The sequence below is a fragment of the Oncorhynchus tshawytscha genome, linkage group LG14 (genome assembly GCF_018296145.1).
Source record: "Oncorhynchus tshawytscha isolate Ot180627B linkage group LG14, Otsh_v2.0, whole genome shotgun sequence".
NCBI classification, from domain to species: Eukaryota; Metazoa; Chordata; class Actinopteri; order Salmoniformes; family Salmonidae; genus Oncorhynchus; species Oncorhynchus tshawytscha.
In genome coordinates, this window is record NC_056442.1 from 23,305,522 (window position 1) to 23,536,144 (window position 230,623).

Consider the following 230,623-nt stretch of genomic DNA (forward strand, 5'->3'; position numbering starts at 1 on the left):
TTTATGTTTGTTCAACATTCTTTCAAATGTTTTGTCACAACAGAACAGCTTGGTTTCTGTGCATGAAACGAAAGACCGCTCGCTAATAATCTCCTCAGAAAGTGGTTGAAATCTGGTGGGGGTTGGTGAGTCAGCTAAACACTGGTGAAAAACCATCTCTCTGTGCTCCTGGCTTCAGGTGACACCAGGCACCAGGGCCGGAACTCTATTGTTGCCACTGTTGTCAGTTCCCTTGTATCCTCTTCCACGGTCAGAGGAGGAGAATGAGGAAGAGGGAGCTACACCCCATCACATCCCATCACAATTGTTCCTGTTGTATTACTGCCATGGTGCGGAGTGGCCTTTAGCTCAGCAGGCTAAGACACGGAGTGGTCAGGGCTTTAATATAAAGTGAATGTCCAATCCGAGGAGTAGCTTTCCAGGTACGTTGTTTTACGTCTCACAAGAATGCCCGTGACACTACAACATGCCGTGACACTGTCGTGCATAGTATGATATCTTCTCCTTTAACTTTCACACATTTCCTAACAAATGAGTGTAACCACAACGAAGACAACTGTACTTCACAACAGCAGTTAACAGAAACACAGTTACTGTAAAGGTTTTGAAAGGACAATAAAGCAATGCAAGATTTCACATGTACATTTCTCTTTTCACCACGGCTTCTCCCGGTAGCGACTGTGATGTTGGTTGTAGTAGAAGGTTCTGTTTCCTCTTTTCCAACACATCCTTTAGTTTTGTAGGGCCTCTTAGAGTGTGTTTTTTTTTTTTTGCATGGGATTGACCTGTAGCACAGGAGAACAACCAGCAGGTCTTTCTGCTTTAGAATCTTCTATCGTGGTCTGCACCTACCCTGAGGGTGGTGCGTGCCGGGAAGTAATGTGCTTAAAGTCAAGCTGCTTTGCCATTTTTCAGTTACTCGAGAATTTGGGCCCATTGTCAGTAATGACTCATCTGCAATGTCATACCTTGTGGAGGTTCCCTTCATGTTCATGGTGACCTGTGTGCTTGTAGTTGTGTAGTATCTTGATTAACCTTGTGTAGCATATCACAATTTTTTTTTAAATGTGCCTTTATTTAACTAGGCAAGTCAGTTAAGAACAAATTCTTATTTTCAATTACAGCCTAGGAACACTGCCTTGTTCAAGGGCAGAATGACAGATTTTGTTAGCTGGGGACATGATCCTGCAACCTTCCGGTTACTAGGTCAACGCTCTAACCACTAGGCTACCTGCCGCCCCTCATGATCAGATAGTGTTGTTTGTCACGCTCACGTAGATCCAGAGCAACTCCTTTCCATGGTTTGTCAGGGAGTGACAGAGATTAGTGGCTTGTTTTGTTGTGCCTTTCTAAGCTCACAACAAGACTGATAAGACGGGATCTTTGTCTTTACCACTGATGAGATCCCCGGCCACCATACTGAGGCTTTCTCTCACCATTTAGTCAGACCCAGTGGTGTAAAGTACTTCATAAAAAATACTTTAAAGAGCTACTTAAGTCGTTTTTGGAGGTATCTGTACTTTATTGGACTATTTCTTTAAGAAAATAAGGTGCTTTTTACTCCATACATTTCCCCTACATTTTGAAGGCTTAGCAGGACAGGATAATGGTCCAATTTACGTGCATATCTATCTGATCTGTCAGACTCACTAAATGCTTCATTTGTAAATGATGTGTTAGAGTGTGCCCCTGGCTATCCGTAAGTAAAATAAAAAACATAAATTGTGCCTTCTGGCTTGCGTAACATAAGGAATTTGAAATGATTTATACTTTTACTTTTGATACTTAAGTATATTTTAGCAATTACATGTCCTTTTATTACTTAAGCATATTAAAAAAACAAATTCAGACTTTTACTCAAGCAGTATTTTACTGGCTGACTTTCACTTTTACTTGAGTCATTTTCTATTAAGGTATATTTACTCTTACTCAAGTATGACAATTGGGTACCTTTTCCACCCCTGGTCAGACCTTGATGTCCATTGTGTATTCTATCAACAATGTCTACCCTCTTTGTCTGTGGTACTACTATGCGGTTCCCACAGGAGATTTGGTGGCACCTTAATTGGGGACAACGGGCTCATGGTAATGGCTGGAACGGAATGTGTGGAATGGTATCCAATACATCAAAAAACCTGGTTTCCAGATGTTTGATGCCATTCAATTTGTTCCGTTCTGGCCATTTATAATGAGCTGCTTTCCCCTCAGCAGCCTCCTGTGGCGGTTCCCCCCTGGGACTTCACCATTGTACTCTGACAGTTCTGTTTCACTGGGGAAAACTCTGACTGTGACTGGGGTTTTACTCACATGCTCAGACCAGTCTGACCTGATTTACTTGATCATCTGCTCCGAGGGCAACTCTGATGTTTTCCATTTCTCTCTGTGTAGCAGGTATGTTGTTGATGTTTAGCTGCGGAGTAACGCTCAGCGTGTCTGTGTCTGTCCTTTTTTTTGTGCGTGTCAACGGACTCCTTGACCGTGTCCGCCACGACCAAGGTCTTTCCTGGTGCATACTCTGCTGTGGGTTTGAACCGCATGAGTAGTCTCTGGCATGGTAAAGCCACATTATCCAAGTCTTTGCTGTTCATTAGTGGGACCAAGGCCTTGTGTTCTGTCACTAACTTGAAGTGCTCCAGGCCGTACATGTATTTCTCAAACTTCTCACAGGGCCAAACGGTCACCAGATGCTACTTTTCGATTGGCACGTATCTGGTTTCTGCCTCTGTGAGCCACCTAGAGCAGTATGCCACTGGCTTCCCCTCCCCATGGCGCTATAGTAGTACACTGCCAAGCCCATAGCTGCTTGCATCTGCTGAAACTGTGGTGGCTCTGTTGCTGTCGTAGAACGTCAGGACGTGGGAAACGCTGAGGCACTGGAACGCCATCTGCTGTGTGTAGTCCCATGTCCACGCTGTCTTTGACTTCAGGAGCTCATGCAGTGGTTGGCCTGGGGTGGAACGGTTGGGGATATACTTCCCTAGGTAGTTAACCATCCAAAGAACTCTCTTCAGCTCATGCACGTTTCCCGGCTGGGGATCGCTGCCTGATGACTTCCACTTTCTCTGGATCAGGCCTGACTTCTGATGGATCGATGAGGTGTCCCAGGAAGCGTAGCTGTGTTTCCCTGCGGAAACACTTTTCCTGTTCAACGCCCGTCGTGCACCTCCATGGTATTTGCATATACCAAAATGTTATCCATAAAAATGGCAACTCCCTCTAGGCCTTGCAATGTCTCCATGGTTTTCCTCTCACCAGCTTGAACATGTTTAGAAATACAATGCTTTGTGCAACATCTTGCTTCAGTGGATGATATCAGAACATCGGACATTTTGGTTGGTAGGGAGCAGAGGCAGAACAGGAGGGAGAGAGAGAAGGAAAAGGAGAAACATGGAAGAGTGCATTGAGAGGGGAGGAGGAACAAGGAGAGAGGGAGAGTGAAGAACACACACAGATGAAAGACACACCTGCCATCACTACATCATTACTTGCCTGACCCTTCTTCCTCTCTCTGCCTATTTTGGCTACACCGAGTCTGGCTACAGTCCTGTCTGACCGAGAAAAGGAAGCAGAGCAGGATGGCTAAAAGACATGAATCAAGACCTCCATGTTGTATACACACTTACTTTCTCAGCACCAAATGAGATTTCCATCATGCATTCACATGCTATGCTCCATTCCAGACAGACACCGTTATACGGGATGGTACTAAGGTGCTCAGGGACTGTCATCTCATCTCCTACGCTAAGACATGTTTGCCGCATAGGAGTAAGAAGGCCAAACATTTATCAGGTATCTCAGTTTCCCGGGACACAGACTAAGCCTAATCATGAACTAAAAAGCATGATCAAGTTTTACGTGTCAAGTTTTAATGCGCAAGTACATTGGAATTCCTTTCGTGCAAGCTCTAACCCCAACAATGCAGTAATCAATAACAATGTAATACTCAAAATAACAAGGTAGAACAAAAACACACAAGATCTAGAAATATGAAGAACACAATAAGGTAAGTAAGCATACTATATACAGGGTCAGTTCCAGTACCATATTCACAATGTGGATTGGTAGATTGGTACTGGATTGGTAGAGGTGTATATACAGTGCATTCGGAAAGTATTCAGACCCCTTGACTTTTTCCACATTCTGTTATGTTACAGCCTTATTCTAAAATGGATTAAATCATGTTTTACCTCATCAATCTACACACAATACCCCACAATGACAAAGCAAAAACATTTTTTCAAAACTGAAATCACATTTGCATAAGTGTTCAGACCCTTTACTCAGTACTTTGTTGAAGAACCTTTGGCAGCGATTTCAAGATTGAGTCTTCTTGGGTATGATGCTACAAGCTTAGCACACCTGTATTTGGGGAGTGTCTCCCATTTTCTCTGCAGATCCTCGCAGGCTCTGTCGGGTTGGATGGGGAGCGTCGCTGCACAGCTATTTTCAGGTCTCTTCAGAGATGTTGGATATGGTTCAAGTCTGGGCTTTGGCTTGACCACTCGAGGACACTCAGACTTGTCTCGAAGCCACTCCTGCATTGTCTTGGCTGTGTGCTTAGGGTCGTTGTCCTGTTGGAAGGTTAACCTTTGCACCAGTCTGAGGTTGTGAGCGCTCTGGAGCAGGTTTTCATCAAGGATCTCTCTGTACTTGCTCCGTTCACCTTTCCCTCAATTCTGACTAGTCTCCTAGTCCCTGCCAGTTTGTCATAAATAGTACCTGTGCCCGGAGATGTAGACGTAGGGTGCGGATGTTCCCCAATGCTGAAAGAGACTGAGTGAAAACGTTTGGGAACCACTTTGCTAAATTACTAAAATGCAAGATTCTGTGCAGATTATGAAAGCAATTGTGAAGATCTCCACAGACCTGCGACTGAAATATCACATTTACATAAGTATTCCGACCCTTTACTCAGTACTTTGTTGAAGCACCTTTGGCAGCAATTACAGCTGCGGGTGTTCTTGGGTATGATGCTACAAGCTTGGCACACCACGCTTCACTGTAGGGATGGTGCCAGATTTCCTCCAGACGTGATGCTTGGCATTCAGGCCAGAGATTTCAATCTTGGTTTCATTAGACCAGAGAATCTTGTTTCTCATGGTCTGAGAGTCCTTTAGGTGCCTTTTGGCAAACTCTAAGCGGGTTGTCATGTGCCCTTTACTGAGGAGTGGCTTCCGTCTTGCCACCCTACCATAATGGCCTGATTGATGGAGTGCTGCAGAGATGGTTGTCCTTCTGGAAGGTTCTCCCATCTCCATAGAGGAACTCTGAAGCTCTGTCAGAGTGACCATCGGGTTCTTGGTCACCTCCCTGATCAGGGCCCTTCTCCTCTGATTGCTCCGTTTGGCCGGTCAGCCAGCTCTAGGAAGAGTCTTGGTGGTTCCAAACTTCTTCCATTTAAGAATGATTGAGGCCACTGTGTTCTTGGGGACCGTCAATAAAGGAGACATTTTTTGGTACATTTTCCCAGATCTGTGCCTTGACACAATCCTGTCTCGGAGCTCTATGGACAATTCCTTCAACCTCATGGCTTGGTTTTTGCTCTGACATACACTGTCAACTGTGGGACCATTATATAGACCGGTGTGTGCCTTTCCAAATCATGTCCAATCAATTGAATTTACCACAGGTGGACTCCAATCAAGTTGTAGAAACATCTCAAGGATGATCAATGGAAACAGGATGCACCTGAGCTAAATTGAGTCTCATAGCAATGGGTTTGAATACTTATGCAAATGTTTTTTATTTGTAATAAAATTGCAAACATGTCTAAAAACCTGTTTTGTCATTATGGGGTATTTTGTGTAGATTGAGGAAAATGTTGTATTTAATACATTTTAGAATAAGGCTGTATAACGTAGCAAAATGTGGATTAATGAAAGGAGTCTGAATACTTTCCCGAATGCACTGTATGTATAGCCAGCAGCTTATATAGTGATTGTATGTGAGTGGGTGTGTGTAGAGTCAGTATACATGTACAATGGCAAGAAAAAGTATGTGAACCCTTTGGAATTACCTGGATTTCTCCATAAATTGGTCATAACTTTAAAAAATAAATGTATTTCACCTTTATTTAACCAGGTAGGCTAGTTGAGAACAAGTTCTCATTTTTGCAACTGCGACCTGGCCAAGATAAAGCATAGCAGTTCAACATATACAACAACACAGAGTTACACATGGAATAAACAAAACATACAGTCAATAATACAGTAGGGGAAAAAAGAAAAGAATGTCTATATACAGTGAGTGCATAAAATTTGATCTTCATCTTCATCTTCAAGTCACAATAGTCAAACACAGTCTGCTTAAACTAAGAACACACAAACAATTAGACATGTTCATGTCTTTATTGAACACACCTTGTAAACATTCACAGTGCAGGGTGGGAAAAGTATGTGAACCCTTGAATTTATAACTGGTTGACACTCCTTTGGCAGCAAAAACCTCGACCAAATATCTGTAGTTGCGGATCAGAGCTGCACAACGGTCAGGAGGAATTTTGGACAATTCTTCTTTACAAAACTGTTTCAGTTCTGCAATATTCTTGGGATGTCTGGTGTGAACCACTCTCAAGGTCATGCCACAACATCTCAAATCGGGTTTAGGTCAGGACTCTGACTGGGCCACTCCAGAAGGCGTATTTTCTTCTGTTGAAGCCATTCTTTTGTTGATTTACTTCTGTGTTTTGGGTCGTTGTCCTGTTGGATCACCCAACTTCTATGGAGCTTCAAATGGCAGACAGAAAGCCTTACATTCTCCTGCAAAATGTCTTGATACACTTGAGAATTCATTTTTCTGTCGACGATAGCAAGCTGTCCAGGCCCTGAGGCAGCAAATCAACCCTAAACCATGATGCTCCCTCCACCATACTTTACAGTTGGGATGAGGTTTTGATGTTGGTGTGCTGTCTTTTTTTTCTCCACACATAGTGCTGTGTGTTCCTTCCTCAACTGTAGTTTCATCTGTCCACAGAATATATTGCCAGTAGTGCTGTGGAACCTCCAGGTGCTCTTTCGCAAACTTCTGACGTGCAGCAATGCTTTTTTTTGGACAGTAGTGGCTTCTTCCGTGGTGTCCATGAAAACCAATCTTGTTTAGTGTTTTACGTATCGCAGACTCGTCAACAGAGATGTTAGAATTGCCAGAGATTTCTGTAAGTCTTTAGCTGACACTCTAAGATTCTTCTTAACCTTATTGAGCATTCTGTGCTGTGCTCTTGCAGTCATATTTGCAGCACGGCCACTCCTAGGGAGAGTAGCAACAGTGCTGAACTTTCTCCATTTATAGACAATTTGTCTTACCGTGGACTGATGAACATCAAGGCTTTTAGAGATACTTTTGTAACACTTTCCAGCTTTATGCAAGTCAACAGTTCTTCTGAGATCTCTTTTGTTTGAGGCATGGTTCACATCAGGCAATGCTTCTTGTGAATAGCAAACTCAAATTTTGTGAGTGTTTTTTATAGGGCAGGGCAGCTCAAACCAACAACTCAAATATCGTCTCATTGATTGGACTCCAGGTTAGGTAACTCCTGATTCCAATTAGCTTTTGGAGAAGACAATAGTCTAGGGGTTGACATACTTTTTCCAACCTACACTGTGAATGTTTAAATGATGTATTCAATGTAGACAAGAAAAATACAGTTATTTGTGTGTTATTAGTTAAAGCACACTGTGTTTGTCTATTGTTGTGACTTAGATGAAGATCAGATCAAATTTGATGACCAATTTATGCAGAAATCCAGGTAATTCCAAAGGGTTCACATAGTTTTTCTTGCCACTGTATGTGCATATTCTGTGTGTGAGCAGATGATGGAGTGAGTGTCCGTATGTGTGTTGGAGTATCAGTTTGTAGGGCCCTGTGAGTGTGCATAGAGACAGTGTGTTAGTGTGTAGGGCCCTGTGAGTGTGCATAGACTAAAATACAAAGGTCAACACAGATAGTCTGTGTAGCCATTTTGTTAGCTATTTAGTTAGCTATTTAGCAGTCTGTGGCATGGTGATAGAAGCTATTCAGAAGCCTGTTGGGGTCAGACTTCATCCACCTGTATTGCTTGCTGTGCAGAAGAAGAGAGAACATTCTATGGCTCGGGTGGTTGGAGTCTTTAGCGATTTTCCGGACCTTCATGAAGCTCCCGACGAACAGTCCTGTGGTGTTTCCATAGATAGGGCTAGGTTTAGATGCTCCTTATTCAGTTAAGCCATGACACAGCCCACATCTTCTAAACGTGTAACAACCAGGTCTCTGAAGTGCGACCAATTTGGTCACATGCGATGAAATATTTTGCTATGCGACCTGGAGTTTTATTTTGGGAGAACCAGTGCGACTAAAAGAAAATCCAATAAAACATCAATTCACATGTGATTTTTAGTAGTAGTATTGATTAGTATCCCTAATTAGCTGCTGCAGAGGCAGTGGCTACTCTTCCTGGGGCCCAAACAGGAAACTAAACACAACAAATAAAATACATAGAATACACATCATGACAAAAAGTATGTGGGCACCTGCTCGTTGAACATCTCATTTCAAAATCATGGGCATTAATATGGAGTTGGTCCCACATTTGTTGCTGTAACAACCTCCACTCTTTTGGGAGGTGCATGGGGGCATTGTCATGCTGAAACAGGAAAAAGCCTAACCCAAACTGTTGCCACAAAGTTGGAAGCACAGAATCGTCTAGAATGTCATTGTATCCTGTAGCGTTAAGATTTCCCTCCACTGAACTAAGCAGCCTAGCCCGAACAATGAAAAACAGCCCCAGACCATTATTCCAACTTTACAGTTGGCACAATGCATTGGGGCAGGTAGCGTTCTCCTGGCATCCGCCAAACCCAGATTTGTCCGTAGGCCTGCCAGATGGGGAAGAGTGATTCATCACTGCAGAGAATGCATTTCCGCTGCTCCAGAGTCCATTGGTGGCGAGCTTTACACCCCTCCAGCCGATGCTTGGGCATGGTGATTTTAGGCTTGTGTGCGGCTGCTTAGCTATGGAAACCATATTTCACGAAGCTCCCGATGAACAGTTATTGTGCTGATGTTGCTTCCAGAGGCAGTTTGGAACTCGGTAGTGAGTGTTACAACCGAGGACAGACAATTTTTATGTGCCTCAGCACTCAGAATTCCCGTTCTGTGAGCTTGTGTGGCCTACCACTTCGCGGTTGAGCTGTTGTTGCTCCTAGACGTTTCCATTTCCATTTGTGGCTGAAAAAGCCAAAGCCACTAATTTGAAGTGGTGTCCACATACTTTCTTATTTATAGTGTGTATAATATACATAGCCCTACATTTACATTACAATTTAGTCATTTAGCAGATGTTCCCATCCAGAGCGACCCACAGCTAGTGCGTTCATCTCACGATAACGAGGCGATTTAAGGCCCCTGTTAAACACTGACCAAAACTTTGGTTCCTACTCATAATTCATCATTCCTACCTGGCTTTTTAATTTGTCATCATGCCAAATTACAATCATAGAATTTAGAATAATCGTTACATTTTTGGGGCCATATCTTGCAGCGCTACTGACAATTATTTGTATTTATCAAGAGCCCTGCACATAACACTGGTGAAGTAGCTTAATATTTTGACACACTCACTCTAAGTACCTCTGTGGTCATGCTCGTGCCCTGCGGGACCTCTGTTGGGGCATTGGCTTTACCTTGGACTTAAAGACAAGTGGAAAGAGGCATGAGACGCCACCTGTTCCTCTGGTCCTAAATCTGATGGGTATCTGACAAGTACACCTCTTCTGCTGCCTACTGCCATGCATAGGAGGGATCTGTCACAGGCCATCCAATGCAGATATCAGACCAGTTTACTTTCATGTTAGATACGACCTTACAATGAGAAATACTCTGAAGTAAAAACATTTTTGCAACTGAAATGGCTGAGGATAGAGTGTGTATGTTTTAGAATGCTTCAGTTTATTGGAGGTCGGTTAGTTGTGTTAGGAGCCTGCATGTGTTTTTGTTTTGTTGTTTGATAGGGGCATCGGGTGTATATCTGTATTTGTATGATGTGAATGTTAGGTGTTAGTGTTGAGGTAAAGGTATCTAGGATCGAAGTTGGCCCACTATTTCATCCCGGTTAGCTTCCTGTTTTCCCTGTATTTATAGGCCCTGACATGGGAAGGGAAGTGAACCCTGTTCTGACACACGCGTCACTCCTCAGCCTCTATTCTTTATTTTCAAGTCAAAAGGAAATGGAACGTCTTCCTGGCCACACACACACACAAAGTTTTGTGTGCATAGGTTTGCGTTTGTGTGTGGCCAGGCAGGAAGATGTTCCATATCCTTTTGACTTATCACTGGTATGTAATATACATGTGCTGAAATTCCTTCATACAGCATCATCATTGTGATAAACAACATTTCATAATAAACAGCACGTTTCCAAGGGTGCTTCTTGTAGTCTGGGTGGTAGGTTGGTGGGGCAATGTGTAGAGCCGGAGCCCCACCAACTCACACACTCTCTCTCTCTCTCTCTCTCTCTCTCTCTCTCTCTCTCTCTCTCTCTCTCTGTCTCAGTTACTCAATGGGATTCAGTTATTCAGTGGTGACCTCTCTCTCTCTCTCTCTCTCTCTCTCTCTCTCTCCTTCCAAGCTAGGAGAGAGAGAGAGAGAGTGGTGTCAGGCCCTGACACCACCCTCTGCCCCTCAACTGCTGAGGACCGGTAGCTCAAAGGTCAGGACAAATAGGAAGTGACCAACACAAATATAGATATAACAGACGGGTGATTCTCAATGTGGATGTAACCGGGGGGAGTTTTTCAAGTGAAGGCTATGAAGGAGTTGCAACAACAAAACAGCAACAAAAAAAAACAAAAAAAAACAAACCAGCAAAAATCAATTAGAGGGAAAACAAGCTAATCGGAGCATCTTCTCTCCTCCTCCCCCTCTCCTCCCCCTCTCCTCTCTGATTGCATTCTTTTGTACTGAGCTGAGATCCCTGGGCTTTCCAGACTGTTTGTCTCGTGAAATCGACAGAAGAAATGAAAACAAAACAGCCTGTAGACTACTATTGTATGCACGGCTGAACGTTTGTCTCTGTGTGTGCCTGCGCGGTATGTAGCCTCCACGTTTACGTGCTTTTGCTTTTGTGCATGTCCATGTGAATTTCTTTATTTCTGTCTGTGTGGTTATGGAGCCCAAAAATAGAGTATCTGCTTCTAACACATACTGTTATGTTTGTGGAAGATTTATCAAAGCCTGGTGGTATATGCCACTTGAGAGACCACACATAAAGAAGAACGCCATTCAACCTAGTGGCGTTTGCCAAGTGGTTTGCATATTTGAAAAGAACGAGTGGTGGCTGCATCGTTAGCTTGCAACCTGCTTGTTCACCACGCTGAGTTTCTACTTGGTGCTAAGTAGGATGCATTGATGAATCCCCTAACCATAGAGGCATGTTCATAGGCCTCAGCCTATTGTTGGGGCTGTAGGAAAAATCATCTCCCAGCACTTCCATCAATCATAGAGAACATGAGAGGTTTGTGTTTGGACTAATGGTGGTTTCTCATGTCACGTAGCTGGAAAATAAACACTTCTCCTCCTTCCCCTGTGTAACAGATGGGAGATTCTTGTCTCCTGGGCTCTCCTCCTTCACTCTCCCTAGAAAAACAATAGCAGCATGAACTGCTCACACACACAAAACAAAACCTAAACAGCAGGATAACACCGTAGCATCCCCCCTTCAACCCAGCCCTAACCTTAGAGACGCACTTTCACTGCGAAAGAAAGGGGCATACATTGATATGTGCCACTGAACACTTACCTAAGGCAAAAGCAGAGCAACACAACGGCAGCAAGATGTGCTCTCTAACCGTTTTAAACGACTGTTTCAATCCCACACCACCACGCACACCCACAACACACTGTGTAGAATGTCCTCACTGGTTTATGAGACAGGAAGCAAATATGAGTGAAGTACATTTGGAGACTTGAAAACATCCATAAGAGATGGTCTAAGCCACGTTCCCCAACCTGCGACCCGTGGTTTTATTTGCGCAAAACACCCCCAAAAAATAAAAATAAAATTTTGTAGAAATGTTGTTTTTGGACATAAAAGACTGTAAAAACACAAGGAGATCAACTCCAAGTGACAAACATTTTTGTAAATCTGTTTCCAAGTACTCCCACACATAATTAAGAGATACGTGATTGTATACAAAGTAAGCAAGGTTTGAAATGATTCAGTTTTAGTCAGAGATTATATCTGTTTGGGCTTCCTTGGTCAATTTGCAGTCTATAAATTATTTCTATATTATGTTCCGGGCCCTGATAATCCACTCAAGACAAAATGGTCCCCGCATCTCAATCTAGTTGATGATCCCTGGTCTAAGTGGACTGACATGACATATTACGTAGTGGTTCATGTGGTGGGGGCTCAGAAAGTTCCCTATACGGAGGTGAGTATGACTGTAGAGGCCAGTGTCTGGTGTTTGGGGGCTTTAGTCTGGGAACCCCACATCCGGCTAAGCACTCCCCTTTGACCCTAGGCAGCGTGGGAAAGGGTGCGAGGAGAGAACCTGCGTGACCATTGGGCATTAGTGCAGATGACTCTAGCAGACCTGCCCCACACCTGTCCCCACCCCCTGCTCGAACAGGACTCTTCTCACTGAGGCTTCCCAAGGAGGGGGAGGGCGGGATGGGCAGAGGATGGGCTACTGCTGGGGTAAAGACCCACACAGTCCCCATTGCCTCCTGTCTCCCACCCATCTCTCTTACAGAAGCTGCACTGGTGAAACCTGACACCCCTGATAGGAACAGGAGATGACAAGGTGGATTTGTTGTGGGTAATCAATCATATGCCCTGGGAAATGGTGAGTGCCCATTTTTAGCTGGTCACAGGGGTTTAGAGATGTGCAGACAAGGCTCAGGGCAAACCCGGGCAAGCAAGAAATCACATAGGAGTATTGGGTAACATTGCTTCAGTTTAGGGCCTATATAGAGAGCACCCATCCGCAGCTGATTAAACTACCAGCCATTCTTACTGTACTTGACATGACATCATATATTGTATCTGTACTGTTATGAGTCTTATTTGCTTGGGAAATGACTTCCAACAGATAGAGTTGATTCTCAAGCAATTCCTCCATTTTGATCCATTATGAATTTCAACATTTCATTGAGTCACGATGAATAACAGTGTTTATAATATTCTGTAAGAGTGCTGGGAGAATGCTGCTTGTGGTGGTGATGCAATGGGTCCAGCTGCTTTATGTACAGGATACTCAGTAACACTCAACAACAGAGCACTCAATGGCACTCGCCATTTCCACACACCACTCACAGACCGACTGTTCCAATATTTCATTGGCCGTTTTTGTATCAGCTCTTTGAAACCAGCTCTGGAGTTTGTCATGTAAATAATTGTATTGTACTCCCATGTGACAACCCCGTGTACCAGCCAGGCTGCCCCAGTCAGAGATGGCGGTAGTGAGTCTGACCCGCTCCACATCTACCTCTGCTGACCGTATCCTGCTGGTCGAGTAGACTAGCGGACTGACCGCCCGACCTTTGATACATTTTGTCGACGGGCAGTCGGTTCGATGATGGACAGCTCCGTCTCGCAGCACAATAGGAGCCAAAGTGTGGGAAAGGAGGAAGAGGAAGGAAGTTGGTTTCATTCGCGCTGGGAGAGGGTGGTGATAAAGATCTGCAGAAAGGAGCAGGAGGCTTTTCCCAGGGGGAAACGCACAGTGGGACAGGGAGGACTGACCTCCCTCACATCACATCAGACCAGACCAGACCAGGGCTCAGGAACCAGGAACCAACCCAGGCATTCTTAACTGGGTGACTTATAGCCAACCCCCTCGTTGGTCTGCTCCACCTCAGTTAAGGTGCTGACGACCTTGTCGTTTCATGGGAAAGTAATTTTTTATTTCTTTAGTTTGATTAGACTCTTGCCATTTGTTTTGTTTCTATTAAGTCTACATCAAAACAAATCTTTTCACAAGCAATTAGGAAATGTGTAACAGCATGTTGAGTCGTCAATGTTCAGTACATCTGATGGCTATTGTTCCAGAAACATATATATATATATACTCTCTTTGTTTCCGGTCACAGGGGATTCAGTTACTCAATGGTGACCTCTCTCTCTCTCTCTCTCTCTCTCTCTCCATCCATCCATCCATCCAGAGGCTGGTCTATGAAGGCCACTCTTGACAGCCCACACGCCAGGGTGAGAGGTCACTTCCTGTACAAGGCCAAGCTCGGCCTCAGACCATTCTCTACTGGAGAATGCGGCCTCTCTCACTGAGTAATGATGGCCACCATTTTCTTTGTTGTCCATGAGAGGATGACAGGTGTGTTGGTAGCATATTTTATCATGTCCATGAACGCAATGTTCGTTGTTGCGTTCAACGACATCTGTCAATCCCAGGTCAGATTAAGGCAGAGTTGGTTAAGGCAGAGTTTCACATGGGCAGGCAATGGGGGATTGCTATGTGATTAGGGCAGGCGAACTTATCTCCATAGAGTTTTACCAGTAGGAAAAAGTACAACTTTCAACAAAAATAGTCAAGTAATTTTGTAATGAGGCATTAGTTTAAATTATGTAATTTCTTATGCAATTGGACCAATAAAGGAAAGGCATATAGTATCATGACACTGATTGGACAGTGAATCTGTAAACATCAGGGGCCATACTGTAGATTTGGCCTGTAAGGGAGCACTGCACCCCACTTCCTCTGCTATGGCAGAGGAGTTCGGTTTTACTGTATGTAGGTGAAAGGGGACAGCAGCCCATCACTCATAGACATTTTGTCCAGCAGGCGGGTTACGGTCAGTTGGGAGTGTGTTCCCGTGGCTGTATAGCAGCCCGATGGGGAAGTGGTGGAGAAGTTCCCACAGTGGCAGCCCCTTGTTCTCCATCTGCCTGTCTGTCCCCAGTCCCACACTCACACATCACAGAGGAGGTAGGCTACCTCTTGGCCCTGAGCCTGAGGAAGGAGAGGTTTGAGCAACATGTGCCACCGCCGCTCCTCCTCTCCTTCTGAAACTTCAAAGGGCCCCACCACAGAGTCTGGGGGCCTCCTGCTAGCCACAGCCAGTCATCAACAGCACTGTGTGAAAGTGTGCCAGTCTGTGTCTCTGTCCTTCCTTCTGGAGGCCAGCCAGACGGCAACACCCAAACAGAAAGGCCTCTTGTGAGAGGACAAGTCACCTTCAACAACAGCGCGAGTTTAAAACTTTTTCTTTATTTCATTTACATGTTTGAGTGTTGTGGGTTTGTCCCATAAATTGTCTGACTTTTCTACAAATAATAGCCTGCCAGTTGTGGTTAACAGGAAGCAAACTGTGGTTATTTGTTCACCAGAATCAACACAGTCTGTGCTGGTAAGAGTACACTTCACATTTTCAGTGACATGCTTCCTTCTGTCTTGGGACAATACAATCATTTGAGGTTTTACATGCAACTGACAAAGTGGTTACCAGAAGGCCAATAGAAACTAATTTTCTCTTTTCTGTACAGGAAATGTGATTGAAACTGGGCTTCTGAGCAGTGGAATAAAGCACTTCAGTAAAAATACTTTAAAGTACTACTTAAGTACTTTACTATTTATATTTTTGCCAACTTTTACTTCTACTTCACTACATTCCTAAAGAAAATAATAAAGTGTGCCTGCTGTCAACACACTCCTGCCAGCTCTCTCACGCTGAGTTCTCCTGAGCCAGGCCCAAAAGCCTCGGTCCTAAGGTGAGGACTGAGGAGCTCCTTTTATGTAACAGGGGCATAGAGTAAGGGGAGGCAGGGGTAAGAGGTAGTAAGAGGGGGATTAGTGAGTCTCATAGATGATGGGAAAAGGGGAGAGGATGGGGGGGGCGCGAATCACCTCTTGTCCACATCAAAGGGCTCCATCCAGTATTCTGCTTTAGCCACAACTGGTTTCCCAGGCCAACACACCTCCTTTATGGAGGAAAGACCTGCAACTTCAAAGGCAGCAGAGCCTGTGTGAAGAAATACAAAAGACTATTCAAATGAGAGGTAATGGCGAAGTTTAGCTAAGATATTTAAAGAGGGTCTTTTAAAACACATACAAGTCATGGTAATGGATGTTAATTTAGATGCGAACTAATCCCATCCTTTGCTGCTGCTATTTAAGACCCTTTTCTCTTTCTTGCCTACCTGATTGTGTTCAAAGGTTTGGTTGGGCTCTAAATGTCTAGTATTGAAACACTTGCCGCAAGGACTTGATTGTATACCATCAACGAAGGAGAAAGAAGAGAGAGAGAGGGATTATTGAGGTTGTCAGTTGTACATTCCCAACACATATTAGACCATGAGAAAGAGGAAGAAACCGAGAAAGAGAGAGACATAATTTTTATTGAAGGGACTTTGCAGAGTGATATGGCTCCTCAATCCTTTTAACAAGCTGTTGCTAGGGAAAGTTCAGGGCTCCCAGAGGATATCCTGCTATGGTCATTGTTCATGGGAGGAAAGCACAGCCAAGCACTTCAGCTATGAACTCACACGTTCCGTGTCGTCTGGAATCTGTACCATAAAACATTATTACAGGGCAAGTCCACAATGTTAAAGAATCCCAATGTTCACGGCTTCAATTGTGTTCCTCTCAATGTACAGTACAAGTCAAAAGTTTGGACACACCTACTCATTCTTTATTTTTACTATTTTCTACATTGTAGAATAATAGTGAAGACGTCACAACTATGAAATAACACATATGGAATCATGTAGTAACCAAAAAAAGTGTTAAACAAATCAAAATATATTTTATATTTGAGATTCTTCAAAGTAGCCATACTTTGCCTTGATGACAGCTTTGTACACGCTTGGCATTCTCTCAACCAGCTTCATGAGGTAGTAACCTGGAATGCATTTCAATTAACAGGTGTGCCTTGTTAAAAGTTCATTTGTGGAATATCTTTTCTTCTTAATGCGTTCGAGCCAATCAGTTGTGTTGTGACAAGGTAAGTGTGGTATACAGAAGATAGCCCTATTTGGTAAAAGACCAAGTTAATATAATGGCAAGAACAGCTCAAATAAGCAAAGAGAAATGACAGTCCAACTTTACTTTAAGACATGAAGGTCAGTCAATCCAAAAAAATTTCATGAACTTTGAAAGTTTCTTCAAGTGCAATTGCAAAAACCCTCAAGCACTAGGATGAAACTGTCTCCCATGAAGCCCGCCACAGGAATGGAAGACTGAGTTACCTCTGCTGCAGAGGATAGATTCATTAGAGTTACCAGCCTCAGAAACAGACACATCTCAACATCAACTGTTCAGAGGAGCCTTCATGGTCAAATTGCTGTAAAGAAACCACAACTATTTTATTTATTTATTTTTATTTAACTAGGCAAGTCAGTTAAGAACAAATTCTTATTTACAATGACAGCCTAGGAACATTGGGTTAACTGCCTGTTCAGGGGCAGAACAACAGATTTTTACCTTGTCAGCTCGGGGATCCAATCTAGCAGCCTTTCAGTTACTAGCCCAATGCTCTAACCACTAGGCTACCTGCCACCCCAAAAGGACTAAAGGACACCAATAATAAGAAGAGACTTGCTTGGGCCAAGAAACACGAGCAATGGACAGTAGACTGTTGGAAATCTGTCCTTTGGTCTGATGAGTCCAAATTTGAGATTTTTGTTTCCAACTGCTGTGTTTCTCTGAGATGCAGAGTAGGTGAACGGATGATCTCCACATGTGTATGTTCCCACCGTGAATCATGGAGGAGAAGATGTGATGGTGTGGGGTGCTTGCTGGTGACCCTCTCAGTGATTTATTTAGAATTCAAGGCGCACTTGACCAACATGGCTACCACAGAATTCTGCAGTGATATGCCATCCCATCTGGTTTGCACTTAGTGGGTCTATCATTTATTTTACAACAGGACAATGACCCAACACACCCCCAGGCTGTGTAAGGGCTATTTGACCAAGAAGGAGAGTGATGGAGTGCTGCGTCAGATGACCTGGCCTCCACAATCATCCAACCTCAACCCAATTGAGATGGTTTGGGATGAGTTGGACCGCAGAGTGAAGAAAAAGCAACCAACAAGTGCTCAGCATATGTGGGAACTCCTTCAAGACTGTTCGAAAAGCCTTCCAGGTGAAACTTGTTGAGAGAACGTCAAGCGTGTGCAAATATGTCATCATGGCAAAGGGTGGCTACTATGAAGAATTTAAAATCTAAAATATATTTTGATTTCTTTAACACTTTTTTTGTTTACTACATGATTCCATATGTGTTATTTCATAGTTTTGATGTCTTCACTATTATTCTACAATGTAGAAAATAGTAAAAAAAATAAGAAAAAACCCTTGAATTAGTAGGTGTGTCCAAACTTTTGACTGGTACTGTACGTGAAAATGATGTCTGGTCTCTGGTGCCACTAATCAATGACAGTTAAGAGCATTGGGCCAGTAACCAAAAGGTTGCTGGTTCAAATCCCAAAGCTGACCAGGTGATAAATCTGTCGACGTTCCCTTAGCAAGGCACTTTACCCTAATTGCTCCTTTAAGTCACTCTGGATAGGAGCGTCTGCTAAATGACTAAATTGAATTAAACCTTTTTTTATGTAAAACCATGCTTCAGAATTCCCATTCTCATCCCCGACCCATTTAAAAAAAAAACACATTAGTCATTTAGCAGACACGATTATCCACTCCCCCCCGTCAACCCCTCCCTAGGAGGTTCACCCCACATTTTGGGAACCACTGATTTAGTAGATCTTCTTATCCACAGCGACTTATAGGAGCAATTAGGGTTAAGTACCTTGCTCAAGGACACATCAATAGTTTTTTCACCTAGTCTGTTTAGGGATTCGAACTCATCAACCTGTTCTTAACCGCTAGGCTATCTGCCACCTAGATCACAGAAATCTAATCCTGTGGTCTCTAACCTATCAAACGTAAGTTATCCTTTGTATTTAGGGCTTGTTGGAAACGGAAAGGCTCCTATTTCCCCAGTCTCTGTCTAAGCCATTAGGGGGTGTAGACACTGACCCGGTGCTATGGAGCCTCCTCCCATAATCCACTCCTCTGAACCCTTCCTGTACCTCACAGGAGGTAGTGATGACATCATCTCCTCCAGCAGCAGTATGATGGTAACCTGTCTGGTTCAAATCGCAGGTTGGTTCAGTCTCTAGCTGCTTGTGAAACTGGAAGAGGAAATCACACTGACAGCTATTTGACATCATGCAAATTACCCAAGAAGGTGTTCAAGTATAAGAAACGTAATTATATTACAGTAATTCAATACGAAATACAACGCTCACTCCTTTTTTCACCATTACAGTGAGAGTGGATGAGATGTCAGTCATGACACTTGATTTGCTTTATAGCCATGACTTTGGTAGCAAAGCTTGGCCAGATCATCTTTTACAGTCTATGATACTCAGGACATGGCTAGGTTCTGATAAGTCAGGCCTGTTTGGTGGCTCATAGTGTTAGTGCAGCAACAGAGTTTAGGTGGCCTCTCTCTCTCCAGTACAGAACCAGGCAGCCTATTCTCTTATCTGTGAGATTAATAACAGGAAAAGCAGGGGTCATTTCCACCACTGCTGGGGGGTTCAGGCCCGAAACAGGCCGTTCTCGCTCAGTAAAAATCTAACGGGAGTCCTGACAGCTGCTTCTCTCTCACTGCGCTGTGATTGGCCAGTCCAGGGCCATACAGAGAGCCCTGTGACCTCTGACCTCTCTCCAGGGGGCTAAGCTGCCAACTTTTGTCGGGAGTCAGAGGAAGCGATTTATCCTCCTGGGGTTCAAGATCCTGCACACACAGCAGCTAGAAAGAGAAAGGTGAGAAAGGGGACTCCATCTTCAGATTCCAGAGTAAACATAAAATAAAGGGGGATTTCAACATAATGGGCTTGTTTTTGGGCGTTACGACACCCATTATTTAAAGCCAGCATTCTTTAGACTCAATACGAAACTAACATGATAGGTCAATGACCTTAGGAAATGAACAGGAAATGGTCACACAAGCACATTATAAGCCTCAATGTCAAAACAAAAGTGAGTTCACGATCAACAGGTTTGAAGTGAATGGGTGTAGGTGAAAGAAAGTGACTTTGTTAGGTCCAATGAGGGTTGAAGTGGGAATTCAACTTCCATACGGTTGGGCTTGTCTGGTGACACACGGAAGGAACCACATCTGCCCTCTACCCCGATTAGAATTGAAATGACATTTAGACATACAGTATATCCTACAGTAACCTTGCCTGCCTTTGATTATGGCCTCTTTGAAACTGGTTTGGCTGCTGGCAATCCCCCTCGTCTTTGACAGGTGCATAGATATCAGAACACAGGAAGCCATTGTTCGTCACGTCTGATATGAGTGTCACATATTTCCGTTGGGATAGAATATAAAATTCCACGGGCTTGCAGAGATGGCAACTCTGATTAAAATCCTCTCCCAGTGCGTTTCTCAGCTTGTCCATAGCATGCACAGAAACATACAGTACGCACCCACGTAGCGAAGGTGCACACACACACACCGCCAGTACTGTCCCAACGTCTAAGTGATCTTTGACAAAACACCCGGTTTATCTCAAGAGCCTCTGCACAGCGGATTAGGCAACACGTATTTCTCTTTGAAAATAAACTGGAAATCTACCAGCAATCAGTGTTTCACTGCTTGAGAAACACATGTTGGGAAAGCAGACAGTGAGTTCTCCATATTTGGGATGTTTTTGGCACTTATGGTGCAAGTTTACCTTGAATACACACAGAACGCTTGACTACTAGCCCTTTCAAATGACCTAGTGTCCTCAGGGGTGGAATGTCGTTCATATTTTTCAGAATTTGAGAATTAAAAAACATCATTTTTTTAAACTCCGAAAATCCAATGCTTCTATTTTGTTATATTTCAGTCTTCTGTGATGTATAAAGTATTATATTGGGATGCAAACTCCAAATTGAATACATTTCAACTCTGTATCTGGTACAGGTATTTTATATGATTTAAGCCCATAACCATGTGTGTGAGGTGTATACTTTTATTTCAAAGTAGATTTGTTGTAGACTACTAAGAAACGCTTTGTGTGACCCTGATTTAGCCCACTGCAGTGAAAGGTTAAGTAGCCTCTCTCTTCCAAAATGGATAAGGTAGGACACACTGTACAGTATTATTGTTATTTATTTAACTAGGCAAGTCAGTTAAGAACAAATTCTTATTTTCAATGACAGCCTAGGAACAGTGGGTTAACTGCCTGTTCAGGGGCAGAATGACAGAATAGTACCTTGTCAGCTCGGAGGATTTGAGCTTGCAACCTTCCGGTTACTAGTCCAACACTCTAACCACTAGGCTACCCTGCCGCCCTCCTAAGCCGACTATTATGAAGCTGTTGAAGCCTCACAATCATCATGCCCTTGCTATTGCTACAGTAACGGTCCCTGTCCCCACCAGTAGTGTAGCAGCAGCCCCACTTGGCCTTGACCTTCAGTCATTTCAGCACAAACAAGACAGGAATTCAGAGAATGCGCTCGTGGAGCAAAGGCTCCGGCGGCTGCTGTGTTGGCCACTGGCCATCTCCCCAGACGCAACTGAAGACCACCAGCAAGACGGGAGAAAAGAGCCCCAATCCGACAACTTCCTGCATGAATGTGTATAGCCTCGGCGCACGCAGGCAAAACAGGATGCATGTTGAAAAATAACAAGAGGCAGTGGAGGCTGGAGGACAGAAAAGTGGTCCGGGAAGTGGGAAGTGGTCCGTACGAATGGATAGGAGTTAATGACGCTGCTGTTGAGTGGGTTTCCTTAGAAATAGAACCATTAGAACCATGGAAATTTGACTACATCGTCATGGGTGGTACACTCAATATGGCCGCCCACCCACCCATCATGAAATGTTGACTTGAAAGTGGATATCCATTAGAGTAATACAATTTCTATGATTTCAGCTACTTGGTTGGAATGCTCTGAGATGGTATGCCATGGGAAGGAGGTATCCTACAATAGATTTGATGCGATTTCATCACTGAACAAGGATATCGAATCCCTTTTGACTTCCTTTGCATATTCATCTCTCACACTGATCGTTATGTGGGATGAGTTACTACATTTCCAATAGCCATGTTCCTGCTGTATTTCAGAAAGAAATATACCACGTGAATGTGACGTTCAAGGGTGGAAACAAGGGACCGAGTAGGCGTTTGTTCTCTGATCCACTGAGATACTTTGCTGCTTGTTCCAGACATAAGGTGGGTACATATCTGAGAGATTTATAAGCATATCCACTCAGTTTTGAGAATTCTCATATATATATATTTTTTATGCTATTGTGGCGATAATTAAACATGGCTATGCAGCTCAATGCAGTAACTTGCTTCACTATATCTCTACGGTAGAACACAGAAGAATGTGACACTATTTGTTTTCACTCCCATGCCAATAGGAAGTGTAATTTTCTTTGTCTCCTATCTCCTCTCGTCCTTTTCTCCTCCACCAAAGGGGCTCACTTTCTTTTCCACCTCTGCTGAAACAACCCGCTCCCGAGTGGTGCCGTGCTCCAAGGCACTGCATCTCAGTGCTAGAGGCGTCACTACAGACCCTGGTTCAATTCCAGGCTGTATCACAACCAGCTGTTATTGGGAGTCCCATAGGGCGGCACACGATTGGCCCAGCTTTGCCTGGATTATGGTTTGGCCTGTGTAGCCTGTCATTGTCAATAAGAATTTGTTCTTAACTGACTTTCCTAGTTAAATAAATTCAAATAAAAACAGTCAGAAAAAGGAAGCTGGAGACTTGCTCTCTCTAGGAGGGGGACTACGGGAAAGAGTTTTTACCTGTCTCTATCCTGTCACTGCAGAGGGGGCCTAAAATAGGATTGGAAGAAAAACTGGGAAGCGGTCTCTTCCTGTTGACTCGTTTCCTGTCAGTGATAGAGGGCAACTCGGTACCATGCACCAGCCCAGCCATCTACTCTGGCCCTATAGACCCACAGACATGGCAGATGATCATGGGCCATCCTGTGACCTAGTACAACATCCTTTGACATCAGTATTGGGCCTATGACATCACACTACATCCCCCATGTCCTCTTTTGTGTGGTCATCTTATGACATGAACCGGTAGGTCCCGTGACATCATGTATCACCCAGCTTTGTTGGAAATCGATGGACATCAACGATCAGCCTGTGACAGAAAATGATTTAAGTGGAATTATTATGCATTGCCACAATACAGATACCTATGCTGAAAATCCGAGCCTTGCATATTTCTGTTCTACTTTGCCACTATGTCCTTGGTAACAGCTTAAATGGGCAAAGTGTCAAAGTGAAAGTGGTTCTTCTGAATAAAGGCCAAAAGATGAACAATTATTAACCCTGCGTCACTGTGTGGCTCCCGGTTTCCGTCTGTTAACAATAAAATGACCATACAGTTAATTTATTATACTGGTTCTTGAGAACAAAGGAAATCACAAGCAGGTATAGTAACCGCTATGTAGAGTAAATCATTCCCTCGTAGCTCGCAGGGTGGATATGTTCAGTAAGTGGATTACTGCTCCACTGCTCCTCAGTTGGCATCAATCTGACATTTCCATATTTCCACGTGCCTTAAGTCTGGGAACCAGTGAACAGGATGAGTGACAGTGGACGGAGGGAGAACCTCCACTCTCACCCTAGGGTCCATAATCTGATTGTTGTAATTGAACACAAGGGATTTGCGACAGTGGCCATGTGTCCAGAGCTTTAGTTAGGATCCCAGCTAAGGATAACCTCCGTTCTCACAGAAACAGTCTGTAGAGCCACATACTGATGTTGGTCTTGAGTGGGCACAGTATGTAGACAATGACATACAACACTAGGTGATCATCTCCAGGTATCACTCATTGATGCAACTCTTGTCGGTAGAAGCTTTCAGGTCTGAGCCATTGGAACATTATACTGCACTGCCCCTTTCTGTGGCCTACTTATACACTGAGTGTACAAAACATTAGGAACACCTGCTCTTTCCATGACATAAACTGACTAGGTGAATCCAGGTGAAAGCTATGATCCCTCTTGACGTCACTTGTAAATCCACTTCAATCATGGTATACGAAGGGGAGGAGACAGGTTAAAGAAGGATTTGTAAGCCTTGAGACAATTGACACATGGATTGTGTATGAGTGCCATTCAGAGGGTCAATGTGTAGGACAAAAGATTTAAGTGCCGTTGAACGGGGTAGTACGTGCCAGGCGCACCGGTTTCTGTGTGTCAAGAACTGCAACGGTGCTGTGCTTTTCACGCCTCAACAGTTTTCCGTGTATGAAGAATGGTCCACCGCCCAAAGGACATCCAGCCAACTTGACACAACTGTGCAAAGCATTGGAGTCGACATGGGCCAGCATCCCTGTGGAACGCTTGTGACACCTTGTCCATGCCCCAATGAATTGAGGCTGTTCTGAGGGCAAAAGGGGTTGCAACTCAATGTTAATAGATGTCCCTTATGTTTTGTACACTCAGTGTACATTGACAGGTGCCCATGCTTTTATTTTTCCTTTTTATTTTTATATCCTTATGAACCCTATCATTATCAATATTGACCTAATCTAATGAGATAAAAGGCTAAAAGGAAAGGTCAGATGAAATATGTACCGCGTGTCAATCATAGCAATGTATGTGTTTGCTGCTGTTGAAATCCCATTAATCCAAAAAGCATTGGATTCTAGAAAAATAGCGGTCTGTATTGAGGAACACTGAATTGAACCTGCATGCGCTCTTTAAAGAAACAATTACACACGGTTGTTGATACAGCAACATTCCTTATCGCTGCTTTGTTTGGTCATTCCGTACTCCAAGCAATCTCTTATTGCAATGGCACTGCTATCGAAGGTGTAACCCGGGGTTTTGTTTAAATATCTCAGTAGTGTTCGCATGCAGCCATGAGACCCTCTATGTGTGGGAATGTTGTTTGCAAACTTTGTATCTACAGGTCTGTTGATTTGATAAGATTTTATTTTTCAAATAAGGCCTAACACATGAAATGGTGTAACAGATTTTATTGAACTATTCAATTAGTATTGCACCAATCATTTTTAGCTTCTCGGTCTTTATGAACCCTCTGAACACAGATGTCACGACTTGGCCCTTTTGCGTGTATATCGTGGCTCTTCCACCTCAGGTGTTACAACAGTCATAAATTCCTGGTAGAAACTCTCTTTTCTGCCATGGAGTATGGGGGGAAAGAAAACTCTGGATGAACAAAGAGCTTCTCTTGCCTAATCCCCAAAATGGGAAAATTAAACAATATTTCTATTTTTGAGAATGTGGGAATGGTCCGTGGACACTTAAGGGACAGTCATGTCGAGTGTGCTTCATTTGGTGATCTCATGAAGGACAGGAAACACACACAGCTGTATCTCTTAAAGTGGACATTTCCCAGCAGTCAGGTTTATATCTGAATGTTGTATAAGATGAATGAATAAATATAAGAATACTTTTGAAAAGATAACAATGTGATTTAGTCTTCTAAATGAGAATTGGTTGTTTTATGGTAACTTATGCACAGTCAGTCGCCACACCCAGGTGTGCACAAACATGATGAGACGGCCCCTTTTCTACCCAAGTATAAAAGCCACCGTGACGCAATTCACACCAGACCACGCAAACCCCGGTGTAAGCTAAGGTTGCAAATAGTTGAATTTCTAAGACCAGACAGCGTGAGGTGGTGGCTACACGGCTGACACATGGTTTAAAACTACAAGACCAGAAAAGTATGGAGCTAACGCTCCATGTTGAAATGGTTAAGAACTACAACTCCTCCAAAGGACAAGACCAGAGAACGTGTAGATCATTCCCACGTTGAAATGACGAAGAAATCAACAAACTAAAGAATAATTATTCAGACTGCAGCTGTTTAAATCCTTTAGTCTGGTAAACACATCTGATTCTAAGGACAATTCCAGATGGTTCTCTGAAGTATCCAATCTAACTACGACAGACTGAATAGGGACGGTGATGGACCAGATGATGGAGAGAATGGACCGATGGGAGAGGAGTGGCCTTCCTACCTCGTCTCTAGCTCCTCCTCCGCCTGCTCTACCTACTTCTCCGGCTGCGTCCGGACCCAGCGCTCTTCTGCTCGCGCCCCCGAGGGAGTACGATGGAACGGCTGCCGGGTGCAAGGGATTCTTGCTCCAGCTAGAGCTGTACCTGGCTACCATCGCCCGACTTCTTCTGGAGAGGAGAGTGTGAGCGTCCTTGTCTCCTGTCTGACGGGCAGAGCCCTGGAGTGGGCCAACGCAGTCTGGGAGAGTCCAGACTCCGCAAGGGACCACTACCCTGAGTTCCCCCGCCGGTTCCGGGCCGTGTTCAACCACCCACCAGAGGAACGAGCAGAGGGTGAACGGCTGTTCCACCTAAGGCATGAGACGAGGAGCGTGCAGGACTTCGCGCTGGAGTTTCGGACCCTGGCCGCTGGAGCGGGGTGGAACCACAGGGCCCTGATGGACCACTACCGGTGTAGCCTCCGGAAGGACGTCCGCGGGGAGCTAGCTTGTCGGGACGCCACCCTCACCCTGGACGAGCTCATAGACATGTCGATCCGACTGGACAACCTGCTGGCTTCCCGCGGGCGTCCAGAGCGGGTCCTGTTTGTTCCACCCCCCAGCCCTACCGCTCCAACACCCATGGAATTAGGGGGGGCCGTATCTAGGGGAACCGGAGGAGGAGGCTCCTACTGCACCAGTTGTCGTCGGAGAGAGCACACTGCAGATCGGTGCTGGAGGAGCTCGTCTGGGAGTCGAGAGGGCAGGCAGAGCACTTCTTGGATACCCCAGGTGAGTCAGCCCCAGACTCACCCAGAGCTCCCTGTTGGTCACATGTTCATACTATTTTCCTGAGTTTTCCCCCTCTTTCCAGCCGATTCAGGTGCAGCTGGGAACTTTATGGATCGCGGACTCGCTCTTAGTTTAGGGATTCCTCTGATGCCGATAGGCAAACCCTTCCCCGTGCACTCCCTAGATAGCTGACCGATAGGGTCATGGGTTGGTCAGGGAGGCCACGGTTCCACTGGACATGGTAACGCAGGGGGGTCATAGGGAGCGGATTAGTCTCTTCCTTATTGATTTTTTCGAGGAAGCTTGGTCCGGTGGAGCGAAACTATGACGTGGGGGACCGAGAGCAGTTGGCTGTGGTAAAAGCTCTGAAGGTGTGGAGACATTGGCGTGAGGGGGCTAAACACCCTTTTCTTATCTGGACTGACCACCGTAATCTGGAGTACATCCGGGCAGCGAGGAGACTGAATCCTCGTCAGGTAAGGTGGGCCATGTTTTTCACCAGATTTAGGTTCACCATCTCCAGGTTCCCTTAAGTTCACCAGGACCAGGTTCCCTTAACACTAAGGCCAGCGTGCTGTCCCGTCTCTATGACACAGAGGAGCGGTCCATCGATCCTACTCCCATACTTCCAGCTTCATGTTTCGTGGCACCGGTGGTATTGGAGGTGGACGCGGACATCGAGCGGGCGTTACGGTTGGAACCAGCGCCCCCACAGTGTCCAGCGGATCTTCAGTACGTGCCGCTTGGTGTTCATGACAAATTGATTCGGTGGGCCCATACACTACCCTCTTCGGGTCATCCGGTAATTGGGAAGACAGTGCGGGGTCTTAGGGGGAGGTACTGGTGGCCCACTTTAGTGAAGGACCTGAGGTTTTATGTCTCTTCCTGTTCGGTGTGCGCTCAGAGTAAGGCTCCTAGACACTTGCCTAGAGGGAAGTTACAGCCCCTCCCCGTTCCACAACGGCCTTGGTCACATCTGTCGGTGGGAGACCGTTGCCCGGTCTCCCTACGGCCCAGCAGACTGCGGAGGCCCTGTTTACCCACGTCTTCCGGCACTACGGGGTGCCTGAGGACATCGTTTCTGATCTGGGTCCCCAGTTCACGTCCCGAGTTTGGAGGGCGACCATGGAGCATCGGGGGTCTTGATCAGCCTGACCTCGGGTTTTCACCCTGAGAGCAATGCGCAGGTGGAGAGGGTGAACCAGGATGTGGGTAGGTTTCTGCGGTCGTATTGCCAGGACCGGCCAGGAGAATGGGCGAGGTAGGTCCCATGGGCGGAGGTGGCTCAAAGCTCACTCCGCCACTCCTCCACGAACATGTCGCCTTTCTAGTGCGTGTTGGGCTACCAGCCGGTCCTGGCACCGTGGCATCAGAGCCAGACCGAGGCTCCTGCGGTGGAGGAGTGGGTGCAGCGCTCAAAGGAGACCTGGAGAGCCGTCCAGGAATCTCTCAAACAGGCTGGTGGGCGGTAGAAGAGGAGCGCTGACCGCCACCGCCGTGAGGCCCCTGTGTTCGCACCGGGGGACTGGGTCTGGCTCTCGACCTGAAACCTGCCCCTCCGCCTGCTCTGCCGGAAGCTGGGGCCGCGGTGTGGGGCCATTTAAAGTCCTGAGGAAGATAAACAAGGTGTGTTATAGGTTACAGCTCCCTTCTTGCTATCGCATTAACCCCTTGTTTCATGTGTCTCTCCTCAGACCGGTGGTAGCTTGTCCCCTGCAGGAAGGTGAGGTGCCGGAGGTCCCTCCGCCCCCTCTGGACATCGAGGGGTCCCCGGCGTACATGGTATGTTCCATTCTGGACTCTAGACGCCGGGTGAGGGGCCTGTAGTACCTCGTGGATTGGGAGGGTACTTTCCGGAGGAGAGGTGCTGGGTACCGATGGAGGACATCTTGGATCCATCACTGCTGAGGGATTTCCACCGCCTCCATCCAGATAGCCCTACGCCTCGCCCTTCGGGTCACCCTTGAGGCCGGTGTCGGCACGCTGAGGCGCGCTTCGGGGGGAGGGTACTGTCACGACTCCTCTCCCTGTTCGGGCGGCACTCGGCGGTAGTCGTCACCGGTCTACTAGCTGTCACCGATTACTTTTCCCTTTTCTGTTGGTTTTGCCTTTATTGTTTTCACCTGTACCTTGTTTGTGGTTAATTCGGGGCTAGTTAAGCCTTCAGGCCCGCCTGCTTTTGTGCGGGCCTATTTTTCTTTTTCTGTCAGTGGAGGTTTGTGTTTTGTTCCATTACGGATTGTTTGGTGTCCCGTTTTGTGGTCATTTGTGCCTGTTGTTTTTGGCTTGACCATTTTTTGAATAAATTACATCCTTTCTGGAACCTCTGCTCTCTGCGCCTGACTCCACACCTACCACTCCTAGCTAACGTGAAACTTATACTCTGCTGGTCCCTTCCCGGATGATGTGTTAAATGCTCTACAACAAAGTTTTCTTAATGTTCAACAAGCTTTTTCTGCCCTTAAACCCTGTTCTGAAAACCTCTAAAACAAAGGGCATGTGGTTCGGTAGAATAATGCGCATAACTGATATTTTGGAGGGGTCGGAGGTGTAGCTGTGTTGGAGTAGCCAAGGCGAATTTACCACTTCTGTTGAAGAGATCTTCATACCACACGTGCCAGAGGTGAGTCACATAGACAAGGAAGATAACACGTGTCAGTAATCATCCTAAACAAAGTGTAGAGTAGGGCAATATATTTAAAAAACATTCCATGTTCTAGATCTTGGGATTGGGTTTTCCTGTGGCCTTGGTCTCAACAGTTCTTTAAAGGCATAACCACGGCCGTAAACTTGGGCATATAACCTACTCTGCCAATTAAGCCTACAGTATGCAAGCAGTAAAGAAACAACTTTTGAGTTAATAACAACTGTATAAATTAGATATTGATGATTGATCTAACATAAACCAGGTAATTCATATAAGTAGCCTAATGCAATGAAATGATCTTTAACTTGTGCATATGGGGCACGACAAGAGTTTAAAAACTAACTAAATACCTAATCCCCATGTGGATCATGATTCTCAGGACAATATTTCTAAATATAGTTCAACCAGTAGAACTCTGACAATGTGGGAATCATCTAAATTACACAGTTTTTGCAATTAGTGGTTCTTATCAAAACAACAACAATAACAACAGCATGTATTTAGATAAGACTAGATAGGCTACAGTCAGATGTGACCTGATAAGTTGTGTGGTTCACCCTTTGGTCTTGGAGAACAGTGAAGCACTACGAGTTGATATCAAGCAGTGTAAAGTTCCTTGTAATTACCCTGATTGTTCTACGCCTTGCCTCTACTTTCAAGATCCAGAAATTACAGATAGGCTTGGCATAAACAAACACTTTGGTGATTTTCTCCCACGAAATGCCGTCATGAAATAGATGGCCGCTGAGGGGAATCATCTATTTAGGCGTTCGGAGTGTGTTTCAGAACTGAGGACATAGCAAAACCAAAACAAACCATGTACTGTAATGGCCTCTTGCATGTTATGAAATGTAACCCAGTATGATCATTCAATCTAAGTCCTAGTATCCTTTCTGTTCCAATGGCCATTCAAAGAATCGTTCTTCATCTCCTCACCTGTCTTCGCCTGTCCTCAGCTAGCTCACACATAGCCCTGAGTTTTAGAAGCACACCTCTGCAATATGCAACCAGTCAGAGATGGAGAGATAGAGGTCAGAGTGCATCCATCATTGAGATTGTTCCTTGGAAAGACATCGCCCACAGGCGAAGTGTTGTCACCGAGCTCCTTGATATCTCAGTTTTCTCTCTGACTGTACTACTAACTTTCCGCTATTCTAAATCAAATCAAATCAAATTTTATTTTGTCACATACACATGGTTAGCAGATGTTAATGCGAGTGTAGCGAAATGCTTGTGCTTCTAGTTCCGACAATGCAGTAATAACGAACAAGTAATCTAACTAACAATTCCAAAAAACTACTGTCTTATACACAGTGTAAGGGGATAAAGAATATGTACGTAAGGATATATGAATGAGTGATGGTACAGAGCAGCATAGGCAAGATACAGTAGATGATATCGAGTACAGTATATACATATGAGATGAGTATGTAAACCAAGTGGCATAGTTAAAGTGGCTTGTGATACATGTATTACATAAGGATGCAGTCGATGATATAGAGTACAGTATCTACGTATGCATATGAGATGAATAATGTAGGGTAAGTAACATTATATAAGGTAGCATTGTTTAAAGTGGCTAGTGATATATTTACATCATTTCCCATCAATTCCCATTATTAAAGTGGCTGGAGTAGAGTCAGTGTCATTGACAGTGTGTTGGCAGTAGCCACTCAATGTTAGTGGTGGCTGTTTAACAGTCTGATGGCCTTGAGATAGAAGCTGTTTTTCAGTCTCTCGGTCCCAGCTTTGATGCACCTGTACTGACCTCGCCTTCTGGATGACAGCGGGGTGAACAGGCAGTGGCTCGGGTGGTTGATGTCCTTGATGATCTTTATGGCCTTCCTGTAGCATCGGGTGGTGTAGGTGTCCTGGAGGGCAGGTAGTTTGCCCCCGGTGATGCGTTGTGCAGACCTCACTACCCTCTGGAGAGCCTTACGGTTGAGGGCGGTGCAGTTGCCATACCAGGCGGTGATACAGCCCGCCAGGATGCTCTCGATTGTGCATCTGTAGAAGTTTGTGAGTGCTTTTGGTGACAAGCCGAATTTCTTCAGCCTCCTGAGGTTGAAGAGGCGCTGCTGCGCCTTCCTCACGATGCTGTCTGTGTGAGTGGACCAATTCAGTTTGTCTGTGATGTGTATGCCGAGGAACTTAAAACTTGCTACCCTCTCCACTACTGTTCCATCGATGTGGATGGGGGGTGTTCTCTCTGCTGTTTCCTGAAGTCCACAATCATCTCCTTAGCTTTGTTGACGTTGAGTGTGAGGTTATTTTCCTGACACCACACTCCGAGGGCCCTCACCTCCTCCCTGTAGGCCGTCTCGTCGTTGTTGGTAATCAAGCCTACCACTGTTGTGTCGTCCGCAAACTTGATGATTGAGTTGGAGGCGTGCATGGCCACGCAGTCGTGGGTGAACAGGGAGTACAGGAGAGGGCTCAGAACGCACCCTTGTGGGGCCCCAGTGTTGAGGATCAGCGGGGAGGAGATGTTGTTGCCTACCCTCACCACCTGGGGGCGGCCCGTCAGGAAGTCCAGAACCCAGTTGCACAGGGCGGGGTCGAGACCCAGGGTCTCGAGCTTGATGACGAGCTTGGAGGGTACTATGGTGTTGAATGCCGAGCTGTAGTCGATGAACAGCATTCTCACATAGGTATTCCTCTTGTCCAGATGGGTTAGGGCAGTGTGCAGTGTGGTTGAGATTGCATCGTCTGTGGACCTATTTGGGCGGTAAGCAAATTGGAGTGGGTCTAGGGTGTCAGGTAGGGTGGAGGTGATATGGTCCTTGACTAGTCTCTCAAAGCACTTCATGATGACGGATGTGAGTGCTACGGGGCGGTAGTCGTTTAGCTCAGTTACCTTAGCTTTCTTGGGAACAGGAACAATGGTGGCCCTCTTGAAGCATGTGGGAACAGCAGACTGGTATAGGGATTGATTGAATATGTCCGTAAACACACCGGCCAGCTGGTCTGCGCATGCTCTGAGGGCGCGGCTGGGGATGCCGTCTGGGCCTGCAGCCTTGCGAGGGTTAACACGTTTAAATGTCTTACTCACTTCGGCTGCAGTGAAGGAGAGACCGCATGTTTTCGTTGCAGGCCGTGTCAGTGGCACTGTATTGTCCTCAAAGCGGGCAAAAAAGTTATTTAGTCTGCCTGGGAGCAAGACATCCTGGTCCGTGACTGGGCTGGGTTTCTTCCTGTAGTCCGTGATTGACTGTAGACCCTGCCACATGCCTCTTGTGTCTGAGCCGTTGAATTGAGATTCTACTTTGTCTCTGTACTGGCGCTTAGCTTGTTTGATAGCCTTGCGGAGGGAATAGCTGCACTGTTTGTATTCAGTCATGTTACCAGACACCTTGCCCTGATTAAAAGCAGTGGTTCGTGCCTTCAGTTTCACACGAATGCTGCCATCAATCCAAGGTTTCTGGTTAGGGAATGTTTTAATCGTTGCTATGGGAACGACATCTTCAACGCACGTTCTAATGAACTCGCACACCGAATCAGCGTATTCGTCAATGTTGTTGTCTGACGCAATACGAAACATCTCCCAGTCCACGTGATGGAAGCAGTCTTGGAGTGTGGAGTCAGCTTGGTCGGACCAGCATTGGACAGACCTCAGCGTGGGAGCCTCTTGTTTTAGTTTCTGTCTGTAGGCAGGGATCAACAAAATGGAGTCGTGGTCAGCTTTTCCGAAAGGGGGGCGGGGCAGGGCCTTATATGCGTCGCGGAAGTTAGAGTAACAATGATCCAGGGTCTTTCCACCCCTGGTTGCGCAATCGATATGCTGATAAAATTTAGGGAGTCTTGTTTTCAGATTAGCCTTGTTAAAATCCCCAGCTACAATGAATGCAGCCTCCGGAAAAATCGTTTCCAGTTTGCAGAGAGTTAAATAAAGTTCGTTCAGAGCCATCGATGTGTCTGCTTGGGGGGATATATACGGCTGTGATTATAATCGAAGAGAATTCTCTTGGTAGATAATGCGGTCTACATTTGATTGTGAGGAATTCTAAATCAGGTGAACAGAAGGATTTGAGTTCCTGTATGTTTCTGTCATCACACCATGTCACGTTAGTCATAAGGCATACGCCCCCGCCCCTCTTCTTACCAGAAAGATGTTCGTTTATGTCGGCGCGATGCGTGGAGAAACCTGCTGGCTGCACCGCTTCGGATAGCATCTCTCCGGTTAGCCATGTTTCCGTGAAGCAGAGAACGTTGCAGTCTCTGATGTCCCTCTGGAATGCTACCCTTGCTCGGATTTCATCAACCTTGTTGTCAAGAGACTGGACATTGGCGAGAAGAATGCTAGGGAGTGGTGCACGATGTGCCCGTCTCCGGAGTCTGACCAGAAGACCGCTTCGTTTCCCTCTTTTTCTGAGTCGTTTTTTTGGGTCGCTGCATAGGATCCACTCCGTTACACTGGTTGTAAGGCAGAACACAGGATCCGCATCGCGAAAAACATATTCTTGGTCGTACTGATGGTGAGTTGACGCTGATCTTATATTCAGTAGTTCTTCTCGGCTGTATGTAATGAAACCTAAGATGACCTGGGGTACTAGTGTAAGAAATAACACGTAAAAAAACAAAAACTGCATAGTTTCCTAGGAACGCGAAGCGAGGCGGCCATCTCTGTCTTTACCATGGTGTCACAGTGAAGAAATCGCACACCAAGCGCTGCTCCCTTTTTCTATGCAGTGTCGGGAAAGGTTGATTATATTACGTGTCAATAAACAGCATAAAGGTTGTGAAAACAGGTATTTTACATCTATTAGTGGTTAAACATAATTAATAGAATAACATACTGTAATATTCCTCAAATATTCCTCAAAGCTTCCTCAAAGCTATCTGGTACACCACATAGCTTTAATAGTGGTTTAATGACTGTGACGGCTTGCAGGGCATTTATGTTGACATTGTGGCTGGAAAATCCAATACTTGTAAGGGTCTTCCCAGAAAAGGGAAGGGAGGGGAGATCTTATCACAATGCAAATTTGTAACTTATTGTAGAAAACAGGAAGTAATGTGTTGCTGACTCATAACTTGGTAAAAATCCAGAAATCGTTTATGTGAGACAAAGACACTGTATCCCTGTGCTTGTAAATATCCATTAAACATGACATGACATATACATTAAAGGTTAAATACCGTGGCCACACTGAAAACATTCAGCCTCATAGTGAAACTGAGATGCAGAGGATTATAGCTTAGCATAACTGTTTTGCATAGTAGAAGTCGGAAGTTTATATACACCTTAGACAAATACATATAAACTCAGTTTTTCACAATTCCTGACATTCAATCCTAGTAAAAAAGTCCCTGTCTTAGGTCAGTTAGGATCACCACTTTATTTTAAGAATGAGAAATGTCAGAATAATAGTAGAGAGAATGATTTATTTCAGCTTTTATTTCTTTCATCACATTCCCTGTGGGTCAGAAGTTTACATACACTCAATTAGTATTTGGTAGCATTGCCTTTAAATTGTTTAACTTGGGTCAAACGTTTCAGGTAGCCTTCCATAAGCTTCCCACGATAAGTTGGGTGAAGTTTGGCCCATTCCCCCTGACAGAGCTGGGGTAACTGAGTCAGGTTTTTAGGCCTCTTTGCTCGCACATGCTTTTTTAGTTCTGCAAACACATTTTCTATAGGATAGAGGTCAGGGCTTTGTGATGGCCACTCTAATACCTTGACTTTGTTGTCCTTAAGCCATTTTGCCACAACTTTGGAAGTATGCTTGAGGTCATTGTCCATTTGGAAGACTCATTTGTGACCAAGCATTAACTTCCTGACTGATGTCTTGAGATGTTGCTTCAATATATCCACATAATTTTCCATCCTCATGATGCCATCTATTTTGTGAAGTGCACCAGTCCCTCCTGCAGCAAAGCACACCCACATGATGCTGCCACCCTTGTGCTTCACGGTTGGGATGGTGTTCTTCGGGATGCAAGCCTCCCCCTTTTTCCTCCAAACATAACGATGGTCATTATGGCCAAACAGTTCTGTTTTTGTTTCATCAGACCTAAGGACATTTCTCCAAAAAGTACAATCTTTGTCCCCATGTGCAGTTGCATAACGTAGTCTGGCTTTTTTATGGTAGTTTTGGAGCAGTGGCTTCTTCCTTGCTGAGCGGCCTTTCAGATTATGTCGATATAGGACTCGTTTTACTGTGGATATAGATACCTTGTACCTGTTTCCTCCAGCATCTTCACAAGGTCCTTTGCTGTTGTTCTGGGATTGGTTTGCACTTTTCGCACCAAAGTATGTTGATCTCTAGGAGATCTCCTGAGCGGTATGACGCCTGCTTGGTCCCATGGTGTTTATACTTGCGTACTATTGTTTGTACAGATGAACGTGGTACCTTCAGGTGTTTGGAAATTGCTCCCAAGGATGAACCAGACTTGTGGAGGTCTACAATTGTTTTTATTTTTTTTATTTTCCCATGATGTCAAGCAAAGAGGCACTGAGTTTGAAGGTAGGCCTTGAAATACATCCACAGGTACACCTCCAATTGACTCAAATCATGTCAATTAGCCGATCAGAAGCTTCTATAGCCATGACTTAATTTTCTGGAATTTTCCAAGCTGTTTAAAGGCACAGTCAACTTAGTGTATGTAAACTTCTGACTCACTGGAATTGTGATACAGCAAATTACAACTGAAATAATATGTCTGTAAACAATTGTTGGGAAAAGTTATTGTGTCATGCACAAAGTAGAGTCCTAACCGACTTGCCAAAACAATAATTTGTTAACAAGAAATTTGTGGAGTGGTAGAAAAACGAGTTTTAATGACTCCAACCTAAGTGTATGTAAACTTCCGACTTCAACTGTATACCTGTTTTAGTAGGACTAAATGTCCAATGAAATCCCTATGGTATGCTTGAATAGTTACACAGTGCCATAGGTAACGATAATATGGCATAACTAAACAGACGTGGAACAACATTACTTATTAATGTAGCCAAATGTATTCATTAGGTCTAGGTTAAGTGTGTTTCCTTCAGCAACTTGTTATGAGAATATCTTAGCAATCTGAGTTCTCCTAGGAGAAGGAAGTCTTGGCAGGAAATCTGAGAGTCTCAGTTTCAGTCCTGTTACATGTTCCTTCAGGACAACCATCCCTCAACAACACCACTTTAGCAACGTTTTAACACCCGTTGCCCTGGGCTTTCTTCCTTTCCCCCATCCACTGTTAGACTGGAAAGAGTCTGGTGAGTCAATGCTGACCGAGTCATAGAGGAAGTTAAACCGGAAGTTATTGTTTAGTCTTCTGAGACATTGCAAACACATTTGTTTTTTGGTTCCTTACCATATCCCATAATTACTACTTATTGTAAGCCACAGCTCTGATTGGAGCACGTTTACATAAAGAAACCAGTTTCATCTGAAAGGACTTGGAATATCCCTCTCGTAAAGGTGGGTTGTTTTTAAAAAAATAGGTTGATGTGTAGATGATAAAGGAAGAGATGTTTTCATGCCTCTTTATGGAAGTACGTTTCTGTGGCTTCGGTAGCCTCCCCACTGTTAGACGTGGCTGACTGTATACCTCTTCAAGTCAGATGCCTAATCATAAGAAACTCACATACACTAACTCAAGAAAATATCAAGACCTACGGCTGGGTTCAATCCGTATCGCTGATGTTCAGCGCTCGCGCCCTATTGAGATGTAAAAAGTCATTTTTAGATTTGAGCCGACACATGCAGCGTTTACCCGTGAATGCGGTCTCCGCTAAACGCGGGAACATTGCCTTTAACTTTTATCACCCTGTAAAGCAGCTCTTCAGTGCTACGGATTGAAACCAGACCCTAGTACATGCAAGCCTACCTACACTTCCCCTTTGTCATCCATTTGTAAGCCATTAACTCCGCTGTTTACTTGGTCGATGCTTACATATTTGCTGAAAATGAAGTATAGGTTTTTCCAGACTTGATGGTAAACGTTGTGTCTGTAAATGCATTTTTTCACATAGAAAAATTTAAAAAGTAACATACATGACCAAGTTTTTGACATACAGTGACCACCCACAGGGCACAGACGTGAATCCAACGTCTGTTCCACATCGGTTGAACATAAATTCATTGAAATGACGTGGAAGCAATGTTAATTGTGTCCAAAAGCCCCAAACAGGAAAAACCTGTGTAGTTTACGATAGATACACAGTGTGACTCATTACAAAGGAACATTGTGGTTTCCCAGCACTATGATCAAGGGACAAATAACTTTGCTCAACATCAGATCTAAACTCAGCCACATGCTAGGTGCACAAAATACCCAATGATGTGGACGGGATTGTAGGGGCTTCTTCGGCCACATTGGGGACCTGTCTTTGAGAATGTGTCAACATTTACAGAAACGTTGAGACATCCAAATGAGAGCAACAAACATGAATATCAGTACTGTGCGGACTTGGTGCAACCCAGACATGGGAAATGATCCGGAGTGCAAGGAATGTCCGTGTATTGGATGAAGAACTGTTGCTATTTACTCAGATATATAGTGGTTACGGATGAGTAGATCATTAGCTTAGTAATTCAATCTGGCCCATGGTAGAGGGCTTACTTGGAAAAGGGCCTAAGCAGACCGGAAATGTCTGGAATGAAATAGATCACTGGAAGTCTGAGGCCGTTTTACAGTGAAGTTAAACATGATGCAATGCTGATCAGTGGCCTTTCTTCTCTTTGAAGATTGTTTCATTCCTGCCTAATACATTATTCACACAACAACAATTTAAGTGATTAGAAAATCAGAAGGAAACGGGCTTTGCACGCTAGTTTGCCCTTTAGTGGAGAACAACCCATGCCACAGAAAGCTAGCTAGTGGTAAAACCAATGATGTGCGCATAAATGATTGGTTTAAACAGACTGAACCAAAACTATAGGAGCAACACAGCTTTTGCTGTCTCTCCCATTGGGTTCCAAACGTAACTAATTTGGAACCCAAATTCCTGTGGGGAAACAAGGGCGTAACTCCAACGCCCCCCCCATCTCCACCACCACCACCATCACCCCCAAACCCACCCATCTTCCAGCACACACCTCCCGTTCTGCAGTAGGCCAGTGTGGTGGAAGGGAGGTGGGTTGGCAGTGACAGTGTTCCAGCAAATTGTGCAATTAGGGTCAGGGCAGGGCTGTCAGCCCCCAGTGCAGCGCGGGGAGAGTCCATGTCAGCCTGCTCCTCGCTAATGAGCCGAGCGCCTTCCATTCAGACGCTCAGTAATTAAGAGCTGGTCCTATTCCAAGAAACGTTCTTCTCCCCCGCCATCTGTCAGCGTGGCAAGCAAGGAGCCCGCTTCGTATTGTTCTCTCCTCAGCTCTATTATGCATCAGTTTCTTTAACACTTTTTAAGCGCCAACTTCCAAATGAGAAGAGGAATCTAAGCCTGGCACTGAACTGTCCCCTCAGAGAGGGGGTAGCTGGGTTTGGACCCATCACAGTTATGTTAAGCACTTTGACTTTGAGGTGCGTTTGTGTTGAGGAAGGAGGAGTCGTTTTATAATCCATCATTTGGCACAGGGGAGAGAAACTTCTTCAAACTGGGAAATTAGTGTAAACAAGCAACCCTGCCCAACCCCCTCCCCAGCAGCGCCTCTCTCACAACCACTTCAAGGACTTTCCTCCTCTCCTCCTTGCCTCCTCTCCTCTCACCTTTCTTCTCCTTTCCTCATCTCCCCTTTCTCTCTTCCTTTTCTCCTCCTCTCTTCTTTCCTCCTCTCCTTCCCTCTCCTCTCTTCCTCTCTCCCCTCAGTGAGGGCCCTGTCTGTCACAGATGGGCCATGCTCCAGGGCATGTCTTGATTAAAAGGGTTTCCACAGTGTTCAACACCCAGGGTCTCAGTCCTGAGTTCTGGAGAGCCACCTCCCTTCACACCTGGTGGCCTCAGTGCCCCTCTACCATTCCATTTAGCTCCCTTCTGTTATATGAAAACTTAATCATTAGCCGGGGGAGGTGGGGCGGGGGGGGTTGTCTCCTTACAATCCCCAGGAACCCCCGGCCTCAACTCGTGCCTCCCATGGCTGCCCTTTCATCTGGATGGCAATATTAATTAGCCAGAACTGCTCAGTGCATTGTGGGGACAGGGTGGTGTCTGATGGGCCTCAGGATGGTGGATGGGGTTTTGGATTTAGTTTGTTGTAAATTGTAGTTTAGACATGCTGTCCCAAGACAAGCTGGTGGATCTTTATGGTGTGTTATGGTTGTGGTTTTGGAGTGTGCTCTGTATCCTGGTGGCCCTGGAGTGTGGTCTATATCCTGGTGGCCTTGGAGTGTGCTCTGTATCCTGGTGACCTTAGAGTGTGGCCTCAAGTAAAGAAAGTAAAAGGGGATCTTGTTTAGACAAGGCACTGATGTGTCTGAGGTGAGGTTTTGGAGATAGGTAGTTGTAGCAGAGCGGCACCCGCTCACTGTTATTTCCTGTGTCTGTCGCATTGAGTCTGGTCTCTCCTGCACTCCACTGGCCCGGAATGTTCTCCCTTCATTATCAGCCTGCCCCAGCCCAGCAGGACACCCCTTCCTCAGCTCCAAGTCACTCCCCCACGCAGCCCCAGTCTCAGCCGCACAGATGAGGGGGGAGACAGACAGGCCAACAGACTCCCTCTCCAGCCAAGGTTAATTGACCCAGTTTGCGGCTGAGCATACTTGAGACGTAGCGGGTGTCCCCTGCTCAAGTTGCATGGCGGGAGTTGGCCAAGGATGGCGCCTAGACGTGTGAGGGCGCCAGCGAGGACCACCAACAGAGGGAAAGGATGTGGAGCACCCTGGTGGAGTGCCATCCTCTTGCATGATGCATTATTATTTACCCATATTAATTTTGGCCATTTATTTTGGCTAATCAAAGGGCAGCCTATCATTTAGACATATTGATTTTTAACTGTGAGGTATTTTTCTCATTGTTATTGAATTCTCAGGAAATGCAGGGGGTGTGAAGAAGACAACTGGCTGACAACCTGGAATGACACTAAACGTTGAACTGCGCTTCCTGTTTTTTTAAAGTAACATAACATAATTTCTATGCTTAACCTGCCATGACATACAGGGCAATTGAAAATGTTGTAGTTTTCCAGTTCAGACAGACTGAAAGGGCTCTCTGCCTGTGGTGCCTTTAGTTTGAGATGAATGGAACACAGTTGACCTTCCCATTCACTCAGACTGGGGATGGTGTTTACAAGTCTTTTATCATCCATGGCAGAGCAGGGGTCAAAGTTCAAATAGCCAGCAAAGCTTCATTCTCACCCAATTGGCACACTGCCCAACCAAGTCTCTGACATGCTTTCACTTTCATTGTTTGTGGCACCAAGGACAAAACCGCCCCGATAGAACGTTTGTGGAAATTACTCAAAAAGAGAGAGGTGGGCTTTCCTCAGTCCTCTTTTATCTTTTAATTTTTTCACGGCTCTCTTCTTCTGTTAATCTGTTCTCTGCAGTTAGAAGTTCCAGTCAAAGCCGGTTATTCCTTGCCCATTAAAGAGCCATTCATCTTAATTAATTTGAAGGTTAAACACAACAAATGGCCAAACAAAGTTCCCCATGGGTGACTTATAGTCGGCTGGAATAAATTTGAATCTTTTTGTTAATGTGTCACCTTGTCAGTGACCCGTGGCACATGTCATGAAACGGAACCTAAGAGCCGAGATAGTTTCACTTCGCTGGCTGGTAATCAGAAAGTGAGATTCAAAAGGTGTGGATTATAGGAAAGAAGAAATATAGAACAGAAATGAAAGACAAACATGGAATCATCTCCTATCATAGAATAAACATTGTGAAAGAATCTATAAATACTTTATCTATGGTGGTGAACGACTATCGGCACAGAACAACGCATGCCTGTCAAGAGTCCAGACTGCTCAGTTTACTGTACTACAGCTAGGTCAACACTACTTTTCTTGATTCTGCAAAGTTATACTGAAGGCAACTCACTCCTTTGGCCGTTTGAAATACCCTTGATTTATTACTGTACATAGTTCAACATCTGAAAAAAGTAATGGGGGCTCTGACTTACTGGTCTCCATTAAGATAAACAAACTGTAAGTGGTGAAAAAGGAGATGTTATCTGGGAAAAATTCCAGCTCTTAAAAATGAAGAGCCTGCCATATGTAGAAGCTGCTTACTTGTGTAACAATAATAATAAGCATTTTTATAAGCCCAGGACTCAATCTGAGGCATGTTATATGTGTTACATGTTATACACTGTGCTAAATTTGAGTCTGACTTCTTCTTTGTGCGTATGTGTGTGCGTATGTGCGTGCGTGCGTGTGTGTCTAGTCTGGAGGAGACAGACGTGTTAACATCTAGTGAACCACCCTGCATGTTCACCTCTGCCACCAATGAGGAATTGAACAAAAGAGAAGAAAAACACTAGCTGTCTCACTCTCGCTGAGCGGAGAGCACTGATTGGACCACTCTGTCACTCTTACTTCCTAACTCTCTGTACATTCCAACATGGAAGGAATGTCCAGCTCCATCCAGTGTGTCTTAGTGCTGTGGCTCCTGAGTGAGTGACTCGCCACATATGGTCTATGTTAACAACTAACGATAGAACAAGACATGGGGAGCAGCTTGCTAATGTCTCTCTTTGGCACTTGTGTGATCATGAGGGCTGAGGTATTTTCTGTCTGGCTGCCTTGGCATGGAGCCCTGGGCTTGACAATCACATCTTGTCAGTCGTCCTGGTTACATCTCTCATATTTACATGTGTTATTACTCTACTATTTGGTTGAATGAAGGTGACCTGAATTATTAGACCAAACTATTTTTGGGGCATGACAGCAGCAGTGGAGTGGACGGATTTGATGTCTATTTCATGTGAGACACATCACATTGCATATCCAGCCCTATAAATGCCTTTCTTTTCCAGAAAAACATGATTCAGCTACAAAGGAAACATGTTTATTTACGATAGATGTTTATGGACAGAAAAAATACATTGATTTGTTTGTTTTTCTATTAGTCTTGACATTTGGTGTGAGTAGGCCTACTAAAATGTTCTTGTTGTTGGCAGCAATCTTTCGAGCCCACAAATGCTTTTAATCGTTCAAACGTAAAGGTCAGCAAAGAGAATGAGTCAAGACTTGGGCTATTTAAACACATGAGCAAGGCAAGCATCACAGCTGCCAGTAATGTAAAACCAATTCAAACCGTTGCTAACAAATGATCAGCTATTTTTATTGACCCTTAATTGAACTAGGCAAGACGACGCTGGGCCAATTGTGCGCCGCCCTATGAGACTCCCAATCACGGCCAGTTGGGATACAGCCTGGAATCAAACCAGGGTCTGTAGTGACACCTCTAGCGCTGAGATGCAGTGCCTTAGACTGCTGCGCCACTCGGGAGCAAGGATCCATGATGCACAAATGGTATGTTTTTGTTGATGAAGAGAAAGACCCTTCATTTTGTTGATGTGGAAACCTGTTGCCTAGAAGTTATATAAATATGAATCATTCTGAACCACATTATAGATCGGGATTTTATAGCACCAGGTTCATTCAGAAGGAACCGTTTTTGAGTCCCATGGACTATTATCTAATAACGGTTTTGGAAAAATAGTATGCAGGAAATACAGAGCAGTTCACTGACTCATGATACACAAACCAGTTTTCCAACTGATAGCTGATAACGGTCAGAGCTGACCCATACTATAACTAGACTACTCACAATGCACACATTGTCCACCTAAGTAGTAGCCTCTGTTTCCTTGCTATCTGAAAGGGATGGTGCCATCTAGTGTCAAAGGACCACTATAACAACTTCTGCAAAGCATGTTTGATTTGCATGTAATACATTGGACAGCATAGTGATGGTCAGGCTACTCAGGAGCATACAGGCTAGTAGCCTATTATAATCATTAGGTTAAAGATTACATTATGTAATGGATTAGTGTAGGTAGCAAGCTATTAGGGATGATTTAAGGACTCCCGAGTGGCGCAGCTGTCTAATGTGCTGCATCGCAGTGAAGGCGGCATCACTACACTCCCTAGTTTTAATCCAGGCTGTATCATATGGCTATGATTGGGAGTCCCATAGGGTGGTGCACAGTTGGCCACAATTGGCCAAGAACAAAGGATTTGTTCTTAACTGATTTGCCTAGTTAAATAAAGGTTATGTTTAAAATACATAGCTATAATGCAAATATATTAATCAAAGATACACTTTGCTATATATAATGCTATCCATGTTGGATAGTAAATCCAGGCTATTGATAAAATTCCATATCATTCTTGGAGATCTGTTGTAGGAACAGACTTTGAATGTGTGTTCTTGAAAACATATAAGTCACGACCCCATTGGTCATTTGGACCCCTTGGTTTAACTGCCGTTGGGTAGATATGTCTGTCATTAGCCCTGAACTGCCTGACTTGACGTTCAATAAACCCTTGCCGAGGATACTAAAGTTTGTTTCATAGCTACATTCGTTTATCATTTCTAAACAACAGGCAATGGGAAGTTAATGGGAAATTCTGAAGTTCCCGGACCTGACGTTTATTTATCGAGTGAAACAGATGTTATTGTTTTTTTCCTGTGGAAATGGGCTCGACAAACTCCACCCTGTCAAAAATTCCAAACGTCGAAGAATTAATGCAAGAAACGGGTTGTAAGTTCTCCGGCGGGCAGGACTGTAATTTAGGCTACTATAAAAAATTGTATTGAGATTGTCATGATTATACAATGACTTCATAGTTTATGCCAAATTCGAAGACAAATCTTTGAGTAGGCGTATAACGGATGTCATTATAGATGTTATTGTGACAGCTGTATGGAGCCCAGCTTTTCTTTTGCCTTTGTTATATTTTTTCATCAAAGTTTGAAAGCGCAGATATGTTGAAATGTGTGCAAATTAATAATCGCTTTTGCAACCATAAGATTGATGTTTGACAGGTGCGCAAATTGCGCGCGCAACTTTGGCTGATCAAAATACGCATGCGTCTTACCCAACCAAATACAGTATTGGATGTCTAAGCTTTGAACAGAGAGTTATATTGATATATACATGTGGCCTTGAGAAGTTGTGGGTAAATTAATAATTTGGCCTTTAGGCTACTTTTATAAATGCTTGAATAATTCATGGAGTGTTTGCTTGAGTGGTATCCAGAGCAATGAACTGGCCTCTATATGGTTAGTGCATATATTGATTAAATTATTTGGTGTGCCACTGTCCTGCCCCATTACTAATAGCATGAATCTATGGTTCTCTTGTTTTCTCTTTATCATAGTCACCCCTGCACACATTGTTCGACTTTATGACCGTTTCGAAGCATTGGACAAGGAGAAGACAGGTCATCTCCGGTAAGTGGTGGAATCATGTCAGTTTTATGGAGTTGACTGAAACAGTGCATTTCAGAATAACTTATGTCTGGATATATTGTCTTTGTTTTATCCCCATTACTGTGAAGCCCACAGGATTTTGGAGCCATTAATAGGTTGGCGATGAACCCCATTGGGGATCGGATCATTGGGGCTTTCTTCTCTCCAGGGTACAGAACAACATTTCTTACATGTTTGAGTAACGTTACTGACTTGATAACCTCACCAATGAAATGGTAAGGTAAAGGTTAATGTTAATTTTCGCTGTAATAAAAAAGTCCATTATTTTTCTAGGTCTCCTTAAAACAACAGAGAGCACAATCCACAAGATTAAATATTTATTCAAGTTCAGTTGATTCTGTGCACCAATTTCTGTTTTATTTTTTATAAAATGTCCATGTACCCTGTACTTTTGGAATGTAAGCGGGTTCTGGTATTAAAAGAATATCTCTCAGACAGGAAACGGTGGACTTCCACTCCTTTGTGAGGATCCTGGCCCACTTCCGGCCTGCGGACAAAAAACATCCCAAAGATCCCAGTATGCCTGAACCTGTCAACAGTAGGACCAGTAAACTCAAGTGTGAGTCCTCTGGCAGATATATATTTTTTCGTGGTTACCTCAAAATAGATTTTAGCAGTCAAATTCAACTCAGTCCGTTCTGCCCTGATTTATCTCTTTCCTTTCAGTTGCTTTCCAACTGTATGACCAGGACAAGGATGGCAAAATCTCCAGAGCAGAGCTTCTACAGGTCTGTAATAACTGTTGGCTTAACTGACAACACAATATACCACCAATAAGTTAGTGATGCAAATTTTTTCTCATACCAAACCAGGTCTGGTATGCCCCTGCAATTGATGGCTAGAATGACTATACCCTATACCAGAGGTATTCAAATCTTACCCTACGAGGTCCGGAGCCTGCTGGTTTTCTGTTCTACCTGATAATTAATTGCACCCACCTGGTGTTCCAGGTCTAAATCAGTCCCTGATTAGAGGGGAACAACAAAACAAGAAGTGGAACTAGCTTCAAGGTCGGGATTTGAATTTGAGGGCCCTATAGAATGAAGCCCATTCTCCAATGGGTTTGGGATGTGATTGACAGCTGAGGGTGATTGACAGGTGCTGCGGTCCATGCTGGAGATGCAGGTGACGGAGGAGCAGCTCGAGAGCATCGCCGACCGCACCATCCAGGAGGCTGACCTGGACAAGGACGATGCCATCTCTTTTGAGGAGTTCCGCAAGGTACCACTGGGTAGAGCTCGAAGACTGACATATCAACATGGGCCCATTGCAGCACAGTGCACCCAGAATACTAAGTCAACCACATAGAAAATGATGTTGGCCATTGCTGTAGTCAAACAGCATACTGTACATTGTACGATGACAGTATTTTTGCCTTATCCTCTCATATTCAGTGGCTGCATGTGCTGTATTTGATTGTGTTGTAATATACCAATTCCACTATTCGTCGGTCTAACTTTGGCTTTTCTTTTTCCCTACAGTCCCTGGAGAAGGTAAACATCGACCACAAGATGAGCATTCGCTTCCTGCGCTAGCTAGAGTGGTTGCACTGGGTCAAGTGACCGTTCCCAGAGATGTAGGCCACTTTGTGTCTACTCATCCCTCCGTGGTAAAAACAAGGCTCCTGCAGGGAAATATGACGACATTACTGATTCTTTTAACTGGATGATTAACACTAAATACCTTAAATAACTGACAAATATGCTGTGACTTCATATGTTTACTGTATACTGGCATATGGGGATCATGTTCCAACGTATAACTGCATAGGACTAATGTATAATTACGTAGTAACTGCTTTTATATAATACAGTCAAATGTAATTTAATATTTTTTTTGTAGTTGTTGCAGAACCTACATTTTCAATTGGGTTCGTTTTTACAAGGGCAAACATAAGCTTTTATGAAGGGAAGCCGATACTTGAAGTTCACTTTTCCTTGTAAGTAAGAATTGACTGCAATAAGTCTCTAGATGTAGCAGCCGTTGTCTAATTACACAGAACATGTGAACTATGAAAGGGATACAATATTTCTACAAATAAATATTTGTGTAAATGATATCATTCATTTATTGAGTTGCTCATGGGGAGAAAAGCCCATGAAAGCTCAAGCTTGGCTATAATTGTGATTCAATAGATTTGATTTAGAGAGAATAACAGTACAACAAATCGAATGTCTACATTTTGAGCCAGAGTAAAGAAAGGGTCTGTTTTGTGACTGACTGGATAGCATTGAACTAATGTGTGCCAAATGTATTTCTCAAATCTATGCTTTTTTGTTGTTGTCAGAAACATGGAATCTTAATTAAATAACCCTGTTGGTATTTGTGTGGAGTATTTTTTTGCAACCGATTTTCATATTTCAAGTATCAGTACATTTAGCTTTTTGATGTTACTGATTCAAATAGCCACGCCGCTTGTTGCTATCTACGGCCAAATAACACAGGGATATTTCCAAAGCTTGTTCCATGTGAAATGTTCCTTAATTTCTCTGATTGAACACAGAAGTGGCAGGAATCGATATTTTCACTGAGGTTAAGTGAATTAACACATGGACGATAAGAGGGAAATATTTCAGAAGTGGTTTACATTTACACACTGACATTCAGGCTTGCCTTGAGACAGAGGCATAATGGAGAGATTTATTCTGTACAGAAATTGTACCATGACATTAGAAGAAGTTCATAAAGTGGAATTGATTTAAACAATAAACACATGCATTAGCAGGGCTTCCTCATTTGCCCTTAGGCTGACAGGCACATAGAATCCAGAATAAGCAGTATCCGGTGCCTAAATAGAACAGAAAGACACAATGATTAGAACATGTGATACGGCATAGAAAACCAGCACCCCAATACTCCACATGTACAGAGTGCGTTAATGGAGGAATGTAACAGGTACCTGCGAGGGTGATGGACATTGTTAGACGGTAGAGAAGGACATCAGTGGTCCCTCCCTTGATGTGGACTGGCAAGCCGTTGTCCGCCTACAACCGAAGTCAGGGTTCAAATACCTATTCATGATCATGAATCATTGGAGGCTTTTATTGTAAGCCAAAAATGACTTTGTGATATGTGATGATAAAACCAGACTGAATTGCATTCCAGACCATTAATCTGAAGAACAGAACAACTATCCCCTCTGAGGTGCCACCCAACAATGGTGGCAATTCATCAATCTTGCAACATGACACATACAGTAGATCCCAATCAGGTCAATGTTGCTCTAAAGTACTTGATTAAACATGTTCTGCAGACATTGATGAACGTTGTGATAAAGATTACTTTTGTCTGCTGCCAAAATAACATCTTGTTGACTGCCAAAAAACATCTAAAATCCACTGTTGTTAAGACACCTCTTGTTTTCTTAGTTTGGGATTGTTTCTCATCCATGTGTCCTAATGATGTCATGCTCACCTGGAATAGCTTCTGATGATCTGGCACCTTGTTCTTCATCTGTTTGGTTGTTGTGCTGAAGGCGCTGGTAGCCAGCCGGGGTAGCTTCTGAAAGGATCCCACAGTCACAAAATCACCCATGTTACTCTGTGCCAGCAAAGGAAAGCTAGATTGAAAATACAGGGTTTATACCAAAACATACCTTTGCATCCCTTACGGCCAAATGTGCAAAATAAATTGGTTGAATTCTTGATGGGACATGCTGACTGAGCGGCTGAGGCTAGGTGCTGTTTTCATAGGGTTTCCAGTATATTAAATCATTTGATAATAAGATAACATAGGGTGGCATTTACCTTTTCGATTCAACACCTGTTTTTTTACTTTCACTTTTAGAGGGATGTGATACTAGCCTGTTGTTTCTTGTATGAGGAAAGAGCTATGGAATACTCTTTGGGTTACTCTTAGTTCCCTCTCCGTTGAAATAGTGTTCGTCATGACAACAACTGCTATTGTATACAGTCTTGGTCATGAGAGGAAGTACCCCCTTCTAACTGTTGTAGACATTTTGAGTGGTTTGCATACACCCCAAAAAATGAGACAGTCGCAAACATTCCTTTTTCTTTCAACAGCATGCAGGGGGGAAATTACACAGACTTTGAAATGTGTATCACCTTCTTCACTATGTTTTAGACCTTCTGAGTGAATATACAATTTTGGCAATCGTAGATACGCTTTCCATCCAAAGTGATGCTAGTATCAAAGACAGCTGGGTTGTCACATCAAATATGCTAGATTAAATCAACATCCTCCAAGATATAAAAACCAACCGAAAGCCTTCTCAGGCAGAGATTAAACCAGGCAGAGATTCAACTTCCTTTGACGGATAATCTGTCACACCTAATGAAATATGAAATCAGACCGATATTCTGTAAAAGGACACTGTCGAGTGCAAACCGGTATTTAACCATTATTGTCAATTAGATAAACAGTTGAAAATCAGGGTCAACCCATACCATTTGTTCTGACCCATTATGTTCATTCCTTATAACAGGACTATTTCGAGCCTGGGCTCAAATCCAGAGTCTCTGGTGGCACAGCTAACACTGCGATGCAGTGCCTTCGACCACTGCGCCACCGGGGGGGCCTCTTTTGAAGTTTTTAATCTATTGGTCTTTGTATCACGTCAACATTCTCTGTGAGGTCAATCTCTTACGACTTTTTCCTATCACAGGCAAAACCTTTTCATTTCATTGAAGACCATTTCATATACTTGTGTTGACTTGGGTTCTGTCCCTTTAAGAGAACTGGTTCCACCGTGTAATATCTACCAAGGTCAAATTGGAGGCCTGAACCAGGGGGCGAGAACTGGCATTGCCGCTAGCCAATGACTGCCACTCAACCTGTGACCTAAACCAATTAGATTACATATTTTGGAGGGAGAGAAGAACATTAAACCCTTCCCCTTGGACTGAATTCCATGTGTGTGTGTGTATACGTGTGTGCGTACGTATGTGGAAGCTATTTGTGGACACGGCACAGTTTGCTTAGAGAAATCATAAAGGACCGATAGAGGAAATGTGAATCAATAACAATATACAAGTATAATATACCATCGCATTTTCCCACCTCACCGAGAAGTGAGAGGGACGTAATTGAAACGATATGACCTCTCAGTAGGAGCTTGTAAACTACACATTTTAAAAGATCAATAAGACCCAGTTTTGCATTACATTTTCATCTGAATGACAATATGAGTCCAATACGACCTCACAGAGAGATCATCTAGACAGATATTAATGTGTCTCTGTAACTGCATTTCTCTAGAATGTCGTCAGAATCTCCTGGGACCACCCTTCTTGTTTTACTATCTAAAGTGGCTTATATGCTGGCCTGACTCTCAGTCGACCACCGGGGCAGAGACGAGGCCTGCAACAGGTTATTTGAGGCCATAGCCCGTCTAACTTATCCCCCCACACATACTGGAATGTATTTATTCATTTGATACTTAGCAACAAGTAATCAGGAAGACAGATATCACTGCAAATTTTGCCTTCTACTCTCCACATTAATAAAAGGTGGTACAAAGGTCAGTCCAACTGTACTTCTCTTTCCAAATAAGATCCAAGAATCTATTAATAATATTTTAACTCTTTACATGATTCAGATTACTACTGGCAGCAGAGAAAACAGAAACATTTGGAGAGAAAACAAATATTTTTTTTACCAGTAGGCGATTCATGGTGGAGGTTGTACTCAGTGTGAAGCCTCTTGCTGCTTGTCTAGCCGCGGCCTGTTCAAGGGCGCAGTCACATATTGCAGCATTTCTGAATGTGAGCCAAACTATGGTCACCAGGAGAGACCAAACTCTGCTCAAGCCTTCCCTCCAATGGTCTACAATTGCTTCTTTGGTAGCCGTTGTTCACATTGATTTCTGCTCTCACACATCATTAAATATACAGATGTTTATTTGAATTCAAATGAAATTCTGTACGGGGAAAATGTATGCTGCTCATTGACAGTTTGTACTTAGGTGATCTCATTCTTGTATTTGCATCATTCTAATGTATTGCTTCCAGTGCACACCGTCCATCTTCCAGTTGTGTGAATAATATTCTAAAAGAGTCTCAAAACTAGACACTCTTAGTTTCATTTCTGTGTTGAGGTCCTCAGAAAGAGGAACCGAGTCTGTTGTCTCACCTCTCCCCAGCTGTGTTCATGAGATCAGGCAAACAGAGAGTTTTGGTTTAGCATTTTTCATTAGCAGGGAACTGTCGTTATAGATCAGTCACACATGATCAGTCACTCTCTCTGGTAAGTCTCAAAACACATTTGTTATAGTTGTTCTACAGGGTTTGTGCACATGTTGTTGGTGTTTATAGTCATATGTGTATGGCTCTAGCTGTACTTGTTTGTCGTTAGAGATGTAAACAAAGATAGTAAGATTTAGCAAAGTGTAGACAAGCCCTGACTCAACAGTAAGGCATGCACCTGTGAAATGTACGATACCTCTTCAACTGGCGTCTAACACAAGATGTGAGCGCATCATTTGTTATGACATTGCTGTGCACTGACGAGGTTGCAGTTTCTTTCATGTTTATGAGAACATACTTCACACTTTTTTTCACATGCAATTGTAGCCAATATATTTATGTCACACACTCCTAGACTAGCATCAATATGCTTTCACCAGTGCTGCTCATGGTGGCCTTGCTGACTGTCCTTACCGTCACCATGGAGTCTGACCACTGGACAGCAGACCAGCAGGAAAAGTAAGATTGGGATCTTGCGTTGTAAATACTTCAATCCAACGGTGAAATGTAGATCAATCAAGTGCAGAAGTTGGACTTTTCCATTCAAGTCTAGCTATTTTCAACTTCTATAGTACATTGTTTATTTTTGATTATAATACTATCTTTTGGGACAAGCATAGTTGCATGTCAATCAAATCAATTTATAAAGCCCTTCTTACATCAGTTGATGTCGCAAAGTGCTGTACAGAAACCCAGCCTAAATGTGCCTCTATCGTGAGTGTGATGTACTGTTATGTTGAAATATTAAATAGTCTTGGGCGTGAGGATACAGACTCCTTCCATCTCTCCCAGGTTCTGTACATGGCAGTGTTTGAAGTTTACTCTGCAGTGGCCTGGGAGCTTCTGTTTGGTGAGTTCAACCACTTCTCCATAGCACTTCCTCATCCTCATCGTCGTCAATCACCCATTCTTGTTATTCTAACTCTGCACAGGGTCTAAAGAATTCATCACAGTGCAGAATACCTCCAAACATCCAGACATGGACGATCCATGGACTATGGTAAAAAAAAAAACGTTTGGAGTTTTAAATGAATTATATTTACCCATTAATGTTTGTCATTCCCCATCAGAATAAAACCTTTTGACTGACCTTAATAAACTGAATGAGAATGACAATTCATATCTGATCATTTTTCGATTTTTGACCTAGGCCTTCGAAAGCTCATACATGTTGTCGCTGCTGGCCAATATTCCACTCTGACCTCAAGGTAAAACTCGTCTCTGGTTACAGTCACCATCGAAGGACAATGAAGAATCTGTGTGTTCAGAAGACATTCCTCTTTCTTTCAGGAGCTGGACCCTGAACTCTCTCAACTTTGGCCATCCCTACTCAAGACTCAATCCAGTTTTCTCTTCTGGTAAGAGGCAGGATGGGGGTCAATTTTCAATGGAAGTACATTTTTCACATAAAAAGATTCTCCTTTTCAGTTTATCGAGAAGTCGTTAAAAAAGAGATGGCCTTTTTTTAAATTATTGAATTGGAATGTCAGTTTCCTTCCTGAAATGACTGGCTTCAATTCGAATTGACCCCAACCCAGGTAAAAGGTCTACTTCCCAAATTAGTTTCTTCAACCTTTACACTACCTGTTCCACCATCTCTAATATACAGTGCATTCAGAAATGATTCAGACCCTTCACTTTTTCCACATTTTGTTACGTTACACCCTTATTCTAAAATTGATTAAATAGTTTTTTCCCCCTCATCAATCTATACACAATATCCCATAATGACAAAGCACTAACAGGTATTTATACATTTTTTCAAATGTGTTAAAACATTTTTGGGGGGGAACATTTACATAAGTATTCAGACGCTTTACTCAGTACTTGGCTGAAGCACCTTTGGCAGCGATTACAGATTCGAGTCTTCTTAGATATGACATTACAGGCTTGGCACACCTGTATTTGGGGAGTTTCTGTCAGGTTGGATGGGGAGTGTCGCTGCACAGCTATTTTCAGGTCTCTCCAGAGATATTGAATCGGTTCAGGTCCAGGCACTGTCTGGGCCACTCAAGGACATTCAGAGACTTGTCCCGATGCCACTCCTGCGTTGTCTTGGCTGTGTGCTCAGGGTTATTGTCCCGTTGGAAGGTGAACCTTCACCCCAGTCTGAGGTCCTGAGCACTCTGGAGCAGGTTTTCATCAAGGATCTCTCTGTACTTTGCTCTGTTCAGCTTTCCCTCAATTCTGACTAGTCTCCCAGTCCCTGAAAAACATCCACACAGCATGATACTGCCATCACCATGCTTCACCGTAGGGATGGTGCCAGGTTTCCTCCAGATGTGATGCTTGGCATTCAGGCCAAATAATTCTATCTTGGTTTCATCATCAGAGAATCTTGTTTATCATTGTCTGAGTCCTTTAGTGGCTTGTCTGACCACTCTACCTACCATAAAGCCCTGATTGGTGGAGTGCTGCAGAGATGGTTGGCCTTCTGGAAAGTTCTCCCATCTCCACAGAGGAACTCTGGAGCCCTGTCAGAGTGACCATCGGGTTCTTGGTCACCTCCTTGACCAAGACCCTTTTCACTCGATTGATCAGTTTGGCCGGGCGGCCAGCTCTAGGAAGAGTCTTGGTGGTTCCAAACTTCTTCAATTTAAAAATGATGGAGGCTACTGTGTTCTTGGGGACCTTCAATGCTGCAGAAATGTTTTGGTACCCTTGCCCAGATCTGTGCCTTGACACAATCCTGTCTCGGAGCTCTACGGACAATTCCTTCGACCTCATGGCTTGGTTTTTGCTCTGACATGCACTGTCAACTGTGGGACCTTATATAGACAGGTGTGTGTCTTTCCAAATCATGTCCAATCAATTGAATTTACCACACGTGGACTCCAATCAAGTTGTTGAAACATCTCAAGGATGAACCTCAGCTCAATTTCGAGTCTCATAGCAAAAGGTCTGAATACTTATCTAAATAAGGTATTTTTCTTTTCTTTTTTTTACATTTAAAAAATTGCTTAAAATCATGTTTTTGCTTTGTCATTATCGGGTATTGTGAGTTGATTGAAGAGGGGGGAAATAATTTGATCCATTTTAGAATGAGGCTGTAAAGTAACAAAATGTGGAAAAAGTCAAGGGGTTATTTTCTCTGTTATATTGACTGGAAAGGTTCAGAGGTCCCCACAGAATAAAAGTTATTACTGTATTCCGGTTCACAGAATAAAATTGTGTTACAGCTGCATAGCAGAGCTGAATGTCCCTGTGTTTCTCCAACAGGAAAGATGAATGGATCAAACATGGCTCTTGTGCTGCTTGTGTGGAGGGCATGAACTCTCCCTTGCGTTACTTCCAGATATGTCTGAAACTACGCGGGCGCTTCGATATTGACCGGTCAGCCCCACTGTTCACATTCACATACCTAACCTGCCTCTTTCACCATTACACATAGTCAAACCTCTGTTGATGGCTTTTATCCTGGCTAAGCTACCTGTTCTCCACCCATTATTCAGAGCCTTGGAGGACGCAGGCATAAAGCCCTCTTGTAACCAGTCTTATCCAGTAGGTAGTCACTATCACCTTGGGGAAGGGTTAAGAGACAGCTATAGGCATGCATTGTGGGGTTTACAGAAACTAAATTACAATGCTTTTCATGTACCATTATTTGGATGTAGACTGAGACACTGCATCCAAATAAGGATCTGATGGATATAATTAAATTATCTCGTCTTTTTGCAGCATGGGTTTCAGTAGGATCTTATAAAATAGAACCACTTACGTGAACTTGTTTGGTTGAGATCAGAAACATAAACCCTGAGAACATGACAAATAATTCCTATTTATGACAAAAAAGGCAATGAACATTGAACTTAAGTTTACATGGGGAAGTAGGATGAAACTTGAATTCAGTTACTGCATTGTTCTGCCATCTGTTCAGTACGATAAAGTCAACCATGCTCTGGCCCCAGTCATTGGAGATGACCCCGATGTCCAGATTCAGTGTATAAATGATGAAAAGGTAAGCTAACAGCTAGGTAAGAATCCCTAGCCTGAGTGCCTGTCTGTCTGCTCCATCATGCCAGTTCCTTGTCACTTAGTGTCATGCCAAACTGGGGTAGGCAAGTGCAAAACAAATCTGTGACCAAGCTAGTCACTGTAGTATTGTACCAAACCACACATTATCACCACTTGAGAGTTCTTGCCTTTGGTGTAATCTGGCAGTGGCACTGATGCTTCCAAGATTTTGCAGATGTAGAGAAACAGTTTATTTGTGGGCATGTAAATGGAATCTCCCATCACTTCCCTCAGGGACGAGAAGTATTGGTCCAGGTGAAGATCCCTCTGTCTCAAAACCTCACCCTTGGATGTCATCACAAAGAGGACCAGGGAGCTGAACCAGTACCTCCCCAGCTCTGGCACACCTTTCCTGGGCACCCCTGTCCACAGGACTCCCCTGTCTTCTACTTCCCTATAAACCACGACCACCCACACCAGCCATGTGACTAGTGTTACGTCTGTCCTCACCACAGACGGGGCTGCCATGCCTACTGGCTTAACCTAATGATAAGCAAGTTCTTGAATTGCAGGGCTCACATCTTATTAAGGCACTCATGTAATACGCAGGCACTTTATGTCCTTTAAGTATTTTTGTTTTGCAAACATGCTTTTGGTGAGTCCAAATCTACATTTTGTTGGCAAAATAAACAAGTATTTTAAAGCACCTTATTGTTGTGTATATACAAAATGTTTATATAAGACACCACACAGTGCAACATTTAATTGACATTGTACACACATAACCAAAAGGTAGTTTCTATAACAAAAAAAGTAAAGAACAGACAGAAATTACAACCACAGAGCACTAAAAACCAATGCGAGTTCACTAAGAGCACAAGTTTGGCTGAAAAGAAATTACACGGGCAATTTTAATCTTTGATAGTGAACATGGGGGCACATATTCTGCTTGTTTTGAGTGACGTTGCTTTGCAGTGAGGGCGTGTTGTGAGGTTGGGGTGTGATGGCTCAGAGCTCCAGCTTGCCCAGGAAGCGGAGGTTGAGAATCTTCAGCTGGTCATCCAGCTCCATCCTGACGATGCCGTCGTCCCCATCAATACTCAGTAGGATCCCCGTGGCCTCGCGGTCCTCCCCTAGAATCACCTTCACCTGGAGAGAGGCACCACAGACAACAGATGACACACCAAGAGCAGCCAGAGCCTTATGAACCCAAAAGAACCATGCTCCTGTCCACAGAACACTTGAGTCCAGTAGAAAGGTGTTGTGTTGAGAAGCAGCCTTACCTTGTTGTTCTTAGTTGGGGTGACAGGCTCTAGGTGTTCACTGGAGATGCTCACCACCTTCTCTGTGTCCTGGAGGAAGACGGAGCACATGCCACCCTGAGGAAGGAGAAGACGCATCAGGTCAATGATGGGAGTACTTGGTTCAGCACGTTCATGTTGTTAACGTAACACATAGGTAAGAATAGTAAAAGGGGGGAATAAGACAATATCCCCTAAATGCAACAAAACTCCAATTTAACCATTATTGGTTTCTAGCATAATAAAATAGTAAGCAATTTAGCAAAAACTTTTATCCAAAGAGACTTAATGCATACATACATTTTACGAATGGGTGTCCCTAGGAATCGAACCCACAACTTGTCGTGGTGCAAGCGCCATGCTCTACCAACTGTGCCATAAAATGCTATTTTGTCCTGCTACAGCGGTAAATATATGAAAATAAGCTTATTCAGAATGAAGCGAACTTCCCCACCTCTCCGTCATGGTTTAAACCAGTGACCGTTTCAGGTTGTTTCAGTCGCAGTAATCTCTTTACTCTGCCTCTATTGGTCTTGAGCTTTTGCTAGCAAACTCAGGAGACACAGATGGCTGTATTTCAGCCTCTTTTCAGGTGTCGACTTTGACAAAAAAAAAAAAAAAAAAAAAAGTCAATTAATGCAAGTTACAAGAGTGTGTCATTACACTGATGTTTTGTTACATATTTTTCTTTCTTTTCATTAAACGTTTGCACTGTTTGGATACTGGAATTATTTTGGAATGGATGAACGTGTGCAAGTAGCCTACCTTTTGAAGTGATTTGTTTGACAGTCAGATGAAAACATGACAGGTTGTGTTCACGTCACATTAAAAAAGGTAATACATTATTACCGTTAAAATACTTGTCTTTACCATTAGGCCCATAAGGCATTAAAAAAAAAAGATGCCCCCCCCCATTCTGTAGGGTTTGTATCAGTTACATCAAAAGGCAATGGGAGCCAAATATGAGGGATGATACAGCATATACCCTATATTTGGTATATCATTGGTCACGGACGTTACACATACACAGTGCATTCAGAAAGTATTCAGACCCCTTGACTTTCTCCACATTGCTATGTTACAGCCTTATTCTAAAATTGATTAAATTGTTTTTGTTCCCCTCAATCTACCAAAGATAAGACGCATGACAAAAAGTGTTGCTCCATCTTGGCAGTGTCTCCTTTCTTCCATCAACAGGCCAAAACGGAGCCGTTACTGTCAGGAATCCAGAGTTAATTTCTACTCAAATAAATCAAATGACTACATACCATTTTGGTTATGGAAGACAAATCCCAGAAATTAATATTTCTATACAACTCTTTTTCCCTAAAAGCCAAAGTAATGTTCCCGCCATTTCAATCCAGACAGGAAACTTGGGTAATGAAGTAGAATCAAATGTGTGAGCCTTTCTTCACCCCTGTACCATCTAGGATCGTGGAGGAGTGGTGTGATCTTTGCTACTCACCGTGACACTGCGGATGACGCCCGTCTGGTTAACCACCTGGCTGTCCAGGAAGGTGTCCTTAACCCGCACCAGGATGTCGGTGGTGACCCAGTCGCAGGAGGTCTGGTCGATGTTGGAGCCGGGGGTGTGGGGGTTGTAGCCGCCAGGGGAGGGGGCGCCGGGGGTCATGGGGCTGTAGCCTACCGGGCTGGGGCTCGGACTGGCCTGGGGTGGGACGACAGAAGGAAACAAAGATCAGGGCGATGGAACTTTTCGTTTCAACGATGCATCGTTCCGACAACAGCCAAAACCCCACGCAGAGAGAAGGTTCGCTTAGTTGTTGAAGCACGTGTACATACCAATGGGACCAAAAGAAAGGCAACTCTGCTCTCTGATCAACAGCACTCACTCTCTTTTCAAATCTTACTTTAGACACCTTACCTTAAAAGGAAAACACACAAAAAAAAGTGTATTTTTCATTAGTCCACTGTTAATACAGTCCCAAAGTCTTTTGCATGCCAGTAGTCAAGTTTTCAAAAAGCAAAGTGTCACATCATTATGATGATGCAAAATGCATGCAAGCGAATGTTCTTTCTGCATGGTGTTTTAAGAAACGCGCTACATCTTCAGCTGATGTTGGAATGACGCAATGTTAAAACAGTGACGACTTTTCCTTTTAATCTAACATAATTATATGATCACCTATAGATAGATGCTAACAGGCCTATTGAGGCGGCTTATTCTACAACAAAGCACTAAACCACATATTTGGTATATCATTGTGCACGTTGTTACACAAATACAGTGCATTCGGAAAGTATTCAGACCCTTTGACTTTTTCCACATTTTGTTATGTTACAGCCTTATTGGATTAAAATGGATTAAATATTTTTTTCCCCCTCATCAATACCCCATAATGACATAGTAGGTTTAGAAACGTTTGCAAATGTATAAAATAAACCCTTCCTCTGGAAATATCACATTTACTTAAGTATTCAGACCCTTTACGCAGTACTTTGTTGAAGCACATTCGGCAGTGATTACAGCCTCGAGTCTTCTTGGGCATGACGCTACAAGCTTGGCACACCTGTATTTGGGGAGCTTCTCCCATTCGTCTTTGCAGATCCTACCAAGCTCTGTCAGGTTGGATGGGGAATGTTGCTGCACCTGTTCGATAGGGTTCAAGTCCGGGCCCCTCAAGGACATTCAGAGACTTGTCCTGAAGCCACGCCTGCATTGTCTTGGCTGTGTGCTTAGGGTCATTGTCCTGTTGAAAGGTGAACAGTCACCCCAGTCTGAGGCCCTTAACGCTCTGGAGCAGGTTTTCTTCGAAGACATCTTTGTACTCCGTTCATCTTTCCCTTGACCCTGACTAGTCTCCCAGTCCATGCCGCTGAAAAACATCCCGACAGCATGATGCTTTCACGATGCTTCACCGTAGGGATGGTGCTAGGTTTCCTCCAGATGCGGTGCTTGTCATTCAGGCCGAAGAGTTCAATCTTGGTTTCATCAGATCAGATCATCTTGCTTTTCATGGTCAGAGTCTTTAGATGCCTTCTGGCAAACTCCAAGCAGGCTGTCATGTGCCTTTAACTGAGGTGTGGCTTCCGTCTGGCCACTCTACCATAAAGGCCTGATTGGTGAAGTGCTACAGTGATGGGAGAACCTTCCAGAAGGACAATCATCTCCATATAGGAACTCTGGAGCAGTCAGTGACCATCGGGTTCTTGCTCACCTCCTTGACCAAGGCCCTTCTCCCGATTGCTCAGTTTGGCCGGGCAGCCAGATCTAGGAAGAGTCTTGGTGGTTCTAAACTTCTTCCATTTAAGAATGACGAAGGCCACTGTGTTCTTGGGGTTCTTCAATGCTGCAGAAATGTTTTGGCACCCTTCCCCAGATCTGTGCCTCGACACAATCCTGTCTCGGAGCTCTACAGACAATTCCTTCAACCTCATGGCTTGGTTTTTGCTCTGACATGCACTGTCAATGTAATGAAATGTGAAAAAGGGAAGGGATCTGAACACACTCCAGATGCCCTGTATATTGACGCAATAATTACATAAGCCTAGGCACAGTAGCCTAAAAGTAGAACTCGAATGAACATGAAATTGATTTCAAAATATAGTCCTAGGCAGCCTACTGTATTTATAATTTAATACAGTCATCCCAGTTTGCATTTTAAACAGCTTTTTCTAACTTTCACTTGTTTGAAACATTTGCAAAGGCATTGGCAACTTTGTATTTGTAGTCAACTTCGTCCTGGGAGTTCAAAAAGACATACAAATCTTGATTCTATGTTTAGTGGAGAACTGAGTATAAGGTGCTGTTAGAATCGGCTAAACTTTGAACATTGAGATATTAAATAAATGATAGAGGCAAAGTCTTGAATAGAAAGTTTGTAAAAAGCCAGAAGGCTTTAGAATGTGGTTGATGTAGGAGAGCGATGTGTTGATATAGAGAAGACAGATGGATATCTGTGGATCATGAGGTGAGGGGTGAGGTCAGTTCCCTTTAACTTCTTTGGGACTGGGGGGGCAGTATTGAGTAGCTTGGATGAATAAGGTGCCCAGAGTAAACTGCCTACTACTCAGGCCCAAAAGCTAGAATATGCATATAATTAGTAGATTTTGATAGAAAAGACTTTGAAGTTTCTAAAACTGTTTGAATGATGTCTGAGTATAACAGAACTCATATGGCAGGCAAAAACCTGAGAAAAAAATCCAACCAGGAAGTGGGAAATTTGATGTTTGTTGGTTTTCAAGTCTTTGCCAATCCAATATACAGTGTCTATGGGGTCATATTGCACTTCCTAAGGATTCCACTAGATGTCAACCGTCTTTAGAACCTTGTTTCATGCTTCTACTGTGAAGGGGGAGCGAATAAGAGCTGTTTGACTAAGAGGTGGTGAGAACGAGCTGCGTTCCTTTTCATTTCTAAAGACAAAGGAATTGTCCGGTTGAAACATTATTGAAGATTTATGATAAAAACATCCTAAAGATTGATTCTATACATCATTTGACATGTTTCTACGAACTGTAATATAACTTTTTTGACTTTTTGTCTGAACTAAGTGATCGCGCATTGTGCATTTAGATTACTGTGCTAAACAAGCGAACAAAAAGGATTCCTTAGAGTGCATTCCGATGAAGATCAAAGGTAAGTGAATATTTATAACGCTATTTCTGACTTTTGTGACACCTCTCCTTCTTTGGAAAATGGCTATATGTTTTTCTGTGGCTAGGTGCTGACCTAACATAATCGCAAGGTGTCAAGACACTGTGGTTGGATTAACGAGAAGTTTCTCTTTAAAATGGTGTATAATACTTGTATGTTTAAGGAATTTTAAATTATGAGATTTCTGTTGTTTTGAATTTGCCGCCCTGTAATTTCACTGGCTGTTGGCGAGGTGGGACTATATCCCAGAGAAGTTAAGGGAGTAATCCGGGTTGGTATTTGGTTACCTTCTTTCCCGTGGAGCCATAAACTGTAAAGAGGAGTGTCCTAAGTAGGATGCATATAAACTGTGATGTCTGAAATGTTTAGCTGTCCGTTTTCAGCTGTACAGAACCTTTGGGAAGAATAAACTTGGTTAACGCTTCTCTAGTGTCTGTGGGTTATTAACTCTGAAAAATAAGAACCTAACAGTGCCAGAGGGCAACAAACCATCTGGACCACTACAATAGCTGAGGCAGTCAGTAAATAACGAGCATTTTTAAGAGCAACTTCAATAACAATGGTTATGAGAAGCAGCTTGGAGATTAACGATGCGCCTTTCGAGGTCCTGAAGAATTTAGCAGATAAGCCTCCAAACGTGTTTGATTGTAAAAATGTTTTTTCCCTCTGGCAAGACATGCCCATTGTATAAACCAACAGCACTAAGTCTTACTAATTTGAAAGAATGACAAGGCAACACTTGTCAACACACAAAGCTAAAACAATGTATTGCAACACCCTTAAAGAGAAAGACAGATGTCTGGGAAATAATATGAAGTGCGTGGAAGGGCTCGACATTAACACTTGTCCGGAACAAGTACTTAAAAAAAAAATTATAAATAAAATGGACAAGAATATACACTAAGTATAACCAACATTAGGAACACCTTCCTAATATTGAGTTGCAAGTTTGAGTGAGAGTTTGTTTCTTCCCTCGAGCCGGGACAAAGAGCTCATAGGACCAGAGTACAAATAATATAATAATCAATCATTTTGCTCTTTATTTAACCATCTTACATATAAAACCTTTTGTGTTTATTGAAAATTGTGAATAACTCGCCACAGGTTAATAAGATGGGTGTGCTTGAAAGGATGCACATAACTCTGCAATGTTGGGTTGTATTGGAGAGTCTCAGTCTTAAATCATTTCCCACACAGTCTGTGCCTGTATTTAGTGTTCATGCTAGTGAGGGCCGAGAAGCCACTCTCAAATAGGTATGTGGTTGCAAAGGGTAGTGCTACTACTGCTGGTAGTAGTAGTACTACCAGTAGAGCTGGTATGTGTCGCTTACTGTTTATGACCATTTATCAATTTTCGAGCAAACGGAATGAGCAGCAGCTACATACGGACCGTTAGTGGAATTCCCGCAAGAGTAACGGTTAATGTGATTGGATGTTAAATATTTGACATGGTGTTGTTATTTCGCTGAACACTAGATATATAAATGGACTGTTAGAACATATATATATATATATATTAGTATTATTTAAATGTGAATCACATTTGTATTTTTGGCTTACCCATGACGGCATTGCGTACCCCAGTTTGGGAATACCCGTTTCCAATTTAACTTGTTTTATTGTCTAGCAGCCAAAGGCACAATCCTGGTGATATTAGTAACCCATGCTAGTTGATGCATCTTTAGATCGCCCCTCTTCATTTCTAACAGATATTTTCCTCGGTCACATGAAAGTGCTTCGGAGTGCGGTATGCTTTTGAGAACGGTGTTTTCACGCTAATTGCAATTTGGAACATTCGTGTGTAGCCTACAGTCATGTAAACATTAACATTTCTATCAACATTTTAAGCTTAATTGTCTGATCAGTTGCGTCAGCCTCATTGCTTCAACATGTTTTTAATGTTCAGCAGTTGTATGAATTTTATATAGAAAGTATTTGGTTGTAATTGTTTCAATATTTTTATAGGCTACCAAGGGTGGCCCACCATCCTCCAGGAGACCCTTAAAGGGGGCAGTGTTGTATTTTGAGACAGGCTTGAATATGCAAAGTAGCCAATGGGCAGAGTGTAGCCTACATGTTTCTATCTTTTCTCTATGGTAAAAAGATAGTAATGGAATTTCTTTTTTTAAGTAGTTCTGGGCATCATACAATGATGTAGAAATGGTGTTACAGACCATTTTTCTTTTTTTGGGGATAAGTGACTTGAGCTTTCAGACCAGTACAATTTTTAAATCAACATCAGTCCTACTAAGTGGCAAAAAAAATAAATGTATGTCAAGCGTGGTGGGTCTTACCTGGTATGCCATGGGTGAGGGTGTGGGGTGGTAGCTGGCTGGTGAGTGTGTGTTCTGGTAGCCCACTGGGCTGGGGGCCACCTGATGGTAGCTCTGGGGACTGGGGCTGGGCTGGTACGAGCCCTGTGGGGAGGGGGCAGTGTACGGCGAGTACTGTTCCGTGTTGTACCTGAGGAACACACACAGTCAGTGGACTTGGCTAGGACGGAGAGAACCAAACTCACCTTGAGCAGTTGGTCGTCACTGTAAAAGGGGCCTAGAGACATTGAAAAAGACAGCAAATAGACAATGGAAAACCGTATGTGTGTGAGACTCACATGGCTGGGGTGCCTGGGGTCTGGGGGTTGTACTGGGGATTGACCTGGGGTGAGGGCACCTCTGGGTAGCCAGGGGTCTGGGGGTTAGGCGTGCCCCCGTAGCCCTGAGGGGACGGCGAGGGCTCGTCATCATAACCAAACTCAAAGTCATCGTCCGCCCTGAAACAAGAGGAACAGGTTAAAGGCTGTTTCCAAAAAGTTATCCTATTAGGGAAACATATTTTCAGGATCTGTAGAAAGTACAGAAAAATAGCTGTATTAACTTTGACAACTCTTGACCCGGCAAAGATGAAGAAACCCTTATCAACCATAGAATGCTGAGGCTATTTCCCACATTTAGTTTTTTCCCCACATGTAGCTTACCTGGACGGTGTGTTGGGGTTGTTGGGGTCCCACGCTCCGCTCTGCCCCGGCGTTCTGCTCCCATCATGCAACGGAGTCTGCGAGCCGTAGTGCGGTGTACGGCTCCCTGTGGGGAACAAGGATCACCACAATGAGAATAGTTATATTGCAGGTCATAGATATATATATATATATATATATATATATATATATATATATATATATATATATATATATATATTCTGATTGAGGGCCATAGAGGTATTTCCTTGGTGGGGTGTCTCGCTCACCATCGTGTAAGGGGGTCTGAGAGCCATACATGGGGGTACGGGAGCCTGTCCCGTACATGGGGGTCTGGGAACCGTACATGGGAGTGCGTCCGTGGGTGGAAGTCATTCCTCCATGCCTCTTGGCTCCCCTGAATGTAACAAAAACAAGTCAACATTAATTAACACTCTAAAAAGGTGAACTATTGCGTTAATATCACTGTGTTCACAATATATCATTGTAATAGATCCCTGATGATGTGAACGAACATTGTGGTGAGACGCTGTCGGTCCACAGAGATGGTCTGGCATGTTGAGTGCAGCTCCACTCTGGCTGTCGACTCAGTGGCATCCTTCACCACTCCAATGTACCCTGGGAAATAATGGCAAGGATTAGGTCAAAAGATTCCCTATTGAGAATGATCCAAGTGTTGAAACTCCAACACCCATGGTGCAACAGCATTTCTGCTTAATGTGTTTATTGTCCATTCTATGGCAGAGGACAACCCCATCTGGTTCACGTGACCTGGTTTGGTCCTTTTTCTGCATTCATAGCAAGTGGGAAACTCAGAAAATCCTACTTGTGTGCATTCACATGCCTTGAACTCATTGAGAACGCAGATTGGCTAATGGCAAACAAGCTGGGTTAAAAATAAACTAAAAGTACAGCTATTAAAGTTGCAAAAAAATTATAGTGTTCAAAAACAGATGTTTTTTGTAAATAATGTTTTGCTGTTGCATTTAAGTGTCAAAAATGCTGTTATTGAGATAATTTCAATAGTATGCGACATCAGATTTTAGCATGTGGGAGAAGTCAGAGCTTGGAGATGACAGATCAGTTTCCCACTAGTAATTACCAGCTGGAGGAGCATTCAAGTCATTTTCTCCGAGCCGTATGCTGATATGTACACATTTCTGAGTTATGAACGCAGCATTACCCTTGTATGGTCCCTGGGAGATGTGGACGGTCTGTCCAATCAGGTCGTTGTCCCTCCTGCCCCGGCCACGCCCCATCTGTCCACCTCCTCCACCACCCCTCTGCTGCTGACCTGAAGGAGAGAACAGGAGTTGTGTAATGCCTGTGGTCTGATAATTGTTATTTTGTGTTGTATCCTGCACTAAGCAACTGTTTGCTAATTTCTACAAATCAACAAAGGGCAGTGTAATACACAGTTTATGGTGAGAGTGACCACATGCTCTCTGTGAGCTATACTCCACTCACCACCACCACCACCACCTGGATGCATGGGGCTGCTGATACTTGGACTCCTCGGAGCGAAGCCTCCCACGGTGAAGTTGGTGACGTCTCTGGGCTAAAGAATGGAAGAATCAAAACGTCAACAACAGCTCTGATGGTTCCCACTGGAGAAGGTTAAGAGGTGATGGCATAGATGGAAGACTTGAAAGTGATGCGGTGAGAGCTAAATGGAAGACTGACCTTGGAGCCCCCGGCCAGCACCACATGGCGTGTCTTGCAGACGAACATGCCCCCGTTCTCCACCAGCTTTTTACAGTGCAGGAAGGCAAAGCCTCTGAAAATGTGGCGGATCTCTCCCTCACGCCCCTGGCAAACAAACCACACCACTTATATGCTAACAACCTATACATGCTAATCGCACCTTTGGCAAACTGAAAAACAGCTAGAGATAAGCAATATGGCCTAAAACTCAACATACAGTCCCATTTTGTGCATGAAAATAAAGTACCAGTCCAAAGTTTGGACCCACTTACACAGTCAAGGGTCTTTATTTTTTTAAACTATTTTCTACATTGTAGAATAAGTGAAGACATCAAAACTATGAAATAACACATATGGAATCATGTAGTAACCAAAAGTGTTAAATTAAAATATATTTTAGTGATGCACCGGCGTTAAACTAGCCGATAGCGATGTTGGCATTTTTAGCGAATGTCGGCCGATTCCGATATGTTCACAGCTATATCGTGCATCCCTAATATATTTTATATTTGAGATACTTCAAAGTAGCCACCCTTTGCCTTGACAGCTTTGCACACACTTGGCATTCTCGCAACCCCCCCCCAAAAAAAACCTGGAATGAGTAGGTGTGCCCAAAGTTTTTGACTGGTGCTGTACGTCAAAGCTCTTCAAGCTGACTTACCAATTTTGTAAATGAGGGCTCGAGTCCAGACACTGGCTTTGAAAGTAGTCACCAAACCTGGATGGAGGCCTATAGTAGAGCCCTAGACAATATTTTTTGTTGCCTAATTCCATTTACTTTTCCATTCAATGTTTTGTTTTTCCTGGTTTCAGATGTCATTTATTTTCTCAAAATCCCTTTAAAAACAACATTGTAATGTTCTAAGTTCACAACAAGGCTTAAACGAAATCAGGAGACCACGTTTGAGGTCTGGGAAAAATCTAAGGAATTTTCATTTTTGGGTGTAGATCCCCTTCAAATGTAAGTGTACACCAGCAAGAGACTTGTTCGGTTAGCAGTGTTTCTATAGCACAAATGTGATTGCAGAGTTTGCTAAACAAATCTCCACTGGATTTATGCAAACAATCATGATTAATCTGCTAGGTAGGCTACTTTGTAGTTAACATTTAAATTGACAAGGTTTTTTGGAAAGCCTTTCCATCTACCAGACGATAGTTATCATTAGCATCTTCGCTAACGGCTACACGAAGTGGTAGACAAACGCGCACACAGCCCGAGGCAATTCCACATCGTCTCTTCAGAAAGTTCAAGGAAACTAAGAATCACTTATGCATTTTGTTCTTGATTATGATCATCTTAGGCAAATTAATAAATGATCTAATAAGTTCAGTACATTTAGTTGATTTCCGATTAAATGTAATACATTTTTGAATATAGTTTAATTCCTGTCCACGTCACAGATTTTATAGGGCCCTACTAAAGCTGGAGTTGAGAAATACATTTATGAGCTTAGACCTATAGAAAGCAGAACTGTGGTGAATCTTACCGAGTGTGGCCCGTCGATGACCTTAACGATGTCTTTGACGTGAATGTTGTTCTGCTCAGAGTCCAGCGCCACAGCAAAGCGGTTGTCTTTCCGCCGATTCACTGCCTGGTGACGCACCGTCAGCACCTTGCCGTGCATGTTGAGGACCTGGGGAGAAGAAGAGGAATACATGTGTGAGCACTATAGGAATGCTCAGGGATTTAGGCTTGACTGCCACAATTTAATAGACATTACACTATGTGCCAATTTTAAAATTGAGCAAAATCACTCAAGTTCCCATTTCAAGAACAGATGGACAAAACATCTCTCCAGCAGGCACACAACCACGACTCCAAGCCCACACACACAATCTCTTATAAAATAACATTTATTTTGTCCTGATCTGAACCTGATCATTTAAGTGGAAATGTATTTTGCAGAAGAGTAAAATGAGTACCAACCTGGAATGTCTCTCTCTCCAGCCTGACAATAACTCCCACGGTCTGGGGGTCCAGTTGGACCAGCTCTCCCCATTCGTGCTGGCCCCCGGCATCTACCCCTGACGCCGTCTCAGAGCACAGCTGTAAGTCCCGGGGCAGGACCTTCAACTGCAGAGCACACACACCCACGTAAAATCGATAATGGTTAATTGAAGTTACGTAGGAATTATGCAAAATATGATTATTTATTTGATTTGATTGATGTCCCAGTTCAATAATGTGACGTTGCTTACCTCGTGCATGGTGAGGTCAGAGAAGAGGATGACAAAGTTCTCCTCCACGCGTACGATGAGGCCGGTGTCGCCCTCGTAGCGGCCTGCTATCACCTTGACGTGGTCACCCATACGGAAGTACTTCCTCAATTCATGGGCCGGGAACTCCAGCGGATCCTGCACACAGACCAGACATCAATAACAAACCATTATTTTGTATCAGTGCCAATAGAATGAACGGAACACAGTGGGAATGTCTGGCCGCCTCATGTGAACGTTTTGATCCCGTAATTCATTCCGTCCCACATTTTTGGGAAGCCCAATTTCTTCATCATGCTGTAATGGGAGTTAGTTCTCGAAATCCCAGTTTTTGCGGCTTGACTAATAACTAACCACATTATCCCTACGCAAACAAGAATCTGGTTTGTGATCGCTTGACCCCGGGTCATATTCTACCACTCCCACATTTTTGGGAAGCATGATTAAGTAGTCTATTCATAACTACACACAGCCCGATGCTTTCTTCTTGCTGTGATGAATCGTGTTCCCTTTGCAGGCTATTTGACTTGGCTGAACCAGAATCTGGCTTGCTAGCCAATTAAATGCAGCCTGCGGTGGATTTAGTAAAAAATAAAAAAGAGCTTGTCTATAGTCAACTGAATGCAAAGCTTAGCACATAGAACTGCAGTTACACAAGTAACATCCGATGTCCGCTATTAGCAGATTTTGGCTCTTGCTTTTGAAAGGTTGGAGGAACTCAGGAAGACATGCATTCGGTTTTCCTCTAAGACACAAGCCGCGCAGGACATTTTAGAAGGAACTGTGACAAAACTGCAATTGAAAGCAATGCAGATTACCTTTTTATACACAGTTATTACCTGATGAGCTTCCATAATGTTTTCCTGAAATTTACAAAATCTTTGATGCTTTTCAGTCACTTTGTGATTGCAAATAAAAACGCACACCTTTCCTATATTAGTCATTTCACATATGTTCTTATTATCTGTATTATCTCTTATTATCTGAACGTCTAAAATCAGATCGAAAGTATGCAGAAAAAACAGAAACAATGTAAATAACTGCCCTTTTCTGCCACGCAAATTGATGCGGCGATTTCGATAAATATCAGTCAAAAAACACACAAAAAAAATCATCACTATGTTGATTGCCCACCCCTGGTTTACTGGTAGTTCTCATTGAAATTCCAATTTGTTTGGCTAGACAAATAAATAACAAAACATCATTCCAATGCAAACAAGAATCTGGTTCGTAGCGGCTTGAACCAGGGTCAACGTTTTTGGCTTGTTTTTAACAACAAGTAGACTGAATATCTTACTTTAGGGCCTGAGAATATCTGAACAAAATTCTACTGAAAACTAGCAGAACATTATGTACCGTTTTGACAATTCTAACCAATGTGAACCTGTTTCCACACAATTTGACTTTAGGCCCAACTCTAGTAGGACAAATCTGAAATGTCCTCCCAATGTCATTGTCTGCTTGGCGCTTGTCATTACCTTCAGGTCCTCATGCTTGGGCATGATGGTGATCTTGTTGCCATCCACACTCAGGATCTTGCCCTGCAAGTTGATCAGCTCCCCTTCACACACCTCCACGTTGTCCCCAGCCTGGAGATTGTGCTCACGCTCTTTACCTGTGTTCACACAACAAAACATGCCTCTTACAAAAGCAGATACACGTAAATGAAAACCAGAAAGTAAATACCAAATCTCATATATCCTGAGTATGCTGTAGAAGTTGCTGTTACCTGCGGTTTCAGTCACCACCTCCAGATCAATACCTTCTGGCTGATCCTCAAACTTCTCCAGCTCAGACAGAGTGGGTTTCACTCCTTCAGTGATCTATAGATCACAATAAAGAGACTGAGCCATGGGTACAGATAACTAAGAACACTTTTCAGACCCGTTTTTCACTATAGGGCTTTCAACAAATGGCCAATAAAACAGTGGTATTGAGAAAACGTGGTCGTCTTACCACAGCAGACATGGCAAAGCTCTTGAAGAGGAACCCTTTACGGCTGTAGCGGTTAGCTTCAAATATCATGAAGTCTCCATCGTGGCTGACATCCCCACCAAGTGACCTGCAAGAAAACACCATCAGGAAGTAATCGAGGCTGCGATCTTATCTATTTGGGACAGTGTAATCAAATCCCCAATAATGATAGTCTTCAGGACATGTTTCATTGTACCTGATCTTTTCCGCATCGAAGAGTCTCTGGGCTGGTCTCTTGAACTTCTTCCGCTTTGCAAACCAGTCTTTCTGGGAGACACAACAGGAAGTGTCATGGGATATCAAAGTTGAGGGTGGTGAGTAGCCCATGACAACAGAGTGCTGCCGTTGCTTACCATGCTCATACGGGCCTTAATTCTGTCCAAATCTATCCTGGGAATCATCTTCAGTGATATCGTGTTCTGACTGGGCTCCACATAGTCCACCTAAAGGAGGAGAATACATGTATGTTCCAAGAATATGGTAAGGATATTTACCTTTGTCTTCAAAATACATTTTCATCAGTCTTCACAAGTGTCGACTTCCACAATGTGTTTCAAGCATACCTGGGCAATGTCATCTTTGTAGAGGCCTCTCTTGAGGCGGACCCAGGACTTGGGCTTGAGGTTAGTCACCTCTTTGACCACCTTGAGGACGTCTGTCATCTCCTTGATGGGAACCATCTGCTGGTTCCAGAAGCCCATCCTCAGGTTGCCTATTCCATCAATTGCAGCCTTGACGTGAGTCTGCTTGTACGACTCCACATAGATGTAACCTTTGACATGTTCGGGAGCCACTACCGACTTGATTTGGAGGGGCTGTGTAGAATGGTGTATAAGAAAACATTTCACAGGTTGTCAAAGCGCCCTTTTTCCCCCCTTTTTATTTCTTTATTTATATATAAATCGCCAAGAGATATACAGGCTATCAAGAGATCCATCATATAAAACACTAAATGCAAACATTAGCATCTTATTACAAATAACATTTCAAATCAAATCAAATCTTATTAGGTCACATGCACCGAATACAACCATACATACTTACGAGCCCCTAACCAACAGTTCAGTTTCAAAAAATACAGATAAGAATAAGAGATAAAAGCTATAGAAGCTGTGAATGCAGAAAATTAGGGTGGGGACATACCGTGTCTGTGAATTGATAGGCAATGAATTTCCTCATCAATGCGATGGCGGTTGCTCTCTCTTCTCCAATCTGTAATGACAAAATACATGACATAGGCAAAAGTATTATTATTATTATTTTTAATTAAAAACTGTTTTTATTGTGTGCTGAACTTTAGGATGTCTACACAAAAATATAAGCTCCATACCTTACACTTGACCGTCCAAAGATTAGGATCCCTTTGAAAAAGAATATACAATACCAAGAACATTGAGAATATGTATATAGATTGGATTGTCGTAGTGCACTAATAATACATTCCCCATCTTGGTGAAGGTGATACATACTTGACGCCAGGGAGCAGCTGCTGCTGGGTGATGTCATCAGACAGTTCCTCAGAACCCCCAGGAAAACTAGAGGGAATCAAAAACCGAAATTTCAGTCAAAGGGATAACCGGTAAAATCAATGTTGAAACAGAATTAACAGATTACTACTGTGAAAATACTCACTCATTTCCTGATTGCTTGGCATATTTCCTCATGTAATATTCACCCAAGGCCTCTTCTCTGGAATCTCTGAAATGTCCAAAAATTCAAATGTCAGACTTCAAGAACACAGCTTCGCATAGTAACAACTGGAATATTAATGGAAAGAACCCTAGCCACTCGTAGCCCATAAGAACACATTACCTCCAGAGGTTCTGCAGCCTGCGGGAACCAGAGTTGTCCTCATCCAGGACCACATGGTCAATGTTGGACACTGAAGAGTAAAGCAGACTCAGTGAAATGTTGGACACTGAAGAGTAAAGCAGACTCAGTGAGCCCACTACAGTCACACAAAAAACTATTTAATGTATAAGATTGAATGTAGAAGTTCTCCGTTCAAACAAGTGGTCCTTTAAAGAACCTATGTCTAGCCCCAAGTGGTAGGTAGGTCTTTTTCATATTGGAAGAAGAAAAACACTTACCCTCAGCTTCCTCTGCTCCGGGCCAGGCAGGTTAAGGTAGAGGGAGGAAAACACATTAAGAGCCAAATGAGATTGTCATACACACAAAGCAAAGAGTGGCAAGGGCACAGAAAGGAACAAATGAAAGAATTTTATTTTTATTTTTTACATTAATGATGGTAAAAGACCAAATGGCTCATGAGACCAAGGATGATTGTAATGTGGGTAATTGTAATGTGGATGCTTATGAGTCTTTGTGATATGGCTGATTGACATGCCAAAAAAAGCTTAAAACAATATAATTTAGCTAAATCACACATATTAGCTTTCTTCTAGCAGGTAGCATTTCAGGCAAATGGTCACACTTGGTTCACGTAAGTGCCTAGAACCCCATGGTCTGATTATTTACTACAAATAAGGTTGTACATTTCGGGGAATACTCAAAAGGTGGAAACTTTCCGTGGGAATTAACGGGAATATATGAAAATGAATATTAATTCAATTTAAATGTAGATGTTTTTTTGCATTGGATATATTTACCATATGGAGACAGAAACAAAACTTTTACCTTATCATAAGTAGACAATTGCAAAAAAAACCTTCCAATAGAAATAAAAACAATTTAGTTATGAATTGAACTTTAATTAAATGAGTTGACTCATCACATGAGATGATTTCACTGAAGAACAAAAGAAAGAGAATATTGAATGATCCATCGCATCTCTGTAAAATTATAGTTTCTAGACTAAAGCTTTGGTTGTCTTCCTCTCAGGCTTCCATGTCTTCTCCCTGGACCTCCTCAAAGTCCACCTCTTGAACATCAGCCTCTGAGGCCTCATCTTCACTGTCACTTTACAACCCTGTTGAGGATGGCTCGTTGTCAGGCTCAAAAAGCCTCAAATGTCCCCAGATTGCCACCAATTTTTAAACCCTTATATTGGTCAACCTGTTGCGTGCTTTGGTGTGTGTGTGTTCCCAAACAAGAACCAGGTGGCTGATGTTGGTGGGATTTGGAGGATGATGGAGACAATAGGGGAAAGAGCCTCAGATCCACAAAGTCCCTTCCACCAGGTGCTGATGAGATATGTTGGCACAACGGCCATATTGCACCTCCTTCCCAAAGCCCTTGCTTGGACGTGTACTTTGCCAGACTGCCAAGAACCCAAAATACATCATCCAGGAGGATCCTCGTGATGGGGCTGTCCATATCGGCAGACTGTGATATGGCCATTTCCTGGAGACTCCTTCCCCTCCAGAAGACTGTCAAACACGACGACAACACCACCCCAACGGGTGTTGCTGGGCAGCTTCAATGCGATGCTCTTATTCTTCTCACTTTGCTTGGTGAGGTAGATTGCTGCTATAACTTGTTGACCCTTCACATACCTAACAATTTCCTTTGCTCTCTTGTTGAGTGTATACATTGTTTTCGGTGCCATGATGTCCTTGAGAAGCAGATTCAATGCATGTCTGTCATCAGTGCAAATACCTTCTGTGGTCCAAGGTCATTGATGACTGCCTTCAGCTCATCTGTAATGTAGAGACAGGTGTGTCTGTTGTAGATAAAGCATGTCTAGTTAAACGGGTGTATGCTGGGCGAAAAAAAAATCTGAAATCTATTGCAATACACATTGCCTGTGAGCAGAGGTGAACCAGTTGCATACACAGCTCGAGCAAGACATTCATCAACATTTCTCTGACTACATTCCTCCATTGAGTCAAAAAAGGAGGACCATGAGCTGATGCTATCGATATGGTGTCTGATTCATCATTTTCACCTCGATTAGAAGTAGAGGGACTTGTCTCAGAGGTTGCTTGTTGTGAGCACTGAGGGAACTTCCTGCACATCTTTGTTGTATGCTTCACATTTGATTTGGCACAGTATTTGCAAATGTACACATTTCCTTCTACATTAGCTGCAGTGAAAAGTCTTCACACATCAGATAGTGCCCGTGGCATTTTCCTGTAAAGATTAGAAAAAAAAGAGAAATAAAATAAATACAATTCCATGTACAGATAAATAAATAGTTAAGCAGTTAAATTAAATGACTCCTTTGTAAGATACATGTTTTAAAATGAAACATGTATGGAAACAGTTGAATTAACACTCAGTTAGCAGGCTCAAGCAAGCTAAAACCCACATGGTAGCAAAAACTATCAAGCAGAAATTGTTAACAAGTTAGAAATTATTTAAACACTGCTGAAGGCTACTAAACTCAGCAAAAAAAGAAACATCCTCTCACTGTCTGCTGTGTGTATTTTCAGCTAACTTAACATGTGTAAATATTTGTCTGAACATAAGATTCAACAACTGAGACAAACTGAACAAGTTCCACAGGCATGTGACTACCAGAAATTAAATAATGTGTCCCTGAACAAAGGTGGTCAAAATCAAAAGTAACAGTCAGTATCTGGTGTGGCCACTAGCTGCATTAAGTAGTGCAGTGCATCTTCTCCTCATCGACTACACCAGATTTGCCAGTTCTTGCTGTGAGATGTTACCCCACTCTACCACCAAGGCACCTGCAAGTTCCCGGACATTTCTGGGGGAGAATGGCCCTAGCCCTCACCCTCCGATCCAACAGGTCCCAGATGTGCTCAATGGGATTGAGAGTCGGGCTCGTCGCTGGCAGAACACTGACATTCCTGTCTTGCAGGAAATCACACACAGAACGAGCAGTATGGCTGGTGGCATTGTCATGCTGTAGAGTCATGTCAGGATGAGCCTGCAGGAAGGGTACCACATGAGGGAGGAGGATGTCTTCCCTGTAACGCACAGCGTTGTTACACGTGGTCTGCCACTGCGAGGACAATCAGCTGACCGTCCTGTCTCCCTGTAGCTCTGTCTTAGGTGTCTCACAGTACAGATATTGAAGTTTATTGCCCTGGCCACATCTGCAGTACTCATGCCTCCTTGCAGTATGCCTAAGGCACGTTTACGCAGATGAGCAGGGACCCTGAGCATCTTTCTTTTGGTGTTTTTCCAGAGTCAGTAGAATGGCCTCTTTAGTGTCCCAAGTTCTCATAACTGTGACCTTAATTGCCTACCGCCTCGAAGTTGTTAGTGTCTTAACGGCCGTTCCACAGGTGCGTGTTCATTAATTGTTTATGGTTCATTGAACAAGCACGGGAAACAGTGTTTAAACCCTTTACAATGAAGATCTGCGAAGTTATTTGGATTTTTACAAATTATCTTTGAAAGACAGGGTCCTGAAAAAGGGCCGTTTCTTTTTTGCTGAGTTTATTTACTAGTAAAAAAATTAATAAATGTAATATAAAATATATTCACCCCACCCAGTATTGTAATTGATCAAAACTTACCAGAAAGCATGTGGTCCTTGGCTCAGACAGTGTAGTAGTGTGGGCTCAATAGCATCTCATTAGTGTGCAAGATCTTGAGAATGAGCTGTACATGTGATGGAAGAGTGCACTGTGCATACAGAGGGTTGCAATTCCATTGAATTGGGGATAGTTAAACCAAGATATGCCACAATTGCCTTATGTGTATCCCACACAAAAAAACAGTCACTGTTATAAGATCACTTTGAGGAATTTAAGCAAAAATCCCAGGCTTAACTTCCCATGGAAAATATCCGACCCTTTGCATCCCTAATGATAAGTCATAACTCTGCCGGTGTCAGGTTAACATACCATCCAACAACATTTCTACAATATTTTCCTCACTAGTAAATAGGTCACAGCTGTCAAATACAATATACTAATGTATTACCTCATACAGGTAGCCCCCAATAATGTATTTGCCATCAGTGCTCCTTTAGATTAGAAGTGCAGCAGTACAAAAATGTGGGTGGAGTTATAACAGAATGTGACTTATTGAATGAGAGATAACCAATCCATTTAATTAGATGCAAGGAAAACAGAGAGCAGAAAATCTGGAATTGATTTACCGTTAACTGAAGGAGGCATGCACAAGAAAAGGAATTATTAGCACAGGAAGAACACAGTCAACACTCACATATACTCATTTTGGCATAGATTTGTTGATTGTATTTGTAATGCTGCCAGTCCCTTCCTGAATCCAAACAATACTACAGACAAATCCATCATGCCTAAGCATCTGCACACCACCCATAGGAAAGTAATTTTCAAATAATTTAAAATTCAACAAAGTTCATGAACTCAGTCCTCATCAACAGACAACTGCCCCAACGTTACTCATATAGAACTCCCTCTCAGGTTTTAGATATCCTCAAACATGGCCCCATGTGTGACCTTACCTTTCTCTAAAATATCCTCAGCACCTTCCTCCCACGGGTCTTCATCTTCATACTCATCATCCACATCTAAACAAAACCAGAGGGATAAGTAGAGTTTCTTTCAGATACATTAAAACTAAAACGTTTTGGTGAGCAAGAACATGTTGACAACTATTCTACACTGCAATGGTATTATTCAAGTCTAGATTTGTCTTACCGGCTTCATCTAAGATGAAACCTCCATGCCTGGGTTTCTTTCTGGGACGGTCATCATCATCCTCTTCCTCCTCTTCGTCATACTCATCTGCCAAGTCTTCCCCTTCCTCTTCTGCTGCCTTGTCACTGCCAGATAAACTTGCCTGCCCATCTTCCTGTATAGGGGAAAACATTCAAACCACTCACAAGTTATGTCAATGCAGTAAAACGTGCAATGTCAATTTGGAGCCAGTCTAGGTTTGTTAGCATCAATTCTGATACAGTAGCAAATTGAGGGCAATGCATGCACAGGTGCATCTGTTCCACCACCTACCCATTCACACAGTGCAAGGCAGTGTTAGGTAGCTAGCTAGCTTACCTCTGCCTCATTTTTATCCACCTCCTCGGCTTCGCTACTTTGTTCACTCTGGTTGTCAGAGAAGTCGCTGTCTTCACTGTCCGACATTCTTGGAGCCGGGGTCTCCTCCAAAGAGACTGAGTTGAAAAGCACAGTAATTTTAGTTTTCTAACTAACGTTAACTTAGTTCAGACAGTCCTTGCTTGGGTGAGACTGAAAATTAAATGCTATCTAACACTGACTGTATTACTAGCTACAGTAGCTACCCAAAAAGCTGGAGAAAATGTGTTTCAGGGTAATACGCTGAGCTACGTTATTCTCTAACAATGTACATAGTCAGTTAGCTTATTACGATAATGTAACGACCGAAACAACACAGAGAATGTACAATGTTGATAGCTAAAAGCGAAAGCAAGGCCTAGTATAGTAAGTTAGTAGCCTCAGGATCACGCGAGCCAGCTCGGAAGCTAACGTTAAGCTAGCAAACAACAAATCTACAATAATATTTTGATAAATACATTCCATGCATAGCTAGCGGTATTACCTTTCTAAAACACGTGTCTTGGTTTGGACTTAACTAAAAGAAGAAAGAAATTGTTAGATATTTTTTTTGTCACTTCCACTTCCTTCGATATACAGAATAACGAAATTTGGAAGGCAACGAACCACATTCTCGCGATGGTTTGAAATACTTGTTGTGGTGCAGTCTCATTAAATATGTTTATATCTGTGGTCTCCATATCACTACCCATGTTCATAACAGCACACCTGATTTCTGGCTGTAATAATAATGGCGAAGGTGCATGAAGATGGCGGCCCCCATGTACTTACCACAAACGCCTCATTTGCTAAATTCGCCATTTGTACAGTGCTCTCCTTAACTTTTTTTTTGTATTGTCATTATAATTCACCTGATCCCAAGTAGGCCTAGGCTACCTAATGTTTGGTGTACCTCTTTTTATATAGTATCACTAGGCTATGTGGAAAAAAGGAAAAGAACAACATAATGATACCACAAAAACGTTTTTTAAACCGTTGGTAAGCATAGAGTCAAATACTAGTATCTCAAGTCGCTATGGTGCATAAAGATGGAGGAATTCCGATATGATTTATTCCTTTGAGCACTATCTATCTACATACTTTTAAAACTATGGTTATCATTATGTTGTTCTTTTCCTTTTTTCCACATAGCCTAGTTATACTATATAAAAAGAGGTACACTAAACATTAGGTAGCCTAGGCCTACTAGTAGTGATGGGGGGGGAAAAAAATCGATATTACAATGTTTTATTTATTTTAAATTCTTGCTAGGTAGCTTTAGCTAGCACTAGTCGCCTGTACCTGCACCCAAACTCTGGTATTTTTAGTCCTATAGCTTGTTCTCCATCTTCTTTTTAAATAGTGAACCAACATGATTTCAGCACTTTTATTTCCATGATTAGCTAGTTTCCTTCCAATTGTTGACAGATTTTCATGCAAATATTCAAAAATTTGCATAAAGAAAATATACCCATTTTCCCCACCAGTGGTGTTTCCACCAGGACTTGTTGCAGAGACAAATCTGTAGATAAATCACTGAGTGATGATGTAGGGCACACAAAATGTACTTTTTCGCTTCAATGTGTTTCCATCACATTTTCAACAGTTGCATTAAATAGCAAATGTGCCTACTCTGGTCTTGGGACATGCACCATAGCAACAACTCACAGATACAGTGTGGTTAGGCTCTGTTGGTAGGCTATACAAATCTACATGATTAGACTATTATGGATAAGAGAGAAAAAAATAAATAATTGTCAACATGATGAGATTATTATAGATAAGAGCAAAAATATGTGTATTTGTCAAACGGCAGTAAAGCATCATCATCATTTCACCAGAATAAGACCCTCGATATTCACCACCCTGTGAAGTTCATCATAACTTATAACTTATTATAGCCTAATAAACAAAAATATCCCTCCATGTCAAACGAACAAAGGCATTTATAACATTGTTCCTTAAATCCCTGTTTCCATCACAGGTGTCAAGATTTTATTTTCATACAGTATGACTTAACTCAAGCATAAAAACTGTGGATGGAAACGTGGTGAGTGAGCGAGATCGTTTTTATTTGTCAAATGGCAGTCAAGCATCGATCATCATGTCACCAGAATAATACCCTCAATATCTACTGGAAAGGAACACAATGCACTTTCACCACCCCTGTGAAGTTCACCATAACATAGGGCCTTTTTCATCTGTAACCTAATAAACTGCATACTTTCAAAGGTCATAGTGAAAGGACCACGCAACATATCATATGCGACTCCCAAGTTTACTTCAATATGATGGTTATTATAGCAATATTGTGCATAAAGGCTTTTCGGGGTTCTATTGACATTTTTCAAATAATACAGCAAACATATTGTTAGCAATTTGTTTGGAACATCAAATTGCAATACTATCTCAGTATTGAATCGCAATACATATAGAATTGTGAGAATCGCAATACATATCATCAGTGGCGATTTTTGCATGTAAATATTGGTGAGGCAAACTCCCAATTTTTGGGGGTTGATGCAAGCCAGCAAAGCCGCTACAGAACACAACATAACACTAAACAAACAAGACATTAATTGCACTATAACGGTGACAAACGGTGCCCACAAACTGTTTGACCATACATAAAGCTGTCCCAACAGCAAAGCTTTCTTTTCAGCACCATGGAGTGAATCTGTCACGGCTGGCTAGGTGTGTTGCGAGGAATCAGGCGCAGAGAGCAGAGAGGTCCAGGGGGAAGGTTCACTTTAATACGGCACCAAAATGAAATGCCCAACACGCAGGGCGCAAACACTGACCAACCCAAAATAACGGGTAACAAGGTCCAGAGCATAAACAACGACTACAACGTGAACATCAAAATAATCCCGCACAACAAAGGGGCGGGTTCCATACGCTAAATAGGGAAGGAAATCAAGCACACACAAAATAGGAACAGGTGTAACAAATGAGACAAAACTAACCGAAAAGAATAAGGGATCGGTGGCGGCTAGTAGGCCGGTGACGACGACCACCGAGCACCACCCGAACAGGCGGGGGAGCCAACTTCGGCGGGAGTCGTGACAGAATCCTTACCACCGCTTCACCTGGCTATCAGCGGAGCCTTGTCTGGCAGCAAAACAGTTCATTCAGCCTCATTTACTGTCTTAAAAAACTTATCTGATATGGCTGACTTGCTTAAACAAATGTGGTTTCTACTCACAATTAAGATGTACAAACTATGGCATTCAGGGAGGAAGAGCAGATAAGAGGCAATCAGTCATTTTGATTAAGACATTAATGAGCGGGCTAGGACAGACTAGTCAATATAACCATTTGTTCAGCAGTTTTGAAAGTACAGCGACAGAATTCAGAACATGGGCCAGTATTTTCACTGTACACCAAGTCAGAACCATAGGATAAATACAGGGGGTATATAAGCAGACAATAAAAGCTCTTACAATATTCTATGATTACGTGTCTCTAAAACGGGCTATAGGCTACATGTGCACCTCCAAGTCAGAACAGTAGGTTAAGTTATGAGGGAGAAAGAAGACACATTATTAGGGTGAGGCACATGGGCTACTAACAGCTTACTACATAACATACACTTAGTATTACTTTCTTAGCTACAGTATACATATCTCCCTGGCATATTACATAATTTATGCAGCAGCACCGTATCCGCCTATGTCAGCCTTCCGCATCAGTGGTGGAAGGTGGCCTAGCTACAACCGTGTTTGTCAGACCATGAGACATCCAGAAAATCGGTCTTCTCAGGAAAACATCTGTAGCGTCGGAACAGTTTTGCCTACCAACTATGACCACTCTATGAAAAGTGGAGACTCTCACGAACACGATGGGGCTCTCTGTTTTGCTCTACCTCCCTCACAAGTCTCACAGGACTCGTCTGAAGGTAACCCATACAAATGAATGGAAGTATAGAGATAGTTCTGTGCCAACAAGAGTAAGGGCTTACATATGTGTAAAAAAATAACTCAAATATTTCCTGAGAGTCCTTATATCTCATAGATATAAGACAAACAATTCTAAACCTGTATTTCTTTTGCCATTTATGAACGTGTTATTCAATGCTGGGTTTTTATTATACCTAAAAGGGTTCTAAAATTCTAAATCAAATAAAAAATATACAAATAAAGACCTTTGTCTCGAGCAATATACACAACATGTGATACACTGTATTTAAACACTGGTGTGTACCTTGTGCATCAATGTACAAAATGTATCAGACAGACTATTAAGTGAAGGAGATGATGCCATCCTCTGCCATTTCCAAGGACTGCACCTTCTGTCCCCAGCCGATCATCAGCTACCCCGAAAGAAAGATATCGGTGACCTGGTACATTACAATTCATACACTACCGTTCAAAAGTTTGGGGTCGGTTAGAAATGTCCTTGTTTTTTAAGGAAAAGCACATTTTTCGTCCATTAAAATAACATAAAATTGATCAGAAATACAGTGTAGACATTGTTCATGTTGTAAATGACTATTGCAGCTGATTTTTTAAATGGAATATCTACATAGGTGTACAGAGGCCCATTATCAGCAACCATCACTCCTGTGTTCCAATGGCAAGTTGTGTTACCTATTTCAAATTTATCATTTTAAAAGGCTAATTGATCATTCGAAAACCCTTTTTGCAATTATTTTAGCACAGCTGAAAACTGTTGTATCTGATTAAAGAAGCAATAAAACTGTCTGTCTTTAGACTAGTTGAGTATCTAGACAATAAGCATTTGTGGCTTCGATTACAGAGAAATTAAGAAATTAAGAGAAATTAAGAAATTAAGGCTATTCCATGCGAGAAATTGCCAAGAAACTGAAGATCTCGTACAAACGCTGTGTACTACTCGTTACAAAACAGTGCAAACTCAAATCAAATGAAAGTTTATTTGTCACGTGAGCCAAATACAACAGGTGTAGACCTTACAGTGAACTGCTTACTTACAGGCTCTAACCAACAGTGCAAATTGTATGTAAAAAAAAAAGGTATTAGGTGAGCAATAGATAAGTAAAGAAATAAAAACAACAGTAAAAAGACAGTGAAAAATAACAGTAGCGAGGCTACATACAGACACTGGTTAGTCGGGCTGATTGAGGTAGTATGTACATGTAGGAATGGTTAAAGTGAGTATGCATATATGATAAACAGAGAGTAGCAGTAGCATAAAAGAGGGGTTTGGGGTGTGGGGCACACAAAGACAATGGTCCGAGTAGCCATTTGTGATTACCTGTTCAGGAGTCTTATGGTTTGGGGATAAAAACTGTTGAGAAGCCTTTTGATCCTAGACTTGGTTCTCCGGTACCACTTGCCATGCGGTAGCATGGCAAAGTGCTTTGGCAAAGTGGGTGGGGTTATATCCTTCCTGTTTGGCCCTGTCCGGGGGTGTCCTCAGATGGGGCCACAGTGTCTCCTGACCCCTCCTGTCTCAGCCTCCAGTATTTATGCTGCAGTAGTTTATGTGTCGGGGGGCTAGGGTCAGTTTGTTATATCTGGAGTACTTCTCCTGTCCTATTCGGTGTCCTGTGTGAATTTAAGTGTGCTCTCTCTAATTCTCTCTTTCTCTCTTTCTTTCTCTCTCTCGGAGGACCTGAGCCCTAGGACCATGCCTCAGGACTACCTGACATGATGACTCCTTGCTGTCCCCAGTCCATCTGGCCATGCTGCTGCTCCAGTTTCAACTGTTCTGCCTTATTATTTTTGGACCATGCTGGTCATTTATGAACATTTGAACATCTTGGCCATGTTCTGTTATAATCTCCACCCGGCACAGCCAGAAGAGGACTGGCCACCCCACATAGCCTGGTTCCTCTCTAGGTTTCTTCCTAGGTTTTGGCCTTTCTAGGGAGTTTTTCCTAGCCACCGTGCTTCTACACCTGCATCGCTTGCTGTTTGGGGTTTTAGGCTGGGTTTCTGTACAGCACTTTGAGATATCAGCTGATGTACAAAGGGCTATATAAATACATTTGATTTGTTTTGGTAGCAGAGAGACCAGAGACCACAGGGGTGGCTGGGGTTTTTGACCATTTTTAGGGCCTTCCTCTGACACCGCCTGGTGTAAAGGTCCTGGAAGGCAGGCAGCTTAGCCCCAGTGATGTACTGGGCCATACGCACTACCCTCTGTAGTGCCTTGCGGTCGGAGGCCGAGCAGTTGCCGTACCAGGCAGTGATGCAACCAGTCAGGATGCTCTCAATGTCGCAGCTGTAAAACATTTTGAGGATTTGAGGACCCATGACAAATCTATCTAGTTTCCTGAGGGGGAATATGCTTTGTCGTGCCCTCTTCACGACTGTCTTGGTGTGTTTGGACCATTCTAGTTTGTTGGTGATGTGGACACCAAGGAACTTGAAGCTCTCAACCTGCTCCACTACAGCCCCGTCGATGAGAATGGGGGTGTGCTCAGTCCTCCTTTTCCTGTAGTCCACAATCATCTCCTTAGTCTTGGTGAAATTGAGGGATAGGTTGTTATTCTGGCACCACCCGGCCAGGTCTCTGACCTCCTCCCTATAGGCTGTCTCGTCGTTGTTGGTGTTCTGTCTGTCCACTGTTCTGTCGTCTGCAAACTTCATGATGGTGTTGGAGTCGTGACTGGCCACGCAGTCGCGGATGAACAGGAGGTGCTTCTGTGTTGAGGATCAGCGTGGCAGATGTGTTGCTACCTACCCTCACCACCTGGGGGCGGCCTGTCAGGAAGTCCAGGATCCAGTTGCAGAGGGAGGTGTTTAGTCCCAGGATCCTTAGCTCAGTGATGTTTGAGGGTACTATGGTGTTGAACGCTGAGCTGTAGTCAATGAATAGCATTCTCACGTGGGTGTTCCTTTTGTCCAGGTGGGAAAGGGCAGTGTGGAGGGCAATAGAGATGGCATCATCTGTGGATCTGTTTGGGCAATATGAAAATTGGAGTGGGTCTAGGGTTTCTGGGATAATGGTGTTGATGTGAGCCATTACCAGCCTTTCAAAGTACTTCATGGCTACGTACATGAGTGCTACGGGTCTGTAGTCATTTAGGCAGGTTGCCTTAACTTGGGAACAGGCAATACGGTGGTCTGCTTGAACATGTTGGTATTACAGACTCAATCAGGGACATGTTGAAAATGTCAGTGAAGACACCTGCCAGTTGGTCAGCACATGCCCAGAGCACACGTTCTGGTAATCCGTCTGGCCCCACGGCCTTGTGAATGTTGACCTGTTAAAAGGTCTTACTCACGTCAGCTACGGAGAGTGTGATTACACAGTCGTCCAGAACAGCTGATGCTCTCATCATGCATGCCTCAGTGTTTTTTGCCTCGAAGCGAGCATAGAAGTGATTTAACTCGTCTGGTAGGCTTGTGTCACTGGGCAGCTCGCGGCTGTGCTTCCTTTTATAGTCTGTAATAGTTTGCAAGCCCTGCCACATAAGACAAGCGTCTGATTCAGTGTAGTATGATTCAATCTTAACCCTGTATTGATGCTTTGCCTGTTTGATGGTTCTTCGGAGGGCATAACAATATTTCTTATAAGCTTCCTGGATAGAGTCCCACACCTTGAAAGCGGCAGCTCTACCCTTTCTCTCAGTGCGAATGTTGCCTGTAATCCATGGCTTCTGGTTGTGGTATATACAGTGGGGCAAAAAAGTATTTAGTCAGCCACCAATTGTGCAAGTTCTCCCACTTAAAAAGATGAGAGAGGCCTGTAATTTTCATCATAGGTACACTTCAACTATGACAGACAAAATGAGGAAAAAAATCCAGAAAATCACATTGTAGGATTTTTTTGCAAATTATGGTGGAAAATAAGTATTTGGTCACCTACAAACAAGCAAGATTTCTGGCTGTCACAGATCTGTAACTTCTTCTTTAAGAGGCTCCTCTGTCCTCCACTCGTTACCTGTATTAATGGCACCTGTTTGAACTTGTTATCAGTATAAAAGAAACCTGTCCACAACCTCAAACAGTCACACTCCAAACTCCACTATGGCCAAGACCAAAGAGCTGTCAAAGGACACCAGAAACAAAATTGTAGACCTGCACCAGGCTGGGAAGACTGAATCTGCAATAGGTAAGCAGCTTGGTTTGAAGAAATCAACTGTGGGAGCAATTATTAGGAAATGGAAGACATACAAGACCACCGATAATCTCCCTCGATCTGGGGCTCCATGCAAGATCTCACCCCGTGGGGTCAAAATGATCACAAGAACAGTGAGCAAAAATCCAAGAACCACATGGGGGGACCTAGTGAATGACCTGCAGAGAGCTGGGACCAAAGTAACAAAGCCTACCATCAGTAACACACTACGCCGCCAGGGACTCAAAATCCTGCAGTGCCAGACGTGCCCCCCTGCTTAAGCCAGTACATGTCCAGGCCCGTCTGAAGCAACGAAGGAGTGGCTTCGTAAGAAGCATTTCAAGGTCCTGGAGGGGCCTAGCCAGTCTCCAGATCTCAACCCCATAGAAAATATTTGGAGGGAGTTGAAAGTCCATGTTGCCCAAGCAACAGCCCCAAAACATCACTGCTCTAGAGGAGATCTGCATGGAGGAATGGGCCAAAATACCAGCAACAGTGTGTGAAAACCTTGTGAAGACTTACAGAAAACGTTTGACCTCTGTCATTGCCAACAAAGGGTATATAACAAAGTATTGAGATAAACTTTTGTTATTGACCAAGTACTTATTTTCCCCCATAATTTGCAAATAAATTCATTAAAAATCCTACAATGTGATTTTCTGGATTTTTTTCCCTAATTTTGTCTGTCATAGTTGAAATGTACCTATGATGAAAATTACAGGCCTCTCTCATCTTTTTAAGTGGGAGAACTTGCACAATTGGTGGCTGACTAAATACTTTTTTGCCCCACTGTACGTACAGTCACTGTGGGGACGACATCCTCGATGCACTTATTGATAAAACCGGTGACTAATGTGGTGTACTCCTCAATGCCATCGGAAGAATCCCAGGAACATGTTCCAGTCTGCGATAGCAAAACAGTCCTGTAGTTTAGCATATTATTCATCTGACCACTTTTTTATAGACTGAGTCACTGGTGCTTCCTGCTTAAATTTTTTTCTTGTAAGCAGGAATCAGGAGGATAGAATTGTGGTCAGATTTACCAAATGGATGGCGAGGGAGAGCTTTGTACGCGACTCTGTGTGTGGAGTACAGGTGAACTAGAATTTCTTTCCCTCTGGTTGCACATTTAACATGCTGACAGAAATGAGGTAGAACTGATTTAAGTTTCCCTGCAAGAAAGTTTCCGGCCACTAGGAGTGCCACCTCTGGGTGAGCGGTTTCCTGTTTGCTTATTTCCTGATACAGCTGACTGAGTGCGGTCTTCGTGCCAGCATCCATCTGTGGTGGTAAATAAACAACCACGAAAAGTAAAGATGAAAACTCTCTTGGCAAATAGTGTGGTCTGCAGTTTATCATAAGATACTCTACTTCAGGCGAGTAAAATCTAGAGACTTCCTTAGATTTCATGCACCAGCTGTTGTGTGTGCTTTTCTTTCAAAAACAAGGATATTTCTAAGTGACCCCAAACTTGGTAGTGTATATAGTATTTTGCTACATCTAGCAATTGTTCAGGTAGCTTTCTGCTCTTATGTGAGTCCTTGGATGTCCCTGGCTATGGGTGTGTACATCTCAGTGGCTGTCTGGCAACTGAGACCCCTGATTGTTCATCCACTCCAGAATCCCTAGTAATGTTGTTAAGAAATCATTTGCTGCCTGCTCTCTGTGGACCTCACAGTGTGGACAGTTGGCACCATCCTCCTGCAATACAAAGAGGAAAACACTCACAACAAAGGTATACATAGTCAAAAAAAGAGAGGCTCTATGATACAGCAAGTGAGAGAAAGACAGAAAGACAGAGAAATTCTTATTTTAATATAATAATAATGCAATAATGCTACTATTTTAAGTACTAGTTAGAAAACACAGAAAGAGAGAGAGCCAGTGAGATCAGACGACACTGATAGTAACATAATGGTCGATGTCAATGAATTGATAGTTAAATATTCACATCGATCTACCAGTGTCTATCATTTACACTTATGCAAATGGTCTCTACAGTAGGCATGTAAGACGCTACTAGGGGCAGTTAAAATGATTTCACTGTTTGAATACTCACCTTAAATGATTATCAAGTATGCGCAAAAAAAATACTGTTGAGAATATCTAATGCAGGCACATTTATGTTAATTTGCTTAACGCCAGCCATGCCATTTTTTGGTCAGTCTTTTTAACCATTAACCAAGGTTGCCAACTTCATACTTGAGTCAACAATGAAAAGAAGTGCGATTTGAACTTAGATTATTGAACAGGCAGATATGTCATCAAAGCTTTTTGTGAAGTGGTGTTATCCTTAACTTTTTTGGTCTAAATCTGAATATCAGTTATGAAAAAAATATAGCTACAAGCAGCAATTCCAGGGGGTCAAGAACACCATAGCCACATTTAAGCCGCCATGTGGTCAATCATTGCGCAAAGTTTGGTGACAAAAGATCAGGCGGTTATGTAGTGTCATCAAATCATATAGGAAGGAAGAGCAGCAGCATTTTATTACAAAAATGGTATTGTATTGAAAAAAAGTATAATTTGTGGAAAATCTAATAGGCAGAGTTTAATAGGCATTTCTGGTAACAAATATGGGAAACAAACATCCAGGTACAGTACCAGTCAAAAGTTTGGACACACCTACTCATTCAAGTTTTTTATTTTATTTGTTAAACTTTATACATTGTAGAATAATAGTGAAGACATCAAAACTATGAAATAACACATATGGAATCATGTAGTAACCAAAAAAGTGTTAAACAAATATATTAAATATTAAAATATATTTTAGATTTTTCAAAGCAAAAGCAACTATGAAATAACACATATGGAATCATGTAGTAACCAAAAAAGTGTTAAATAAATATATTAAATATTAAAATATATTTTAGATTTTTCAAAGCAAAAGCAGCCAACAAGTACTCAGCATATGTGGGAACTCCTTCAAGAAAAGCATTCCAGGAGAAGCTGGTTGAGAGAATGCCAAGAGTGTGCAAAGCTGTCATCAAGGCAAAGGGTTGCTACATGGAAAAAATTGTTTAACACTTTTTTGGTTACTATATGATTCCATATGTGTTATTTAATAGTTTTGATGTCTCCACTGTTATTCTACAATGTAAAAAATAGTACAAATAAATAAAAACCCTGGAATGATTAGGTGTGTCCAAACTTTTGACTGGTACTGTACATACAAAATTACATGGGCTGCAGATCAAACGGGCAGGAGATATGCTTGTTCAAAGTTTGATGTGGGACAAAAAGTATAATTTGTGGAACATTTCATAGGCATAGGTCCTCGTGGGAAACTTGTTGCTCATGAGGGGCTGCATATATGTACAAAATTAAAATGCCATGACAGTAGATCAAACGGGACAGGGTATACAGTGCATTCGGAAAGTGTTCAGACCCCTTGACTTTTTCCACATTTTGTTACGTTACAGCCTTATTCTAAAATGTATTAAATTGTTTTGTTTCTCCTCATCAATCTAAACACAATACGTAAATGACAAAGCAAAAACAGTATGTGTATGTGCACATTTATAAAAAAATACAAAAGTGAATAATCAAATGCACATGTATTCAGACCCTTTACTCAGTACTTTGTTGAAGAACCTTTGGCAGCGACTAAAGCCTCGATTCTTCTTGTTTCTCATGGTCTGTGAGCCTTTAGGTGCCTTTTGGCAAACTCCAAGCGGGCTGTCATAAGCCTTTTACTGAGGAGTGGCTTCCGTCTGGCCACTCTACCATAAAGGCCTGATTGCTGGAGTGCTGCAGAGATGGTTGTCCTCCACGAACTGTGGAGCTCTGTCAGAGGGCTCATCGGGTTCTTGGTCACCTCCCTGACCAAGGCCATTCTCCCAATTGCTCAGTTTGGCCGGGTGGCCAGCTGTAGGAAGAGTCTTGGAGGTTCCAAACTTCTTCCATTTAAGAATGATGGAGTCCACTGTGTTCTTAGGGACCTTCAATGCTGCAGAAATGTTTTGGTATCGTTCCCCAGAAGTGTGCCTCGACACAATCCTATCTCGAAGCTCTACGGACAATTCCTTTGACCTCATGGCTTAGTTTTTGCCCTGCCATGCACTGTCAAATCAATTAAATTTACCACAGGTGGACTCCATTAAAGTTGTAGAAACATGATCAATGATGATAAATGGAAACAGGATGCATCTGAGCTCAATTTCGAGTCTCATAGAAAAGGGTCTGAATACTTATGTTAGTAAGGTATTTCAGTTTTTTACCTTTAATAAATTGGCATACATTTTTAAAAAAATCTGTTTTCGCTTTGTCATTATGGGGCATTGAAAAACTTTTCTTTAATCCATTTTAGAATAAGGCTGTAATGTAACAAAAATATGGAAAAAGTCAATGGGTCTGAATACTTTCCGAATGCACTGTATGCTTGTTCAAAGTTTGGAATTTCAGTTGATTAGTATATTTATTAGAGAAAGGGGCCTACAACCGGAGGCTTGTCGGTTCGAATCCCAGTGCTAATTGGTCTTTTGAACAATCCGACCAGCTATTTTGCCAATAATGGGCAAAATATTAGAATTGGGCCGCCTGTGTAAATGCAGCCTTATTGGCGCTGGAATTTCTAAACTATTCCATTGAGATAGTTTTTTATTTTAAAATAACCATGCTATTAGTCAATGGTGACATGAGGCTTATTTGCTCTTATAAACACAGATGGAAAATGTTAAACAAATGTATGAGAACTGTCTGAGAATAACAATAGTATAAGCAAACAGTAACAAATCAGCTATTGAGACTCTCTCCGTCATTTTCACCTAGACGACGATATGCTCTGTAGCTGGAATTAAACTATACTCAGACAGCCAAAGGTAGAATCAAAAACATCCCAATGCACCTCAAATGCAGCTGGCCTGTGTCTCCCTCACACTGATTGGCTCACCTGTTTTATCAAGGACATCAATTTAGTCAGTCGTTTGGTGAGTCTTTTCTGGTGTAAGGATGAAGAACGTTTCCCATATTCTAACATCAGGACTTTTACTTCTGTCGTAAAGCATGTGAGTGTGGACCTGGGACATTTCTGCTGAGGAGATGAGGAGATAACATGAAACTCAAACAATGGATGTAAAACATCTGAAAGAATCCAGATGAGATTTAACAGATCCAAATATGTATCTTTCTTTGGTGGTGAGAGACGAGAGTTACCTTCATGTAATGTAAAATGCTTTGAGTTATAAGCCAATTATGTAAATGAAAATAAATAATCAGGTATGTGCATGGACAAAACAGTTCAGTTAACTAACCCAGGATGAAAAATTCCAACAATTATAATTCAATATTGTGTCGAACTGTCACTTCAGCGCAGTGAGTGTAATTTACTATGTCTCCATAACTTTGTCCTATACAGTGCCATTGTGAAAGCCTTCACACCCCTTGCACAGTCTTCACATTTTGCTGCCTTAAAATTCAACTGGATTTTTCCCTACAGATTTACACAACCTACTCCACATTTTCAAAGTGAATGAAAATTATAGAACATTTCCCAAATGAATGAATAATTTAAAAAAGAAACGAAGATGTCTTGATTGCGTATGTCTTTACACCCCAGAGTTAATACTTGGTGGAAGCAACTTTGGCTGCCACTACAGCCGTGAATAATTCTGAATAAGATTCTACCAGCTTTGTACAGCTGATGGGGCAACATACAGTGCCTTCAGAAAGTATTCATACCCTGTCATGGACTGGCACTGCTGCTCATTCTGTTCACCATTTCCGGTGACCTGCCTTCTAGCCTGCACTGAACTGTGTCATTATGCACACCTGGTTTCAATTCCTCACTGATTGTGTTTGTATAAACGTGCCCTTTGCTTCTCCATTGGGCTGTTGATTATTGTTCCAATGTCCGTTGGTCATGTGAGTACCTGTGCTGTGTTGTTTTGGCTTGGCTTTTGTGCCACGTGTATTGCGGCAGTTGATTGCAGGTCTCTTCCCGTGTGGTATTATTTTGCGCTTGTGTATTTATTCGAGGTACTCCTCGCTCTTTTGTTTGGGGCTCAACCCTGTGTTTTGTATACATGTTTGTTTGGTGTTCATCCCCGTGCCTTTACATGGCACTCTGTAACTTAGAGAAATGAAAACCCTGCGCCTGTCTCCCGATCCCTTTATACCAACGTGACACACCTCATGACCTTCTCCACATTTTGTTGTTACAAAGTGGGATTAAAATGGATTTGTCTTTTTTTTTTTTGTCAACGATCTACACAAAATACTCTAATGTCAAAGTGGAAGAGAAATTGTAACATTTGTAAAGAAATATGAAAAATAAAACATATCTTGATTAGGTAAGTATTCAACCCCCCGAAAACAAAGTCAAGGTATTGGAGTGGCCATCACAAAGCCCTGACCTCAATCCTATAGAACATTTGTGGGCGGAACTGAAAAAGCATGTGCGAACAAGGAGGCCTACAAACCTGATTTTAGTTACACCTGGTCTGCCAGGAGGAATGGGCCAAAATTCACCCAACTTATTGTGGGAATCTTGTGGAAGGCTACCAAAAACATTTGACCCAAATTAAACAATTTAAAGGCAATGCTACCAAATACTAATTGAGTGTATGTAAACTTCTGACACACTGGGAATGTGATGAAAGAAATAAAAGCTGAAATAAATAATTATCTCTATTATTCTGACATCCTAACTGACCTAAGACAGGGAATTTTTTCCAACTTCAACTGTGTCTCAGGTCTGATGGAGCCTGCATTCCAAATCAAATTGCATTGGTCACATACACATAGTTAGCAGATGTTGTTGCGAGTGTAGCGAAATGCTTCTAGTTCCGAAAGAGCAGCAATATCTAACATGTAATCTAATAATTCCACGACAACTACCTAATACACACAAATCTAATAAAGGAATGGAATAAGAATATATACAGTGGGGAGAACAAGTGTTCGATACACTGACGATTTTGCAGGTTTTCCAACTTACAAAGCATGTAGAGGTCTGTAATTTTTTTTCATAGCTACACTTCAACTGTGAGAGACGGAATCTAAAACAAAAATCTACAAAATCACATTGGATGATTTTTAAGTAATTAATTTGCATTTTATTGCATGACTGTATGGATGGGCAATGACAGAGCGGCACAGGCAAGATACAATAGATGGCATAAAATACAGTATACACACACTTCTTTACAGTGGGGCAAAAAAGTATTTAGTCAGCCACCAATTGTGCAAGTTCTCCCACTTAAAAAGATGAGAGAGGCCTGTAATTTTCATCATAGGTACACTTCAACTATGACAGACAAAATGAGAAAAAAAAATCCACAAAATCACATTGTAGGATTTTTTATGAATTTATTCGCAAATTATGATGGAAAATAAGTATTTGGTCACCTACAAGCAAGATTTCTGGCTCTCACAGACCTGTAACTTCTTTAAGAGGCTCCTCTGTCCTCCACTGGTTACCTGTATTAATGGCACCTGTTTGAACTTGTTATCAGTATAAAAGACACACCATCAAACAGTCACACTCCAAACTCCACTATGGCCAAGACCAAAGAGCTGTCAAAGGACTCCAAAAACAAAATTGTAGACCTGCACCAGGCTGGGAAGACTGAATCTGCAATAGGTAAGCAGCTTGGTTTGAAGAAATCAACTGTGGGAGCAATTATTAGGAAATGGAAGACATACAAGACCACTGATAATCTCCCTCGATCGTGGGGTCAAAATGATCAAAATGATCACAAGAATGGTGAGCAAAAATCCCAGAACCACACTGGGGGACCTAGTGAATGACCTGCAGAGAGCTGGGACCAAAGTAACAAAGCCTACCATCAGTAACACACTACGCCGCCAGGGACTCATATCCTGCAGTGCCAGACGTGTCCCCCTGCTTAAGCCAGTACATGTCCAGGCCCGTCTGAAGTTTGCTAGAGAGCATTTGGATGATACAGAAGAAGATTGGGAGAATGTCATATGGTCAGATGAAACCAAAATATAACTTTTTGGTAAAAACTCAACTCATCGTGTTTGGAGGACAAAGAATGCTGAGTTGCATCCCAAAAACACCATACCTACTGTGAAGCATGGGGGTGGAAACATCATGCTTTGGGGCTGTTTTTCTGCAAAGGGACCAGGACGACTGATCCGTGTAAAGGAAAGAATGAATGGAGCCATGTATCGTGATATTTTGAGTGAAAACCTCCTTCCATCAGCAAGGGCATTGAAGATGAAACGTGGCTGGATCTTTCAGCATGACAATGATCCCAAACACACCACCCGGGCAACGAAGGAATGGCTTCGTAAGAAGCATTTCAAGGTCCTGGAGTGGCCTAGCCAGTCTCCAGATCTCAACCCCATAGAAAATCTTTGGAGGGAGTTGAAAGTCCGTGTTGCCCAGCAACAGCCCCAAAACATCACTGCTCTAGAGGAGATCTGCATGGAGGAATGGGCCAAAATACCAGCAACAGTTTGTGAAAACCTTGTGAAGACTTAAAGAAAATGTTTGACCTCTGTCATTGCCAACAAAGGGTATATAACAAAGTATTGAGATAAACTTTTGTTATTGACCAAATGCTTATTTTCCACCATAATTTGCAAATAAAGTCATTAAAAATCCTAATTTTGTCTGTCATAGTTGAAGTGTACCTATGATGAAAATTACAGGCCTCTCTCATCTATTTTATTTATTTTTTATTTTCTTTACCCCTTTTTCTCCCCAATTTCGTGGTATCCAATTGTTTTTAGTAGCTACTATCTTGTCTCATCGCTACAACTCCCGTACGGGCTCAGGAGAGACGAAAGTTGAAAGTCATGCGTCCTCCGATAGACAACCCAACCAAGCCGCACTGCTTCTTTACACAGCCGTTAAACACCGTGCACCTGGCAACCTTGGTTAGCGCGCACTGCGCCCGGCCTGCCACAGGAGTCGCTGGTGTGCGATGAGACAAGGACATCCCTACCGGCCAAGCCCTCCCTAACCCGGACGACGCTAGGCCAATTGTGCGTCGCCCCACGGACCTCCCGGTCGCGACCGGTTACGACAAAGCCTGGGCATGAACCCAGAGTCTCTGATGGCACAGCTGGCGCTGCAGTACAACGCCCTTAACCACTGTGCCACCAGGGAGGCCACTCATCTTTTTAAGTGGGAGAACTTGCACATTTGGTGGCTGACTAAATACTTTTTTGCCCCACTGTATGTCTGAAACAGGCTTCCAGGGTAGGCAATGGAGCTTCACCATGTTTCATCTAAATGTGTGTCGTCCGCACAGCAGTGAAAGTTGACATTGTGTTTCCAAATGAAGAGGTAGAATATATTGTGAAAACAATAGTGGTCCTAAAACGGAACCTTGAGATATGCCGAAACATGCAATTGATTTGTCAGAGGACAAACCCTCTACAGAGACGAACTGATATCTTTCCCGACAGATAAGATCTAAACCAGGCAAGATTAGGGTTTCCAATCTTTCCAAAAGAATGCTGTGATCGAGGGTGTCAAAAGAAGCACTAAGGTCCAGGAGCACGAGGACAGATGCAGAGCCTTGGACTGACGCCATTAAAAGGTAATTTATCACCTTCACGAGTGCAGTCTCAGTGCTATGTTGGGGTCTAAAACGAGACTGAATCGTCTCGTATACATTATTTGTCTTCAGGAATGCAGTGAGTTGCTATGCAAATTTTCTTCTAAAATGTTTGAGAGGAATAGGAGATTCAATATAGGCCGATTGTTTTTTACATTTTCCGGGTCAAGGTTTGGATTTTTCAAGAGAGGCTTTATGACTGCCACTTTTAGTGAGTTTTGGAGAAATACGCAGATTGAAAAAGGAGTCCATAATATGCTTTCTAACGATCATGATCTTTTCTTCGAAGAAGTTAATTAATTCATCACTGCTGAAGTGAAAGCCATCCTCTCTTGGGGAATGCTGCTTTTTAGTTAGCTTTGCGACAGTATGAAAAAGAAATGTGGGATTGTTCTTATTCTCCTCAAGTAGGTTGGAAAAATAGGATGATCAAGCACAAGTGAGGGCTCTTTGATATTGCACGGTACTGTCTTTCCAAGCTAATCGGAAGACTTCCAGTTTGGCGGAGCGCCATTTCCGTTCCTATTTTCTGGAAGCTTGCTTTAGGGCTCGGATGTTTTCTGTATACCAGGGAGAACATTGCTTGTGACAAATATTTTTTGTTTATAGGGGTGTGACTGCATTTAGGGTATCACGCAAGGTTAGATTTAGATCCTCAGTTAGGTGGTTTTTGTACTCCAATGTCCTTGGGTAGGTGGAGGGAGTCTGGAATGGCATCAAGTAATCTTTGAGTTTTCCAAGAATTTATAGCACGGCTTTTGATGATACTTAGTTGGGGTTTGAGCAGATTATTTGCTGCGATTGCAAACGTAATAAGATGGCGGTCTGATAGTCCAGGATTATGAGGAAAAACATTTAGATCTAAAATATTTATTTCATGGGACAAAACTAGATCCAGGGTATGACTGTGGCAATGAGTAGGTCCGGAGACCCACTAAGTCAATGATGTCTCCGAAAGCCTTTTGGAGTGGGTCTGTAGACTTTTCCATGTGAATATTAAAGTCATCTAAAATGTGAATATTATCTGCCATGACTACCAGGTCTGATAGGAACTCAGTGAGGAACACTGTATAAGGCCCAGGAGGCCTGTAAACAGTAGTTATAAAAAATAATTGAGTAGGGTGCATAAAAACTCAAAAGATGAAAATGCAGTCTTTTTTTATTATTGCAATTTGCTGTCGTAAATGTTAGCAACACCTCTACCTTTGCGGGATGCACAGGGGATATGGTCACTAGTATAACCTGGAGAGGCCTCATTTAACACAGTAAATTAATCAGGCTTGAGCCATGTTTCAGTCAGACCAATCACATCAAGATTATGATCAGTGATTAGTTCATTGACTAAGACTGCCTTGTACGTGAGGTACCTAACATTAAGTAGCCCTATTTTGAGATGTGAGATATCACAATGGTTTCATGCATGTTAACATTAGAAGCCTCCGCCCTAAGTTTGTTTTATTCACTGCTTTAGCACACTCTGCCAACCCAAATGTCCTAGCCGTATTTGAATCCTGGCTTAGGAAGACCACCAAAAACCATTTCCATCCCTAACTATAACATTTTCCGACAAGATAGAACTGCCAAAGGGGGCGGTGTTGCAATCTACTGCAGAGATAGACAGAACTCTGCAGGCTTACTATCCAGGTCTGTACCCAAACAATTCGAGCTTCTACTTTGAAAAATCCACCTTTCCAGAAACAAGTCTCTCACCTTTGGCGCTTGCTATAGACCACAGTCTGCCCCCAACTGTGCCCTGGACACCATATGTGAATTGATTGCCCCCCATCAATCTTCAGAGCTTGTGCTGCTAGGTGACCTAAACTGGGACATGCTTAACACCCTGGCCATCCTACAATCTAAGCTTGATGCCCTCAATCTCACACAAATTATCAATGAACCCACCAGTTACAACCCCAAATCCGTAAACACAGGCGCCCTCATAGATATCATCCGAACCAACTTGCCCTCCAAATACCCCTATGCTGTTTTCAACCAAGATCTCAGCAATCACTGCCTCATTGCCTGCATCCGTAATGGGTCTGTGGTCAAACGACCACCCCCATCACTGTCAAACGCTCCCTAAAACACTTCAGCGAGCAGGCCTTTCTAATCGACCTGGTCCGGGTATCCAGGAATGATATTGACCTCATCCCGTCAGTAGAGGATGCCTGGTTATTCTTTAAAAGTGCCTTCCTCAACAGCTTAAATAAGCATGCCCCATTCAAAAAATGTAGAACCAGGAACAGATATAGCCCTTGGTTCTCTCCAGACCTGACTGCCCTTGACCAGCACAAAAAAAACCCTGTGACGTTCTGCATTAGCATCGATTAGCCCCTGTGATATGCAACTTTTCAGGGACATAAGGAACCAATATACACAGGCAGTTAGGAAGTTAATGCTAGCTTTTTTCAAGCAGAAATGTGCATCCTGTAGCACAAACTCAAAACGTTCTGGGACACTGAAGTCCATGGAGAGTAAGAGCACCTCCTCCCAGCTGCCCACTGCACTGAGGCTAGGAAACACTGTCACCACCAATTTAAATTCACTATAATTGAGAATTTCAATAAGCGTTTTTCTACGACTGGCCATGCTTTCCACCTGGCTACTCCTACCCCGATCTGCACTTGTACATAGCCCATCTGTAAATAGCCCATCCAACTACCTCATACTCATACTGTATTTATGTATTTATCTTGCTCCTTTGCACCCCAGTATCTCTATTTGCACGCTCATCTTCTGCACATCTACCATTCCAGTGTTTAATTGCTATATTGTAATTACTTCGCCACCATGGCCTATTTATTGCCTTACCTTCCTTATCCTACCTCATTTGCACACACTGTATATATCATTTTTCTACTGTATTATTGACTGTATGTTTGTTTATTCCATGTTTAACTCTGTTGTTGTATGTGTCGAACTGATTTGCTTTATCTTGACCAGGTCGCATTTGTAAATGAGAACTTGTTCTCAACTAGCCTACCTCGTTAAATAAATAAAATAAAAACAATCTCTTTTAATAATGACAGGAATGGAGGAGGTTTTTATTCCAGTGAGTTTGCTAAAGCAAACACCGCTATGTTTAATTTTGCTCAACCTAGATCGAGGCACAGACAGTCTCAAAGGAGATAACTGAGCTGACTACACTGACTGTGCTAGTGGCTGACTCCACTAAGCTTAGAGCCCTGTCTATGTTGATAGATAAGATGAGAGCACCCCTCCAGCTAGGATGGAGTCCGTCACTCATCAGCAGACCAGGGAGAGGGCCAATTATCTACAAATTCTATCTTTCGGGAGAGGCAGAAAACTGTTTTCAACCAGAGATTGAGTTGTGATACTCTGCTGTAGAGCTCATCACTCCCCCTAAAGGGGCCAGAGACAATTACTTGATGCTGACAATTTGAGTAATTGACCCACTGAAAAATGAAACTATCCCAGGGTTAAGTATTCAGACATCTGCGGCGGGCTTTCCTTTAACATTTTACCTGGTCTTTGATTGATTCATATTTATTTTGATCCTGACAAACTCCCCAGTCCTTGCCGGTGATAAGCATACCAATAACATGATGCTGCCACTACAATACATAGGGTTCACTCTTTGTTGTGTTGTATTGGATTTGACCCAAAACTATTATTTTTAACTCAGGCCCAAAAGTTATTTTCTGTGTTGTGGGATAGAACAATTACATTCTTACCTGATTTTGTTTGATATTAATAGCTAACGATTATATATTTAACTAAGAGTAAAGACTGGCCTGAGTTTTATGGTGTCCACTCTAGCTTCCTGCAGCTAGTCTGGTCCTCGAGGACATGGGTTTTACTAGAAATAGCTTGAAGCTGACAATTGATTGATGTCTCTGTGATATAAAACCAAACAGCTACATTTTCATTCTAGGATTAGTGGTGCATGTGAGACATATGTCTCTGGTCTGATTAAGCCGATTAAGAAAAGATATGGTGTATGTTTAGCTGAGATAGAGAGAGCCTGGAGGAGCAGAACAAAGGCCTCAGTATTCCTAATTATCCTGGCATCTGGGAAACTAAGACAAGGTGGGGTTAATAATAACACCAGAGTCAGATGACCAGGAGATGAACCCAGAGTGGCTTATGATGGCCCTTAGTCTGCATGGGAAGGGTGAAGCCATGAATGCATTTTTAGGTCTACTATATATACAACTCTGCATTTCTGTAAAAGTTAAGCACTCAGTCTGACAGTCAAGACTGTTGGATTGACGGCTTCATTACTGCAATAATTAATCAATATTAAATAAAGATGATTGTTTGAAGAAATGACTAAGTCTCTCTCAGTATGGAATTTCCATGACAGTTGTCTTGCAGTGTTACCTAACGACCTTGTTGCAAACCAGAATGGATGATTTAGAGTGTATTTTTTAAACACAGGCTTCCTCCTTTTCAGTTTGTCATACAGGCCAGTAATGTTAAGTGAATGCAATATTGTTGATCCTCTGTATTTTCAAGTATTATGATGGCAGCATCATGGTATGGGCATGATTGTTTATACCAAAGACATGCCAATAGGTGTTGAGTGTTTATGATTGGTTTAGTCTCAGACCTGGCTTAAATTTTCTTGAAAATCTGAGAAAAGGTTTGAGTACAGCTGTCCGTCAACAATTCCCAACCAAATTTATTTATATTATCTTGAGTGATTTGGACAAAAACAATGGAGATATGTTGCCCTAAGAGTTGTGCATGGTTAGTTGTATTTTATTCTAAATTATTCAATGCTGTAATGGCTGCCAATGGTGCTTCCACCAAATATTAACTCTGGGATGTGAAGACATACGCAATCAATAAAATATATATTTTTTAATGATTAATTCATTTGGGAAATTTTCTATAATTTTCTTACACTTTGAAAATGTGGAGTAGGTTGTTTAAATCTGTAGGAAAAAAATCCAGTTGAATACCTTTTTAGATCAAATTTTAAGACAGAAAAAATGTGAAGACTGTGCAAGGGGTGTGTAGGCTTTCACTAGCAACTATTAGGTATGCAGAAATAACACATGAAAAGAAACCACATACCTTATAATCAGCTAAAGTTGGGGTGTACAGTCTGCAATCAAATGATTCCTGGTATGACAGAAAATAACAGGCTACAACACAGATAATGTAAACATAAAAACAAACAGTCAAAAAGTATTGAAAATGAGTGCTGTAACAGATAGCTGTTGATTGTACAGTGACTTCAATGTATTCCATCATACACTGAGTGTACATAACATTAGGAACACCTGCTCTTTCCATGACATAGACTGACTCTGTGAATCCAGGTGAAAGCTATGATCCCTTATTGATGTCACTTGTTAAATACACTTCAATCAGTGTAGTAGGGTCCAGCCGCACCGGTTTGGGTGTGTCAACTTGCAACGAGGTCAGGTTTTCCACGCTCAACAGTTTCCCACGTGTATCAAGAATGGTCCACCACCCAAAGGACATCCAGCCAACTTGACACAACTGTGGGAAGCATTGGAGTCAACATGGGCCAGCATCCCTGTGGAACACTTTCGACACCTTGTAGAGTCCATGCACAGACAAATTGAGGCTGTTCTGAGGGCAGAAAATGGCCCCACTCAAGATTAGGAAGGTGTTCCTAATATTTCGTACACTCAGCGTATATATCATGAGGTAATATGATTTTTTTTTATTATACTGAAAACATCTTGATACCATCTTGTGAACTTCCTCCTTAATAAATGTTTGCACAATTTGGTGAATTTCTGAACTGCTAATGGATTGTCCATAAGCCTGTTTCATTGTCATGGCGATGAAGAAGAGAAACCACAGCAAAGCGTTCAGAAGAGAGCTAGTTCTCTGTCTCCTCAACATGGCATGGGCCCACTCTGTCGCAGGAGCTTCAGATCAGTGGGAAAATAGCTTAAATTAGGAGAATTAGTTTAAAATCCTCCATTGTTTTGGGGTTCAGCCTCTTGTCCATGTCATCTGCAGCCTTCTTTGTGACACAGTATATCCCCTGTGTGTCCTGGGAAGCAGAAGTAGAGATGAGTCAAGACTCCAGCTATGTGCCTCCTTCTTAGCCAGTAGACTCCACACTTTTTGGAAGAAGGGTAAAACGTTCTATCTTCCTGGTGACTTACTATGCAGCCTCTTTCTTGTGTGTCCTGGAAAGCAGCAGAAGAAATTAGGCACGTCTTCAGCATCTGCCTCCTTTTTCTTGGCTAGACTCCTCACTGTTGAGAGAGAGAGAGAGAGAGAGAGAGTAACTGTTTAAGTGAACAATGCTTATGAAGAGAATATCGCTGACATTTATGAAAGAGATGTCATACATAATTTATCACCGATCATAAAAGGTACAACATTTACATTGTTATCAATGTTATCTACTTGAAGAAAAAAAAAACATTTCAAAGGAGAACAAGGCTGCCATGGAAATTTGAATGTTCTTGAGAAATTACATTTGTTTTATATGAATAACATTATTCACTATGCGTAATACTTCTCTAATAATAAGGCTATAATATATATTATTTAACTAGGCAAGTCAATTAAAAAGAAAATTCTTATTTACAATGACGACCTTCCCCGGCCAAACCCGGACGACGCTGGGCCAATTGTGCGCCGCCCTATGGGACTTTTATTATTACATGAAAACAAACTTACAACAAGATCATTATGTGATCATTAATGGTGAGCTAATTACAGAAAATAGCTTGCTGGGGCCTCCCGGGTGGCGCAGTGGTTAAGGGCGCTGTACTGCTGCGCCAGCTGTGCCACCAGAGACCCTGGGTTCGCGACCGGGAGGTCTGTGGGGAGACGCACAATTGGCCTAGCGTCGTCCGGGTTAGGGAGGGTTTGGCCGGTAGGGATATACTTGTCTCGTCGCACACCAGCGACTCCTGTGGCGGGCTGGGCGCAGTGTGCGCCAACCAAGGTTGCCAGGTGCACGGTGTTTCCTCCGACACATTGGTGCGGCTGGCTTCCGGGTTGGATGCACGCTGTCTTAAGAAGCAGTGCGGCTTGGTTGGGTTGTGTATCGGAGGACGCGTGACTTTCAACCTTCGTCTCTCCCGAGCCCGTATGGGAGTTCTAGCTAAAAACAATTGGATACCACGAAATTGGGGAGAAAAAGAGGTATGTGACGAAACAAAAACAGGGCATTCTAAAATAATTTTCAAACTTTTGCATAAGTGGTGGGGAGTCCCATTTCTGGGTGTCAAGCTTAGATTCTGTTAGGAATCGACTCATAAGATTCACTACTTTTGCAAATATTGGAAACTACACGACATGTCTAAAAGTATTAGAACAGTATTGTCGAACATCTCATTCCAAAATCATGGACATTAATATGGAGTTGGTCCCGCCTTCGCTGCTATAACAGCCTCTACTGTTCTGGGAAGGCTTTCCTTTAGATGTTGGAACATAACTGCTGGGACTTGCTTCCATTCAGCCACAAAAGCATTAGTGAGGTCGGGCACTGATGTTTGGCGATAAGGCCTGGCTCACGGTCGGCGTTCCATTTCATCCCAAAGGTGTTCGATGAGGTTGAGGTCAGGGCTCTGTGCAGGCCAGTCAAGTTCTTCAACAGCGATCTCGACGAACCATTTGTGCATGGACATGGGGCATTGTCCTGCTGAAACAGGAAAGGGCCTTCCCTTTCCTGGGAAAGAGCCGTCAAGATGTGCAAGGAGTTGTCTCCACCAAAATTGAAGGTATAAATACTTGTGCTGGTGGAAACATCTTTTCAGCTGTTTGACCCATTGGGTGAACTTGGTTTGAGCTTTACTAGTTGTCCTGAGTTTTACTCTGTTCATTCAGAACCTTACAGTTGAAAGCACAGAATCGTCTAGAACGTCATTGTATGCTGTAGTGTTAAGATTTCCCTTCACTGAAACTAAGTGGCCTAGCCCAAACCATGAAAAACAGCCCCAGACCATTATTCCTCCTCCACCAAACTTTACAGTTGTCCCTATGCATTGCGGCAGGTAGCATTCTCGTGGCATCCGCCAAACCCAGATTTGTCCGTCGGACTGCCAGGTGGTGAAGTGTGATTCATCACTCCAGAGAACAAGTTTCAACTTGCGCCAGAGTCTAATGGAGGCGAGCTTTACACCACTCCAGCCGAAACCCATTTCATGAAGCTCCCGAGAACAGTTATTGTGCTGACTTTGCTTCCAGAGACAGTTTGGAGTGAGTGTTGCAACGGAGGACAGTCAATTTTTAAGTGCTACATGCTTCAGAACTCAGTGGTCCTGTTCTGTGAGCTTGTGTGGCCTACCACTTCACTTCACAATAACAGCACTTACAGTTGACCGGGGCAGCTCTAGCAGGGCAGAAATATTACTAAATAACTTGTTTGAAAGGTGGCATCCTATGACTGTTTCGGTGAAAGTCACCGAGCTCTTCTGTAAGGCCAATCTATTGCCAATGTTTGTCTATAGAGATCGCTTGGCTGTGTGCTCGATTTTATACACCTGTCAACAATGGGTGTGGCTGAAATTGCCGAATCCACTAATTTGAAGGGGTGTCCACATATATTTTGGGAGAAACTAGGCTGCTTCTATTGTTGTGTTCTGTATGACTGGTAGTTTGTTTTTGAGTCCAGGCGAGGAGTCCTGGAATACACGCGAGCTGCCCAGTGACACAAGCCTACCAGACTAACGAAATAACTTCTATGTTCGCTTTGAGGCAAGCAACACTGAAGCATGCATGAGAGCATCAGCTGTGCCGGACGAATGTGTGATCACGCTCTCCGTAGATGATGCGAGTAAGCCAATGTGAGTTAAACAGGTCAACATTCACAAGGCCGCAGGGCCAGACGGATTACCAGGATGTGTACTCCGAGCAATGGTTGACCAACTGAGAAGTGTCTTGACTGACATTTTCAAACTGTCCCTGACCGAGTCTGTAATACCAACATGTTTCAAGCATACCACCATAGTCCCTCTGCCCAAGAACACCAAGGTAACCTGCCTAAATGACTACCGACCTGTAGCACTCATGTATGTAGCCATGAAGGCTGGTCATGGCTCACATCAACACCATTATCCCAGAAACCCTAGACCCACTCCAATTTGCACACCACCCCAACAGATCCACAGATGATGCAATCTCTATTGCACTCCACACTGCCCTTTCCCACCTGGACAAAAGGAACACCTACGTGAGAATGCTATTCATTGATTACAGCTCAGCGTTCGACACTATCACTAAGCTAAGGACCCTGGGACTAAACACCTCCCTCTGCAACTGGATCCTGGAAATCCTGATAGGCCGCCCCAGTTGGTATGGGTAGGTAACAACATATCTGCCATGCTGATCCTCAACACAGGGGCCCCTCAGGGGTGCGTGCTCAGTCCCCTCCTGTACTCCCTGTTCACACATGACTGCATGGCCAAGCACGACTCCAACACCATCATTAAGTTTGCAGACGACACAACAATGGTAAGCCTGATCACTGACAAGTATGAGACAGTCTATAGGGAGGAGGTCAGAGCCCTGGTAGTGTTGTGCCAACCCTGGCAGTGTTGTGCCAAGATAACAACCTCTCTCTCAATGTGATCAAGATAAAGGAGATTGTGGACTACAGAAAAAGGAGGACTGAGCACGCCCCCATTCTCATCAACGAGGCTGTAGTGGAGCAGGTTGAGAGCTTCAAGTTCCTTGGTGTCCACATCACCAACAAACTATCATGGTCCAAACACACCAAGACAGTCGTGAAGAGGGCACGACAATGCCTATTCCCCCTCAGGAGACTGAAAAGATTTGGCATGGGTTCTCAGATCCTCAAAAAATTATATTGAGAGCATCCTGACTGGTTGCATCACCGCCTGGTATGGCAACTGCTCGGCCTCCGACCACAAGGCACTTCAGAGGGTAGTGCGAACGGCCCAGTACATCACTGGGGCCAAGCTTCCTGCCATCCCGGACCTCTATACCAGGCAGTGTCAGAGGAAGGCCCAAAAAATTGTCAAAGACATTCAGCCATTCTAGTCATAGACTGTTCTCTCTGATACCGCACGGCAAGTGGCACCGGATCGCCAAGTTTAGGTCAAAAAAGCTTCTTAATAGCTTCTACCCCCAAGCCATAAGACTCTTGAACAGTTAATTAAATGGCTACCCGGACAATTTGCATTGTCCCCACCCCACGCCCCATTTCTACACTGCTGCTACTCTCTGTTTATTATCCATGCATAGTCACTTTACCTCTACCTACATGGACATATTACCTCGACTAACTGGTTCCCCCGCACACTGACTCTGTACCGGAAGCCCTGTATATAGCCTCGCTACTGTTATTTTATTGTTGCTCTGTAATTATTTGTAATATTTAAAAAAAAATCTAAACCAACAATGCAGTTAAGGGCTTGTAAGTAAGCATTTCACTGTAAGGTCTACCTGTTGTATTCGGCGCACGTGACAAATAAAATGTGATTTGATTCGTAGCTCTTGTACACTTTCAGAACTGTAGCCTAGTTGGCACTGCTCCGGCACTCCTCCCTTCCGTTTCAAGGTTTTGAATGTGTGTTGTATATTTCACATCTTGCTGGAATGTCACCCCCAGAAACTTTGCAGTTTTTTCTGTCTTTTGGTTTTGTCCATACATGTTTTAATTTTGTTGTTACTTCGACACATTGAGAGTACAAATTGGGTTTTTATGGGGTTTAGTTGTGTTCTCCACTTGTTGGACCATTTCTCAATTTCATCTATGCAGGTCTGGAGATGATTTGCTGCTTGTTGGATATACCAATATTCTCAATTCAGGAGAATTTCAAAAACTCCCATAGGCCTATTTCCCTTGGGATCATGAAACATAATCCTGATTCTTTTTACTTTTCCTATTGAAAAGCAATGGCCCAAGTATAAAATACTATAAAGTACATACACTAAAGTGTAAAGAAATATGTGTGTTTTTTAGACACAATTGCAAGCTTCAAGGTGTAGAGCATTCAAGGATTTGGTCTGATGGTCAAATGTGATGTCATCAGCCTCCCCCTTGCTTGAGGAAGAATAGAGCAAAGGCACATTCATCCCCCCCCACTTGTGCCATGACATCTGACCTGGACCACCTATTGAGATATCACTTTGGTTAAGTAAATCAGGTCTTAAATGAGGTGAAAAGGAGACTGGAATAGGACTATACAATTCAGTGTCGGCCTACCATCAACCCATGTTATCCATATATTTAAAGAAAACATATTAATCTAAAAACACTTCATCTAACATGTCCAAGCAGGAATGCACGATACAGATATTTTGTTGTGCAATAGCTAAACCAGTGATTGGCATGCATTTGTTGCTGTCAAAATAGGGCTCCAGAATTGCACATTTATTTTGTTCAACAGAGATGAATATACTTACATATTTTGTGTACCAATAGGCTGTCGCAGAGGCTAATTCACTTGTGGCTAATCACTGAGGAAAGGGAAACTTGAAACCAAAACGACAACTGTAGCCTACTGTATTTGTTGTGCGATTGCATTGTGAAATGTTCTCTCCGTATACTCGGTGTGCACAGGGAGAAACTGGGACAGGGCAAACACTTTAATGCAGGAATCAAGACTCCACTGACCAAATGATGGTTTTAGCTGCCCCCAAAACTAGAAAGTTGAGTGAAGCGACCAGCTAGAATTTGTATCTCGCACGGATGCGACCACATCCAACCGTGGAAGTGTAGTAATTTCCACCTCTCCATTGTGTCTACCAACTCACATTTGTTGCCTATGTTTTAGTCCTAGTGCTTATTTGACTCATTATATAGGCTACTTCAAACCACTGCTTCTGCCGATGTCGCACTTCTGCATCTGTGGTGAAAGGTGGCCGAGCTACAACAATGTTTGTCAGACCATGAGACATCCCAAAAACCGGTCTTCTCACGAAAACGTCTAGCCAAAAAACTATGACCACTCTATGGATAGGGGAAACTCTAACGAACACGGCTCTACGACCCCTACAAGTGTCAGGGGGCTCATCTGAAGTTAACCGGTACCAGGGGGGAAAAAATGAATGGAAGTATGAAGGTAGTTTTGTGCCTAGCCAGAAAAAGGGGTTAAATATGTGAACAAAATATATATATATTTAGCCCATAATGACAAAGCGAAAACAGGTTTTTAGAAATATTTGCATATTTATTAAAAATAGAAAACAGGTCATCCTTATTTACATAAGTATTCAGACCCTTTGCTATGAGACTCGAAATTGAGCTCAGGTGTATCCTGTTTCCATTGATCATCCTTGAGATGTTTCTACAACTTAGAGTCCACCTGTGGTAAATTCAATTGATTGGACATGATTTGGACAGGCACACACCTCTCTATATAAGGTCCCACAGTTGACAGTGCATGTCAGAGCAAAAACCAAGCCATGAGGTCGAAGGAATTTTCCGTAGAGCTCCGAGACAGAATTGTGTCAAGACACATCTGGGGAAGGGTACCAAAACATGTCTTCATCATTGAAGGTCCCCAAGAACACAGAGGCCTCCATCATTCTAAAATGGAAGAAGTTTGGAACCACCAAGACTCATCCTACAGCTGGCCGCCCGACTGAACTGAGCAATCGGGGGAGAAGGGCATTGGTCAGGGAGGTGACCAAGAACCCGATGGTCACTCTGACAGAGCTTCTCTGTGGAGATGGGAGAACTTTCCAGAAGGACAACCATCTCTGCAGCACTTGTGGGAGCAAAACTCATGACTATGATTACATTTCCATTATTAGCAGCATTTAGGCTGTCCACTTTGAAGAGCTGAGACAGAATAGCCATATAAAGGAATGGAACATATGACCAGGGCCCTGCTACCATTAAAACCTTAACAAGCAAGAACTGAGATGGAAAGATAATAATGGAGGAAGGTCAAGGAAAGCTATATACGTATAGAGGGAGGGGACTCCATACCTTATGTAAAGACAGAATCCTATAAAGGCAGGACTCTGTAATATGAGAATTTAGTATTTTTCATTGAAGGGCTCGGCTCTGTTACGTGTGTAATAGGGTCCTTCCATGGAAGGGCTCGGCTATGTTACGTCTGTAATAAAGTCTATATTGAATTCACAAGTTTTAGTAAGAGTGGTATATTTCTGAGTCAATATTCCACGACAAACTCCACCAATCAGGCCTTTATTGTAGAGTGGCCAGACGGAAGCCACTCCTCAGTAAAAGGCACATGACAGCCCGTTTGGAGTTTGCCAAAAGGATCTAAAGACTCTCAGAACATGAGAAACAAGATTCTCTGGTCTGATGAAACAAAGTTTGAATGATTTGGCCTGAATGCAAAGCGTCACGTCTGGAGGAAACCTGGCACCATCCCTACGGTGAAGCGTGGTGGTTCCAGCACTGTGCTGTGGGTCTCACGCCTGCTCCTGCTCCCCCGCCCTGTCGCTCGAAGGTGCCAGGCTCCCCAGCATTCGCACTCCTGCCACCATCATTACGCACACCTGCCACAATCATTACGCACACCTGCCACCATCATTACGCACACCTGCCTTCCCCCCCGTCACACGCATCAGTGATTATTGGACTCACCTGGACTCAATCTGCTCTGTCATTACCTTCCCTATATATGTCTGGTTCCCCGGTTTGTTCCCTGCTTCAGTATTAATTGTCGTTGTTTACCAGTGTGCTGACGCTGTTCCTATTTTGTTACCTGTCTGTTCCTGATTAAATGTTTGACTCCTCGTACCTGCTTCACATCTCCAGCGTCGGTCATTACAGTGGGGATGTTTTTCAGCGGCAGGGACAGGGAGACTAGTCAGGATCAATGGAAAGATGAACTGAGCAAAGGACAGAGAGATCCTTGATGAAAACCTGCCCATGAGCTTTTCTTATATCTCTTCAAATCCTTGTTTCTTATGAATCATTTTTGACTGTCTTTTTTTACATTCATGAATGTGTTATTCAATGCGTTTCTCTGGGCTATAGTAGTAAAGACCAAATTCAATATTTGATCAAATATGTATTTATTTTTTTATACCTAAAAGGGTCCTAAAACACTAAATCAAATAGCTAACTGGTCCATAGTATTACCATCTTAAAACAACTCCATACGTCAGCTTAGAAAATAAACAAATACCCATCTAGTCGTCAAAGTTAGTTTAAAAAAAAAACTATTTTTTTTATTTATAACACTTTTGCCCAGTGAGCTTTGCAGCCCAAATGATGGTTAGTGAGGTTGGTTAGCTGATGGTTAGTAAAGGACCTATGGTCTTCTCATGTTATCTCTCAACTTATACCTCACCGTCCTAGTGGCTCTTTTCCTTCTGCGGACTGGGAAAGAAGTGTCTGGCCATAGCCGGAACCGTGTTTTTATCTAGGGTGCGTTCGTAAATTCACTCTGGGTATCTACTCCGAGTTCAGCGCACTTTCGTCTGAGTGTGCCAGAGCGCAGAATAACTGATGAATTTACGAAAGCACAACCCCCGTTGACCGGTGTCAGCAAGAGCTATGTCTAATTGGTGACACAAAAAAACAACATTCGGAGAAAAATATGGTATGTGGTTGAAGGTCATGCTTAGGCGAATAAACTATAAAGGGAAATAAATGTAATAAATAAAAACAGGGAAAATAAACAAACATACAAAACACAGCGGAATATAAAGTGGACACTACCATGGGAGAGGATTTCGCACTTCTTTTGAGCCTAAAATCAAGAAAATCGTCCCTAAATTGTAGAATAGAAGAACATCGATTTTCTGTGACCACCCAATATCTTAGAATCCAATAGGATAGATATGTAAGCAATTGCCATCCGTGCAATTTATTGGTCATTATTGCACTTCGAACATTCAATTTAAAGCACTGCGCAACAGGTAGCTGATCCTAAACACCACATGATTCATGAATGCTACTGTATGGGAAATGATAATCTCATACAGCCTAGTCTACTGTAAAACTGAGTCACAGAGCGATTTATGCAAAGAAGATAGTTCATTTTTTCAGGGGCATTTGGGGTAGGTACTCTCAAGAAATACAAAATGATTCTCTATTACAGTAGGCTATTGGTTAATACACATAGCAAAAACTTACCCTGGCATGGTAAATCAGCTTGAGCGACTTTTGAAGCATCGTAGGTAGGTACAAAGTGAAAACAAAAGTAATTCCGTTAAGAAGCAGACCTAGAACACTTTTTAAACTCCACAGTTGAAGTTCAATTTGTTTAGCAAAAATGTATAATATTTGTTTGCTGCCGCAACAAAATCCTGAAATGTCACATGCTCAGAGCAATCACAACCTCAGTTCTTTATTAGGGATGCGCAGTTCGCGGACGATTTGTTATTTTTGAACAACTCTTACTGAATCGAGAGTCATGATTCATTTTTCTGATTGATCAGGATTAAAACGGGCATCTCCGGTGACTCTGGAGACGTGCCCCGACCAACAACTGTCAGTCATATATGCGCGCAGGCAAATTAGGTCATGCATAGAGAAGAAAAAGAAACAAAAAACATAGGCCTCCAGAACCTCTGATTAACAAACTCGAAAACGAATCGTTTGGGGTGCTACGGTTCGCGAAAGATAAGTGTTCCTTCGTGCTCTGGTCAATACTGACTCAAATGAATGAAATTAGTCGAAGATTCGTTCTTTTGACTGAACGAGTCGAAACGATCCGGCTCAGTGAAAACAGCCAAACTTCCATCATTATTCTTCATCAGTGATGTAAAGTACTTACATTCCTAAAGAAAAAATGTACTTTTTACTCCATATTTTTTCCCTCGCATCCAAAAGTACTTGTTACATTTTTTATGCTTAGCAGCAAAGGAAAATGGTCAAATTCATGCACTTATCAATTGAACATCCCTGGTAATCTCTACTGCCTCTGATCTGGTGGACTCGCTAAACACAAAAGCTTTGTATGGAAATAATATCTGAGCGTTGGAATGCGCCCCTGGCTAGCCGTAAAAAAAATAATACATATGAAAACAAAATTGTGTCGTCTGGTAAGGAATTTAAAATGATTCATACATTCACATTATCACTTGCAAGCAATTGGCAGTACGCCAACAATAATGTTATAAACAAATCAAATCAAATTGTTGTCACACCCTGACCATATTTTGCTTTGTATGTTTCTATGTTTTGGTTGGTCAGGGTGTGAGCTGAGTGGGCATTCTATGTTACATGTCTAGTTTGTCTAGTTCTATGTTTGGCCTGATATGGTTCTCAATCAGAGGCAGGTGTTAGTCATTGTCTCTGATTGGGAACCATATTTAGGTAGCCTGTTTGGTGTTGGGTTTTGTGGTTGTCATACCAGGCAGTGATGCACCCAGTTAGGATGCTCTTGATGGTGCAGCTGTAGAACGTTTTGAAGATCTGAGAACCCATGCCAAATCTTTTCAGTCCCCTTGGAGGGAATATGTTTTGTTGTGCCCTCTTCACGGCTGTCTTGGTATGCTTGGACCATGTTAGTTTGTTGGTGATGTGGACACCAAGGAACTTGAAGCTCTCAACCTGCTCCACTACAGCCCCGTCGATGAGAATGGAAGCGTGCTCGGTCCTCTTTTTCCGGTAGTCCACAATCATCTGCTTTGTCTTGATCACGTAGAGGGAGAGGTTGTTGTCCTGGCACCACACAGCCAGGTCTCTAATATCCCCCCCTATAGGCTGTCTCGTTGTTGTCGGTGATCAGGCCTACCACTGCTGTGCCATCGGCAAACTTAATGATGGTGTTGGAGTTGTGCCTGGCCATGCAGTCATGAGTGAATAGGGAGTACAGGAGGGGACTGAGCATGCACCCCTGAGGGGCCTCTGTGTTGAGGATCGGCATGGCGGATGTGTTGTTACCTACTCTTACCACCTGGGGGCGGCTCGTTAGGAAGTCCAGGATCCAGTTGCAGATGGAGGTGTTTAGTCCCAGGGTCCTTCACTTATTGATGAGCTTTGAGGGCACTATGGTGTTGAACTCTAAGAAGTAGTCAATGAATAGCATTCTCACATAGGTGTTCCTTTTGTCCAGGTGGGAAAGGGCCATGTGGAGGGCAATAGAGATTGCATCATCTGTGGCTCTGTTGGGGCGGTATGCAAATTGGAGTTGGTCTAGGGTTTCTGGGATAAGGGTGTTGATGTGAGCCATGGCCATTCTTTCAAAGCACTTCATGGCTACAGATGTGAGTGCTACGGGTCGGTAGTCATTTAGGCAGGTTACCTTGATGTTGTTCTTGGGCACATGCACTATGGTGGTCTGCTTAAAACATGTTGGTGTTACAGACTCGGACAGGGAGAGGTTGAAAATGTCAGTGAAGACACTTGCCAGTTGGCCAGCGCATGCTCGCAGTACACATCCTGGTAATCTGTCTGGTCCTGTGGCCTCGTGAATGTTGACCTGTTTAAAGGTCTAACTCATATCGGCTGCGGAGAGTGTGATCACACAGTCTTCCGGAATAGCTGGTGCTCTCATGCATGTTTCAGTGTTATTTGCCTCGAAGCGAGCATAGAAGTAGTTTAGATCATCTGGTAGGCTCGTGTCACTCTGTAGCTCTCGGGTGTGCTTCCCTTTGTAGTCTGTAATGGTTTGCAAGCCCTGCCACATTTGACGTACGTCAGCGCTGGTGTAGTACGATTCGATCTTAGTCCTGTATTGACGCATTGCCTGTTTGATGGTTCGTCGGAGGGCATAGCGGGATTTCTTATAAGCTTCCTGGTTAGAGTCCCACTCCTTGAAAGTGTTAGCTCTAGCCTTTAGCTCAGTGCGGATGTTGCCTGTAATCCATGGTTCCTGGTTGGGGTATGTATGTACTGTCACTGTGGGGACGACATCATCGATGCACTTATTGATGAAGCCAATGACTGATGTGGTGTACTCCTAAATGCCTTCGGAAGAATCCTGGAACATATTCCAGTCTGTGGTAGCAAAACAGTCCTGTAGCTTAGCATTTGTTTATCTGACCACTTTTTTATTGATCTAGTTACTGGTGCTTCCTGCTTAAATTTTTGCTTGTAAGCAGGAATCAGGATAGAATTGTAGTCAGATTTGCCAAATGGAGGGCGAGGGAGAGCTTTGTATACGTCTCTGTGTGTGGAGTGAAGGTGGTCCAGAGTTGTTTTTACTCTGGTTGCACATATATATGCATGCTGATAGAAATTTGGTCAAACGGATTTAAGTTTCCCTGCATTAAAGTCCCTGGCTATGAGGAGCGCCGTTTTCTTGATTGCTTATGGTGGAATATAGCTCATTCAATGCTGTCTTAGTACCAGCCTCTGACTGTGGTGGAATGTAAACAGCTACGAAAAATACAGATGAAAACTCAGACAGCTGTCCCTGATTGAGAACCATACCCGGCCAAAACATAGAAATAGAAAATCATAGAAACACAAAACATAGAATGCCCACCCCAACTCATGCCCTGACCAAACCAAAATCGAGACATAAAAAGGATCTCTAAGGTCAGGGCGTGGCAGTAACCCCTCCCCAAAGGTGCGGACTCCGGCCGCAAAACCTAAACCAATAGGGGAGGGTCTGGGTGGGCATCTATCCGCAGTGGCGGCTCAGGTGCGGGACGCAGACACCGCTCCACCGCTGGCTCACCCCACTTTGGTGGCATCTCTGGTGTCGGGGACCCTCGCCGCCGACCCCGGACTGGGCACCCTCGTTGCGGGCCCAGGACTGGGCTTCCTCGCTGTGGGCCCCGGACTGGGCACCCTCGCTACGGGCTCCGGACTGGGGCCCCTCGCTACGGGCTCCGGACTGGGGACCGTCGCTGAAGGCTCCAGACTGGAGACCGTCGCTGGAGGCTCCGGACTGGAGTCCGTCATTGGAGAATTCGTGACATGACTCCTCACTGGAGGCTTCCTGTCATGGATCATCATTGGAGGCTTCGTGCCATGGACCATCACTGGAAGCTTCTTGCCATGGACCATCACTGGAGGCTTCGTGCCATGGACCATCACTGGAGGCTTCATGCCATGGATCATCACTGGAGGCTTCTTGCCATGGTTCATCACTGGAGCCTTCTTGCCATGGACCATCACTGGAGGCTTCGTGCCATGGATCATCACTGGAGGCTTCGTGCCATAGATCATCACTGGAGTGGAGAGACACACAGGAGGCCTGGCTCTGGGAGCAGGCACAGGACTCACCAGGCTGGGGAGACTTATAGGAGGATTAGTTCTTAGCGCAGGCACAGGACTCACCAGGATAGGGAGACGCCCTTGGCCGAGGCACAGGATACACTGGGCCGTGGAGGCGCACTGGAGGTCTCGAGCTAAGAGCCTGCACAACCCGTCCTGGCTGGATGGTGTCCCTAGCCCGGCAGAGGCGGGGAGCTGGGATGTAGCGCACCGGGCTAAGAACGCATGCTGGAGACACCGTGCGCTCCACGGCGTAACACGGTGCCTGACCAGTATGGCGCCCGCCATGGTAAGCACGTGGAGTTGGCTCAGGTCTCCAACCTGACTTTGCCACACTCCCCGTGTGCCCCCCCCCCAAATTTGGGGGAGGGGCTGCCTCTCGGGCTTCCTTGCCAGCTGTGTTCCCTCATAGTGTCGCCTCTCAGCTTTAGCTGCTTCCAGTTTCTCCCGTGCACGGCGATACTCCCCAGCCTGCCTCCAGGGTCTTTTTCCGTCCAGGATTTCCTCCCATGACCAGGAGTCCATTACACCCTGCTCCTCCTTACCACGCTGCTTGGTCCGTTGGTGGTGGGAAGTTCTGTCACGGCTGTTGAAGGAGGAGGACCAAGGTGCAGTGTGGTAAGGCTACATATTCCTTTATTTAGAAAAAAGACGCAGAACAAAACAATAAACACTACAAAACAAACCGTGAAGCTAAAGGCTATGTGCCCTAAACAAAGTAAACTTCCCACAAAGAATGGTGGGAAAAAAGCTACCTAAGTATGGTTCCCAATCAGAGACAACGATAGACAGCTGTCCCTGATTGAGAACCATACCCGGCCAAAACATAGAAATAGAAAATCATAGAAACACAAAACATAGAATGGCCTCCAACTCACGCCCTGACCAAACCAAAATAGAGACATAAAAAGGATCTCTAAGGTCAGGGCGTGACAAATACACACAATACACACAAATCTAAAGTAAAAGAATGGAATTAAGAATAAAGAAATATTTGGACGAACAATGTCGGAGCGGCATAGACTAAATTTAGTAGAATAGAATACAGTATATACATATGAGGTGAGTAATGCAAAATATGTAAACATGATTAAAGTGACAAGTGTTCCATTTTTAAAGTGGCCGGTGATTTCAAGTCTATATATATATATAGAGGGCAGGAGCCTCTAAGGTGCTATTCAACAGTCTGATGGACTACAGATAGAAGCTGTTTTTCTGTCTGGTTCCAAGCTTTGATGCACCTGTACTGACCTCGCTTCCTGGATGATAGCGGGGTGAACAGGTAGTGGCTGGGGTGGTTGTTGTCCTTGATGATCTATTTTTGGCCTTCCTGTGACATCGGGTGCTGTAGGTGTCCTGGAGGGCAGGTAGTTTACCCCCGGTGATGGGTTGGGCAGACCGCACTACCCTCTGGAGACCCCTGTGGTTACGGGTGGTGCAGTTGCCGTACCAGGAAGTGATACAGCCCGACAGGATGCTCCCCATTGTGCATCTGTAAAACTTTTGTGAGGGTTTTAAGTGCCAAGCCAAGTTTATTCAGCCTCCTGAGGTTGAAGAGGCGCTGTTGCACCTTCTTCACCACACTCTCTGTGTGGGTGGACCATTTCAGTTTGTCAGTGATGTGTGCTCCAAGGAACATGAAACTTTCCACCTTCTCCACTGCGGTCCCGTCGATGTGGATAGGGGGTGCTCTCTCTGCAGTTTCCTGAAGCACCACACTCCCAGGGCCCTCTTCTCCTCCCTGTAGGCTGTCTCGTCATTGTTGGCCTACTACTGTTGTGTTGTCAGAAAACTTGATGATTGAATTGGAGGCGTGCGTGGCCACGTAGTCATGGAACGGGGAGTAGACCAGGGGGCTGAGCATGCACTTTGAAGATCAGCGAAGTGGAGGTGTTGTTTCCTACCTTCACCACCTGGGGGCGGCCCGTCAGGAAGTCCAGGACCCAGTTGCACAGGGCAGGGTTCAGACCCAGGGCCCCGAGCTTAATGATGAGCTTGGAGGGTACTATGGTGTTGAATGCTGTGCTATAGTCAATGAACAGCATTCTTACATAGGTATTCCTCTTGTCCAGATGGAATACGGCATTATGCAGTGCGATGGCGATAGCATCGTCTGTGGATCTATTGGGTCAGTAAGCAAATTGAAGTGGGTCTATGGTGTCAGGTAAGGTAGAGGTCATATGATTCTTGACTGGTCTCTCAAAGCACTTTATGATGACAGAAGTGAGTGTTACGGGGCGGCGATAGTCATTTAGTTCAGTTACCTATGCTTTCTTGGACACAGGAACAATGGTGGACATCTTGAAGCATGTGGGGAGCGCAGACTGAGATAGATTGAATATGTCTCTAAACACTCCAGTCAGCTGGTATGTGCATACCTTGAGGACATGGCTATGGATTTCATCTGGGCCAGCAGCCTTGCGAGGGTTAACACGCTTAAATGTCTTACTCACATCGACCACGGAGAAGGAGAGCCCACAGTCTGTGCTAGCTGGCTATGTTGGTGGCACTGTGTTATCAACAAAGAGGGCGAAAAAGGTGTTTAGCTTATCCAAGAGGGCAAAAAAGGTGTTTAGCTTATCCGAAAGAAAGAGGTCACTGTCTGCTGTGGCTGGTTTTCCCTTTGTAGTCCGTGATTGTCTGTAGACCCTGCCACATACGTCTGGTGTCTGAGCCATTGAATTGCGACTCCACTTTGTCTCTGTACTGAGGTTATCCCTTTTTGATTACCTTTAAGGAGGGAATAGCTACATTGTCTATATTCTGCCATATTCCTAGTTACCTTGCCATGGTTAAATGTGGTGGTTCGCGCTTTCAGTTTTGCGCGTTTGCTGCTATCTAGCCACAGTTTCTGGTTTGGGTAGGTTTTAATAGTCACAGTGGGTACAACATCTATACATTTCCTGATAAACTCAGTCACCGTATCTATGTGTTCACCTATATTATTCTCAGAGGCTACCTGGAACATATCCCAGTCCGCGTGATCAAAACAATCTTGAAGCATGGATTCCAATTGGTCAGACCGGCATTGAATAGTCCGTAGCACGGGTACTTCCTGTTTGAGTTTCTGCGTATAGGAAGGGAGGAGAAAAATGGAGTCCCGATCAGATTTGCTACAGTCAATGTGTTGGTAGAACTTCGGTAGTGTTTTCCTCAGATTAGCTTAGCTAGTTAAATCCTCGGCAACAATAAATGCTTCTTCAGGATATGTGGTTTTCAGTTTGCATAGAGTCCAGTGTAGTTATTTGAGGGCTGTCGTAGTATCGGCTTGAGGGGGAATATACACGGTTGTGACTATAACGGAAGAGAATTATCTTGGGAGGTAATACGGTCAGCATTTGATTATGAGGTATTCTAGGTTGGGTTTACAAAAGGACATGGGTTTCTGTATGTTATCACACTGAGTAGTTAATCATGAAACATACACCCCCGCCCTTCTTCTTCCCAGAGAAATCTTTATTCAATTCTGCGCTATGAACTGAGAACCCAACTGGCTGTATGTACTCAGACAGTATATCCCGAGAGAGCCATGTTTCTGTGAAACAGAGTATGTTACAATCCCTGATGTGTCTCTGGAAGGAGATACTCACCCTGAGCTCGTCAACTTTATTATCCAGAGACTGAACATTAGCGAGTAATATACTCGGAAGTGGTGGGTGGTGTGCATGCCTCCTGAGTCGGACTACCTCTTCTCCGCGGGTATTGTTTTGGATCAATTCAATTGTCCTGGGGGTACGAATAAAGGATCCAATTTGGGAATGTCGTATTCCTGGTCGTAATGCTGGTGAGTTACCGTCGCTCTGATATCCAAAAGTTTTTTCCGGTTGTATGTAACAACACAAATGATTTTCTAGTCTTATAATGTAAGAAATAACACACAAAAACAAAAAACTGCAAAGATGCTTAGGAGCTAGAAGCACGACTGCTCTATCTATCGGTGCCATCTTGATTATATATGACCTACATCCATCCTGCCCTGCCTCTCCAAAGTCTTCGAAAGCCAAGTGAACAAACAGATCACCGACCATTTCGAATCCCACCATACCTTCTCCGCAATGCAATCTGGTTTCCGAGCTGGTCACTGTTGGTCCTCAGCCACGCTCCTAAACGATATCATGACCGTCATCGATAAAAGACCTGTGCAGCCGTCTTCATCGACCAGGCCAAGTCTTTCGACTATGTCAATCACCGTATTCTTATCGGCAGACTCAAGAGCCTTGGTTTCTCTAATGACTGCCTCGCCTGGTTCACTAACTACTTCTCAGATAGAGATCAGTGTGTCAAATCAGAGGGCCTGTTGTCAGGACCTCCGGCAGTCTCTATGGGGGTGCCACAGGGTTCAATTCTTGGGCTGACTCTTTTCTCTGTATATATCAATGATGTCGCTCTTGCTGCGGGTGATTCTATGATCCACCTCTTTGAAGACGACACCATTCTGTATACTTTTGGCCCTTCTTTGGACACTGTTTTAACAAACCTCCAAACGAGCTTCAACCCCATACAACACTCCTTCCGTGGCTTCCAACTGCTCTTAAATGCTAGTAAAATGAAATGCATACTCTTCAACCGATCGCTGCCCCCACCCACCCGCCTGACTAGCATCACTACTCTGGACGGTTTTGATTTAGAATATGTGGAGAACTATAAATAACTTGGTGTCTGGCTAGACTGTAAGCTCTCCTTTCAGACTCACATTAAGCATCTCCAATCCAAAGTTAAATCTAGAATCAGCTTTCTATTCCACAACAAAGCCTCCTTCACTCATGCTGCCAAACATACCCTCGTAAAACTGACCATCCTGCCGATCCTTGACTTTGGCGATGTCATTTACAAAATAGCCTCCAACAGTCTACTCAACAAATTGGATCACAGTGCCATTCATTTTGTCACCGAAGCCCCATATACTATCCACCACTGCGACCTGTATGCTCTCGTTGGCTGGTCTTCGCTACATATTCGTCACCAAACCCACTGGCTCCAGGTCATCTATAAGTCTTTGCTAGGTAAAGCTCTGCCTTATCTCAGTTCACTGGTCACCATAGCAACACCCACCTGTAGCACACGCTCCAGCAGGTATATTTCACTGGTCATCACCAAAACCAACACCTCCTTTGGCTGCCTTTCCTTCCAGATATCTGCTGCCAATGATTGTAACGAATTGCAAAAATCACTGAAGTTGGAGAGTTATATCTCCCTCACTAACTTTAAGCGTCAGCTGTCAGAGCAGGTTACCGATTGCTGCAGCTGTACACAGCCCATCTGTAAATAGCCCATCCAACCAAGTCCCCAGATTTGTTTTTGTTTTTCTGCTCTTTTGCACACCAGTATTTCTACCTGCACATCCTCATCTGCACATATCATTCCAGTGTAAATTGCTCAATTGTAATTACTTCGCCACTATTGGCCTATTTATTGCCTTACCCCCTTACTTCATTTGCCCACACTGTATACAGATTTTTCTATTGTGTTATTGACTGTACAATTGTTTATCCCATGTGTAACTCTGTGTTGTTTTTGTCGCACTGCTTTGCTTTTGTCACACCATGGCCATATAGAGCCTTTTATTCTCTATTTTGGTTAGGCCAGGGTGTGACTAGGGTGGGCATTCTAGTTTCTTTATTTCTACATTTTGGCCAGGTATGGTTCTCAATCAGGGACAGCTGTCTATCGTTGTCTCTGATTGGGAATCATACTTAGGCAGCCTTTTTCCCACCTGTGTTTTGTGGGTAGTTGTTTTCTGTATAGTTTATTCACCTTACAGAACTGTTTTGTTTTTTTCACTTTGTTATTTTGTTCAAGTGTTTTGGTTAATAAAGAATCATGAACACGTACCATGCTGCGTTTTGGTCCGATCCTCATAACGACGTGAGCCGTGACAGCTTTATCATGGCCAGGTCGCAGTTGTAAATAAGAACTTGTTCTCAACTGGCCTACCTGGTTAAATAAAGGTGAAATAAAATAAATAATATCTGGGACTAAATACGCGATACAAGGTCTCAGCTTTGAGAGAAGAAGCCTTGTCAGGTATCAGTCAGTCACATGCAGGAATCAACGTTAATGATGAATAATGAATTATGTAAATCATGGTTATATAACTTGTATGTGTAGCAGTATATAAGGACTGAAAGGGAACCCCCTTTTCAGAGTTTTCATTGGGCTTATATTGATTTTGTGAACCTCTCCGGGCCGTGATAATAAAGATTGCTTAATTTACTTTGAATTTGAGTCCTTAGTGGTGAATTTCCACAACAATGGCTATGTTTTCTAGGATGTTGACTAATCAATATCATAATGTATAATTAGAGGATTTATAAAGGAGACAGACAACATCAAAGGGTCTTTAATATTTTTTTATTATTATAGGAGTACAAATAACTGAAATGCACATCAGTAATAGACACAGTGGTTGTTCTTTGAGTCTTTTGACCACAGGAGTTCACAATTTCAAATCTGATATTTAAATACTGTACTTAAAAAAGTAGTTAGGCCTATGCTATCAAAACAGGCCAATGTAGCCTGAAGACACTGTGTTGTGTTGCAATAAAAATGCATGTTGGTCGAGTCACCATTCATTTTCTTGCACTTTGTTTTCCCTGAAATTTGTTGCTCTTATTTTCCCTTATTTTCTGCTCTTGTGTAACCAAATAAATCATGTATTTTTTCAACATGAACCACTGGTAAAACTACATAGGTTAAAACACATAAAAACATCAACATCGTGATTTGGTCTGAAATAAAAGCTACCTTCACAGACACGTCTTAACTACACACACAGCTGAGGACATTGTGCAAAATAAAGACATACAATTAAGTGCCAGAAATGCAGACAAAATAAGACTAGTTCATAAATAAAAAAATAAAAAAGAATGGACCATTTTTACCATGCCAGCCACAAGCACAAACGTAGGAGTTTGATAAACAAGACATCGTTTTTTTTGTTGAACAGAATAAACAGAATTGATTTTGAAACAACAAACAACAAAAAGACTAAGAAAAATGACACTGGCAAACTAATTTGTCTGTGGGTTCAGTCGGTGCCCTATTGGACAGTGATCTAGGTGGCCGGGCGGTGATATGTGGGGTTGGTTGCAGAATTCCTGACATTGTCAGATTGTCATCTGAAAGAACAGGTGATTCAATCTACTGTCCAATTAAGTCTAATGTAATTTGTTACCATATTACCTGGAGTTATATCTCATAGGATCCCTATGAACACCACTGTTTCAGGGTAAAGTGCCTATTTAGACTTTCACTGAGGCATAAGGCACCTTGGAGGAGGTCGCCCAGTCGTAGCCCCTCACAGCCTCTTGCAGTTCTGGGGAACGGGAAGGGTAAAGTTGCAGGCATTGATGCTGACCCTCCGTCTGCCCTGGCTATCTACCACAGGGGATAAGGTCTGGTTCAGGCTCACCTGGGTGTTGCTGAAGGAAGTGATACGTCCACTGCCAGCAATCTGCAGGTTCACAGTGGTAGCATAGCTAGTCTTTAGAGTCCTGCTGGCTGCCTGCATTGAGGAGGTGTCCTCTGGCTTTGGCTCACTCCTGTGAGGGTACTGGATGGGCGCACCCGTGTCAGGGGATGGGGAGGCCCGAGGCACATAGGCACAGATCAGGTGGCTCCGGCAACTGTCCTCCCCAAGGTCTGGGTCACCCCATTCATCCTGAGGCCAGACAGGGGAGGTCGGAGCACTCTGGTCAGGGCTGTCCCCACTGTCATACTTGGTCAGGAGTTCTCGCACGTCGGGCCAGGCAATGCTGGTGAAGTGTTGCTCGCCGTGGGTGCTCTTCCCAGGGGCCAGTCTGACAGGGGACAAGGCCCCGGGGCTGATGCAGGATGGGGAGCCACTGTAGGAGCAGGATCCCCCTCGGGGGCTTATCAACCCAGACTCCTGCTCCGCACCCACAGACCTGCGCCCTTCGCTCTCTCCCCAAGACCCCCTCCCATTCCTGACTGGACTGGGTGGTCGGTCAGCCAGGCTAAGGAAGGGCAGGCTGCTTCCCTTGGTCCTCCGTAGGTTCTGAGAATGGGTTGGAGAGCATGGGGAGAAACCAGATGGGGGAGGGGAGGTGGTGCTGGAGCTTCTCTGAATGGAGGGGGGATAAACATCTATCCATGTGGGTGAGGCAATGGAGGAGAAAGGAAATGCCAATTTGGCATTCCGCGGCTGAGGAGTGGCGACTCCCCAGACATTGGCAGGAACCCCAATGGGCGGAGGGGAGGTTATGCCTGAAGAGCAGGCTGAGGAGGCCCTGGGGAGCTCCAGGGAGAGGCCCAGGTGATTGAAGGGGCAAGCCCCTCCTGCCCGGGTGCTTCTAGGGTTGGGGGGCTTGTTCATCAGGGGGCCTGTATGATTCTGGACTGGGGGAGGGGAGCAGATCCTGCTGAATGGAGATGGGGAGGGAGAAGGGGACGGGGACTGCACTCGTGAGCTGGGCTCCGAGACAGAGAAGGGCCTTGCCACCCTGTTGAGAGTGTGAGTAGAACCACTCCAAAGAGGATCATGGGGATGGGGTATACTATTGGCACTCGCTAACGGTGGCTTCCGGTGATTCGCGACCCATCCTCCGTTAGTGGTGTTATTGTTATTATTGTTGTTACTGTTTCCATTCAAACCAATATGGCGTGGCTGGTGTAGGACAGCAGGCCTGGGCCGTGGAGAGGCAGAGGAAAAGGCGGTGTGATGCAGGCTGACTGGGGGGGTTGGGGAGACTGAGTGCTGGCTGCGATACGGTGGGGGGACAGGGCTGGGGCTGGGGTTGCGCATGGGCTGGAGCGGACTGAAGTAGACCGGAGAGGGGAAGGGGGACACTTAGGTGGCTGGCTCCCATCTCTGGTGTAGGAAGCATGGGCATAGCCAGGACTCAGAGGGGGGCCGCTAGGGCCAGAGGTGAGTTTGGGGGAGGGAGACCTCATCCTGAGTGGGGATGCAGTGGGAGCGGGAGCCAGAGGGGCTGGACTGTCTGGGTGAGGGGTGGCATGGTCCTGGAGGCGAGTGTTCTTCTTGGCAAGACTCTGGCTGATGGACTGGCTGATGCAGGAGGCAGCCAGGGACTTGGTCAAGGCAGAAGGGGTGGGAGAGGAGAACGGGAGTCCCCTGATGGGGGAGGGAGAGTGCTGGTAGAGACTGGGGCTGAAGGCAGAGGGGGGCTTGGCATCCATGGGTTGGCCAATGCCTGGAAGCATGGTGGCTGATCTCTCCAGTGAGGGCTGGGAGGAAGGCCGTCTGACGGGGGACAACCCAGAGGCATGGATGGATGGGAGTGATGGATCCTGACCTGGCTCTCTGGACCTCAGTGGAGAAGGTGGTAGTCTATAACCAAAGGAAAGCATAGAGAAGAGGAAATTAATAGACTTCATTAATCAGTCCCTCCAGGATTCTGTGATTTGTTATGCAAAATCAACAATTTCACACACAATATGCGAGGGGTTGCAAATTTTTACCAATCACTGCACTATTTCAGCATAGAAAAACCAAATCATCACAATATTATCGCATAGAACTGACCTATCAACGCAGTACAAAAAGAGTGCTCGGAATTTCAACCAATCATTGCACATTCACCACATAATATGTTTCAATCAAGCCACATGTTAACAAACTGTTTTCCTCGTCAGTGCATTTTCGCTACAAATTCAACTAAATCATCGCATATTGCCATGCATATTATCACTAAAAATCCCTGTGAAACCCTGGAGGGACTGATTAATGCCACTGCCACAAAACTTGGCTTGAGGAGAAGCAGAATTGAGAGGAGAGGAGAGGAGTGCAGGCAGCGATTACTCAGTCTTGTGAAAATAAGCTACATTGATAGTACGTTTGTACATTTGTATATGCAATTTGAGCTCTTAGCTGCAATGTACACAAAATAAAATAAAACAATTTATTTTTTAATATACAGTCAAATAGGAACTGTTGAACATTTTCCCACTCGATACGACCTGGACATTCATGACAAAACACAGGTATTTCCATGTCAGGGGCCTTCTCACATACTTTGCATCTACAGTGCCTTCAGAAACTATTCACACCCCTTGACTTTTTTCACATTTTGTTGTGTTCCAGCCTGAATTTAAAATTGATCAAATGTAGATTTTGTGTAACTGGCCTACACACAATACCCCATAATATACAAGTGGAATTATGTGTTTGCAAATTAATACAAAATGAAAAGTTGAAATGTCTTGAGCTAATAAGTATTCAAACCCTTAAATAAGTTCAGGGGTAAAAATCTGCTTAACAAGTCACACAATAAGTTGCATGGACTAATAGTGTGCAATAATAGTGTTTAACATGATTTCAATGATCTGTAAAGTCCCTAAATTGAGCTGTGAATTTCTAACACAGATTCAACCACAAAGCCTAGGGAGGTTTTCCAATGCTTCGCAAAAAGCACCTATTGGTAGTTGGATAAAAAATAAATAAAAAGCAGACATCAACTATCCCTTTGAGCATGGTGAAGTTATTAATTACACTTTGAATGGTGTATCAATACACCCAGTCACTACAAAGATACAGGCGTCCTTCCTAACTCAGTTGCCGGAGAGGAAAGAAACCACTCAGGGATTTGGTGATTTAACAGAGTTTAAGGGCTGTGATAAGAGAATATTGTAGTTACTCCACAATACTAACCTAAATGACAGAGTGAAAAGAAGGAAGCCTGTACAGAATACAAAGTATTTCAAAACATGCATCCTGTTTGCAATAAGGCACTAAAGTCACACTGCAAAAAATGTGGATAAGAAATTAACTTTATGTCCTGAATACAAAGTGTTATGTTTGGGGAAAATCCAACACAACACATCACTGAGTACCAGTCTTCATATTTTCAAGCATGGTGGCTGCATCATGTTATGGGTAGACTTGTCATCGGAAAGCACAAGGGAGTAAAAAAAAAAGTAAACGGAATAGAGCTAAGCACAAGCAAAACCCTGGAGGAAAATCTAATTCAGTCTGATTTCCAAAGACACTGAGACAAATTCACCTTTCAGCAGGACAATAACCTAAAACACTGGAGTTGCTTACCAAGACAACATTGAATGTTCCTGAGTGGCTTCTGGATTGGATTGGATTCTAACATCTATTGACTCAGAGGTATGAATACTTACTTAAATTGGATATTTCTGTATTTCATTTTTTATAAATTTGCTAAACTTTCTAAAAACGTATTCACTTTGTGATTATGGGGTGCTGTGTGTAGATGGGTGAGAGAAAAATATATTTTAATCCATTTTGAATTTGGGCTGTAACACAACTAAATGTGGAATAAGTCAAGAGGTATGAATACTTTATGAAGGCACTGTACTACTCCATCTACTCTGTGAATAACACTGTTTTATCTGATTCATAGAATTTCTTTCGGAACTCTTAGTGGAGAAATAGGAAACAGTATTTGCACACTTCCGGTCAGAGGCGCATTCCTTTAATCTTTCTCCAGTTTTACATTTTGGCCCCCCATTACCTTCACAAATCGGTTTAGGGTATGTAGTAGATTCAGCCTATTATTCTACAAGAACTCTTAGTGGAAGAATGAAGCTATGGACCAGTGAAACTGTGTTACTACTGTATTAAGCCCCATTAAATACTGTACCTTTGGCTGGGGAGTGTGGCGTTGTTTGATCCGTTCCAACTCATAGGGAGGCTCCTTCTGCCCTTGGTAGTGGGCAGGTGCAGGTTGGGTGGTCTTTGGCTGGTGAACTTAGGCAGACAGTCAGAGGACTGCACCCCTGGCGGAGGTGTAGGCATCAGGCTTTGGAGCGATGACCATGGACGGGGAACCATGTCCCCCTCTTTTCCTTTGGAATCCTCTGGGACTTGACTCTCCTTGACTCTCTGACCAGATGTATGTGTGCCTTGCATGGGTTCAGTCATAGGCGACTGAGTGGGACTCCACACTAAGGGGTTTGACCCCTCAGTTAGCCCAGAGATGGACCTCTGTTGTGTGGGAGATGTGTCGGAGATGTGAGAGGAAATCTTTGGTGCCGCAGGTGAAACATCCCGATCATCTAGAGTGCCATCTTGTGACTTGGCTTTGGTGGATTCAGCTTCGCTTTGATGACCAGGGGCCATCTGGGGTGAGCTCCCCCTCTCAGCCCCACCGGCCACATAAGGCGGCATTATCTTGGTGTTTAAACTGGCTTCGTCTGGCTTCACCACCTGGCTTGTCTCTGGTTCAGTTGGAGCCTGCTGTTGAATGGTCTTCAGCAGCTCCTCTGCAGCTCCAACCCCTGGAGACCTGTCTTTGTTCCCAAATGGGCCTGCTAAAGAGGCTGCTGCTACCCCCAGAGCAGGATCTTCCCTAATGGAGTACAGATTATGTCCTTTCTGCTCTGCCCAAGTCCTGCTGAGATTCACAGACCTCTCTGGGGTCCTTGGATAACCATCAGCTGGAAACTCCATCCCTACCCCTTGGATGGGGCCTTCCTGGACTGGAGAAGCCCTCTTGGGGTGAAGCCTCCGCATCTCAGCTCCTGAGATTACTTCCTCAGACTGGTTCTCCATAAGCTTCCCCTCCAGAGCAGTAGTCACTACCTCCTCAGGCCTAACCTGAGAGGTTTTTGGTGGGGTAGTCAGAGGGGAGGAGGGGGGAGAGGCAATGGATGTGGATTCCAGGTTGGAAACACTGTCCCTGGGTCCGGTCAGGGCACAGCTGTTCTCCTGCTGGCGGTAGGTGGGGGACAGCTGTTCACTGATAAGGATGTGGCCAAAGAGCTGGGGTTCTGAGGAAACTGAAGTCATCTCCTGGCAGCCTGTAAATTAAAAAAAAAAAAATCAGCCTAAACACTGTCATTCACTGATAAACATTATGGAGGCTTTGCATGTCATGTTTTATTTGTTGTGTTTCCTGACCAACCATATCAAGGCTTTACTTTCACTATCAAACATGGTAAATCACAGTTTATATGTGTTCTTCCATTATTTAGCAGTGCTTACTAAAACAACTCATATTCAACAATAAGACACCAACAAGTCTTTACATATCCTCACCACTACACTATCTAATCAAATCATAGCCATTTATACAGGATGCTAAAGGTACTGACCAGTGGAATGGCTCTGAGCTCGTTTTACTGTAATCTTCTCCTCCTGATGCTGCTGTGGCGGCTGGGCCTGAGGAGGGACGCTGTGCCTGGTGGTGACGGTCCACGGTGCATGACCCACACACACCCTCTTGTGGTGAAGTGGCACCTTCATGATGCTGGCCTTGGCGCTGTACATTCGAGCCAGCATTTGAACTTTACTGAGGATTCTCTCTGAGTTCTCCACCAGACATGGATCACCAGGGCTGGCCTCGAACAGGCCTATCCCCGCCACGTCTGCGACCGCTGCCCCCTCGTACATGGTCCGGCTGGAGGACACCATCTTACAGTGGCGGGACCAGCGGCCCACCTTGATCTGGCTGGGTAGGCCCTCTAGGTTCCCAGTGAGGGAGCTCCTGTCTCTGATTCTACCCCACCCAGCCTGGGACATTGGGGCGGTCTTACTGTCATGAAGACCTGTAGGTGGAGGGACAGTGGAGTCTTTCTGGGCCTCTTTAGGTTCTGTGTCCGGATCACTTGGACTTGGTTTGTGGCCATTGATTACCTGCTGGTCTTTTGTGATCACTTTGGCTGCTTCGTCGCTGAATGAGGGCTCTTTGGTGATGTCTGTTGACAGGTTTGGTATGATTTCCCTCTCTGTGCTAACAGGGGCTCCTACTTTCTCCTTCTCTTTCCAATCCTTCATCAGCTCTTTGCAGGGCAGCTCACTCCCTGGCTCAAACCTGCTACATTTTTCCAGAGCAGGCTCACCCTGACCTGGTGCCTGGCTGTGGTCTTCCTGGGAACCAGCAGCAGAAGTGGAGGAACAATCTGGGCTGAGGGCTCCCTCTCCCTGGTCAGGCACTGACGGAAGAGGAGAGGGGAGCTCTGACTCAGGCTCTGGTTCTGCCCCCCCATCGGAGCGCCCGCTCTCCGAGTCACACAGGCTGTCCTGGTGGCCAAAGACAGCAAAGTGGGACACGGAGTCTTTGACCAGGCCGGTGGGGATGATGAGGGAGAAGCTGTTTCTCCTGGGGGTGGGGCTGCTGTCACCTTCTCCTGCTTCTCCTGCCTCGGCCTCAGCCGCCTCGTAGTAGCTGCGGATCTTCTCGATGATCTGCCTGTCTGACTTGGTGAGCTGGGTCTCTTTCTTGGGCGCCAGAGGGCTCTGTACAGTGTGCTCTGGGACAGAGAGAGGAGCTTCTGGGGGCTTGTCCTTGTTGGGGAGGTCAGAGCAGAGTTCCTTCTCCCTCTCTCTTTCGTCTGGGAGGTTCACAGGAGACAGTGGCGTCGAGGTTTCGAACGTTTGCTCGTCCTCCACCTCTGATGCATTTCTTTCCCCAACTGTCCCGGTTTCTTTGGCTGATGTGCTCTCCTCCTGAGGCCTCTCATCTATAACATCAGCTGGCAAAGGTGTTAACTCTCCCTCTTCACAACCACCCTCCTCTGAGGATTCCCTGGACAGACATGGTGGAAGAGTTTGGTCTTCCATTTTGGTTCTGCTCCCCTCCAGTTGCACTGTTATCTCCTCTGGACTATTGGGATGGGGGACTTGCGACTCGTAAGTCTCCTCCGTAGGGGAAGCAAGCAGCAGGTAATTTCCTTGCTGAGCAAGTGGACATGGATGTGGCTCAGTTGCTGGGTCCTCCAGAGACTCATCCAGGGGTGAATCCTGTGGAGAGACAGAAACAGACACAAAAAAAGTCAGTCATCCCTGCATCTCCTACTATACGTACATGGGGAAGTAATGCAGCACTAAATTGATAGCTCATAAAACTAGTCACTAACGTCTAGTGACTAGACAAGTGACACAGGTTGCTTCAAATCCATGGCAGCTGTTTAATAGTGTGTGAATTGTGAAAGAGAGTATAGCCTACCCATACTATGTCAGGCTTGAGTTCGGCCATGCCCTCTCGCACGCGGCTCTGGTTAATGAACTGCATGATCTCCTCGGTGATGGAGAGGGTGGGCGGGGCGCTCAGGGGGGGTAGGTCCTCTTCTTCTAGGCCCAGGCAGGGGTCCGGACGCTCTGCCTCAGCCTCCACCTCCATCACAGAGGAGGCCAGGGTGTTGGTGCTGCCTGAGAATCCCAGGCTATCTGCCCCAGGACACAGCTCCCCCTCGCTGCCAGCCTGTGGAGATGGACATGAACATAAACACTGAGATGGAGAATGTCAGGAAGGGAAGGTGTACTACTCATGTACTATTCTTGCAAATGAGATATCATCTGATGTGTATGACAGTTGTGGGTGGATAGGGGCAAAACCAGTCTGAATCAAGCTTACCTTTAAAGAGACTGGATTCCATGAGAAGATAGGAATGGTTGGGGGAAACAAACAAGGGTGTGTTTACTTTCCATTAAAAACGTACACACTACAAGGAAACAAGATAAACAAGAATCCTTTAAGAAAATTCTCACCATGATATGCTGTTTCCAAGTCTTTAGTTGGAGCTGGAAAGAAACAGCCATAAGCATTTAAGAATGAGTCATTTCCAATTATTACATTTATGAATTCATATTTTCAAGCTCTGTATGTTTAGTCCAAGTCCTGTGCAGTGAGTGATTCCTCTCTAGGCCCTTGTTCATAAAGCGTCTTAGAGTAGGAGTGCTGATCTAGGATCAGGTCCTCCTTGTCCATATAATCTGATTCAAATATGATCTAAAAGGCAAAACTGATCCTTGATAAGCATTTCTGCTTTGAGGCTCTTGATGTATGTGGACCCTGGGCCTATATCCACAAAGTGTCACAGAGTAGGAATGCTGATCTAGGATCTGTCCAGATAATCTTATTCATTCTGATCTAAAAGGCTAAACTGATCCTAGATCAGCACTCCTACTCTGAGACGCTTTGTGGACAGGTCCTGGTCTATAGACTTGAAGTCTCACCAGACTGCCTCCTGCCACGGCGATAGGACAGGTTCCCCTCCAGCAGCAGGGGAAGGCTCTTCTTGGCCTTCTCTGGGGTGTAGATGAACTCTGGGGGCTCTGGACACACACACACACACCCACCCACACACACACCCACCCACCCACACACACACACACACACACACACACACACACACAGAATTAATTTAACTCAACAAACACAGACCAGACAGGCACATGGCAAAATGGCTATAAAGAAGAAGCCATCACCCTCATCCAACTTTGGGGTAAAAAAAAATATGCTTAAAACCAGTAAAGTCGTTGACACACAAATTAGACACTAGGTGCATTACAGGTAAGAATGGCTTGTCCTGACCTGATTGGCGTCTCCCTCGATGGTATTCATCGCATCTTGGAGATGATTTTTTTAAACGATCCTGATCAAACTGAGGAGCTGTGAAAAATAAATGGCGAGTTACTGAGTTGTGCATGATTGTAAACTGTGCACAATTGGTGTCAAATACAGTGTAAATTGAAAGTGCAAGGTGTAGGTGTAAGAACGTATGATGGTTTGAAATGACATGAAACTCACATTGACAGAAGTTGTCACCGAGTACCTGCCTTGCCTGAAAAATACATTGGGGTATTTCAACGATTGCTCAACCTGTGACAGTGTTTGCGGTAACTATAAACAGCCACAAGGTGGCTGCACATCCTAACAGAGTGATTACAATATTCTCTGTTTCAGTTTAGCCACAGCCTTCAGTGGTATATTGGCTGAAAAGTATTGCCATTCATATCGGCAACATTTACAGTAATGTACAATAAGCCTTACCTTCTGGGGTAGAGAGGCAAGATGGTTCTCCACTATCAGCCTCTTGAGGTAGTGCAGCCAAAGGCGTTTCTCCTCCTGGTTTTTGGTCTGTAACATGGGTAGGAGGGTAGTTCAAGTACACTGGCCTGACAATACAATGTCCTGTTCTTTGATAGTGGTTCACTTGTAATTTGATAGTGGTTTACTCGTACCTGTACAATGTGCTGCTGTTTGGGGATGGTCTGATCGGACACCTTAAAACACAGGGGGTCCTTCATGGTTTCTACGAGAAGAAGGTTACAGCACTGAATGGAGAGGAGGGTAGAGAGATGAGGGAAAGGGGAGAGTGAAAGACGAGAGGAACAACAGTGGAGGGGAAATAAGGGTGTCAGTCAGTACATGATAGAAAATCAAACAACAAAAACATGCTACTTTTTTGATTGGTGTAGGCGTCATCTCTAATGATACATGCTCCTAGCATTTACAGAAACACAATAATCTGATCAATTCATTCCGGTGTCCGCGAGTCACTCACAAATATGTGGGTGCTGTAGATGAAATGCTCCAGCCTCTTTTTAGCGATAAGCAGCATCTTGTCGAAGAGGAAGAATGCCCTCTCCTTCTTGACCCGTTGAACCCTGAAGGCGCCCTCCAACACCAGCTCCCCAAAGCCACTCAGGTCTGGACCTGTCCAGTTGGTCAACAAGCTCTCAACCTCCTGCCAGAGTCAAAAGAAAAACAGTGTTTGTGTTAACCTCAGCTTGACCTCTGATCTTCAAAAACAGTGTTTGTGTTAACCTCAGCTTGACCTCTGATCTTCAAAAACAGTAGTCGAGACTGAGGTGTCCAAAGACCTCCAGATGTAGTGGAGACTGAGGTGTCCAAAGACCTCTGCAACCTCTAACCTCTTTTGACTTTTAACCTCTGACCTCTACAGCCAGTTCAGGGTCATAGATTATGATCAGCAACAAAAGCTAACTTCTTTGTTATATTTTCAATGACAACAGCTGTAGTGAGTGACTGGGCAGAGCCTGACTGGTGGTCCATACCTGCAGCCTGACGGCGTGGTCCTGCTTCCTCTTCATATCGTTGATGTACCAGGCCACGGCTGTCATGGTGATGATGGCATCCTCCACTACCTCGTAGCCAGGGTCACTTTTATCAAAGTGTTTGGCCAGCTCCTGCCACACGGGGGCGATAGTGAGGTTAGGTTTCTATTACGCTTCGATCACACCGTCAGTGTCATTGCATTTTGGTACACCAGAATTACACTCATTTCCAATGAAACGCTGCGTTTGCCTTGTAGCATTGCGTTGCAGAGGCAGTTGCAGTGCGTTCGGTGTAATGCATATGTTGGATTTATTGAATACGTCAAACTGTATGTGTAGACGGCTTGACAGAAATGGTAGCAGAAGGGGAATGTTAAGCGTTTGTTACATACACATCCAGATAATACTGTCGGTGTGTTCGAAGCGTTAGTGTCAGTATAACGAGAAGGGGGTAGCTGCAGCTCAATATGGCGACCGGAGTATGGACGAGTGGGTGTGTCGAAAGGAAAGGAGTAACAAGGCAACTACTGTACCGCAAGAGTTTGAACTTCTGTTTTGAAGCCAGAGGATGAGTCTGGGTTGTATTTCACTGTTAGTTTTACACCAGTAATTTAACATGTTCGGTTATAAAACTGACGATTGTTTATTTTTTAAATTAAAAGTACTGATCATGCGTGTGTTCTTACTGTGACTGCCACCCTAACGTTGGCTACTAGGCAACTCCATCCCACACCGTTGCGGGACAGTAGTGTTTGGCAAGTGAGAGCGAAGGGCATTGTGCCTCTGTGTTTTTGCCGACTGTATGTATGTATCAAGGTGACATCTAAATGGTTTTCAATAGGAGTTATTTCTTGTGTAGGCTGCTATCCTACTTGAAATAAAATCATAGGAGGTAAAAAATATATATATATAAATGGCCACGTTAGCTGCTCAGTGGGAAGCACCTCATATCGGCAAGCAGTCAATGAAGGGATTCGATTATCTGGCCCGGGTGTGATTAAGATGCTCCGTTCAAAGCCCACGGAAAAGTTTCCTCAAAACAAAAGTGGCTAGCCTAGGTTAGATGAAGCATGTAGATAATGAGTAGGATTTTGTGTTTTCACATGCAAACGTGATTGCTTTTGATTAAAAACGCTTCATCTGCCTTCCCAATGAAAACTAGTTTGAAAATTCAAACATATATTTGATGGGAAAGAGATGTTGTATGTTTCTGGGCGATGCACCATGCTGTCTTGTTGACAACATGATAGAACGGCACAGATTATTGTTCGATTTTGCCCGTTCATGTCACTGGCCAATGGGGCCATAGACCAGTGCACCGTTGCTCAGGTTAATATAACTCCCTCATTCGCACTGGTTTATCAACGTTGAAATGAGCTGATTCTCTTTCCATACTCCTTTCGACACACCCACACCATATTGTGCTGCAGCTACCCATACTTGAGAATAACCACCACAGAGGTGGGCTTGGAGAGAGAACCCGAGGTCGTTGATCAGTGTCCAAACACAGCTAGTTAAATGCCATGAGTTGTGAGTGTGCGTTTAAACATAGGATCCTTATTTCATTTCACAGAATCTCTATGCTTCATTTACTCGCTAGCTGTTCCCTTGGTCTGCTGAGTATCACCCACCAATAAAGGCAAGGAGTGCAGAGTAAGAAACAGGATGATTTCTGATGATTTGGATTGAAGGGAAACAGTCTACAATGGGGCCTGTACCTTTCCTCTGTGTACTATATAGCGGAGTTGTACATATTCTCTGAATAAGTTTGACATTGATAGTATTGGATCAGTATCATCATATTGTCTCTCTGACCCAGTCCATGACCCATACTGACCTGCAACAGGAGGTGGTACTTGAGGATCCTCTGCACTGGCTTCAGCAGGTAGGTCTCCAGGGGCAGGGAGTGGCACAGGGTGGTCTGCCTCTCCTGGAAGAAGCCCACCAGGCTCTTGTTCTTCATGCAGTCCCTCAGAACAGCCACCGAGCTGGGGAAAGAGATCCAGGAGGAGTGGAGGTGGATGTTGGGGGTGGAAGAGGGGGGTCCACAGTAAGACTCATCAGTTGGCTCATCGCTATGCCAGACAGCACTTCATCTCATGGTGAAGTGTACAGTAATGTGTTCAGCGTATGCCACCGGTCCCCCCTTCAGAGGGGCCTCTTTTCTGTCTGAACGCAACTATTTACGCACACTAGAACATTCTGCTTCATTCCCCTTGCTGTCCGACTGTGATGTCTTTCTTAGGCAAAAGCTCAGATATTTGTTAACAGCATCTTTTCGGGGTTGAGCTACGAACGTGGTCTTTTTTAAGACATCCGTGGATGAATGCACACAGCTCAGGTACAGGGTCACGGCACCGTTGACATCTCATAACAAATCTAATTCGGTTCTCTGTGACAGACTCATGAAAGGCTGTTTATATAGAGCACATGTAGAACACCACATCTTCATGGTGGCGGGCAGCGATCCAGTGCTATTCAAACATCTGCCAGTCAAATAGTAGTGGCCCGTGAGATTAGAATTGATGTGGCGTGAAAGATGCTGCTTCCAAAAGGCTCGCGATGTGTTTTTTATTTTTACACGCACAATATACTGTAAATTAGCCTGATTGAGCAGTGACCGAATCTTTACCGCGATCATTAAATCAGTCACTGTCGTCTTTCGTTGGATTCACCTAGTTTCACTTGTCTGTCCGACCACTGAGTAGTTCAAGCTAATCAAGACCCTGAGCACGGTTACATGCACACGATAATGTGATTATTGTGGATAGTCGGGTTAACATAATCGTTTGTTCAAAACGTTGACGTGCATTTCAAGAAGAATGATTTCCCTAATAATCCTGTTTACATGACACATCTGAAATCAGGCTAGTGCACAAAATCGCTAACCAAAATAAACGGTCTACCACAGTGGCCATGTTATTTTTTGCGAAGACCTTTTGATTCTGAGTTCGGACATTTGTATGTCAAAACTATTTACAAGATGCATAGGTTCAGTTTTTCAGGACTCACTTCACTGCCGCATAAGAGGGAGGCCCGCGCTACCCGGGGCTGGCACATGGACAGATCAAATACACCGCTGGAACGCTGATTAAGGTGTTTACATGTCCTAATCATTTGAAAGATGGCTCAGAAAATCAGGCGTTTTAATCGGCTCATGCTGACTTCGGTTTTGACCGTACTCCGGTTAAGATCAGCAGAGTGAGGTGTTTACACGACTAATGCCATACTTGACCTACTGCCACAATCAGTTTAATATGGAATTATTACTGGTGCATTATTACTGGTGCATGTAAATGTGCTCAATGTCCATAAAAGTCATTTCCCTTTCACTAATGTCTCTCCACAAAGGATGGTGATTACAACTGTAATTCTTAATTCTCTGTATTCTTATTGAAATAACAAATGAAAATGTGTATATTGAACTTTACTTGTCCACTGTATTAAATTCATTCCATTCTCACCCCAGGTCACTTCACTATAGCTATCATGCAATGATCCAGGTCGAATGACAGCCCCAAGGGCACATCAGTGTAGCGGTGTGTGTGTGTGTGTGGGACTTACTTGGGGTAGTTCATACAGTACAGGGTATATATGTCGAAGGCTTCGCTCTAAACAAGAGAAAGAGAAACCCCCCCAAAAAACGATTACATTAGTGGGGAGAAGAGAGACAGGTGAGAAAGACCAGCGACACCGAGCGTCGGTCTCCATGTTCCCTCTGCTACAAATCACTGTCATCTGAGAGACCCCCTGTGATCATGTGACACCTCTCCTCACACCAGGGTCATTCTCCAGGTCTCACTCAGAAATAAATACTTTGTTTCTATCTCGTAGCAAAACCCCATTCCCTGACTTATGTAAACATGTATTCTCATGCAAGAAACATCTCATCTAAACATCTCATCTCAGAAAGCAAAGGAATGAGAAAATAATTGCATTTTATATTTAAGTAGGTTTAGATAATGGTTCCGTGAGGTCAACTGAATGTTACCTTCCAAAACAGTTGTGTATACATGTATACTTGTCTTCACCACTCAGTCTTACATATGGCCAGCAGGTATAGGGTTTGAGATTCATAGCTTAGCAGATGGTGAATAGTTACAGGCTACAGCTGACTCCATGCAGAGCCAGTGTCTTACTGCACCTAAACTAAGAGCACGTAATGGCCTCATTCCAAGCAGAAACGGTCACATTTGAACTGCGTTTCCCACATTCCACTCCGCGGTAGCGAGGGGCCGTTGTCCTCACACTGTTTAGAGAGGTTAGCCTAGCTCAGAGAAGCATCGCAAAACCCAGAATAACCTTGCCGGTAATGGCTTAATCAAATTTACGCAGCCATCTATAATTGGCCACAACAGTAGCCCAATCAATAGCAGAGAACTATAGCGACCTGCTGGATAAGAGGGTTTGGGCGCCAAAGAGAAAAGTACAGGCTGGAGATGGGACTAAGAATAGGCACCCTTGGATCCTGGACCGCAAATGGGATTCTGGTTCTTGTGTCTTGGTCCGGCTTTGGCAGGGCCAGGCGTGTCAGTCTGGAGCCCCACATATGGAGGCGTAACCCTGGGAGTCAGGGACATAGACGCTGGCCATTCTCCCAGCCGACACAAAGGAGAGCCTGTTTCCCCTGGTTGGTTGGACCCTTCACTGTTCCTGTTTAGTCAGCGGTGGTTCTGTGTCATTACCCAGACGACTAGAGTAGAGCACCATGAGGGTGTGCAGACCCACTCAACTGTAGTGAGCACACGAGTTGAAGGATCACCGCCACCACCGCTTCAGAACCAGAACCAATCACGACATCTCCCTGGTCACGGGCCTGCACACACTCACATAGCCCAAGTACAAACATTTCCTCTGACACACTGCCCAATGTCAGCGGCCCACTTCAAACAGCTGTGGTTCTCTATTTGGCCGAAAACAAAAGTTTGTTTCACACGATCTGCTTGCTTGATATTTTAACAGCGCTCTGCATCCAGAGAACAAAAGAGCTACTGAATACAAGCACCATATTAGCCTACACAGCAAGCCAGTCTTAAGCCATGACCCAACAGGGGCTGGCTGTGACCAACCAATCAGGAAACACTGGTTTAGGTCACCGGAATACCCACCAAAAATGTGCAATGTGAATTTACGGGTTGCTTGTGCTTTATCATAGCAATGTGGTGACTCACCCTCTCAACGAAGCACTCAGCGATGGCTGCTGCATGAGGACTCCTCTCCAGGTCCTCCAGAAGCTCACTGTGAGACAGACAGACAGACAGACAGACAGACAGACAGACAGACAGACAGACAGACAGACAGACAGACAGACAGACAGACAGACAGACAGACAGACAGACAGACAGACAGACAGACAGACAGACAGACAGAGAGAGAGAGAGAGAGAGAGAGAGAGAGAGGTAGGTCAGTTATGGGCCATGAGAACACCAGTGCAGTAATGTAAACTTATCAATGAAACACACAGAGGTCATGGAACTTGTCTACATTCCTGGGACTCATGCTCTACGAATCAGTACAACAGCCCTCAGTCATGATTAAACATATCACTGTCAAATACTGTAACATCCATGTAACAACTACTCATAACACATAACGATGAGCATATAAACTGCTATGTAAAATGGACAGCACAGATATTGCTTGGTAGACACTGTGCAGTGCTTATGAGTGCATGTGAGTTTGTCAAGGCCTAGGACAGTTCATGAGAACTGAGCACCCCCATTTGTTTGGAGACTGTTATTCCGTCTCCACCGAGGCTCTTGGAGCTGGTGTTGAAGACGATCCTGGCAGGGATGGAGCCCAAATCCCAACTCCATTTCCACAAAGGATTCATTTATGTCTCCCCTTCCCATCCTTCCAAACGATCTCCTAAATGCATGCAGATGGGACACATCTAGCCTTGGCTTCACATCAGCCAACCCCAACCAGAACCCCCTTCCAGCTGTCCCACTACCCACCCCCCTCCGCAACCCCCTTCACCTTACAAAGACAGACCTGAATCAGACTGCCTTTAACAGGGGAGAGTGGGTGGGTGTTTGCTTTCAAGGGTCAAATAACCACGTGCACCCATTTCACCTTTGGTCCCGTGCCGCGAGCTCATGCTAGCCTCCTCATCACCATGGAAAGACATCTTATGAAACACATACGCAACCTCTCTCCAGGACCCGGTAACTTTTGATTAACATCCTACTTCGTGTATGTCAGCGGAGGGAGAGAGCGGAGGGTCTCTCTTTTCAGTATCTGAATGAATCAAAATGATCGGTGAAAGATTTTCTTGGCGGGAGAGTGTGGAAAAGGTAAGGAATAGTAGTGAGGAGGGGAGATTTGAGGGAGTGGGGATAGTGATGACGGTTTGAATTCTGACTCCGATTAGGAGAGGATGGAAGTTGACGTAGCTAATGTAATGGCCGTCCCTAGTGTTTACTGGGACATCTCAAAAGGGACAACTAGCCTCACATTCCTGGACAGCATGCTGAAACTGAGGGTGTCGTTCGCCGCGGTCCCATCAGCCCGTATCTGAGGTTACACGACGTGATGAGCAGCCCAGCCACACTCAGTTCATTAGCAAAGCCCAACTTCCCTGCATCTCTGAGAGGCCCTGGGCCGCCGGACTGGCCAGTCTCTCGGGATCCCCCCTCTTCCGAAGGAAAACAGAGAGGCGCTCTGTAAACACCCGGAGTTCGCCTTCATACGGCCGGGGGGTTCAGAGTGAAACCGCAGCCCTTCATTCTTTCGCGTCACTCTCTCCTCCCTCGGAGACGAGGCTTGATTCGCGGCTGCCCTCCGTGGTGAGAGGGCGTCATTAGGGTTTCGGTGGGAAGCAGAGGGGAGTTATGGGTGTTTTTTTTACCAAATGGCCACAGAGCAGGGTGTCTCTGAGTGCCACTGGCCCTGACTGATGTGGGAATCCTGTTGTTGACAGACAAAGACAAAGAGAAAGAGGGAACAAAGAACATGCCACCACGGAGACATTCCCCTCCATCTGCAAGAGCAAAGGGTTTACAACAAGACTACATCTGCAGGGCTGCAGCATGTTTGCAAACTTGTATCCTCACGTTGGATTTCATTAAGGCTTGGCACTTACTAGAAGGGCCTGGTACTTTAAGACAAAAGCCCTGGAATGTATTTGGCTGTCAGGACCTTGGACTTGAGTTATGCTTTGTAACCAACCCTACTAATTACTTTCCCAGCTTTTCATTTTGAAAAACACTCCATCCATAGACATAGACTCCATCCATGCTCCATATTTGAGTTCTGGGGGGGAAAAGTCCAGTTTTAAGTCACGCCTACTGATTTGATCTCCTCGCCGTATGCGCATTGTTCTTCCCTGTGAAATATGACACACAACAATCTGGTATTTGAAGTACGCGCATTTGATCCTCTAAGATCGAGGGTGAACTGTGAGGGGAAAGAGGAGTTTCCTTCAGATGATCCCTTTACAGTCGTATATATTTCACGAGGACTTACAGTCAAACAGGGGAGTCACCTGAGAGGCACACTGTCAATGAACTCACACGCTCCCTCACTTCTCTCTGTTCCGTTCTTTCCACGTCCGTACTTCTGAACCCCTCTTTTCATTGTGTTCATAAGGTAATACCTTCCATACGGCCTGTTCCCCCTTCTCTTTCCCTCCGGTACTCCTCACTTCCCTCCTTCTTCTCCTTTAATAATCATCCCTCTCTCGTGGAGTGCAATCTCTGCATTCGATTTTAAGCACTTGCAGGTCTGTTTTCCTCTTTAGTAACTACACAGTAAGTGCCAGCAACAAAAGCAACAGAGACCTATCTAGATCCCTTCATCAGAGAATGTTTATATGCACTTGAACCTTGCTGGCCTTGTGTTCCCAATCCCATCCCTGAGTATCGTCACACGCTGACTTCACCGCCTCTCTCAAAAGTGAGAACTTCTTTCATGTGACACCACATCCTCAGCAACACCACCCACTCCCACACGAGCCACGGCAGATGAAAGCAGACAGCATGGATCCAGGGCCGTTTAGGGGGATCCCAGCCAGGCAGACTTCTCCGGGTCACAAGGATGACTGTGAAGGGGTGGGTGGCCTGAGCACTCAGACTGTCTCAGTCTGGTCAGGTGCGAGAGGCTGAGGGGTTATGTCTTTCGTGTGGGACTTCATGGGAGCCGTGACCCCAGTCAAGCATGCAGGGGTCACAGGGAGGTCTAAATCACACGTAGTGGAGGAATCTAACCAGGCTTGACTAAACGTCACCGCACACGGGACGCCCCCGGGATATGAGCGATGGGCCCCGGAGCCCAGCCCCTTAATGTACGTTAAACAAGCAACGTGTCTACTCCATGAGAAATGGAAGGAATTAGACACACATAGAAATATAATTACTAGAACAGGGAAACTGTTCTACTTCTATATTTCTATGGTGCCACGCGTCCACATTCCAATAGACTTCAACTCTATGGCACAACTTAAATACCGGCAGTATAGGAAATAGTGGTGGTACACCAAACGGGTAATAAAACCATTATCCACAGTCACTGGAGGTAATTGATCTGTTTATACTGTAACGTCATGCACTATCAATGTGCGCTGTCCATGGCCAGCATTGAAACCCGTGATACTATACAGAACATTTGCTTCTTATTAGGCTTTTTCTTACAGATCCTCTACTTCTCATTATCATTATACAGTACAGCAGCTGCACGCCAAAAAAAAAAAAAAAAAAAAAAAAAGTTCCTTTTGAAAGGTCTATGTTTCTAGTTGAAATTGACTTCGCGTGCGAGTTCGTGGCCTGGCTTCGCACCAGGCCTTAGACAGACACAAGAGATAAATCATGGAACTCAGACAATGCAATTGAACATCTTCATGTGCTGTAGTAAAGTCTCCATCGCTCTCTGTCTCTCCGTTTCTTTGTTTCTGTGTTCCTCACATGCGCTGTATTAGACTACAGAGGATTTCAACGTCTCTGGCAAACTTTCCATATGAGGGATTTGGAACAGAGAGACGAAAGAGAGGATGGACAGAGGTGCTTAGCAAGAGACGGTTAAGCCATCTTGATAAGCTCAGGCCTGACTAATCTCTCTGTCTCTGTGTCTGTCTCTTGGTCTCTCATGATGGGTTGGGTTAGAAAAAGTTACGGGTCACGATTCCACGTATTTGTCACGTATCCATAGAGATAAATCTATATGTGATGCCGGATCCTTTTTCCATGGCAGACTAGACAATTCCAGCACTTCTCTGACTGTCCTAGTGGCCCGTTCAGCCACAGTTTCTACTCAGCCGCGAATCTAATAAAGATGGACAGGATTAACCGCACTAACTACTTGAATAGTACAGAGCACGTCTGTCTGTCCTGGCTGTGCTGTTCGCCAGGCTGTGCCCTGTCTCTCGCCGCGGTGCGGTCGGCTCACAGCAGGGTCCAGAGCTCTAACCCCGGGCTTTGTCCACCGCGGCGGGCCACGGCGAACGACATCCGTATGCTGCCTGGAGAACAGGCCAAGAAAGTAGAAGTAACAACACCAGTGAGGATACAGGGGCTGCATACCACAGCGATGAGGAGATGAGATTTAGGAAAGGCAGAACAAGAGAAAGGACGAGGGAGAAAAGGGTCAAGTTTTTTTCTCTACTTATTGGGGCAAGAAGAGGATAAAGGTGAAGTCTATCCTTGTTTCTCTCTCAGATGAACGCTGCGCTACTTTGAGTGATGAAAAATAGAAAAAGAGAGTTAGCAAAAAAAATGTTTTTCTCCCAGGGAGCCTGTTAGGGAACTGACTGCTCTCATTCTGCTCATTACAAACAAATGTAATTTATGGACTAGCTAGCCCCACGGCAGCGAGCAATGGGGGTAAACCCCTGGCACTGATGCACATACTCTACTGTACTGCAATGAGTTACTCTGCACAGAGCCTGGGGCAGATGGGAGAAATCCCTCACTCTCTCTCTCTCTCTGTGTTTCTTTCTGCAACAGTGAGGCCATTTCCCATGATAACCGGGGGCAGGAAGCCATATTGGATTTGGAGAAGGAGGGGGCAGTTTAGGAGCACTTACTCATGTAGAGGGAGGTATGTAATGAAAAGAGCCGACTTGGCACGGGCATTGAGACTGAAGTGTGAAAACAACAAGTGTCAGCAGGGGGGCAGGGCGAGGAGCGTTGAGGAAATAGGAAAAATATGAGCGGTACTCTTCCCAGGGCTTCACTGGAAGCTGCCGGGAGGCCAAACTCATCCCTGCCATTTCTCCCTACACAACGTTCCCATCACTGAATGAACTGAACTCATGACACGGGAATGATTGACGCTTTTCATTGACACATTCGCTATTCCAGGCAAATAAACAGAAATACCGTACCAATGCATCACTCCTGAAATGGGGAAATTATGAAAATCAGGCTACAGTTAAACAAAGTCCAATCGCTTGGGTTCCAGGAAACATAAATGGATCTCTACTTTCAGTGTAAACAGCAATCTGAAAACATCTAGCTGGAGAGCATCTCAGATACGCTGCCGTGCCACTGTGTACGGAACATCATCTCACACATATAAGCAATCTCAAGCCTCCTCTCTGGTTGTGGAATGTGAAATGCGGTGAGCCATGACTTAAGACGTATACCTTAACCTTGAGAGCTGTTGTGACCATAACTGGGCTCGCTGGATAGTATCACTTATTCCAAGTCTCTCTCGCTGTCTTTTTTATTTTTGCCTGCATCTCTCTCGCTCTTTCTCCCACCCCTCTCTCTCTCTCTATCTCTGTTTCTCTTTCTCTCTATCTCTCTCTGTGTCTGCACATTGTCTGTCTGGTGGAGGCCTGGGGTCTGGGCCAGCCATTGTGTCTGCAGCACATTAAACGGACATCACTGCCACCCAGGCAGCAGCCTGTACTCAAGCTGCCTCGGCAGAGAGAGCGAGAGAGAGAGACAGAGAGCGAGACAGAGAGCGAGAGAGAGCATGGAGCAGAAGAGTGAGAGGACGGAGACAAGTGGAGAAAGGGAGGAGAAAGGAGGGTAGGGTTTAAGGGTAGCTGCAGGAGAGTTCTCACCACCATAGTTGTAGAATTTTACATGAATCAGTGCTGAGTGAAATTGAGCCGAGTAAAATGGAAGAAGTTGCAATTTTTGTTGATGGTAAGTGGTAGTATTGATCACCAATTAGACATTGCACTGGGACGAAAGACGTCGCGTACCTGCAACATTTTCATGGACAGAAGCTACGATCTACACAAAAGCACGAGGACACATGTCATCGACCCCAGTTCAGGGCTGATACAGTCTAACAGCTGTGGCGATCAGTGAGGATGAAGTAGGTCTAACATGTAAGCAGACAGAGAGAACACACACTAACCAACCTGTTGAACTCATAGATGTCCTCAATGTTGCAGAACAGAGTGCTGACTTCCTCCGGCTTGAGCGGCAGGCCCCCACAGTCAATGATGCAACCCAGGTAGTCCTGAGAGAGAGAAGAGAGAGAGAGAGAGAGAGAGATTCATACTTCAAGTTCGTTTGTTTCTGACTTCATAACACAAAATGCCTTAAGCATAGTTGCCCAACAGGACAAAGGTTCCTTCTTCGTCCCTCCCCAGCGTGGTAGCTTTAGATCTTCCAAATGATTCTCTGATAGCTGTCTTACGGTCATTTGTAATTGAATAATCATGAAGGCTTTCTTCGTGAGAAAAAACGGATACTCGAGCCCTACATCAATCCTTACTGTAAACGCACCGAGAAGCCCAAGAAAGCAAACCTGGCAATTAATGCAGTGGTAAAGGCCTCGTTACAATATTTTTCATTTTCCTTTCGTGCTCCTCTCTTTGACCTGGGAAATAAAGCCATGCTCCAGTCTCATGAGTATGATATGCCCCCCCCTCCCCGCCCCCTAAAAACACAGACTAACATCCCCAAGTACTACCACCCACAGGGCACGTTGCTCCGCGAAACCTGGAAGAGAGCATTCCGACCTGGGCCTTAAGAAAGACGGGGGCTTCAAAATGTGTCTGGCCAATCCACAGGCCCAGAGCACACTACTCTCCAAGTCTACCACCTTCAATGTAGTGTTCATTAGTTAGGCTAAAAGACCTTACATAGGCTAGCTGTCAGCACTTTATCAGAGGCCTCCAGGGTCCAATAGTCCCGTAATCAGCATGTTTTTTAAGTGGCCAACAAGCCCATCTGATAAAGCCACATCCTACAGACAACTCTCTCTCCAGATGCCAACCCGATGGAGAAACCACAGAGGATCCCTATCCAGGGTTGCTGTTCATTCTGTTGGTCTGAGTTTAACAGAGAGATCTGAGTAACCGTGAGGGCGGCTGCGGTCCACCCAGAGACCCAGTTACCATTCTGGCCCGCGAGAACGAGCCAACAACAGAAAAACAAAGAGGGGCTAAATTAGGATGAAGCCAATTTAATTGCAAAAATAAACGGGTTTAAATAAGCAAACGGACAAAGTATGCGTGAGAGTACAGGGGGGTGGGAGGTGGGGATGGCAGGGCGTTATGACCAGGAAAGGGGCTTCAATGTACCCTAACCCTGATAGAGCCCGAGCAGAGTGGAGCGCTCCTAGGGTATATTCCTGGATGGTAAAATGTTTTTTTTTTCTTTGTCTCCAGTTGTGTTTGTTTCCAGAGCCACCGGGGTTCTGGGAAAAGCAAACAGGCCGAGGTGGGGCAAAGTGAGACGAAAAATAAGGGGGGCTCCGCCACATTCATCACCTTTTAAAGGCAAGGGAACACTGGCACTGTAATTACTGTCAACTTACAGACAGTCACGGGTGAACAAGAATTCCCCCTCGGGCACACACTTACACACACACACACAGACAGAGAGACAGACACACATACGCAGGCAGGCACACACACACTCCTTTCAGAGGGCAAGGAGGACCCATAGGGAGAAGAGAGGAGGAGAGCAAGAGACAGATGGATGAGTGAGAAGTTGACAGAAGAAGCGAGGAGAAGCCCGGAAAAATGAGGAAGAGACTTCAGGGGGAAATTGAGACATAAGAGGGTTAAACGCAGGAGAGCACAAGAACAGAAAGGACTGAGAAAGAGATACATGTTTCACTGTGAAAGGGAAGAAAGACAGCTAGAATGAAAGCAAGAGAGAGAGAGAGATCGAGAGGCTGGAGCAGCCGGCAGGTTTTGGTCTCTTTGTCTGAGAAACTAGGTCAGAGTTTGGAGAAAGGAGTTTGTCCCTCTGTGCTGCCTGCGAGGGCCCCTCCATCCCCTCCGCATGTGCCCCAAACTGGGGGGTTACAGCCAAGGAGAGGCAAAAAAAACGCTCCGTTCCCCCTAAACCCCCACCCCCCAATTTCCTGTCCTATTTGGCAGGAGTACAACGAGAACGAAAGGGGGCTTCGCTCTCCCTGGCTCTCCCAATTTTCTCTCCACCTTTCTCCTCCTGTGTCTTCCAACATACTGTATACTGCACATTCAAGACCTATATGAGCAAATACATATGGGAGCTCACGCATGCACAAACACGAGAAGGCAAGCTAATAAACTGTTCACACACACACTGACTCCAATCATCATACTTGGTACTTATTACCACTGCAACTTTGACATCATCCCTGGATCAAAACCAGATTTCCATAGCTGTAAAGGCTGAGCCTAACGCACGCTCGAGCCGATAGACATCACATGTGTCAGCAGTCACACAGTCAGCAGTCACACAGTCAGCAGTCTGGGACAACCGACAACTAACTCCATTCCATCAACTCAGATGCCCACAGCTGCGCTCTGTCCCAAATCCCTGTCCCGCATAAATGAATGTATGAACATTTGTTCTGTAAGGCATCCCTGCACAGGCCAGCTCTGTCAAATGCCTGCTCGTTTTACTGGCTCTTAAAAGGCTGAGCTTCAAAAAGGGGGTTACATTTCAGGCATTCTCGAACCTCTAACGCATACCCCACACACCCACCATGATATGTCCTGAATCTCTCTCTCTCTCTCTCTCTCTCTCTCTCTCTCTCTCTCTCTCTCTCTCTCTCTCTCTCTCTCTCTCCTCTCTCTCTCTCCTCTCCTCTCCTCTCCTCTCTCCTCTCCTCTCCTCTCCTCTCCTCTCCTCTCTCTCTCTCTCTCTCTCTCTCTCTCTCACTCTCTCTCTCTCACGCACAGAAGCACATTTACCCCTCCGCTCTCAGCACCGTTCTCCCAGAGCGCTGATTGCATCACCTGCTGATCTCCACCTGCTAATGGGCAGCATTGGCAACGTCCCCCCCCTCTCCACATCAAAGCAGAGGCAGAACCCCTTAACTACACCTTCTTTGCCCGCTATGAGGATAATACAGTGCCACTGCCGTGGCCCACTAACAAGGACTGCGCTCCCCCCCTCTCCTTCTCCGTGGCTGATGCAAGAAAAACAATTAAACATGTTAACCCTCGCAAGGCTGCTGGCCTAGACGGCATACCTAGCCGCGTCCTCAGAGCGTGCGCAGACCAGCTGTTTTTACGGACTTATTCAATTGCTCCCTATCCCAGTCTGTTGTCCCCACATGCTTAAAGATGGGTACCATTGTTCCTGTACCAAAGAAGGCAAAGATAACTGCTTGCATCCCGCACCAACAGGTTCACAAGCTCATCATCAAGCTGGAGGCCCTGTGTCTCGACCCCACCCTGTGAAATGGGGTCCTGGACTTCCTGACGGGCCACCCCCAGGTGGTGAAGGTAAGAAACAACATCTCCACTTGGCTGACCCTCAGTACTGGGGCCCCACAAGGGTGCGTGCTCAGCCCCCTCCTGTACTCCCTGTCCACCCTCGACTGTGTGGCCATGCACGCCTCCAACTCAATCATAAAGTTTGCAGACGACACAGTAGTGGGCTTGATTACCAACAACGACGAGACAGCCTACAGGGATGAGGTGAGGGCACTCGGAGTGTGGTGTCAGGAAAACAACCTCCCACTCAATGTCTACAAAACAAAGGAGATAATCATGGATTTCAGGAAACAGCAGAGGGGGCACCCCCCCTATCCACATCGAAGGGACAGCAGTGGAGAAGGTGGAAAGTTTTATGTTCCTCGGTGTACATATCACCGACAAACTGAAATGGTCCACACACACAGACAGCATGGTGAAGAAGCCTCAGGAGGCTGAAGAAATTTGGCTTGTCACCCAAAACCCTGACAAACTTTTACAGATGCACAATCGAGAGCATCCTATCGGGCTGTATCACAGCCTGGTACGGCAACTGCCGTACCAGGGGGTGGTGCGGTCTACACAACGCATCACCCGGGGCAAACTACCTGCCCTCAAGGACACCTACAACACCCGATGTCACAGGAGGCCAAAAAGATCATCAAGGATAACAACCACCCAAGACACAGACTGTTCAGCCCGCTAACATCCAGAAAGCGAGGTCAGTACAGGTGCATCAAAGCAGGGACCGAGAGACTGAAAAACAGCTTCTATCTCAAGGCCATCAGTTTTATTTCCTTTGTTTTGTCGTTATTTAGTATGGTCAGGGCGTGAGTTGGGGTGGGCAGTCTATGTTTGTTTTTCTATGATTTTGGGATTTCTATGTTTCGGCCTAGTATGGTTCTCAATCAGAGGCAGGTGTCATTAGTTGTCTCTGATTGAGAATCTTACTTAGGTAGCCTGGGTTTCACTGTTTGTTTGTGGGTGATTGTCTATGTTAGTTGCTTGTGTCAGCACAGTTCTCATTATAGCTTCACGGTCGTTATTTCGTTTATTGTTTTGTATAGTTTGTATTCAGTGTTCAGTGCTTTCTTTTATTAAAAAAATCATCATGAACACATACCACGCTGCATTTTGGTCCGCTTCATACGACGATCGTGACAATCAGACTGCTAAACAGCATTCACTAACTCAGAGATGATGCTGCCTACATTGAGACCCAATCACTGGCCACTTTAATAAATGGACCACTAGTCACTTTAAACAATGCCACTTTAATCATGTTTACATATCTTACATTACTCATATCACATGTACATACTGTATATTATACTGTATATTATACCATCTATTGCACCTTGCCTATGCTACTCGGCTATCGCTCATCCATATACTTATATGTACATATTCTCATTCACCCCTTTAGATTTGTGTGTATTAGACAGGGCTTTCATAATTCCTGTGCTTAGCGGAGCAGAGCTGTTGTGAAGGAAGTTGTCAGGGAAGTGAGTTTGTGTTTAGACAGGACCTCACGCCCTCACCTACTGTCAATCAGTCACGTCAATGCGGAGCTATACAGAGCTCTCTGCATTGTTACAATATTTGAGAGGCGCACGAAGATGCATTACAGAGGTTGATTTGGCCTCTGCATGCATTCGTGCGCTCCACAATAGCTTCACACCCTCCATATGAAACCTCCGACCACATTTTTGGATCAAGAATAAATTGGCTTTTACCCTAACTGCTACCCTACATGTAAACGTCAAACTAACCTTAAACGAGGAAAAGAGTTCTTAATTACTTTTTCAAGGGAGTGCTGGCCTCCCATAAAATTAGCCATTAAAGTGATGTCACTTCCTTTAAGACTGTCTTTCTTCTGTTTTCCTCCTCAGTCCCGTAGAGAGACTCCTGATTCCTGACCTGTCTTAATACCCTTTTGTGACTAGGGGGCAGTATTTTCATTTTTGGAAAAATAACATTCCCGTAGTAAACGGGATATTTTGTCAGGACAAGATGCTAGAATATGCATATAATTGACAGCTTAGGATAGAAAACACTCTAAAGTTTCCAAAATTGTAAAAATATTGTCTGTGAATATAACAGAACTGATATTGCAGGCGAAAGCCTGAGAAAAATCCAATCCGGAAGTGACTCATCTTTTGAAAGCTCTTGCGTTCCAATGCGTCCCTATTGAGCAGTGAATGGGCTATCAACCAGATTACTTTTTCTCCGTATTCCCCAAGGTGTCTACAGCATTGTGAAGTAGTTTTACGCATTTATGTTGAAGAATACCCGTAAGCGGCTACATTGCACAACTGGTCACCTGATGGCTCCCAGAGTGATTATTGCGTAAAATACAGAGGTAGACATTATTCCAATCGGTCCTACTGAAAAACCAATTGTCCCGGTGGATATATTATCGAATAGATATTTGAAAAACACCTTGAGGATTGATTATAAACAACATTTGCCATGTTTCTGTCGATATTATGGTGCTAATTTGGAATATTTTTCGGCGTTTTCGTGACTGCAATTTCCGGGGGATTTCTCAGCCAAACGTGAAGAAGAAACGGAGCTATTTCGCCTACAAAAATAATATTTTTGGAAAAAAAGGAACATTGGCTATCTAACTGGGAGTCTCGTGAGTGAAAACATCCAAAGCTCATCAAAGGTAAACTATTTAATTTGATTGATTTCTGATTTCCGTGACCAAGTTACCTGCTGCTAGCTGGACAAAATGCTATGCTAGGCTATCGATAAACTTACACAAATGCTTGTCTAGCTTTGGCTGTAAAGCATATTTTGAAAATCTGAGATGACAGGGTGATTAACAAAAGGCTAAGCTGTGTCTCAATATATTTCACTTGTGATATCATGAATAGGAATATTTTCTAGGAATATTTATGTCCGTTGCGTTATGCTAATTAGTGGCAGTCGATGATTACGTTCCCGGACCCGGGATGGGGAGTTACTAGAGGCCACAGCTAAATCCATCCGCTTCCAAGGGCAATATGATAAAAGTGTTGACGGCCGTCCACTCAGAGGGCCCCTGACTAAAAAACCCCACTCTGTTCCTTATCAAACTAATTCTCCCTCTGTGTGTATGTGTGTGTGTGTGTGTGTGTGTGTGTGTGTGTGTGTGTGTGTGTGTGTGTGTGTGTGTGTGTGTGTGTGTGTGTGTGTGTGTGTGTGTGTGTGTGTGTGAGAGAGAGAGAGAGATCAGTCACAGACTCCTCATTGTCGCAGGCCAGCTGACCCTATCGGATAAGAGTGTGAAACACTCTTTTGAAGTAATGACTTGGATTTACTGCTGCTTTCATCCTGTGCCATGCCCTCCTCTTGCCCTCCTCGTGTTCCACCTGGGCCACTGATGGATGGAGCTACAGAGGCACAAGGGGAGGCCAGACAGGGCTCCAAGATGGCCACCGAACGAAGAGGGGATGAAAGCATTGTTCACATTTTACTAATAGAAGCTGGTGGGAGAGTCGAGGAGTTCCTCGTCGGAAAGGGGTTGAAAAACTGCTGACACAACTACATTATCCATGAGTTCCAGTTTCACTATAGACATTAGGCATTGTGCTATTTCCAATTCAGAAATAATCAACTCAATATGTATACTGTAAACTGTATACATGCCAATATGTAAACCATATGATGATCATGTTAAACCCTATTCTTTCCATGTCAATATGGTACCAAGTACCAGGAATGAAGAGGTAATGCTGACCTCAGACCAGTAGCAGCAGCAGGCCAGAGTATAGAGAGGAGACACACTGACTGTACTGAGGACAGGAGGAGAGGAAAGGAGAGTGGTTTGGAGGTGAGCGTTTCTTTCTTACCTCTACGATGCTCTTCAGGTCCCTCACGTATGCCTGCTCTGTCTCCACTATCTCCAGCGCCACCCTCTCCAAGCGAGACAGCTTGGGCAGGGACGCGGCGGTGGCAGGGTTTACCCCCGCTGGGAGTTGGGAGAGAGGAGTGAGGTCCAGGCTGATGTCGGAGCCGTTGCGCTGCGGCGAGGAAGGGTAGGCAGGCACGGCCCCGTAGGGCAGCGAGGAGGAAGAGGAAGAGTGTCCGTCCTGCAGGGAGACGGAGGAGGCAGAGGAGCTGAGGCTGGCCGTGCGGTCGCTGTCCGAGCACACCGTGTTGACCGAGGTGCAGCTCCCGCGGGAGGCGCGCTCCGACGAGGTCATCCTACCCACAATGCTGCTCAGGGAGGACACGGAGGAGGGGCGCTTGGCAGCTGGGTGAGGGGAGAAGGGAGAAGATGGAGAGAAAAGGAGGAGGCGGTCAATGTCATGTCAACATAAATCAACACAAACTACTCCAACCAACCAACCAACCAAACAACCAACCACGCAGGACTGTTTTAACAGGCTTTTCTTGGATCACTTTCACACTTCGCTGAAGTCTATTAAAAGAAATCAGTTCAAATGACCAGGTTGGGCTGCCAGCAGCAGTTGGGAAATTGGTTGACACAGGTGCTAGAACACTTTGCCTTCTTCTTTTGGGGAAGAATTAGACAAAATACTTACAGTACAGCTACAACACTAATATGTAGGTTGGTTTCTGCCATGAAGGTCAGAGCAGGCTGACTGAACAGCTTACTTTGTGTTCCTCTGAACATGACCACAAAGCTGCCATGCAGGAAACAAGGGGTGTCAAAAAAAAGGTATAATTACGAGAAAACCTTCTCTTTTTTTCACAGTTTGGTTGCTACAATCTCGCTGTCAATCTTCTTGTTCTGGCAACCTCCTGCACTTTTGTGCAAAAACACACAAAGCCAATTCAGAGCTAACAGGAAACAGAGAGACCAATTTCCTCCCCCAAGCTTGATCTGCCGGTTGGTGGACTAAATTCGGTGAGGCCCCAGTGACCCCCTTTATTAGGACCATCTCAGCGTTGTCAGGCAAGGCCAATTGAACACAGGAAACAGAACACTAGACAGGGAAAGGTTCTGTCTGCAATCAAACAATTTGAGAGAAAATAGACTGGTTGTCATGGTAAATGAGCATGAAATAAGCCCAGGCTACGAAGAAATAGTTTCATTGTGTCGAGCGTAAAATGTAGAACTGGTGGTGCTACAATGGTTGCCCACTTTAGAAAGGGAGGGCCAACCGAGAGGAACAATCCATCACTTCCTGCGGCATAATGGTTCAGTTTAAAGGACTGGTACATGCCCTCTCTCGCTCACGAAACTTTACATGACGACAACAAAAACAACAACTCCTTATTTAGATACTGTATGCCATCAACAACAGAATCCAGGGCCACTGTTTTCTTCTTAACGTGTTACCCGAATCCCACCATGTAATCAGGAATCCCTTGTTTGTCTGTGACCGAGGTGTGTATCTCCATCTATCAGACGCTTCATTTAACCATTAGCTGTTGCAGGGATTCACTGTGGTTTCCTTGCTCGAGGACATTCACATACGATTCTAAAGCATTTTGGCAGAATGAATTGTCTGAATTTGATTTAAGTAAACTCATGAGCTGCTTGAAGGGCAGTGTTTATCTACGTTGGGCTGATTCCAAGAAAAGCAGTAGAATGACTCCAGTCTTATATGGATGGAAAATGACTTGGCTTCAGTAGAGAAAATAGAGAAAGACAACAGAATATGCCCTCCAGCTTAACATAGATGTGAATGCTTGACTGGGGGTAATCTCCATTTAGTAAGATGCCGGGTGAGACTCCTTGTGCACGTGTGCATGAAAAAAAATCGTATCACTTCAGGAAACAAAAATATCAATTATGATAAACTATCCTATTAAAGTCAATTTTATTATAATCAAGGATTCATTAACTTTTAAAAAATTGGTTTGTTTTTACAATCGGTTAAAAGGAGGTCAAACAGCCCTTATTCTATAAACACACTGGATATTTATGTTAAGACACTTGACTGCAAAAGGGCAGATGCATCGTTACCAATAATTATATAGAAAAATGATATAATCAGTATAATTGCTCCAAAATATTACTATACTTTCTAATTGCTGACATTTTACACAATGAATCTTAGTGGTTTTCCATGGAGAGTGTCCAAAGTTTAATTTTCAACCTCACGGCTGCCCAATTGGGAATTACCTTATTTGAGGCTAACACAGACTATAAACTTGCAATATGTGTATATGGATAGAGTTTCCATGGTCATAAGTCAAATCACTGCATTACGCAGTGCTATATTGCTCTCGTCAAAGCTGATACCTGACCCATTGTCTTTATCCTCTCCCTGGAGCCTGGGCGGCCGCTGTCGTTTTCCAACACTCCCATTCAGAAAAACGAACACTCTTAGAAATAAAGATGCTATCTGGAACCTAAAAGAGTTCTTCAGCTGTCCCTATAGGAGAAGCCTTTTGAAAACCGTTTTGCTTCCAGACAGAACCCTTTTGGGAGAGTTCTACCTGGAACCAAAAAGGGTTCTCCTATGGGAACAGCCGGAGGAACCTTTTGGAACCCTTTAATCAAGGCTGAGTAGGATTTTGTTGATTCAACTAATCCTCTTTTACACAGTAATGTCAACGTAATCAAATATTTTGGGGGAAAACTGGCAATTGAGTCATGAGAGTAGAATGGATTCAACTCAAGAGACCCATGTGGGCTCAAGTGGAACATTCAGGAAGATTTTTCTACACTGACGTATCACCAAAGCTGCTCCACAGTAGGTATATACAATCGCAGTATTTTCCCTGGCGTCAAAATGTTTAAGACAGCCCACCAAAACACAGACGTGGGCTGAGATGAGATCAGAGAAAAGGTCGGAGAGGGAGCCCAAAGGTCTGGAGTGGATACTCTGAGTAATACTCTAAATAATACTGCCACAATCAGGGTTAAACATGTTAACATTATTGTACTAATGCAGGATATATGGCCAAAGCCATATCTGAGGTGACCAGTCCTGTGCACACTAACCTACCCAACAGTCATAGTAGTTAAACTCACCAAAGAAAGAAACTTCCCTTTTTCAGGACCCTGTCCTTCAAAGATAATTCGTAAAAATCCAAACAACTTCACAGATCTTCATTGTAGAGGGTTTAAACACTGTTTCCCATGCTTGTTCAATGAACTATAAACAATTAATGAACATGCACCTGTGGAACGGTCGTTAAGGCAGTAACAGCTTACAGATGGTAGGCAATTAAGATCACAGTTATGAAAGCTTAGGACACTAAAGAGGCCTTTCTACTGACTCTGAAAAACACCTAAATAAAGATGCCCAGGGTCCCTGCTCATCTGCGTAAACGTGCCTTAGGCATGCTACAAGGAGGCATGAGGACTGCAGATGTGGCCAGGGCAATAAATTGCAATGTGCGTACTGTGAGACGCCTAAGACAGCGCTACAGGGAGACAGGATGGACAGCTGATCATCCTCGCAGTGGCAGAACGCGTGTAACAACACCTGCACAGGATCGGTACATCTGAACATCACACCTGCGGGACAGGTACAGGATGGCAACAACAACTGCCCGAGTAACACCAGGAACGCACAATCCCTCCATCAGTGCTCAGAGAGGCTGGACTGAGGGCTTATAGACCAGTTGTAAGGCAGGTCCTCACCAGACATCACCGGCAACAACGTCGCCTATTGGCATAAACCCACCGTCGCTGGATCAGACAGGACTGGCAAAAAGTGCTCTTCACTGACGTTTCACCAGGGGTGATGGTTGGATTCGTGTTTATCGTTGAAGGAATGAGCGTTACACTGAGGCCTGTACTCTGGAATGGGATCGATTTGGAGGTGGAGGGTCCGTCATGGTCTGGGGCGGTGTGTCTCAGCATCATCAGACTGAGCTTGTTGTCATTGCAGGCAATCTCAACGTTGTGCGTTACAGGGAAGACATCCTCCTCCCTCATGTGGTACCCTTCCTGCAGGCTCATCATGCCATGACCCTCCAGCATGACAATGCCACCAGCCATACTGCTCATTCTGTGCGTGTTTTCCTGCAAGACAGGAATGTCAGTGTTCTGCCATGGCCAGCGAAGAGCCCGGATCTCAATCCCATTGAGCATGTCTGGGACCTGTTGGATCGGAGGGTGAGGGGCAGGGCCATTACCCCCAGAAATGTCTGGGAACCTGCAGGTGCCTTGGTGGAAGTGTGGGATAACATCTCAAAGCAAGAACTGGCAAATCTATTGCAGTCCATGAGGAGGAGATGCACTGCAGTACTTAATACATCTGGTGACCACACCAGATACTGACTGTTACTTTTGATTTGGACCCCTCCCCCCTTTGTTCAGGGACACATTATTCCATTTCTGTTAGTCACATGTCTGTGGAACTTGTTCAGTTTATGTCTCAGTTGTTGAATCTTGTTATGTTCATACAAATATTTACACATGTTAAGTTTGCTGAAAATAAACGCAGTTGACAGTGAGAACACATGTATTTTTAGCTGAGTTTATGTACAGCAGTTTATTTGTTTCAGCTGCCATTTCCCTAGTATTTGTTAAGACATTATTTTGCAGAAACGGGTCATTTCTGGTACAGTATATAACAATTAAACACAGTATTGCTAAACTACCTGCTACAAACTGGTACGCAGCGGAGCTTGTTGTAATTCCATAAAAACAAGAATGAGCTATTATGTCATAATTGTGTAATTACAATTGACCATGGAACCAGAAAGTCAAATCAGGTAAATATCACTGTAAAATAAAGCATAACCACACTGGTCAGTGGAGGCCTTGAACAGTCTACTATTTCCATTTATCCAGTAATGGTCCAATGAGGGCTAAGGACAGCCCTACTAACTCAATCACCAGTGCTAAAAGTCTCCTGCAGTGCCAAACAGGGGCATGCCTTCATCTACTGACGGTTATAATCTATTAGAGACCTACTCCAGCAAACAGCAACAGTCCCCTACCTGCTAAAGAGTGAGCTCAGCCTCTCCCTTGGCCTCCAGAACGCATGAGGTCAGCCTGTTGAAACTACGGGATCCAAAACCACAGCCATGTCCCTATCAAAGAGTAATTCACCACACTGCTGCTGCTACAGTCCCATACAGGCAGAGTTCTCAGACCACTGACCAGCCAGCTCCACACCCCACACTGAACCCTCTGGCCTGGATCCACCGCCCGCCCGCCGTTCAACCAAACTCAGTTACGTCAACCACACTCTAACTCAACTAACAGTTATTACAATTGATCGTTTTTTCCCCCCAGACAGCACACCTCCATCTCACCTCGTTCATCTGGCAATGGCCTCTCTTAGAGCACTTTGTGAGTCTGACTTTGTACAGACTACAGAGACCACAGAGACTACAGAGACAGGAACTGTCATTGTTAGCAAGAGACATGCAGAGTGTGTGTGTGAGAGAGAGAGAGAGAGAGGAGAGAGAGAGAGAGAGAGAGAGAGAGAGAGAGAGAGAGAGAGAGAGAGAAGGAGAGAGAGAGAGAGAGAGAGAGAGAAGGAGAGAGAGAGAGAGAGAGAGAGAGAGAGAGAGAGAGAGAGAGAGAGAGAGAGAGAGAGAGAGGAGAGAGAGAGAGAGAGAGAGAGAGAGAGAGAGAGAGAAGGAGAGAGAGAGAGAGAGAGAGAGAGAGAGAGAGAGAGAGAGAGAGAGAGAGAGAGAGAGAGAGAGAGAGAGAGAGAGAGAGAAAGAAGAGAGAGAGAGAGAGAGAGAGAGAAGGAGAGAGAGAGAGAGAGAGAGAGAGAGAGAGAGAGAGAGAGAGAGAGAGAGAGAGAGAGAGAGAGAGAGAGAGAGAAGAGAGAGAGAGAGAGAGAGAGAGAGAGGAGAGAGAGAGAGAGAGAGAGAAGGAGAGAGAGAGAGAGAGAAAGAAGGAGAGAGAGAGAGAGAGAGAGAAGGAGAGAGAGAGAGAGAGAGAGAGAGAGAGAGAGAGAGAGAAGGAGAGAGAGAGAGAGAGAGAAGGAGAGAGAGAGAGAGAGAGAGAGAGAGAGAGAGAGAGAGAGAGAGAGAGAGATTTGTTTTGTTTTTTTATGTGTATTTTTTTCCAGTTTTAGTACACCTCAGGGTGCAAGCCAATGATGAAGCAAGGGCAGAGAGAAGGCGAAAGCTTGGCACAGTTGCTATTTTCTGCTCTTTCTGAAACAGAAAAAAAGCTCTGGACCCCGCAGAGAAAACCAAAAGGACATGCTGGCTTTTCATGTTGCGTTCACCTTATTTGGTGTTTTGGAATACTGATTATTTGGGGGAGTTTCAAGTCGGTGTGTGTGTCAAAGACGGCCTTTGAGAAAGAGAAGGTAAACAGATGACATAGTTTAGGGGAGAGATGGTCCTCTGCTCGCTGATATAACAGAACAGCCTGTGTGTGTTGAACGAGGCCTGCACCTGACAACCCATCAGAGGATGGGGTTGGAACCAAAACACACCGTTTTTAGCTGAGCACGCTTGACTTCGGTGCAGTTGCTAGGGGCGACAGGGGAAAAGTGCAAATGAGCTCAGTGAGAGACGTGTTAGTTGGACTTTCAAGGGTCATTAGCAGATTCCAACAGCATTGCTCTCTGTTTGGTGTTTTAGGCTGGGTTTCTGTATAGCACTTTGTGACATCTGCTGATGTAAAAATGAATTTGATTGATTGATCAGCAACAACAAACTTGTAGGGAGTCACCCTGGTCCCTGCCTCGCTGACTAACCACAAACTGGCCAAGTCACGCTGACCTAGTGCTCCCAGGGCCACACAGTAGCTCTCTTGTCCTCTGGCTCAGTCTCTGTGAGATGTTGTTTGACCAAAAGTGCCGTGGGCTGCCTGGTGGGCCTCCACTGGGCTCCGCGAGTAAGACGAACAAGCACGCTGTGTTTCTTTGTGCTAATCTAGATGAAACTCACTGGGCATTCTGCAAAACAAACATTCTCACTTGAGCTAAATACACCTGAGGGACAGGCAGTCAGTGAAGGATAATGCTTTAGACGGGACAAATTAGTGAGGAGAATGTAACTGTAACCTGAAAGAAAACATCATATAAGGAGACCCCCTGAAGTGAGTGAAACTCTAGTGGACCCCTTAGTGACTAAAAGGCTTTCCTGTTTAAATAAAAAATGAAAACACAAATGTCTTCTTTTTTTTTTTTTTTTTTACTATAAAAGCAGTATAATATAATGTTACTGCATTATGTGAAACAGTATTTTCTATGTTGGAATAAATGACCGTGCAATGCAGTAACAATAAATCCCAGAAATGTTATCTTGTGACCCTTCACAATGCCGGGCCAAAGCTAGGCCACTCTAAGGCCTTCCCAACTTCCCTATGTTTACAGAGGACTTTCCAATGAGAAGTGAACACCCTTATACAATCCAAATTGTCTGTGCATTTCCACAACATTTTCAGTCATGATTGACTCCGCTAATATAAGCACTCTCTTTGTTGGGAAAAACTGGGGTTTGGAAGGGGGACAAACTAAGGCCTAAATATAGTCACGCTCAGTGCCCTCCCATGGTCTCTCCACTTCCCTCTCGTCAATTTGACAATTTGGAGATTTTGTCATTTGTATGCTAACCGGACACCCTTATCTTGGGCGTGCTCTGTAGCCTATTTGTCGTGTATAATCATACGTGCAGAGAGAGATTTCGTCTCTTTTTACCCCTAAACATTGTTCAACGAAACATACAGCATACAGATCACGCAGTCTAATTCCACACCCTTAACAAGAGCTCCAGTGTTACACCAACAATCAGCCTTGGTGGCTCTTCATGTTGCTCTCTCATTAATGAGTTCTTTCCATCCCTATCATTAAAGATGCACTCTCAAACGTTTGTGTCATTTTCAGCCAATCGTTTTGAAAGTGGTGCTCACGAGCCAAAGGGGGGTCCCCGTTTTTGGTGCACTATGTCATCCATTTCGTGTAATATGCTGCGAATTTCGCAATTCGTATGATTTCATACAAATTTTGCAATTGGTGTGATATGTTATGAATCCAATTCGTTACACATGTATTGTGCTTAAGATCCCAGAGTGCATCTTTTACCATATTGTAGCTACAGTGCGAACCTGCTACGGTAACAATAACAAAACAAGGTAAACACATTGACCCTGTGATTTTACATTGACATGGAGCATATTAAAACATCTGAGGTTGAATAGAATACTCTGACGTTAAAACAACAATAGCGTCACAGGTGTGAGAGTATCAGTGTTGACCTCTGACCTTGGTTGCTGGGCTTTCTCTGGCTGCCTCGGCCCGCCCCCTCAGGCATGGTGTGATGGTATCGCAGGAAGTGGAAACCTGCAAAAGGGCAATCAACCGAAACATCACAAAAGAAATGAGCAAAATACAGTTGTCATTGCGCAACATAGGACATACTGTAGGGTAGACAACACTGCGAAGAAAGCATGGTTTTTCTATCCGTTGCCCAAAAGAGAGTGTGTACCTAAGTAAATCTGACCTGGACCCCCATTTACAGTGTACTTTCATTTTGATGGGACTGTCACGCCCTGGCCATAGAGAGGCTTTTATTCTCTATTTTGGTTCAGGGTGTGACTAGGGTGGGCATGCTATGTTCCTTTTTCTATGTTTTTGTATTTCTTTGTTGTTGGCCGGGTATGGTTCTCAATCAGGGACAGCTGTCTATTGTTGTCTCTGATTGAGAACCATACTTAGGTAGCTCTTGCCCACATGGGTTTTGTGGGTAGTTGCTTAATGTTTTTGTGTCTGCACCAGACAGAACTGTTTCGGTTGTTCTCGTCGTCGTTGTTGTTTTGTTAATCAGTGTTCAGTTCCATTAATAAAAGGATGAACACGTACCACGCTGCACCTTGGTCCTCACCTTCTTCCTCCAACAGCCGTTACAGGACTATAACAAGGTCTCTGCAATGTGCACTAGCAGAGAATGTGTTCTTTCACCATTCATCGCTTCCAGGTGGCTGTTTTCCACCAGTTGTACAGCACACACAGTGGATGTTCCATGGATACATTCTCTCTACTGGTTGGGTGACACTGCTGAGGCCTCTTAAACAAAGACACGGAACAAATACCTGAGAAAGTACCAGAGTTGCAAGAGCTTCGAATTCAGAAAGGCCTTTTCTCCGGCTACATTTCCAGTCCAGTGAACCCCACTCTTTGGTTTAGACAGAGCGAAGCCAAACGCGATCTTTATCAGCGCCGAAGTGCCTTCCGCACCTTTCACTCAAAGAGGAAGGTGTAGAAAGGGAGAGGGGAGGGGGAGGGGGGGAGACAGCAGAACTTGGAGCTAAAGCAATTAAAAGGCTGAAACGTGAACGTTGCTGTTTGGGAAATAGGAAGGGAGGAGGAAGGCAGACACTGCCGCGTGGAAGAATTATTTTCTCTTTCTCCATACACACACAAACATAATTTATGTCATGTTTGGCTGTGAGACAAGAATGTACTCTTCTCTGGTTCTATAGCAGTGTGTTGAGTATGTGCTGTGGAGGCAGGGGACCAGGGCTGTGGTGCCGGCGGTCTTTAGGAGCAATGTTCAAGTTCCACGTTTTAATGTCACGGGCACAAGTACAGTGAAATGCCATTTTTCTTGCAAGCTCTAAACCCAATAATGCCTCAAATTAATATCAATGTTGTACTAAAAATAACACAAGGTAGAACAAAAACACACAACAAATAATAAGAAGAACACGAGAAAGTAAGAAGTTATATAAAGGATCATTTCCAGTACCATATTTACAATGTGCAGGGATATGGGATCAATATAGGTAGATATGTACAGGGGTAAGGGGACTAGGCATCAGGATATATGATAAACGTAAATGAAGATGGTGTGTGTGTGTGTGTGTGTGTGTGTGTGTGTGTGTGTGTGTGTGTGTGTGTGTGTGTGTGTGTGTGTGTGTGTGTGTGTGTGTGTGTGTGTGTGTTGGACTGTCAGTGAGTGTATAGAGTCCTGTGAGTGTGCAAAGAGACAAATACAAGGGTCAACTCAGATAGTCCATGAAGCCATTTTGTTAGCTATTTAGCAGGTTCATGGCTTGGGGATAGAAGCTGATCGGGAACCTGTTGGTGTCAGACTTGCTGTGCAGAAGCATAGAGAACAGTCTATGGCTTGGGTGGCTGGAGTCTTTAACGATTTCGCCGGGCCTTCCTTTCACACCGCCTGGTATAGAGGTCCTGGATGGCAGGGAGCTCAGCCCCAGTGATGTACTGGGCTGTCCACACCACCTTCTGTAACGCCATGCGTTCGAGGGCAGCGATGCAGCGAATCAAGACACTCTCAATAGTGCAGCTGTACAACCTTTTGAGGATTTTAGAGTCTATGCCAAACCTTTTCAACCTCCTGAGGGTTGTGCATGTGGACCATTTTAAGTCCTTAGATATTTGGACCCTTAGGAACTTGAAGCTCTCGACCCGCTCCAATACAGCCCCGTTGATGTGGATGGGGGAGTGCTCGCCTCCCAGTGTCCTGTAGTCCACGATCAGCTCCTTGGTCGTACTGATGTTAAGGGGAAGTTTGTCCCGGCACCACACTGCCAGGTCACTGACCTCCTCCCTGTAGGCTCTCATCATTGCCGGTGATCAGGCCTACCACAGTCGTGTTGTCAGCAAACTTGATGATGGTGTTGGAATCGTGAACAGAAAGTACAGGAGGGGACTAAGCACACACCCCTGTGGGGCTCCCGTGTTGCGGTTCAGCGTGGCGGTGGTGATGTTGCCTACCCTCACCACCTGGGGTCAGCCCGTCAGGAAGACCAGGATCCAGTTGTCGAGGGAGGTGCTCAGTCCCAAGGCCCTAAGCTTGGTGATGAGCGTGGAGGGGACAATGATGTTGAATGCTGAGCTGTAGTCTATGAACAGCATTCTCACATACTATAGGTACTCCTCTTACTGTATCTAGGTGGGTGAGGGCAGTGTGGAGTGCAATTGAGATTGCGTCGTCTATGGATCTGTTGGGGCGGTATGCAAATTGGGTGGGTCTAGAGTGGATGTGTGCCATAGCAAGCCTTTCAAAGCACTTCATGACTGCAGATGTGAGTGCAGGGCATTAGTCATATTGTGGCTTGAAGCCTTTGCGTTCTTGGGAACAGAAATGATGGAAGTCATCCTAAAACATGTGGGGATGACAGACTGTGACAAGGAAAGGTTCAGCGCTCCGTGTTAGATGTGAGGCGTTTATTTATGGCTGGGAGATAGGGCCCTGACTTCCTCGGCACCTGCCCCGGTCGTCACTCTCTCTTGACCCATATCTTTCACTTCTTCGCGAGACAGCTGCAGACAGCAGGGATGTCCTACATTGTAAATATTCTCCTAAAAAAAAACTCCACAGCCGAAACATCATCGAGGAAGTATGCCGAGTGGCAGCGATTAGGGTACTCCAAGTCGAGTATCGGAGGGAAATGTTCTTGACACCGAAATTGGACATTTCTGTTTGAAAATCTTCTAACTTGCTTGTTTTGCAAAGAATTTCACAGCATGACAGAGCAAGGAAATGGCTTCATCTACTGGGAATGAAGCAATCCCTCTAATCTGTCATTGTCCTGAGGACCATTCTGTGGGTTGTGTAGGAGTTCAAATTGAAATCTTCAATATTGGGAACAAAGAACCGTGCCTTTGTGTTTCTGTTGGCATGACGCAGGCCATAGAGGCCTCTCTCCATCTATCATAATGCTTCATGTCTGTGATGGAAGTCAAACGTTACTTCATTAGCCAAGTTTAATGATCTGCTCTGGACTTTTTGCAGCCATGAGAAATGCAGAAATTGCCCTGGACCTATTCCAAGCCGTGTCCTCAAAAACATATCTCACCACAACTCCCCCATTTCACTTCCAGAGCCTGTTTCCAGTACTGCATTACCTCATTAAAAGCCACGTCTCTTCCTACGATGAAGACATCAGAGCACCGCTCGGCCCTGCCGGTCTACCCCAAACATACTTTCTTGGCTCCATCGCTTGTTTGCTGTGAAATTCCTGAATTCCAGAAACAGGATTGTGGTAAGAATGAACTTTTCTCCACAAAACCTCTTAAGTGTAGTTTCTAATAGTGTTTGTCTGTGGGGGGGGTACAAGTTGTTGGGATGTTTGAGAGAGAGGGGTGGAAACGGGCCAACAGCTGGTTAACTCTGAGGTTACAGTCAGGATAAAGAGGCTCTGCTGAAGCGTAGCAGCCACCCCCGAGCCCCCTCGTACAACAGTGTACACTGTACTGTTCTCTGAGCACTCAACCATGTTCCTGGTACATGTCACTTTATCATCATGAAGGATAGGCTGTGAGAGGCCTCTTCAGGCCCTGTAATTTGGCACATTTTGGTCGGATCGCTCGTGCTGCTGCTCCAGGTGCATCCGAGAGCGCTTTCAGCTCGGCTATGCTATCTGACGCGGCCAACGGATAGAAATCAACCTTTGCGCTGACAGAACCCAAATACGGGAGAGAACAGCTGGACAGTTGCTTCAGAGTGTGTGTGTGTGTGTGTGTGTGTGTGTGTGTGTGTGTGTGTGTGTGTGTGTGTGTGTGTGTGTGTGTGTGTGTGTGTGTGTGTGTGTGTGTGTGTGTGTGTGTGTGTGTGTGTGTGTGCATGTGTGTGTGCGCGTGTGCATGCATCTGTGTGTGCTCTGTGTGTTTGTTCTGTGTGTCTGTGTGTGATTGTATTGGTGTATGCCTGTTTGTGTGAGTGAAATAAAATTGCACTAGATGTGCATTTTTCACTGACTACAGGCTTGAGTTGTATATTTTTAACTTAGTTCAGGCTCAGCCTGTACTTTTCTATAGTGATGTAGTTTTATCAACGGATGTGTTCCCTTTCCATAAAACAGTTATTAAAAAACAAACCATAATGTGGCTCATTAAGGCCATAATAAAATGGATTAAGGGATTATGAAGCTATATTCCTAGTTAAAACAAAAGGTTGTATGACTGGGAAAAACCACCAAGAGTCTAATCATAGACGTAAAATCCAACAAAAATCACTTTGTGTTCTAATTCCCGACATCTACTCTGAAGTGAATCTTCTGAAGTTAGCTTAACTATCATGCTCTGCACTTCATTATTCTAACGCAAGTGTCTGTGGTGCTGTTGAACTCATTGATCAAGTGTCTGTGGTGCTGTTGAACTCATTGATCAAGTGTCTGTTATGCTGTTGAACTCATTGATCAAGTGTCTGTTGTGCTGTTGAACTCATTGATCAAGTGTCTGTTATGCTGTTGAACTCTTTGATCAAGTGTCTGTGGTGCTGTTGAACTCATTGATCAAGTGTCTGTTATGCCGTTGAACTCATTGATCAAGTGTCTGTTGTGCTGTTGAACTCATTGATCAAGTGTCTGTTATGCTGTTGAACTCTTTGATCAAGTGTCTGTTGTGCTGTTGAACTCATTGATCAAGTGTCTGTTGTGCTGTTGAACTCATTGATCAAGTGTCTGTTATGCTGTTGAACTCATTGATCAAGTGTCTGTTATGCTGTTGAACTCATTGATCAAGTGTCTGTTATGCTGTTGAACTCATTGATCAAGTGTCTGTTATGCTGTTGAACTCATTGATCAAGTGTCTGTTATGCTGTTGAACTCATTGATCAAGTGTCTGTTATGCTGTTGAACTCATTGATCAAGTGTCTGTTATGCTGTTGAACTCATTGATCAAGTGTCTGTTATGCTGTTGAACTCATTGATCAAGTGTCTGTTATGCTGTTGAACTCATTGATCAAGTGTCTGTTGTGCTGTTGAACTCTTTGATCCAATCCACAGAACAATGCAGATGTCAGTCGAGCCATTACTTTACTCTGTTGATTCCTATTACCAATTGCATGATAATAAACAATTGCCTGATTCCTATTAACAATTCCATCCGGTCGGTCCCGTCTGGCCGGCTGACTGGTCCTATCTCAAAATTATAGGCATGACGCAAGATAGGATTCCAAACAGATTTAAATAACAGTTATTGGCTATCCAGCAAGCTAGCTAACTAATTTTACTAGCTAAGTGAGGAGAAACAATAAAACAAACATTTAACTGTTTTAAATCTCTCAAACTGATCAGCTGCTTTTACTTAACAAATATTTATATATTCTGAAGCGTCTGCGGTTCATCCACTGCCATTGGTTCCTCAGCTCTACCATCTGAGCTGACAGCTTATAGCTCTACTAACTTGAGATAATTGATGCCACAATCCAAACATCTCTCAAAAACATACAGAGTGACCTCATCAAACTTCCCTGCAATCTGTGTCAAGGATATGACGAGAGAGAAGCGGTCAACCTACTGAACAACTGAATGCACACACACAGACACAGAGACGCACGCACGCACGCACACACACACACACACACACACACACACACACACACACAGTACTCTTGAACATACAGTATGTGTGTGGTGAGGGGGGCAACCTTGGGATGTTCAACAGTTAACACGGTCACAGAGGGGGTCAGGTTTGGAGGAAGGGTGGATAGGGGGGGGGTGCTACAAAAACATAAATAAATACAGAGAGAGAGGGCGGGACGATGACCGCTGGGGACCACAACAACAGGGGCGTGCGTCAGCGACAGGGAGGCTGCTCCATTGTCCATCCAAAGGCAGGGCGGGCAGTGGCCATTGTCAGAGGACCAGCTGACCTTCATGTTCCCCCTGGGTCAGAGAGGCCCAGCAGCCCATACAGTGGGCCACAGCCCAGACTCTTCTCTCCTGCCACCTCCTTATTCTCTCAGACAACAAAGGGCTTCTTTTGTGTGAGGGAGGGAGTGGGGAGGGAGGGCTGGACAAGCCCCTGATCATAATGGAAAACGCTGGCTAGGGGGGCGGCACGCGGAACACACACTAACACACATACACAGACTCATACATTCGCCCCCAGAAATATACACACAGGCACATAGAATAAACTGAAAGTGTTTGGTCAAGAGAGGTAAGAGTAATAGTTTAAAGAGGTCTGGTCCCGTGGCGGTGTTTAGGCTACTGAATGCAGAGGACACGGTATGTGGTCGGTCTGCCGTGCAGCAGTTGTTCTTTTGTTATCTCGGGCGCTCAATTAATGAGCTGAACACTCAGTCGTCTCAACCGCTAAATCAACATGACCCTCAGAATTCTAGTCAGAGACAATATTCTCTGTCTAGCAGCTGACCAGTAGTGGATAATACATTGGGTTTGGTTGAGTCATGGTGGATTACAGGAGACCCGGTGGCTCTTAGGATTAAGGGTTAAAAGCTCATTGGTTTAAAGGTTATCTAAATATAAAGATGTAATATGTGCCATTTCATAGCAGACAATTTATTTATGATCTGGACTGGTCACCTGAAGTTATTTGAAGCAGATGGACACAGTCGTGCTGCTATGGCCAATGACGAACACTAAATGTGATTTGAGAAGATTTGAAATTGGGTGTGATGGACAGGCTTTCTATTTTGAGCTGGGTTGAATCAACATCTGTTGGCCTATGTAGGCCCGCTTTACAACTCTCAGAGGCTCCTCTGTCCAAAACTGAGAAGTTGCACTTCTGGTTAACTACGTCAAGCAGCTGCTCCAACAAAATAGCAGCTGTGTTCTTCAGTAATATGCTACATGTGAGCAATTACCAAGTCAACAATGTGGCGATGTCACCGGGGAAAAGTAGGTGTAACTGTGACACTACCTGGCATGGGTGGGGCAGTTGACATCGACCTTGTGACGTCAACAATCAGAGACGAGAGACCAAAATGATCCTGTGTTCTGTTCCTTTCTGGGATGTGTCATGATTGCACACAAAGGCCATCAATCCCCTAAAGAGCTTCCATAAGGGAGGAAGTAAATCCATCAAATTGGCCCGGGAAAGCTGTAACATCCAAAGTTTCTGGACCTCTATAAATGTGTCATCGGCTGGAGTAAAGAATGGGGCCATAAAGAAAGGCAATGGGGAAGGTACTAGGATCCAAGAGGCAGTCAAACAACACGCCAGGAGGGAAATTCCATTTCTCTTCGTGCATGCACGGGACTAATTATAGATGCTGAGATGTATTGTCTGTCTGTCTGTCTGTCTGTCTGTCTGTCTGTCTGTCTGTCTGTCTGTCTGTCTGTCTGTCTGTCTGTCTGTCTGTCTGTCTGTCTGTCTGTCTGTCTGTCTGTCTGTCTGTCTGTCTGTCTGTCTGTCTGTCTGTCTGTCTGTCTGTCACTGTATTGTACTGTAGGAGGTGACAACAGAGTATTCTGTTTTAGCACTTTACCATAGACAGAAGGGTGGGGGGTTAGTGGGCACAGAGGTGCCAGGAAAGGTGGAGAGGTGTCATACATTGTGCATGGAGTCAGGGAGGGAGAGATGGTATTGGGAGGGAGATGAAGAGGTATTGGGAGGGAGATGAAGAGGTATTGGGAAGGAGATGAAGAGGTATTGGGAGGGAGATGAAGAGGTATAGGGAGGGAGAGATGGTATTGGGAGGGAGATGAAGAGGTATTGGCAGGGAGATGAAGAGGTATTGGGTGGGAGATGAAGAGGTATTGTGGGGGAGATGTAGAGGTATTGTGTGGGAGATGTAGAGGTATTGTGGGGGAGAAGAAGAGGTATTGGGAGGGAGATGGAGAGGTATTGTGGGGGAGATGAAGAGGGATTTGGGAGGGAGATGAAGAGGTATTGGGTGGGAGATGAAGAGGTATTGGGAGGGAGATGGAGAGGTATTTGGAGTGAGATGAAGAGGTATTGGGAGGGAGATGAAGAGGTATTGGGAGGGAGATGGGGCTGAAAGTTGGAGTACTGTGGATGGGGAGACGGGGTATTTACAATGAAGGCGTTGCAAGGAAATAGTGGGGGCCTTGGACCCATGGGAGGAGACACATGTATGTGTGTGCATGAGAGGGAGAGGAGGGATTGATGACTCATGGAAAACACTCCCAAGAGACAGTCTGGTCCTGAGTCACCTGACAGACAGAGGAACACATTCACAGCCACACACACCCACAATATACACACCTGTACATGGGAATAAAATCACATAACCACACACAGCTGCCTCTAAGAAAAAACTAAACGGCTTATCAAATCACAGTGAACACATCACTCTCTCTCCCCCCTCCCCTCTCTCTCTCTTTCTCTCTCTGTCTCTTTTTCATATCACATCTTTGAACCAGACAGCCCTTTAAAAAGCATCCTGGCCACTGAGTGAACTGTGAGGTCTGTCATTTTGTGGTATCCCGTTCTCTCACTGTCGCCGCTAGAGCTCATTCTGAACAGCATTGAAGAATATGGTAGTTATTTCTCTGTCCCAAACAAATGCTCTACTATTATTGTGCATTTAGGATTTAGAGAGTCCTAAAAAGTGACCGACAAATCAGAGCCGAGTGTGTCAGCTCCAATGGACAAAACAAAGGAGTGTCAGACAGTCACAAAATACAGATCACCATATCTTGCAATTCAAAGAACATACTCTCATCATAGGCAGGTAAACCCACATAGACCAACGAGACACATACACATACTGTACTTCTGTCTCCATACATCACTGATCTAATAAAAATCTAGAGACCAAAGCCAAGACTGCATTGTTGTGTGCAGGTTTCTGGCTGTGCTGTATATTCAAATGTGCCCTGCTGGTATTGGCTGGCTCTCTCTTTACTTCTGCTGGGGGACCCATTTGCACAGAGCTGGGAAGCTCATCAGTCCAAATTCCTTCAGGAGGAAATGGGGATTAAGCCTATTCCCTCTGAGCATTTGGAGGAAGGGGGTTCACACTCCTGAAGTTAGGGGGTTAGGGGGAATGAAGAGAGGACAAGTTGCTGAAAGAGAGGGGTCTGTTTCTATTACAAAAAGGATGGAACTGGGCTGAGGAAGGAACGGAATGCCAGATTTCAAAGCAAACAGGACTTATTGTCATTTAAGCTCCAGACTGCAGCGGCCTGAACACTCAGAGAGGGAGAGGGAGGGTTTGGGTCGCATCCTGTTGCTCCGTTCAGATTCCATGGCCAATTCCTATTTCCCATTCTTCCATTTGATATGGTCCAAAAAGCCAAACAATACCCTTTCTCCCCCAAGACTCCAGCTTCAATCCAGCTCTAAGGTTATGTATAAGGTCACGCTACACGGCCATGTTCAAAATACAGTGCAATAGGAAAGTATTCAGACCCCTTTCCTTTATCCACATCTTGTTACGTTACAGCCTTATTCTAAAATGGTTTACATTTTTTTTAATGTCCTCATCAATTAACATCAATTAACATCATTGTTTTTAATGTCCTCATCAATCTACAAACAATACCCCATAATGACAAAGCGAAAACATTTTTGCAAATGTATTAAAAATAGAAAAGAGAAATACCTTTTAACATAAGTATTCAAACCCTTTGCTATGAGACTCGAAATTGAACTGAGGTGCATCCTGTTTCTATTGATCATCCATGAGATATTTCTACAACTTGGAGTCCACCTGTGGTAAATTCAATTGACTGGACATGATTTGGAAAGGCACACACCTGTCTCTATAAGGGCCCACAGTTGACAGTGAATGTCAGAGCACAAAGCAAGCCATGAGGTCAAAAGGAATTGTCCGTAGAGCTCCAAGACAGGATTGTGTTGAATCACAGATCTGGGGATGGGTACCAAAAATGTATGCATCATTGAAGGTCCCCAAGGACACAGTGGCCTCCATCATTCTTATTGGACTGAGTTTGGAACCACCAAGACTCTTCCTTGAGCTGGCAGCCAGGCCAAACTGAGCAATCGGGGGACAGGGGCCTTGGTCAGGGAGTTGACCAAGAACCCGATGGTCACTCTAACAGAACTCCAGAGTTCCTCTGTGGAGATGGGAGAACCTTCCAGAAGGACAACCATCTCTGCAGCACTGCACCAATCAGGCCTTTATGGTAGAGTGGCCAGACAGAAGCCACTCATCAGTAAAAGGCACGACAGCCTGCTTGTAGTTTGCCAAAAAAGACACCTAAAAGACTCCCAGACCATGAAAAACAAGATTCTCTGCTCTGATGAAACCAAGATTGAAATTTTTGGTCTTAATGTTAAGTGTCACGTCTGAAGGAAACCTGGCACCATGCCTATGGTGTAGCATGGTGCTGGCAGCATCATGCTGTGGGGATGGTTTTTTAGATCAGGAACTGGTAGACTAGTCAGGATCGAGGGAAAGATGAACGGAGCAAAGTACAGAGAGATCCTTGATGAAAACCTGCTCCAGAGTGCTCAGGACCTCAGACTGGGGCGAAGGTTCATCTTCCAACAGGACAATGACCCTAAGAACACAGCCAAGGCAACGCAGGAGTGGTTTCGGGACAAGTCTCTGAATGTCCTTGAGTGGCCCAGCCAGTGCCCGGACCTGAACCCGATCTAACATCTCTGGAGAGACCCGAAAATAGCTGTGCAGCTATGCTCTCCATCCAACCTGACAGAGCTTGAGAGGATCTGCAGAGAAGAATGGGAGACACTCCCCAAATACAGGTGTGCCAAGCTTGTAGCGTCATACCTAAGAAAACTCGAGGCTGTAATCGGTGCAAAAGGTGCTATAACAAAGTACTGGGTAAAGGGTCTGAATATTTATGTTAATGTGATATATTTATATATATATTTTTTAAATAAATTTGCAAAAACATCTAAAAACCTGTTTTTGCTTTTTCATTATGGGGCATTGTGTGTAGATTGATCAGTAAAAAAAAATAACAATTTAATCCATTTTAGAATAAGTCTGTAACGTAACAAAATGTGCAAAAAGTCAAGGAGTCTGAAAACTTTCCGAATGCATTGTAAGTAAGAGACAGAAAAAACAGTTGTGAAAAAGGTTTGTGTTGGAGGGATTGACAAACGATAATTAGGAATTGCACGTTTGGAAATCCTCCAACAAAGATCTTCAGAAGGCTTGTCAAAGAAGACAAGGAATTCTAATTCAGTTCAGTCCAGTGCCAGTGAATAATCTGTGTTTGCTATTGAATAGGTGCATATACACACACCATGTTTGCAGGGGAAATCTTGCCCATTTATATTGGCAGTGAGTGACATTGAAGGAGGGATGTTCCTCTGAAAATAGCTCCAACCAGTTGATCCCCCGCTTAAAACCTGGCTGAGATGAATTCATCCTGGTTGACTATAAATATGACTGTGGTTTTTTCAGATTAAAGTATTACTACACTTATTCAGACTTCACTCTCTTTTCCTGCCATGATAGGGATCTCTCCCATGACTAATAAGGCGTGTTCAATCACAGAATTAGGCATTAGAATACTAGAATGGGCATGAACCTTCTTATCATGGTCCAAAGGTCAGCCATCTTGGTCAGGGAGTTGGTTTGCCAGTGCTGTGAAAAGATATTGTGTAAAACATTGAAAGTGAAAAGAATTCTTGCTTTGTATGTGTGTTATCTAGCTAGCCTGTCAGTTTTAGAGGAATGATTCCATACATTTTTTCAAATGACTTGCCAATACGCCAACACTCTATTCAAACAACGCAGTCAATCTCTACAGCCATACACTGGCTTGATTCAGTTACGATAGGACTTAGAGAAGTTGTAAATGTAACAAGTAATGATATTGTATCATATAATAGGACTCACAACTTTCCGAGAAAACAAAATCTGAGACATTTACGGTCTGTTTACGTAAGTGATAATCAACTAGGGGCCATGCACTCTATGCAAAATAATGAACGATATGGAAGGTGTGTTCAACCACTTGCTAGCGGCTTTGGAACTAATCTTCCAAGGAGTTGCATTCTTTTCCAGAGAACAGATAGAGCGCCAAGTTGATTATCCCTTTTATACCACTGCCATAATTGAACACATGTCAACGCTAGAAATGTGTTTATTTGCTGGTAGAAATGTGTTCAACATCCACTGAAGTAGATGGTGAGTTTACTAGATAGCTAAAGTAGTTTCCTTGGTAACCAAACAAACAGACTTGCTTGTTTAGCTAACCAAACTATCAGTCCTAGCTCACTATTATGAAAATCGAATGCAACAATGCCAATAATGTTTTTAAAAGCAGCTGAAACATTGAACGTGTACAATAGGAATGAACTATAGCCATTGAATTCAATCAGAAACAAGTACCCACAATGCCATACTATAAATATATTGTAGAGGCTATTTATACTGTATATGTGTTAAAAAAAAAAAACGGTATAAATGTTATTTATAATTACAGTTGAAGTGGGAAGTTTTACATACACCTTAGCCAAATACATTTAAACTCAGTTTTTCACAATTCCTGACATTTAATCCTAGTAAAAATTCCCTGTCTTAGGTCAGTTAGGATCACCGCTTTATTTAAAAAATGTGAAATGTCAGAATAATAGTAGAGAGAAGGATTTCTTTCAGCTTTGATTTATTTCACCACATTCCCAGTGGGTCAGAAGTTTACATACATTCAATTAGTATTTGGTAGCATTGCTTTTAAATTGTTTAACTTGGGTCAAACTTTTCGGGTAATCTTCCACAAGCTTCCCACAATAAGTTGGGTGAATTTTGTCCCATTCCTCCTAACAGAGCTGGTGTAACTGAGTCAGGTTTGTAGGCCTCCTTGCTCGCACACACTTTTTCAGTTCTGCCCACAAATTTTCTATGGGATTGAGGTCAGGGCTTTGTGATGGCCACTCCAATATCTTGACTTTGTTGTCCTTAAGCCATTTTGCCACAACTTTGGAAGTATGCTTCGGGTCATTGTCTATTTCGGAGACCCATTTGCGACCAAGCTTCAACTTCCTGACTGATGTCTTGAGATGTTGCTTCAATATATCCACCTCATTTCCCGCCTCATGATGCCATCTATTTTGTGAAGTACACCAGTCCCTCCTGCAGCAAAGCACCCCCACAACATGATGCTGCCACTACCGTGCTACATGGTTGAGATGGTGTTTTTCAGCTTGCAAGCCTCCCCCTTTTTCCTCCAAACATAACCATGGTCATTATGGCCAAACAGTTCTATTTTTGTTTCATCAGACCAGAGGATATTTCTCCAAAAAGTGCAATCTTTGTCCCCATGTGCAGTTGCAAACCGTAGTCTGGCTTTTTTATGGCAGTTTTTGAGCAGTGGCTTTTTCCTTGCTGAGCGGCCTTTCAGGTTATGTCGATATAGAAATAGTTTTATTGTGGATATAGATACTTTTGTACCTGTTTCCTACAGCATCTTCACAAGGTCCTTTGCTGTTGTTCTGGGATTGATTTGCACTTTTCGCACCAAAGTACGTTCATCTCTAGGAGACAGAACAGGTCTCCTTCCTGAGCAGTATGACGGCTGCGTGGTCCCATGGTGTTTATACTTGCATGCTATTGTTTGTACAGATGAACGTGGTACCTTCAGGCGTTTGGAAATTGCTCCCAATGATGAACCAGACTTGTGGAGGTCTACCATTTTTTTCTGAGGTCTTGGTTGATTTCTTTTGATTTTCCCATGATGTCAGGCAGTGGCACTGAGTTTGAAGGTAGGCCTTGAAATACATCCACAGGGACACCTCCAATTGACTCAAATTATGTCAATTTGCCTTTTAGAAGCTTCTAAAGCCATGACATCATTTTCTGGAGTTTCTCAAGCTGTTTAAAAATTTTCTGGAGTTTCTCAAGCTGTTTAAAGGCACAGTCAACTTAGTGTATGTAAACTTCTGACCCACTGGAATTGTGATACAGTGAATTATAAGTGAAATAATCTGTCTGTAAACAATTGTTGGAAAAATTACTTGTGTCATGCACAAAGTAGATGTCCTAACCGACTTGCCAAAACTATAGTTTGTTAACAATACATTTGTGGAGTGGTTGAAAAACAAATCTTAATGACTCCAACCTAAGTGTATGTAAACTTCTGACTTCAACTGCATATGAAAATATTTTAGATTGACTATAATTCTATTACACAAATTCTGTTACATCACATGCCTTACTTTTATTTTTCTGCATAAGTAAAAGCAGGAAATGCATCCCCTATGCCTCTACTGCCATTCATTTGCAATTAGATGGCTGCCATTTTTGCCCCATTATGGCATTGTGAGGGATTATGACATAGCCCCTCTAGTCATTTAATAGAGTCTTCATGGCTTTAATTAAAATCGTAAGGGATCATGAGATGTTTTATTTGTCCACTCTGGATAGATGACATTCCAGTTGATTTGCTGGAGAACTTCATGTTGGTCGAGCAAGAAGGCACCTCCTGAGCGACTTTAAGGATAATTTCCATTTAAAGTTATTTTTAGTCCAGGACTATAGGCTTAATCTCTGTCCAGGAAACCAGACCCAAAAGTCCGCAATGAGTACATTGTTTCAGCATCTCTGAGTGAGATCTTGGACATTTTCCTGCTTGCAGTACTCTAGGCTAAAGTGCGGTTTTGGCAAAAGGGCGGGGTGCAGGCAATCAAAACCGGCAAAGAAAGACTCATTTAAACACTTGAAATTGTGGTGAAGATTATGGTGAACAGCTACAGAAATGTTACTGTCGCCAAAAAAAAACTATTTTTTTTATTAAACTGTCTCTGCGCACTAATTAGAATATGCTACCAATGACTCAATGTCGCTGCCCGGTATTCAGTCACACGAATTCGTTTTGTTTGACATGCTCAGACAGTTTGTTATTATTACACCAGTAAATCATGTATATGATCAGTAACACCCTATACTGTACTGTCTATGTCTTATCTGCTATACAAAGGCTATCCTCATTCACTTTGTGGCAGACAAACACGTGCCATTAATAACATGAAACATTAAGCCTAATGTACGTAGATTGAGGGGATAGCTATTAATAACATGTACAGAAAACAGAAAAACTAAAAACATAAACATCATTTTTATCATAGGTTTGTCCGCCGGTGTTAAACATTCGATGTTGTCATCCTGTGGTGAAACTAAATAAATCACTTGGCATTATCATCTAATAATGCATTATTATAGAGAGCATAAATGTACCTTTACAGGTGTGTGGAGAGGAGACATGAAAACCTATGCCGCTGTACTGCTGTCTTGATCAGTGTTCCTCTTCCAACCGCAGCCCGATAAACTCCTTTGACTCAACCTGTACTTTGTCACTCTGCTATGTTGTTGATTTATCACACAGTCCGGACGCTTTGGGGTGGATAACGCGTTTCCCTAAAAGGAAAACAGTTTTATTTCGGTGTCTTCCGTACACAAGAGCTCCAAAAAACGAGAAATTAAACTCCGCTTTCAATTATTGGTCTTCCCCCTTCTTGGCACAAGCCTCGCTTGCTGCTTGACGCCAAGAACCATCCCCTTTGGCTTGAATCACTGCTTCACCTGATGGATCATCCCCATAAAGTAACGGTTTCACATCCGCGTTCGCAATTGTATGACAATCCCGGGAAAATGTGGCACATCAATGTAGCTCAAGGTCTCTTCAACATATATCACCCAGCACTAGTGAAAGTGAAGGGGTATGATCAAAGTACACCGAGCCGAGGAAAAGTCCGATTTCCCACCGCCTCTGAAAACTCAAGCACAAATATGGTTTTCCGTTCGTTCCTCCTTGAAAAGGCGTCGCGAACGTCTCTAATTGCCAGTACTACATTACAGATACACTAATAGTATTATAGTAAGTGTCGAATCGTAGGCCTGTGTGCATAGCCGCGGGGATTAGGGGTGCTGAGGGTGCTGCAGCACCCCCTGATACATCACAATACAAAAATAATTTATTTAAAAAAAACAAAATCTCCACTAAATTAGAAAAATACTCAGCATCAAAACATTTTTTTTTTTAGTTTTAAGAGATACGCAAGACAACATTTTTATATACTAAGTCGAAATTTCGAGATACATAAGTCTAAATGTGTAGGTACTATGTCAGCATTTTGAGATGTTATGTAAAATGTTCGACAGTAGATCACACATGTTTCTTAATTTGTAACATTGTGTGCTGGTTTCAGAGGTGGCATCCCAGAGTGGTGGAGGGGACGGGGGGAGTGTTTTTCTGGGGCCAAGAGATTTTCCTGATCTTGTAGGCTAACCGAACCAGGTAAAACTCTGGGCCCTAGTTGAAGGGTATGACATAGTAAAAAATCAGCTGTAAAACGTTTTTATAATGTTGTGTTTTAATATAATAGGCTACTTATAATATAATATGTTTATTTGTTTAATTGGATTCTCATTAGCTTTTGCAGCAGCTACTCTTCCTGGATTTAAAAAAAAACCCACAACACATGACAAGCAACAAAACACTGATACACTGATAGACAGTGGTTTTCTAATCAGGTCATTTTTTAAAATCAGGTCCTGGATAAACTCCTGACTATGGAGGCCCATTCCGCTCACAAATACACAAAAGATTGATACTATCTAAAAATTCTGAGATACTATCTAAAAATCTGGAGATGCTATCTACATTTTTTTTTAGATACTAACTCAACATTTCGAGATGCTAACAAAAAATGTCGCGACACTAACTCAACATTTTTAGATACTAACTTGAAATGTGGAGATACATATTTATAGGATATGTTTCTTCATTTGTGGCATTATGTGGGGGCTGGCGAGCTGGCATATGCGCCAACACTTTTAAAAAATTAGGTTTAATACAAAATATTGATGCAAAATCATTGAAAATAGGGACAAAGTACTGTTGTCTAGGCTGATTTGCAACTTGTGCACAATTAATCTGTGCTTCAGTGTGATCAACTGCCATCTGATCAAAAGTATTGAGGCAAATGGCAGTTCGCCACACGTTTACCTGCTGTGCGTATCTCTGCAACGTGGCTAGATGAAAATAGACACATAATGCTACAACAAATGAAGAAACATATCCTGTACATTCTACTATCTCAAAATTACCTGGGAAATTTCAAGTTTGTATCTCAAAATTTGAAGTTAGTATCTTTAAATTTTGACTTAGTATCTAAAAATTCAGAGATAGTGTCCAAAACGTTGAGATAGTATTGACATTTAAAAATTATCGGGGTGGCGGGAATGGGCTTGAATAAGTTCCAGTAGTTAACTACCACTGCTACATAGCAAAAAAAATAACTTAACTACTGAAAACCCTACCAAGATTTTAATTGAGGTCAACTACCACCAAGGTACTGCAAAATATAGTTAAATTACTAGCTGAACTACATGTAGTTCACTACTCCCCAACACTGCCGATTTCTATCTATTCACGTTGCAGAAATCAGCAGGGCCGCCGGCCTGTGGCAAGCTAGCATTTGCACCAACACTTCTGACATAACCAGAGAAAAACTGCTGATGCACAACCAACTTTTGAAATTGCACATGGTTTATTGTACTATTTCTACTCTCAATAGTAAGTTGAGTCCCGACAATTTATTTTTATAAACTGTATATATATATATATATATATATATATATATATATATATATATATATATATATATTACTGAGTTACAGTTCATATGAGGAAATCAGTCAATTGAAATAAATAAATTAGGCCCTAATCTATAGATTTCACATGACTGGAAATACAGACATGCATGTGTTGGTCACAGATACACAACAATATAAATTCAACATGTAAAGTGTTGGTCCCATGTTTCATGAGCTGAAATAAAAGATCCCAGAAATGTTCCAAAAGCACAAAAAGCTTTTCTCTCAAATTTTGTGCTCAAATTTGTTTACATCCCTTTTAGTGAGGATTTCTGCTTTGCCAAGATAATCTATCCACCGGACAGGTGTGGCATATCAAGAAGTTGATTAAAAAGCATGATCACTACACAGGTGCACCTTGTGCTTGGGACAATAAAATACCACTCTAAAATGTGCAGTGCCACAGATGTCACAGATGTCTCAAGGTTTGAGGGAGCGTGCAATTGGCATGCTGACTGCAGGATTGTCCACCAGAGCTGTTACCAGATAATTGAATGTTAATTTCTCTACCGTAAGCAGTTTTAGAGAATTTGGTAGTATGTCCAACCCGGCCTCACAACCACAGACCATGTATACGTCATCGTGTGGGCGAGCGGTTTGCTGATGTCAACGTTGTGAACAGAGTGCCCCATGGTGGCGGTGGGGTTACGGTATGGGCAGGCATAAGCTATGGACAACGAACACTTTTATATTTTATCGATGGCAATTTGAATGCACAGAAATACCATGACGATATCCGGAGGCCCATTGTGAGGCCCATTTGTTATTAAAGTGCAGTGTATTTTATTACATTTTTGGGGTTGGGGGCCCCCTGGCGGCCCTGGGTGGTAATGACTGTGTGGCATTAATAACAGGGTAATGTTAAATTGCATTAGTGGGTGGAAATGGATATCTACAATATCACTGATTACTATAAAGACAGTAAAATACTGTATCATTCCATATGCAGTATTGAGCAGGGGTATACCCATTTTATACAAAAGTTATACAAAAAGTTGCTACTTTCTGATGGCAATAACCTGGAAATCATCATTACAGACACATTTTGTTTTAGTAATGAGTGTTTGTAATGACAATTTGCACCATTTTGGGATTTGACTGCCAGGTAGTAAGGTTTACTTGGTTAATATGATCCGCTGTCATTTGATACGTGGAAATATAATATCATACACTCTCCTTGTTATGTCCTTGTTCTCCTCAGTCACCAGTTTGTGTGTGAATTAATCATTTTGTTCAGAGTGATGGTCATGACGCAATACTGTGAGACAACAGTATTTTTTTAAAGAAAGTAACAAACGGCTTATGCACATCAAATATCTATATGGTATTTTTGTAAACAGGTGCATTACATATTTTCAAATTATCAGAATTTTTCTAAATGTAATATTTAACAGAATATTAAAAGTCTAGTTGTGAGACAAGGCAAAAACATTTTAAAAGAGTGAAATCCATATGCTTTACAAAATAAACACTAAATCAAAATATTAAGCTGAAAGATTATGCTTAAGATTATTTAAGTGTCTACTTAATATACAGTATGTAAAATAAGATAAAAAATAAAAATAAATAAATAAAAATAAAAATAAAAATATATTTTTTAATCTTCCCCTGAAACACAAAAAGCCTATAGTTGCGAAATCCTCCTAATATGATGTGAGTCAGTCACGGTTCAGACATAGCAACATAAACTAGGTGAAATGATGTGAGTCCTCACTCATAGCCTGGGGCTCCCACAGTCAACTCATGTACTCTGGCATCTGCACAGGTATTTAATTACCAACAACACAGAAGGTTGTCTTGGACACGTCAGGAAACCATGTGGGGGTTCACCTAGTAAACATGATATGGATACAATAAAAAAGTATAGTGTTGGCTTGGCCTATAAAAACAGTATAATTTATTCCTTTGAATTCATTTGACTACTGTCATTATAGGAACACTTAACATTAAGTTGTTCTTATAGCCTACCCGTACTTGCACAGTACTAACAGCAGTCACTGTTTTGTATTGACTTACAGTACTCTGTAATTTTAATGTACTTGTCTTTACTCCTATATAATAAGGTAGTGACCAATAAACAGCTGTGTAAAAAACAAACAAATTCTGATAAAAATTAATTGTTTATCATATGAGCTTTTCATTCTACATGAGAGTTTGAACACATCTGAAATTGCCCCATAGACTAAATGGCCTCATATTCCCAAATTGCCATGATTTATTCCAATCATTATCGTGCAGTTTAGCAGCACAACCCACATTTGTATTGTATTACAAATATTCATTCCCACACCTGGGGTCTGCTCTAGCAGTGCTGATGAAGGATCTTGCTCAAGGGTAACAGAAACCACGCATTCTGAGACATAAGTTGTTTGATATCCAGAGCCAAGCCACTGTTGTTGTGTCTGCACATGCACAGAACTCCACGCTCATTGAAACACTATGATACTAAAGACCCACATTTTTTAGGTCCATATTTGCACTTTAGTAGGCTGTTGTCAAACAAAAGTGCACACTCTTGTCGTAGTGAACACTGTATGTGCTTAGACGCTCAAGCCCAACATGCACATTCAGTCACTCCCAACTGAACACAAACACATGCAATGCCCAGAGACCCGCCAAGCGCATAACGAGAGTGTGGGGAGAAAAGGGCAGAAGAGGCGAAGCATGAGACATTCCAAAGGCACATCTGACCCTGACACAAACAAACACCATCCCTGCTTTCAAAAGGAGCAGACTGACCAGGTGTTTTCCTGTCTGCGTGGGCACAAGGTTTGTTCTGGGAAGATAAACAGAAATGTCATGTTTGTGTCGTTCACGTGAGTCTTTGGTGCCACAGTGAGAAATTCTTGAGTCACATTTTCTCTTCAAACCAGGAGCCAGCAAACACAGTGGAGTGGATACCCATGCTGGGGGGGTCATGGAATGTCAAAGGGTCACCGTGCTTTGTCAATAAATGAAGCTGACTACTTTAGCTCCACATGATGGCCATATTCTATGCTCCTTGATCTGTTATGTCATCAAATCCCGTCTTGGATTTACTATTGCAATATCAAGAATCATCTACTTTTTCCATTGATAATAATCACACACTTCAGCCATGTGGAACCGTTTCCCATATCATTACTGTTGAAGGCCCAGCAGGTCACATTGACGCATCCAACCCAGTCTGACTCTGACGACCAGACGGAATTTGCAGCAGACAGCTAAAAACTCTAAGTGATTCTACAGAACATTCTGGAGTTCAGATACAGCTGAACAAAATGCCATCCCATGATGCTCCACTCCAGTGCATCTTGGGCCGAAACAGAAAGATAGCAGGAAGCTGAGCCAGAAGGGGTCTGCAGATGTCTTGATGGGCGACTGGCGTTTTAGCCATGCAGAGCCTTTCAAACGCAACAGTCCCATTCTAGGCCAGGGGAGGGAAGCCAAACAGAAGTCATTAAGATGGTTTTTCATTGTTTCAACGACTGGCCTGCTCGCGCTGAAGCTGCTGAATCATTTATCAAGGAGGAAAGAGGGTAGGAGAATTGTACAGGACAGGCGTTGAAGGAGAGGAAAGGCTACATATTTCACCATGCAACAATACTACTCTAACAGGTCCATATGGTCTTAGATATAGCTTTTTAATATGCACCTCAAAGTACAGAGCGAGATCTAAAGGAACAGCAGGAATGGTGATTAAAGAGAGGAATCTCTGGCCCCCGGAGTTAGAATATCATTCATTCCACTTGGTTGAAATATCACAGGACTGCAGCCAGCGTCTCTGCAGCCAGCCTTGCTAAACCTAAACCACCAGCCGCAGAGTGGAGGGCTACAAACACACGCTCCATCTCCACCACAGATGAAAGTGGTTGACTGGAGCAAAAGCCCTTAGATTAGGCCGGATCCCAGCCAAAGCCACACGCATGCCGGTGACCTACATATACGCTGAGGTGATTTCTGGCCCCTGCCTGGACCTATGAGCCTCGTTACTGCTAGCAGCTAGCACTGTCCGGCTCAGAGGAGAGGAGACCGCAAATGGACGAGGAACGCAGGCTCATGTTACTCTTAAGTACCCTTGTCTGGCCATTGGCATTGGCCCATAGCTGTTTAACTGCCCAGGGCTCCATCCCCACTATGATGAGTGACAGCCCTCAGGTCACTACTGTACCCAGTGACTTACACAGACACACCTGCTTCCCAGTACAGGTCACCTCTCACCCTGGGAAGCCAGGGATTGGCCCTTTGACTAATCACCCTGTCAGACACCTGCCGTGGGCAACCAGTCGTCACACCAGACTTGTAGCAACAGCCGAGCTGTGACAGATTGGCTGGACTAATAAGGTGAGTGAGTGAGCTGCTGGAAGGGTTTTTGGATTTTAAAATGGCAGCTGAACATCCCTGAGAAGGGAGCAGGATTGCGTAGGTCACCTGGATGAGTCACGTGATCCAGTGAGTCACTGGATGAGTCAGAGCACATGCTAGGGAACACACACAGCTGCTAGTCACTAGTTCTAGGCCTGTTTCAGCTGATAATATTACAGGCCTCTGACAGAGGCTGTAGTTAGGCAGAAGTATGGGGAACAGTGTCAGTAGAAGCAGCTATGTAATTTGGTACTCTGCCGTTTGCCATTTCAAGAACAAGTGACGCAACAATCCAGCTGTAGCTGTTCTTGTTACTTAAGATCACTGGTGTCCAAATTCCTTTCCCTATGAGCAACTTCTTCCTCAAGATGGAAGTTGAAAAGCTGATTATCTTCTAATGCAATGAATGCTCTGGGGAAAAAAATATCTAGGACAACGTTCCTTCAAAAACTAGCTTTCCAAGCACATAAAATGATTAGTGTCGTGTTTTACATTAGAATCTCGAGAGCAGATAAGAACAATCAGTAATGATCTCATTGGTCTTGGAAGCATTTTTACCATTACCATCCCGTTTCCCTACACAGAAAAAAAGAAACATTCTTAAATGGTTCTTCCTCAGCTCATAAGGTTCCTTCATAAGGAAAACTCCTTTCAAAAACAACACGTTGGTACATATTTCACTGTTAATACAGTCCCAAAATGTCTTGCATGCCAGTAGTCAAGTTTTCAAGATGTTGGACTTTCAAGAAGCAAAGTGTCAACTGCCACATCATCCTGATGATTCAAAATGCAGAGGTGTAAAAGAAGCTCAGTGTCGGTGTTAATAACCAGAGTTATTAACCAAAACCTTCCCCAGAGTGTTTTCTTTCCAAAGCTGTCACTTATATGCATAGTCGAGCAACTTGTCGTGACAAAATATCGCGCTTAAAACGGGAACGTTTTTTAATCCAAAAATGAAATACCGCCCCTAGAGTTACAAGAGGTTAATAACCAGAGTTGAACCAAAACCTTGCCCATCATTATCATATTTCCCAGCACGTGCTGGTTGATTTTTACAATTGTTTGTTTCAAGATAAATGTTTTTTTTACATTGATGGACTAATTAATCTTATACATTTTTCTAAACTATTTCAATCTGTTACTTGGACTTATTGCACCCGTTACAGAAATGGTTGTTCCAGTTTAGATGTTTAAGGCAGTCTCATATCTTAGTCTTCCCGACCCTGGCAGTCATTCTGAATGCAGGTTGCTGTGGAATAAACATTCAAAATGCTGGATATCCCCACTTTGGCTGAATAGGAATTACACATCACTTTGCGAGCCAACAGAATGTGTCTTGCAGGCCTGGTGTGGCCTGTAAACTTTGAGTTTCAGTCCACTGTGTTAGGCTAAAACCAGGCACTCAAAAAAGGCCTTTTGAAGTATGTATTGTACTGTCCTGTAGTGTGTATTGTATTGTCTTAATAAATACATTTTGATGACACCCTCATTCACTTAGGATCTCACTTGATGAAAGTCACAGGACTGAAAATTAATGAATGCAACAACCATGTCTCTGTCACTGTCACGCCCTGACCATAGAGAGCTTTATTATGTCTCTATTTTGGTTTGGTCAGGGTGTGATTTGGGTGGGCATTCTATGTCCCTTTTTCTATGATTTGTATTTCTGTGTGTTTGGCCGGGTATGGTTCTCAGAGGCAGCTGTCTATCGTTGTCTCTGATTGAGAACCATACTTAGGTAGCCCTTTTCCCACCTGTATTTGTGGGTAGTTGTGGGTAGTTGTCCATGTATAGTTGCCTGTGAGCACTACGTTGGCGTCACGTGTTCGTTTTGATGTTTATTGTTTTGTTGGCGACATCTTATAAAGAAGTATGTACGGTCACCACGCTGCGCTTTGGTCCCCTGTTTCCACCTTAGACTAGCAAACACAGTCATAGTTGGAACTGTTAACTCGAAAATTCACTCGAAATGCACCCTGGGATGTATGCAAATAAGGTTAAAAACCACCTATTCAATTCTGGTCCTGAAGAGCATAAACATTTCTCGTTCTGGATTTTTGTCGGGTTTTTGTAATGATGTACGCTGAGAGTTGGGTTAGTTCAGGGAGTGAATACGTTTAATAAATAAACAAACATGAACCAGACAAGAAACACGAACAGCGCACCGACATGAAACTGACACAGAAACAACAACGGCTGGGGAAGGAACCAAAGGGAGTGCCATACATAGGGAAGGTAATCAAGGAGCTGATGGAGTCCAGGGGAGTCTGATGATGCGCAGGTGCGTGTAACGATGGTGACAGGTGTGCGCCATCATGAGCAGCCTAGTGACCTAGAGCGCCGGGGAGGGAGTATACGTAACAGTTCTTCAAAGAACCATCACATGTATGGTTCTTCATAGACCCTAAAATGGTTCCCTATGGCATCGCTCTCAAGAATCGTATTTGGTCCCAACTTGCACATTTATTTCTAAGAGTGTAATGTACACATGGGCTTTCCCAAACAGTTTCAGCTTTTGTGTGGCTCATACTGGAGTGATAACATTGTATTTTGACAGTGAGCAGGGTAACCAACACAGGGCCCATCGACCCCAGGCCTGAGAAGGCAGTGACCAGACCAACAACAGGAAATGGTTGTAGCCTTTGGCCTAGAAAACAGTCCCCCAACTTCCTGCCCCGTGCATCTTGCGCCTAGAAGACGACGCTTACCGTCCAGCAGTGTGTTGCCAAGGACCCCCAAGGTCAGCAAAATCACCCCTTTGCCCTCCCTTTCACCCATTGCTATGACAACAGGGGTATAGGAAATGCTTTGCCAATTATGTTCTATTGCCACAGCTGGTGGCGGTTACATTGTTTGCATCCCCCCTATCCTTAAACACCCCTCTCTCCACAACCTCAAGACCCTCACACTCTTAAACAGTGTCTGAAAATGTTGGAGTTGAGGTGAGCCATAGGGGATCTCATAGGGGATCTCAAACCTCATGGAGGATAAATCTACACATTAGCAATGGGGCCTCGACACACTACACTGACACACTGGAGGGGGGACAGTGGTCTGCTGCAGTCAGCAAAAGGAAAGGATGAATCTGGGCAAGGTTAGGGGGAAGAGATAAACAGCCTCCGCTCCTCTCACACTGTCACGTCCTCTCTAGCGTGAGACTGTAGAGAGGAAGGGAGAGAGGGAAGAAGGGAAGAAATTGGGGGAGAGTGATTGAGAAGGAGTGAACAGATTTGAGAGAGGGGGGAGAAAGATTGAGAGAATAAGCAAAAGACAGAGAGATGGAAAGATAGCGACAGGCAGAATAGTTTATCAAGATGGCTTAAATGTGTCTCCAAACTAGTTTGCACATCATCTCTGTCCTTTGTCTCTCAGTTCCAACGTATAGAAACTCTATGGGAAAGTACATCAGAAGTACTGAATCATTAGTTATACAGTACATGCAACTTCTGACGCACACCTTCCTGCCGATGGCACACACACACTGTATGCTTAAAATGAACATTAAGCGGTGTACTTTGTAGGGTCTCTTTGGGGACAAGAGAGGGCTGTGGTAGACAATTCGAACTGTGTGTCTAATTCGGCAGATGACATCACCCTCTGATGTCATACGAGGACGAATAAGAAACCAATGCTCTGATTACTACTCTCACTATGCAGGGATCCTGTCTCCATCTCACTAGATAAGGGAGCATCGGGATGAAGAAACAGAGAGAGAGAAAGGGAGACCGACAGAGAGAGAGAGAGAGAAAGGGAAACCGACAGAGAGACAGAAACTCGTGACAGATGTTGGAGTCCGGGAGATCAAGACGGTCTGCTGTCGTGGTTGCTAATCGCTGAGACAGCAATAACCCATCAGACAATAGGAGAGCCCCTAAAGGAGAAGTATTATATAATATACCATGTAGCAGACACTTCTATCCAAAGTTGCATGCATGCAAACATTATTCGGTTGGGTGGCCCACAGCGGGGATCAAACCCATGATCGTGGCATTGCAAGTGCCATGCTCTACCACAGAGGACAACATGTGTGACGAACTACATCATGATAGAGATGGGGCTAGGAGACTGAGAGGAGGTCAGGAAAAGGGACATTTATTTTCATGATGTGGTGAATACAGACTAATTGAATACAGCAGGCTCAACCTAACGGGAGGCGGGCCCTCGATTTAAGCCCCCCCTAAGTGGCAGACATTCCCTAACTGTTTGTCACCCTCTGTCCTGGCACTACTATGTGTGTCTGTGTTTCTCTCTTATAATTGTGTACAATTTTACCCCCGATGTTTCAGGGGAAGCTACAGCACCTCTACTTCCCGTGGCTATGTCTCTCTGTGTGTGTGTGTTTCTGTCTCTCTGTCTGTGTGTGTGTGTGTCTGGAACAAGTCAAGTGGCATTTGCTGCATAAGCACAGCTCCTGTTCTCACTGTGGATATAGTAGGGTACGAGTTGGTTAGGATGTGTGTGTGTGTCTGAGTGGCTGTTTATAATACTGCTTATGATTATGTGTCTGGGAAGCTATTTCTGTAATATCTCTGTAGTCTACTAGGTTGTGTCATTAGTCTGGAATGTGTGTACTTCATGAGTGTCTGAGAGAGCGAGAGAGAGAGAGAGAGAGAGACAGACAGACAGACAGACAGACAGACAGACCGACCGAGAGGGAGACAGAAAGAGACAGAGAGAGAATAGTTTGTTACAATACACGTCCTCATTGTCTCTCTGTTCATAATATCTTTGTCAGCACACCTTTAAAGGCCTCTCGTCTTTCTCCCTGCTGTTGGATCCTCTCTCTACCTCCACAGCCATGGTGAATGACCCACTCCGAGCCTCTGGCCTGGGGAGACTCATCTGGCTTCAGTGTGCCCTGACAGCTCAAACCACAAAATGATTCAGCCAATTAAAAGTGTCAGACAAAGCTTCATCCCTCCAGGTGTAGGGAAATAAAAGCCAGCCCTTAGACAACTTCAGTTACCTAACATTGTCATATCCATACAGAGCGATAGTCACGTTCAAACCAGAGGCACTACCTTTGTACAGTAAATATTGATGATTCATATGAGGCAGACAAAAAAAAATCATCTTCGAGTTGCGCAATGTATGTAGCCTCATGACCGCGCCACAGTGTCAACTTTGTTGTCTTGCCTGCAACGAATCATCCATTATGTGAATCATCCATTATGTCTGCACCATTATCTATTACGCATCTGTTCCCTGAGGCAGGATCCCCATGGACATTTCTCTGATGGTAATGAGAGAGTAGAGTTGCTTCTCACGCCTCCCAGGTAAACTCCCAGGTATCTCTGTTTTCATTGGCTCAAACTAAATAGCTCAATAGCTCGACGTGGCTTGTAATCATAGCTGGCAAATGACAAAGTGTCTACCCCTCTCATGCCTCGCTCCAGTGTTTCCTTGTTTATGTCGAAGTGGTGCAACTGACATGTGTTTGGGAGAAGACGTCAAGAGAGGAGGAGGAGGAGAAACATTATGGGTAGAGGGTGCCAGCGTTTCATAGGCCTAATTTCACATCATGTCGTTACATGAAAAGTATTACCACAGTTTCCACATTACCGGTGAAACCATAAGAATGAAATACTGACTGTAGTAAAAATGTGCATGTCTTCAACTTTTTTCTGAGTCTCTACGCACAACGTTGTTTACCTAACGGTTAATTACATATTTGAATCGCCACCAAAACATTTCTCTACACTGATGATTGTATCTCGCAATAACACACAGGGCCTTTCTGCCAGAAGTCCAAGTTGTTCAGTTTCACCACAACTGAAATGACCTTAAAACAGCTCAACTTCCCTCAGGTTTGACATCAAACTGAAGACTCCTTCCTCGGAGGTGAATAGCTGCTCGCTCGAGAGAACACCTCTCCCCCATTCCTCTAATCTCATAAATACAGTTAATTGCCTGTAAAGTTTACCACACACATCGACTTGGCTACCACGAGGAATACCACACAGATTTCACCTGGCTTCAACTCGCAGTAGATACAAGGCCCTGATTGGTCTGTTGTCCTGGCAAGTGAGATGCACAGCCATCAAGGACCATTTGGCCTTCATCTCAAGGTAACAATAGGTTATAAACCTATCCCTGATGTAACACGGAGTCTGGAGGCATTTAGCATTCAGTCTGCATTTAAAGACAGATCAAAATGTTATGGCACTCTATTGTAGAATGGGCGTGCCAAGTGAAGAGGTTGGGAGAACACACAGGTACGTACTGTACGTCTTCGTGTAGGCATAGCCACATATTTCATTGGATACTGTTAAATCCACTGAATAGCCATTCGCAACACTTTACCGTCATGGACTCGGTAGAGCATGGCACTTGCAACGCCAGGATTGTGGGTTCGATCCCATCGTGCCCTTCCGTAAAATGTATGCATGCATGACCGAGTCCCTTTTGGATAAAAGCTTCTGCTAAATGGCATGTATTGTTATTATTATATTGACATGACATATCTTAAATATCTTGTTTTATGCTTAAGAGGTTCTCATGGCCTCAGAGGGATGAACGACTGAATAGCGATTTACAAACATGTATAAGCCCATCAACACTTTGCCCGACATTTTTCTTTGACAACACTTTCCCTCCTCCACACATTCCCTTCCTCATCATACTGCTCTCGGTTTTTCTCTCACACTTTCACAAAAACAAATCATCAGTGAAATAGAGCCACATACCAGGAAGTGTTTGGAAGAAAACAGGGGTCAAAGGACATGGTGTTGTCTAGCCACCTCACCATCTCCTAAATCATCCGCCAAAAGTATTTTCCATTTCATGGCCATTTAAGCATTCTCAAGGATGCTTTTTATAAGCATCTTCTACTCCAACCCAGTGAAACCATCCCCCTCTTAATTTTACCTTTTTAAGTGTGACTGGTCATGGCCGGCGGTCCAAAATATCACCAGACTTCCCATTTATAGGCACGGGGACCAAAGAAAGAATGAGAAAGAGAAAATATAGAGGAAGTGGATAAAAAAAAGAGAAGTGGAGGTCGGTTGGTGTCGTGGGAACTGGGAGCAGAGTCTGGATCGCAAAAACGTCGGCCCTCCAGAGGATTCGCAACTGCTTTCAATTTTAGTCGGGGTCACTCGGATTTCAGTCCCCTTTACTGCCAAGATATCAACTCCCCTTTAGGACCTACCCTCCACGCTCTAGAGAGCCAAAGTCATGACATCATACTTAGTGGAGAAGTATACTTTCCTAGCCTTCACCTCACTACTTTCTTTCCTCACTACTATCTATCAGGAGGAGTGTGAGGACAGACTGAGGTGTCCCTGGGCATGACGAGCTTACACACAGACACACAAACGGACTCACTTCTACTTGACATAATAGCAAACAGACAAACACCCTCCTTCACGCATTCAAACCCACCATCTATAACTTCCTGACACACAAACCCCGACACACACTTCTGTTGGAGAAGGGGAAAAGGGGGGGGATCACACTCCCACTCATGCCCCCAGGAATGCAGAGCATCCCTCAAATCTGTCAGGCAGCTGGTGAGGGGTGGAGGTGTACAGGAGGGTTGGGGGGGTCATGCTAAACAAGCACAATTACACCAACACCGGATTGAAAACAGATGGCCATAGGCACTGACAACACAGAAATAGGTTACCAAGGACAGGGTACACATCGGGCCAAACAAAGCCCCACATAGTGCACACCACTGGAGCTGCAGGAGGAGAGTTACGGGTTTTGGGCCTGGGAGCTGTGGAGAGAAGAGAAGGAGTCGACTGTAGGAGCAGGGCTGACAGTGTCCTATGGATTTACCTTGGACAGTCAGTGAGAGTTATAGGGGTGGGCAGTGTATCTGCTTTCAGACAGTGAGTGAGGGTTACAGGCTCTCTATATACATTATCCCCTCCATGCTGCGCTGTTGGAGTTCTGGTCTTGAAGTCTCTCTGGTCCACCCAACAGCCTTATCGTGAACCCTCCCCTGTACTTTCTCCATCCATCCCATTCCTCTCATTCCTACCATCCTCTTTGGCCATCAGCTACCTCAACGTTTTGTGTCAGAGCCAGGGCACTAGAATGATCATTATGTTTGACTGTTTATGGAAATGAGTTTGAATCCCATTGACTAATAATGAGTGTGTGTGTGTGTGTGTGTGTGGGTGGGAGGATTTACATGGTTGGGAAATGAGCTAATCATTTGGTCTTTAGGGCCTCATTTTAGAGCGCAGCGAAAGCAGAGCACTTTAGTACCCAAGGACACAACGTCAAGGAGGCCAGCTGCTTCGTATTGAGTCTCTTCAGCAGAAAGAAAATGGGAGAGGAAGGTGAACGTTAGAGCCCCAGTGTATCTCAATTTGTCTTTCTGTGGTTCCACGCATCCTATCGCCTCGCCTCCTTTTCAACCGTATTCGAGAAGGTCCAAAGTCACTCCCCTTGTACCTTATTCTCCAATGGATTTGGTGGTGAGAGGGTGCAAGGAATCAAGAAAAATGAATTGAGAAAGGGTCAAGAACACACAGAACCCTGCATGACCACACCACGGCCTCTGTAGACAGCTTGCTACCTACTTTATCACTAACCATGTCGCAGACCTGGAACCAATTAATAGGGAATTAAGTTTGCTCAATTAGCTAGGTCATTTTAGAATTGGTGCGGGATGAAAATGTTCAGCTAATTCCTATGTTTTATTACAAAACGACCCACCACATCAAGATAATAAACTCTTACTTTATCTTGATTCTTTTTGCATGGCGATGAAATGTGCAAAGTAATACATTGACAGTGAAACCAACTGCATGAAAACCTACATTACCGTGATCATGTTGAATAGGAATGTGTCGATGCAGATTAAAACTTCTCTTACTGAACTTCCATAACTAGGGTTGAAGAAAACATTTGAGTCCTACGCTATGCATAAACTTGTACTAATAAGATCAGTTTAAGGAGTGCCCTCAAATCAGTCTCTTCACCAGGAAGATACTTAGTATGCATCATGGTCACTTCTGCCCTCTAGAGGTAAGAAAAACAAACCGTCCAGCCTTGTCCTCTCCAATCTGTAGCAATACAAATGCAGATGGGAGTGAGTTGACAAACTGGACGTTAAGAAAAACATGAACATACTTCACTGCTTTTTACCTAGGACACTTTCAGTTTCAGTCCTGTGTTACCATCCTAAAACGTATCCATTTACTTATTATTTATAAATACATTATTCTCCTGTAAATTATGCGACGCACTTTGCACTGTACAAAATGTGCTATAGAAAATAGAGATATTCAGCAATCAGTAAAGTACCAGTCCTTTATTAAACAGTAGTTAATACAGAGGACACAGTGTTGACATCATCCGGCTCACTGCTGCCGAGTTACAGGTAGAACAGGAAATCCCACAATAAGCTACTGAACATTTACATTCTATATGGAGGAGATAAGTGTAAGTCATGAAAATAACAGTTGTTGTCATGTTTAAGATTTAAATTATGTGCACCTCTTAAATTGTAAGTAAAATGTTAACGAAATATGTTATTTGTTAATTAAATGGATTTTTTTTAAAAGGTCATCTTGCCACTGAATATAGGGTGTACAAAATATCACAGTAAACAGTGTAGCAGCGCCGCTCATGAACTCAAGTTTACAAAAGGTTGTTTTTTTTTTAAACGCATTCAGGCGACGTTTCCCCCAGACCCATTGATGTGCCTAACCCTGGACTAAAAAGCATTTTAAAAATGGAGATTCTCAATTGAGTTTGTTTTACTCCATGATTAGGCTTAATCTGTGTCCGGGAGACAGCGTGTCAAAGTTTCAGCCTTTATAATTAAATAAACAAGAAGTAAATGACAGCAGCAGAAATTCACTATGATCTGAAAATGTCAAGCATAGGTCTAAATCACTCACTAAACCCCAAACCTAAAACACCTTGTAGGTGTGCCTGTATTAGCAATGCACGTATCACCGTATCTATGTCATTAGTACCGTGGCTATTTGGACAAAAAGACACAATTAAACAACTTCCCATCATATCTGAATACATCCCTTGACAACCAACAGATGCAGGCATTCCGGGTCAGTGATATTTGTGGAATGGAAAGTGACAGTGGAGTAAGGCGACTGTGGCGCCATGGAGCCACACAGGAGCAGGCTCCCTCATGGTGCCGTGCCCACTTTTGGGAGCGCTTCCTCAGGCAGCTGCTCCTCAAACAGCTGCTCGTAGGGCAGCAGGTCCTCCTTGTCACCGAGGCGGCGGTGGCCACGTTGCAGCTTGGAGCGCCAGATGGTGATAAGGATCAGACCCATCAGGATCAGAGCTGAACTCACAGCCAGTGTGGCCACCAGGAAGACCCCTGGAGGGGAAGGATGGATGCATTTACTTTAAGTACACTCCCCTATGCATTTATTTGGACAGGAAAGTTCAAGCTTAAATGTGTCTCTATACTCCTTGAGAGCAAAATGTTTCATATGGAGGCAATAGTACATTACTTGTATTTGAGGGTATTTTCATAAATATGTTGTACTGTTTAGAAATAACTATCATCTCATCCCCCCCATTTGAAGGTGCTATAAGTATTTGGACAAATTGAATTACGTGTGTATTAAAGTAATCAAAAGGGTAGTATTTGGTCCCAGCTTGACTCTACAAACTTGTAGTTTTTTGGGGTTGTGTCAGAGATGAGTTACTGTTAGTCAGAAAATGTTACTAAACACTGCTAAATTTATGTGGATGCTACAATAACTACGAATAATTTTGAATAATGAGAAACAAGGCACAAAGGCACAAAGATCATAGCCCCAAAAGTGCTACCCTCCCCTGTTATTGGTAATGGTGAAAGGTAAGGGGTATGGTCTTTGTGCCTTGTAAGTTTCCCATCATTATTCACGATTCATTCATAATTAGCCGTAATCATGGTAGCATACACAATAACGTTAGTTTTCAGAAACATACATAGGTGTGCTTTTTGAAAGCAAAGCAGAACTTAAGAAACTGTTGATAATTATACACTTGTTGTATTCTGCTGTAGCACATGTAGAGCCAAAACCGTAAAAGCTAAACACAAAAACAATGTCCAGACTGCCACTGGTCAGGTAGCTTGACAAATCATTTTGATACCACTATTACTTTGCACACTACAACCATATTTGCATAATTCCCAATGCATCTCAATGGCCATAGACTTGAATGTAAAAAATTCCAGTCGTAACCAGTCTTTCACCGTGTAAGACTGAATTGCATTTCTAACTTCAAAACGTGCAGACCGGTCTGAAATAGGTTGCTTGTATACAGCTTTTTGCTGAGAATTACAGTTTGTGCCATCATTGTGCTACAAAACTTTGCATCGGCACTGTTCAAGTAAATTTGTTTAACATTTTCAGTGGAAATTGTTCAAACTAGTCCATGTGCATAGAAGTGTGTAGTTAGTTTAACTTTGCAATCATTGGTTTTTGATTGACATACATTTTAAAGTGAAATGGGAGTCTTAGCATCACTCTTACCTTGGAATTGTCCAAATGCAGACAAGTAGAGTAACAAGCTTTATGTAGTCATTGAATGCTAGGAATAAATGGGACCAAATACTACACTTGACTACTTCAATACAAGTGAATTTGTCAAAATACTTACGACACCTTCAAAATGGGGGGGGCCAAAATAACAGTGCTTTCATTTCTAAACAGTAAACCTTCCTCAAAATGGTGACATTCTGACTGTACTGTCACTGAAACATTGGATCTCAAATCCAAAATGCTGGAGTACAGAGCCAAATTAAAAAGTTGGCACTTCAAACTGCTCTTTCCAGGACAAACTGACCAGGTGAATCCAGGTAAAAGCCATGATACCTTGACGTTAAATCCACTTCAAACAATCAGTGTAGATTAAGGGGAGGCGACAGGTTAAAATATGGATCTTTAAGCCTTGAGACATGGATTGTGTATGTGTGCGCCATTCGGAGACTGAATGTGCAAGAAAATATTCAAGTGCCTTTGAACAGGGTATGGTTGTAGGTGCCAGGCGCACCAGTTTGTGTCAAGAACTCAGTCTCTGCTTGGCACTCAGGATTAAGGAGATAGATTGGCAGTAATGCCCTGTGATAAACCAAGCCATTCCGGCTCGCACAAGCCAAGTTCATATGCCACCCCAAAAAAAAAAAAACTTTAGATCAAAACAGTTCTGAAAACCGCTTCAGGGGAGGTTAAGTTTTGCCATATCACACCCACTGGAACACACCCCTTTAAACCTCACCGCCAGCCTAGAACCTAAGGATGGTTAGCTTACCTGGTGTCACGCGGTTATGGCCATTGTGTTGCCCTTGCTCACCTGTGAAAATGATGGAATCAGAAAAGAGAAAATCACTATAGCCACCACAAAAAAAAAAAAAAAATCAAATGAACAATTCAAACACCTTTGGCAGCAACGATTACAGCTGTGAGTCTTCTTGGGTAAGTTGAAGAGCTTTGCACACCTGGATTGCGCAATACTTGGCAATTATTATTTTCCAAATCCTTCAAGCTCTGTCAAGGTGTTTGGGATGATGGCTAGACAGCAATTCAAGTAGTGTCAGATTTTTTAAAAGCAGAATAAATTTAAAAAAATCTTTGCCACTCAGGAACATTCACTGTCTTCTTGGTAAACACCTCCAGTGTAGATTTGGTCTTGTGTTGTAGATTGTCCTGCTGAAATGTCAATTACCCTCCCAGTGTCTGGTGTAAAGCAGATTTTCCCTGTCATGCCTCAAAATAAGGCGTCAGTTACTGTGTTGGATTTGTCCCAAACATAAGGCTTTGCATTTAGGCCAAAAAGTGTATTCCTTTGCAAAGTTGTTTTGCAGTATTATTGTAGTGCCTTATCTTGGAATATGTATTCATTCTTTTCATGCCATCATTTAGGTCATTGTGGTGGAACAATGTTATTGACCCACCTCAGTTCTCACTTCACAGCAATTGAACTGTAGCGGTTTTAAAATCACTAATGGCCTCATGGTGACATTTCCTTCCTGTCCGGCAGCTCAGTTAAGTATGACTGTCTGGGTGATTTAATACATAATCCACACCCTAATGAACTTGATCCTGCTTAAAAGAGATATTCAAAGTCTGATTTGTTATCGTTGCCCAGCTACCAATCACTGCTCTTCTTTATGAAGATGAATCTGTGCTTGAAATTAAATATTTCACTGAGGGACAGAGGAAGGGGTAGTCATTTAAAAAAAATAATAATAATTTAAAGTCTCAACTCCCATTATTTTACACCGAGTCCATGTAACTTGTGATTTGCTAAGCCATATTTAACCCTTAATATAGGCTTGCCCTTTTAATACATATATTATTGCAACTACTTTGTTTACATTTGCAGAATTTTTTCACTGACCTATGGGGCATTGTGTTGATCAATGACAAAAACTACATCCATTTTAATCCCACTAACGCAACAAAATGGAAAACAATTCTTACCGTGCTCTCCAGTGCACCGGGCCATGCATTCGTCCAGTGTGCCGTAGCGGTTGCCGTTTCCCTGGCAGCCACCGTAGATGAAAGACTGGCAGGAGCTAGTGCTGGGGTCAAAGTAGAACAGGTTGAAGGCAGCGCGGCAAGGGCCCGAGTCCGAGGGCACCATGCAAGCATCTGTGGAAGACCAGAGGACAAAATCAGAACGGATCTCAGAAGTGGGGCGCTGGCGCGCATGAAGTGTTCATATCTCGGACACAAATTTTGAAATCGTAATTTACCGTTTCACAAGTTCAACCCTCAAAAAATACACATTGTTTAGTATATTCCCGAGGCACAATTAGCAGTGAAATATGGCAATGAAAACCCAACAGACCAGCTAACGCAAAGTTGACAAAGGCCCAGCAAGCAGAAGCTAGCGCCATTGACTACAACTCTCCACATACCCAGCAAGATCCTGACACTATTTTTTAAATTTTATTTACAGATCGCCTGGGGCATAATACTCAAACATATTTTACAAGCAAAGCCTGTGTTTAGTGAGTCCGCCAGATCAGATGCAGTAGGTATGACCAGGGATTCTTTAAAATCCATGAATCAGACCATTTCCTGTCCTGCTAAGCATTCAAAAATGTAACGAGTACTTTGGGTGTCAGGGAAAATGGAGTAAAAAGTACAACATTTTCTTCAGGAATGTAGTGGAGTAAATATAAATTACAGATTCCCTCAAAAAACTACTTAAGTAGTACTTTGAACTATTTTTTTTTACAACACTGCTCATCAGGTGCCAAGCCACACACCATAATTACAAGGGTAAATCACTTTCAGGAAAAGGAGCTCATTATACAAACAGGGAGCAATGGAATACAAAAAAGGTCAAAAGTTTCTCATCTTCCCCAACTACACCATGGAGGTGATTGAGCAACCGCACGCATTCTGCTACTTGACTCCCTGCTGTGACGCAGACCATGAGAGGCAGAGGTGAAATACAAGCCAGCATTTTAAATCACAACGCCATGACAGGAGCCTTCACCAAGCTCGAAGATGTTACAAGCTACGTGTCAAAACTACAGCAAATCCCCTGGCCACAAATGTCTGGAATGTTGACTGAGCAAACAGTGGATTTGATGTTTATTCATAAAAGAGGCCATGTATACAAATTCAAAATGTCCAACAACCCGGAGAGGGCTGTTAAGTCCGACTGTTGCTAGCGTAGTATTGGTCTGTTCTAGCCATCATGCACAGCAGTCCTCGTTTTATGTGAGATGGGGAGAACAATGCTTCATTTGGATAAGTAGTGGGGAGGGTGGGTTTCTCTGGCGTCCGTTACTGTGTTTTGTTGTTTTCTGCTGCCAGACAGCGGCATCAGATCCAACTGGATTTCTCAAGTTTATCAATCACCCTTATCTTCCAAGGCAAGAGGTGTTGCTATTCTCTTTTGTAAAAACAGCTATTTTTAACTCTTGTCCACAGACGGTAGGTACAACATTAACTCTTTCCCAGTCACCCTATTGAATTTCTCATGGCACAAACATTGACGACCCACATTTCTCTCCTGTTTTTTGATTTACTCCCAGATCTTAGTCCCACTAATCGGAGGCGATTTTAATTGTTACCTTGATCCATATCGCGACAGACCGTCTACACAGACTCTACAAAATAGAAGAGTAGAATGAGCAGTCTGTCTTTTTCTAGAATCGACTCCAACTTGATACCCAAAGTGCTCAATTCAAAATGCCATAAATTCTTAAGTGACCACAGTCCAATTACATTGTCCCTCTTTACCAAAACAGAATTACAGTTGGCGTTTTAACCACTCCTTGCTCACAGACCAAGCATTCATTGACTGCATGACAGTTAAGTTGAATGAGTTCCTCAGACTAATGACACGGGAGTGGTATCTGATTCTACACTATGGGAAACGTTAAACGGTTATGAGGTCATTATTTCATACGAGTGACAGACACAGGGAATCGTATGAGATAGAAAAATAACTCCCATCTTTGGAGACAACCAGAACTTCAAGTAGACTACAACAATATTTTGATATTAAAATATGAACACAGTTCTATTATTGGTTCTCAGGTCAGTAAAGCTGAAACAAAAACAATATGAACTAGGGGACGAACCGGAAAGGTAGCTCGCTAGACGACTAAAGGATGCACAGGCAAATCGAGCAATCCGTAAAATCAGGTCTAAGGCGGGGACCTTGCCGACAGATCCTAAAGAGATAAACTGCTTCAAAGAATTTCTCAGTTATATTTTTCCAGATCCGATGAGTCAGCCTTCTGTGACGCCGTCAGCCTGCCAAAACTTGATAGCGGCAAAACACTTTTTTTTACTCAAATTTCACAATAGAATAAATAATTGGAGGCAATAAAAGCTCTCCCACCTGGAAAGGCTGCAGACCCTGATGGTTTCGGCTGTGAATTTTAGAAAACATTCAGTGAAGCCCTCGCTCCCCTCTTACTCAGGATGTTTACTGATTCAACAGAAAATTACATTTTACCGTAGTCATTGTAAGAAGCCAATATTTGCCTTGTTAAAAAGGCAGAGGTAACAGATCCCGCACATTTTAGACCGATAGCATTGCTTAAATTAGACGTTTAGAAAAAATAAAGTACTTGTAATAGGTTACACAAACATGCAACCATTATTCATCCAGATCAGACAGGGTTTTATCCCCGGCAGGTTATTGTTCTAATGTGCGCAGGCTGCTTAACATTCTATACGCAAATCATGGGAAAAGCGCCAAGACGGCTATTATATCGCTAGATGCTCAAAAAGCGTTCGACCAAATAGAATGGTCACACATGCTCGAAGCGCTCACTAAGATTGGATTTGGCGACTCCTTTATCGCCTGGGTCAAAATGCTCTGCCTGCCCAACAGCGACAAATCCAGGCCCTTTGAACTACATAGATCTGTCCAGCAGAGTTTCCCCACTTAGCGGTCTGCTGTCGCCCTTGAACCCCTAGCTATGCAAATAAGGAATCATCCTTATATCCAAGGTCTTAAAGTAGGAAACAAAAGACCGCATTTCGTTATATGCAGACGATGACACAGCCTCTGTCCCTAACCGACGAGACTTAATTCAATTCATTTGGCTAACTGTCTGGCTATTCATTAAAAATGGGAGAAAAGGTGATCTCAGATAATATTACAGCAAGTGGTCTAGAGGATACCATTTAAAGTGGTGCATGACAACTTCACTTACCTTAGACTAAAAATACATAGAATCCCAAAGCTCATCTTCAAGCTTAACAATGAGCTGGTTGGACAGCTACAACAAAAGAGCTGGATACTTGCCTCTTCCTATGATGGGGCGCATTAATGCCATAAAAAGAGTTTCTCTTCTAACGTGCCTTTATCTTCGCCAGAATCTTCCAATTCCTCTTACCTATTAATTTATGCCTTCGGACTCGACAAAATCGTGTAATTTGTCTGGGGTTACAAAACCCATCATATTTGTAAAGCCAACTTGCAAATGCACAAGGAAAGAGGCAGTTTAGGCCTACTCATCTTTAAGCATTACTACTGGGCTGCAAATAATTATTTTGTTCCATCTCGGTTAGGGATGCATGATACAGTGGGGGAAAAAGTATTTAGTCAGTCACCAATTGTGCAAGTTCTCCCACTTAAAAAGATGAGGCCTGTAATTTTCATCATAGGTACACTTCAACTATGACAGACAAAAGGAGCATTTTTTCTCTCCAGAAAATCACATTGTAGGATTTATTTGCAAATTATGGTGGAAAATAAGTATTTGGTCAATAACAAAAGTTTCTCAATAGTTTGTTATATACCCTTTGTTGGCAATGACAGAGGTCAAACATTTTCTGTAAGTCTTCACAAGGTTATCACACACTGTTGCTGGTATTTTGGCCCATTCCTCCATGCAGATCTCCTCTAGAGTACTGACTAGGAACGCTTAGTTGTTGTAAGTCATTGTTGCTCCATTCTTGTCCCATGTCTTGCTTAAGCAATACTTCATTGGTTTGTTATGTGTGTGTGCTAAAGTGCAAAAGGAAATACTTAAAAATAAAACTGATCTCAAACCTGCAGGCCTCAACTTGTGAAAAAGGCTATCACATCTGGAAGGACGTTTGAGATCGATCCCAGAACAGCTAACTACACCGTGCAGGGAGAATGGTTTACATAGAACCTCAGCCTTAAGGAGCCAGCCAAAAGCCATACTGCAGAAAAGAAAAAAAAGTAAATCCAGTTACCTTTATATTCAATGCTCTTGTGATCTGTAGGTTTGTCAGCATCAGATCTTTTCCTTCCCTTAGAGCCAGCGATGACAGCCACTGGAAAGATAAGTAAATGTAAGAGAGGGATTGCTGTGTGGGGAGGCCTGTTGGGGTTTGTTGGAGGTGAGAAGGGTCAGTTAACAATGGGAGGAGGTGAGCGAGTGGGAATCAGTAGGTGGGACTGTGTGTGTTATATATATATATATAAAAAAATATATATAAATATATAACATGGAAATTGAATTTAAACTGAAGGCAATATTCACCCAAGTTTTAAATTACGAAATACAATTTAGGAATTCAAATGATTAAATGTGTGCATTAGAAAATAAAACATGGGATTAAAATATAATCTGTTGGCAATGAAATTGGTCCATACATAGACTGTTAAACTAGGTGTCAAGTTAGTTTAATAAAATGTGCAATAAGCATTTATCACAATAAGGTAGGCCACTTGATTTCAACATCTGAACAAAGTGGACAGGCTAGCATGCTGTTTAAACAGTTGGAGACTGACAGAAGGGTGTGTTCATAACAATTCAACTGTAGCCTTGGTAGCTAGCAAATATTTAAATCTAAAGATTAGCTGGCTACTCACTATCACATGGGCTTTTGCTTGAGAGTTTGAGACCGGTGTACATTTTCTATTAACGCCTGCTCTAAGTAGTGAGTGTGCATTATGCATGTTCTGGTGTTTAAAAAAAAAAAAAAAATTGTCCTTCAAGTGCCTTGCAAACTCCAAGCAGGCTGTCAGGTGCTTTTTACTGAGGAGTGGCTTCAGTCTGGCCATGCTACCATAAAGTCCTGATTGGTGGAGTGCTGCAAAGATGGGAGAACCATACAGAAGGACAACCATCTCCACAGAGGAGCCCCCTCCCTCCCTTTACAGACAATTCCTTGGACCTCATAGCTTGGTTTTTGCTCCGACATGCACTGCCAACTCTGGGACCTTAGACAGCAGTGTGCGCCTTTCCAAATCATGTCCAGTCAATTGAATTTACCACAGGTGGACTCCAATCAAGTTGTAGAAAAATCTCCAAGATGATCAATGGAAACAGGATGCACCGGAGCGCAATTTCAAGTCTCATAGCAAAGGGTCTGAATACTTATGTAATTAAGATATATCTGTTTGTTTTAACCTTTTGTTCACTTTGGCATTATGGGGTAGAGGGTAGCTTGATGAGGAAAAGTTTATTTATGCATTTTAGAATACGGCTGTAATGTAACAAAATGTGGAAAAAGTCAAGTGTTTGGAAGACTTTCCCAAATGCACTGTATGAGGATTCCTAACATGACCCATGACTTGAAGTGTGTTAGACAAACACAGATAAGCGGAGCTGTACATATTACGGAAGGACTGAGGAACTGTTAGCTGATTTACCTAGAACCCCCTCAGGTCTCACGAGTAGCCGACATTGTACACCGTCAAGTTGTGTTTTAAAATGTTGAGGATCGTGACATTTTGCCTTTTAAAAGCAAACACCATCCAAGAGATGCTGTATGATATTACCAGTTTTACTACAGCTAAAAGAAAGCGTTTAAAAATAGGTGGTGATGGTAAATAGTACTACGCATGTGTTACCTTGATCGTCGGCAGTCATAGCCATTCTTCTCTGCATGGGCGAGTCCTTGGACAGCAGCACAGTACCTGTTGAGAAAGTGATGGTCCGTGAAAGACATTAACTGAAAAGGACATTGGCCCACGGTTTAGCCTTACTGTAAAAACGGTGTATCGATTGATAAGTGACTGATACATAGGAAAAGCAAGGTTTCCTTTCGACAGCTGTGGCTTCTTCCTGTTAATATTAGAAACAAACAGCTGTTCATGAAACATATTACAAGCCGGAAAAAAAAAAAAAAAAATCAATAGTGGAATAGAGTGCAATTTGTATTCTTTAAAAATATATCCTGAATTACAGCCATTTCCCATCTAAACAAGCAGCCAGCAAGAATGCAGACTTACTGACTCTACATGGAAGAATGTGGACTCTTGTTGGGCACTTCGTGTAAAAGGACCCATGAGAACCAACATGTGAAGTTCATAGGAGCATGTCAAATCAAAGCCAAGTGTGTGTGTGTGTGTGTGTGTACACACACAGGTTGGAGTCATTAACACCTTTGGGACTGGGGGCAGTATTGAGTAGCTTGGATAAAAAAGGTGCCCAGAGTAAATTGCCTGCTACTCAGGCCCAAAAACTAGAATATGAATATAATTAGTACATTTTGATAGAAACGTCAAACTTTGTTTGAATGATGTCTGAGTATAAACAGAACTCACATGGCAAGCAAAAACCAGAAGAAAAAAAAATCTAAAATGAGGAAGTGGGAAATCTGAGGTTTGTAGTTTTTCAAGTCTTTGCCTATCCAATATACAGTGTCTATGGGGTCATATTGCACTTCAAGGTTTCCAATAGGATGTCAACAGTCCTTAGAACCTTGTTTGAGGATTCCACTGTGAAGGGGGAGCGAAAGAGAGCTGTTTGACTGAGGTCTGGCAGAGTGGCATGAGCTGATCACACGCGCCCCCGTGAGAGGTAGCTACGTTCCATTGCATTTCTATAGACAAAGGAATTCTCCGGTTGGAACATTATTGAAGATTTGTTAAAAACTTCCTAAAGATTGATTCTATACATCGTTTGACATGTTTCTATGAACTGTAATATAACTTTTTTGACAAGTGATGGCGCATTATGCATTTGGATTACTGGGCTAAACGCAATAACAAAAAAGGGAGGTATCTGGAAATCAAATGTATCAACCCATGGAGGTCTGGATTTGGAGTCACACTCAAAATTAAAGTGGAAAACCACACTACAGGCTGATCCAACTTTGATGTAATGTCCTTAAAACAAGTCAAAATGAGGCTCAGTAGTGTGTGGCGCCTCCACGTGCCTGTATGACCTCCCTACAACGCCTGGGCATGCTCCTGATGAGGTGGCGGATGGTCTCCTGAGGGATCTCCTCCCAGACCTGGACTAAAGCATCCGCCAACTCCTGGACAGTCTGTGGTGCAACGTGGCGTTGGTGGACGGGAGCGAGACATGATGTCCCAGATGTGCTCAATTGGATTCAGGTCTGGGGAACGGGCGGGCCAGTCCATAGCATCAATGCCTTCCTCTTGCAGGAACTGCTGACACTCCAGCCACATGAGGACTAGCATTGTCTTGCATTAGGAGAACCCAGGGCCAACCGCACCAGCAGATCGTCTCAAAAGGGGTCTGAGGAACTCATCTCGGTACCTAATGGCAGTCAGGCTAGCTTTGGCGAGCACATGGAGGGCTGTGCGGCCCCCCAAAGAAATGCCACCCCACACCATGACTGACCCACCGCCAAACCGGTCATGCTGGAGGATGGTGCAGGCAGCAGAACGTTCTCCACGGTGTCTCCAGACTGTCACGTGCTCAGTGTGAACCTGCTTTAATCTGTGAAGAGCACAGGGCGCCAGTGGCGAATTTGCCAATCTTGGTGTTCTATGGCAAATGAAAAACATTCTGCACGGTGTTGGGCTGTAAGCACAACCCCCACCTGTGGACGTCGGGCCCTCATACCACCCTCCTGGAGTCTGTTTCTGACCGTTTGAGCAGGCACATGTACATTTGTGGCCTACAGGAGGTCATTTTGCAGGGCTCTGGCAGTGCTCCTCCTTGCACAAAGCCGGAGGTAGCGGTCTTGCTGCTGGGTTGTTGCCCTCCTACGGACTCCTCCACATCTCCTGATGTACTGGCCTGTCTCCTGGTAGCGCCTCCATGCTCTGGACACTACGCTGACAGACAACGCAAACCTTCTTGCCACAGCTCACATTGATGTGCCATCCTGGATGAGCTGCACTACCTGAGCCACTTGTGTGGGTTGTAGACTCCGTCTCATGCTACCACTAGAGTGAAAGCACCGCCAGCATTCAAAAGTGACCAAAACATCAGCCAGGAAGCATAGGAACTGAGAAGTGGTCTGTGGTCCCCACCTGCAAGAACCACTCCTTTATTGGGGGTGTCTTGCTAATTGCCTATAATTTCCACCTGTTGTCTATTCCATTTGCACAACAGCATGTGAAACGTATTGTCAATCAGTGGACAGTTTGATTTCACAGAAGTGTGATTGACCTAGAGTTACATTGTGTTGTTTAAGTGTTCCCTTTATTTTTTTGAGCAGTGTATGATGGACTTTATCAAACATTTATTGTGGAACTGGGAATCCTGGGAGTGCATTATGATGATCAAATTGAATATTTCTAACGCTATCGCTGACTTCTCATACCTCTACTTGGTGGCTGGATGTTTGTGACTAGGTGCTGACCTAACATAATCGCAAGGTGTGCTTTCGCCGTAAAGCGTTTTTTGAAATCTGACGCGGTGGTTGCATTAAGGAGAAGTTGATCTATTTCCATGCATAACACTTGTATCTTTAATCAATGTTTATTATGAGTATTTCTGTAATTTGATGTGGCGCTCTGCACTTTCACCGGATGTTTGTTTGAGACAATGCATTTCTGATCATAACACACCAATTTCAAATGAGGTTTTTGGACATACAGAATAACTTTATCGAACAAACTACATTTATTGTGTAACATGAAGTCCTGTGAGTGCCTCCTGGTGAAGATAAAGGTTAGTGATTAATTTAAAATCGCTATTTCTGATTTTTGTGAGCCCTCTCCTTGGCTTGAAAATGGCTGTATGGTTTTCTGTGACTAGGTGCAGACCTAAAATAATCGTTTGGTGTGCTTTCGCCGTAAAGCCTATTTGAAATCGGACACTGTGGCTGGATTTACAAGAAGTTTCTTTAAAATGGTGTAAAATATTTGTATGTTTGAGGAATGTTAATTATGGGATTTCTGTTGTTTTGAATTTGGCGCCCTGCAATTTCACTGGCTGTTGGCGAGGTGGGACGCTACCGTCTCACATATCCCAGAGAAGTTAACTTGTTTTTCAACCTCATCAAATATATTGTTAAAACTATAATTTTGGCAAGTCGGTTAGGACATCTACTTTGTGCATGACACAAGTAATTTTCCCAACAATTGTTTACAGACAGATTATTTCACTGTATCACAATTCCAGTGGGCTAGAAGTTTAAATACATTAAGTAGACTGTGCCTTTAAACATCTTGTAAAATTCCAGAAAATGATGTCATGGCTTTAGAAGCTTCTGATGGGCTAATTGACATAATTGGAGTCCATTGGAGGTGTACCTGTGTATTTATTTCAAGGCCTACCTTCAAACTCAGTGCTTCTTTGCTTGACATCATGAGGAAATCAAAAGAAATCAGCCAAGACCTCAGAAAAAAAACAAATGGTAGACCTCCACAAGTCAGGTTCATCCTTGGGAGCAATTTCCAAACGCCTGAAGGTACCACGTTCATCTGTACAAACAATAGTGCTCAAGTATAAACACCATGGGACCACGCAGCAGTCATACCACTCAGGAAGGAGACGAGTTTTGTCTCCTAGAGATGAACGTACTTTGGTGCGAAAAGTGCCAATCAATCCCAGAACAGCAGCAAAGGACCTTGTGAAGATGCTGGTAGAAACAGGTACAAAAGTATCTATATCCACAGTAAAATGAGTCCTATATCGACATAACCTGAAAGGCAGCTCAGCAAGGAAGTCACTGCTCCAAAACCGCCATAAAAAAGCCAGACTACGGTTTGCAAATGCACAGGGCGACAAAGATTGTACTTTTTGGAATAATGTCCACTGGTCTGATGAAACAAAAAAAACAGACCCGTTTGCCAATAAGGACCATTGTTCTGTTTGGAGGAAAAAAGGGGGATGATTGCAAGCCGAAGAACACCATCCCAACCGTGAAACACGGGGTGGCAGCATCATGATGTGGGGGTGCTTTGCTGCAGTTCACAAAATAGATGGCATCATGAGTCAAGAAAATTGTGTAGATATATCAAAAGCAACATCACAAGACAGTCAGGAAGTTAAAGCTTGGTCGCAAATGGGTCTTCCAAATGGACAATGACCCAAAGCATACTTCCAAAGTTGTGGCAAAGTGGCTTAAGGACAACAAAGTCAAGGAATTGGAGTGGCCATCACAAAGCCCTGACCTCAATCCTATAGAAAATTTGTGGGCAGAACGGAAAAGCATGTGCGAGCAAGGAGGCCTACAAACCCGACTCAGTTACACCAGCTCTGTCAGGAGGAATGGGCCAAAACACCCAACTTATTGTGGGAAGCTACCTGAAACATTTGACCCAAGTTAAACTTCTGACCCACTGGGAATGTGACGAAAGAAATCAAAACTGAAATAAAAATCACTATTATTCTAACATTTCTCATTCTTAAAATAAACTGGTGATCCTAACTGACCTAAAACAGGGAATTTTTACTAGGATTAAATGTCAGGAATTGTGAAAAACTGAGTTTGAATGTATTTGGCTAAGGTGTATGTAAACTTCAACTGTGTGTGTATATAAAATATATATATATATATATAATCTATCATCTCATCTGGTTTGCGCTTAGTGGGACTACAATTTGTTCAACAGGACAATTACCCCAAAACACACCTCAAGGCTGTGTAAGGGCTCTTTGACCAAGGAGAGATGGTGTTCTGCATCAGATGACCTGTCCGCCACAATTCCTACCTCAACCCAATTGAGATGGTTTGGGATGAGTTGGACCGAAGAGTGAAGGATAAACAGCCAACAAGTGCACAGCATGTGTGTGAACTCCTTCAATACTGTTGAAAAAGCATACCGGGTGAAGCTGGTTGAGAGAATGCCTTGATGACAGCTTTGCACACTCTTGGCAAAGGGTGGCTACTTTGAAGAATCAAAAATACATTTTGCTTTTACACTATTTTGCTTACTACATGTGTTATTTATAGTAGTCTTCACTATTATTCTACAATGTAGAATAAGTCAAAAGAAAAGAAAAACCCTAGAATGAGTAGGTGTACAAAGATTTGACTGGTACTGTATACATTTGCTCCAATTGAAAGAGCCTGACCATGAACAGTTTATTATGGATGGATGCTAGACTGTGGTGCACGGCTCAGGCCAAACCTCATCGTACGGAGGTCACTTAACCGGTTTGGCATTGGGTAAGCTGAAACAATCATAACACTATCTATGCACACGACACACCCATAACAAACACCCTACACCTCAAAGGGATGATGTAAAACTAACTAGCTTAGCAGTAGAGACTCACATTAAAATGGTCATGGTTCTGTTTTTACAGTTCCAACAGCCTTTAAATGACCCGTTTGAGTTCAATTTACTTTGTTAAGTATAATTATATTTTCTGTAGCATAGTAGGAAACAGAGACAGTAGTTGGACTAGTAGCCTGCTGGACTGTTATGCCAGACTTAAGGATGCTGCCAGGATCCTAGTGTAGAGAGTGTGTGCCTGAACACAAGCCACAGATTCATTTTTGCCCGTCTCCCCATGGGGAGCACTGTGGTGGAGGTTACTGTGGTTAGAGTGGGCCACTTTGTTAAACAGTAGATTGCCATGTCAAGAGGCTTAATGCTCTGTGTATGACCTCTGACGAGGTGTGTGACCTAAAAAGAGATTTTGACTATTTAAACAAACAAAAAAAAAGGACAAGACAAAGAATTCGATTTCAGTTTAAAATGCATACCAAACATACCATTGATTTTCTACATTTTACAAACCATGCTACGCTATGCACAAGGACCACTTAATCTCCACAGAATATTTTACAAAAGCACACTTAGAGGAAGAACTGTGCAGACAGTTTGTAATAGGATAAAACAGCAGGTGATTTTACCGTAATTCTGTTACCAAACATGGCATCTGCACAATTTCACTTTCTCTTGTAAATGTATTCATTTTGCATAGAGTTGTATGGTTTGCTACACTTTGAAATCAAATGTTTTATTTTGGCATATATTTTAAGTGAGAACTCAAGAGTCTCAGCGTAATTACGCTTCAGCAGGGATGGGCAACTGGCGGCACACCTGCGGATCAAGTAATCAAAATATTTATATTGGGGGGGAACTCAGTCGGGGTCTCAACTGCCATCTGCCCAGTACAGTTAAAACTGGGATTTATATGTGAACAACAATCCTACAGTGTGCCAGTGACCATCTGCCCACTGACATCGGATACGACACGAACTGCTGTCAGGACAAGATCCTGGTGAGGACAACGAGCCCGCAGATAAAGTTCCCTGGGACGGTTTCTGACAGTTTGTGCAGAAATCCTTTGTTTGTGCAAACCTACAGTTTCATCAGCTGCCCGAGTAGCTGGTCTCAAACGAGCTCTCAGGTGAAGAAGCCAGATGTGGAGGACAGTTGGACGTACTGCCAAATTCTCTAAAAAGACTTGAGGCGGTTATGGTGGAGAAATTAACATTCAATTCTCTGGCAATAGGACTGGTGGACATTCCTGCAGTCAACATGCCAATTACAAGCTCCTGTAACTTGAGACATCCGTGGCATTGTGTTGTGTGACAACTGCACATTTTAAAAGTGGATTTTTATTGTCCACAGCACCAGGTGTACCTGTGTAATGATCAGCTTCTTGTTATGTCACATGTCAGGTGGATGGATTATCTTGGCATGGTAGAAATGCTCACTAACAGGGATGTAAAATAAATTAAAATAGTGCACAAAATGAGAGAAACACTTGTGCATATGGAACAGTTCTGGGATGCTGATGTAACCAACACTTTACATTTTTTGTTCAGTGTAGAATACACAAGGCGCCATGTCGAAGTTAGGTTGTGCATCAGTGTTTCTGTAGTTGTGTCAGTCACTCATTTAGCCCATGATGAGTTCACGTTTTGTGGCCCCCACCCCCATCAGTCGCCCATCCCTACAGCACAGAAACAATAGAACCGGTACGGATTGCTATGAAAAACCTAAATAACAATGGGGTGTGGACCAAGACGCACACAAGAGAGTTAGTTAAACCTGCTGAAAAGGCGTTGACACAAATCGTTCTGTGTTTTGTCAGTTTTAGTCGAGACAAAACGCTGACTGCCCAACCCAGTTTAGGAGTTATGACTTCGGGAGATGAATAAAACGCACATTAAATAATGATCAACACACAAGCCGGGGGAAAATGTGAGACGTTGAAAGAAAAAAAAAAGGTAGTCCTACTTAGAGAAAATACTTTTAACCCAGGGCATTTCCACAGTAACAGAATTACGCTGAAGACTCAGACTGTTCACTTTCAAATCATTCATATAAAAAATAAAAAAAACTATGCACCATGACTAATTTACACAGTGTATATAAACTCAGCAAAGAAAAGAAAAGTCCTCACTGTCAACTGTGTTTATTTTCAGCAAACTTCACATGTGTAAATATTTGTATGAACATAACAAGATTCTACAACTGAGACAAACTGAACAAGTTCCACAGCCATGTGACTAACAGTAATGGGGGGGCAAAATCAAAAGTAACAATCAGTATCTGGTGTGACCTCCAGCTGCTTTAAGTACTGCAGTGCATCTCCTCCTCATGGACTGCACCAGATGTGCCAGTTCATGCTGTGAGATGTTAACCCACTCTCCCACCAAGGCACCTGCAAGTTCCCGGATATTTATGGGGGGGCCCAAGCCCTCACCCTCCGAGCCAACAGGTCCACGGACGTGCTCAATGGGATCCGGGCTCGTCGCTGGCCACAGCAGAACACTTACGTTCCTGTCTTGCAGGAAATCACGCACAGAACGAGCAGTATGGCTGGTGGCATTGTCATGCTGGACGGTCATGTCAGGATGAGTCTGCAGGAAGGGTACCACATGAGGGAGGAGGATGTCTTCCCTGTAACGCATAGCGTTGTGATTGCCTGCAATGACATTAAGCTCAGTCCGATGATGCTGTGACACACCGCCCCAGACGGACCCTCCAAATCGATCCCGCTCCAGAGTACAGGCCTTGGTGTAACACTCATTCCTGCGACAATAAACACAAATAATAAACACGAATCCGACCATCACCCCTGGTGAGACAAAACCGCGAATCGTCAGTGAAGAGCACTTTGACAGTTTTGTCTAATCCAGCGACAGTGAGTTTGTGCCCATGGGTGACGTTGTTGCCGGTGATGTCTGCTGAGGACCTGCCTTTACAACAGGCCTACAAGCCCTCAGTCCAGCCTCTCTCAGCCTATTGCGGACAGTCTGAGCACTGATGGAGGGATTGTGCGTTCCTGGTGATGTCTGCTGAGGACCTGCCTTTACAACAGGCCTACAAGCCCTCAGTCCAGCCTCTCTCAGCCTATTGCGGACAGTCTGAGCACTGATGGAGGGATTGTGCGTTCCTGGTGTAATTCGGGCAGTTGTTGCCATCCTGTACCTGTCCAGCAGATGTGATGTTTGGATGTACCAATCCTGTGCAGAGGTTTTTACACGTGGTCTGCCACTGCGTGGACGATCAGCTGTCCGTCCTGTCTCCCTGTGGCGCTGTCTTAGGAGTCTCACAGTACGGACATTGCAATTTATTGCCCTGGTCACATCTGCAGTCCTCATGCCTCCTTGCAGCATGCCTAAGGCACGTTCACGCAGATGAGCAGGGACCCTAGGCATCTTTCTTTTGGTGTTTTTCAGAGTCAGTAGTAAGGCCTCTTTAGTGTCCTAAGTTTTCATAACTGATCTTAATTGCCTACCTTCTGTAAGCTGTTAGTGTCTTAACGACCGTTCCACAGGTGTATGTTCATTCATTGTTTATGCTTCATTGAACAAGCATGGGAAACCGTGTTTAACCCTTTACAATGAAGATCTGTGAAGCTATTTAAATTTGTATTAATTATTTTTGAAATGCAGGGTCCTGAAAAAGGGACGTTTCTTTTTTTGCTGAGAGATAGATTATATCTATATTCACTGGAAGAACTGCAGATGCAAAGAATTACAGTAAAATCTCCCTTGTTTTTTTTCTGTTAACAAACTTAGTATCTGCACAGTTCATCCTGTCACTATGCTTTTGTAAAATGTATACATTTTAAAGTAAAAAAAGTATTTGCGTAATTCTATCACCATGGAATTGCCCCCCAGCAGTCCCTGCTGAAGGTTGTTAGTAACGTGAGACTTCCCTCCCACTGTTACTTAGTTTACACAAGGTCACGTCCTTCTGTTACAGCTGGCTCTGTCCCACCCCCCCAGGCTGCCTGTGTTGACTTAAGGACACAGCCGAATTCCACTGACAACACTTCGGCAGTGACGCCATGGCTGGGCCAACAGAGAAACCACAGATCCACAAGTAAAAATAGAAAATCAACTCGGTAGAACAATATCTTTACCTGTCACCCCACTACAAGCCCCCTCACATTCCTCCCGACTGTGAAAGTTGTTGCCGTTGCCGTTGCAGCCGCCATAGATGAACAGCTTGCAGGTCTGGTTGGTGACGTCATAGTAGTATTTGGGGAAGGCAGCGCGGCAGGAACCCACTACCATGGGCATGCGGCACTTATCTGTGGGAAGAGGAAAGGGCAGACGAGAGGTTAACACTGAAGTGGATCACGATAAGCTCAATTCACAAGGAAACCTATCCGTTGTCAGGTAAATTACATGCTTAAAAACAAAAAAGGGGCCATCTTTATACTCCGTAGCAATCGGGAACTACATCAGTCAAGATGAAAATAGGATTAACACCAATAGAAAATAGTATAAGTGCAAATAAATGTATGATGAGGGCCTAGTTGTCAAAGAAACGCACCTTTCTAGGAGGAGAGTTAGAAGTCAGACTGTAGCTCTCTCCGGCCTTTATTTCCCAATGATTTACATACTGAGTGAAACCATGAGAGCTGGAATGGGTAAACAAAACATGACAAAAGAGCAGAGACCGGAGTTTCTCCACCACACCTATTACACCAATCAATCTTATCTTGCACATGCAAACTGGGCTGACTTGTTGGCCCAGTCTCTTGCCGAAATTCAAAACAACTGGGAAATGCGAAGTCTGACATCTGACTTCCAACTTCAGTGCGTTCAAGACAACTCGGAAAAAACTAGCACCAACTGGGGAGAATTTTTCCCCCTCAGAATTCTAAGTTGGAGCCACTTTCTCGAACTCTGACTTTCCAACCTGAAGATCACTGATGTCACAATACTTGAGCAAAAGTACTCTGTTTCAAATATACTTAAGTATCAAAAGTAAATGTAATTGGCAAAATATACTTAAGTATCAAGTATAAATCACTTCTATTAGGCAATCCAAACAGCACAATTTTCTCACCAACACTCAGACATCGTTTACAAATGAAGTATTTGTGTTTAGTCCGCCAGATCAGAGGCCGTAGGGATGACCTCTTGATAAAAGTGTGTGAATTGGACCATTTTCCTGTCCTGTTAAGTATTCAAAATGTAAAGAGTACTTTTGGGCATCAGGGAAAATGTATGGAGTAAGAAGTACATAATTTTCTATAGGAATGTAGTGATGTAAAAGTAGTCAAATATAAATTCCTGTTCCTTTCCTGTTCCTAGGCTGTCATTGAAAATAAGAATTTGTTCTTAACTGACTTTCCTAGTAAAATAAGAGGTAAAAAAATAAATACAAAAAAGTCAAGTACAGCAACTCCAAAACATTACTTACGTAGTACTTTCAAGTAGTTTTACTTGAGTACTTTACACCACTGGAATAACTTGGGTGATGTTGACAAACAAGAAACATCCTGTGTACTCCAGAATAGGAGTCAATACCCCTGGCACAGATAAACCACTTTCTACTTCATAAACCGCACCTGACTTGGTTACGAATGTCTGACAATGTGCAAAGCAGTGGATGGCATATGTGAGATGCAAAGACAGCACCATTGATCGCTCTAGAGATAACGTGAATCATTATCTCAGTGGTCGCCACTGAGATAATGTGTACAGGAAGAAGCAAATAAGAGACAATACTGTATAAAACTTGAGTGGTGGTCCATATGACATTTTCTCACTTAAGCCTTTCAGGCAGTTTAAAGTCCAGATCAAATCGAATGTCTAGAGTGCTTAACTTGCACTATAACTCCTTAGCTCAATAAAATTAATTGCAAAACAATGACATAGCTGGGGAATGGTAATCTGTCACATGACCCCAATTTGTAAAGCATATTGACCCCCCAAAAAAAATATATAGGCCATATTAATTGACAAAGTGCTGATATAGCCTAGCCTACTTAGGTAAAGCAGTCCCTATTAGTGCCAATGACGCCCCTGAATTGTAAATGTCCTAAAGACCAATATGCCTACCTGTCGAGTTGACTTCCCTGGGCACACCAGCTTCACTAATATCGTCCACTTCGATTTTTGTAGTCTTTGGATGCGTCTTTTTGCGGTAGACCTTGGACTGTGTATCGGACTGTAAGACGCAGACGTCCTTTCCATCTTTCATACAGTTGACGAGAAAACACTCCGATGGTCCATCCGCTGAGGCTCCAACCAAAGCGATCTGGCAGTCCTGGTAGCCGCAGCAAGCTTCCTGACACCCCATGCTGTCTGATATCTCCGGCAGGTGAGCCAAATAGCTGGCTCCAGCGTCAAGAGATTTTGGGTCAAGACCTTGGTCGGTGTCGGCGTCTACATCCCAAGCACATCCTTGTTTCTCTTCGCCCAACTGACCGCGGACCAGTACCGCGAGCAGTGCGAACAATACACCACTACTCCACACCTGTTTCATTGTTGTTGTTTTTCTTCCGCGAAAGCCTTCGTCAAAGTAAATAACAGTCTTCCAAATAATATTTTCTCGATCGAAGTAGCAATTCGTCTGAGATTATTAGATGCTGTAGGCGAACTACTTCCCTGTTGAAACGACCTCCTTTTGTTGTCTTGAATATACCGTAGTTAGAGACAGGTGCTCTTCACCCCGCCCACGGAATAAGGCGAGGCCATGTTCAATTGACAAACGTTTTCGAACGTTGCAGATAGAGAAATGTCGCGAAGAGAACCAATGTGTTCTACATATCATATGTATATCTGAACGTTCCAACCCGTTGCGTCCGGCTGAGGCGCACCAAGCGGCCTTTTGGGCGTGAAGTTAGGTTCAACTTTTTCAAAAGTTCCATCTTCTGTGTTATTTTTCATGACATTCAGATGTATCAGATATTTACTTTGTTAGGCCTTCGGATTCGTTCAGTCTAATCACTCATTTAGTTATGCTGTTGTCGTAGACTAACACAGACGCTGTACCTGAGTACACAGGTTGTCTTCATTGCCTTCTCAGAAAAGTGAATCCATTTTATTTTGATACCACAAGATGGCACCATTACCCTTCTGCCATAAAGATATCCAGTGTACATGGTAAGTCAAACCATTAGAGCGCAGACAAGAGCAACAAAAAAAGTACGAGAAATACCAGACTGGGCAAGTTGATTTAAATTCTTATTTAGGATAAAAGCCTGTCACAAGTCTACTATAAAAGGTTGTGAAATAATATTGTTCATGCTTTCCAGTGTTTGGTGATTGGAAAGGTGAGCGGACAATACCAGCTGCAAGCGTCCTCTAGTAGTAGGTTCAATGTCGTATTAGTTATGTTTAAAAAATATATGCTGTTTAGGAGTGTGTGAATAGGGGTGTGCAGATATGAGTCAAAGTCCAGGGCTTACAGCAAGGACAAACTAACAGACATGAGTAAATAAGGCAGTAGGCTGCAAACAGGGTTTATTGCATGGTGCAGCCCTGGGTATAACCTAAAACCAAATGGCTTAGTACATCAGTAAATAGTCCTTATTATCATATCTACTACAGGCAGCTGTGTTTATAACGAAGGCAGGGCTTTTGAGCACAGGGGGATGGATGTAGTAGAGGAAGAAGACAACTTTGATTGATCCATTTGCCTTAGTCGACAGAAAAGAAGACAGAAACACTCAAAGGTTGGAGTTTTAGGTGCCTTGCTCAAGGGCACAATGGCAGGGGATGGCATTTAGGACTAATGCCAGTAACCCTCCTGTTGCTGGACCAAATATTATTTCTTTGGTGTTGAATCTGCAACCATCTAGTTCAGGGTTTTCCAACCTTGTTTCTGGAGCGCTACTGTCCTGTAGGTAAATCCAGAGTGTAGCACTAGGCCCCTCGAAATCCAATCTAGACCATGATACCAGTTCCAGTTCCACTGCCCCCCTTTGTATCTGTGCCATCATTAGCGTCTGTGACAGCATGGGCAGCGCCATTGAGGCATCTCCAATATGAAGTAGTTCATTTTCTTCTTTCTTTAATTGGCTGATCACCTTCATCAGCCAATTAAGTTGGAAGTCTGACCCAGTTGACTACATTACAACGGTGAAAGCCCTCCATGTTGCTGCCCGTGGTAATAGGCCTTGAACTTTTCGACTTTCCTATTTGTAGGCTAAATAAATATAAATAGTGGTGAGTCATTGTAATTTCCCCAGAATACTCCGTCACTCACATTCTGGCGAATTCTTGTCACACAATTCAGAAAGTGTAGAACTTCTTTAGAGCTTATCTCAATCAAATAAACAGTCATCACATTGCTCTCGGCGCACAACAGTTACCCGGGTCTGTAAGGTGTGGCGCTAGGACCCATAGCCGATTTCTTCACCAGTGCGCTACTATTGCCAACGATCGTGCACTTCTTTAATAACTCCCTTGGTTCATAGTCTGCACGTGTCTGTCATCCAAAGTGGATATGGCTGCGAACCGGGTCGGGAGGAGATGTAACAACAAGGTCCATTCCCCGAGTAGGGGTCCAGGTAGGGACCCGGGGCTTAGCTTGCAGAAGAGGCAAGCACGGGTCACGGTAAAGTACAACAGAAAGGAGCTCCAAAGACGCTTGGATGTGGAGAAGTGGATTGACTGTAGTCTGGACGAGCTCTATGTGGGCAGGGTGAGTCCCATCTATTTGAAATTAAACGGATTTCTATTGATAGGCTACGCATACAGTCACATACCTAGACAATGGGAAACATTTATTTGACTTATTGTAAGAATACAAAAAGGGTTTTACGCAATAACAATTATTCAGTTTAGCATCAGTGTCCACTGCATGAAATAAAGCGACTTTGACACGGGGTACGCAATCCACTGTAGCGCTGCACATCACTCTTCAGTTGGATTTAAATCACTATAATGAATATATCGGGTTTTGGCGTATTTGGGTACAGCGGTTACGCAGCGATTGCGTATTTTCAGTCTCCTCAAGATATGTAAGTAAAACTATTCACAAATATGTCTGGAGTCGGTTTTTCAGAGATTGTACTGCCTAGTGTCCCTTGCGGTCTGGGATGTGGCTACGACGTTAATCCATTTTACGTGGGGGGTTGCCTGCCTTGTCTCCCTGCGCCTTGTCTGCTTGACATTCGATGAATCAAGGATGTGTAGATAGATGCCTTCTAGGCATAGTGCCGAATGACTGTCGAGTTTAAACACTGCCTGCCATAATGGTAAATTCGTGGTCTCATCGAATCAGATGAATAGTATTGTGCATGTGTTTTCTTATCAGACACTATTAACTGGGCACTTGTCCGTTTAGCTAATACCTCAAGCAAACATGTCTGAGTCACCAGAAGAAGATGGGATTAGAATAAACGACAAAGCCATTAGCAAGGCCATGGAGCACATGCACAGGACAACAAGGTTAACCATGTCCAGCTTTGTTTTCAGTTTACACCCTTTTTAGCCCATGTCAATTTCCTTCTCTACATTCATTAAGGAAATGTGGGTATTGTCTGATGAATTTTATTAGCTGAACGAAATATTATCACACTTCATAGCCCTAAAAATAGACTCGGACATCCAATGCAAAATACACAAGTAGATATGGTAGATTCCCTTCATGTTGTTCCCTTCCTGTTGTATGTGAGGGTTGTATGTAAGGGGATGGATGGTCATTGGAGGACATTATACTCCCGGTGAGTGGGGAAGGCTGTCTCGCTGCCAGGGGTGACATGGGAAAGATCAGAGGTCCAATTGAAAGTGCTCCCAGAAATATAACAGGTCTGTGGCAGGCTGGCCAGGTCGCTTAGTCTTTGCTGCTTTACATGGACAGCCTTGAGGGTTTATGGGCTTCTGGTTGACAAAACAGGAGGACCCTGGGGGACCTGCTGTGGTGTGTGGCATCATCAACGAGGACAGGGGCACCAGAGGATGTTGGTAGACATTGGGCCATGGCACTGCATGGTGGTGGCTGTGTGAGTAGGCAGGGTTGGAGACGATGGTTGATGTAAGGATGGGGTCGGTGCTATGGTGCAGATGTTAAGGGTTATTCCATACCAATAATCTCTCCATCGGACACAACCATCTCCTGCTCAGAAGGTATTTAACTAGAATGCTATAGAAACTGGACGCCCTGTGTTGACCTATTTGAGTCTAAAGCCTTCTGGGTGGGTCTCTTTTTTTCTGCAGAGCAATTAGCAGTCTGTTGTTCAGCATCTATTTTCTACATCCAATTCATAACACAGTAATAAAACATGGTAGTAAAAACTCAAAGTGTTTACTGCAAAGGCCACCACCTGACAGATGCTACCCAATGGCAGGAATTAAAGCAATTCTCTCACAGGGGGATGTCTCTGTGGTGACCATTATACAACCACAATGACAGTAAAAACTGCATCAGTGAGCCATCATATATATATTATAGCGTCTCTCCACATACTTAGAGAATATAGAAATATTGCATTTGATCATGACAGTTTGATGCTCTGTACCATTCTGTTTCTCGTGGATGGATACAGTGAACACACTCAATGTCTTGCTTTCTCATAAACACACACATGGCCACAGCTTTATATCTATGTTAATTAGTTAATTGCTTTACTGATAGTGGAGCAAGCATGTGTAATTACGGTGTAATCAGATCTCCCCCATACTCATTTCCTGCTACACCAAAGCCCACCCTGGCTGGCCCTGCAACCAGGCCTGAATGGACGCTAACTATCCCAGTTATTGATTGATGACATCTTTGTTTTCTGGGATGATTCTTATGAATGGGGGGGATGGTGGTTTAGGGGAAGTGAAGGTCCCATATGTCACCAAAGAGCACAAAGAGAATACCCCCCCCCCCTCCCCTCACTGAGCCTGTCGTTGAAGCATTGAATGTAAGCGCATCGCTTGGCCCATTATCAAGGGCCATTAGTCTTGTATCAACGCTCAATCGGAGGCCCAGATTAAGACCCCCGCAGTGTTCTGCTATCTGCGTGATTGTCTCCCAGACTCGGAGTCTTTTCACTTTTTAATCCCGTCCCACGACTACACCCAGTCATTATTACCGTTCTATTGAGTCGTCACGGCCCACTAAGCCACACAGATGTGACAGCCAGTTGTTATGCAATTTACCACTGCAAACTGGGAGAGAAAAACATCAGAAAACTAAGGATTTTAGAGTGCTGTAGTTTATTTTTGTAGCAACAATCAATATCTAATGGATGTGAAATATCTATGGCAAATGATCTATAACAGCTGGTTCCCCGACGAATGCAATTAGTCGACGACGTGGAAATGAATTTCATAAGACTCAAATAACATGACATAATTGCGTTTATCTTGAACCAAAGCACCTGCCCACAATTTAGTTGACGAATGAATAACCTAATGGGAATGCGTTTAATTTACATGCATATGTAGATGAGATAAACAGCCATCAATCAACTGATGACCAGCCCCATTTCCTGGTGTAGAGAGAACCTCTATTGGAAATCTCGCTGTGCCCGATCAGATCGCAATCATTTGATATGAAGTCAATAACCACACAATCAATAACCACGATTTCACTGACAGCACTAAACCCATATTTTTCCTTTACATTCTTGACAATGAGACATTTTGGTAGTGTTCAGACCAGATGTTGTAATTAATAGTAGATCACGTGTCAAACTCATTCCACAGAGGCCAGGGTGCCTGCCGGGTTTTCGCTCCTCCCTTGTACTTGATTGGTTAATTTAAGGTCACTAATTAGGAAGGAACCCCCGTCACCGAGTTGTCTAGGTCTTAATTGAAAGGGAAAAAACAAAAACGACTCCCCTGTTCCGGATTAATATGATGTTTATGTGCTGTAGCACCGAGTAACTTTGGGAATGCATCGGGTAAAAACTAGTCACGATGTTTTGAATAGTAATGACTTGTTAGAAAGTGACAGCAGGGGATGGCCGTCTGCCCTGATTAAAAGAGAGAGAAAGAGAGAGAGAGAGAGAGAGAGAGAGAGAGAGAGAGGAGACGTGTAATAGTATGTCATACAGGCAGTAAAGAGGATGGGAATGTTAGAGAGTGGGACAGACGAGCGATTTGACGGAGCGTGACTCTGGAAATGTACATGTTAATGTAGGATATCAGGGGTAGATAGAGACTGTAGTGTTTCTGCGTTTAGAAGTTTGCCTGTTGCGGGATATGCAATGGGGGGGTTGAGTAAGACCAGATAAGCGTCTGTCAGTACTGCTCTGAAGTAAACCCAACAGCTGAGGGTTATAACGCGATGTACACAAACTGACCCTCGTGCTCATTATCGGTGAAGTGTACTGTCTTGAGGCTGAATGGTTCATGTATGTTTTGATTGGTTTCAGTTATTTTATTGTTTATGTCCTTCCACCTCAATGGGTTATGGCAATTTTGTAAATGTGTGTACATTTAAAGTGTGGTCGCTTCACTTGTAAATGCGTTTACTTTCCGTCAGTCTTCAGATAAACCTGACATGGTATTTTGACCCAGATTTATATTGCACCAGTGTGGGACAGGCCACTTACTGTATCAGGGTGTTGGCTATGGAAAACATTACACAGAAATTAACACAGGTGCACAGCTGGACACAGGGACCAGTGGACTACATTACCAACCAGAGTACCCAAGCAAACAAAAAAAACATTACCCTCAACCCACTGGCCTGGAAGTGATGTGGACTAAATTGCTGCCTTGGAGCCCTCTACTGATGCTGAACTGGGTGGAATGTTTCTCTCTCTCTCTCTCTCTCTCTCTCTCTCTTTGTGTGTGTCTCTCTGTCTCTCTCTGTGTCACTCTCTGTGTGTGTGTCTCTCTCTCTCTGTGTCACTCTCTGTGTGTGTGTCTGTTAAAACACACTGCAGGCTAAACTAGAACTGATGAAAGGGAGTTCGTTAAAAGTATCATTGCTAGAGATACTGGGGTGTACTATATCATCTGATCATCACGAATGTAGGCTACATGAATCAGCTAGCTACTTTGCTTGTTTTGACAGCATAGCCTAGCTAACTAAACTCAGCAATAAAAAGAAACGTCCCTTTTTCAGGACCCTGTCTTTCAAAGAATATTCGTAAAAATCCGAATAACTTGACAGATCTTCAATGTAAAGGGGTTAAACACTGTTTCCATGCTTGTTCAATGAACCATAAACAACTAATGAACATGCACCCGTGGAAAGGTCGTTAAGACACTAGCAGCTTACAGACGGTAGGCAATTAACATCACAGTTATGAAAACTTAGGACACTAAAGGGGCTGCAGGGTAGCCTAGTGGTTATAGCGTTGGACAAGTAACTGAAATGTTGCCAGATTGAATCCCCGAGCTGACAAGGTACAAATCTGTTGTTCTGCCCCTGAACAAGGCACTGTTCCTAGACCGATATTGAAAATAAGAATGTCTTCTTCACTGACTTGCCTAAATAAATAAAGGTTAAAAAAACCTTTTTTCTACTGACTCTGAAAAACACCAAAAGAAAGATGCCCAGGGTCCCTGCTCATTGGCGTGAACGTGCCTTAGGCATGCTGCAAGGAGGCATGAGGACTGCAGATGTGACCAGGGCAATAAATTGCAATGTCCGTACTGTGAGACACCTAAGACAGCGCTATAGGGAGACAGGATGGACAGCTGATCGTCCTCACAGTGGCAGACCACGTGTAACAACACCTGCACAGGATCAGTACATCTGAACACCACACCTGCGGGACAGGTACAGGGTGGCAACAACAACTGCCGAGTTACACCAGGAACGCACAATCCCTCCATCAGTGCTCAGACAGTCCGCAATAGGCTGAGAGAGGCTGGACTGAGGGCTTGTAGGCCTGTTGTAAGGCAGGTCCTCGGCAGACATCAGTGGCAACAACGTCGCCTATGGGCCCAAACCCACCCTCGCTAGACAGGACTGGCAAAAAGCATAGCAGCTAGCTAGGCTATGCTGTCAAAACAAGCTAACTCGATTTGGCTTGGAACCTACTACTGGCGGTATTAATTTCAAACTCATGTATGCAGGAAGAGAGGGCAGGGAGGGGACTCTAGATTCACACATTTATGAGAAATGATCTACTTTGATGGGCAATTCATTGCATTTAAAGTTACAAAAGAAAATAGACTAAAAAGGGCATTATTTTCGTAGGAGGGCTCTATCTGTACACCTGCCTGCTCATCTTTACTATTAGCCTCCTGCACAAGTAAGATAGGACTCAAGAAAATACAAGTATAGGACACATTAGCCCACCTGACATCACACATCCCCCTCACGGAAAATTTGAATGCAACCTAAGGATAATGTGCAACCCAGACTTGGGACAATGAAAGCAGTCGAATCCCAATAAAAGCACTGCATCAGTGACTAACTCATCCCGACAGGCCTGACACATCATGTTGGTCCCACATGGAGGCTGTGTTTACTAAACACTTCCAGGAATGTGATTTTTTGAGCTGCTCATTAACCCCAGCATTACTAGTACTCGTTCTAGCGGTTGACAGCTAGGATGAGATGAGAGGGGCGGAAAATGAGCTATGCGTTTGCTTAATTGGTGAATATACAGCATGTATAATTGAGCATTACAATAATTATTTTTGATGTTATGAATTAAGATGTTTTTGCAGAATAGATCTGCTGATGCCCACTGTGTCGTTTTACTACATGTATATTACAATGCCATGTGTTACACACGTTGTTGTGTCTGTGTGGTACGTGTATGAGACTGTTTGTGGACTTGCTCACGTGGCTGTGCTTCTCTATGTCTGTGTCTGTGTGTGTGTGTGTGTGGGCAATATGAGACAGTATTTCACTGGCATTTGGAGTTGAAAGAAAGGTCAGGGATGCCTGGGTAGGAAGGGGCTGCTTGGATCTTTCCTGGACGGACCTTTACACTACCGGCATCAGAATCTCTTAGTCGTCCGCCCCCACGACACCCACAGACAGACCCCAATGGGGCAGGTTAACCTTACTGCTGAGCATTCAGGTCAGACTGAACTCTCTATGGCCTGTTGTGTGAGTGTCACTAGTCAACACGTCACACACCACACCCATGCCGTCTTTGTTTCGTACTGCGGTTGGTGTTTGGATTAGGTTCTGAAGACAGCCTTCCATCTAGTCTACAGTGATATTTGCAGTCGTCTTCATCATTTTCCATATTTTGTTATTCAAAGAATCTCTGCCTTTTCCAAAAAGGGCAATAAAAACCGATCGGGGTTCATTTTTGGCTCAGTATGTTGATAGCAGCACATCATGAATAATGCCCTTTGAATGTGCTGTTTGTGCCAATGAGCAGACTTGCCCCCAGGGAAAAATAAATAAGATGGAATCTCACCATGCGACTCTTGGTCAGTGTTTGGCTAGAAATCATTTTGGAATGCTGTTCAGCATGAGATACGTAGTTTAGATAAGGAGTGTGTTGGTGACGACAGCATTTTATACTGAACAAAAATACAAACAACATGTAAAGTGTTGGTCCCATGTTTCATGAACTGAAATGAAAGATCCCAGAAATGTTCTATACACACAACAAGCTTATTTTTCTAAAATGTTGTGCACAATTTTGTTTACGTCCCTGTTAGTGAGCATTTCTAATTGGCCAAAATAATCCATCCACCTGACAGATGTGGCATATCCAGAAGCTGATTAAACAGCATGTTCATTACAAAGGTGCACCTTGTGCTGGGGACAATAAAGGCCTCTCTAAATTGTGCAGTTTTTCACACAACACAATTGGCATGCTGACTGCAGGAAGGTCCACCAGAGCTGTTGCCAGAGAATTTAACATACATTTCTCTACCATAAGCCGCCTCCAACGTCGTTTTAGAGAATTTGGCAGTACGTCCAACATCCAGTATGTCCAACCACAGACCACATGTTTCCACGCTAGCCCAGGACCTCGACATTCAGCTTCACCTGCAGGATCTTCTGAGTCCAGCCACCCAGACAGCTTATGTAACTGTGGGTTTACACAACCAAAGAATTTCGGCAGAAACTGTCAGAAACCGTCTCAGGAAAGATCATCTGCAAGCTCCTCGTCCTCACCAAGGTCTTGACCTGACTGCAGTTCCGCGTCGTAACCAACTTCAGTTGGCAAATGCTCACCTTCGATGGCACGCTGGAGAAGTGTGCTCTTCACGGAGGAATCACGGTTTCAACTGTACCGGGCAGATGGCTTGTTTGGCGTTGTGTGGGGGCGAGAGGTTTGCTGATGTCAACGTTGGGAACAGAGTGCCCCATGGTGACGGTGGGGTTACGGTATGGGCAGGCATAAGTTACGGAGAATGAACACAACTGCATTTTATCAATGGCAATTTGAATGCACAGAGATACTAGACTAGATCGTGAGGCCCATTGTCGTGCCATTCATCCGCTGCCATCACCTCATGTTTCAGCATGATAATGCACGGCCCCATGTTGCAAGGATCTGTACACAATTCCTGGAAGCTGAAAATGTCTCAGTTCTTCCACACCAGATACTGACTGGTTTTCTGATCCACCTTTTTTTATTTTTAAAGGTAACTTTTACCAACAGGTGCATATCTGTATTCCCAGTCATGTGAAATCCATAGATTAGGGCCTAATGAATTGATTTTCAATCTACTGATTTCCTTATAAAAGTTTTAGTAAAGTCTTTGAAATTGTTGCATTTTGCGGTTTTTATATTTTTGTTCAGTGTAGTTAATGATCTGAGAAAATGTCCCAAATGAAGTAAGTGCATAGACTGTTATACAAATAGTCTCTGCTTTACTCTGAGGCTTTGGGGGGAGCTGAATGCATGTTTGAGTGTGACCGATTTAGGAGGCCGTGAGAAAGCGTAATGGATTCTATCTGTGATGGAGAATGTCTGGCCTTGATGGTGGTGGCTTCCATCCTTACAGCATACCTAGACTAGTAGTAGCCAGGGTGGGGGTTCGTTCTCTCTCTCTCTCTCTCTCTCTCTTCTCCCTCCCCCGCTCTCTCTGTCTCTTCTGTCTCTCCCTTTCTCTCTTCTCCTCAAAGGCATACCCTCACATGCAGTGTTCCTTCTGAAACTAAATCCTACAATTTATGGAGGCACTTTGATGGCCGACTCCAACAGCGGCGCAGCCATCTAAATAATATATATTTTCTTCCCAAATCATCCTTAGCCCTTAACTGCCAGCCCACACATCAAGCATTCTGCATCATGCATATGATGACTCAACAGCCGACATGGACGGACACACACACACACTGCAGTGCTTCAGGGTCTGTGACTATCTTTGGGTGTTGCGCTCTAAAAACACACGCAGCTTTTTCCTCTGTGTCTGTAAGACCCACGCAACTCAGAACTCAAGACAAGACCTGTATTTTTGTCCTTTTAGTGAGTGACCTATATATTATATGCTTGTATCTGAGCCTGTCCCTTACATATAATGGGGTATGTGATAGCTGTATGTTAGTATACTGTCCCTGGGCAGAGTTTCGTGGAGGATGCCCTGGGCAGAGTTTCATGGAGGATGCCCTGGGCAGAGTTTCGTGGAGGATGCCCAGGGCAGAGTTTCGTGGAGGATGCCCTGGGCAGAGTTTCGTGGAGGATGCCCAGGGCAGAGTTTCGTGGAGGATGCCCTGGGCAGAGTCCTAACATACAGCTACAGGATGTAGTGGTGGACAGTTTGACTGACCCTCTGTCACCTTGTGTCCCCAGGAGGAGGAGATGCCGGAGGAGGTGAACATCGACGAGCTGTTAGACCTGAAGAGTGACGAGGAGAGAACTCACAGGCTCCAGGTGAACTGTACTACCCACTAGCGAAATCATCTGAAGACATTATCATTTGATCAACTTCAAAACTGTGTGAACAAATTGTACTGTTTTTTGATTGTGGGACTTGCAGTAATAGCTGTAGATTTGGTTGCTGTTGAAAATATATTGTTTCAGCAGCAGGTTGGCCAGTTGAACTAAAATCATTATTTGGTCTGGGGATTTTTTTCCAGGAAATGTTTAACACCTGCAATAACACAGAGGTAAGTGAGGAAGTCTATAAATAATATTAATATCAAAACAATATGTTTAAGATTGTTTTGGGTAGTATTTTATGCCATGAATGTTCCCGAGACTGAGTATATAGACTGTCACGGCGAAGAGACCAATCAGAGAACAGGGTTACAATGTCATTGTAATGGACCAATCAGAGAACAGGTTTATGATGATGTCATTATAAGGTATCAATATTTCAAGAAATTCCCTGGTTTTCCAGAAGTCCTGGTTGGAGGATTCTGGATTTTTCCTGCTTATTCCCTCCTGATTTCGGGAATCCTCCAACCTGGGATTTCGGGGAAAACCAGGGAATTTATTGAAAGTTCCCAGAACTTTGTGACACTGGTCCCTTAAAATGTTTACAAAATCATAACCTGCTATCTGATTAGTCAATGTGACAGGACAAGAGAACAGGGTTATGACTATGTCATTATTAAGGTTGCAAAATGACTAATCAGATGGCAGGTTACGACTATGTTATGATGAAGGGACCAGTCAGAGAACAGGGTTATAATGATGTTATTATAAAAGGACAAAATCACCACTGATCAAGTCTGGGTTGAGTCCCACCCAAGTCATGAAAGTGTGACTTGAGCCAAGTCCAAGTCCTAAACTCCAGTACTACAACGCCGCCTTCCTCCCTCTCTCTCTCTGTCACCTCCTTACTCTTTCTTTCTGGCAAATAAGTAACTAATGATAACTCTGCATATAGTAGCCGACAATGCTAGTCTTGTCCCTCTTTCACACTGTCCCTGTATCCTTTGTGATCAGCATTACTTAGCCTGTCCATTATGGGTTGACAGACCATGTTAAGGAGTGTGTTGGTGACGACAGCACCCCCCCCCCACACACACACATATATTGATATCATACACACAAAATGAATGAAGCGCTATCTCTGAAACATGTTCCCTTGTTGTTTCACTGTGAATTGCTCAACATTACCAACACTGTGTATCACGGCCTCTCACTGTATCCGTTTTGAGCATGTTTCATGTGATGACCGATTGCCCAGGTTTTCATCAAGGAGCTGGTGTTGAAACTCCACGGTCTGCAGAAACAGGAGGACCTCCACAACGATGGCATCGAACAACCCCAGCTACACATCTTCCCCAACCGGCAAGATTCTGCAGACCGAGAGGTGATCTGAAGGCCCTGTTATGTTACCCTTCAAACCCAGCACCCCATTCCCCAGCCCGATGTCATGGACCTTACCTGAAAAACATGCATAACATTGAGTCTTGCGGGTCTATACACTTTGCGCTACACACTGTCAAATACACAGATCTGACCACTTATCAGAAACATTGCAGACACCTTATCTTCTGTCCACAGACACACACACACACACACACACACCACAATGCACAGGCAGTCCCTGCAACATTTGGACCTCTCCAATGTCATATGAATTATGTTTTATTTTTGTCAACTTATAAAGTGTCCGAATTGTGTGAAACAGGCTGCTTCTCTGTTGGGTCGCTACTGCTACTTGTGTTCTGTGTTTCCTCAAATTATTTTGCTGTTCTCTCTTATTTTCCAGTCCATTGCATGATGCTTTTGTTGGAAAGCCCATGAAGGTGTCAAACTGTTGGTCTGTGTCTTATGTTGTGAGATGCACCTCTAATTCTGTTTAGCTCATAAACCATACGCAGAGTCCAGCAACATACTGTAGGTACCAGTGTCAGTCTGAAGGTAAGAAAGATCACTAGGCTTTCATATATCCCAATGGGTTAGTCGATTGTGCCTAGCTACAAGCAGGCCTACCATATTTTCAAACTGTATCCAGCAACATGAGACAATAGTTCATGTGGTCAAGTCAACTCTCTCTCTCTCTCTCTCTCTCTCTCTCTCTCTCTCATATATATATATATATATATAAGGGGAGAAATATTGTGTTGTGATATTCCCAATGAGATAATGACCATATACATAAAGCTACAAAGGATATTTTTCATGAAGACCAAGCAGTATTGCTTGGCAGGTTGTGAACTGTCACTCACAAAGTGCGTTTAGGCTAGCTATTAAGGAAAATGTACAATGACATTTAAAGCTGTCAGCAATACCAGGTCCTTTATTTCTTACCCAAGTGTTTGTATATCTATAGATGGAATGCTGAGGATTTTTCAGTCAGCTAAAGGATAGTACCCCAACTGCTTCACTGTTGCCCATCAGGTACACAATGTTTCGTTTTGCATCATTTTCAACACGGTTTGTAAATGTGTAGTTCTCTGGCTGGTTGTATTGTTTGTATATTGGTTTGAATACATTTTAAATGCAGCTTTTCCAAGAGTAACTTTAAATCTTTAGGATTCATACAGTATAGTGTTTTCTAGATTAGAGGCTGTATTTACGTATTACCGCAAGGTATTGTTGGCCAATGTGTTTATTTATTGAATTGTTTTATTTTTTAGATGTGATTTATGGATAAACAGCGCCCTCTCCTGGCTAAATGTACTGAGCAGTAATTTACAACAACATTACATTTGACCATGACAGTCTAATCTGCACACCTTTTGGAAACCGGGTGTTTATTTAATCCCATAGGGGTCAACCCATTTACCATCACTGTAAATAGATTGCTAGGGTGTGACTGAGGGTAGACAGATAGTAGCCTATATGATGCTAAGTGAAGTGTCAGTGCAATGATGCATGTAATCGAGACGGGTCAGATATTTCAAGCACCCATAACTTTATCACAGCAATCCTACAGTATGAACTCTTACTCAATCCAGTCCAATACTATCTAATCTGACAGACATGGTTCATTGGAATAGCCTGTAGATGGCAGAAGAACACAAATCAACGGTTCCTTTCTCATTGTAGTAACGAGGAGACGGGACACCATCGAGTCAGCTTCAGGAATGTCTTTAGTAAGATGAAACCAGATATGCTTAGAGAGCATTATGGGTACTGTAGTACATCATGCTACACCTCCTTTTATCATGCTACCGTCGTTAGCCTCAATTTCACAATTTACGGTGGAATTTTGCATTGCTCTAAAACGCTCTGTGTATGTATACGCCTGTTTGTTGCTGAAGCTTGTCGGATCCACGAGTCACAGACCAACCAGGCTCCTCGTCACCTTCACAGTTGTGTTGTGTGTGTGTGTGTGTGTGTGTGCTGTCAACACACCTTTGACTATATTTGTCATGTAAACATGACAAATTCCACCTGGAATTAAGGATTTCTGGTCTGTAAGGTGCATATTTAGAAATGTCGTCATGTGTCATGATCATGGAATCAGATGAATTTGTGAAGTGAACTTTCCCCCTTGACAGTCCATGATGGTTTGGTATAAGTGTTGTTCCACGAAATGAGTGCCTTTTGCATCCCTTTGCTATTTTAAGTAGAAATTGTGCGGCAATATTGAATTTTAAAAGCCGGTTATATGAATAAATGTGCCCTTTAATATAGACCACATAGATAATTCAATACATCTGATTTTAAATACGAATAAAGACTAACTAAAGTGCCAAAATTCAGCATTTTGACACCCTCTGTGACTTCTAGGAACCCGCTTAATCCCCACATTTCTCTTATGTTTTCACCATCCTTGTAAAACCCTAGTTATTTTGGTGCTTTGACAAAGTCAAATCTGAAAATTCTTATTTATTTAATGTGATTAGCGATACATTTATGACTTACCATCATTTTAAAGTCAACCCTGTTAGGTGAACTGAACTCTCATTTTAAAGTCAACCCTGTTAGGTGAACTGAACTCTCATTTTAATGTAGTGAAACTATTATTTTTCAAATATCTTTTCAAAATAAACATTGAATATCTAATAGTCAAACCATAGTGTAAAAACAGGTGAGGTGGTTCTACTCTTTTTGGCCATTTTCTGGTGTTTTGTGGTGGGTAAATGAGCGGTTCGGACATAACATGTCAGCCCTGTTACCCATAGTTAGACAGGCTATAAATGTAACATAACATGTCATCCCTGTTACCCATAGTTAGACAGGCTATAAATGTAACATAACATGTCAGCCCTGTTACCCATAGTTAGACAGGCTATAAATGTAACATAACATGTCAGCCCTGTTACCCATAGTTAGTAACATATCCCTGTTACCCATAGTTAGACAGGCTATAAATGTAACATAACAGGTTACCCTAGACAGGCTATAAATGTAACATAACATGTCAGCCCTGTTACCCATAGTTAGACAGGCTATAAATGTAACATAACATGTCAGCCCTGTTACCCATAGTTAGACAGGCTATAAATGTAACATAACATGTCAGCCCTGTTACCCATAGTTAGACAGGCTATAAATGTAACATAACATGTCATCCCTGTTACCCATAGTTAGACAGGCTATAAATGTAACATAACATGTCAGCCCTGTTACCCATAGTTAGACAGGCTATAAATGTAACATAACATGTCAGCCCTGTTACCCATAGTTAGACAGGCTATAAATGTAACATAACAGGCTATAAATGTCAGCCCTGTTACCCATAGTTAAACAGGCTATAAATGCAACATAACGTGTCAGCCCTGTTACCCATAGTTAGACAGGCTATAAATGTAACTTAACATGTCAGCCCTGTTAGCCATAGTTAAACAGGCTATAAATGCAACATAACGTGTCAGCCCTGTTACCCATAGTTAGACAGGCTATAAATATAACATAACATGTCAGCCCTGTTACCCATAGTTAGACAGGCTATAAATGTAACATAACATGTCAGCCCTGTTACCCATAGTTAGACAGGCTATAAATGTAACATAACATGTCAGCCCTGTTACCCATAGTTAGACAGGCTATAAATGTAACATAATATGTCAGCCCTGTTACCCATAGTTAGACAGGCTATAAATTTAACATAACATGTCAGCCCTGTTACCCCCATAGTTAGACAGGTTATAAATGTAACATAACATGTCATCCCTGTTACCCATAGTTAGACAGGCTATAAATGTAACATAACATGTCAGCCCTGTTACCCATAGTTAGACAGGCTATAAATGTAACATAACATGTCAGCCCTGTTACCCATAGTTAGACAGGCTATAAATGTAACATAACATGTCAGCCCTGTTACCCATAGTTAGACAGGCTATAAATGTAACATAACATGTCAGCCCTGTTACCCATAGTTAGACAGGCTATAAATGTAACATAACATGTCATCCCTGTTACCCATAGTTAGACAGGCTATAAATGTAACATAACATGTCAGCCCTGTTACCCATAGTTAAACAGGCTATAAATGCAACATAACATGTCAGCCCTGTTACCCATAGTTAGACAGGCTATAAATGTAACATAACATGTCAGCCCTGTTAGCCATAGTTAAACAGGCTATAAATGCAACATAACATGTCAGCCCTGTTACCCATAGTACCCATAGTTAGACAGGCTATAAATATAACATAACATGTCAGCCCTGTACCCATAGTTAGACAGGCCATAGTTAGACAGGCTATAAATGTAACATAACATGTCATCCCTGTTACCCATAGTTAGACAGGCTATAAATGTAACATAACATGTCAGCCCTGTTACCCATAGTTAGACAGGCTATAAATGTAACATAACATGTCAGCCCTGTTACCCATAGTTAGACAGGCTATAAATGTAACATAATAAATGTCAGCCCTGTTACCCATAGTTAGACAGGCTATAAATTTAACATAACATGTCAGCCCTGTTACCCATAGTTAGACAGGCTATAAATGTAACATAACATGTCATCCCTGTTACCCATAGTTAGACAGGCTATAAATGTAACATAACATGTCAGTCCTGTTACCCATAGTTAGACAGGCTATAAATGTAACATAACATGTCATCCCTGTTACCCATAGTTAGACAGGCTATAAATGTAACATAACATGTCATCCCTGTTACCCATAGTTAGACAGGCTATAAATGTAACATAACATGTCAGTCCTGTTGCACACAACAAACTTCCATTCCCCCCATCACAAGGGAATTTACATCTGTTTTAAGATTAAATAATCAATCTTGTTACTTAATAGGCACTTAATATAGTCATTTTTAAAACATTTTTTACCTCTTGAAATGGGGAAACACATTTTGTCTGTGCTCTTTATGACAGAATGTTAAAAATAGGTGACTACTCAAAAGGCACCCAATTGGTGGAACAACTGATAAACCATTGTACAGTTGAAGTCGGAAGTTTACATACACTTATGTTGGAGTCATTAAAACTCGTTTTTCATACACTACACACATTTCTTGTTAACAAACTATAGTTTTGGCAAGTCGGTTAGGACATCTACTTTGTGCATGACAAGTAATTTTTTCCAACAATTGTTTACAGACAGATTATTTCACTTATAACTCACTGTATCACAATTCCAGTGGGTCAGAAGTTTACAACAACTAAGTTGACTGTGCCTTTAAACAGCTTGGGAAATTCTAGAAAATGATGTCATGGCTTTAGAAGCTTCTGGTAGGCTAATTGACATAATTTGAGTCAATTGGAGTTGTACCTGTGGATGTATTTCAAGGTCTACCTTCAAACTCAGTGCCTCTTTGCTTGACATCATGGGAAAATCAAAAGAAATCAGCCAAGACCTCAGAAGTCTGGTTCATCCTTGGGAGAAATGTCCAGACCCCTGAAGGTACCATGTTCATCTGTACAAACAATTGTACGTAAGTATAAACACCATGGGTCCACGCAGCCGTCACACCGCTCAGGAAGGAGACGCGTTCCGTCTCCTAGAAATGAACGTACTTTGGTGCGAAAAGTGAAAATCAATCCCAGAAAAAAAGCAAAGGACCTTGTGAAGATGCTGTAGGAAACAGGTACAAAAGTATCTATATCCACAGTAAAACGAGTCCTATATCGACATAACCTGAAAGGCCGCTCAGCAAGGAAGAAGCCACTGCTCCAATACCGCCATAAAAAAGCCAGACTAGAGCATCATGTTGTGGGGTGCTTTGCTGCAGGAGGGACTGGTGCACTTCACAAAATAGATGGCATCATGGGGAAGAAAAATGATGTGGATACATTGAAGCAACAGCTCAAGACATCAGTCAGGACATCAGAAAGTTAAAGCTTGGTCGCAAATGGATCTTCGAAATGTACAATGACCCCAACCATACTTCCAAATTTGTGGCTTAAGGACAACAAAGTCAAGGTATTGGAGTGGCCATCACAAAGCCCTGATCTCAATACTATAGAAGATTTGTGGGCAGAACTAAAAAAAAAAGCTACAAAGCCTACAAATCTGACTCAGTTACACCAGCTCTGTCAGGAGGAATGGGCCAAAATTCACCCAACTTATTGTGGAGCTTGTGAAAGGCTGCCCGAAACGTTTGACCCAAGTTAAACAATTTATAGGCAATGCTACCAAATACTACGTCAGAGTCCTGTGTATAGGTGGCAGGGAAGTCAGGCGCAGGAGTCAAACGGAGTGTAAAATGGAGTCTTTTAATGAATGTCCACGTAACATGCTCCATAACACTAATAAGAACAGATATAAACAAACATGACGAGGACCCGTCACGCACCTATACAACAAACACAACACTGACAATTAACAATCTCTGACAAAGACATGAGGGGAAACAGAGGGTTAAATACACAACAGGTAATGAATTGGATTTGAAAACAGGTGTGTGGGAAGACAAGACAAAACCAATGGAAAATGAAAAATGGATCAATGATGGCTAGAAGACCAGTGACGTTGACCGCCGAGCACCGCCCGAACAAGGAGAGGCAACACACTACTTGAGTGTATGTAAACCTCTGGCCCACTGGGAATGTGATGAAAGAAATAAAAGCTGAAATAAATCACTCTACTATTATTCTGACATTTCACATTCTTAAAATAAAGTGGTGATCCTAATTGACCCAAGACAGGGATTTTTTACTAGGATTAAATGTCAGGAATTGTGGAACTTCCGACTTCAACTGTATCGTGAACCAATGATCAATGAGTTATTGGTTGACGGTTCATGCTCCTACAGACTGAGGCTGTTAAGTAGGCTGGACAAACAGCATACAGTAAAGGGTTAGAACTCCAAGTGCATTGTT

At 43.6% G+C, this 230,623-nt stretch overlaps 8 protein-coding genes across 21 annotated transcripts; 3 read left to right on the forward strand and 5 right to left on the reverse strand.

Annotated features, from left to right (window-relative positions):
• The first annotated feature begins 43,651 nt into the window (after positions 1–43,651).
• On the forward strand, positions 43,652–47,005 carry LOC112266796 (calcineurin B homologous protein 2). Of its 2 annotated transcripts, none has more exons than XM_024444611.2 (7): positions 43,652–43,952; positions 44,572–44,644; positions 44,752–44,832; positions 45,118–45,242; positions 45,350–45,411; positions 45,782–45,904; positions 46,165–47,005. In XM_024444611.2, the coding sequence occupies exons 1-7, from the start codon at positions 43,886–43,888 to the stop codon at positions 46,216–46,218; spliced, it is 585 nt and encodes a 194-aa protein (XP_024300379.1). In that variant the 5' UTR covers positions 43,652–43,885; the 3' UTR covers positions 46,219–47,005. The 2 variants fall into 2 exon arrangements, with proteins under 2 accessions (XP_024300379.1, XP_024300380.1); XM_024444612.2 differs by lacking the exon at positions 43,652–43,952 and adding an exon at positions 44,021–44,473.
• Positions 47,006–47,309: 304 nt separating this feature from the next.
• Positions 47,310–50,446, reverse strand: LOC112266797 (cytochrome c oxidase subunit 7A2, mitochondrial). 2 transcript variants are annotated; one of them, XM_024444615.2, is made up of 4 exons: positions 50,301–50,446; positions 48,098–48,184; positions 47,583–47,667; positions 47,310–47,471 (listed from the first exon to the last, which is right to left on the reverse strand). In XM_024444615.2, the coding sequence occupies exons 1-4, from the start codon at positions 50,313–50,315 to the stop codon at positions 47,416–47,418; spliced, it is 243 nt and encodes an 80-aa protein (XP_024300383.1). In that variant the 5' UTR covers positions 50,316–50,446; the 3' UTR covers positions 47,310–47,415. The 2 variants fall into 2 exon arrangements, with proteins under 2 accessions (XP_024300383.1, XP_024300381.1); XM_024444613.2 differs by having other exon boundaries at positions 48,098–48,223; positions 50,301–50,406.
• Positions 50,447–50,753: 307 nt separating this feature from the next.
• rnaset2l (ribonuclease T2, like) lies at positions 50,754–55,546 on the forward strand. Of its 2 annotated transcripts, none has more exons than XM_024444608.2 (10): positions 50,754–50,887; positions 51,242–51,345; positions 51,679–51,736; positions 51,819–51,886; positions 52,037–52,094; positions 52,177–52,244; positions 54,106–54,219; positions 54,339–54,387; positions 54,764–54,844; positions 55,135–55,546. In XM_024444608.2, exons 2-10 carry the CDS (start codon positions 51,254–51,256, stop codon positions 55,330–55,332), a joined length of 786 nt encoding a protein of 261 aa, XP_024300376.1. In that variant the 5' UTR covers positions 50,754–50,887; positions 51,242–51,253; the 3' UTR covers positions 55,333–55,546. The 2 variants fall into 2 exon arrangements, with proteins under 2 accessions (XP_024300376.1, XP_024300378.1); XM_024444610.2 differs by having other exon boundaries at positions 51,828–51,886.
• Positions 55,547–55,588: 42 nt separating this feature from the next.
• On the reverse strand, positions 55,589–77,316 carry LOC112266794 (transcription elongation factor SPT5). 7 transcript variants are annotated; one of them, XM_024444605.2, is made up of 32 exons: positions 77,134–77,261; positions 77,012–77,044; positions 76,489–76,604; positions 76,132–76,285; positions 75,936–76,001; positions 75,606–75,611; positions 71,719–71,730; positions 71,441–71,510; positions 71,261–71,326; positions 71,098–71,163; positions 70,959–70,989; positions 70,772–70,840; positions 70,192–70,443; positions 69,982–70,071; positions 69,825–69,895; positions 69,611–69,716; positions 69,384–69,477; positions 69,133–69,269; positions 67,637–67,792; positions 67,365–67,511; positions 66,925–67,071; positions 65,417–65,542; positions 65,201–65,291; positions 64,917–65,027; positions 64,249–64,351; positions 64,003–64,130; positions 63,734–63,839; positions 63,371–63,529; positions 63,054–63,222; positions 57,607–57,810; positions 56,124–56,219; positions 55,589–55,989 (listed from the first exon to the last, which is right to left on the reverse strand). In XM_024444605.2, exons 3-32 carry the CDS (start codon positions 76,573–76,575, stop codon positions 55,849–55,851), a joined length of 3,261 nt encoding a protein of 1,086 aa, XP_024300373.1. In that variant the 5' UTR covers positions 76,576–76,604; positions 77,012–77,044; positions 77,134–77,261; the 3' UTR covers positions 55,589–55,848. The 7 variants fall into 7 exon arrangements, with proteins under 7 accessions (XP_024300373.1, XP_024300372.1, XP_024300371.1 ...); XM_024444604.2 differs by lacking the exons at positions 75,606–75,611; positions 77,134–77,261 and adding an exon at positions 77,299–77,316 and having other exon boundaries at positions 71,441–71,546; XM_024444603.2 differs by lacking the exon at positions 75,606–75,611 and having other exon boundaries at positions 71,441–71,546.
• An 8,625-nt stretch (positions 77,317–85,941) lies between these two features.
• On the reverse strand, positions 85,942–109,699 carry il15l (interleukin 15, like). Of its 3 annotated transcripts, none has more exons than XM_042297167.1 (6): positions 109,087–109,698; positions 100,208–100,300; positions 99,780–100,092; positions 99,135–99,182; positions 89,450–89,587; positions 85,942–86,256 (listed from the first exon to the last, which is right to left on the reverse strand). In XM_042297167.1, the coding sequence occupies exons 3-6, from the start codon at positions 99,936–99,938 to the stop codon at positions 86,128–86,130; spliced, it is 474 nt and encodes a 157-aa protein (XP_042153101.1). In that variant the 5' UTR covers positions 99,939–100,092; positions 100,208–100,300; positions 109,087–109,698; the 3' UTR covers positions 85,942–86,127. The 3 variants fall into 3 exon arrangements, with proteins under 3 accessions (XP_042153101.1, XP_042153102.1, XP_042153100.1); XM_042297168.1 differs by lacking the exon at positions 109,087–109,698 and adding an exon at positions 107,744–107,829; XM_042297166.1 differs by having other exon boundaries at positions 99,780–100,300; positions 109,087–109,699.
• Positions 109,700–119,456: 9,757 nt separating this feature from the next.
• plekhg2 (pleckstrin homology domain containing, family G (with RhoGef domain) member 2) lies at positions 119,457–173,694 on the reverse strand. 2 transcript variants are annotated; one of them, XM_024444617.2, is made up of 20 exons: positions 173,157–173,694; positions 157,568–157,645; positions 149,309–149,712; positions 142,185–142,285; positions 136,045–136,111; positions 134,438–134,484; positions 132,711–132,861; positions 130,874–131,005; positions 130,360–130,542; positions 130,037–130,129; positions 129,846–129,932; positions 129,603–129,636; positions 129,387–129,464; positions 129,029–129,127; positions 128,561–128,593; positions 128,427–128,437; positions 128,019–128,273; positions 126,166–127,813; positions 124,713–125,871; positions 119,457–122,434 (listed from the first exon to the last, which is right to left on the reverse strand). In XM_024444617.2, exons 2-20 carry the CDS (start codon positions 157,614–157,616, stop codon positions 121,732–121,734), a joined length of 5,334 nt encoding a protein of 1,777 aa, XP_024300385.2. In that variant the 5' UTR covers positions 157,617–157,645; positions 173,157–173,694; the 3' UTR covers positions 119,457–121,731. The 2 variants fall into 2 exon arrangements, with proteins under 2 accessions (XP_024300385.2, XP_024300386.2); XM_024444618.2 differs by lacking the exon at positions 157,568–157,645.
• Positions 173,695–189,174: 15,480 nt separating this feature from the next.
• Positions 189,175–211,351, reverse strand: spint2 (serine peptidase inhibitor, Kunitz type, 2). 2 transcript variants are annotated; one of them, XM_024444619.2, is made up of 7 exons: positions 210,719–211,341; positions 208,786–208,956; positions 199,152–199,217; positions 197,546–197,626; positions 193,325–193,495; positions 192,153–192,194; positions 189,175–190,227 (listed from the first exon to the last, which is right to left on the reverse strand). In XM_024444619.2, the coding sequence occupies exons 1-7, from the start codon at positions 211,143–211,145 to the stop codon at positions 190,031–190,033; spliced, it is 1,155 nt and encodes a 384-aa protein (XP_024300387.1). In that variant the 5' UTR covers positions 211,146–211,341; the 3' UTR covers positions 189,175–190,030. The 2 variants fall into 2 exon arrangements, with proteins under 2 accessions (XP_024300387.1, XP_024300388.1); XM_024444620.2 differs by lacking the exon at positions 199,152–199,217 and having other exon boundaries at positions 210,719–211,351.
• A 1,557-nt stretch (positions 211,352–212,908) lies between these two features.
• Positions 212,909–225,051, forward strand: LOC112266801 (protein phosphatase 1 regulatory subunit 14A-like). The gene is made up of 4 exons (XM_042297169.1): positions 212,909–213,308; positions 222,274–222,354; positions 222,561–222,590; positions 223,619–225,051. The coding sequence occupies exons 1-4, from the start codon at positions 213,111–213,113 to the stop codon at positions 223,751–223,753; spliced, it is 444 nt and encodes a 147-aa protein (XP_042153103.1). The 5' UTR covers positions 212,909–213,110; the 3' UTR covers positions 223,754–225,051.
• Positions 225,052–230,623: the final 5,572 nt, after the last annotated feature.

What these genes read in the sequence shown, in the direction of transcription:
- LOC112266796 (XM_024444611.2), top strand. Translation starts at nt 43,886, where the DNA reads ATGGGCTCGACAAACTCCACCCTGTCAAAAATTCCAAACGTCGAAGAA. An exon ending in ATTAATGCAAGAAACGGGTT is followed by an intron (nt 43,953 to 44,571) that starts GTAAGTTCTCCG and finishes TCTTTATCATAG; the next exon opens with TCACCCCTGCACACATTGTT. An exon ending in GGGGCTTTCTTCTCTCCAGG is followed by an intron (nt 44,833 to 45,117) that starts GTACAGAACAAC and finishes AATATCTCTCAG; the next exon opens with ACAGGAAACGGTGGACTTCC.
- LOC112266797 (XM_024444613.2), bottom strand. An exon ending in ATCATCAGAAGCTATTCCAG is followed by an intron (nt 47,668 to 48,097) that starts GTGAGCATGACA and finishes CTTCGGTTGTAG; the next exon opens with GCGGACAACGGCTTGCCAGT. An exon ending in AATGTCCATCACCCTCGCAG is followed by an intron (nt 47,472 to 47,582) that starts GTACCTGTTACA and finishes TGTTCTATTTAG; the next exon opens with GCACCGGATACTGCTTATTC.
- rnaset2l (XM_024444608.2), top strand. Translation starts at nt 51,254, where the DNA reads ATGCTTTCACCAGTGCTGCTCATGGTGGCCTTGCTGACTGTCCTTACC. An exon ending in TGGACGATCCATGGACTATG is followed by an intron (nt 51,887 to 52,036) that starts GTAAAAAAAAAA and finishes TTTTTGACCTAG; the next exon opens with GCCTTCGAAAGCTCATACAT. An exon ending in GGGCGCTTCGATATTGACCG is followed by an intron (nt 54,220 to 54,338) that starts GTCAGCCCCACT and finishes CCCATTATTCAG; the next exon opens with AGCCTTGGAGGACGCAGGCA.
- LOC112266794 (XM_024444604.2), bottom strand. Translation starts at nt 76,575, where the DNA reads ATGTCGGACAGTGAAGACAGCGACTTCTCTGACAACCAGAGTGAACAA. An exon ending in CAGCTGCTCCCTGGCGTCAA is followed by an intron (nt 70,990 to 71,097) that starts GTATGTATCACC and finishes TCTTTTTCAAAG; the next exon opens with GGATCCTAATCTTTGGACGG. An exon ending in TTCGATGCGGAAAAGATCAG is followed by an intron (nt 69,717 to 69,824) that starts GTACAATGAAAC and finishes GTTTTCTTGCAG; the next exon opens with GTCACTTGGTGGGGATGTCA.
- il15l (XM_042297166.1), bottom strand. Translation starts at nt 99,938, where the DNA reads ATGTTGAGGAGACAGAGAACTAGCTCTCTTCTGAACGCTTTGCTGTGG. An exon ending in CAACTTTAGCTGATTATAAG is followed by an intron (nt 89,588 to 99,134) that starts GTATGTGGTTTC and finishes TCTCCTCAGCAG; the next exon opens with AAATGTCCCAGGTCCACACT. An exon ending in TGATGTCCTTGATAAAACAG is followed by an intron (nt 86,257 to 89,449) that starts GTGAGCCAATCA and finishes TTTGTATTGCAG; the next exon opens with GAGGATGGTGCCAACTGTCC.
- plekhg2 (XM_024444617.2), bottom strand. Translation starts at nt 157,616, where the DNA reads ATGCCTGAGGGGGCGGGCCGAGGCAGCCAGAGAAAGCCCAGCAACCAA. An exon ending in TCTACAGCACCCACATATTT is followed by an intron (nt 130,130 to 130,359) that starts GTGAGTGACTCG and finishes CTCTCCATTCAG; the next exon opens with TGCTGTAACCTTCTTCTCGT. An exon ending in CGGTGACAACTTCTGTCAAT is followed by an intron (nt 129,465 to 129,602) that starts GTGAGTTTCATG and finishes TATTTTTCACAG; the next exon opens with CTCCTCAGTTTGATCAGGAT.
- spint2 (XM_024444619.2), bottom strand. Translation starts at nt 211,145, where the DNA reads ATGAAACAGGTGTGGAGTAGTGGTGTATTGTTCGCACTGCTCGCGGTA. An exon ending in TATGACTGCCGACGATCAAG is followed by an intron (nt 197,627 to 199,151) that starts GTAACACATGCG and finishes TTATCTTTCCAG; the next exon opens with TGGCTGTCATCGCTGGCTCT. An exon ending in CAAGAGCATTGAATATAAAG is followed by an intron (nt 193,496 to 197,545) that starts GTAACTGGATTT and finishes GGTCTTCCACAG; the next exon opens with ATGCTTGCATGGTGCCCTCG.
- LOC112266801 (XM_042297169.1), top strand. Translation starts at nt 213,111, where the DNA reads ATGGCTGCGAACCGGGTCGGGAGGAGATGTAACAACAAGGTCCATTCC. An exon ending in ACGAGCTCTATGTGGGCAGG is followed by an intron (nt 213,309 to 222,273) that starts GTGAGTCCCATC and finishes TTGTGTCCCCAG; the next exon opens with GAGGAGGAGATGCCGGAGGA. An exon ending in ACACCTGCAATAACACAGAG is followed by an intron (nt 222,591 to 223,618) that starts GTAAGTGAGGAA and finishes CCGATTGCCCAG; the next exon opens with GTTTTCATCAAGGAGCTGGT.